The 255,848-nt window shown below is 38.5% G+C and overlaps 1 protein-coding gene across 6 annotated transcripts; it reads right to left on the bottom strand.

The window, feature by feature from the left end:
- Positions 1-48,484: 48,484 nt before the first annotated feature.
- On the bottom strand, positions 48,485-199,089 carry ADGRG6 (adhesion G protein-coupled receptor G6). Of its 6 annotated transcripts, XM_020899671.2 has the most exons (26): positions 198,574-199,089; positions 190,550-190,650; positions 131,856-132,197; positions 128,848-129,471; positions 119,769-119,837; positions 117,479-117,562; positions 111,478-111,563; positions 108,861-108,913; positions 107,266-107,328; positions 100,325-100,467; positions 97,038-97,149; positions 95,766-95,830; positions 94,970-95,180; positions 93,432-93,603; positions 91,097-91,237; positions 88,139-88,258; positions 85,548-85,593; positions 83,941-84,047; positions 79,409-79,536; positions 78,386-78,654; positions 77,139-77,235; positions 74,321-74,604; positions 58,408-58,509; positions 57,192-57,344; positions 54,119-54,164; positions 51,526-51,611 (listed from the first exon to the last, which is right to left on the bottom strand). In XM_020899671.2, coding segments are annotated over exons 1-25 (3,588 nt in total). In that variant the 5' UTR covers positions 198,576-199,089; the 3' UTR covers positions 51,526-51,611; positions 54,119-54,150. The 6 variants fall into 6 exon arrangements, with proteins under 6 accessions (XP_070317727.1, XP_070317729.1, XP_070317728.1 ...); XM_070461626.1 differs by lacking the exon at positions 54,119-54,164 and having other exon boundaries at positions 48,485-51,611; XM_070461628.1 differs by lacking the exons at positions 54,119-54,164; positions 198,574-199,089 and adding an exon at positions 198,149-198,269 and having other exon boundaries at positions 48,485-51,611.
- Between the last annotated feature and the right edge of the window lie 56,759 nt (positions 199,090-255,848).

Genomic DNA, 255,848 nt, shown 5'->3' on the forward strand with positions numbered 1-255,848 from the left:
CGGTTCATGGGGTCGCAAAGAGTCGGACACGACTGAGTGACTGAACTGAAGTGAACTGAGTGTTATATTTTGTTATATAGTTTTAAAAAATGCTGTATTTTTTTTTTTTTTTTACTATATGCACTGTTTTATAGTAGAAAATAATAATCATTTCTTGAAAGCAAGACAAAGTAACACGTCATGTCTGTTCCATATTCTTAGCAACCAGGATATATTTGGGATTCAATGTACTTAATCCCCTGGTTAGTCAACCAATGGACTTTAGGATATGCTCTTGCATGCTCAGTCACTTCAGTTGTGTCCCACTTTTTGTGACCCTATGGCCTCTAACTTGCCAGGCTCCTCTGTCCTTGGGATTCTCCAGGCAAGAATACTGCAGTGGGTTGCCATGCCCTCCTCCAGAGGATCTTCCCAACCCAGGGATCTAACCCATGTACCCTGTGTCTCCTGGATTGCAGATGGATTCTTTTACCACTGAACCAACGGGAAGTCCCAGATTCTAGGACACTTGATGCCATCAGAGAATATTCTAGTTCCAGATCTCACGTATGAAATAAACTGGTAGAGTCCTCAGGCTCACAGGGAGAGGGTGGGGAGAGTTGGCGGGTGACCACCTTGTGGCCGGTGGTTTCATTCTTTCCAAAGTAAATCCACAGGGAAGCAGTAGGAGACTTCAAACATCCCAGACAATGTACTTGTGATGGAGATGACTGTTTGGAGAAAAACATCACTATCCTTCCTTCTTTAAGACCTCACGGTCAGAACGAGGAAGGGATGTTCAGTCTCTGGATGCCTTTCATTGATGTCAAGAATTCCCAGGAGATATCTTTATTCCCAGAGACTGGGGGAAGGAGGAAAACATTAGGGCAGCAGGGGACCACCCAGTGTGCCTTAGACTGCAGTGGAGCTAGAGATCCAGAGAAAGGGGCTGGAGGCTGGGAGAGGCAAAGAGGGTCTCTGGCCCAGAGAAATGGCTGAATTCCTGCTCTGACCGTGTGTGGCTCTATAAATTCCACGGCAGCTCTCCTGGTGAGAAACAGGGGCAGCTGTTTGTACTCAGGACACTTCCCCTACCAGACTGCAGCTGTAATAGATCCTATTGCTCTCAGGACCGGACAGAAATAGGTTCACAAAGGCATACAGTTCCCTGGTTCAGAGACAGAGAGAGTTGACAGAACAAAGATTTTTTTCACACTCGTTCTTCTCTCTCTGAGATGCTGCTTTGCTTTGGAGATGATGCAATTCCAAGCCCTTTGAGGTTGATTAGATGTGAAAGTCCGCTTAGTAGCTGATCACAATGCCAAGGAATCAATTTGCTCCAAATGAATCTTTAGCGTTTGTTACAGACAGGCTACTTCACCGATTGAGGGAGATGGGAGGTAGAGGGTAGTTTCTTAGTTATAATGTCATGATGTCCCTGAGTTGTCATCTTTAAGAGAGAAATCTGATTGATGTTGACAAAGAAGAGGAATTTTCTGTTCTTCTTTCCCTAGTAGTGGATCTGTGGGGTGGGGGATGGAAAGAGATGGGTCTGTTTCCATTTGGAGAATGAATGCACTGGCAGACCAGAACAAAATGCAGGCTGGACAGAGCAAGTCCAAGACTGAAAAAGGCCTTGCCAGGGGAGAAATGAGTTAAGGAAAAGTAGTAGAGAACTAGAGAGTGCAATAAAACCTAAAAGTTACTTAGAGTTTGCTATAGATTAATCACTGTTTGTAGCATCTTAAATACATCAGTTCATTTAAACGTCTAACAACCATCAGATATAAGTACAGTAGAATTATTACAATGAATACATTATTACAATGAATAAAGTACAGAAAGTTAAGTAACTTACCTATGAGAGTCCTGAAGTCAGCTCACCATTGTAGCTGTTCCTCAATATCCCAGGAGGATTGGTTCCAGAACTTGCATGGATACCAACATCCATGGATGCTCCAGTCCCTTATACAAAATGGCATAATATTTGCGTATAACCTATGCACATCCTCTTGTACACTTCAAATTACTTCTAGGTTTTTTATCATACCTAATACAATGTAGTGAAAGTGAAAGTTGCTCAGTCACATCTGACTCTTTGCGACCCCATGGACTATTCAATCCATGGAATCCTCCAGGCCAGATTGCTAAAGCGAGTAGCCTTTCCTTTCTCCAGGGGATCTTCCCAACCCAGGGATTGAATTCAGGTCTTCTACACTGCAGGCAGATTCTTTACCAGCTGAGCCACCAGGGAAGCCCAGGAATACTGAAGGGGTAGCTTATTCCTTCTCCAGTGGATCTTCCTGACCCAGGAATCGAACCGGGGTCTCGTGCATTTCAGGCACGTTCTTTACCAGCTGAGCTAACAGGGAACCGCTATGTAAACAATTGCCTGTGCATAGCAAATTCAACTTTTGCCATTTGGAACTCTAAAAAATCTTTTCAAATACTTTCAATCCTCATTTGGTTATATCCATGCATGGAAAACCTATGGGTACAAAAGGCCTGTACAGTAGTTCCCCAACTTCTGAGAACCTGATAGGACCACACGCTCTTGCTTCCTGAAGGTAGCTGTTGAACATACCTGCTAAGTCGCTTCAGAGTCTGACTCTTTGTGATCCTCTGGGTTATAGCCTCTGTCTGTGGGATTCTCCAGGCAAGAATACTGGCGTGGATGGCCATGCCCTCCTCCAGGGGATCTTCCTGACCCATGGATCGAACCCACATCTCTTATATCTCTTGCATTTGACAGACGTGTTCTTTACCACTAGCACCACCTGGGAAGCCCGAAGGTAGATGTTACTTTGTCCCTTAAAATATGACTGGAGGTGACATGTACCACTTCTGGACAGAGTTTCAGGAAACAGCCTTCTTCTGTCTTGTTTCCTTCCCGTTGCCATGACTAATCAGAGGCACTAAGAGGGAGGCACTGCCATCAGCCTGAACCCAGAGAGAAGAGACACGACTGAGCTGTGCATTGATCAGAAAGCCCAGCCTAGAAGCTTCAGCCCTTTGAGCAACTATGTAAGCAGCTATTTTGATGAATTCAATTCTTTCTTACTTAAAATACCTGCAGGGGTTTCTGTTTCCCTGCCTGACTGATGCTCTTAAGTAAGGACTCCTGCAGAGTCTGACAGAGTGAATCATTCCCTTCTTGACCCTCTCTCTTGCCGTCCATGTCACTGTTCTTATTTGACTTTTCTTACTTTTTCCCTGTGCCCTTTGCAGGTTCAGAGCCTTCTTTCCATCCCTAAAATGTCGGTGTATTTCAGATTTGATTCTCAAGGGCTTCCCTGATGGCTCAGTGGGTAAAGAATTCACCTGCAATGCAAAAGTCGCAGGAGATGCAGGTTTGATTTCTGGGAATGTCCCCTGGAGAAGAGCATCGCAACCCACTCCAGTATTCTTGCTTGGAGAATCTCATGGACTGAGGAACCTGGCAGGCTATAGTACATAGTGTTGCAAAGAGTCGGACACGACTAAAGCCACTGAACATTCACGCAATCTTCCCTTATTGTACATTTTGCCTATAAATTTATATCCACACTGTAAATTTATATCCACCTGATTGCTAGAAATCTTTGACTAGGCATTAGAACTCAAAACAAAATCCATCTTCCAACACCAAACATGCTCTTCCTCTGGGGTTTCACATTGCAACGAATTATTTCACAACTTCTAAGAAACCAGTCTTCTTCAACCAACCTCATACATCACCTCCCATCCATCAATGATGTTTCTTTTTTGGTCACCTTTTCATTTGTTCAGAAAATGTTTTTGAAACACCTAAATATGATGGGAATATCATGGAAGATGACAGTGAGTAAGATGTGGTCCTGGCCCTCAAAGAGTTTAGCTTAGTTCAGGTTGTCACCATGTCTCCCTAGCCTACACAACAGTTACCTAACTAGTGCAACTCTGATCTACTTCATTGTGGCCCAAGTGAATGCTCATTATTGAAAACTGAGTTTAAAATATGTCTTCTCACTTAGAGAGGTCTGGATTTGAATGCCCATCCTTGAACTTCCTAGTTGTGTACCCTGAACAAATTAACTAAAAAAAAATTTCTGTAACTATTCTTTTATGTGATCAAAGCATAGGGTAGCTCAATAAATAGTAGTTAACATTATTAAAATGAAAATTTGACCAGGTGACTTGTATTCCCTGTGTGAATCATTATTGTGGATAATATGAAGTCCAATCTCTTTGGCATGGGATACTAGAATCTTAAGGACCTAAAGGAGGATAAATTTGTCTTTATTTTGCTCCATCCTCACATTCCCACCATGTGTTCCTGCCACACCAAACGACTTGTACTGAATGGACCTATTACAGTCTTTCTGGTCTCTGCCCTCTTACACAGCCTGTTCTTTCTGCCTAGAATGCTCTTTTCTTGGTCATCTTGGACTCCAGATCATCTTTCAATTCATCCAACAACATTTTTTGGCCATTTATAACTTCTCAGACATTGCATTAGGCATTCAGGACTCAATATTTTATAAGTCAGTGTAACTCCTTGGGAGATCCTTATAGTTTAATGAGAGAAGCAGCCAGTAAGCAGGTCATTACAATACCAAGTGGTGGGAGCCAAAATGGGCAGATGAAGACAGAGGAAAGCTGTTTACATCATATTCAAAAAGTCCTAGAAGATTTCTTGGCTGAGGAAACATCTGAGCTGAGTTTTAAAAGAGGAGATGGAGGAGATGAAGAGAGAGTATAGTGAGTGATTTTGAGAAATTTTGCTGTATGGGGAAACAAAGAAATAGGGTTCCAACTCTTGGAGGGAAATGGGTTAAGAGTGGTTGCTTTTAATAAATAAATAAATAAATAAATAAAGAGTGGTTGCTTTTTTAAAAAAAGAAATATAAAAACACGTTTGTATAATGATATACACAACCCAATTGACCCAGTAACTGATCAGTACTAGTACTAGTACCAGTACATCAGGCAGTAACTGATGGCAAAATAAGAGGGGAATAATTAAAGTACTCTGCTATACACCTGAAGTGAAGAAGTGACGTGAAGTGAAAGTCGCTCAGTCCTGTGTCTGACTCTTTGTGACCCCATGGACTATACATTCCATGGAATTCTCCAGACCAGAATACTGGAGTCGGTAGCCTTTCCCTTCTCCAGGGGATCTTCCCAGCCCAGGGATCAAACCCAGGTCTCCTGCATTGCAGGCAGATTCTTTACCAGCTGAGCCACAAGGGAAGTCCATACACCTGAAACTAACACCATATTGTAAATCAACTGTACTTCAATTTTCAGAAAAATGAGAGGGGCGAGTTGCTAGAGTGCTAGCTTTGAGAAGGCCACAGAAGACAGGATCCAGTGTGCAAGGGCAGGGCTTCGCCAGAGTTTAGAGCCTGGAGCAGGGTAGCTGCAGGGTGTGGGGGAGGTGGGCTCATCTGCAGTAACCTCATGTCTGCCTTCTCCTCTGGTGTACTCCCTTTCATCTTTCTAGAAGCCCTTATTACCATTTTCCCAGCAGGGATGGGATTTTAACCATACCTCTGTATGCAGAAAGCTCTTAGAAATCTATCTGTGAAATGAATAATGAATGACAAATGACCTAGAGATTGCACCAGCATGTGCGAATCTAAAACATAAAACTTGTTGTCTAAAGAAAAGAATAATTGAATTACAGATTATCCTTCGGAACATACTTATTTCTAAATTGAAAACTATCTTTAAATTTCTTTACTGGCAACAGACAATGTACTTAAATACATTGGATTTAAATAAGTTTGCAACTTTTGGGGGGCAAGTTGCAAATTCTATTTATAGAGCTGCCCATTTCCAAAAATAATTTCATATTCTACAGAGAAGTCCTCAAATGTTCATATTGTGAATATTTGCTATGAACCAAAGAGACAATGTCTTAAAGTAGAAAATTGTATAATTGTTCATTACAGCAATGTTAATAAGAACAAAAGAACTGACAACAAAGTAATCTATAAGAGGAAATTAAATTCTATAAATCCATGAAATTAATGAGTAAAGCAATAGTATATTTGATGACATAAAACCTACTTATGACATATATTTAGGGTTTCCCTGGTGGCTCAGATGATAAAGAATCTGCCTGCATTGCAGGAGATCTGGGTTTAATCCCTAGGTTGGGAAGATCCCTTGGAGAAGAAAGCATCTACCCACTCCAGTATTCTGGTCTGGAAAATTCCATGGACAGAAAAGCCTGGCAGGCTGCAGTTCATGGGGTTACAAAGAGTTGGACACGACTAAGCGACTTTCACACATGACATATATTTAAGTGAAATAAAGTTTACAAAGCCTATGTAATTTTTGTTATAGAAAAAATATAAATTTAGGCATTGAAAAAATTTCTGGGTGGATATATACCAATATCACATTATTTTCCCTACATATTTGAATCATGGGTAGGCTTTTACTTTTCTTTCTTTTTTTTTTTTTTTTGCTTTTCTAAATTTTCTAGCTTGGGAGTGATGAAAATGTAGTATTTCTGATTTTTAAATGCTATTTTTAATCAAGAAAAATGCATATTCCATCTGCATATTCCATCAACTCCTTCAGTCAACATTATCCCTATATGGCCCATAGTTCTCCTCAGCTAACATCTTTAATAGACCACATTTTCCTATACTTTTCCCTTTCTCAGGCGAAAAGCAGTTAACTCCTGTGTAAATCTCCTCTGAAGCAGAAGGCTGTTCACACAGCGCTAGCATTCATCTAGGAGGAGTGTAATGGTGTGGCAAACATTTTCTATTTTCCATTCCAGACCAGGAAATTTACAGGTGGTCTGCGTATGTCAGGAGTAAATATTCATGATCAATGGGTATCTTGACTCTGCTGAAAAAATGCTCCGTGGAAGGGTGGCTGTTTCTTCAGGTGGTAAATTATTATTCATTTATCAACTCTGAAGATTTCATTTTCTACAATGCAAGCATGAAGTTTAAAAAGTAGCCTTTGGTTTTTCAATTGGAAGGGAAGCATCATTGAAACTGGTGAATGCACTCTGTCTTTAATGCAGAACCTATAGTGTCTTCAAAAAGTTGCTGAAGAAATATTACATAACAGCTGTTAGTGTCTCCCGGTCTGGCTGGTTATAGGTGAAAGTAACATTTTTAATTTTATGTACTTAATGCCTTCCATCTTAGCTATCCTTAATTTCCACTGTAATTTTCTCCAAAATTAACTTCCAATAGAACACAAGCTTCCTCTCCAAATATAGCCTCCACTAGCACTAAAATAGCAAGCTTTTTTTTTGCTTTCTATTTCTTCTTGGTCACAATCAGAGAAGAGAGAATTCAGTAAAATTCTTCCCTTTGAGGAGCATCTTAAGCATAATTTAATCCTTTTGGGAAAATAACAACCCACTCTAGATATGTAGCTGGCAGGGGTTTGAGCTGTTAATATTTTATGTGACCAGTGTGTTCCTTCAACCCTAGAATGGATTTGGATGATGCAACTGTGTGGACTTCTCCATCAGTCAGGTGATGGGAAGCAGGCAGGCTGTCTGTTTATCTCATACTTTACATTTTTCAATAGTACTGGGGCCGAGAAGAATGCAGATACGTGTGGAATAAAGAAATGCAATACGAGAAGACTCAGTGGAATGATTTTTCAACATCGATCCTGAGAACGGAAAAGATCTTCACATTCCCGGGGTGGTGGGGGGAGTGGGAATGCTGAATTATAAATATATGGGGAATAAGTGTCAGAGACAAGATTACTAGATTAATTATATGTCGGCTGTCTAGTTAATCAAGAAAGTATCAGTCTGAGTCAAAGGGAAAGAGGTTTAGATTAGGAATTTACAGAGATTTTTCAACATAAAAAATTAAGAACAGAGCACAGGAGAGTTATGAGACTGGATGCATAATAAACATTCAGATAGTATACCTTTCTCCAACCTTCAAAGGGAAGATTTGGGGTTGAAGGGAGCAGGGAACATATGCAAAGGGAAACGTAGCCTATTGAAGAGGACAAGTCTTTGGAGAGGAGACGATCTGAGAGTCGCTTTCCAACTGCATCTCATGGGCAAGAAACTTTATCCCTCCACCCCATCTTTGTTCTCTCTTGTTTAAAACAAGAAAATTAGCCATTATCTCCTTAGAGTTTCATTATCTCTGAAAATAGACAGTATAATACCTAGTATATGATTGATGCTAAACAAATTGTACCTATAATTATTTCCGAGAATGTTCAAACCTTTCCAAGAAATGCTTGGTTACTCTGGCATTAGGATGTGAATAGCACAGTGATCCTCCAACATGTTTGTCTAATATAGCCAATGTTCTTCACTCTTTAATGAATAAACCAATGTCATAAGCCAGTTAATTGATAAATAGCATGTTCTTAAGCCAAGCATCATGATTCAATGTTAAAAATTATAAATGTAAAATAAGTCATGGCTTCAAAATATTTTTTGAGGAGGGCATGACAGCTCACTCCAGTATACTTGCCTAGAGAATCCCATGGACAGAGGGGCCTGGCAGGCTACAGTCCATGGAGTGGCTAAAAGTCCGATACAACTGAGTGACTGAACACACATTGTTATGTAAATTTAGGAACTAGGCAGAGATCAGGATGGAGAAATGGATAAGAGAGCAATGGAGGGCAAGTAGACTATCATCACTGTCTTGGGCTCTGATACCAAACAGACCTGGCTTGAAAGACTGGCTCAGCCCAGTTAATGCTCTGTATCCCAGAGCAACTTGCTTAAACTATGTAAGTATCAGTTTCTTCAACTCTATAAATAAGTATAATAGATACTAATTATTGTTATCAGTAATTAAGGCATAAATGGGTGACCAAGAGTGGAAAAGTAGCAGACTCAAGTCCTTGCCTTGACTAATAAGAATTGCAGTCTTATGGTGAGAACCCGGAGTGTCCCAAATGAAATCTTTAAGCAGGTATTATGTTTATAGGTATAAACTTGATTTTCTCTGGCTCTTGATTGCGTCTTGAGAGCTCATTTCATTTTAAATAAATAATTTTGAGACTTATTCTTAAAGTTACTTTTAGGTGTGATGGGATCAACCCAAACACTGCCTTTGAAAAGCATAAATCATCGTAAACATATATGTGTATTATTGGTATAAGTAAAAAACTAGCATGTGTCATAAGAGAAGTGTAGATAAAATGTTATGGGAGTTTAAAAGGTTATTACTTCCAGTTGGAGGGAATAGAAAGGTGATTTTTTAAAAAAACTTTCCACACTTTATCCAAACCCAAAAAAGCTATACCTAAATATAGGTTGAGACACACACTAGCTCTGTGCTCCAGGTCAATTAGGGGACATTTTAATACAAATTGGAGTTGTGTCAAAAAAAGCACTGTAAACCAATATTTGGTTCCTTTTTGACTTAAGGTAAAAGATCCATTTGTATTCTTGAGTGACAGTTCTAGTATGTAGCAAAATATATTGCCAGAATGGGCTAATCAGAAATTTTGGTTCTGATACAGCTATTTCATATATGATTAGCTTTAGAGAAGAATGAGATAATTATACCAGGACTTCCAAATATGACAAGGGCTTGTAAACCAAAGACTTTTGGAAAAGACCCCTGATGCTGGGAAAGATTGAAGGCAGGAGGAGAAGGGGACAACAGAGGATGAGATGGTTGGATGGCATCACTGACTCGATGGACATGAGTATGAGCAAGCTCCGGGAGTTGGTGAGGGACAGGAAAGCTTGGTGTGCTGAAGTCCATGGGGTCGCAGATTCAGACACAAGTGAGTGCTGAACTGAATGGAAGCCTCACTAATGATCATTACAGAGAACTGTTCGTCAGGTATCACTTTTTGTCTATACTCGTCTGCATGAAAAGCAATTTGCCCCAAAGACTCAAAACCACTGCATAATATGACATATAGTCTGTTGAGAAAAGGAAGTAAAGTCAGTTGACCCTGGAACTACATGGGGGTTAAATGTCACCAACTCTTGCACAGTTACAAATTCATGTACTGTTATCTCTGCCTCAAAAATGAATGAATAACTCATCCAAGGGCAGGAAGTTGAAACAACTGGATAAAATCAGGACTCCAACTATACTTCTTTTCTAATTCTTTTAATTTTTATGGACATTTCATATGCAAAAGTGGAAAGAATACTACAATAAACACCAGGGTACTCAGTACCCAGTTTTAAGATTATCAATACTCAGTCATTCTTATTTCATCCATCACAAGCACATAAATTTTTGCCTGAAATATTATAAAACCAATCCAAAACATTGTATTCCACCTATGAATATTTCATTTTGCTACACAGTAGAAACTTTAGTTCCTTTGATTCTGCATGCTGTGCTCTCTAACAGAACACAAATTGTTCCCCATCCTTACTTAATTTAAAGATCTGTAAAATGAAAATACAGGTACTATATTTACATTTTAAAATCTGTGTTATTCAAGGGTCAACTGTATAAGCTTAATTGTAAACGGGCTCAGTACTCTCAAATAAAGTATTTCTTATTTTGAATAGGGATCAGAATAGCAGATTTTCCTCCATGTACTGAAACTAAGGGATGAAAAGAATTCTTTTGCACAAGTTCTATATTGTTTGTGACCTATGAATTCTCGGCCAGATCATTGCAGCACACCTATAATCTCTGTGACTCCAAGGTTGTGTAACTAAAATTTAGTTTAGACCTCTTGAAGTCTCCTTTGATAGACTACTTGTTTCTAAATTTTAGATATGACAAGAATCAGTTTATTACAGATTCCCGATGCCCATTTCCAGGCTTCCCAGGTTGGCTCAGTGGTAAGAATCTGCTGGCCGATGCAGGAGACACAGGAGAAGTGGCTTTCATCCCCGGATTGGGAAGATATTCCAATTGGAAGATACTCCAATATTCTTGCCTGGAGAATTCCATGGACAGAGAAGCCTAGAGGGCTTACAGTCCATGGGGTCTCAAGGAGTCAGAGACCACAGAGCACTCACACCCATTTCCAGATATTCTAACTCAGTGAGTCGTGGGTGAGTTAGTATACGTCACAAGCAGTACCAAGCCACTCCAATGTTAAGCCCATAGTCTGAGAAACTTGCTGTAGATTTACTAACATTGATATAATGACCTCTTTTAATAAAAGATCTAATGAGTATTTTCTTCCTTCACTTTCTAGAACATATTCTGTCCCCATTTTTACTCTTCCTTAAAAATGGCAATCATTTCTGGGCTAAATCTAGGCCAGGCTGAGAAAGAGAAAAATATTCCCTGTGCACAACTCTTTCTAAATGCTCAAAGCTAGTGGTTTCCTAAGCGGTGGGTACACCTTAAGAGCTGCATGAACTGAATTACTGAGATATGGGAGGGAAATTAGGATTCTACTTTTATTCACTTTTATCTCAAAAGCAAAATTAAACTTCACCAATTTAAATGAATTGGAACAATACTGTATATGCCTTGTTTCTAAGCAAGTAAATATGCACATAGAGGCATGCACAAACACTTTTCACGGACAGAAATGAGTAATGAAGAGGTTGACAACCAATAGCACTAATCAATGAAATTCCCATTTCCCTAAATCTTTCAGCATTTATTATTGCCTTGTATCACTGGTGACATTTACTGTATATATGTCTTCTGTTCCCAATTAGAATGTAAACTGGAGGACAGGAACTATTTATTTAACTCTCCCCATACTCAGCACTCAGCCCCAAATTTCCAGTTAGTGGACATTTAATAACTGCTTGGAGATGAATGAACTTGTCCTATGTCTTTTGGTCTATTAGTTCTTTAATTTCAAGGTGACTGGCAGTACTGCAGACTGTCCTTTCTCATCGTTTGTTTTCTCATGTTCTGTATCCAGAATGACTCTTCACTCCCATTCCCTTCTGATGAACACATATGTCTTCTCTGTGGTTTAGCTCCAATGTTCCCTCTTCTCTGCTGGCTTTCTTACTTCCCCAGCTTCACGTAGCCTCACTTCCTTCCTGGCTTTCCAAAGTAACTGATACATGACTCTATCATAGCGAGTGTCAAGCTATGTGCAAGCCTGAACTCTCTCTGGATTCCAAGTTTACAAAAGGACTCATGTCATGTCAATAACATAGGAGGTACTCAACGCATGTTCTTGAATAATTGGTTGAATAATAAATGAAGGCCTCAAAAAACTGCCTTTATCCTTTATCTGTGGATTTTTTTAAATGTTCATTAGAGCTTTTATTTCAGTTCACAGTATCTTTTCTCCTTAAATTCTAAAATATACCAAGTTACTTTAAGTAACAAGACAGTGATAAATCCTTTAAATAAAGTGGCTATCAGTAGAAATTTCTGTCGTTGTTATTTTGGTTTGACTTCTTTTGCTTTAATTTTTAAATTTTTAATTATAGGATATGACTGTGAAGTTTTTAAAAATCTTAGAAATATGTTATAAGTCTGCAAGAGTAGATAGCATCATCTAATCACCTTAAAATGGTATTTCACAACAGCTTTTTATTTCAGTGTGTGAATACAGAATTGCTGTACTAGAGCTAAAACGTTTTAAGCAATGCTTTGATTCCGTTTCCCTTCAAAGGTAGCAATTTATAAACAATTGCTGAGAAATGGTCCGAAGAATGCACAAGCACCAGAGTCCTGATGGGTTAACATGGTGATTTTAGGAAGTAAATAGATGAAGGCAAGTCTAAATAAAAGAACAAGAAATAATCTTAATTAAAGTACACCTTATTAGGATAGACATTTTAAATGAATCTCTCTCCAGGTTTTCTTTATCTAAATGAATATCAGAAACCAGTGTTTGGACATTTTCTATAAATTGCTCCAATTATTTTTAAACCTCATATTTCCTAGCAGCTGAGAATGACTCCATCATATTAAATGCACATTTCCAGAATGATTTCAACTGAAATGTTTGCCACTGTTCTCTGGTTGCTATTCTGTATTCTACACATAAAACTCAGAGATTACCAGAAATTTGGGCCCCAATAAGTAATCAGAAGACCTTTTATCCTGAAAAAGACAGACAAAACCTTCTGATCTCTAAAGTCAGTGAATATTTACACCTATCAGCTTAAAAATATTTTATTCTTTCATTTACTTATATATTTGTTTACTTATATGTGGCAAATCCAGTGATTTTAAGTAATGAAACTGTAAAAAGTAACTTCTGTTCAACATTGTCTATAATGGAACTGTCATTTAGTAAGAAAATTAGTGTCTCATTTCCATGGCCAAATATCCAGTCGCTATTGCATAGAATAATGAAAAGTAGGTCTAGGCCACTTATCTGACTCAGGAACATATAGAAGGGCAAAAATCGCATGGAAATACCAATTTGGTAACATCAACAGTTTTGATGTCTTGCCTGATGCTTTAAACATTAGGCATCTAACTCTAAATCTCACTTCAGTAACATACTGCCCTTCCTCTTTCCCTATTTGAAATTAAAATGACAACAAAGTGTACAGGAGAAGAAATAGGAGTCACAACTGTTTTTTCTCCATCTGAGATGCTGGAAATTCAGAAGTTAACAAAACAGAAGGATCCCTTTGGCCAGAACTTATTCTCTGGGGAGACAGGAAATGAAGAAGTAAACATATAAATTAACAAAATCATTTCAGCATGAGAAATGCCTTGATGCAAAATGGATGATAAGAGAGAGGGTAACTGCTCGGCGTGGAATGGAGGAAGGTGGGTCCTACTTTGATACTGTGGTCAGCTCATACTGATTTGAGAAGACATTCATGCAGAGACTTGAAGGAACAAGGCTTTCAAGAAACCAAGCAGGCGGAATTCAGTTATCAAAGCTCTGTGTTAGGAAGGAGCTAGTGTAGCTGAAAGAGAATAAGCAAAGGATTGGGTAGAGTAGGGAAAATAAGCCAGCTAATGTGGGATCATTATATTATGTACATATGTACATCTATATCGATATCTATATACCACATCACTGTACATAATGCCACGTTTCTGCCAATAATACACAACCTGAATTTAATCATGAGGGAAAAAAAGATAAACCCAAATTCTGCAAAACAACTGATATGTAATCTTTAAAAGTGTCAGTCCTGGAAAATAGTGAAAGACTGAGGAACTGTTCCAAATTAAAAAAGACTTAAAAAGAAAAGAAAATCACAATCAAATGCAGTGTGAAATCCTGAGATTGGATACTGGATTGAAGGGTGTGTGGCTGCTATAAGGAACATGACTGGAAAACTGGCAAATTTTAAATGGGACATACTAAATGATATTATGGTGTCAATGTGCACATCTGATCACTGCACATGACCTTAGAGAATATCCTTGTTCTTAGGAAACTAATGCTAAAATACTTAGAGATATACAAGCATAAGAAAAATAAATGTGGGTAAAATATTAATGATTAATATGTCTGGGTAAAGTTAAGTGGGAGTTTATTGAACTATCATAGTTCTTGTCTATGTCTGGAATTAGCTGAAAATTAAAAGTTAAAAAATGTCACTCTGGCTGCTGCTATATGAATTCTTTTCAAGGAGACAACAGAATCAGTAAGGCCAGTTAGGTGGTCTTTGAGGCCCTCCATGCAAAAGATAGTAGTGGCTTCAGCTTGGAAACGGTGGCACAGTTATCTTTGTCTGATATCCACTCATCACAAGAACAAGAAGTGAGTTTTCCAAGATAATAGAACCTGAGCTCAACGTACAAAATCAGTTGTATTTTTATATACAAGCAATAAACAATCAGAAATTGAAATTTAAAACATTATTTATAATAGCATAAAATTATGAACTACTTAGTGGTGAATCTAACAAAAGATGTGCACACTCCACACTGAAAACCACAAAATATTCATGGGATAAATTAAAGGTATCTAGATAAATGTAGAGATATACCTTGTTCATGTCTTAGAAGACTCAATATTGTTAACATGCTTATTCTCTCATAATTGATCTACAGATTCCAAATATCCCAATCAAAATTCCAGAATGCTATTCCATAAAGATTGACAATTTGATTCTAAAATTCATATGCAAATGCAAAGGGTCAAGAATAAATAAAACAAATCTGAAAATGAAATTAAAACTATGACTAGATACCTATTAAGTGGGCTAAAATTAAAAAGACTGACCATACCAAGCATTGGCAAACATATGGAGAATGAGCTCTCTCATTAGCTCCTGGTGGGAATGTAATATGGTGTGGCTTTTTTGGGAAAGTTCATCAGTTTCCAAAAAAGATACATGTATACCTTCTATGTGATCCAGCCATTTCTTCGTATTATTTATGAGAAAAGAGAATGTTTGCTCATACAAATAGTTATGCACAAATTTCCAGAGCATTTATGATCATCCTAGACTAGAAATAATTCAAATTTCCATCTATAATGAATGGGTGAACAAATTATTGTTTATCCATGAAAACGAAAACTACTTGGTAATAAAAAGTAAAGAACTATGGACACATGCAGTGACATTGATGAATCACAAAATTAATTATGCTGAGTGAAAGAAGAATATATACTGTCATTTATATAAAATTCTAGAAAATGTGAACTAATCTCTAGTGACAGAAAGTAAGTCAATGGATGCTTGGGCTTGGGGTCATTCAAAGGATGGAACAAACTGTAAAGGATGTCTGGACACTTTGGGGGTTCTACATGTGTCAAAACTTTAAAATTGTATTTATTTTTATACAAAACTGTACAAAAATTTTAAGTTGTATATTTTAAATGTATGCAGTTGATTCCACATCATCTATATCTTAAATTATGAGGCATGTGTGCTTGCTAAAGTAAATTAAAAACTATAATAAAGCATTTTAGAATTTAAAAACAAAAAGTGACTATTGAAAAATTTTCTTATGATTATATGTATTTCATTTTTTTCTTAAAAACTAATAAGTGGAATAAAAAGAACTATTTTCACAGAAGAAAATTCTAAGAAGATTTGGTTATCCCACTAGTTCCTGGGTAGATGTTTTTACCTTTTAAGGTAGTTGGAACTAAGCATTTACCTCCACAGTTTATTCACAGTAAATTGTACTTAGGCTAATTTCTCATATACTCCCACAAATTGCTAAAAGCTTTATTGCTTCTTCACCTCTGATTCTTGCTGAAATCTTATTGCTTGCAACAACTATGATCAGAGTCAAGTACAACCAAGTGAAATGAAGTCATGCACTGTTTCAATAAACTCCCTTATTTCACTGCTAATTGTCCGAAGACACTCTTTCAAATTTAGCTATAATTTCTTTGTGGCTGGATCATCTTTAATCATTTATAATATGGAAATAAGAAAAGAAAAGTCCAATCTCTTTAGCCTCAGTTTTCTATAAAAATGAAAAATGGCATATAAAATGTACTTTAGCAAATAGCCAAGCATCACTCAACCAATGGTTTTTAATCACTGTTATTTCTTTATTATTGCATCTCAATGAATGTCCATCCATCTGTCTAAAAGCATCACTTTCCTAGGTGTCCGTTTCTAGAAAAAGAGAACTACTAAACTTCCCAAAGTAGAAAAGTCAAACAAACAAAACAAAAAACAACTAGTAAGTGAAGAAACTGGGCTTCAAAGTCTCTCTATCTGATACCAAAGTCTGTGTGTCACCATTTCAGTGTTCTGCTCCCTACAAATGTCAGTCACTGTCCCTGAAATATAGTAGATTCCTATAGTAGGTACTCAATAAATATTTCTGGAGTTGAATAGAATGGAAGCTTGTATTAGGAAGAGGAGATGATTGCATTCCAATACTTTTTTGGATGATGATATGATCTTTGTACATCTTCCTTAACAAAGTGCAACACAATTTAATTTCCCTGCAGTTTCCTACATAATTTCCCACTGCATTTGCTATGTATCCTCCCACTGCCAAAAAGCCAGATGTTCTTTCTTTGATCTATATTTGTTCAGTAGTTGTATTGCGCATGTTATTAATTGGTCAGTAGGGGTTCATAATATTTATTTCTTCATAATCCAAACCATACTGGGAATTCCCTGGTGGTCCAGTGGTTAAGACTCTGTGTTTCCACTGCAAACCATGCTAATTCTTTGGGGGCAGAGAGCAATGATATATTTGGGCCTAAAGATCTTATTCTGTAAAACATCTTCTGCTTAAATTTGCCTTTCAGAAACATTAGAAATTAAAAATCCTTTTTTATTTGCGTCTATTTTGTTGTAAACCTTAAAATCACTCTAAAAATAATTTCTTTAAAAAAAAAAACCTTGTTGCTTCTTCTCATCTGAATTGTGTTCCACATATCGTTCCCTATCCAGAGAAACCAAGAAAAAATTTAATGTATGTAAACTTTCTTATATTTTACATAATAAATATATGTGCTTGTGTATGTGTGTGAGAGATTTGTGCTTATTATAAAAGTATTTTTAGCTGATACAGGTATATGAGAGCTTCCCAGGTGGCGCTAGTGGTACCGAACCTACCTGCCAGTGCAGATATAGATGCTTGTTGATCCCTGGGTTGGCATGGCAACCCACTCCAGTATTCTTGCCTGGAGAATTCCATGGACAGAGGAGCCTGGTGGGCTATAGTCCATAGGGTCACAAAGAGTTGGACATGACTGAAGTGACTTAGCATGCATGTAGCACATAGGTATATTAATAATTAAAAGATCTAGTTCTCTAAAAATGTTTTTGGGGAAAGACCCAACATGTCATGAGTACCTACTGCTTATGTTAAGATTTTGCATAGTTTTGTTACCAAAAGAGTGTGTGGGGTCCGACTACTCATTGCTCAAAAGTCAATAAACAGGCCAGACTGGTGGAAAGGAAAGTTTGCTTTCATTCAGATGCTTGCAACTGGTTGGGGGAAGGATGGCAGAAACCCATCCAAAGGTCAACTCCTCCCCCACTGACAACCAGCAGGGCAAGAGCTTTTATAGACAGACAGAGGGGGCTCCATGCAGAGACAGCACAGTCAGCTCTGACAGTCATCCTCAAATTGGTCATTGGTGGTCTGACCAGCGTCATCTTGATTGTTTCAGGTATAGTTAATCTTCAGTCCCAGGGTCTGTTTGTTCCCATTTCTCTGAGGCCAGTTCTTGGAATTGTGGTAGCTCATGTCCTGGGTACAGTCTTGGTCACCATGCGGTTAACGTTTCCACCTGGGGTTTTGGTGCTTAGAAGACAGCTCAGAGGATATGGCTCAAAATATCATCTATAGCCCTTGAGGAAGAACTAAAGGTCCTAGACTATGTTTAATGACTACATTATTATTATTTAGTCTGCTTTCACTGTTTTCCTTTGCTTCCACATTTCTCACTTCTCTGATTAAACTTATCTGACTAAAGTTTTCCACAGACAGAAGGCAGGCAGAGGACATGATGAGGGGAGGGATTAAAGACCATAGTGTCCTGTTCGTTTCAGTATGAGAAATCCTATGAAAAATGACCAGAAAATGGAGGGTCTGAGAAATTAAGAAAATTGTCACATATTAGTGATAGTAAGTGGCACTATCTGGATCTCTCAATTCCAACTGTCCTTATTTTAAAGTCCCACACTAGAGTTACTGGGTTTAAAAGAGGATTCCTGTCCTGGGAAAGCTGTTACTTTCTAATGGTCCTAACACCGTCCTGAGTCCTTTCAGTCAGTTCTGTTCAGTCACTCAGTCGTGTCCAACTGTTTGCGGCACGCCGGGCTTCCCTGTCCATCACCAACTCCCGGAGCTTACCCAAACTCATGTCCATCGAGTCAGTGATGCCATCCAACCATCTCATCCTCTGTCATCCCCTTCTCCTCCTGCCTTCAATCTTTGCTAGCATCAGGGTCTTTTCCAATGAGTCAGTTCTTCGTATCAAGTGGCCAAAGGATTGGAGTTTCAGCTTCAACATCAGTCCTTCCAATGAATATTCAGGACTGATTTCCTTTAGGATGGACTGGTTGGATCAAGTGGGACAAATTGAAAGATTGGTGGTTTAGTCACTCAGTCGTGTCCAATTCTTGTGACTCCATAGACTATATCGCCTGCCAAATTCCTCTGTCCATGCGATTTCCCAGGCAAGATTACTGAGGCAGGTAGTCATTCTCTTCTCTAGGGGATCTTCCCAACCCAGGGATCAAACTCAGGTCTCCTGCATTGCAGGCATACTCTTTACCGACCGAGTCACAAGGGAAGCATTGGGAGACTATACACAGACTGCTGCTGATGCTGCTTAGTCACGTCAGTCATGCCGACTCTGTGCGACCACATGGACTGTAGCCCACCAGGCTCCTCTGTCCATGGGATTCTCCAGGCAAGAACACTGGAGTGGGTTGCCATGCCCTCCTCCAAGGGATCTTCCCAACACAGGGATGGAATCTGGGTCTCCTGCACTGCAGGCAGATTCTTTACCACTGAGCCACCAAGAAAGCCCCATATGTACACTCTCATGTGTAAAGATACCTAGTGGGAAGCCGCTATATAGCACAGGGAGTTAGGCTCAATGCCATGTAATGACCTAGAGGGATGGGATGGAGGCGTTGGAGGGAGGTTCATAGGGACGGGATATATGTGTATATATATAGCTGATTCACATTGTTGTACATCAGAAACTAACACAATATTGTAAAGCAAGTATACTCCAATAAAATAAAATACAGAATCAAAATTTAGTTTAGCTGTAATGTTGACCCTAGCAAGAGACAGAGTCCCCTCATCTCTTTGCTTCCTGTTACCCATGGTGAAGTTCTGGTAAACTTCGTTGGCGCAGACCAGTGTGTGGAAAATTGTCAGGGCATCTCACAAGCTCCCTGGGGGCCCCATCCATGTCATGGCAGCCACTGTGAAGTCTCTGTGATTCTACTCTGGAAAGGCAGAGAAGAAAACATGCGGAGGCAGTTAGTGGAGAGGAGCCTCATTAAAAACAGAACTGGGCATGGTGACTAAGAAAACAGAGAAAAAGAAGAAGGAACAAGCAGAGAGCGTAAGGGTCTGAGGTCAGTGATACAAAGCTCCTCTGGGCCTCTAATGGAATATGGATTAGTTTGCTCTGTGAAGGATGGTTAGAGCAAACAGTTGGTGGTCATGTTCTCCTTGCAGAACACATTACAAAACTTGTTCTCCTGTCATAGCTGATACATCACCATTTTATAGGAAGACAAGCATAAGTGACATCGTGAATTTTTTTCAAGGAAGAAGCTTACAGAATAAAATTGATTAAACAACATGAGGAAATGTATTAGACAAGTTTATAAATCCTTTCTTTTGTATAGACTGTACTCTCCGGACATCATGTGTCAGTTGCTTAGTCATGTCTGACTTTTAGAGACCCCATGGACTATGGGGGACCCACTAGGCTCCTCTGTTCATGGAATTCTCCAGGTAAGAATACTGGAGTGAATAGCCATTCCCTTCTCCAGGGGATCTTCCCAACCCAAGGATCAAACCCAGGTCTCCTGCATTGCAGGCAGATTCTTTACTGCCTGAGCCACCAGGGAAGCTGAAACACATTCTATATGCACCTAATTTCAACAATACTTTTGAGTTGTAGGACACATGAGTACAAGTCCCAGTTTTTGGTTGGGAAAGTTTAGCCAATATAGACAGTTCTCAACTTACAATGGTTTGATTTACAATTTTTCAAATTTACAGTGGTACAAAAGTGATATGCATTCAGTGGGAACTATACTTCAAATTTTGGATTTTGATCTTTCTCCAGGCTTCCCAGGTGGCGCTAGTGGTAAAGAACCTGCCTGCCAATGCAGGAGACAGAAGAGACTCGGGTTTGAGCCCTGGGTGGGGAAGATCCCCTGGAGAAGGGAATGGTAGCCCACTCCAGTATTCCTGCTAGGCTAAACCCCTGGACAGAGGAGTCTTGTGGGCTACAGTCCATTGGATTACAAAGAATCAGAAATGACTAAAGCAACTTAGCACACACACAGGGTAGTGGTGTGTGGTATGATACCCTCTTGTGAGGCTGGGCAGCTCTACAGAGACCGCAGCTCCTGGCACCCCGTGTGACCACCAGGGTAAACAACCAGTACTTAAAGTTATTCTGGACCCACACAATTACTCTGCTTTTCACTTCCCGTGCAGTATTCAATACATTACCTGAGATACTCAACACTTCATTATGGAACAGGCTTTATGTTAGATGATTTTGCCCAACTGTGGGCTAATGTAAGTGTTCTGAGCATGTTTAAGGTAGGCTGGGCTAAGCCATGATGTTTGGTAGGGTAGGTATATTAAATGCATTTTCCACTTTGGATATTTTCTATTTACAATGGGCTTATTGGGATATAACCCCATCATAAGTCAAGGAAGATCTGTATAACCAAATTATTTAGCCAAAGCCTAATCTGGTTTGTGGCGGAAACACATATCTCCCCATAGATGCAGAGAAAAGAATATATAGATACCAAGGGAGAACGGGGGAGATGGGAGGAACTGGGAGATTGAGATGTACACATTCACACCCTTGATACTATGTATAAAATAGATTGCTAGTGAGAACATACTGTTTAGCACAGGGAGCTCTGCTTCATGCTTTGTGGTGGACTGAATAGCCAGGAAATCCCAAAAGGAGGAGACAGGTGTGCATGTATGGTTGAGTATTTTGCTGTACAGTAGGAACTAACACAAAACTCCAATAACACAAAACTGCAACTGAACTCCAATAAAAATCAATTTTTTAAAAAGAAAGAAACACAGGTCTCCCAACCCCCTTTGCTGCCAGCTGCTAGTTAAACTTAGTCTATTTCCCTCCTGCCAAGAAAGACTATGCAGTTTACTGTGCTTCCTAAAGGGTTTCCCACGTGGTGCAGTGGCAAAGAATCCATCTGCCAATGCAGGAGATGCAGGAGACTTGGTTTTGATCCCCGGGTTGGGAAGATCCCGTAGAGGAGGAAATGGCAATATGCTCCAGTATCCTTAGCTGGAAAATTCCAGGGACAGAGGCACCTGGCCACACACAGGTGTGCTTTATAGAGCTTAGCTGATCTGAAGTAAAATGTCATCATTATTTTGAATATTGCCATCATGGAAAAATAGGCAGATCTTAAGAGTGATGGTATATACCAAAAAGAAAAGAAAATCTGAAAATTGTCCTTGAGGAGATAAGTATCCATGAATTAGATTCAAGCTGGACTACTTCTGATACTGACATTGATTTTTCTTGTCAACTACAAGGTTCTCTGAATACTTTTTAATTAAATGACTACAAGGGAGGAACTAGGAGTCCACCAATGGCTCCCTTACTAGGAAACAGCTTTTACACTGCAAGTTCCATGTCTATTGTATCAGGGTCTCTTTGGAAAGAGGGAAAATATCTTTTTTTTTCCATATTCAGTTATTTAGATCAGAAACAGTCTTTTGGATTAACCTGTTTGATCACAATACCTGATGAAAGTGAAAGTAAAAGTCAGTCTTGTCCGACTCTTTGCGACTCCATGGACTGTACAGTCCATGGGATTCTCTAGGCCAGAATACTGGAGTGGGTAGTCTTTCCCTTCTCCAGGGGATCTTCCCAACTCAAGGACTGAACCCAGATCTTCCCAACCCAGGGATTGAACCCAGGTCTCCCACTTTGCAGGCAGATTCTTTACCAGCTGAGCCACAAGGGAAGCCCAAGGATACTGGAGTGGGCAGCCTGTCCCTTCTCCAGAGGATCTTCCCGACCCAGGAATCGAACCGGGGTCTCCTGCATTGCAGGCGGATTCTTTACCAACTGAGCTATCAAGGAAGCTGATAGAGGTCCTCAAAGAAAAAAAAATTCTGATTGGAATTGCTTTGGACCTTGAATCAATAGAAATCGGTGTGAGCAGACTTCCCCATGTCCTGGACCGTGTCTCATTGCCCAGTAGAAATACTGCAAGAGGACTGAACAAGAGAGGATTATTTTTTCTAAATTTTTCATTTCTTGGATTTTGAAAATACAAAGGCATGTTAATTATTCCTGTTGTTCCCCCTCTCTCTAAGAAAAAAGAACATATTTTAATTATTACACAATATGATTCAACACATCTCTCAGCTTCAGGTAACTTTCACTTATTTGCCTTTTGAAATTTAAGTGAAATGCTCCGGTAGTGATTGATTTGCAGTCTGACCCAGTTTCCTGGGCTGAAGTGGAACACGCAGTGTTGAGTTCCCCAGAGTCATGGGATCTGAAGTGGTCTGAATTCAGGCGATGGAGTTCAACAGACTTGGATTCAGTCCTCACCTCGGCCACGTGCTGGCTGGTGCACCCTGGGCCCTTATGTAACCATAACTGTCTGAGCACATCTCCTAATCAGTAAAATCAGTATTACAATATGAAGCAGGCTGTATTTGTTTTTCCTAAGTATTATCTGATGCAGCACCTGAAAGTACCTAGCTAAATTAAAAGCCCACTCACTATCAATGTTAGCTATTATTATTAGTGTTTCTCAGGCTGGAATAATTGATAAAAGGTCTAAACTTGATCAAGGATAGAAGGAGTGATCCAACTATAAAAGGACCATAACATGTCTTGGCTGATGTAATTGGAACTGAGGTGGAAGAGGTGCAAGTGAGGTCAAGATAACCGCTGGAAATAATTTTGTAGTAAACTGGTCAAACCAGGAGTTGGAAATAGGAATTAGTCATGGCTTTAGGAGCAAGAGTCAGAAAATGACTCTGGTTAGTGGAGCTCAAGGAGCTGATGGAGACACGGGCTCGGGAGCAATCAGGGACGTAGACATCCTAAGGCTTGGGAGCAAGAAGGGAAGTGGAAGCTTCCAAAATCACTGCCCAGAACCCACCTGGAGATGACCTCAGACACAGCCCGGGCACCCCTGCTTTTGCCAATCCTTCCAAGTGCCTGGTTTTGCCGCTGCACCAAGAAAGCATTCATTCTCACTCTGTCTCCTTCTTTCCATCATAGTTTCCAAAGTCAGAGTTCTGGAGGGGTGGGTCTGATTATTAAAAGGGCTGCACAGAGCAAGCATAACTTTCCACTTTCTTAATGGGAGTCTTTTCTACCCACTGTTACTCAGAGGGCAGAAGATCTCCAGAAAAGAAGGATAAGGAGACGCTGACCAGCCAAACAGCTTTGCTCCCTGTAAAGAACAATGTCAGTGTCAGGTGTATTATCAGAAACAAGGGTACCTGTGTGAGACCATGTGCAGTGAGATTCATGCGCAGGATGTGGTGGGGAAGGTCAGTAGTTAGAGTTATCTGGCACCTGGGGCTCCTCACTGGTGTTATTTTTTCAGGCAGGCATCTGGCCTGCCCCCACGGCAGCCCCTCAGTTATCACCATGTGCTTTCAGAATGCTTATGAAAAAAGTTCTAGGTTGACCTGTTTGGGAAGTAAAGTGGTTTCCCTCTTCTGGGTGGTTTCAACAATTCTTCCCAGGCCTGAATGGAAGAAGATAGTAAAGGGTTTTTATCTGGAGAAGGGGGACACTCATAATATAGGGTGGGTATCATTGCTCCATCCTCCCACGTCCAGCCTTAGCCAGGACTTCTGAGTTCTCATGTTTGGGGTCAGGGAAGGGGGCAGTCTTTGAATCCCTATCTGAATAGGAACATAAAAATAATTCTACCAATTACTGATGCTTTAAAAAGTAAACACATGGTTTTATATAAGAGCAATATAATTTTGTCAAATATAAAATAATATAGTATATAATATAATTTTATCAAGGGGAAGTTTTGAAAACTAAAGAAAACAAAAGAGTTTATTATAACATCATTCTAACAAAAACTGCTTTGGGCCTTTGGGCCTATTCTCTGTTACAGGTCCCCTGCTGCTAAAAGCTGTCAGGCTGATCCCCAAAATCGTACTTATAAAAGAGAAGTTGAGGATTAGCTCCCTGTGTGTGTACGCATCTTTGGAGATTGTGGCGGAGGGGAGAGGGAACCAGCCTTGGCTGTTGGCAATAGGGATGTGAGTGTGACTCTGTCATTCAAAACCAGAGACAAGGACAACGACACATGATTGATATGAGAATTAATGGAGAGGAATAAAGCAGCAGTGAAACAGTGGATAAAACACAAACACATACACAGAAAAAAAAAAATCACCAAGGTTGCCACGTATTTCCCTTTTCCTCCGTGGTTTGGGCATCTCATCAGGAACATCCAAACTCTAATTAATTAATGTTTATTAGAGATAATAAGAAGCCCCAGCTGTTATCTAACCAGTATTGAAATCAAGTACTTCTCTGCATCAGGCCCTGTTACAAGAATTTTATGAATTAACTCATTTATCCTCTTCACAACCAATGTTGTTGTTCATTCACTAAGTCATGTCCCACTCTTTACGACCCCATGGACTGCAGCAGGTCAGACTTCCCTGTCCTTCACCATCTCCCAGAGTTTGCTCAAACACATTTCCGTTGAGTTGGTGATGCCGACTCATCTCATCCTCTGTTGCCCCCTTCTGCAGGACCACCAGGAAAGTCTCACAATGTACAGGATGATACTGTTTCACAGATGAGACCATTTGGTACACACAGTGTCATCACTTACAGACCTCAGGCGGTGGAGCTGGTACAAGGCAAGCCTAGGGGTCAAGTACAGGAGCCTGGACCCAACTCCATACCCTTCACCCTTGCAGGACTCTACTGTTGGCTGAACTTAAGAATATTGAAAACAGAAAACAATTGTTCTGTTCCAGCCCAGTGCTCTCTTTGGAGTGGCCACAGTCTTTCTCCTTAGGAGCTAGTGTTGGCCATTGTTCTCCTGAATTCATCTGAAAAACAATTCTGAAAGAGCTGAGATTGGAGGTGAGGTACACATGAGGCCAAGTCCATACTCCTTCTTCAGGCAGCCTGTCCTGGAAACTCAAAAGATGGTGGTGCTTAGGGTAGATTTGGTGTTTAAAATGGCATGCTCGTAGATAGGACTATTTAATTTGACAACAAATGGTTGCTTCCCAGAAGCATTTGGCTTAACTGAATCTAACAATCTATCCCACATTGCTTTTTGTCCATCTGTGAGCCTTGAATGGACAAATAATTTTTATAACATGTGTGCTTCTGAAGTCATGGCTCTTAATGGTCAATGAATGAAAGAGTAAAGTATGGCTTGAAGGAAAGGGGAAAGAGGAAGCAGTGTGGGCTCTCAGAAATGATGTCATGTTCCTCCCCCTCCCCCGCCCCCCCTCCCAGGGTATAAAACATCTTCAGAACAGGTGTCCTATAGAATGGCGAGACTTGGAGAACTGTTTCAGGCATTTGTCAACCATATATCACAAAACTCCCTTCAGACTACAGTACTCTTGAGTCATTCCCACACCAAGTAATTCAGCTGTGTGACATTCCTTCTCCCACACTCACTCCCCTCTTCACACGTGACTTTGTTAGGGGAACACGCAGTCCTGTGATGTGTTTAGCACTGCAGGTGTTGGGTGTAAATCTCTCTACAGGACTAGGGGACAGGCGTGGAGGGAGAAACCTCTGCATGTGCCTTTGAATAACTCTTTCTGCAAGAGAGGAGTCAAACAGTGCATAAAAGGCTTTATTTCAGCTTGTCATTGGTGCTATTTAATAAAGAAATTGTCCCTAGAAAGGAAATTGTGAACTTTGTGGTCCTTGGTATTCTTCCAGAGTTTTTACACTGAACAAACATCCACTCAGTAAGTATCCAAATCATTCTGGAAGTCTGCACCAATTCATCTGTCCAATTCCATGACAGTAATAGTTTTTCACACGTACTTCATTGTCTTAATGCTCCAACTGGTGGCGCCATCAGGAGAGATCACGTGTTGATCTTACTCAGTTTGGGCCTTTGAAGCTGAGGTTCTCGTCTTAGGGTGTTGTGAGGATGAGAGGCATGGAATCTGAGTTTAGCCACCAGACTAGATCTTAAATGACCCCTGAATTGTCAAGCCTGGAGAGCTGAACAGCTAGCTGTGTTCCCTTCCAGCAGCCAGATCATGCGAGGGCTGCAGGTAGCAGCTTATGAGCTTTAGCTGGCTTCCTTGGTGGCTTAGATGTTAAACAACTCACCTGCGATGCAGGAGACCCAAGTTCAATCCCTGGGTCGGGAAGATCCCTGGAGAAGGGAATAGCTACCCACTCCAGTATTCGTGCCTGGAGAATTCCATGGAAAGAGGAGCCACAGTCCATGGAGTCGCAGTGTCGGAAATGACTGAGCAACTAGCACTTTCACACAACCTTGGGAATTTCCCCATCTGGGTATGTTGAATGGCTCCTAGACAGCCAGGAAGATCTCAGGGCCCTCTCTCTCTTTCTCTCACTCCCTTCTTTCTTTCCTGGGACTGTGGAAAATATGAAGAAATTCAAAGATTCATTAATACAAGTAGTAAGCACTCATTATAAACATTTAGAAAAATGGACATTTCAAAGAAAAAAATAAATGGCACAACTTTTATAGGCATACAGTTAATATGTTTTTATGTAGCCTTCCAGCTCATTTCTACTGTGTATGGAAGAAAGAAGGAGGGTATGAAAGTGTTAAGCCCTTCTAAGAATGTATTGTGCTTCATCTTGCAAAATGAAATATAATTTACCATAAAATATTGCTGAAGTGTGAAGACCAAATTATAATATTTCCCATTGGCCACCCTAAAATCTAAATTCTTCATATTTAGCATAGATGTCAACATCTTTTCATCAATAAATGGGTACAATGTCTATGACTTACAACTTATTTTCAAATGACTTAGAAAAAATTTATTTATCATCTATCATTTATAGAAGAGAAAGTAAGACAGATTGAATCATAGAACAAATATGGTAAGATGTTGACATTTGGGATTCTGGGTTAAGAGATGTACAGAAATATTTATACTATTCTTTGAACTTGCTTATAAAACTAAAATTCTTATAAAATATTATGCTAAATATGAAAAAGTCCGTGGGGTCGCAAACAGTTGGACACAACTTAGTGAGTGAATAACAATCAGTTCAAATCCCTTGCTTAAAAAAAATACTGTTGTTTTATCATTATTGTTCTTTTATCATCTCTGTCCATCTGAGGGTGGGGTAAATATGCATTTTAGAATGCAGATTCTTGACTTCTGCTTTTGCTTAGGATGTAGAAAGTTGTAACAGATCATCTCTTACCCTAATAATAAGAAAAGCCAAATAATCTATAAACCATAACTTTTCCTGAACCTGTCAGAGATCTGAGGTTGTGCTCCAGCCGAATGGATTGGTTTCCAAAGGGTGACAAGGCTCTTTGAGGAGGAATGGGGCCGTTTCATGGACCATTTCATCAGCAGCAGAACCTGGGAGGAAGGTGGCTGCCGTGAGAAGGGCTGAGAGAAAGGCAACTAAAAAGTCACCTATTAAAGGCCAAGTGTGAACTAGCATATCTGCTTAGAATATCCACAAGCTCCGTACAAGCCAAGTTTACACTCACATGCAAGCTCATTCCCACAAACCTTCTGTAGATGCTTATAAGACAGAAGACAACATTGTGGAAGATTTTGAAGATGTGTTATACTGAAGGCAAGAAGAGCAACGTAAAATACTCAACAGCCCAACCACTGATAAGCAATGCACCACACTATTGTCCCGACACAAGAGGAGAGGTACCCATGGCCATGTGTAAACCCTATTTACTTCAGTTCTATGACTCTCCTACACACAATATTAGGCATTTGATAAAAAATTATGAGATATGTAAAATTAAAAACAAGGGAAGGTGGGGGCTTCCACACTTCCATTGCAGGAGATATGGGTTCAATCCTTGGTCAGGGAACTAAGATCCCACATACCACACAATATGGGGGAAAAAAAGACAGGAGAAGGTGACCCACTGTGAAGACATGAATCAACTCTAGAACAAGCCTTAGTGTGGGAAGTGCAGGAAAAACAGGTTTCCTTCAACTCAACAGCTCAACTCAGCAAGACTCAGAGACGAAGCAGATGCTGTAACCATCAGACGGAATCTTTAAAATAACTAGACTCATAGGTTGCTGGAGCACAAGCAGAAACAGACAGACTCGGGTGGAGCGGACGGTGGGGAGACATGCTGGCTTGAAGAAGGGGATATGAAGAATTCTGCAAATGAATTCATCTCTCATCACAAAGAAGTCACACTTTCTCAGTTTCTACTTTCCTTCAAGTTGACTGTCATTCACTGATTCCTTGGCCATTGGGAGCCATAACTTTAATCACATGTATATCTTGAAATCTGTTTTTCCCCTCATGCCACACAAACAAATAAGCCAGAATGCAACTCCCCATTTTGTTTTCTCTTGCAAATATATTCCATTTTTTTGGTCTTTATTGACTGCATTTTGGACATGGTAAGTGATAGAGATTCTGGCTTCTATTATTTTTCCCCAGTAAGTATTGTTTTCTTCAAACAATGTAATTCACAATATCACATATATATCATAATATATCAATATATATCAAATATATATATAAAAATTTTTTTAGGTACTGTACTAGAAATAGAATTTAAGATGGAAGAGGTCTTTAGCTTCATGAAGAGAAACAATGAACAAATAAAGAAATAAGTAATGTTGGAGAAGACTCTTGAGAGTCCCTTGGACTGCAAGGAGATCCAACCAGTCCATCCTAAAGGAAATCAGTCCTGGGTGTTCATTGGAAGGACTGATGCTGAAGCTGAAACTCCAATCCTTTGGCCACCTCATGCGAAGAGCTGACACATTGGAAAAGATCCTGATGCTGGGAGGAATTAGGGGCAGGAGGAGAAGGGGATGACAGAGGATGAGATGGCTGGATGGCATCACCGACTTGATGGACATGAGTTTGGGTAAACTCTGGGGAGTTGGTGATGGACAGGGAGGCCTGGCGTGCTGTGATTCATGGGATCGCAAAGAGTCAGACACGACTGAGTGACTGAACTGAACTGAACTGAATGTTACCAATGTGATTGGTGTAATGAAAGGAATAAATGCAATACACTAGACCAGGGGCCTATAAATATTTTATGTAAAGGTAAGATAGTAAAAGTTTAAACTTTGAAACTATTCAACTCAGCCATTGTAGCACCAAAGTAGCCAGAAATGATACACAGCCTAGTTGTGTTCCAATAAAATTTTATATTAAAAAAAAAAAAACAGATAATGGGGCTGGTTTGATTCCTGGGTCAAAATTTTCCAGTCTCTGTGCAATGGAATAAAGCACAGTTTATTCTTGATAATTTTGATAGAGTGGTCAGAGAAGACTTCTCTGAGGAAAAACGTTTTAGCTGAGACTTTAGGAAAAGTCAGTGTGTTCTGGGAAAAGCAGGGGTTAGCCTGAGCGTTCTAAGGCATGGCAGAGGCTCGGGCTGTTCTGGGAACTGACAGGACGCGAGTGTGGCTGGAGTGTGGTCAGCAAGTGGCAAATTAAAGCTCGAGGGTGGACATGGGAGGCCATGGAGGGTTTGCGGGTTGGCGTGAGAAACCCGGTTGTTCTCTCAACTGCAAAGGGTAGTCACTGAAGGGTTTTAAAAATGGAGTGACAACTAAAGGTCATACAGCCCATGGAGAAGGATTAGAAGGTGACAAGCGTGAGGAACCCAGCCTGGAGGTGTTTGCAAGAATCCGGTAGATATAGACACTGCCTACCGTGTGGGGTACAGTGGATAGCGAGTGGGAAGTTGTTGGATAGCACAGAGAGCTCAACTCCACGCTCTCTAATGACCTGGAGGGGTGGGTGGGAGGGTCAAGTGGAAAGGATGTACATATACAGACGGCTGATTCACTTCGTGGAACAGGAGAAGCGAGCACAACATTGTAAAGCAATTATAGTCTCCCCTTCTCTCCCCATCACAACACAGAAGCTGGTAAAGACCACTGAAACTTTTACTTGGTATTTACTTGGTGCTATTATTTGTCCTATTAGATCTGATCACGTCTAGGAAGCAGTTATTATCATTAACCAAAATTATTTACACAATTTAGGAACCAGAGAAACTTGTCCAAAGTGATGAAGCAGAGATGAAGCCCAGGGAGATGACTTCTCAGGTCCGAGGTAGCCAGCCTCCCCTAGTCCTTTGACCTAAAGTCGCCCTTCCCATCACTGCCTGTGGCTGTGTGTCTGAGTGGTTTCCAGAATCCTCTGGCTCCATCCACCGTGACTCAGCAGTACGCCACACCACCTTTGGCTTTGGGCACTTACCAGCCCAAAGCCTGCGTTTGATCCTTGAATGCGGGGGAGCCAGTGTTCCCTGCGGGCACACCTCTGAGAGCCTGTGCCAAAGGATATTAGCAGCTGAGACCTGCCTGGCTGAGTGTGTGCAAGCACCAAGATCAAGTCTTTATTCAGAAGAAATTGTGTTGCAAAGGCTGAAAAATGCTTTAAATATCATTTTCTCTTTGTTCTTCATGGCTGATTGCACCAGTTTGTCATAATCTTCAAAATCTGCCTTTTTTTTTTTTAACCAAGCAGCAAGCACTTTTTGAGATTATTACTCTGTCATATTTGACTCAATACATTTGGGGAGTAATGGAGATTTAGAGCTGGAGGGTCTTTACAAGCTCACTCAGGGCAGTAGTTTTCATACTGTGTTCTGAGGAGACTGAAGATTCTAGAGGAGAAAGACAGAAGTTCAAGAGGAACAAAACTCTTTCAACTCAAGCCTGTTCCTTTATTTTACTTACTGAACTCTTGCTTAGATGCTCAGTGGTGTCCGACTCTTTGTGACCCCATGGACTGTAGCACGCCAGGCTCCTCTGTCCGTAGGATTCTCCAGGCAATAATACTGGTGCGGGTAGCCATTCCCTTCTCCAGTGGATCTTCCCAACTCGGGGACTGAACCCAGGTGTCTAATGTCTCCTGCATTGGCAGCTGGAATATTTACCACTAGTGCCCCCTGGAAGCCCACTGAACTCTCCAGTAAGATTTTTTAAAATACTCCATTGGGTAAAAATATTTGAACCTACTTACCACAGTTAATGCCTTAGATTTTACAGAAAAATAAGTTAAGCCCCAGAGGGATTGAGTGAATTTGCTTAACCACACTCAAAGAGTCAGTAACAAGATAAGGACTAGTAATTTTTCAACCCTGAATTTGTCACTCAGAGAATCACTGTGGTGAAACATTTGAGAAAGTATTTCATCAACTGACTTGCATCTAACTGTTACTAATTGTGTGTGTATGTCCCAGGCAGGAATATTGGAGTGGGTTGCCATTTTCTTCTCCAGAGGATCTTCCTGTTTATAAAAGGATTATAGCTGTCTTTTGTCTTCCTTATTTTCACTACAAAACTTTCTCCAGGAAAGTGACTTTTAAGGAGTTGAGAAAGGGTGAGATGAAATTTTAAAAAGACAAGCTTGGGACAATTCTCTCTTCTTCCACACTTATGCATGCTACTCCACTAGAATATCATCCATTAAAGCAGAGTTTGTGTCTGTTTGTTTACCAGTGTAACCCAGAATCTGAAGAAGAACCTTGTACACAGAAGGAGATCCATAAAACCACCTCTCTTGGCCCAATGGGTACTCAACCATTTTTAATGATGCAATGCCATCTGCTGGCAATATGCATAATTACAGTTGCATCTATGAGAATACAATCTTGAGAACATTTTCCCTCTTTGTTTTATATCACATGAACAGTGTTTAGAGAAAATATTGTGCCAACACTTTCTGTCTTTTATAATAAAATAAAAAACTATGACTTTTTAGACCAGGAAAACCCCTTAATTTTCCCTGAAAAATGACAAATCATGTACCCTCATCTATACAGAGAAATCTAAGCAAGACTGGGAAAAGAAAGGCTGGAAATGAACAGATACACCTGAGGGAGAAGGAATTGAACAATGGTGAGCGTCACCCTACTGTGGACATTCAGAGTCTTACTCAGAATGAGGAGATGAAGGTTCTTACCATAGACTTACCATGTGGTAAGACTCTTTCAGTTCAGTTCAGTTGTTCGGTCGTGTCGGACCCCTTGTGACCTCATGGACTGCAGCACACCAGGCTTCCCTGTCCATCACCAACTCCCGAAGTTACTCAAACTCACATCCATAGAGTCGGTAATGCCATCCAACCATCTCATTCTCTGTTGTCCCCTTCTCCTCCCGCCTTCAATCTTTCCCAGCATCAGGGGCTTTTCCAATGAGTCAGCTCTTCATATCAGGTGGCCAAAGGATTTGAGTTTCAGCTTCAGCATCAGTCCTTCCAATCAATATTCAGGACTGGTTTCCTTTAGGATGGACTGGTTGGATCTCCTTGCAGTCCAAGGGGCTCTCAAGAGTCTTCTCCAACACCACAGTTCAAAAGCATCAATTCTTCAGTGCTCAGCTTTCTTTAAGGTTCAACTCTCACATCCATACATGACTACTGGAAAAATCATAACTTTGAGTAGATGGACCTTTGTTGACAAAGTAATGTTTCTGCTTCATATGCTATCTAGGTTGGTCATAGCTTTGCTTCCAAGGAACAAGTGTCTTTTAAATTCATGGTTGCAGTCACCACCTGCAATGATTTTGGAGGCTCCAAAAATAAAGTCTGTCACTGTTTTCATTGTTTCCCCATTTATTTGCCATGAAGTGATGGGACCAGATGCCCTGATCTTAGTTTTCTGAATGTTGAGGTTTAAGCCAATTTTTCACTCTCCTCTTTTACTTTCATCAAGAGGCTCCTGAGTTCTTTGCTTTCTGCCATAAGGGTGGTGTCATCTGCATATCTGAGGTTATTGATAATTCTCTCGGCAATCTGGATTCCAGTTTGTTCTTCCTCCAGCCCAGCATTTCTCATGATGTTCTCTGCATATAAGTTAAATGAGCAGGGTGACAATATACAGTCTTGACGTACTCCTTTTCCTATTTGGAACCAGTCTGTTGTTTCATGTCCAGTTCTAATTGTTGCTTCTTGACCTGCAAACAGGTTTCTCAAGAGGCAGGTCAGGTGGTCTGGTATGCCCACCTCTTTCAGAATTTTCCACAATTTATTGTGATCCACAGTCAAAGGCTTTGGCGTAGTCAATAAAGCAGAAATAGATGTTTTTCTGGAACTCTCTTGCTTTTCTGATGATCCAACGGATGTTGGCAATTTGACCTCTGGCTCCTCTGCCTTTTCTAAATCCAGTTTGAACATCTGGAAATTCATAGTTCACGTACTGTTGAAGCCTGGCTTGGAGAATTTTGAGCTTTACTTTGTTAGCCTGTGAGATGAGTGTGATGGTGCGGTAGTTTGAGCATTCTTTGGCATTGCCTTTCTTTGGGAATGGGAATGATAGCTGTCATTTTCCAGTTCTATGGCCACTGCTGAATTTTCCAACTTTGCTGGCAAATTGAGTGCAGCACTTTCACAGCATCATCTTTTAGGATGTGAAATAGCTCAACTGGAATTCTATCACCTCCAGTAGCTTTGTTCATAGTGATGCTTTCTAAGGCCCACTTGACTTCACATTCCAGGATGTCCAGCTCTAGGTGAGTGATCACACTATCGTGATTATCTGGGTTGTGATGATCTTTTTTGTACAGTTCTTCTGTGTATTCTTGCCACCTCTTCTTAATATTCTGCTTCTGTTAGGTCCATACCATTTCTATCCTTTATTGTACCCATCTTTGCATGAAATGTTCCCTTGGTATCTCTAATTTTCTTGAAGAGATCTCTAGACTTTCCCATTCTATTGTTTTCCTCTATTTCTTTGAACTGTTCACTGAGGAAGGCTTTCTTATCTCTCCTTGCTAATCCTTGGAACTCTGCATTCAAATGGATATATCTTTTCTTTTCTCCTTTTCCTCTTCCTTCTCTTCTTTCCTCAGCTATTTGTAAGGCCTCCTCAGGCAACCATTTTGCCTTTTTGCTTTTCTTTTTCTTGGGGATGGGCTTGATCTCTGCTTCTTGTACAATGTCACAAACCTCCGTCCATAGTTCTTCAGGCTCCCTATCAGATCGAATCCCTTGAATCTATTTGTCACTTCCACTGTATAATCATAAGGGATTTGATTTAGGTCGTACCTGAATGGTCTAGTGATTTCCCCTACTTTCTTCAATTTAAGACTCTCTTTAGACAATTTAAAATTAATGATGAGATTCCTGAAGCCCTAAGAAAATCCCAAGTTTCATTGATTATTTGACCTGATTCTTTACAAATAAAATCTCGCCAAGGTATATCTAAGATCTTCCCACTGTTGTTGTTCAGCCCCTAAGTCGAATCTGACTTTTCGGGACCCCCATGGACTGCAGCACCCCAGGCTCCCCACGTCATTCACTATCTCCCGGGTTTGCTCTAATTCATGTCCATTGAGTCAGTGATGCTATCTAACCACCTCAGTTTTCATTCCAATCCCAAAGAAGGGCAATGCCAAGAAATGTTCAAACTATCATACAGTTGTGATCATTTCACATGCTAGTAGTTTATGCTCAAAATTCTTCCCACCACACTTTATCATATATCCATGGGAGCACAATTTGTTTATTAAAAGCCAGGATGAGTTGCTGCCATGTGGGATTTCTCTGAGCCTCAAGCTTGTCTTACGAAATATGGATTGTTCTAGAGAAATTCTAAGGTTTCTGAAAACCATTAAACAATCACACCTCTTAAGATTGTTAAATCTGATAAGCATTTCAACTTTCCTATACTGCCCATCCCTCCCCTCTCTAGGAGATAGTATCTGTGACTATGAGACTTTACATGGAAATCAGGACTTCACAGATGTAATTAAATTAAAAATCTTCACATGGGGGGATTATCCTGAATTATTCAAGGTCAGCCCAATGTAATCATAAGAGTCCCCATGAGAAGGTAAAGAAGAGCCAGAGTTGAAGAAGGCAATGTGACAACAGAAGCACAGACACTGGAGTAATTCAGCTGCCAATCAAACACAGGCATCCTCCAGGAAGAATTGTTTCTGGAGCCTCCCAAAGGATCCAGCCAGCCCAACATCTTGACTTTAGCCCCAGAAGACTTGGTTCAGATTTCTGGCTTCCAAACCTTTAAGGAAATAAGTTTGTTTTTCTGTTTGTTTTTTGGCCACCCCATGTAGCATGTGGGGGCTTCCTTGGTGGCTCAGATGGGAAAGAATCTGCCTGCAATGTGGGAGACCTGGGTTCGATCCCTGGGTTGGGAAGATCTCCTGGAAAAGTGAAAAGCTACCCACTCAAGGATAACGGCCTGGAGAATTCCATGGACAGAGGAGCCTGGCAGGCTACAGTCCATGGGGTCACAAAGAGTCAGACACGACTGAGTGACTTTCACTTCACGTGGCATATGGAACTTCCCTGACCAGGGACTGAACCCTTGCAGTGGAGGCCCAGAGTCTTAACCATCGGACCACCAAGGGAATCCCAACAAATTTTTTTAAGAGAACAATATGTTGTTTCAAGCCACCAAATTTGTGGCAATTTGTTACTGCAGCAATAGGGAACTGATGCTGTACTTATAAATAAGAAGTTTTAATCTAATCACCATGCTGTTACATTTCACAAAATCAATCCTTCCTTTATATCAAATACCATACTCAAGTTTCCTTGATTTTGTAGCTCTAATCACCACATACTGTCATCACCTGTTTGACATACCTGCTTCCCCCACCAGATTACAAGCTTATGAAGAAGGGTTGATTCCATTTGGTAATGTTATCTTCTACAAAGCCCAGGTCCTCGCATATCATAGATGATTAATAACAGCAAGCTGAATTGAAATAAATCACATCAATAACAACTCTGATGAGAAATTGCTGAAAATGGACCTTCACTGTTATAGCTTATATACCCCAAAACAGAAAGCTATTACACTATAATGACAAAGTCACCATTTATTGATTGGCCACTCTGCGACAGTTCCTTTTACATATAGTTTTTAATTTAATTGCTATAACAGCTCTGAGAAATAGACAGTATTATCTTATCACACAGTTAGTCACATTGAAATTTAGAGATCGGTAACATGATAAATATTATTTAACAGGCAATTAGCAGAGACAAAGTTCAAATCTTGAAAACATCTGATGTTGGAACCATTTTACATTCTTCATGAAGAGCTGCTGCTTAGAGAGTTGAAGTGCCCACCAAAAGCAGGATGGGGCAGGGGGCAAAGCAAGAGTGCTTAGGCAAGACCACCACCTGCTCTAGTTCGAATGGTAAGACTGTAGATGGAGAGAGTGACAGACTGGCAGAGAGAGGCTCTGAAACCAGGCAAACTGAAATTGACGGTGAATATTTAATGTTAAATGTCATTTAGTTCCTGAGTTGAGACTGAGTAAGAATGAATGTCATCAACCAGTAACGCTGAAGAAGCTGAAGTTGAATGGTTCTATGAAGACCTACAAGACCTTCTAGAACTCACACCCAAAAAAGATGTCCTTTTCATTATAGGGGACTGGAATGCAAAAGTAGGAAGTCAAGCGATACCTGGAGTAACAGGCAAATTTGGCCTTGGAGTATGGAATGAAGTAGGGCAAAGGCTAACAGAGTTTTGCCAAGAGAACACACTGGTCATAACAAACACCCTCTTCCAACAACACAAGAGAAGACTACACATGGACATCACCAGATGGTCAACACTGAAATCAGATTGATTATATTCTTTGCAGTCAAAGATGGAGAAGCTTTACACAGTAAGCAAAAACAAGACCAGGAGCTGACTGTGGCTCAGATCATGAACTCCTTATTTCAAAATTCAGACTTAAATTGAAGAAAGTAGGGAAAACCACTAGACCATTCAGGGATGACCTAAATCAAATCTCATATGCTTTTACAGTGGAAGTGAGAAATAGATTCAAGGGATTAGATCTGATAGACAGAGTGCCTGATGAACTATGGACGGAGGTTCCTGACATTGTACAGGAGGCAGTGATCAAGATCATCCCCAAGAAAAAGTAAAGCAAAAAGGCAAAATGGTTGTCTGAGGAGAACTTAAAAATAGCTGAGAAAAGAAAAGAAGTGAAAGGCAAAGGAGAAAAGGAAAGATATATCCATTTGAATGCAGAGTTCCAAGAATAACAAGGAGAAGAAGAAAGCCTTCCTCAGGAAACAATGCAAATAAATATAGGAAAACAATAAAATGGGAAAGACTAGAGATCTCTTCAAGAAAATTAGAGATACCAAGGGAACATTTCATGCTAATATGGGCACAATAAGGGACAGAAATGGAATAGACATAACAGAAGCAGAAGATATTAAGAAGAGGTGGCAAGAATACACAGAACTATACAAAAGAGATCTTCATGACCCAGATAATCACGATGGTGTGATCACTCACCTAGAGCCAGACATCCTGGAATGGGAAGTCAAGTGGGCCTTAGGAAGAATCACTATAAACAAAGCTAGCAGAGGTGATGGAATTCCAGTTGAGCGATCCTAAAAAATGATGCTGTGAAAGTGTTGCATTCAATATGCCAACAAACCTGGAAAACTCAGCAGTGGCCACAGGACTGAAAAAGGTCAGTTTTCATTCCAGTCCCAAAGAAAGGCAATGCCAAAGAATGTTCAAACTACTGCACAATTGCACTCATCTCACACGCTAGCTCAAAATTCTCCAAGTCAGGCCTCAACAGCACGTAAACCGTGAACTTCCAGATGTTCAAACTGGATTTTAAAAAAGGCAGAGGAACCAGAGATTAAATTGGCAACAACCATTGGATCATTGGAAAACCAAGAGAATTCCAGAAAAAACATCTACTTCTGCTTTGACTATGCCGCCTTTAACTGTGTGGATCACAACAAACCGTGGAAAATTCTTCAAGAGATGGGAATACCAGACCACCTGACCTACCTCCTGAGGAATCTGTATGCAGGTCAGGAAGCAACAGTTAGAACTGGACATGGAACAACAGACTGGTTCCAAATTGGGAAAGGAGTACGTCAAGGCTGTATATTGTCACCCTGCTTATTTAACTTATATGCAGAGTACATCATGAGAAATGCCAGGCTGGATGAAGCACAAGCTGCAATCAAGATTGCTGGGAGAAATATCAGTAACCTCAGATACGCAAATGACACCACCCTTATGGCAGAAAGTGAAGAGGAACTGAAAAGCCTCTTGATGAAAGTGAAAGAAGAGAGTGAAAAAGTTGGCTTAAAACTCAGCATTCAAAAAACGATGATCATGGCTTCCAGTCCCATCACCTCATGGCAAATAGATAGGGTAACAATGGAAACAGTGACAGTTTATTTTCTTTGGTTCCAAAATCACTGTGCATGGTGACTGCAGCCATGAAATTAAAAGACACTTGCTCCTTGGAAGAAAAGCTAAGACAAACCTAGATAGTATATTAAAAAGCCAAGACTTTACTTTGCTGACAAATGTCCGTCTAGTTAAAGGTTTGGTTTTTCCCATAGTCATGTATAGAAGTGAGAGTTGAACCTTAAAGAAAGCTGAGCACCGAAGAATTGATGCTTCTGAACTGCGGTGTTGGAGAAGACTCTTGAGAGTCCCTTGGACTGCAAGGAGATCAAACCAGTCCATCCTAAAGCAGATCAGTCCTGGGTGTTCATTGGAAGGCTGCTGATGCTGAAGCTGAAACTCCAATTTTCTGGCCACACGATGTGAAGAGCTGACTCACTGGAAAAGACCTTGATGCTGGGAAAGAGTGAAGGCAGGAGGAGAAGGGGACGATAGAGGACAAGATGGTTGGATGGCATCACCGACTCAATGGACATGAGTTTGAGTAAGCTCTGGGAGTTGGTAACGGACAGGGAGGCCTGGCATGCTGCAGTCCATGGGTTCAGTAAGGGTTGGACTCGACTGAGTGACTGAAATGAACTGAATGCCGTCCCCCACCCCCCTCAGCACACACACAAACACAACAGACACACAAATATCACCAGCAGTAAAAGCAAACCGAAACCTTTAAAGGTGATGGTTAGATGCATTACAAATTATCTTTGTTAATTTTTTGAAAAATACAAGTGCCCAGGTACTGCTATTCTTCTCCAAGGCTTCAGGTGTGTTCTGATGAGCAGCCGTGTTTAAAAACAACTGGATTATATGATGATCTTTTACTTTTATCTAGTTCATTTCACTTTTCCTCTTTCATATTCAGTGTTCCCATTTCATTTAGTTTATGTTTTCCAATTTCTCCATCTCTTTTTTGTTGGTCTTTCTCAAGACTTTATCAAGTGTAGTAGAAAAGCTTTTTTATATATATATATATATATATATATATATATATATATAGTATGTATAATATATATTTTAGAAAATTTATAAATTTTTGCTTAGCTAAAAAAATTTATAATCTTTTGATTCCACTTATTTAACTTAGTATGAATAGAATGCTGGATTTCTAACTTATATTCACTCAAAATTTTGATATAATTTCATGTATTTTAGCATTTAGTATATTGCTAAAAGTCTAGAAGATCTATTATCTTAGAGATTTAAATGCTATGGTGTGATATGTTTCCTGAATATTGACTGGAATTTTCTCTCCCCAACTTGCTCAGTGTGGAGGCTGAATTCTGCCTCCTAGATGTACTGAGGTCCACATCTCCGGAACCTGTGGCTGTTACCTTGTTTGGCCATGAGAACTTAACAGGTATGATTCAGTGAAGGCTCTTAAGATGGGAAGATTATTCATGGGATTCATAGGCCTTAAATGGAATCACACATGTTCTTAACAGAGGGAAGCATAAGGAATCACACAGAGAGAAAAGAAGGTGATGTGACTGAAGAAAAGAGACTTAACTTTAGTTAAATCAGCCAGATTTAGTTAAATCTTTAGTTAAGATTTAGTTAAGTCAGCCAGAATTGCCTGGCTGACACTCTGACATTGCTGTTGTTCACTCAATCGTATCTGACTCTCTGCGACCTCATGGACTGCAGCACGCCAGGCTTCCCTGTCTTCACCATCTACCGGAGCTTGTTCACACTCATGCCCATTGAGTCAGTGATACCATCTTGTCCTTTACTGTCCCCTTCTCCTATTGCTTCAATCCTTCCCAGCATCAGGGTCTTTTCTAGTGAGTCGGCTCTTCACATCAGGTGGCCAAGGTATTGGAGCTTCAGCTTCAGCATCAGTCCCTCTAATGAATATTCAGGACTGATCTTTAGGATTGACTGGTTGGATCTCCTTGCTGTCCAAGGGACTCTCAAGAGTCTTCTCCAACACCACAGTCCAAAAGCATCAATTCTCTGGCATTCAGCCTTCTTTATGGTCCAACTCTCATATTCATACATGACTACTGGAAAAACCATAGCTTTGACTATACAGACCTTTATTGGCAAAGTAATGTCTTTGCTTTTTAACATGCAGTCAGATTTGTCATAGCTTTTCTTCCAAGGAGCAAGTGTTAGCTCAGTGTAACTGATTGGGGACTTCTGGTTTCCAGAATCATAAGAGAACAAATTGTTATTGTTGTAAGCCACCAAGACTGGTAATTTTTTCCAGGAGCTGTAGAAAACTAATACACTCACATAAAGAGATTACTGTTAAGTTCAACTATGCTTCAGTTTATGGACTAAGCATGCATTGACTGCTAAAAAGTATATATGGGGAGAAGGGATAGTTAGGGAGTTTGGGATGGACATGTACACTCTGCTATATTTAAAAAGGATAACCAACAAGGACCTACTTACTATATAGCACAGGGAACTCTGCTCAATGTCAGGTTTGAGTCTGAATGGGAGGGGAGTTTAGGGGAGAATGGATACATGTATATGTATGGCCAAGACCCTTCACCATTCACCTGAAAAAACTATCACAACACTGTTAAATCAGCTACGCTCCAATATAAAATGAAAAGTTTAAACAAAAAAACAAAAAAAGCATATAGGTGTCTCAAACCAATTTTTTCACTACTTTTCATTAGGAAATTGCAGGTATTATTTTATAGAACCTGCTTCTCTAACAACTATCAGATTGTTTTATTTTTAAAAATACGTACATAAAGACTAGCTCACAAGTCATAAGTGCAAATTGATGAATTTTGAAAAAGTGAAGGTTTTCATGTTATTACCATCCTTCAAAAAATAGAACTTTCCAGCATCGCAGAAATTCCTGTGGTTCCTCTTCATAGTCGCTTCATATCACCACGAGTTTTCTCCCAACCTTACTCCTATCTTTTTCCTGTTTTGAACCTTATACAAATGAAATCAACAGCATGTAATCTTTATCTACTTTCTTTCTCTCAACATTGTGTTGCTGTGTTTTGTAGTTAGAGTATCTTCATTTTCTAGATGGGGTAATATTTTGTAATGTGATTATAAAGTGGTCTGTCTATGGCACTGTTTATAGGCAATAACATTGGAGGTATTACACAGAGTACCATTATGGATATCATCATACATATTTTACAATACACACAAATTGTCTGTTAGTCACATATCAATGAACTAATTGTGCCATAGGTATGTGGCTGCTCAACCTTAGGAGTTACTCCAAACAGGTTTCCAAATTGTTCTATCAATTTATATTCCCAACAATGCATGAGTTCTAGGTTCTTTTGATGTTGTTTGTAAATGTTAGTCATTATGAGGTGTATATAATATCTTTGTGTAATGTTAATTTGAATTTTTTTGAAGTTCAACTCTTTTGGCCACTTCTCTATTAGGTTATCTTTTTTTCAAATGTAGGATTTAAAAAATATTTTGGATATGAATCTTTTGTAGGATCCATGTATTTAATAATGTGCATGTCAGTCTATCAAATAGTGAGAACAGAAGTTCTCAGTTTAAAATTGAAGGACAAAAATTCAACAATATTTTTGTACTGTCTCTTTGAGAAAGATGTACCTACTCCAAGGTCACAAGGATTGTCTCCTATGCTACTCATATGTAGCATAGGAGTATGCTGTATTATTCTACTCCTCACATTCAGATTTACCAGTCACCTAGATTTGATTTTTCAGTGAGTGCAGTAGCAGTCAAATCCTATTTTATCCACATGGCTATTCAATTGACTCCGCATTACTTATTGAAAAACTTTTTATATTCCATAAGCCATTGGTTTTATCATAAATCAAGACACCATAATGAATGTGTGGGTTTATTCGTGGACGTTCTATTCTATTTGTATATTCAAATCTATTCAAATTTCCATGATAGTATCACACTGTCTTAATCAGTGTAGCTTTATAATAAGTCTTGATACATGGCAATGTAATTTTCAGTTATGAATCTTTAAGATTGCCTTATTATTAATGATTCTTCATTTTTCTGTAAAAATTTAGTTTTAGCTTATCAATCTCTACACAGAAAAAGAAAAGACACTTGGATTTTAAACAGGATCAAACTGATTGTACAGATCATTTTGAAAAGTGATATTTTTGTATTATTGACTTTTTACATCTATGAACATGGTATATAACAGATCAATTTGATTCAGGTCATTTTCAATTTTTGTCAAAAATGTTTTACCTTTGTTATTATAGAGATCTTGCACTTGGAATATCTCTTCTGGAGGCTTAATCTTCATATTGCCTAGTTTTATATTTTCATTTATCCTTTTTTATAGGAAAAAAAGAATATTGGTAACTTTTATGACCATTTCCTGTGTAAGACTGGCCAGTGGTCAGTAGATATCTTTTCTGTTACTTTCGTGCCTAATGAAGGATGAAAAACAAATTACAAGTTCTTCTACTTAAAGTTTCTTTGCTGTTGTTGATGATGTTGAGGGACTCCGCTGGCCTACTGTGCAGATCCCTAGTCTATTTAGAAAAATTTGTTCCTCTGTTTAAGGGCTAGACAAATGCCTGGATGAGAGTTTTTGCCCAACAAAGAATTATGGGAGTAAGACCGGGAAACCCGGGCACATTTCATCTGTGAACCTTATAGATGTTTGTGCGAAAAAGAATTTAGAAACAAGGAGGGATTAGTCCAGTGGATCTGCCCTGTTGTTTTGCTGTGACTAAAGAAAGCAAGACTCTGCACATTATAACTCTGAAAGCCCGTCACACCAGTGAGAATAATGGATGAAAACCAGAGACTGTGAAATGTGGCTTCCTCCCCACGACTCTGGGCTCATCACAGCCTCCTTTATCCCGCCTACAAGCAAAGTGTGAAAATCAACTGGAGGATCATGGAGAGAATGGCTAAACCTCAAGTGCTCCTCTTGAGTAAACAAGGATCATCCAAAATAGCAGAACCAAAGTTAGGAAAAAGATCCTTTGAAGGAAAAAAAATTTCCAAGTGAACTGGGAATTATTTGGAAGAATGAAAGCCACAACTATGTTAGCAATCCTTTATAGCTTTTGTGGATAAGGAAAAAAAAAATCCAACCAACACTTTGTAACTACAAGCTGATTTTTCTATAACTATGGCAAAGACCTAGTAAAACATTTTCTAACTCTTGTTTGGAATCCTAGCTTGGAACTGTTCCTGAGGAGAAAATGTCCTTTTGACAATTCTGAGTATTTAGAAGACAATCTGTGCACAGAGTTACCTACCAAAGTTTTTGAAGAAGCAAGTTTCTGTAAATTACAGATTAAAATGCTAACTGGAAGTGGGCTAATCAAATAGTGATAACTTCTACTTGCAGAAATAGATGTATTACTTTCAAAAATATATATAGTAAGATACTATTATTCTGGTAGCTGTTTTGACCTCTAGGCTATCCAAGCATTTGCCTTACTCCACTCCACATCTTTGCATTGCCATAGATTATTTCCCAGCATCATGTCTCTGTAAACTGGTGTTTAACACAACTTAGACTCTCAGGGCCCTTGAAAAGGAAATCACAAGAAATAATACATCTTTAAAATGCTTCTCAGGTCTTTGGCAATGAGTTCTGTGCTAGAACTGCCCTCCATAACTGATGTACACACAATTTTCTCTAATTTGAATGCAAACCGGGCCAAGACATCCAGGACGACAGTAAATAGGCTCCTCTGAGCTGTGGAGCACGTCCAGTGTGTTTATCACAAGGCACCTATTGGTTTTGTCTTCCTCACTCGCCCAGCAAGAGACCCTGAATTGGCCATCTGAGGCACATTCTGGCAACTGTCGAAACTGTTTTGCTTGCTGTCTTTGTATTTCCTGCTGATCTGTTTTCTTCTTTCTCCCTGTGGACTGTGCACAGCATTGCAACACAGCTGGGGAGGAGAAATGGGTTTCTTGTACCTATGTTAGAAGGGTCATTAATTCCACAGATTTGCTCAAAGAAAACCGGAATTTTAATTCTGATTTTCACAATGAGTAGGTACTGCCTCACTGCTGGGGCATCTTCTCTTTAGTCCTTGAGTAAATTTTCCTACTACTTTTATCTGCAAAAGATTTACTTAGTGCTCTGAAAATAGTTATGTGTTTGCATAGAAAAGACATTTATTCTGGAAATAAAAAGGACATAGAATGCATGTATGCCCTTGAAAAATTGAGACTGAACAAGATCAAATGTCTTGCTTAACATTTAGTTTTGGGATCTTTGGATTCTGTGTTTAAATAAGAGTGACTGACATTTTTCTACTTAAAGATGTTAAAGAGAACTATAAAATTCCAGTGCTGAAAACATTTTAGCTCTTTAGTGGCCTCTTTTATCTACCAGATAGGTAAACTGAGGCCCACAGCAGATGGGAGACATACTAAAGTCACACAGGACAGACCATTACTCAGGACCTTCCTTCTGCACTCTGTGATTCCTTCAGAGAAGGAACTGTTGGCTTTAGCAAAATGGGGTCACTCCACCTTCGTAAACCTTAAACAATATGGATTCTATAGGACTGCTTTCTCCAGTTCTTCTAGTTAACAGTATCACTGCTCACTATTCTTCTCAGGTTGTACCATGGCTTCCTCACTGATAGAAACTCCTAGACAGACAGTAATAGAACTCAGGCTAGTAACCTGGTTGGGACCTCAGACTTTTCTTTACATAAAAGGAGTTAGCCAGAGCAAAAACATACTTACCACAAGTTCATACAAAGCAAGTCTAACAAATATTGTATTTTTGTTAGCCAATTACCACTGTTCTCTTAGCAACCTACCAGCCATTCAAGGAAACTGATGAATTTATCAACTGGGGATGAAGAGAAATAATTTTCAAGTGACCAATCAGTTTGGTTTTTAAAACACCTCTTGATTTTACACAGTGAAAACAAGAGAAAAATATCCCTTGATCCCAGATTCCTCAAAGTCTGGCCACAGGGTTCCATGAGGACCCCTTGGGTTCATACATTATATTCCTGGATTTTGAAACCAGGTTAAGCCAGAAAACAGTTTCTAAGACAGTTGCTCAAAAGCAGGTTTGTGTGCTTAGTCACCTCAGACTTCAGTTGAAGCTAGTTCCCTTTCCAAAACCATTAAAAAGGATTTAGAGTTAACCTTAAACTGAAATCTTCTTGTTCTTATCCTACTTGACTGTAGCATATAAAATGACATTAAGCAGTGTGGGTAAAGTGTCTTGAATAGTGTGAAACTACTATATTTTCCCCTTGACTTTGTATTTCTAGTCCATATTCTCATAAACTCACCCAAATTCAAGGTACTCTGAGATCTACTTTTGCAAAACATGAAAGGCAAATGGACCAGGTAAACGCCATATAAATTCAATAAACATGAACCAAGAACCTGTTATATAGCCAGCACTAGGCTATTGCTTGTGAAAATGATGAGAATAAACAACCCAGTGCATCAGACCTTAATATTAATGTCATTCAGTAGAAGAGCTATATACCTAGAAAAATTTTAAAACCAAAAATACAGTATACTGTGTCACGTTTAACTGCTCTAGACATTGTAGGCATTTATTGTTGCTGTTAACAGTATCACGGGAGACAATGTATTCACTCTTAATTTGCCAGTAATGATTACACAGCAGATCTTCACTGATAAACTGATTCTTTTTTTAAGTTACAAGAGTTTCAAATGTGTCAGGTCTGTCAGCTCAAGTCAGTGAATAGGGTCGCAGAGTCGGACACGACTGAAACGACCGAGCTTGATGTACAAGTCATTTAAAATCCTCCACTGACTGTTTGAACTGTAGGGTGATGAAGCAGGAAAATACGGTGGTGCTCTAGATCTTTCTTTTGCCCCTAGGGTATTTAAAAACCTGTATTTTGCTATTACTTTGTTATTTTCTCACACCATTTGATCTATGTATCTCTGTTAAATTATATTTAATGTGAATATCAAGTATCTTACTCTCACTGACAACTTGAATTTATAAACATCATTTAAAGCAATTCATAATGAAAATAAGCCAACAGAAGATATAACTTAAAAGATGAAAAAAGATTTTGGGGTATGTCTCCAATTATTTGTCATCCAATTATTCAAAAATATTTGAGATAAGTCAATAAAGACTTGAGAGTTTAGAATATCAAATATTTGGTTGTGAACTTGAAATAAACTAGTTTTTCAAAACACACCAAATAAACATATTTAGATACAATGATTTAGGGAATGTACTTGTGAAAGCTACTCTGAGGGCAAACACCACATATTAGTTTATTTAATTTAATTTAGCCAGGGACCTGCATTCCTGAAGGTTGTTTCACATTTTAATTTTACTCAGATCCCCATCCTGATATTATTGTCCTTAGAACACCCAGCAGATGAAAGAGCTTCTAATTATTTTAATTAATAAAAATTAGGAAATCCAACACTAACTCACTATCGGTCCCTTTATACCTCCTATCTCATCTAATAACCTGTAGTTCAACCTCAGAAGAAAGCTATGCCTCTTATTATTATTCTTTTTTTGGGGGGCCACATAGGCATGTGGGGGTCTTAGCACAGCATACACAATCTTAGTTCCCCTACCAGGGATTGAACCCGTACCCGCTGTGATGGAAGCACAGAGTCTTAAACACTGGATCACCAGAGAAGTCCCCATATGCCTCTTCTCTTTGCCAGGGCTAACCTTCTCCCTGTAATTCTCATCCCCACCCGTGCATCTTCACGTTTACTCTCATTTTTCACTAGGAAAGCAGAAAAAGAGAACGGTTAAGTATTCTTCCTTGATATGAAGAGGGAGGGAAGGAAGAGAGAGAGAGGGGAAAAAGTGAGAAAAGCAGGAAAATTGGGGGAGGCAGAAATGGGAGGGAGGGGGACAGAGAGAGGGAGAGAGAGACAGTACTTTTATAGGAGAAAAATAGAATGTTACTCAACTGGAAACACAGGCATTCTTCCAACACACTGTGTTTGCAAAGCCCAGTTCCTTCAGATTTCAAAACACTACAAACACAGATCGGCCTGAAAATCAGTAAGTGTTCCCCACCTACTTCCCACTGCTGCTCCCCTAGCTTCAACCTGCTATATGTGACTGAAGATGAAGCTTCACCAACTGCTTGCCTGTTTTCTTAACATGGCTTGGCCAGGAGTTGTGAAGTTGGCTCAGAAGACCTGAGTTAGCAGTGACCAGCCAACACGCCTCACAACTTAGCACTAAGTAGGGCCATGAGCCAAATTGGGCCTTGGCTCTCTGCAGAAGAGAGTTATCCTAAATAATCACAGCAAAAGGAAGTGAGGAGGTCCTGCTCTCATCATGCAAGTCAAGTTGGCTAAATCCTGTCATTTTCTAAGCCTCCCTCAAAGAAAACAGTGACTATAAATGTGAAAAAAAAAAAAAAATCCTAAGATCTAACTTCTATGTCATATTATTGATTTGGTTCCCTTTTCAGAAGGCTGAAGACTTCCCAAAAAGGAAACCTACATTACTTTTAATTTGCCACAGAGCTTGGCTTTGCATCAGTCATCTTAAGAAAATCTAAGAACTTCAAAATGCATTAATCCCCAGTGAACTGGATCTTTCTAAAATATTCATTCTCAGTGTTTTGGCAAAGTCACTCCATGTCACTAGCTTAATTAGTGGCAGGTTATTTTCCAGTTGTCAAATAATTTTTTCCTATTTAAGAGGCAGAAATAAAAACAGTCACTCATAAAGGAATTGAATAATTTGGATCACAAACAACATAAGCATTTATTTGAAAAACATTTTCCATTTAAGTAAAACGGCAAATCAGCTATAGTAGCTTCTTTACGACTTATTCTAATCTGCACTCACAGTCATTTTTTATTCATCAAATTCAGAGATACTGCTACAGAAAACTATTTCACAAAGTATTTAGAAAAAAATATATACAGTCTCTCTGATAGAAAGTTAATTAAAATAACAAAGCCAGGCAATATAAAGGTAAGATATAAAACAAGCTCACATTTATAAACACAAATAAATAAATATGTACAAAAGAGTCTATGCCAACATTAAACAAACAAAGCTTTACAATGCAAGTCATGGTGACAACACTGGAAAACATCTCAGGATCCTAGACTGACTCTAACATGATGTAGTTTAAAAAAAGGAAAAGGAAGAAAATTTAAAAAACAACAAAAATTGAAACTGTTTTCCAACTCTCTTCCAACCCCAGAGAGTCTAAGTTGATATTACTCTCAAAGATAGGCTAAACTAAATTTTGGCTCCAGAGCTAAATTCCTGAAGTTCTGTTTTGAGGGGGCTAAATGAAGAACTACATGTGTAGAACTCAAGTCCACTTGCAAATGTTTCTATTCAGCTGTTTCTCCATTTTTTTTTTTTAATCCTTACCTGATTACTGGAAATTTCTAAAGTGGAGCTGATACTGTTGTCAAATATGAAAAGAACATTTTTTCCCAGATCTGCATGAATATGAGCAAAAATCAAAGATATTTTTAAAGTTCTCACTTTAATTACTTTTAACTACATAAGCACTTCGGGTAGAAATCTCACAGTTGAAAGCTAATTAAATTCTATCATCTCTAAGGCTTGGAGGAGAGTATATGAAGATTCAGTGACTAGTTAAGGTTAACTTTCATCTAGATGCAACCTCTGCCAAAATAAGCAGCCTGTTAACATACATGCCTATGGAAAACAATGTGATTCTGCTGTAGGGGATCTTAGTGACCTCAGATTTACTATCTTTTCCTTCTGTCCACAACCCCTCTCCTGGGAAGGCCAGGCTGAGCCATGCTTTTATCTCCCAGAACAGTGTTCCGGGATGCTACAAAATGGGAATGATATGAAAACTCAATACCACATCATCACCTGTTTGGGTCTGCCAAAGACCTTCATGACTGAGGATGAGTGGAAGGTGACGTCCCTGGGTTGCTGCACAGTCTGAGAGCTTTCCTATGTCTCAAACTAAGGGCTACCTGCTTCCCACACAGAGGGAAAGGGCCCCAAGTGCTCAATCTGACTTCTGCCTTTAAGCAGTTTTGTTCTGCCAGAATGTCTCATCTTCTCATCACTTAGGTTGCTTCCAGAACCTGAAACGTCTCAGATAACCCAGAGCAAATGTAAAGGTACAGCACATGTTGAGACCAATTTCTAAGAAACTGGACACTCATCCATCATTTAAGAACAATTAAAATGCGGTCTCCTACACATTCACTAGCAAGCACATTACTCAGGATAGTCTGAAAGTTAGACTAAAAGCTGCTTTCTATTATGCATGACTTATATGCAGAAACCTAATCCATAAATAACACCCCATCTATCTTGCCAGATCTCCTCTGGCTCTTATAATCAGAGGACCTATATACAAGCAGTTTTCAGACTGGCAAGTGTAGACCCACATGTTTATATATTATTCTGATTATGATAAGTCAACCACCTAAGTCTCAGTTTATATTCTTTGGAACAAAACTTTTGAAAGAGGAAGTAAGAGGCTTTTCATTTGTGCAAGTGGAAATATCTTAAAAGTCTCTGGAGCTATGACAAGACCATAGAGTCTCAATAGTTGTTTTTCCCAAAAGGGCAAGACTGTTGTACACAGCATGCCTAATGGAAATTCCATTCCTCCCATGAACCCAAGGCTCTATATAGAGTGGAGGATCAAAAATAGAGGTGTTAGAGGTTCATCTTCAACTACTGTGAGGTCCACTGTAATGAAACCCCAACATTAAATTTGATTCAAAAGTATAGGATTAAATTATAATTAATAATGATGCTTAAGTCTTGAATAGGATAAATGAAACAACATGACTTCATATTAACTAGGTCAAAATTTGGGAAATTCTTTCTTAGGCACATTGTGGTCTTCATGGTTAAACATTTGAGATAATGGAAAATACACCTTTCTAAACTTTGTCAGATATCATTCTTTTGTCTCTGTAGTTAAAAAATGAGGAAATGCTACTGCATTCATGGAAACTAGCAGAGATGGGACTTGTGGGCATCCAAAATAGTTTTAAATATTAGTATGCTTTTTTAAAGATTTTTTGGATGTGGACTATTTTAAAAGTCTTTAATGAATTTGTTTCAATATTGTTTCTGTTTTATGTTCTGGGGTTTTGACTGCAAGACATGTGGAATCTTAGCTCCCTGACCAGGGATCGAATCCACACCCCACCCTCACCCCCCACGCTGGAAGGCAAAGTCCTCACCAGTGGATCAGCAGGGAAGTGTCCCTATTAGTACGGACGCAACAAGCTTTTGCTTGTTGAGAAAGATGATGGAGCAAATGACCATATCCAAACCCAATTATTTGGTGGAATGTGAATAAACTCTAAACTAAACTTGTCCATAGCCTGGCCTGTCCCTTGTCCTCTAACCTTAATATTTCACCTCCCAGCCCAAGTTCTGATTGGTCAATTTAGTTATATATTTAAAAAACCCTATCCCCTGTGGGTACTGAATCATGTTGCTCTCAGTAGTGAAGTTTTAGTGATGGTGGAAACTCCCCCATGGAAGAAACACACTGAAAAGACAGATAGTGAATTTCACAAATGCCTTCTTCATAAAACACATTGGTCATATATATGCAGTTACCTAGGTAAGACCATGTTTACATCTGCTAGTCAGAGTTTGACTGCTTGCACATCTTCATGTTTGTGCAGACTGATTCCTCTTTCTTATATTAAAGATATCAAAACTTTGTGCTGTGGCTGAAAGTGTCTGACATGATAATATTTTTATAGAAATTATCTGAATGAGCATTGCAATAACCCTTGACCTTATCAATGACCTGATGGACAGGAATGATCGATGTTTGTTCTCCATCAGCATGAGTCAGTTTTGATGAGGACTTGTCCATGGAAGCATTGTCTGAAAGAAATTATACAAGAAATTAGACTGCAAGATGAGCTGGTAATATGCCTGAGGGCTACCATTTTGGATGCTCTATTTTGCACATAAAAGAAGATCACAAAGGAAATAAAGCTCTGATTCTTAGTTTTGGTAGCAGGCAGCACTAAAATTTCATGTTTCTCATCTTCAAAGTGAATTCCTGCATATGAATGAATGTTAATATGCCTTCTAGTAATTTGTGGGGGTTTGTTTTAAGAAATGTTCTTCTAAGTGGTATTTTTCAAAGAGCCAGTGAATAGAGTCATCAGAAAATTGAGGCAAAAATATACATGGCAAATGGCTCACACAAAGTAGTGACAGATTATATAACAATGAATTAAAAAGTGCCAAAATATCCGTGGAAGAAACAATATGATGTCTATGATATGTTTTCACAGTAATACAGAAAGGGGAAAATGCGTAGGTGGCTATGAGTTGATAGACTCAAGGGGATTCATTATATTATCCTCTCTACTTTTTATATGTGTTAGACATTTCATAATAAAATTTTTAATGAAATATAATTTAAAGAATTTTGGAAAAGAAAAGTGAATAAAAAACATAAAAGCTATTTTGAACACATTTTCTCATGGAAAGAACTTGTGAAATGATTGCAACATAGAAAAAAGGGCATCTTTTATGAATTATTTTTAAATTATAGAATCCAAAATTATCTTTATCAGAAATATTTTAAATATGTGTTTTCATTAACTATGCTACAGTCTCAGAATAATGTTATTATTGCTGGCAGTAGTAAAATCACAGTAACTAACAGTAATAAATGATTGCTAAATACATTTCTGTCCTAAATTTCTCAGTATCACATATTAAACGTTATTTTCCTAGACCCATAGCTTTCTAAAATTGGCTCAGCCAATGCCTTGAAACTCTGTCATGTGTGTGTATGTGTTAGCTGCCCAGTCGTGTCTGACTCTTTGCAACCCCAAGGACAGTAGCTGGCCACCCTCCTCTGTCCATGGAATTCCCCAGGCAAGAAAACTGGAAACTCTGTTAAACACTATTATCTATAAATATACATGACTATTTTCATGCACCCTATGAGTATCTTGTAAGTATCTCTCTTCCTCCCTCTCCCAACACATTTTGGAAAAAAATTCTATCTTAAAATCAACTACAGAGATTTCACATCAGAGAATGAGCAAATATGACCTTCTACAAAGTACTCAGTCTCCTGCAGTTGTATCATCTCTATTCACTGTGGAAGAGGCAAAAATTCTACCATGAAAAACTGTGTCTAGAAATCATGGCTCAAAATGGAATGTTCACTCCACGTGTTTTATGTTTTGAGTATGCAGGACCCAGTATGTGACTTAACATTAAAAATCCATCCATAATTGGCAAAAGCCTTGGCTATTGTATCTGTTGTCTTTGGAAATGACTCAAATTGTTCAACTGTGATCTTGGTGTTGGAGCAGACAGTAAATACAATGAAAGCTAAAATTAAAAATGTTGTGTCCATCTCACTAGAGGAAGCAAGAGAGAACAGATGGTACAAGGGAAGAGTGGGCAGAATGAAGCATGGTGGGATGACCCAGGATTGGTGAGAAAAAGGCTCAGGGGTCATTATATAAGGGTCCCTCCCCATTCAGCTCTCAGCAAGCTGATTGATTCTATGCTTTCCTTCCGTTCACACATTCACTAGCCATTGGTTTTCGGTTGGGAATTGTTCTATTGGCTTAAATCTCAATAATGAACAATTTGTACTTGATGTTTTTAGAAAACTACACATCCTCAAAAAAACCTTCAAAGATATATTCATTCTATTTCATTGACAACTTCCAAGAGCACACAGTTTTTAAAGGCTTTGACCAGCTCCATTCCAAATATGTGACCCAATTTTCTGGATCTTCACAGTCTAATAAAGTAAAATTCTGAGCTAGGTCTGTGTTTCTACATATATGCTATTCCCAGTTCTGCAATTCCTATAGTTATTATATTGTGGATAATATAGATTTTTTATTATTTCTGTAAGTCTGAAAACCAGGGGCTAGGGAAATGAACTATTATTTGACTGATGCTGAAATTTCAAGCAGACAAAAGTCCTCAAAAAGCAGGCTTGGAATCGACAATTTCTCTTTTATGACTTCTGTCAATGTACCATGACATATCCAGTAATTCATAAGAGCAGTGAAAAGATAAAGAATTGTACTCCATTCTACAACAAACCTCTCAAGTACTGCTTTTTTTTCTTTCTGTTACATGACCCACTAACTCCAGAGCATGGTACATTTCCTAGAAGGAGCAGCTTGCAGATACCCCCATGCATAGAAGAGCCAGCCCAGCACACGACCATTTAACAGTTCAGAAATTCCAGTTCAATGCAGGAATGTCCTTGTGCCAGCTGAGAATTATTGTAAAGAAGAAGCCATTTTCGCTGGTGCAGCAAGAGTCTTAGTTTAATCCATGCAAATATTCTATTACCTTGCAAAAAAATTCATGCATTCAAAAAAGTAATAAAAGTTTACCTGAATGATCCACTTTTGTTGAAGGAATGATCTTAGAAGACATTATCTACAATTCCAAGAAATAAACCATCTAGATATCCATGATGATATGCAGTGACTTTCTACATACCCCAAGTGACCTAGGTATACCAGCAGTCCCACTGAGAACTGGCTAGGTTTCAGAAGACCCTTCATATGTCGACTGACTGGAATGATTACACCGTGAAAGTCATCTCATACCGTTGACTATATCCTTATACTAGTTAACAAGAACCTGTTCAACCCCAAATATTTGAAAAGAAACGATTAACATTAGTGAAGTCTTCAAAAATAAATATCCAAGATTTTGAAACAGTAAAGCTTTTGTTTGGTATCCCCATTTCTACAGTCCCTTTTATCTTCTAGTCAGCTTTCCCCATGATGCTATTTCCAAATATTTTGTACTTTCAAAATGCCCTCTGTTCCAAAATATCTACCTGTTATCTTCTTTACCATTTTAATAGTAGTTTTTCAGGCTAGCTATTCTCAGTTATATTAACAGGAAAATAATTCAATTGGGCTAATTCCTATGCATTCACAACTAACTTATAATGCATTAAGCATTTGGATTTTAAAGGGGAGACAAAATGAGTATCTAATTTTAAGGCTGATTTAATAAAGTATAAAACTCACTCATTTTAAATACAGTAGAGATTTGCACAATAGTTGGGTTAGGGGCACTGACTTCCTGAACGACTGAAAATCTGAGTACAATTTACATTGGCTCTCTGTGTCTGAGCTTCTTCAGTGTCCATAGTCCTGTATCCATGTATTCAGTCAAATGCGGGTCATGGAATACTGTTTGTTGTATTTGGAACTAAAACAAACCTGCATATAAGTGGACCTGCACAGTTCAAACTGTTTTGTTCAAGAGTTAACTGTAAACAATATTTTGTGCCAGGGAACCAATTAGGTAGACTACTCTATCTCAGATTATACGCCTGTTATCATGTTTCTCACACAGGTGTTTCAGGCAAGAATGCAAAGGCCTCTTAATTTTAAGGAAAACTGCTTGGCAGGACTCAAAGACTGCACCCCATTCTGGAAGAGTTCATAGCTTCTATTCAATTCCCCAAAGTATCCCTGACTCCAAGAAACTTGAAGAACTGCTGTCCTAAGCTGCTCCAAGTTTTCAGATACTTTTAAAAATAATTTTATTTATTTATTGGCTTTACTGCATCTTCGTTGCTGGCTGGGTTCTTCTCCAGTTGTGGCGAACAGGGGCTACTCCCTAGTTGTGTGCGGGCTTCTCATTGCAGGGGCTTCTCTTGTTGCTGAGCGCTCTAGGCGCCCAGGCTTCAGTAGTTGAGGCACACGGGCTCAGAAGTTGCAGTTCCTGGGCTCTATAGCACAGGCTCAATGATTGCGGCGCATGGGCTTAATTGCTCCTGGGCACGTGGGATCTTCCCAGACCAGGGATCGAACCCACGTCTCCTGCAGTGGCAGGCAGATTCTTTACTGCTGGGCCACCAGGGAAGCCCTTCAGATCTTTCTTTGACGAATTTTGGAATTAAAAACTCTCTAAACATTCAAACTTCTTTTCCACAGTGCTATCTTGAATCCCAGGGAGTGGGCACCAGAGAGGTGCAAGCAGGGACATGTGGAAAGATTGAAATGTACATAAGGGTCACTTGAAATGCAAGTGTTTTAATGTGAACATTTATACACACGTCATGCAAATCACTCCATTCTTGCCAAATATGAATGTTTTTGGTGCCATTTGCTTCTGCCTACATTTATTAGCTAAACAAATACAAAATTTAAAAGTCATTTCCATTACCTTTTATAAGCATCTTTCATTTAGAAAGTGCTGGATACCGAGTGTCGAGAGTTGTTTGACTAAGGTTTAATTAGTATTTAAAAGTAGCATTTCTGTTATTTTCAACTGAAATTATTAAAGGAGGATACCTTTTCACATTGTTCACTGGCTATCAAGGACTGCAAAATGGTCTTTGCAGGCATATGTCATTTTATTTCACTTCACTTTGAAGCCCTTCACACACACTGCAGTTTTTATAAATCGAAGATCTGTGTTGCCTGATGACAGTCAAGCACATTTTTCAGCAATAAAGTATCTTTTAAAATTAAGGTATGTACATTTTTTGACATGATGGTATTACACACAATAGACTGCGGTATGGGGTAAACATATAAGCATATATTTATACATGGTGCATATAATAAGCACTGAGAAACCAAAAAATGTGTGACTCTCTTTTTGCAATAGTCAATACATTATGGTGGTCTGAAGCCAAATTCTCTACATGTCTGAAGTCAGCCTGTGTTTTCATAGTCTTCAGGCTCAGTGTCAGAAAGTGCGATCATTGTAAATATCATGAAGAGTTGGTAGATGAATAAATGTGCGATCATTGTAAATATCATGAAGAGTTGGTAGATGAATAAAAATACAATGTTTCTCATCATCTGTATCACTTTCCAAACATAATGTTCCCTCTTTCATATTTAATCAGTAATGTAGAGAGCAATCATCAGTATCACTTCCAATGGTTAGGGACTTAAGTATCTTTTTTGATTAAGGTATAATTGACATATATCATTATTAGTTTTAGGCATACACTACCATGATTTAATATTTGTGTATATTTCAAAGGACTTCAGTCTTTCACATACAAGCTGGATGGTGTCTCTTCCTGTTTTCATTCCAACTTGCCAGGTAACTGTCATACTATGCTGAAATAATCTGCAACTCAATTTCTGTATTTTTTAAATGAAGGTATAACTTTTAAAAACAAGATACCATAATTTTTTAGGAAAATTAAATTTTAAAGAAAATGAAGTTACAAAAATATTGAGTTAATGATACTCTGACAATGTAGGTTCAATTTTGGCTGTAAATTCTTTAAAAAAGGACAAAATATTCACAAAGGTGCTGAAGGTGCAAGTAAATTTTGATTTTCCTAAGTCTAAAATAAGCACCCTAATGGGCACTGTGATCTATGAATCTTTATGACATGCCAGTTCTCACCATGAAAACATGACGGGAAGTGTCCCAGAGAGCATCTTTACCAGCACCTTTCTGGCCAGAATGACTCACCGGTGTGGCTGTTCCTTTTGAAGTAGGTGGTAGAGCTGGATTTAGACTTGGATGTAAGGTAGGTTGAGTTAGAACCAATGGAGCTGGAGGACAAAGATTTTCCTAGATTATCAGAACTCTTCTTGATGATATTGGTAGCTGTCTTACTCCAGTCTGAAAGAAATGACATCTCTCCATGAGTCTGCTTGACAGGGGATATAGTCTGCTTTGAGGGCTTCCCTGGGCTCAGCAGTAAAGAATCTGCCTGCAATGCAGGAGATGCAGGTTCGAACCCTGGGTTGGGAAGATCCCCTGGAGGAGGGCATGGCAACCCACTCCAGTATTCTTACCTGGAGAATCCCATGGACAGAGGAGCCTGGTGGGCTACAGCTCGTGGGGTGACAGAGTTGGACACAACTGCCTTAGCACACATGCGCACACCTTGCCTTGAAAAATCATCACCACATTATTTAAGTAACTGATTCATAACATCAGATGTTCTGACACATTGCCAGTGACTCATACAAGAGACGGACATGTCAACAGTAACAACTCGAAGAAACAGAAAAGTTTCTTAATTTGACCTCATGTTTAAAATTCTACTTAATATCTTCAGGTTGAGAAGTAACCACTGGAGGTTTTTTTTAAAAGAGTAATATTTTTCTTCAGGGATTTTTTTTCATATTGAGAAAAATCTCTTTTGTCTAATAATGCACATGAAGACTTCAAAAATATGGACAGTTATATAGGGTATAGTGGATATCCAAGTAGTTAAATTAGACATAAAACCTTGAGCAACTCACTTAACCTATCTGGAACTCATGCTTCTCCTTTGCAAAACAGGTCAGGTCCAAAGTCCTCAGATCTCATGCAGTCTTAATAATCTAAGATTCCAACCAAGCATCTTTACACACTCCACCTTTACACCTTGCTACCACTGGTTTCTAGGCTGCTGGGACAATGCAAATGTGTGTGTGCTCAATCGCTTAGGTGTGTCCTGATTCTTTGCAACCCCATGGACTGTAGCCCGCCAGGCTCCTCTGTCCATGGAGTTTTCCAGGCAAGAATACTGGAGTGGGTTGCCATTTCAGGGGAACTTCCCGATCCAGGTATCGAACCTGTCTCCAGCATTGGCAGGCAGATTCTTTACTACTGAGCCACCTGGGGAGCCCAGATGACAAACGCTTCTGACCACACTCTTAATGTCAGAAGCTCGATCACCAACATGCCCCTTTACCTGAGTTGTCTGCCAACCGAAATCTACCACAGCAGAGATGCCGCCTCCACTGTTTCTGAACATTCTCCTTCATAGCACAGTGGAAGATAAATATAAATAAGCCTGGGACAAAAGAAAATATGAACAATTAGGCAAATTGACACACCGCTAAAGATAAATCTTACAAAACACATGGATTCAATTTAATTATTTTTTACATCCAAATCACTCAGAAACAAAGATCCTAAGGAATCTTTAAGTACGCAGCTGATGTTTTAATCCTTTAGACTAGAACACAGAGGCTCAGATAAAACTAGAACAATTACATGAATATAATTCTGTCCTTGTTTTATTCAGTATTTGTTATGACCTAACCTAAAGACTAATCTGAAATAGGCAATATTCAATTTGAGACACTTAATGTTTCCCTTTTGTTTGTTTTAAAATTATGTGAAAACATAGAGAAAACATTCATGAGCTCATCATCTATTTCAATTTGTGTATTCTAAGCTATTTTATGTAAGCATGTTATTGTAAGTCTGGGCCATAGAAAAGTGGTATTTTTACAAGTCAAAAATGGCCCCAAATCAGCAATTTCATGTAGCTCCACCTGGCCTGCTTTAGTTTCTCAACACTTTAATGCAGAAGTATTTCTGTATTGTCAAGTGGTCTTCATATATTTATAGTTTGCCTGCATCTATCAAAAACTGTACCACTTGTGCTTTGGGAGCCAGCCCCTTTTAACTCTTCAAGGAATTTGCTTTTGCATTTTTACCTTCTCATGGCTGCCTCAATTTCTCCCTCTCTTCCTCCACACTTGGTTATTCCCATTACCCACAAGCATATCCTAGTAACTCTCTTTTAAATAATCAAAGAATTTCTCCTTTAACCCCCAATCTTCTTCCAGCTTCTACTTCTTCATTCCCTTTCTCAATAAAACATGCAATGACTAACTTTTGCTGTCTCTACTATTTCTCATTTCTTTTCTTCTCAACCTGCCCCAAGGAGGCCACATGTCCGCCGTCTCTGAGGCGACTGTTCACATCTCTGAAGACCACTAAAACTGTTCCTGTGGATCACTGGAACTCCCCTACTGTTAACTCAGTTTTCTTTCCCATCTTACTAGAGCTCTCAACAGTATTCAAAACAATCGACTACTCTCTCATTCTTGAAATACATCCACTCTTTCTTAAAGATTTTTTTTCTTGTGGATCACTTTTTTTTAGTCTTTATTGAATTTTGTTACAACATTGCTTCTGTTCTATGATTTGGTTTTATGGCTGGGAGGCATGTGGGGTTTTAGCTCCCCGACCAAGGATCAAACACATACTCCCTGCATTGGAAGGTGGTCTTATCCACTGGACTGCTAGGGAAGTCCCTTGAAATATATTCTTGACACCATTTTCTCCTGTAGTGGAGGTGGTTTAGTCACTAAGTCATGTCCAACTCTTGAGACCCCATGGACTGTAGTCCTCCAGACTCCTCTATCCACAGGATTTCCCAGGCAGGAATACGAGAGTGGGTTGCCATATCCTTCTCCAGGGAATCTTCCTGACCCAGGGATTGAACCCACATCTCCTGCATTGCAAGCGGATTCTTGACTGCTGAGCCAGCATCCCTGATGTTCAAAATAGCAGTGCTCTCCATCATTACCCTCAAACAAACATATTAAACTCATTTCAGCTCAATAATTTGACAGCTCTTCCTTCAAACCTTTCCATAACAGGATCTTAACCTGCCATTCAGGTCTTAGATCAAACTCCTCAAAGAGGCCATCATCAACTGTTTCTTTTTATTTTTTATGTCTTAGCCTCTGCTCACACCCTTGTACACAACTATTTTTGCTATGGCACTGATCAGTACCTGATATTCTAGTATTCCTTATGTATTCATTTATCTCTTTGCTTGATTATCCCTTGCTGGTAAATAATAAGCTCCAAGAACATAGGGATGCTTGTCTATCTAACGCTCTACTAGCTATTCCCAAAATAATGCCAGGAACTAAGCAGGACCTCCATAAATGCTTTGTTGAATGAATAAATATAACCATGATTAATCACTCACCTATTTTACATGAGATAATTTAATACACACACATACATCTGAATGTCTTAAATGTGTTTGGGTGTAGGGGCTTAAAAACAGGAGTTAACAGAACATAAGTTAAGGAGTAACAGAAATACAATGAAAATATATTTAAGGCAAAAGTTTCTGAAACATATACAAATTAGTTGCCAAGTAATGCCTTAATAATATACCATATTAAGCAGATTATCTACATAAGTGAGGGTATTTTAGAGAGTGCAAGGGCTTAAACTGAACCTGAAGAAAACTCTGGGTAGGAAGTTAAGGGACGTTTCCAATAGAATAATCTACTCAGTGACTACTAAGCACCGCTCAGCAGGAGGCACTATTTTAGGAGAAGGAAATTTCAAGGGGATGATCATTGCTTCCATGGAGCACGGGGTCTCGCATGGAATACCATAAAAGTGAAAATGACTAAAGTACCTTTAATGGACATTAAGACCTATCCATTCTTTTTGAGTATGGAGTATTCATCAAGAAAACTGTAAATCACACTGTAACCTGAGTAACCGGAAAAGTGGGGCACGTATTTCAAGTACTCTTATTTTACACGTACAGATAAATTGTCAAGTGAGGCTGTGTTTTTACATTTTATTTTTCAATGTCTTAACTGAAAGTGGTCATAGCTTTACTCCAGAATAAATTACATTATTAAGAATAATTACAGAAGGGAATGTGCTGGATTTCTACAGATTAGACCCTGAATACAGTGAGATGACTGTGGCTGATTCTCCTCCTCTGGGCTTGGCTAGTTTGGTCATCACTGAATGGCAGACACTTACTTAGGAGGTGCTCCACCAATTCTTAATGAAGTTACTGGCAAAAAATGATAACATATGTTGACTCATAGAGGACTGTCATTATGAAAATATTGACTACATTTTGATAACTGATTTCAAATAGAAAACTAGCCTATTAAAGCATTCCTGGGAAATTCACAACACATGTATCTCTGAGAATTATAAATAAGACTTTCAGTGACCTTTTACTAAGTAATCACTTTTTATATTGCAGCTACATTTTATTTTTTTATTTAAAAATTTTTTAGTTTATGGAAGTTATAAATACGAAAGTTTCCCTCTATGATTCCAATTTTTTAAATTTTTAATTGGAGGATAATTGCTTTTCACTACTGTGTTAGTTTCTGCCACACATCAACATGAATCAGCCATAGGTATACATATGAGCCCATCCTCTAGAACTTCCCTTCCACTAAGTAATATTAGTAATAAGAAATATTACCACTTTATTATTGCTGAAAGTGAAAGTCACTTGGTCATGTCCGACTCTTTGCGACCCCATGGACTATACCGTCCATGGAATTTTCCAGGGCAGAATACTGGAGTGGGTAGCCTTTCCCTTCTCCAGGGGATCTTCCCAACCCAGGGATCAAACCCAGGTCTCCCACATTCAGGCAGATTCTTTACCAGTTAAGCCACAAGGGAAGCCCAAGAATATTGGAATGGGTAGTCTATCCCTTTTCCAGTGTATCTTCCCAACCCAGAAATCGAACCAGGGTTTTCTGCATTGCAGGCAGATTCTTTACTAGCTGAGCTACTAGGGAAGCCCTTATTATTGTTACCATATCATTTTATACATATTTATATAAGTAAAACATCATTATTTATTAATGATATTTTATTAGTAATAAAACAATTAGTGATGAAAATATATGCTAGTGACCCAGTTACTTGTCTCAGATGATACCAGATAGGATATGGAAGTTCTAATTTTAAAAGAAAACTCTAGTAAATATGAATCAAATTTCAGTCACTCAGAAAATAAACACACACACACACCCTTCCTGAAGGTCCCCGTGCTGTTGACAAGGAGGGAAGCTGGGTTGGTGAGGAAGAACAGGAGACAAGAAACCCCCCTGCAGCCCAGCTTAGAGCTCAGACATGACAAGTCTCAGGGTAGGGGAAAGATTTTCCTCCACATTCAAAACCCCACAGAATCAGGACCTAGCAGGTGGAGCTATCTTCCCAGGAAGTACAGAACAGGCACTGGGTTTGGACCTCATCTTCACATTCTGTCAACAAAGGTCCATCTAGTCAAGGCTATGGTTTTTCCAGTGGTCATGTATGGATGTGAGAGTTGGACTCTAAACAAAGCTGAGCACCGAAGAATTGATGCTTTTTGAACTATGGTGTTGGAGAAGACTCTTGAGAGTCCCTTGGACTGCAAGGAGATCCAACCAGTCCGTCCTAAAGGAGATCAGTCCTGGGTGTTCATTGGAAGGACTGATGCTGAAGCTGAAACTCCAATACTTTGGCCACCTGATGAGAAGGGCTGACTCATTTGAAAAGACCCTGATGCTGGGAAGGGTTGGGGGCAGGAGAAGGGAACGACAGAAGATGAGACAGTTGGATGGCATCACCGACACAAAGGACATGGGTTTGGGTGGACTCCGGGAGTTGGCGATGGACAGGGAGGCCTGGTGTGCTGCGGTTCATGGGGTCACAAAGAGTCAGACATGACTGAGTGACTTCTGAACTGAACTGAACTTCACATTCTGACTGAATCTGATTGGGCTTCCCTGGTTAGTTCAGTCAGTAAAGAATCTGCGTGTAAATGCAGGAAACCCAGGTTTCGATCCCTGGGACAGGAAGATCCCCTTGAGAAGGAAATAGCAACCCACTCCAGTATTCTTGCCCGGGAAATCCTGTGGACAGAGGAGCTTGGTGGGCTGCAGTCCATGGGCTCGTAGAGAGTCAAGCATGACTGACTGATTAACTGTTTGGACCTCATCTTCACACTCTGACTAAATCTGATTGCCTTTTAAAGTCTTCCTACACCAACAACCCCCAAGGCCCTAACCTGCTTGCTAACACAGAAAATCCCTTTAATTAGCATGCATGCTTTGTAACACAGGTATACACAACATGGATTGGTTTCCCTTTGAGAATCTTTCACGTGTTGAAGAGGTGGTGGCAGTTTCCTAGTACAGGGAGCAGAATACATGGAAGCTTGAGGTTAGGTCAGCACAGGTTACAGGTGAAGGACTCAGAGGTGGAGAGGGAGCCCTTTGACTTAGGTTGAATCTATTTTTGTGCACCGGGGCAGGATTTGCAGAATTTGTTGTTGGAGGTATTTTTGTCCTAGAACTGAAAATATAGCTAACTGTGTGTTTCTTAAGCAACTGTTTATCAAAATCACTTATCAGAGCTGGAAAAAGATTGTAAACTCTAATTAAGGACTTTGGCTCTCAGGCACTAATCCTGGCCTCTCTCATGCTTGGGATTCACACTGAGCAAATGACTTTTAGTAGACAGCAGAAAGTGAAATTTGCTAGATGATGTTTTCCTTAACCCTCAGAAGTTTTTATAAATGTCATATATATTGGAGAAAAAACTTCAGAGCATACATCTGGTGTTTAGAGGACACTGGGAAAGACCCAGTTCTGGATTTGCTTCCCTGATATTAAAGCCTTCCCTGGTAGCTCAGATGGTAAAGAGTCTGCCTGTAATGCTGGAGACCTGGGTTCTGTCCCTGGGTCAGGAAGATCCCCTGGAGAAGGAAATTGCAACCCACTCCAGTATTTTTGTCTGGAAAATCCCATGAATGGAGGAGCCTGGAGGGCTACAGTCCATGGGGTCACAAAGAATTGGACACGACTGAACGACTATCATATTAAGATGTGAATTATTTTGAGGCTCTGAGGCTGACCACAGTCATACAGAAGGAGGTTAAAGCTAAGAAAACTGACTTAATAAAACAATTTTTTAGATGGTGCAGTACTACTCTATATCATAATTATATAGCGTTAAATGACACTGCTTATTTTTAAGCAAACCTGAAAATATACATCTCCTGTATTGGCAGGCGGGTTCTTTACCACTAGCGCCACCTGAGAAGCCAAGTTTAAGAGACATGTATATAAATTAAATTCAAAATCTGATACTTCTCTAAAACTTTGTAATAGAAATAATTTACATGCTCTGCTTCCCACTATGAATTGTGATGCCATGGGACAAAAGCAGATAATAGGCATGAGAAACTAGAATTCTATAAATATATTTTAAATTTCCAAGGTATCATGCAGATTCTTCAGCCATGAGATAGGTTTCCATTTTAAATCAGAATGGGATTCTTATAATAGGTTATTTGACTATTTGTAGCAACCAGCCCTTTTCACATGTATTTAAATCAGTCTGGCAATAAATATTATCCCAAGATTATTTTAGGACAAAATATTCCGCTTAGAGTTCAGCCGTGGGAAATGTGGAAGGTAGCCACATCTGGAAGCATGCACATGCGGTATGGAAAGAAATTCTGAACACTGCAGGCGGGAGGAGTAGAAATGTGGCAGGAGCGCCAAGGGCGCTTGGAGGCCAAAGTGAGAAAACAGAGGGCTAGTCCCTCTTCAGTCCTCAGGGTTTTTTTTTTTTTTCCATCTTCTTGTGGATGTTGGTGCCAGGAGCAAAACTTAAAATCACAAAACTTTATAGAGTTTTCCTTTGGCATCCAAAAGAATCTGTTTGACTTCTCATCTCCATCCCTGTTCCTTCTATCACATGTTTTCCCTTTGAGAATCTTTATATCAACCCACATGCCTCAAAGAGGCTCTTCATACCACCTGGAAAAATACGCTTTTCTAATTTTCTGGAAAGGGCTTTAAGCTGCAACTGGGGACTGGAATAATTGACTCTTACTCCTGCCAGTGCCTTTCAGCTTTATTTAGCTGATCAGGGAGTAGGAAACACTGCCCATAAACGTTGGACACTAACACAGCTGAAAAGATAGAATTCAGAGTTATAAAGTCTCTGCTTCATCTTGACAGGCTGTGCTAGTTTTGTGACAACCCTTTTGGGGTGAATTTGAGCCTGGAAAACCATCACTCTGATGAATCCAAGCCAGTTCTTTTGCAATAGTTTCTTCGTCTTGGTAACTGCCTTGATTCTTTATCATACCCATAAAAACCCAGATATCATGTTAGAGCAAGATAAAAAGTAAAACTTCCTTTAAACGAACAGATTCTTAACAAGTTCTATACCTGTTCATCCTTGTCTTCCTTGCACCTCCATTTTTCACTAACCAGAGGTATCTGCTCACTTTTAAAAATAATTTTGACCAATACATGAATAGATGATGTAACTTCTCATTTAAATGCTTTCTTCTCTGCAATCACTCTCTGTGTGTTTTTTTGGTTTTTTTTTTTGTTGTTGTTTTTGTCTTTTACCTTTACTGAGGCTTTCAATGGCTAAGTCACAGATGTCTTGGTAAATGTCACATCGCACTTGAAACTATGTGGGCTATTTTCAAATATGTTTTGATATTGATTTCTAACATAATCCCACAGTGATAAGAGAACAGACTCTGTATGAAATTTTTGCACCTTGTTTTATGTCCCTGGATATGTTCCAGTGTTTCCTGGTTTATAGTCTATGGGAAGTTAAATAGAATTTGTATCCTGCTGTTGTGTGAAAATTCTATAAATTATCTTAACTATGTTGAATTGGCCTACAGTGCTTTCCAGGTCTACTATATCCTTCTACTTTTATGCATATCCATTCTATAACTTTTTGAGAGTTTGATACTGAAACTTCAACTAAAAATCTTAATTTATCTACTTTAAAAAAACAATTGTTAATATATAGTGGAACTATATGTAACTCTGTTCTGCATTTTCCAGAAAGTGACAGTGAAAGTGAAACTTGTTAAGTCGTGTCCAACTCTTTGTCACCCCATGGACTATACAGTTCATGGATTTCTCCAGGCCAGAATACTGGAGTGGGTAGCCTTTCTCTTCTCCAGGGGATCTTCCCAACTCAGGGATTGAACTCGGTTCTCCCTCATTGCAGGCGGATTCTTTACCAGCTGAGCCACCCCAAGTCTCCTGCAAATGTGTTATCATACTTTCATAATTTAAAAAATAAAAAAGAAAGAAAAAATAGATTTTTCGAGTAACAGTGTTATAAGTATGTGGGTCCTGGTAGGAAGGAAAATGCAATGAATTCCACCTTGTCAAGATCTCCTGAAGAACCACACCATGGGCCAAAGCTGGCTCAAAAAACACAGCAAAGGACATCCAAGGGGGTGCTCTCAATGTCTAAACATGGAGTGAGAAACATTCGGAGAGATCTCCTCAAGCAGCAGGCTTGGGTTTTGATATCTAGTTCTTTCACCTGCCTCAGAACACATTCAAGTAGAAAGTTTGAAAAAAAAATCCTCTTTCTAACGTGTTGACTTCATAACCATTATACATAGATTATATGGGCTTGTGTTTAATCTTGGTCTCTATAAGTGCTATTTAACTACTTATTTGGGGGAAAAAAGATATCCTTAGCCTCAATATTTTGGCTAGAAAGTGGGTGTCCACATAAAATTCATCCTCTTTGGTTGATTTTAGCAAAAATAGGTGACTTTCTGGGGCAAATATAAAACAAGTAGCTGAAGGGATCTTCTCAGAACTTTAGACTGATTGTCAAAAGTGTTAAAAAAAAAAAAAAAAAAAAACTGCCCAGGAACAGTTTCCCTTGGCTTTGAAAACAAATGCCATACAGTAAAATTTAGGGAAAGCATATTTTGCATTCTTTTACTGGCCTAAAAACTCACTTTCAATAAGTCTGGTGAAGGAAAACAAACAAACACCTTTTTAAGTGTTCATTTCCTAAAGATTTCTTTACCAACTAAGGTCCATTAGCAATTCTAGTAGGCTCGTCATCAATATATTCTGATAAACAACCTAAGTTGATTTTTCATACCTGGATAGAAAAGATCCAGAAACACAGTGAAAAGAAGATTATGGATATAGGTAACTTCAGGCATATGGGACGGAATCAATCAAGAATTTATCAAACCACATGTCTGGGTCAAAAAGGACACACATCCTAGGTAACTGATCTTTGACAAAAATGATCTAGATAACTTCTCGGCTTCCCACCAAGCCTGAGTCCAACAACGGCTCATGTGTTCCGTTGTCACACAGATGCAGCCAGCTGGCTGCAGGACTGAGGAATCTCTAGAGTTTACGACTCCCTTTGGGAACCTCTTGAATTCTCCTTTCATTCGACAAGGTGCCCTTTAAAAAATTACTTCTCTACACACAATATGCTCTGCCAAAAGATGAGTAATTTATTTCCCTGCAGTGTGTAATGTCTTGGCCAACGTGATGCCGTTTCAGATGTGAACAGGTTTAGAGGTGGTACATCTCTTTACTTTGGCACCAATCCACCATGTGTGTTGTGCATGTAATTATGGCCCAGCTTAACTATCAGAAGGTTCCTACTCCGTAATTTTACTTAATTTTCTGACTTTGCCAACAGGATTAAAATATATTTTCATTTTATTTTAAAATGATAAATATGTTTCTATAAATGATTTTTGCTAGAAAAGGGTATGAGTAAATTTCCACTTCTTCATTAGATGTACATTTACTAGGTTTCTTTAAATAGACATATTCACTTCCTAGAAACTCTGAAATAAAAAATTGAAAAGGCAGTAATTTATTTTTTTGCTCATGCTTTCTCACCTAATGTGCTTTTCTATGCTCACATATGCTATGTTATAAATATTACACTGTAGGATTCAAATTGATCTTGGGAAAGTCGTGAACTCTTGTAAGCCTGTTTCTTCATCTATAAAATGGGGAGAATATCCTTTCTTGGGTACCTATTTTTCACGTTTGCTGCAAGAATTACACATCAGATCACATATGTTATGTGAAAGTGCTTTGTAAACCACAGCACACTATGCAAATATAAGTTATTTCTGTTGCTCTGGGTATTTTAATGTTACCCAACTAATTAATGGCAAACATGATCTCTGAGTAGATTGATGATACCCTTCTGTGCTTGCCATGGTAGCTTCTATTTACAGAAACATATGCTGCACTGTATACGTACAGAAGATGGACCAATTATGCCTGAGACTACTAATCAATATTGTTTCATGTGCATGGAAAAGGAAAATTGATTATTAAGTTCTCAGTATGGGGTTACGTTTTAAATCCTGTTAAACGTGTCAGGAGAGTTAAACTTCCCTACATACTGGAGAAGCCTAATCTAATGTTTCTGTTGTTCAGCCACTAAGTTATGTTTGACATCTGTGACCCCATGGACTACAGCACACCAGGCACCCCTGTCTGCCGGAGTTTGTTCAAATTCATGTCCATTGAGTTGGTGATGCTATTTGACCATCTCATACTCTGCCACCCTCTTCTCTTTTTGCTTTCAATCTTTTCCAGCATCAGGGTCTTTTCCAAGGAGTCGACTCAATTTACATCAGGTGGCCAAAGACTGGAGCTTCAGTTTTAGCATCAGCCCTTCCAATGAATACTCAGGACTGATTTCCTTTAGGATTGATAGGTTTGATGCCTGTGGAGCCCAAGGGACTCTTAAGAGTCTTCCACACATAATTAGAAAGCATCAATTCTTTGGTGCTCAGCCTTCTTTACCGTCCAACTCTCACATCCATTCATGCCTACTAGAAAAGCCATAGCTTTGACTAAATAGACCTTTGTCAGCAAAATGATGTTTTTGCTTTTAAATATGCTATTTAGGTTTGTCATAGCTTTCCTTCCAAGGAGCAAGCATCTTTTAATCTCATGCCTGCAGTCACTGTCTACAGTGATTTTGGAGCCCAAGAAAAGAAAATCTGTCACTGCTTCCACTCTTTCCCCTTCTATTTGCCATGAAGTGATGGGACTGGATGGAACTGGATCTGTTTTTTCAATGTTGAGTTTTAAGCCAGCTTTTTCACTTAGTGTCAAATACTTTTGTACAGTAATGAAAAAATATACAGTCTGAGATACTATTTATCATTTGTATAATAAGCAGCAATGTGCACAGGCTGCATCTCAAAGCAGTAACTCAATCCTGCAAGTACATCAATATCACCAAAGGATATATTATAGATGCCCAAGAGGACTCTGGGCAAGATCCTCCCATAAACCAGAGAACTGCCTTTTACTTCTTTAGGATGAATTGCATTATATTTCTTGATGTATAGGCTAATGTTCTCAGGCATGTGAATTATGATGTATTTTTGTCAAACATCTGTTCTCTTTTGAATAGCAATTTGTATACTATATGATTTTCTCAAGTTGTTTAGAATAAATTAAAATGTCTAATAAAATGCTTTGCCACTTTCACCCCAGGAAAGCATCAAAGAGAGAAAAAAGAGTTAGAAGCATAATTGTGCCATGTTAAGAGAAGGTATATTTATCTATTCATCTTAGAATAAAAAAATGCAATGAAATAATTAGTATATAACTTAAATGAAGTAGGTAAGAGAAACAGAACAAAGCAATATATGGTGGAAAAGCAGGAAATAGTAAACCTGGTTTCAGCCTGGATTCAAGCGACTTCATTTGCTTATTCAAGTAGGTAAACTTTTAGGTAGAACTGCACAGATTATAATAATTTTATGATATCTGGCTAACATGATTTTTTTGCAACTAAATTGTGCAATTATAAATGTATCTTAAAAACTCATAAAAATAAAGATATATTTTGGAAATAAAAATACACATATAAAGCTTTAATAATAAGCTACATAAATATGAGTACTGACATAATTATACATGTATATGTCTTTGTATACACACACATATACACATGTATTTCTAAGAATCCTGAAAGATAAAATGGATTTTTAATATCTTTGAACCAAATTTTTAAAGACATACACAAAAGTGAAAAGAAATCTACTAGCAAAAGCCACTCCTCTGATACACATGACCTGACATCACTTCTCAAACGCATCTTGGGTCCTCCCTGCCCGACCTCACCTCTGTAACCCTCAAGAGTGACTTGTGATCTTGGTGATTTCAAGATGTTCAACTATAAGCTAAATCTGAGAAAATTAAAATTTACCTTGGCGTGATTTTAGGTTTCAGAACATTACATTACATTATGAATATTTGGCCATTGCTAATTCTTGCAATTCCAGGCTTCAAGTCACTACAATGTTGTATTTACATGAAGCTTTCTTATCCTCATCAGTGCAGAAAAGTAAGACTTTAATGACCAAACCAATGCTAAGTGTTTCGTTACTGGCACACCTGCAAATTCTCTTGACTCTGCTCACGTATCTCAGGCTCCTCCACTCCCATCACAGTCTAAAATACTGAACCATCTTAGCTTACTTGGGCCATTGCCACAGACTCTCATCTACAGACACTACATGGCTGCTGTAATCCGTTCTCCACATTATGTCCAGCTTCATCTTTACAAAATGTGTATCGATCATATCAGTCCACAGGCCGCAAACCTTTCAAGAACTTCTAAATGCTCTTACGCAGATCAAAATACAGAGCTTTTACCTTCCTTCTGTATCCCACCCGCTGCTCTGTCACTCTCCTGCTCTTTCTTGGTTCTCAGCTGATATGATCTTTCTTTTAATGCCTTGAGTATATGCTACACTTACCAATTACAGCAAATGTTTTGCACAAGAAATGCCATCTACCTGAAATAGTTTTTAACCGATTCCTACCCCCATCTTTCATCTAGTTAATTCCTATTGATCCTTCAGCTTTCAGTTTAGGCATCATGTCTCCAGTCACGTGCTCTCAACACCACCACGTATATTATATATGGTGTCGTATTTTATTAACATCAGTCTCTCCTAGGGCTTCCCTTGTGGCTCAGCTGGTAAAGAACCCACCTGCAATGCCGGAGACCTGGGTTCAATTCCTGGGTTGGGAAGATCCCCTGGAGAAGAGAAAGGCTACCCACTCAGTATTCAGTCTCTCCTACTACCATATAAGCCCCATGAGACACAGGGACTAAGTTTTATTTTGGGGGGGGCCTGAATAAAGAATATCATAAAGAAGTCGACACGACATAGTTTGCCTAAGTTCAACCTGAGTTCATTATGTATTCATGGAATTGTTTCTTTAAACTGTCTAAATTCCATATCCTTTTTTAAATAAATCATATACTTATAATAACCACTAGGCCTCTCACAGGTTCCAAAAATGATGCAAATAAAAACCATTAAATGACTTTCCATAGTGTCTGAAGAAGCTGTTGTACAAGTCTGGCCAGTAAGGGATTGTTAGATTCATGTGCTCTGTATCATTCCCTTTTAATTTAAATTTTCTTTTTAGAAGGTGTTTTTAATATCATTGAATGTGCAGAAATCTGTTCTGAATTTATATCATTTAAAATCAGCCTTAAAAGTCAGTGATTTATGAAGAACACTGACTTGATGATGGTTTACAACATTTTTCCCTCCTGAGAGGAGACCTATGCTGGGAAAAATAAAACATCCCGAGTCTCATTAATGGAAACAGAGTTGAACAGACAACTGTAACTGTTGCAGATTGCTGAAACTGCCAGGAAATTATAAAAGCAAAAACAAGATTGGGCTGGCAGATTAATGTGCCTTCCATGTACAATCCTGAAATATAAAACCATGGAATTTTCTAATGTTAATGGATATTTCTGTCAATATTTGTCTAGGCACTTTAATGTTGCATATTATAGAAGAGATTAAACAGAGGAAAACTCACTTTACAAAGTTGGATCCCAGCGCAGATGTATTCATATGCTACCTATTCAGTTTCCAACTTCTGGACGTTCACTTGCGGCTGATTATTTTATTGACTAAGGATAATGAGCGCACAGAGCTGCTCTGTCAAAGGAGAATTAATCTGAATAAAAGTTGCTCAACTAATTATGCATATTTATGCCAGAGGAGTCTCAGATTGAATTTAGGCCATCCCCCAAGCTCCTCCCTTCTCCATCTACCAATGCAGTGATTGATTTATCAAGTAATTATTGAGCACCTTTTAAGTGGCAGGTTTTTAAAACAACAAGAGCTCATGAACTAGTTGGAAACTGAGGAAGACAAGCAAAACAGATACGTGGATACAAAGCAGTAAAAACTCTTCTGTAGGTAAATACAGACTTTTCTTAGAACACAACTGCTGCGAGCATTTGCTCAGGCATCTCACCTGTGAGTAGCACAGACCTGATTTCCACACTTTCCATCCCAGCTCAGATTCATTCAGCTTTAGGCAGCTATCCCGTCCCCACAAACCTTCACGTGCATGAGCAGCAGCGTTAGGTGAGCCAGCAGTAATGCCCTGCTCTAAAAGATGCCAAACTTCATCACCTCATTCCTACTGCCCTGTGGACTTCATAGTGCCTCCAGCATTAGGGAGTTTTAACGACAATACAGGGTACATCAATGTCTTACAGGATGCTACTGAATTTTGAAAAAAACACTTCATATTCACTTAAGGTTCAAAATTAAATTCATCCTAAAAGGGAACCTTCCTAATAGTGTTTGTTGGTGGGAATGTAAGTTTCTACAGACATTATGGACAAGAGTATGGATGTTCCTCAGAAAACTAAAAAATAGAATTACCATATGATCTAGCAACCCCACTCCTGGGCATATACTTAGACAAAACTATAATTTAAAAAGACACATGCACCCTTAGGTTCATAGCAATACTGTTCACAGTAGCCAAAATATGTAAACAATCTAAATGTCTATCGACAGAAGATGTGGTACATATATACAATGGAATACTACTCAGCCATAAAAAAGAATGAAATAATGCTGGCTGCTCCAATATGGATGCAACTAGAGATTATCATACTAAGTGAAGTCAGAAAGAGAAAGACAAATACCACATGATATCATTTACATGTGAATCTAAAATATGGTACAAATGAAACTGTCTATAAAACAGCAGACTCACAGACGTAGAGATCAGACTTCGAGTTGCCAGTGGGGAAAGAGGAGGGAGAGGGAGAGGGATGGACTAGAAGTCTGGGGTTAATAGATTCAAACTATTACATTTAGAATGGATACGCAACAAGGTCATACTGCATAGCATAGGGGACTACAACCAATCTCTTGGGATAAACTATAATGGAAAAGAATATATTTTTAAAAAGGTTGTATATATGTATGTAACTGAGCCACGCTGCTATAGAGCAGAGATTGGCCCAACATTGTAAATCAACTGTACTTTAATAAAAATGGTTTAAAAAGTTAAATTCACCCTAGAGCACACTAGGGTGTGTATTACAGACTTAGAAGCATTACAGGAAACTCCTTGAAATAAATCTTGTATTTCTAAACAGAACAAGCCATTTATTAGATTGTTGAGTTGACTGCCATATCTTAGGGGAAAAAAAAAATAAGCATTTCTGAACTAGATTGTTGGTATTTATATTTAGAGCCAAGGAATCAAAGTGAATTTCTCTGACCCTGGCAGAGGCTAAAGATTTTTCTGGCCAAGAATGCTACATCCACATGGTTCCATGAAGAGCACCAATACTCAGCAAAACTGCAAATAAGGCAGGAAGCATCTGTGCCTACCTTTCACTTCCCGAGGACACCTCTCATATTGACTCATGAACAAGATACACTTACCGAGCACCTACTATCTTCCAGGCATAGTTTTAGGTGCTTGGTATATACAACACTGAAAACAAACTAACATTCTACCTCTTCACTTCATTCAAGGCCATTTTGATGAGCACCCACTCTGGGCCTGGAACTGTGCTCAGCACTCGGAAGAGTGACTTAGAAACACCACATGGCGTCTGTCCAAAAGTGAAGCTGTCTGCACATACGTTCAAATATGCAAGAGCAAACGGTGTGGGTACCATTTATCTTGGGCTTCCCAGGTGGCATTAGTGGTGAAGAACCCACGCGCCAATGCAGGAGACATAAGAGACGTGGGTTCCATGCCTGAATGGGGAAGATGCCCTGGAGGGAGGGCATGGCAACCCACTTCAGTATTCTTTTTTTTTTTTTCCCACTTCAGTATTCTTCCTGGAGAATCTCATGGACAGAGGAGCCTGGTGGGCCACAGTCTATAGGGTTTCAAAGAGTCGGACACGGCTGAAGTGACTTAGCAGGCACGCACCAGTTATCTTACCTTGTAAGGAGTTGAAGATGGAGAAGAGGTACATGAAGGGGACATTCAGAGGTCCCCAGGCAAAGAAAGCAAACCCCCAGGTCATGCCCAGGAGAAACGTCAGGCTGACCACGCTACGCAGGTTGCGGAGAACGTCCTCCCGCAGCGTCCGGCTGCTTCTCTTGCCGTTTCTCCCGCAGATCTGCACCATCACCACGATGAACATGGCGACGTTCAGGAAAAACACGAGTCCGAAATACCCGGCGCAGGTCACGTAAAATACGACAGGATCCTGTATCCAGCAGCTTAGAGCAGAAGAGACAGAAAGCAAGAGATGAATCATCACGCCCTGTTTACCGAAGAGGCTTACTTTGGGATTCTGCGGACTTTACAGGTGGGCCTTCCTCAAATGCCCCTCACATGCCTTTAGGAAGTCACTTCATTTGGGGGGGGGGGAGGTGTTTACATAAGTTTTTTGTTTTTGTTTTCTTTTGGATAGTCATTATCTTAAAACCTAGTTATTTAAGTCAACAATTAAGAAAACAAGGTAGCCTCTTAAACTCTGACTTGATGTGAAAACATTATTGTTTGGCTCACCCTAAACCACGTCTATGGAGAAGGCAATGGCACCCCACTCCAGTCCTCTTGCCTGGAAAATCCCATGGACAGAGGAGCCTGGTGGGCTGCAGTCCATGGGGTCGCTAAGAGTCTGACACGACTGAGCGACTTCACTTTCACTTTTCACTTTCATGCGCTGGAGAAGGAAATGGCAACCCACTCCAGTGTTCTTGCCTGGAGAATCCCAGGGACGGGGGAGCCTGGTGGGCTGCCGTCTATGGGGTCGCACAGAGTTGGACACGACTGAAGTGACTTAGCAACTTAGCAAACCACATCTATCCCCTTTCTCTTATGGGCCTCCACTCCAGAGGATGGGAAACTTTCTCAGTGTCCTTTGTTATTTAAATGGTGGCCATGTGGACATTCTGGAGAAAGAAATGACAACCCACTCCAGTATTCTTACCTGAAGAATCCCATGGACAGAGGAGCCTGGGGGCTACAGTCTGTGAGATCACAAACAGCCAGACACCACTGAGTGACTGACTGAATGTGGACACTGTTCTACAAAATGATATGGTAGCAGAGTCCACTAAGGGATTTCGAGAGAGGTATTCCTGACAGACTCACTGGCAAAGCCCTTATTTCTTATTTCTGCTTTGAACATGAATGCAAGCTCTGTGGCTGAAGTCATCATCTTCCATCCAGGAAACGAAGACCAAGAGAGCTGCAGGATTGCTGGTCCTAACATTTTCAGCCACAAAATTAACGTTAGTTGTTGCTTTCTTCCAAGTTTCTTATTATGTGAAAAGAGTACTACTTACTTAAGACATACATAATTGTGGATTCCATTATTAGGAACAAAGTAATTCCTATTAATATAATTGGTCTAATTGAGGCACAACCTTATTGTATAATTCTGTTATTCTAATAACAGAGTTATGCTGTTATTAATGCTGAAACTTCTAATGCACAAATAACATAACATCTTCATAACATCCTTGTGAGATGAGGAAAGATACACTTGCTATTCAGAATGATATATATCTGAAAATAGATGAAAGTAATTTTAAAGGGTACTAAAAGTAAAATTAAAATATTGCAATTTGCAGATGCCCCAGTACCTAATTGATACTATTCAAGTTCTTAGGTACCAAAAATATTTAGATGAATTATTTAAGACAGTTAATCTTCAAATTCTAAAGCATATGGTCATCATTTTGGTAGGTTGTGTCTACCATGGTAGAACATGACCATCCCAAAGGCAAAAGCTGTCTTGAACAACTTTGAGTCCTATAACCTAACAAGATTCCTGGCATATAGTAAATTCTCAATTAATGAGAGCTGTCGATGGTACAATAGTTTACTGAATCATACTTTAAAGGCCAGTAAAAGTTGGCTCACATACTTTTTAAATTCCCTTATTTAGAACTTATGCACTGACTTGTACCTTTAATATAGCTTATTTTAAAGGTCTGCTAAATGATACAGCTTGCCTCTGGAGCTAATTTTTCTTTCTAGTCCCCCTAGAATCTGAAATTCCTGGCTTGGATCCTTTGCTTCCCACTAGCTCTGTTGGGGGCTTTTGAATGTTACTTTGGAAACATAAAAGGGAAGACCAGGAGGAAAGAAACAGGACTGGATACTGACTGGATATTAAAGTGATATCCATCCATGAAATGAGCACAGAAATGTGGCATCACAGTTAGGAGTAAGCTCTTCATTCATTCAGTAATTCAATCAACCCACAAATAATACCGAGTACCTATTATTGTGCTACATAAAATACAAGAAAACTTAACTGCCCAAACTGAACAGTTTAAAAATCTTAGCCTCAATAATCTCACAGTGTAAAGGGAATTTTTCAAATTATTCAAGATCCGTTCTCTCCACTTTCACACAATAATCATATTGTCACTGAATCCCTCACTGTCTGATGCTGCTACTTAACTCTCTGGAAGATGCATGTGGTTTCACGAGGTGGAAGTATTAGGAAACCTCCTCAAAGAGACTGGGTCTTCTAAGTCTAGAAGAGAGAATCTGAAGCTTCTTCTGAACTCCAGATGAGAAGAGTACGACACTCATAAAAGCAGCTCACACAGTTCAGGGTTTTCAACTGAATTCGTGTATGGTATAGCAGAGGCCTTGGCAAAGACATGCAAATACAACTTAACCTTCCAAAATAAGAAGCTCACTATTGGCATGAAAACTCACAATAAACTTTGGAAAACGAAGCATATAATATGCATCACAGATAAATTCCCAACAAACTTTTGTTACTTACAATTCATCACCTTGTTCTTTTCCATAACTCTCTTTTCCATAGACTTCATTTTGCTTTCTGCTCGCAAGAACAATGGACACAACTAAGGCAGGCACACCTGTTATAATGAAACCATGACAGAAACAACTTTTCTGCAGCATCTGAAATTGCTTTATAAGACTGAAAATGGCAAGGGGAAAGAAAAGAAAGTAAACACTCCATATTACAAAATCAAATTTCTTAGAACTGGCAACTTGGTTGAAAACAACAATAAAATCCCTTTTGTGGTATGAAACATCCAACTCTAATTAGAAACAATCTAAATCTTAAGTATTCTGTTGGCTTGCTGGTACCCACTAGAGTATAAGGGCCTGCCCTATCCTGAACGTAGCACCAGAAAATGTAGTTTCATGAATGACACCTGTTAGACTGACCGAGTTAAGATTGGAAAGTAACTGCAGCTTCATTCTCCCCCTTTCTATAGAAAGAAACGTCTTCAGAATAAGTTGAGGGGAAACAGAGGGGGCAGAAAGTCTTTATAGTCATCTCTTTCCTCTCATGAGAATCTATACAGATTTGCATGTATATTTCAGTGGGGAAATGCTACCCCACCTGAATTCCCTGAAAGGTGCCTTCACTGCCCCCTAAGGGGGTACTGAACACCTTGCAAATGTCTCATTTCCCCCCTGCCATCTGAAAAAGAGATTTGTGATAAAGCTTGAAAATGCCTGTCCCAATACAGAACCCAGATAAAAGAAGGAGCCTGATTGGAAGACTGTAAACAGCCTAACATAGCCATCTGTGTCTGGCTGAGGAATCATGGTAAGAAGTTCAAAGCAAGAATTCTGTCAGTATTCTGGTTGCACTCACAAAAATAACCTTTTCGCTCAGGTTTCCAAGACATGGGCATGTGTCTAGGGGCAAGAATAGTTAAGAGTCTGAGCTGGCCTTTCTATTTTGAAATATAATGGAAATCCACCACTGTCTGCCAGCTGCTTCTTCAGACTTGGGTGGGCTGGATCTGGACACAGGAAATAAGTTGGTGGTGACTCAAGAGCTAAGGTTTTTTTTTTTTTTCCCCTTTAATAGTGACTTTTGTGAGGACTGTGGAACAGTTTTAAAAACACCCCTGCCTTCGGTTATGTATATCAAATGCATATCATTCACAATCTTGAAGTTTCTTTTAGCAGTCCTATTCTTTCAAAATAGGATCTTCCTATGAGAACCTAGTGATTTCCAGGATGGAAAAAAAAATGCAGGAGGCTTACCCCAGCCAACGATGCAGAATTTCAGGATGTACCGGCGAATGTAAGTGTTAAATACTTTCACCAGGGCAATGTACATGTGAATCGCTTCTAGTCCCATCCAGGTAAAGGCTGCTAGAAGGAAGAAGTGCAGGAGGGCTGCGATGGCCGTGCAAAGTCCATCCACATGAAACGAGGTGATCCATCCATCCAGGAGGAAGGCGAGATTCAGGAATAGCAGGGCTGTGCTGAGGTTCATCAGGATTTTGGAGGGATAATCTCTTCGTAATTTTCTTTAGAAAAAAAGGAGAAGCAATAGAAAGATATATGAGAATAACATTGTAAATAAATCTTTTAAGCACAGGCAGTTAATTAACATCTTATACAGCTCTGCAATAACCTAGATAGTACCATCTTTATGACATGGTTCCACTGGGAGGGGGACCAAAGATATGAGTACCAGGCAAATTATAAAGATTTAAAAAAAAATACTAATCTTATTTCAAAACTGTTTCCAAAATTTCTAATTGGTTACAACAGATTGACTTTTTTTTAATCCAGGAAAAACTATAGATTAGAAAAAATATTTTTGTTAAAAACCAATTTCCCGAAAATTTGTTGAAATTTCTTGATTTCTAATGAGGTCAGGGTCCTTTTTTAAAAAGACTTCCTGTTTCAAAACCAATTTTATAAGATTTATTTTGCTTTCATCTTTTTTCCATCTTTTCATCTTGTATTTTCACAAAAATGTTTTCATCTTTTACCATAAAAAGCAGTTCATACAATTGTTATTTACTTAAATACTAATCATCTGTAACAGGCTTAAATATATTTAATCAATAGAAATACAGTAACTATAAATTAAGATTCTAAAGCTGGGAAATTCCTGTTGCATGATACATCTCATGAGAAATCTGACCATTAAAACTGAATCCTACATGATTCACAAGGTGTATATATGTTTTTAAAAGCTGAGACAATTCTCGTATTCATGTTTTGCAACAGTCTGCTCTGGATTTGGCAGATAGAAAAAAAAAAAAAACTTACTCAAAAGCAACATATGTCAGGAGGGTAGCTGCTGAAAAGATGGCAGATATTCCACACCCAATATAGGTAATGAAGGTGAGGACTCTAGTGTTTTTTGCATCCAACTGTGAGGCAGTTCCTTGAAGGTCCTACCGAAAACATGAGAAACAGCTGTAATAATCTCTTTTTATGAGAACGCTGTTTTGTTTTAGTAGAAGCTTCGTGACAACACTTAGAATTGCAACTCAATCTTAGGGGCTAACAACAACAGTGTAAATCAATACAGGCGGATCTCATTTTAAGTGTTTGCCTTTATTGCACTTCACAGACACTGCATTCTTTTTACATTGAAACATTATACTGAACATTTGTGGCAACTCTGAATTAAGACATTTTTCCAACATTTGCTCACTTTGGATCTCCTGTTGCACTTTGGGAATTCTCATCTATTTAAAACTTGTTCAGTTCATTGTTATTATATTTGTTATGGTGACCTGCGATCAGTGATCTTTGATGTTGCTGCTTGATAAGCTGAAGCTTAGACGATGGTGACCAATTTCTAGCAATAAAATATTTTAAAGCAAGGTATCTATATTTTTTTTCTTTTAGAGATAATGACATTGCACATTCACAGGCTACAGTACTGTACAAACATAACTTTTATATGTACTGGGAAACCCAAAAATTTGTATGACTCATTTTATCTTGATATTTGCTTTATTGCAGTGGTCTGGAACTGAACCCACAAAAATATCTCCGAGGTATGCCTGTACTGAAATTTCCACTTATTGCACTCTTGTGGATCACTCCATGAAACAAAAATGTAGCATTATTGAGAGTTGCACATGGTTTTTTATCATTACCCATTACCCAAGCTCTTTGCACATCAGTATAACTTGAAGAGCAAAACCACTGGTTCCCCTAACAAAAACTGAAAAGGAGGTCATTGTCTTGCATTATAAATAACTAGACCCTTCCTACCATTTGCAGGGCTGGGGTCCCAAGCACAAATGCAGGCCACTGTGGCCCATGTGTCCAAGCCCTCAGGTGGGCCCTGGCTTCTTTGCTTGGTAGGGTGGGACTCATCCAAGACAGCCAGAGGCTGGCTGGCACGTGGCTGCCCAGTTCTAAGAATAGTGCTGAGGTTCTTACTGTGCTCATTTCAAAGGTTGGTACATATAAGGTCTTTCCTTTTCCTTTTTCATAAATGAGAAACCACCAAGAGGTTTTTTTTTTGGGGGGGGTGGCAGGGTGTTGTCATAGTTTTTTTGATTTTTATACACTTGAAAAGCTGTTACTTAAAAGTGTTAGGGGTTGGACTTCCCTGGTGGTGCAGCGGATAAGAATCCACCTGCCAACGCAGAGGACACAGGTTCGATCCCTGGTCCGGGAAAACTCCACATGCTGAGGGGAGCTAAAGCCTGTCCACCACAACTCCTCAGCCTGCGCTCTAGAGCCAATGCTCTGCAACAAAAGAAGCCACCAAGACGAGAAGTCTGCCAACAGCAACGAAGACCCAGCACCGCAGAAAATAAATTTTTCTTTTTAAGTATTAGAGGCTGTTGTGATTAAAAAGAAGTAAGCATTTTTGCATGTGAATACAAAGCCTTAATTTCACTGGGCAGAAGGAGGCAGACGTGCAAGATTCAGGCGTGGTAGGAAAATCTTTCTTTTCTTCCTTAAATGGAGAATTGGACTAGGGATAAATCTTGAGTTAAGACCAACTAATCAAGCCTTGGTTGGAGGAGAAAGGCATCTCCATTACACAGATGTTTGAAAACGGAGCCTTTTTGGAGAAGGAACATGGAATATCTGGTTTAAACTTTTAGGTCTTAAATTATGGGGAAAAAAAAGTTTATAGGTTTTTCATTCTGTAATGTTAATTTTCTTTAATTGTCACCAAAATGTCAATAAAATCTGCTATTCATACAAAAACCTCCAGGAAGTCATTTTGTATGAGTGTATATCTATGTGAAACCACGAGTGGGACTTAATTCCAGGTTCGGTTGACACAGTGAGGAGCAGGTAATGGTACCTGTGTGATAGCAAGAAATGCACAAAGTGATGGAATTCAGCAGACACAGGGACTCAGGATCAGAGAGGACCATCCCTACCCACCTCTCCCAGGAACCCCTCAAACCACTGGGAGGACCTGAGATGCCCCTGGCACATGGGGTGGGTTTGAGCCAGGCCACTCGATTCACTGGTAGGTTACCTCGATCAAAATTCTGGTTACTCCAGGATTTGATGGAGCAGAGAAATATCTTGAGAACCTCCAAAGGACTCATTATTACCTCTTGAAGAACGTACGGCTCTCCATTAGATGTGGTTGACTTGCAAGTCATGATTAGAGCCACAGTTTAAAATGTAAATTGAATAAAATGATGCTCTTTACGGTTACATATTTAAACACAATTCTCATGCTGTTTCGTACTTTTAAAGAATGAAGAATATGAAAATATTAGTTCCTCTGAACGAGCCAATATGAAAACATACTAACATAAAAAAATAGGGAAGTCGGTTTTACTACAAATACATGTAACAGAGGATGTGAAAATGTTCATATGTTTGTAGATTAGGAGATATAATTATGAATCTGGGGTATGTTTTTTAATTTCTCATATGGTGAATGTGTCATGGGGCAAACTAGACTCAAGGAATATCTTACACAAGTGAATAAAGAGTTTGTATACCAAGAAAGACTCTTAACAATGTCTTGGTGGTCTGGAAACGCTGAAAGGATGTGGGCACATGACCAGAAAAGATAAATTCTGGAAAGTTTTACTTCCAGAACTTTATAATCCTATAAAAGCAGCCACAATGGAAAATGGAAAAAGAGTAGTGAAAAATGCACATACCCTTATACCTGTAAAACTAATTATTTCATCAAATGACAACAGAAAAAGTAATATTAATTATAAATTCATAACAAAATGTAAACAATACTTGAAAAAAAAGTAATGGGAAGCCAAACTTTGGTTACTCATAAATCATCTCTGAGCAGTGAACAGTATTATTGCTAGCTATTTATCTAATACTGATTTACAACACACACAATCCTTCTCACACACACACAGAGTTAAATACTTCAATGAATTAAGCTAAAGCTTGTATACCTAAATGATTAATGATGCAAAATCAGCATTTCATGAAAGAAAGATGCTGTCACTTTTCAAAAAAATGAATATGGAAGAAAACAGGATTTTAAAAAACCATTTAGGGAAGACATGCTATAGTTTAATTGTCCATTTTCATGGTCTGTCAGTAAATGAAGACATTCATATTTGAGGAAAGTTAAAAAGTTATTTTCTATGACTGTCAGTCTTTTTAAATGACATGGTCTTATCCTTCAGAGCTTTAAGTATTGGATTGTCAGGAAAATCACAACGGGCAGGGCTGCCTCAAGACAATGGCCATTTATCAGTCCCTAGGCCAAGCAGATGCACGAGCCAGTCACTGCACCCACAGCCGCTCACGGCTTCCTCTCGGTCCCATTGGAAGTGGGTGTGAAGATTCAAGGGACAGATTGGATACACATAACCCGACCTCTGTGACTCAGTTTGAAAAGCTTTACTGCCTCAGCACTCATTACTCCCATCTTCGGTTAAAAAGCAAATGTGGTTTGATCCCTTTATGGAAACTATACAGAAACAATGGCTGTTCGGACCTGGAGGGTGTATTTCATCCCAGAAAGGTGTTTACACAAACACTAGCATACCAGATTATAAAATGAAGGTGTAAGTCTGTGGATGAAGTCATACAAGTGCCTGCTTATATGACTCTCGAAAATTGACTCTTGAAAATTTGGTGGGCTGAAAAAACATACTGATGCAATCTAATTTCTGCTTAGAACTGTTGGACAGGCTGGCTAATGAGATAAAACCGGGGCCAGAGGAAAGAAGGCAGGAAGAAAGTGAGGAAAGAAAGGTAGGAAGGTCTAGTTGTGAGAGAAATGTCACACCCATCATTTCTCTGGCAGGCCTCCACACTACCCTAGTTACTAGTCTTTGCTAATAGGCGTGATCTCCAGTTAGGGCTGCAGTCATCTGGGGTCACAGCTGGATCACCAGTACCTGGTACAAAGTTCCATTCAAACATATGAATGATAATAAACTATAAGGCGATTTTTGATGAGACTTTTCACAGCTCACTTCCATGCTAGTAAAACCCAACATTTTCTCCCTCTTTAACTTTTCTCTCTCTCTCTCCCTCCCTCCCTCCCTCCCTCCCTCCCTCTCCCCATCTCCCTAACTTTCTCTGTTAATTCAAGGGTTTCATGGTGATTTTCTTGTTTCTGAGGTTGTGATTACTGTTAATGCACAGGGGGGTGGGTAGGGGGAACAGTATTCTTTTCTATACTTACCTTGCACATTTTAAACATATGATCTCTGCCAGTTAGATTCTTATTTAAGAATCAAGATTTCAGGCTATAGATGAAAATTATTAGGGAAAAAATTTCCCAAACACATAATCCATAAAGGCTGACTCACAAAAAGAAACACGCCTTCCACAATTATATCATTTCAAAATGAGTTTAGACGTTCCTCCCCTACCATCAGAACCCCAAAGTGGGTGAGGTGGTTACACAGGCAGACTGTCTCGTTGGCGTCTGAATCTTTGTGTGCGAAACATCCTGAAGTGTCCCAAAATCCAGAACTTTCTGTGGGAAGAAATCAACAGTGTGAAAATGCCAGCGGGTCAGTTCCTTTCCCAGGATGGGGGAGCTATCCCCTGGGGAACTGTGTCTCAGTCTCTTTTGCCTTGCAGTTTGTCTGCAAAACGGATACTGTTCTGAAAACTGCCAATACTTAAAATAATTTCGATTCCTGGATGTTACTGCAAGGTGGGCAGTTAGAGATTAGGTGGTGGTTTTCAACTGTGTCCTATGGAAGTGCCTCCTCAGGGACACTGCAAAAACGTGAATTTTTAAAATTCAAAATATTTGAATATATATTTTACTTGTTTAATGTATGTATATTGAGTATATCTATAAGACATATATAAGACATTCATTTAGTAGATTATATTTTATATAAATATATATTTAACATAAATATATTAATGCATGAATTGATATGTAATTTATTTAATATATTTTAAAGTCAATTTCCATAAAAAGAGTATTTCTTTCCAAATATGTTACATACTAACAAAGTCTCTAGAGATCAATACAATTTTTTACCCCCTTGGGTCAATCTATGTCTCTGGGAAGACATGAGAACAAAGGTCAGTTTCCTTGGAACATGCTATTAAGCACGCAGAAGTCATGCACAGAGACAGCTTACTGTAATGCCTTTACCACATCTTATATGACTTTCATGGTATGATATGGAATATGAATGACACATATAGTCGAGAAGTGTTTTAAGACTACAAGGTGATATCATTTTTAACTATGTAGCGAGTAAATCAGAATCTTCTCAAACTGCAACCAGAAACCAAACAGCAACAAAAACTTTCCAGCTAGGATAAGGAGCGTCAGGAGGTTTGGGACAGCTTCAGATTACATTTCTGAGAAGCAGCCTACACCAGCGCTGGTGTGACTGGGGAGTCGCGGAACAGCAGGGGCATCCCAGGGGAAGACAACCAGGTGCGAGGTTTCCCCTTCCCTTCACAGACGTCACCACCCTTTACACCTAGTGACCTACCCCTTAATTTTGCCTTTCTCTCTCAACTGTAAAATGTCATTTTGGAGGCACTTCATTTCTTTCAAGTAACGTGTATCCATTATAACCATTCCTATAGTTACAGTTCTCTAATATGATATCCCCCCATAACCCATGGTCTGGAAACTAGATTTTAAATTGCATGCCTTGTGCACAACAAATAATCTCAGAAGTGTCCTAGAAGAAATGTGATCAAATGTATACTGACATTCATCTAAAAGGGGCAATAAAAATATATGCTATAGTTTATAAATTACTGAAATTAGAGATAGTTTTTTTTTTAAAAAGTGTGCCTATTTCTTCTTGCAATGAATAAAAAGTTACTGAAATAAGAATTCTCTTCCCAAGCTACCTAAACTAAATTTTGCAGCTCAGTTGCCATCACACTTACATTGTGACTCACTCTGATCTGAGATGGAATTAAAGGAAATGGAGGTGTCTAGCAAGGTTTAAAATTCAGTTGTTATTAAAACAGCCAATATTTTAAAACTTACCATTTTTGTACAGATTCCAGAAGGCACAGATGGGATGAGCCACTGCCTATATTAATGTAAGAATAAACATGTGAAACTGTGTTTAAAATAAATGAAAAAAATCATACAATTTGAATATGGGAAATGAGTAAAAATGCTAAGGTTTTCACAAAGGAATAGATCACCATTAGCCACAGTAATACGATCCAAGAACAGCAGGCAGTTTAAGGGGTTTGCTCTCACAGACTTCAAATGGAAATCAACTATAGCTCCAAAGGGATCATCACCTTATCCATTTATCTGCAGGTTACTAATTATGTCTCATAGTAAAGTGTAATTCTAAGCATTTAGCAAAGCTCTTTACACTAAAATTTCACTTCATCTTCAAAATTCTCTTTTATTTCTAGATATATGCCCAAAAGAATCACAAGCAGGGACTCAAACAGATATTTACACAACCATGTTCAGAGCAGCATTATTCACAATTGCCAAAAGATGGAAGCAGCAAAAGTACCCATTATGAATGAATGGATAAGCAAAATGTGTGTGTGTGTGTGTATGTATGTATGCAATGGAATATCATCTAGACTTAAAAATGAAGGAAATTATTACATGCTATCATATGGATAGAACTCAAAAATACCAAGTGAAATAAGCCAATCACAAAAAGACAAATACTGTATGATTCCACTGATATGAGGTATCAAAACAGTCAGTTTCATGGAGACAGAATAGAAAGGCGGTTTCCAAGGACTGAGAGAGGAGGGATGGGAGGTGTTTCATGGGGACATAGTTTCAGTTGGGGAAAATGAAGAAGTTCTGGAGATGGATGTAGTGATGGTTGCAGAGAAGTGTGAATGTACCCACAGAACTGCACACTTAGTAATGGTTAAAATAGTAACTTTTATGTTATGTATATTCTACCAATACTTTGGCCACCTGATGCCAAGAGTCGACTCATTGGAAAGGACCCTGATATTGTAAAAAATTGAGGGCAGGAGGAAAAGGGGGGGACAGAGGATGAGATGGTTGGATGGCATCACTGACTCGATGGACATGGGTTTGAGCAAGGTCCGGGAGTTGGTGATGGACAGGGAAGCCTGGCGTGCTGCGGTCCATGGGGTTGCAAAGAGTCGGACACGACCTAGCTTATGGAACAACAGCATATCCTACCACGATAAAAAAAATTCTTTACGATGAAGGAGCCGAAACAAAGGAGGCCAAAGGGTACAACAGGGAAGTCTCAGAGGGTTCCGTGACAAAGCAAGGCGAATTCTTAGTCGACTTCAATTCCAAGCCTTACTCCTTATCAGCCAGGTCACTTCCCGCCTGCCTTCCTGCCTGTCTAACAGTCAAACTGTGACTGGGAGCCTCTATAAAACAGGGGAACACTGTGGTTAGGCCACTGAGGACAATAAGAACCCCCACATAATTTTATCAAATAAACAGATGAAGCAGGAAAAAAAAAAGCAACATGTGCCAAGGTTTTAGACAAGCACTAACCTCTCAAAAAAAATAAGCCAACTCTCTCCTGTTTCTCCCATTTCCCTTCTGCTTTCCCAGCTTCAGTCATCTTTGACTTTTAAAGGGCTTCCCTGGTAGCTCAGCTGGTAAAGAATCCACCTGCAATGCAGGAGACCCTGGTTCGATTTCTGGGTCAGGAAGATCCCCTGGAGAAGGGATAGGCACTCCAGTATTCTTGCCTGGAGAATTCTATAGACAAAGGAGGATGGACAGAGGAGGTTGCTATACTCGCAAAGAGTCGGATACAACTAAGCGACTTTAACTTTCACTTGACTTTAAAAAGACAACAAAAACCTTGAATGACACAGTTGTGCACTGTGTCTAGATCTAATTTAGCTGAAGTACTGGGCTGGCCAAAAAGTTTGTTCATGTTCTTTGTAAGATGCACAAAAATACAAATGAACTTTATGGCCAGCCCAATAATTATTTGTTGTTGTTGTTCCATGGCTTAGTCGTGTCTGACTCTTTGCGACCCCGTGGACTGCAGCACACCAGGCCTCCCTGTCCATCACCAGCTCCCGGAGCTTGCTCAAACTCAGGGCCATTGAGTCAATGATGCCATTCAACCATCTCATCCTCTGTCGCCCCCTTCTCTTCCTGCCCTCAATCTTTCCCAGCATGAGGATCTTTTCCAAGGAGTTGGCTCTCTGCATCAGGTGGCCAAAGTATTGGAGCTTCGGCTTCAGCATCAGTCCTTTCAATGAATATTCCTTTCAATGACTATTCTTTCAGTGATTTCCTTTAGGATTGACTGGTTTGATCTCCTTGCTGTTCAAGGGACTCTTAAAGAGTCTTCTCCAGTACCACAGTTTGAAAGCATCAAATTATATGTCGTTTCTTAAAAGGAGTGGCTCTTTCCTTCACTCTCATTCCTCTGCAGATGACTGAATCCTAGAAAAGACTAAATGTCCCTCCCTTATCCTACTGCCATCATCTACTGTGACATTATAGGACTACCGGACTAGCTGGTTTCCCCATTGTGGAAACCTACAATGTACAAGTTACTTGTAACCATGTTTTAAAAGATGCCTCAGAGTTCTACGAAACAGTCAGCCTCTGCCCCATGGCTGTCTGCAGCTTTTCTTTACCTGAGTTCTTGTGTGTTTGATCCTTATCTGAACAGGATCCTTCAGATCCTGGATAGTAATGTTTCCAACACTGCACGCCATCACATAGCTCACTAAGGTGCCTTTCTTGGTTCCTACATCCTTTTAAAGAAAAAAAAAAAACTGCGTATTAGTCAGAAGTACACCCTTTTATTTTATTTTGGTGCTCCAAAGTAAGCAATCTGTCAGCACTTCTTACACTTAAGATCTTCAGTTATAGAACATCCTGTTTATAAGATCAAACTGCTAGCTTTGCTGAAAGAGCTCTGCTATTTCCCTTATTATAATAAATACATTGAAGGAATCTGAGAGCCAATGCTGCAAGATAATGTTCATAAAACTTCGTTCTTGATTGCTGTGACTGATTTCAGCCAGTTAACATCTGAAACAATGCAAACTCCTAAATAATATGCACTCATAAAAAGTTGCGAGACAGTTAGATCATTTCCCTACCATAAAAAATAGATGAAGTTGTTTTCCTCTAAAGAAATAACAAGGAAATATGGTGTGAAAAATAAAAATCAATTCATCTTTCAGGTTCGTGACAACAGTCTGAGTGTTTACTAGAAGTGAAGTGAGTGAAGCGAAAGTCGCTCAGTTGTGTCTGACTCTTTGCGATCCCGTGGACTGGAGCCCACCAAATTCCTCTGTCCATGGAATTCTCCAGGCAAGAATACTAGAGTGGGTTGCCATTCCCTTCTCCAGGGGATTTTCTCCACCCAGGGATGGAACCCGGGTCTCCTTTATTGCAGGCAGATTCTTTACTGAGCTTTACTGAGCTTTACTGATTCTTTGTCTAGGGCTTCTAGGGGAGCCCTAGTGTTTACTAAAGTGAAGTGAAGTGAAAGTCGCTCAGTCGTGTTTGACTCTTTGCGACCCCATGGACTACAGAGTCCACGGAATACTCCGGGCCAGAATACTGGAGTGGGTAGCCTTTCCCTTCTCCAGGGGACCTTCCCAATACAGGGATAGATAGAACTCAGGTGCCCCGCATTGCAGGCAGATTCTTTACCAGCTGAGCCACAAGGGAAAGCGGAGTGTTTACTAATGTAAACCTAAATGTAATTCTACTGGATTAAAACTCCACTGGAACTTCTACCATCTCTGAATGTACATTTGGTGGTGTCTGTAGCTACCACTTCAAAGTTAAGGTTGCCAGGAAATCAAATTAATGAATCTGTGCTGCAAAATGCCTGGGAACAATAGATTACCATCACTTTCTCTTTTCCTCTGTATTTCTTGTTGAACCTCTTCAATTTCTCTATTACAGCTTGTAAATCAGCTCTTTTGGAATAACTACAGGATTCCTTCAATGCTACCTAGTTCTTATTACCCAGAATATAGCTTTTGGTTAGGTTTGTGTACTCTCTTTCAATAAAGGGGCTATGGTTTGGAGATACCCAGCCTTTCCGGTAAAAAGGAGGGGTGGGGGAAATTGAAGAGACTGACACATATACACTATTGATACTATGTATAAAATAGACAACTGATGGAAATGTACCATAAAACTCAGAGAACTCTCTGACAGTTTAATACACTGTCCTGTCCTAGATGACAGGGAAATCCAAAAGAGACAGGACATGCATACATATATAGCTGACTCCTTTTGCTGAGCAGTAAGACTTCCCCGGTGGCTCAGATGGTAAAGAATCTGCCTGCAATGCAGGAGACCTGGGTTCAATCCCTGGGTGGGGAAGATCCCTTGGAGAAGGGAATGGCTACCCACTCCAGTATTCTTGCCTGGAGAATCCCAGGTACAGAAAGGAGCCTGGTGAGCTACAGTCCATGGGGTCACAAAGACCTGGACAAAACTCAGCAACTAATACACAGAGAGGCCAAGATGGCCCCAGGCTTTCCTGATAGCTCAGACGGTACAGAATCTGCCTGCAATGGTTCAATCAGGGATTGAACCCAGGCTCCCTGCATTGGAAGCGTGGCATCTTAACCACTGAACTACCAGGGAAGTCTCCTATTATTTTAAAAGGTGGCTTTGTTACACGTCTCCAAAAACTTTAACAAATGCATTTTAAAGTATTTGTAGCTATTAAATCCTTCAGAGCAATTGCATGTAATTACATTCTTAATTTACTCAAAAATTGTATATAGCTTGTTCTTAAAGCATTTGCTGAGAACATTTTAAAGTGTTTTGAGTTAATGACTATAAACAGTTCCATGTTCCTCCTTTTACTTCCACATGGCCTCCTTTGCCATTGTTCTAAACGTGACGCCTAGTGCAGTGAAATACAGTTCTACTGCCTTTCAAACTTGCAGATAGGTCACACTGTTTGATAGACACAGGTACCCTCAATTTAACAGATAAAACTTTTACGGACAGGGCTCAGTGAAACTGCTCAAAATGAGCTGTACTTTCAAAGGCAACCAGAGGTCATCAGTGTTTGCTGGCAGGGGACTTTCTAGTATTTGGAAACGATGCCAATAAAAATGATAATATGTGCTCAGCACAATGCCACACTACTTGGGGGATGTGGGAAGGCCAAAGGCCATTTGAAATACTAATGGGAAAACTGATTAAAGCCAAGAATGCTGCTCATTATGTAAACAGTGCTTCCCGCTGAATCAAGAAAAAAACCTTTCCTTTGGCACACAATTTCTTTAACTCTGAAGATCTAAATTGCTGGAGACCATAAAATACTTAACAAAGGAAATAAGAAATAATAACTTCTCCACAAATTCCATTTCTAATTGCATCACACAAGTCTTAATCTGATTTATTCAAAAAACTTAAATGAACACATCTTATTAATAAGCATATGATTATCAGAAATAAAGTATTTAAAGTTATGTTAAATAACTCTTTAAAATATAGTAGATTAATTATTCTATACCTCGACATATTTTCAAGAAATCTGAAATTTTATTTTTCGTTTTAAGCAAGGAAACTATTTCTGATTGAAAAATAGTAAGTTAATGAACACTTACCTGGAAAAGTCCAGTTTTATTGAAGAAAGTAAATTGTGCTCTTTTAACTAATGCAGAATCTTCTTCACTTAGGTTCTCAAGTAAGTTCGGAGGCAAAATGACAGAAGCTAATGGATCCACTTGTCCACTCTTAAAATCCATCTGTCACACACACAGACACCAGTTGAGTAATTATATTTAAATTGCAGTGATAACTTTACTCCCTAGGACAGTAACTGCCGTCATCAAAACTCAGCCTGGTATCCTCTTTACCTCCACCACAGTCTCTGCCCTCAGTACAAGTTCCTTAAGGCCTGGATCTTATTTGAGTTTTGCAAATGTGGCAAAACAAGAAATGTACTGAGTTTAACTCAAACCAAGAAATATACAAATCAGTTGACATTTTCAAGTATAAAGATTAGATTTGCACTTAATAGATTTTGCGTTTTTCTCAAAACACACTGTGAAAAAATAACTACCAGGAAAAAAAAAAAAAAAAAGGCTGGAGCTCATTTGTTTTATTGCTGAGAATGAGTATCTTTTCACTGAGGAAGCAGCTGAAGTTTTATGAGCGTTCTTGGGTACCATTTTTCCTGAACCCACAGATTACGTGAAAGAGTGTTCTCCTGCAAATTGACCTGAAATGAGACTGACGCTGACTGCTTTTTAACTCTTAAAATGTGAAACAGAATTACGCCAAAAGAGCTGCCGGTCCAAAGCAGAAAGAAAGTTCTTCCTTATATACAGATTTTTAAATATTCTATCTTGAATTATCTCCACAGTTAAGAAGCATGACATGCCAGCCGCTTAGGTGTTCTCTCGTGTCAAGTGTGATGTTTCAATCATTTCATTTGCCCACGTGGCTAACACTGTCTAGTACATAGGAGGAACCTGACAATTATTTGCTAAAGTGTCACTTGAACAGGTCAGAGAGGATCTCCATCAATCTGGCCCCGAATTTCTTGTTCAGCCTCATTTTCATCTGACAGTCTTAGCCTTCTATACTACTGTTTCTCAAAATACAATCCTCACACCAGCAGTACTAGCAAATACCTGCGAACTTGTTAAAAGTGCAAACTTGGGAGATCCACTCAGGGCCCTAAATTAGAATCTCTGGAGATGGGACCCAGAAATTTTTTTAATTTATTTATTTTTGGCTCTGCTGGGTCCTCATTGCTGCACAGACTTTCCTCGAGTTGGGGCAAGCAGCGGCCACTCTCTAGTGGCGGTGTGTGGGCTTTTTGCGGTGGTTTCTCTTGGGTTCTTTGGTAGCTCAGACAGTAAAGAATCTGCCTGCATGCAGGAGACGCAGGTTTGATCTGTGGGTCGGGAAGATCCCCTGGAGAAGGGAAAGGCAACCCACTCCAGTATTCTTGTCTGGAGAATTCCATGGACAGAGGAGCTTGGCGGGGCAAAGAGTCAGACACAACTAAGCAACTTTCACTTTTCACTCTCTCTTATTGCAGGTTTCAGTAGTTGTAGCACATGGGCTCAGTAGTTGTGGCTCCCAGGTTCTAGAGGACAGACTCAATAGTTGTGGCACACAGACTTAGCCACTTTGCTTCATGTGGGGTTTTCTCAAACCAGGGATCAAACTTGTGTCTCCTGCATTCTTTATCACTGAGCCACCAGGGAAGCCCCAGCAATCTGTTTTGGTAAGTTCTCTAGGTGGTTATAATGTAATAGTTTGAGAAATACTGGCAAAGAGAACACACCATGCATGTTCCCATCATTGGGTCCTTAAAAAGGTCTTTCTTCTGACTAAAGGAAAGTGAAAATCGCTCAGTCGTATCTGACTCTTTGCAACCCCATGAACTATACAGTCCATAGAATTCTCCAGGCCAGAATACTGGAGTGGGTAGACTTTCCCTTCTCCAGGGGATCTTCCCAACCCAGGGATCAAACCCAGGCCTTCTGCATTACAGGTGGATTCTTTACCAGCTAAGCCACAAGGGAAGCCCGAGAATATTGGAATGGGTAGCCTATCCCTTCTCCAGGGGATCTTCCCGATCCAGGAATCAAATTGAGGTCTCCTGCATTGCAGGTGAATTCTTTACCAACTGAGCTATCAGGGAAGCCCTTTCTTCTGACTAAACTAATCCCATATCCCACTTCCAATAGGCATTTAAACTCACTCATAGTTTAACATTTAATTCCACTATCACCTCCTGGAGAAGGTAAGCTGAAAGTGTACCTCCTCCCTGAGTCCACAAGCCTTATGGCTACTGCTGTTATTAATCTTAGTCAGCCTTCAGACTTACCTTCCATCCCTAGAACCAAGATCTCCTTGCCGTAGCAACTAGCAGAAGATCAGAGATTTTTGTCTAATTGATTACAGAAACCACTAACTTGTTACCTGGAAGTATGATTCATTATTGCTTGGAAGTCCAATGCTAAAATTTGAAATTTCATTGGTCTCTGGGGACACAGACGATACTCCAAGAGCCAGATTCCGAGTTGTGATATTCACATGTGTTGTGCTCTGTAGGTCTATCTTGAAGGCCAATTCATCAATTGTTTTTAAAGCTCTAAAGAAATAACAACAGCACTGTTAAGGAACACATTTTAGGTACCTGCACACATGTGATTTCCTGCAGGACAAAATACCAACCAAATAAAATCATCCTTAAATCTTTTGATCTTAAAAAAATTTTTTTTTGACCTTAATATGAATACGCATTAAGTTAATTACTTCATGCCACAATAATATCAGTTAAAACACTGAATTCTAGAGATAAACTTGAAGAGAAATATATGCTTTACGGAAAAGCAACAATAAAGCTATCCTAAACAAATACTCCATTTTTCATCTATGTTAGCCTTTCTTTCCTCATATGAAAAATTCTCTTCCTACTTTATACTGAGTGAGACTCAAAGGAAATAATATAATAAAAGTATTTTTTGAATTGCAAGACCCTGTAAAAAAGTTTGTAATTATTATTTGCATGAGGTCAGTTAGAGAATACATTCAAACAAAGATAAAATTTTCATCAAAGAAATCTGGTTGAAAGAAAATAGAAAGAAAAATATCTTAGTGTGCATGCATGCTCAGATACTCAGTCATGTCCTGCTCTCTGTGACCCCACATACTGCAGCCGACCAGGCTCCTCTGTCCATGCAATTTTCCAGGCAAGAATACTGAAGTGGGTTGCCATGCCCTCCTTCAGGGAATCTTCCCAACCCAGGGATTGAACCTGGGTTCAATCAAGAGATTGTGCCCCCACATCTCTTTCACTGGCAGGCAGATTCTTTACCACTGAGCCATCTGGGAAGCCCAAATATCTTAATATTAACACATTAAATGAAATAATTGGATATAAATTGAATTATGTAAAAATAGGTATATTTCACCCTTCCCAGGCATTTTCATTTCAGAAGTATAACAGTCACAGAGTAGCAGCTGTTTTGTGTCACAGTCCATAGAACAGTAGCCAACAATGACCACATTGTACCTAAAAGATGTCAGCTGAGTGTTTGCTAAGTATCTCCTTTGCAAGCAAAAAGTAGTGTCATAAATTTATATATATATAATATCTTCTAAATATAAAAAATATATTTATGCTAAATATATAAATATACACAATTTATCTTTTGAGTATACACCAGTTAACATTTTTCACATGAAAAAATGAAATACCAATAATGTCTTTCTGGGACTATTTACATTACCTAGCCAGGTGGGCAATCCTAATCAATCTGTAAATTATTTTCTCTGAAAAAAACCCACAAAATTTTGAAGTACGTTTTGTGAATGATCTTGGGAATTATCAATGGACCTTCTAGAGATTTAAAGTTTGAAAGCTGGGCACGGAGCATTCAGATCTGTGAGAAACTACATAATACCACATATATCCAGTAAACATTACTCTCTGGAAGAAAAACAAACAAACTTACTCAGAAGATGACTCAAGCAAATCACTGTCTGGGCTGGTTAAAATATTAGAAAATATATTCATTAAGGTTGAGCCAAGCGTTATATCAATGTTTTCTTCTTTATTTACAATCCTTTTGACCTGTTCTACGATGCTGGTGATATTGGCTGAGCTTAATATCTGCCCATCACTAGTTAAATTTAAAATCTCATTGGCAACTTCATTTGCTTCCCCTAAAAATATGACAGAAGAACACATACAGTTTTATATGTGTATTCTGAGCAGTTCTAGGAATCCAAAACATAGTATAACATTTCACTTCATAGTAAAGCAGCAAATCAGGTTTCCTATATGTCCCCTTAGCCCGATTTTCACAGGACAACAGTATTTCTTTACACACACAAACTAACTTCTCTCTTTAGTGAGACACAAACTGTGCTTGTAAGCAGCTTAGGTAAATAACTTGGAGGGACCAATATTCACACATAGTTCTAAGTGAGATGCCCACAGAATCACTAAATAAGTATGTATTTGCTGCTTGAAAACACACACATACAATCTTAATTTACATAGTCTCTTCTCCAAAATTTTCCTACTATTGTTAATCTACTACAGAATAAGTATAACAGAAAGTCAGAATGAACAAAAACAGTATTTTTTACTTTAAGTGAGTCAATCAATCATTTGCTTAGCTTTTAATATCACAGTGGTATCAGGACATGATACCACAGAACAGAACATGTCCAAAGAAGATGAGAACCATGAAACTTGAGGTCCTCTTATTTTGCCTTGGAGAACTGAAGATATTTCTCACTTACCTGAGCAATTGGAGATATCGGGTTGCCCCCAGGAGGCTACAGAATTGTTGACAGGGTCAGGATAACTATAAAACAAAAAATGTATTTTAAACATTTGGCAGACACGACATTACAGTTGACAAAAGTAGTTAATAATAAGCTTTAGAATTTCCCTTGGTATCTAGGTAAGTTTCATTTGAAGACTATAACAATGGACATAAAATTCATATTAAAAGTTCTTCCTGGGAAAAAAAAATCAAGCACATGCATCAGGGGCAAAAAAAATACTAGCAATAGCCTATATCCTAGGGTAGGCTCCATCAGGTTACTAAAGTTAAAAGCATAGTTGTTAACATGGATCAAGCACAACTTTAAGAACTTCCTAGATAAAATCTCATTTTGATTTCACATAACTCTGTAAAGCAGATTATAATCCATGTTTTATAGATGAGGAAACAGACTTAGATAAATCAAGGAATTTTCCAAGGAGTCACAGGCAGGAAGGGGCAGAACCACAATTCAAAGCCAAGTCCCTTTCTTTCCTCTCCACCACTTGTCAAACCCAGCTGTGGGGGCAAAGTATTTCTACATGGGCAGTTTCAGAGTCTGAATTTCTCTGCAAGAAAATTCTCACTGAACAGGGTGGAGGATGAGGAACTGGATTTGACTTAATCAGTGAATCCTCTATTAACCTGTCTGAGGTTTCCATTCAACGATTATAGAGAAAAACCCACACCCTGACAGTCTCCACTAGCAGACTGCCCTAACCTGGATCTTGTCTTTCTTCTTTCTGATGTCTCTTTTCCCCTCCAGTGGTGACCACTCTAAAGATTTAAAAAGACTCGGCACGCCATGTCACGTATATGCAAGTCATGTCATGTCATGTCACGTATATATATGTCATGTCACATATATGCAAGTCATGTCATGCCATGTCACAGATATACATATGTCACATATATGCAAGTCATGTCATGGCATGTCATGTATATACATGTCATGTCGCGTATATGCTGGCTCTGTTCACCAACTTTGCTCTGGAACTTCCCTCTGGTTTTCAAATTGCTCCATCTTTCTTTGAAGAAGGCTAAATTAGCATGTTGCTTGAAGTGAAAAAAATGCTTTCTTTGGTAACCTACCTTCCTCATCTTTACCTCACATGGATTTGACATACAAAGAGCTTCCTGTCCTTCTTTCCTATTAATATACATTGCATGGGAACTATGGTACAGCGCCTGTAACTCTGGAAAGTAGGTACATGGAGTTTGCTGGCAAGAGTTAAGAAAGTATTACCATGTTCGTGAAGCAAAGAAGCCCTGTTTCCTTGGACAGGAAATTCTGTATTCAGAAGGTCGGATGCTTGGCCATTTATATCCTTTGGGCATCTCCTCAGCCAGACATATACCTATGTGAAAATAAGACCCAACATGAGAAATATCAATCTATTTCTTGAAATTAGAGATGCAAGATGAGACCAAAACAACAATGTTGGTAATCAGGTATTTATTCCATGCAATACTAAAATAACAGGGTTTTATGTTCAGAATTTGTAAAAGTTCAGAAGCTATGAGAAATAAACATTAGCTACATTTCATATTCAAGATTGTATCTTTAAAAATCATCAAATAAAAGCACATACTTATGCAAGTATAAAAATGAATCAGACAATATTATTCTAACATAAGTCATTTGTAGATAAAATTATTAAATAGTTGTTGTTTAGTTGCTAAGTCATGTCCAACTCTTTTGCGACCCCATGGAGCCTGCCAGGCTCCTCTTATCTATGGAATTCTCCAGGCAAGAATACTTGAGTGGGTTGCCATTTCCTCCTTCAGGGGATCTTCCAACCCAGAGATTGAATCCGTATCTCCTGCAATCTCCTGCAACGGCTGGCAGATTCTTTACCACCGAGCCACCAGGGAAGCCCCTAGTAAAACAGATTTATTGGGGAAAAAAAAAAGCTACATAAAATGAAAACTGTCCTGAAAAATTCAAAATGTAATTTAATATTTTTCAAAGAAAAAGCCTATAAAATAGTGCCTCAACAGTGTTGTTGGTGAGTTGCCAGCACGTTTTATAGAAACAATTTCTGGTTGCTCTGAAAGCATGTTTCACCTGGCAATTTGCTGGAGGAATGGCAGAAGACAGCTGTAGGCCACACATCTTGCACACACACCTTCAACCTCAGATCATCCCACTTATTGTCTAAAAACTGTCTGGGTGAGAGCTAGGACATAAATAACTCAGAGTTTACACTCTAAAAATATAGAAATAAAATCACTATATCGGTAACAACAAAATCTCATATTTCAGTACTGAAAAAATAGCACGTTACATGAAGACTACCGGAAACCAGTAGTGTAGTTACCAGTTGAACATTTAAATAATTTTCCTATCTATATTTTGAGCTTTTCTTCTCCCAGTTGGTAGAAATTTTTCTACAGAAGCAAGGTCTCCTGCATTGCAGGTGGATTCTTTACCAGCTCAGCCACAAGAGAAGCCCAACGATACTGAAGTGGGTAACCTATCCCTTCTCTGGCAGATCTTCCTGACCCATGAATAGAATTAGGGTCCTGCATTGCAGGCAGATTGTCTACCAACCGAGCTATCACGGAAGCCCTAAGGATTTCCCCGGTGGCTCAGACAGCCAAGCGTCTGCCTGTAATGCAAGAGACCCGGGTTCGATCCTTGGGTCAGGGAGATCCTCTGGAGAAGGAAATGGCAATCCACTCCAGTATTCTTGCCTGGAGAATCCCATGGACATAGGAGCGTGGTAGGCTACACTCCATGGGATTGCAAAGAGTCGGACATGACTGAGCGACTTCACTTCACTTTCTGCAGAAGAACAATACAACGTGGAATTTAAGTGGAATAAGTAGCATTGTGCTCAGTCCTGACTCTCTGTGGAGTCAAGTGGAGCCCTCACGAGCTCCTTTGTCACGTACAAACCACATTCATCAAGCTCCTCCACTGTGGAGACCCCTATGTGTGAAAGAGGAGCCTTTGTATTCTGCTCATCCCCCTGTATCCTCGAGGCACTGGTTCCAGAAAACACGTTCCTCCCCCTGCCAGTATACTGAAATCTGAGAAAGCTCATTTCCCTTGTGTAAAATGTAGTAACATTCGCAACAACCTATGTACATCCTCCTGTATACTTTATATCATCACTAGATTACTTACAATAATAAATACAATTTAAATGCTATGTACATAGTTTTAAATACAACGTATATGCTAGATAAACAGTTGGCCAGGCATGGAAAATTCAAGTTTTGCTTTCTGAAACTTTCTGAATTTTTCCCTCCAAATATTTTCAATCCAAGGTTGGTTGAACTACAGATGCAGACCCCATGGAGACTATGTATGCTGACACATTAGAGATGAGGGTTTCCTCAGAGAAGCAAAGAAGCCTGCTTCCTTGTTGCACTGTGATTCTGGCTATAGTCATAATCATGCTTTTAGAGGCTGAGGAATATCTGCTTCCCTCACTTCAATTTCCTGTGTGTGTGTCTAAGGAGATGTGTCAAAATTTCCCTTTCTTTTGAGCTCCACTAAGTCACCTAATCAGCTGTCACCATAACATTAGAACGATTACTTTACTTTTTGTTATCCATGTTTTTGATCATTTACTTTTCTCAAAGATGCCCATCAAGGCGCATTCATTTATTTATTCATGCATTTAAACGCTCAGGAATGTGCTGGTTGCTGGGGAGGAGGTGGGAAGTGAATGTTAAGAGAAAAATAAGATGCGTTCTCAAGCCAGAGGAAATTTCTGGTTAAAGAAAATATATGTAAGAACACAAACAAGTCCAGGCAAATTCAAGAGTCTTCTATATGGACGGTACTCGAGGTCTGTGGACAGCATGAGGTGGAGGCTCCCAGGCGGTGACAGCTATCTGTACATGATGATGTCAGAGAAGGCTTCACAGAAGAGGCAACTTTGGGCTGACCTTCATACCATGTAGGTGATCTTCAGGTGGGCAGTGAGAGGGGAGGGAAGAAATGTGGGCAAATAAAGAAAGAGCATAGCACATCTGCGCCACACCTACGGCTGGAGCTTAGGATGCGAACAACGTCCAGGTGAGAAATCAATCTAGGTTTGGGATGACTCCCAGGTTTCTGGCCTGTCTATTTCTGCATAGATGGTAACAGAGACAGAGAACATAAGAGGATGTTTTATAACAAGAAACTGTCTTTTATAAGATTTACTTCTTTGGAGATCCCATATGCACATACTCACAATCTCTTTATTCCTAAAGTTGACGCCAGCTCTGGTCAAGGTTATCTTGGCATTTTGCGCATATTCTTAGTATTTTCACAATAGGTTCCTAAAATAGGGTATCAACTTCCATCTGCCTCTTTCATTCCCTTGGATTCATAGGTATCAAGGTGCTATCTTTTATGCTAACCTTGTCACCGATTTTTAACAATGTCACCAACAAGATGAACTTTATCATCAGAAAAAAATAGCTTTAAATAAGCAAACACACAAAGGAAGAATATTTTTGTTGATTTTGTTTCAACTTAACCTGTTATATAGCCACATAAATATATATAATAAAACAGTTAAAGGCACTTACCCAGTTGTCTCACATTCACTGTATGTAGCCTCAAGCCCTCATCCAGGGACTCATTATTTCTTAAGAGCTTCTGCTGAATGGTTCTTCCTTCTAAACTGGGATTGTTGGTAGCGTTATAAACCAAAAGGGCCCAAATCACCAACCTAGGAAAACAATTCAGACAGAGTTGCTGACCAGTCAGATCATTTTTTGGTGGAAAAATAGAACATTCGCATATGGCAGTAAGAGAGTAATTGTAAAGTGCTGAGACTAAAGAAATACATCAAAGTATTCAAGGACTTCTGTCCCTGCACAAATTATGATGCTAAAAAAATGCTAAAAAATTATAACCTTAAAAAAATCTCAATATGAACATTTTATAGAATGCTGCATGTATTATCTATGATATTACCCCATTTCTTTTAAGAAATACTTTAATATTTTATAGCACACATGTAAAAAGTCATAGTTGTGGTTAATGCTATACTGTTTCTTTAAAGTCAAAAATAAAGTTTTTTAAGAAAGATTAGAATTTCAGCTAATCTGATTAAACAATCACATTAATCTGATTAAACAATCAGATTAATCTGATTATACCCAAGAGAGACAGAAGGCACTAAGAGAGGGCATCAGAAGGCAGACAGACTGAAACCACAATCACAGAAAACTAGCCAATCTGATCACACGGACCACAGTCTTGTCTAACTCAATGAAACTAAGCCACACCGTGTGGGGCCACCCAAGACAGACGGGTCATGGTAGAGAGGTCTGACAGAATGTGGTTCACTGGAGAAGGGAACGGCAAACCACTTCAGTATTCTTGCCTTGAGAACCCCATGAACAGTAGGAAAAGGCAAAAAGACAGGACACCAAAAGATGAACTCCCCAGGTCGGTAGGTGCCCAATATGCTACTGGAGATCAGTGGAGAAATAACTCCAGAAAGAATGAAGGGATGGAGCCAAAGCAAAAATAACACCCAGTTGTGGATGTGACTGGTGATAGAAGCAAGGTCCAATGCTGTAAAGAGCAATATTGCATAGGAACCTGGAATGTTAGGTCCATGAATCAAGGCAAATTGGAAGTGGTCAAACAGGAGATGGCAAGAGTGAATGTCGGCATTCTAGAATCAGCCGAACTAAAATGGACTGGAATGGGTGAATTTAACTCAGATGACCATTATATCTACTACGGTGGGCAGGAATCCCTTAGCAGAAATGGAGTAGCCATCATGGTCAACAAAAGAGTCTGAAATGCAGTACTTGGATGCAATGTGCGAAACGACAGAATGATCTCTGTTCGTTTCCAAGACAAACCATTCAATATCATGGTAATCCAAGCCTATGCCCCGACCAGTAATGCTGAAGAAGCTGAAGTTGAACAGTTCTATGAAGCTCTACAAGACCTTTAAGGACTAACACCCAAAAAATATGTCCTTTTCATTATAGGGGACTGGAATGCAAAAGTAGGAAGTCAAGAAACACCTGGAGTAACAGGCAAATTTGGCCTTGGAGTACAAAATGAAGCAGGTCAAAGGCTAACAGGGTTTTGATAAGAGAACACACTGGTCATAGCAAACACCCTCTTCCAACAACACAAGAGAAGACTCTACACATGGACATCACCAGATGGCCAACACCGAAATCAGACTGATTATATTCTTTGCAGCCAAGATGGAGAAGTTCTATACAGTCAGCAAAAACAAGACCAGGAGCTGACTGTGGCTCAGACCCTGATCTCCTTATTGCCAAATTCAGACTTAAAGAAAGTAGGGAAAACCACTAGACCATACAGGTATGACCTAAATCAAATCCCTTATGATTATACAGTGGAAGTGAGAAAGAGATTTAAGGGACTAGATCTGATAGACAGAGTGCCTGATGAACTATGGACGGAAGTCATGACATTGTACAGAAGACAGGATCAAGACCATCCCCGAGAAAAACAAATGCAAAAAAGCAAAATGGTGTCTGAAGAGGCCTTACAAATAGTTGTGAAAAAAAGAGAAGCAAAAAGCAAAGGAGAAAAGGAAAGATATACCCATTTGAATGCAGAGTTCCAAAGAATAGCAAGGAGAGATAAGAAAGCCTTCCTTAGCAATCAATGCAAAGAAATAGAGGAAAACGATAGACTGGGAAAGACTAGAGATCTCTTCGAGAAAATTAGAGATACCAAAGGAACATTTCAGGCAAAGATGGGCTCAATAAAGGACAGAAATGGTAGGGACCTAACAGAAGCAGAAGATATTAAGAAGAGGTGGCAAGAATACACAGAAGAACTGTACAAAAAAGATCTTCATGACCCAGATAACCATGATGGTGTGATCACTCACCTAGAGCCAGACATCCTGGAATGTGAAGTCAAGTGGGCCTTGGAAAGCATCCCTAAGAACAAAGCTAGTGGAGCTGATGGAATTCCAGTTGAGCTCTTTCAAATCCTGAAAGATGATGCTGTGAAAGAGCTGTACTCAGTATGCCAGCAAATTTGGGAAACTTAGCAGTGGCCACATGACTGGAAAAGGTCAGTTTTCATTCCAATCCCAAAGAAAGGCAATGCCAAAGAAAGGTCAAACTACCACACAACTGCACTCATCTAACATGCTAATAAAGTAATGCTCAAAGTTCTCCAAGCCAGGCTTCAGCAATACATGAACCGTGAAATTCCAGATGTTCCAGCCAGTTTTAGAAAAGGCAGAGGAACCAGAGATCAAATTGCCAACATCAGCTGGATCATCGAAAAAGCAGGAGAGTTCCAAAAAAAACATTTATTTCTGCTTTATTCACTATGCCAAAGCCTTTGACTGTGTGGACCATCAATAAACTGTGGAAAATTCTGAAAGAGATGGGAATACCAGACCACCTGACCTGCCTCTTAAGAAACCTATATGCAGGTCAGGAAGCAACAGTTAGAACTGGACATAGGACAGCAGACTGGTTCCAAATAGGAAAAGCAGTACATCAAGACTATATATTGTCATCCTGCTTATTTAACTTATATGCAGAGTACATCATGAGAAATGCTGGGCTGGAAGAAGCACAAGCTGGAATCAAGATTGCAAGAAGAAATATCAATAACCTCAGATATGCAGATGACAACAACCTTATGGCAGAAAGTGAATAAGAACTAAAGAGACTCTTGATGAAAGTGAAAGAGGAGAATGAAAAAGTTGGCTTAAAGCTCAACATTCAGAAAACTAAGATCATGGCATCTGGTCCCATCACTTCATGGCAATTAGATGGGGAAACAGTGGAAACAGTGGCTGACTTTATTTTTCTGGGCTCCAAAATCACTGCAGATAATGACTGCAGCCATGAAATTAAAAGATGCTTACTCCTTGGAAGGAAAGTTATGACCAACTTAGAAAGCATATTAAAAAGCAGAGACATTACTTTGTCGACAAAGGTCCATCTAGTCAAGGCTGTGGTTTTTCCAGTAGTCATGTATGGATGTGAGAATTGGACTATAAAGAAGGCTGAGCACCAAAGAATTGATGCTTTTGAACTATGGTGTTAGAGAAGACTCTTGAGAGTCCCTTGGACTGCAAGGAGATCCAACCAGTCCATCCTAAAGGAGATCAGTCCTGGGTGTTCATTGGAAGGACTGATGTTGAAGCTGAAACTCCAATACTTTGGCCCCTTGATCGAAGAGCTGACTCATTTGAAAAGACCCTGATGCTGGGAAAGATTGAGGGCAGGAGGAGAAGGGGACAACAGAAGATGAGATGGTTGGGTGGCATCACTGACTCAACAGGCATGAGTTTGGGTGAATTCCGGGAGTTTGTGATGGACAGGGAGGCCTGGCGTGCTGTGGTTAATGGGGTTGCAAAGAGTCGGACAGGACTGAGTGACTGAACTGAACTGATTAAACAATTAACTTTTAAATTACTGAGTTTTATTAGTTACAAACATGTTGCAATTTCTCCAGAATTGTGAAGAAATGCTTTTCTATCTCTATGAAGCATTTACTAGTACTCTGTGCACTGAAAAGTTACAAAATAAATAATTGAAATTCACTCAGTAATTGTCATGTTACTGAATAAGTGCATATATTGCTTGAACTGGCTTGTCTTTAAAAAGAAAGTATCTCTATAGGAAGCAGAGATATATATCCTAAAATCTCCACCAAAACTCTGGTTCTACAATTTGAAGTAATATAATTTCCTGTTCACTTGTAATCACATACACAGTCAAAAGGGAAAGCAAAAGATGCCAAAGTGAACCCAGTAGCATTGTTCCTGAAATAACTATGAAGTCCTCAGACGAGAGCAGTGGCATATTTGATTTATGAAATACTGTGGGTATCAATATAAATGAAATAGAGTAGTGACGTATTTGTGATGCTAAAAAGAAGATAAATAAGTGAAATCTTTGCTAGTCAATGTTGGGTGAAATTTTAAAATAGCCCTATTTTTCCCCTAAGTATCTGTACTTTACAATTCTGATAGTTCATTCTGAAGAGCTATTTATCTCTAAAGTCACTTACTGCTTACTGTTCATATAGGAGTCATATTTAGGATGAGAAAAACACAGATGTGAATATAATGTTGAACTGTGATATAATAAATTTTAAATGACCTATTAAAGAAAAAAAGTATACCTTGATTAAATTATTGTTGGATGCTAAACTTCACCACTCCAGTAACTGAGAACTTAAGAGTTGGCAACGTCAACTTTTACTTCCCTTGAATATTGAGAACACAGTACGTTTTGGATGGTACTGACCCAAATTCGGCAATTCAAGAATGACCATGCGTTTTCACACGTCTTATCTGTGTTGTTTTCCTCTCGCCTCCTGGAAACTGAAACTATTTTATGGTTCTGCAAAATCCAGCTCTATCTGTTGTTACCATCAGTCATTCTTTAATTGAATAAATCAGTCTCTGTGGCTCTGGTTTCCTGTCTGTCTAGGCAATAGAGTATGATAGCATTATCTAAAGCTAGGGTTTGTGTTAGGTGTTACAGTTCAATTGAAAGGAAAGGTTGGGAAAAAAAGAGTGTGTGTAAGACTAGTAGATTGTAACTTTGAGAAAAACTATGAGAGATCACAAAGGTTCATCCATGAGCATAAAGGCAACAGAGAGCAGAAAGAAAAGATGGAGATAAAATTGGTAAGAACAAACTTTAAAGCAATGCCAGAAGCTCATACCAAAGAAAAACAAAATGTATGGATTTTCCCACATACACTCTAAGTTCTTTCTCCCTATAATTTTTTACAAAATTATGCACTGGCGTTACAGACAGGAAACAGATTCCACAAATTTATATGTCTTTCCAACAAGAGTTTCTAAGGTGTGGACCTATACTCATGATGACTGATTTTATTATCATCAGGGAATAGAAGAATCACAGTAAATGGGACCAGAGCATGGGAGTATGAGGTCAGAAATCTTGGCTTCTCACATTGGCTGGTTGATGGGGCAACTCATGGGGTAGTTTTAGTTTTGTCACTGGTTGAGAGGGCAGGACATTACCTGCCTTATCTATGTTGGGGGTAACTGGTAGAGAAGCAAATGAGCCAATGAATAAGACAGTGCTTGGAATCATAAACTGCAAATGTAAGGAGATGCTGTGATGAAGGTCATAAGGGTGGTCAGGATGAGGGCGATGATGATGCTTCCAAAGGGCATGAGTTTAATATGTTTTATACTTCTGGAAAATATTTTATTTGGTTGTTCTCATAAAATTGCATTTTTAGACGTAAAGTAATTAGCCTCCAACTAATAAAAATAAATGGGAGAAAAAATGAGAAAAAAAAATTGCATTATTAGAATCTGAGTTTGAGCCCTATGAAGAGGGTATAGCACTGAAGATACTTTGAAGGAGGTGCCCCAACTGCAAGACAAAGTATCCAGCAAAGTCATCCAGGTAATTGTGGATCCATTATTCCAGGTTCAATATGATCTAGCAGTAGGGTTTGGAGAATAATTTATTTGGCTAAAATAAGGAGAAAAATCCTATTACCATCAAGAAGACAGTGTTAAGATACATTAAATACATCACTCTGATCTTCAGATCATAAAGAAAAAGGAACAATTCTAGAAAATAAACAATAACTTTCCCTAATCAGATGGTCCAATCCAGTCTGTTGAATATATACAAAAATGGTAAGTTTGAAATATAATCTTAAAGACATGTGTTTTTCTAATGTGTTTTTCTGAATAGAAAAAGAAAAAAATAAGAAAACTCTCTGGTCAACCCTCATATGAAATTTTATTACTAGCTTCTAAGAATATATGACTTAAAAAGAAATATATTCCATCTCTATAGTTGTAAATACACATATCAATTCAGTCAATTGAAACTAAGTAAAAAATGTCAACTTTTGCTTTTCAACTGACTTTTATTATTCTGTGGAAATGCAGTATACGACCTGACACAACCTCATTTATTTTACTTGGGAGTTTACATTGTTTTTCTACTACACAGCACTCTTGAACAATTGGTCTTTAAATGCCAACTGTTTATATATGGTGAACATATCTATTAAATTACCTGCTTGCTTAAGTCATGACCTTGACATACATTTAAAAATGAAGACTTCAGAAAATTAGCTGATGGCTTTGAATGCTGAAAATATTTCAGCACCTATTACCCATATTATTAGATGCTACTGTACATAAGCACTTGAGTTAACACTATAATCATTTTTTTTGAAGGTCTATGAAATTTCAAATAACAGGCAATAGGTTACCATAAACTGGAATTATCAATACTAAAAATAATAAATGTTCCAATTCTGCATTTTTTTTATTAGATGTATATTTCTACTGAGTCTGCTTATATTACAGTTTTAACTATAGGAAAAAAGGAAGACTTGTTCATTAGGGCTAAAGAAATAATTTACATGTGCTATTCAAAAGAAACATTTCTCTCCTACCTCATTAATTTTATTTCTCTACAAGACATTCAAAACAGAGAACACGAGAAAAGATGTCACATTTTCTGCGAGGCCTTGTCAGCATTACCTTTGGTCAGTCACAATGCTTCTCCTCACTTTAATCTTGTCCTCTCCAGTGCTCAGGTGAAAACTGTAAATACAAACAGGTATATTCGTTATCAGGGCTTCCGCGGGCATTAGTGATAAAGAACCCGCTTGTCAATGCAGGACATGTGAGAGACAAGGGTTCGATCCCTGGGTCACAAAGATCCCCTGGAGGCAGGCACAGCAGCGCACTGCAGTGTTCTTGCCTGGAGAATCCCCATGCACAGAGGAGCCAGGCGGGCTGTGGTCCACAGGGTTGCAAAGAGTCAGACTCAACTGAGACGACTTAGCATGTATGCCTACATATTCATCATCAACCTCATCTGCTGCATGATCAGCAACAAAATTTGAGGAGGTGAAAGAAAGAGGCAGAGAGGACGTTCTAAGCCAATGTTAGCAAATGTGTCTTCAGAGGTCCTAGTTCCTTCGTAAGCCTGAGACAAATCAGCTCCAAGGCAAAATAAAACTTGGAACTACATGCCTTCTCTCTCTTTCGAAGATTTCATAATGCATATCAGTATATGAGAGAACCTGAGATGCTCGGATATACAGAAACTTGCTCCTGAAAGAATCTGACCCTTTGATCCTCTCTTCTGTGAGATGTATTATCGCTACATCTCGGGTTCATAGAATACATGTTTACGGCTTCTCTGGCGGTACCAGAGAGACCTGGCTTTGATCCCTGGGTCGGGAAGATCCCCTGGAGGAGGGCATGGCAGCCCACTCCAGTGTTCTTGCCTGGAGAATCCCATGGCCAGAGGAACCTGGTGGGCTACAGTCCATGGGGTCGCGAACCGTCAGACAGGACTGAGTGACTAAGCAAAGCACAGCACAAATACACTTTAGAAACTATAAAACTATAAAATCAAGGTGCAGAGGAAGACAGGTAGATAACACAGGTGGAAAATCTCTTCTGCTAGAGATTCATGGAGTATTTAAATAGATTAGTGAAAGTTAATTTTGAAAGGTCAGGTTGAAATCACACTGTAGATGTCTTATTTTACAGAAAAAATGGTCTTCAAACGGGTGCATGCAAACCAGGGAATGCTCTTGATAAACTACTGGTGTGTGAGAAGCAACTAATTTCTATTTATATTACATGATAACATATATTGGTTAAGCAATATACACATACACACATGCATACATAAAATCTATTTAAAAATTACAAATATATTTTGGGAGTGCAAGTTAAATTTTTTAAAAATGACTGGGATCTACAGTCAAAAAATTTTTAAACCATTACTGCACTATTGAAGCTTTCTGTGCAAAGCAATGGTATAATATATAGAGTTATTTAGAAAGATTATGAGTATAGTGTGTATTTCTGTATTTTCATGTGCATGTGTGTGTCGGTATAACCACAGAGAGAGAGTAGTATTAAATTAGACACTCCTGTTTTTTTGCACTAGTAGGGGCAGGGGAGGGCGCTACACCTTGCAGCATGCGGGGTCTTCGTTCCCCTAACAGGAATCGAACCTGTGCCCCTTGCAGTGGAAGCACAGAGTCTTAACCACTGGCCGCCAGGCAAGTCCCCTAGACACTACTTTCTATTTCTCAATTTATTTTATCACTTACCTGATATTAACCACGTAAACGGTGTAGTTCCAATTCTGGAAGGTTGAATTGAGCTGAAAATACAATGGAAATGGCGAGTTTTAATTAACACTTAAAAAAAAAAAGAAATTTAAATCCAGTTTCTTCTCTCCCATTAATTGTTATTGGAATAAGACCCTGGGAAAATTCCAAAGAGCTAAAGGAATGAAAGAAAGGTACAGATAACAGCTACTGAGGCACTGTATGCCAAGAAATTTACCAGTGTTTTCTCTTCCATTTTCACAACAGCTAATGAGATAGGTATTATCTACACTATCCTCCCACCCATGACACGAAGAAGCTAAGCCTCATGGAAATGAAATAGCTAACCCAGCTGCAACTAAGAAGTAACAGATCCCAGACTGGAACCCAAGTCTGTCTGAATGGAAGCATTATACTTTCCTCTTTAGCCTATATTATTAGGGCTTTCTCTATAACGGGCTTTCAAGTTAGCTATAATGCTGAGAACTTATCCACAGCAGAATATATAGGAAAGACCAGCATAAACACACCTTCCACATTCTTCATTCAACAAACACCGACATGCATTAACACATGTTTTTCTAGCAATTACCATCTTATAAGAATATTAGTAGTAAGAAAAATGATAAATTAACAACATAGACCTTTAAAAACAAAGATAAGTTCAACATTATGGAGAACTGTGTTATTGATAATTATGTGGTCATTTAACAATTTTTATGGGTCTCAGCACTAAACTTTTTAATGAAGCAATGGATTCCTTTACATTAAAAAAAAAAACACCTTACATATGTCCAATACAATCACAAAATATTTTGATTTCTTTACTGACATGAAATTTTCTTATTTATATATCACCTCCAAAGAGTTTTTTTAGGTCTTGTTTCATACGCACATTTAGCCTTCCTTGTGAGCGTTTTTAAATTGAATGTAAATTCTAGGAAATTCTGGAAAGAAGCATTAAATTATTTTTAAATTGTAAATAGTAATAATATGAAATAGGGACACCACTTATACTTTCTCTGTTACCAAACATCTGCTTTCGCATCTTACATCTTAAGGAGAAATGTCCATTAAAGTTTAGTTTCAGATGAAAAGTGATGCTATGTTGAAAACCATGCATGAAATAAAATAAATGTAAAATTATACCTTGCCTAAAGCATAAACTCCCCAATGAATGCTAATTTACAGAATTAATAACAGAAGTGGTTCATTTGAGAATGAGAATAAAGAATTCTATCTTTTGACTAACACAACATTGAAAATCAACTATACTTCAATAAAATAAATTTAAAAAACTTTATCTTTTGAAAACATTCTGACTTTAAAAAAGCAGAAAGAATGTGAAAGAAAGCAGGATGCAAGATTAAACTCATTCAGTAAAGCCCTCTCTCTATTTAGAAATTCAATACATCTAGTGTTTGAAGTAGCTACTAAGGTTAATATGTCATTCCAGAAACTTGACAGCAGTACTTTTCTTTGGTTTCTACTAGATTTTACTCCCACATCTCAATTTTTGTAACAGAGTTGTTAATTACATACTTTTGTTTTCTGTGGGTAACTTCTTGCAAAGGATGCAGCATTTAAAAATAAAACTATGCTTTCCTACCATTCTTCAAATATATATACATATATCTGAAGAAAGTATATATACTTTTATATATATATAGTATTATCATCACTATCTCTCAGTGTATGGTTTAACTTTCTTTTATTAAAAATGTGGCCTTAGTATATATGCCCTACCACATAAGAAACCCATTTTTCTTACTTCAGAATGTATACCCAAATGACAAATTACTTTTTCCACAAAAATTGTCTGAACTGTAGTAGTAAATAAAAGCAGTACAAAGTATGCTGTAGATAGGAAATAAAATAATAAAAAATATAAACCTATAGGAAATTAAATTTTTGATATTATATCAGGGAAGGAAAAAATCATTAACATGTATTTATATAATGTATATATATATAACACACATTTATAAAATAATAAAATAAAATGTTTAGTTTTTTAAATTAGAAATTACCAAAATTTTCACCAACAGAATACTGATTAAACAAATTATAACCAAAATACCTAGTACAGTGTAGAATGGTGTATACAATATTCTATTTTCAATGTAAAAAGAAAAACATAAGAATGATAGTCATTTTCTTTTACATTCACAAATGAATTTTGAAAAAAAAAACAAGAAAAATTCACAGTGATTTCCAAGCAGATAAGCTGGTTTCCAGGCAGATGACTGTCAAGGATGGGTGGAAGGTATTCATGATATACTTTTTATACACTTGGTTTTTGAATCAAAGACTCAAACAGTGCTAAAAATGTATGACTATTACAGTAAATAAAGATACCTCTCAAAATACTTTTCCATTTGTGCTGTTCTTTTCTTATTTGACATAACAGCCCATTAGGCTCACTTTCTTGTCCTTTATTCAACTATATCTCACTTTCTATTCAAAAGTGCAATACTTCACTTACACTTCCATACATTTATAATGAACAGTATCTTTATTTCAGTATGATCTGTGGGTTCAGTTAGAGAGTAGAGTCTTTCCCAGATTTCCAGAGATTAGTTTAAAGCCCCAAACAGAAATTTTACAATCCACTTACCCATTCTGCCACCTTGCTCTGTACTTTCACCTCGGGGTGAGGAAGGATGTTTTGAATCACTATGGAAATTCTATAAATAATCCCATCTGTCCAGTGGAAATAGGATTCAGTCCATTAGTCATATTTTACAGTCATACATTTATCAGCTTACATTTATAATGACATAATTTCATACAAGGGCTTCCCTTGTGGCTCATCTGGTAAAGAATCCACCAGCAAAGCGGGAAACCTGGGTTTGATCCCTGGGTTAGGAAGATACCCTGGAGAAGGGAAAGGCTACCCACTCCAGTATTCTGGCCTGGAAAGTTTCATGGACTGTATAGCCCATGGGTTAGCAAAGAATCGGACACAACTGAGCAACTAAGAAATGCCTTCTCCATAGGTACAGAAATTTTCTGTACAGGTAATTTTCAGTGACCTTGCAACTTTTTAGAAATAGTTATTATTTAGTTTACTTATAGATAAGTCATTGCTTCTAAATTATCACCTATATATGTTCCTTCATAATTCTTAATTCTATACACTTCTCCCTACTGTCTGTTAAATGATTTTTCATGTACACCAAAAATTTCCTGTAACCAAAAATTATCCTTTTCTAACATTATGAAGAATGATAGTTTGAGATGCAAAAACTTGAGTAAGATGATGGGCAGAAATTAATTTGGAAAAGAATAGGTATCATGTATTTTTCACCCACAGCTCCTTATTCTCTCTATCCTCTTTCCCCTGCCCCAATAAAGCATTTTCTTCTACTTAAGTTGTTGGGTTCATTTTCACCCAAACTTTCTCCATCAAAATTCTATAAGTGCACTCATTTGTATCAAGTAAAGGAGGAAAAAAGAATATTTGCAGATGGACTTTTAATTGGACTTGCTTGTAAAAGAAAATCCTATGTCAGAAGGAAGTTGTGCTTTTTTGCAGAAGTGCAATCTTTAAAGCAGTCTGCCATACATATATAGTTTTCTTTTTTTTTTTTAATGAAAATCAAATTGACCAGCCAGGGTTTGCTATATTTCTCTAGATATGTGCTAAAGGATATCTTAATACAAATAATAATGAGGAAAAGATTCTTTTTAAATATGGTAGATCATACAGGAAAAAACATTGATTCTTCATTATTGCCAATCAATCATCTATCTCCATGCTTATAAACATGAGTAAAATACACATGTTGTTTGTTGTTTAGTTGCTCAGTCATGTCCAGCTCTTTTGTAACCTCATGGACTGTAACCTGCCGGGCTTCTCTGTCCATGGAATTTCCCAGGCAAAAATACTAGAGTGGGTTGTCCTTTCCTTCTCCAGGGGATCTTCCCAACCCAGGGATCAAACCTGTATCTCCTGCATTTGCAGGTAGAGACTTTACTGCTGAGCCACTGGGGAGGCCAAAATATGCATAGCAAATGTAAAATATATTATTAAAACAATGGGGAAAAGATTTAGTGAAGATTTGGGGGAAGTAGTACATAAAAGTACAAAAGTATGTCTCCTAGGAACTCCCAAATCTACCAAAATGCAAATTCCAGTCACACTCCTAAAGGAAGGTTTTCCAGTACAGGGATCAGAAACTCATGCTTTAAAAAAAAATCACCACTCCCGGATGTAATATGTCTATGAGATCAGTGTAAGTCCAAGGATATTTGGTTCAATTTATGCATACTAAGTTATTAGAAGTCCAGCTTCTAAAACTCTTCAGATATTTTAATAACCTTGACTTTATCTTCCTTTAAAAAATATTCTGAATGAAAAATTACAAAGTGTATGTAAAATAAATTATAATAAGTCAGGCAAACAAACAAACAAATTTACACTGTAGACCTCATTATATCAAATCGTGGACATTCTAAATGACTCAGAGGGAATTTAAGTTCCAGAAGTCCAAGATTCTACACCAATGTTAGGAATCAAGGGGTATTCTGTGCATGTTCCCTGATGCCAGTTAAGTGTTAAAACTGACAAGCTACCACTAGATGGAGACCTAAAGCATGTGTCTGTGTTAGGAAATGCAGTCTTGCCCTCTCAGGAGAATCCTGCAAAATATTAAAAATGAGTATTTTTAATCACTCACATTTCTGATATTTTACAGAAGCATCCAAACATTTAAGATTTTTTTTTAAATTTAAATTATTTCTCACTTTTTTTTTTCTAATTCACTGTTTTTATAAATGAGAAAGACATTCCATATCAGAGTCAGTCTAAATCCCTATAGGACTCTCCCCAGTGTTATGTTGTTTACGGCAAATAAAATATATGACTATACCAAACAACCTACCCCTAAGCGTTGGAGATTCGCCCATGCTATGGATCTTTTTTCATATAGTCTTGCTTCAGAAGCCTCAGAATGAGATATTTATATATTCAGCAAAAATTAGTCAATGCTGTCTGCCTGTTATACTTATTTAAAATTTTTGGATAATGCAGTCAACAAGTAATCCAAAGAAATGCCCAAGAATGAATTGCCAAAGCAAGATAAAATATCCACTGAAGGTCTGGTGAGAAAGGTTTTGGACAGCAGCGAAATAACTGGCTTAAGCATGCCACTGCAGAAAATGCACAACTGAGACACACCAATGCAGACTTCTCCAGGTCATCCTGGTAATCAAGTCACCTTCTCCTACACATGTAACAAATCCTATGGTTTCTCAATAAGAAAGCTATTCACAAATCTTCATCTGTTCCAGAGACTTCAGAAGCTGTATGTATTGTCCTAATAATGACATCCCAGTCTAAAGAATGCATGACACTTTTTTCCAATTAGATGACTTCCAGCCAGACAAAACTTCAAAGCAGAAACCATTACTTGCCATAACAGATCTGGTATCAAAACATATGCCTGCCTGTAGATCTTTTCCTTTTTTAATTTTCTTAACACTCTTCACAGAATTTCTTGGAACATTTAGAAATGAGACTATTCTCCATTCAAGGGAATGAAGTAGGTTCGAAAAGGTGGGCTTTAAAATATACATTTGAAAAGATAGATTTTAAAGTAGAAATTAAAAGCTATTCTACATTGAAGATTACTCCTTTGACTGGTGCAGAGGCAACTATGGCAGACAGTGGCATTTATCATATGACTGGAGGACTGCTCATCACATATACAATTTAAGTTATTTGGCATATAAAGCTAGATTGATCGTTGGGTCCACATGAATACCCTGAGAGTAAATTTTTTTGAGTAGTGAAATGTATGTGAGAAATTAGAAGCGGTGATACAATCTGCACTTGTAGGTTTTTAGAAGAATAATAAGGACTAACAAAGTCAGTTCCTTACTTTGATTGCTTGTGCCAACCTCACAAAAGTTTAATATTCAGCAGCAGTACAGTGATGCTTCAAGCATAGAACATATGATTTGGAATGGAAATAATAATAAGTCCAAGAGCTTTTCTTGGGAATGCAGTGGAAAAGGCACAAAAGTTATTTGTGGGAATACCTAACTTGTTCCTCATATTGAAACATGTTTGTGAAAAGGAGCTTAAAAGATAAAATTTTCTTAGTATATAATCTGAACTATCAGATTAAAATCTTAATGAAAAATAACAGAAATAACTTTATGCAAGGGAATATGGACATTTCACAAAAGCCATGAAAACAAAGTCTCTTGATATACTCTAAAAATACATCTCATTGCCAAACAATTTAAATCCCTCATCCCTCCCCACACTAGCATATCATGACTGATGAATTAGATTTCTTCGATAGATTTCTTTGATAGTGCAGAGTTTATAAGACTGGATAAGGTAGATAACAGATCTGATAGCTGTGTATCTTTCTTAACAGTGAACAAAACAGCATTCTCTAATATATCAGATCTGAGGCCTGAGAATGTTTACCACATCAGTTTCCCAAGAAAAGTGTATCTGAAATTGCTGATAGCATGTGAATGATCTCAGATAGTCTAGAATAGGACATTAAATCTCATTTATTCACAAGGTAAACAATTAATTCTCTTTTCAATTATTTCAAATTTAACTACACCAAAGACAAAAAAATTAATTACAGTGGGTCTTGTAACCCTCCCTTTAAAAAAAAAAAAAATGAAGGCTTCAAGTGCTGAGATGTGAGAAAGCAACTGGATATAGAGAGAATTCAGTAGCATTGTTTTCATTATATTTATTTTCACTTTACACTTCTATTTTAAGACAAGCAGCACTAGTTTCAGTTTACAGCTGTGATATTTTCCCATATAAATATAAATGTTTAAGTAAAAAAGTGAGTCAACTTCAGGGGGAAAAAACCTATTATAAATGGTAGAGAGGGTTCAAGGATGTGGTAAAATTGAGATGCTGCACAAATTTGGGTACACAATTTGAGACTATTTCTACAACATGAGGACTTTCAAATATTTTTAAGTGCTCGGATTACATTCTTTATCAAGCATGATCTGAATTTGAGTTTTCTTTCTTTAAAGTGGCCAAATCAAACCATGTGAACTGATTCTAACATTTGCTTTTTTTGTTGAAACGCCCATGAAGGTTATGACGCAGAGAGAGATGCACTGAACAAGGCTCTCTTCAAGAATGTCAGAAATGACATGATTGAGTGAATACAGCTCCGCTCCACCAAGGCGAGGACTCTGAAGCATCATGTAAACGTTCTTGGGCAGTAAAGGATGTGCCAGTCCTGGAGGGAGAATGCCACAGAGGCTCTTTGTATGTTCATACAAAGAGTGAAATACTTAGTTAGAATTATAATATTCCCATCTACTGGCTAGAGTCCATGTGAAATATGCACTGGAAATTTCAGCTGCTTTTGCTTTCTTGGGGGTTGCTGGAATTTTTGCTCCATCATAAATCTCCTTGGCCTAACTACCAGAATAACCATAAACACTTCCCTGAATCGATGTCTTTATAACCCTAATGAAATTTTTATCTACGTTTCATGTAAAATATTCCATACTTTCAATTTAAATGTCCTTACAGAGGAAGTTGATATAACCCCCAAAGCCAAAAGAAAAAACGAACTATGCCGGTTTCTCTTCTCTGGGTTTTGGTTCCTGGTGATACATCACAGATGTCTTGGCCTTGCAAGTTAAATGATTGAGGTTGAGAAAATTCCTTTGTTTCTAATACCTCATACTTGAGAATATTACTGTGTTTGAGGCAATGGTGTGCTCACCTGATTGGAATTTCTCTTTTTCAGAAGAAACTGAAACCACTTACTCTGAATTACCAAAAAGCTATGGATGTAGTCAATATAGGTAGCAGATTAAATAATCAACCTGACATTTCCCCGGTTCATTTCTTATCTTATTGTAACTTTGCAAATTATAAATAATATAAACAGAAATGTATTTGTACAAGGGAAAAACAGGAGGTATTGGCAGTTACTTGAAGTTTCGTCAGTCAAAAATTGATATATAATTTAGTTAATATCCAATCACATTCTAACTATGGTGTGCGTGTGCGTAGTTGCTCAACTGCGTCCGACTGTTTGCAAATCCATGGACTGCAGCCCACTGAGAGCCTCTGTCCATGGGATTCTCCAGGCAAGAATACGGAGGGAGCCATTATTCCTCAGCAAATAAAAACAAAGAGCAAAGTATTACTGTATAAAAATGATCTAAAGGTCACAAATGTTTGAACATAAAGTTGGCCTCAGTGAGAAATTAAATTACTAAAAGTATGTAGTTTTTTGAGATTACAAAATTCTTTAAAACCGGTTTCTTTAGAGAATAATCTGACAGAATGCTATAAATATTTTTCTTCTCGGGTCTCTAGTATAATGCAAACTCATTCCTTTTAACTAGTCTTTCTCTGAAAGCTTCCTTTGAAAGAAATTTTAGCTAAAATTCATAGATGTGATACTAGATGTGTACTCATTCCATTGGTTATTCGGGAAACTCAAGGCAATCAAATGATATTTATTTTACCAGTCTTGCAAATGTACAAATGTACCAATTGATTCTAACAACAGACACTTTGTTGAACATTAGATATTTCCACCTTTGGAATAGAGGTGTTCAAGTCAGACATAGCACGAATATAAAAGGTAATGATTTCTTACCATTCCTTTGTTTATCGGTTCTGTTAGTAACAGGCATGTTAGTGGTGACAGTGGGTGATGCAGTACTAGCAGGGTTTACAGTAGCTGGTAATAAAGATGAGAAAGATGTAATTTTGCAAAAAGCACATGAAAGTTAATATGGATAAGCAATCTATAATTGATGCATGAAAATATATAGAGGAGGAACAGAAACCATTTCTTGCCACTAAACACAAGTTTCAAGGTTATAATGTATAAAACGAAGCAATGCCTTCTATAGCACATTAAGAATCTGTTCCCATGGTCTTTGGTGCCATCGTGTACAAGAGTCTGAAACTGGCACAAAGAGAATGGAGAAAGAACATTCAGATTCTAGACATAAGTTTGCCCTCAAGAGGCTGATGATCACACAGCAAATGAATAAACCTTCCTAGAACTCAAGTCTCCTAAGTCTATAAAAAGAAAGGCTAGAGAAGGAAGTCTGAACACCACCTGTCAGCTTGAAAATTATCTAAACTAAGTTAGTCTTTCTGATATAGTGAGAGTAGCAAAATAAAATTTCAGAAGAAAATATACTTCTCCTATAAGGAAGAAAAAGAGAATGAAATGTGTGGATGACATCAATCATCTAAAGATCCCAATAACTTTACTAAACACTGATGGACAAAATGGATTTCATAAGGGCAAGCCTTACAGGAGGGATTTTTCAAAGCAGTATGTCAAAGCTATGTTTCTGATTCTACTAAAACTCAAAGATTAAACCCTATGTAACGCTTTGGTAATATCCTTCTAAAGGATTCTGGAAGAACAATGTAAGTAGTAAAATAACTGTACACATAATTTTCCTTTAGTTTATCTTAGGAGTATATTTGTATAAGATGTACATTTCTATTTACAATAACTATCTGTTACATATTTCTTTTAAATGGACTTCCCTGGTGACTCAGATAGTAAAGAATCCATCTGCCTGCAACAAGGGAGACCTGAGTTTGATCCCTGGGTTGGGATTTTTTAATTAGAAAAAAATTACCTAAATTTAAAATATTTCAGTAATTATAAAAAGAATTACCTTCCAAAGGATCTTTAGAAAATATTGAATTCCTTATTCAAAATGTCTATTCTTAATTAAAATAATTTTTTCATTTCAAAATAATATATAACACTTAAGAAAGAGGATTCTTTTTGAAATCTTTTGTATTTTTAAATTGTGAACAGTTATATTTATGTAATGCAAAATACATCTAAGTCTCAGATTAACAGAAAAAAATAAAATAAAAATTAAAAAAAAACCTTCATGCTTGAACTAAGCAAAATTAAGGCTTTTTAAAATTTCATTTAACTATTTTCAAACCACACTGAGTTGATCAAAAGAAACTACTTAATGACTTTATTATCTTAAGGTATTCATCGACAATAATATCAAGAAATAATGTCTCAGAAAAGAAAAATAATAATGAGTTGCACCCCTTCTCCCTGCCTACCCTACTTCCATAGTGAAACTATAAAAGAGAGCTTAGGTTTCTATTCACTTAGTCTCACTTCTAACCCGTCACTTTAATCCTATGACCGTCTTAAAAAAAGATCCAACTTTACAAAAGGCATGGTCATGATTCTTAATGTGGCATATAGAAATGCTACTTCAAAAGGAAGTATATAATAGAATAAATGGATGGAAATGGGTCATGGATAATCAGAAGAAGCAATGACAAAATTAGAGCAAAATATTTTAAAACTTATGCAACTATGGATTATTCAGCATGCAATTATTCAATACATAATATATAATTATAATACTGATCATAGTATAGTCATTATGGACTGTAACAATTAATAAAATTACATTCATATTAGTAATAAGATAACTATTTTTATCTTAATATTTAAGTTACATTGCACATCATAAATTGCCTCATGGCCTTTCTTAAGCTTAATTGACTATTCAACTTAATTTTTCCTCTTGTTTTTTAGACATGAATACTTTTTCAAAATATTATATGGCTATATTTATACTGAACAATATTTTTGAGACGAAATAGAGGGAAAAAATGAAGTCAACCCTTCCTAATAGCATATAATTATTCACATTTTAAAAACTCAGTGCTTTATGGAAATGTGGTCATCCAGTGTGTGAATGCATTCTTTCTCTACACTGTGCACCCACACAACTAAAACACATCCAGAAATTCTTCTGGTTTGTTGGTTTCTGGCTTCTTAAGTGAAAACGAAGATAAAATTCAAAACAATGACAATTACATTTTCCAAAACAGCAAGTAGGAAACAGACACTCCAGAGGACGATGTTGACTCCCTACCTTGGCAGAGGGTCCCCAAATCTGCACAGCTGGCTAATTCTGCTGCTGGGAGTGGAATCAGGTAGGAACCTTGATCAACACAGAAAGAGTGTACAAATATGACTTATGATTTAGTGATAATATCCAGACAAAAAAATTCATGAATCATTTGGTTGGTGTAAAAAGGTCAGCCCTGGGAGAGTCCACAGGTAATATTTTAACATCAAGAAAGTCTCTGTGTCTTAATTTCCACAAATGTAAAATCAAGCTATTGAAATTTCTCTCAAAATCTTTAACTCAATCTACTGACCCTATCCACACACGAAAGGAAAAGAAGTGCTACTACCCCTTAAACTGTGCATAAAGAGTTTAGGACCTTTTCACAAAACAAATTATAAAGTTTTGGTGGAAATTTATACAAATGAAATAATAAAAACATGAAAAATAAGTTTCAAAAGTGAACATGGATATTATTATTGCTCATAAAATACATATTTTTGGCTCACAGGTCCTAGCACATACTAGCTGCAATTCCAGAAATAAGTTTCCGTGACTTCAAGTTGGTCTCTGTGCCTTTTTATTTCAAGTTTTGCTGACTCATCCTCAGCAGGAAACAAAATTTGAGCTGATTTTCTAGTAGAAATAGTGGATTTTCTCTGTTGCACTAAATCTCTCTCTGGCTATTAACAGGCTTTTATCAACAGGTTGAGGATGAGGAAGATAGGCTAAACTTATCACAAAGCATATTTTACTATGATTAAGGACAGAAGAGTAAATACAAACATATACATACACATAAATCTTTGGCCACCTAATGCAAAGAGCCAACTCATTGGAAAAGACCCTCATTCTGGGAAAGACTGAGGGCAGGAAGAGAAGGGGGTGAAAGAGGATGAGATGCTTGGATGGCATCACAGACTCAAAGGGCATGAGTTTGAGCAAACTCTGGGAGATAGTGAAGGACAGGGAAGTCTGGCATGCTGCAGTCCATAGGGTTGCAAAGAGTCGGACATGACTGAGCGATTGAACAACAAGAAAATGCACATATATATACATACACACTTATATTGAAGTTTTAAAGAATATTTCTATAATAGTAACTGTATTCTAATATTTAAACATTTTCCAAACTTTCTGTGGCAATGGTACATGAAGAGAGAGGAGGTACATGAGCCAACAAAAGATGTCTAATTAGATTAACTGTATGCATAAGCAGAAAGCATCCCAACAATTTAGCAGCATCTCAGGAGCATAGTTTCCTCATTCTTAATTGCCTCAAGGAACTGGCCCAAGAAAGAAATCATTTTATTTTAGAAAGAGCCAACCCTTGGGCTTCTCTGGTCTGTGATGTTAGCTAGCAAGAAGATTTTATTACAGACCTTTACATGTTCATTCAATAAACATTCATTTGCTATTAACAGTACGACAGACAGGGAGACTAGAAGAATGCTGTAAAACTATGTCTCTGCTCTCAGAGAGACGTGAATGGGAGGTGGCTTCACCGTTTTAAGAGAGAAATATAGATGCATAGTGGGCCAAAGGAACATGTGGCCAGCAGTTTGGTGAGAAGGGTGAATAAAAAACCCTTTACAAAGATTAGCTAGATGGTTATTGCTGGCAGACTGAATTAGAGAGACAAATTTCCAGAAGAAGGCTTCCCAGGTGGCACCAGTAGTATAGAGAACCCACCTGCGATGCAGGAGATGCAAGAGATGTGAGTTCAATCCCTGGGTCAGGAAGATGCCCTGAAAGCAGCCATGGCAACCTACTCCAGTATTCTTGCCTGAAGAATCTCAAGGACAGAGGAGCCTGGCAGGCTACAGTCCACAGGGTCACAAAGAGTTAGACACGAATGAAGCAACTTAAGCACGCACATGTGCCTACCAAGAATGTAGTCAAACCGTCTGTGAACCCAAACGGCATGGCATTTCTAGAGTAGGACATTTGTAGAAAACTGGTAGGAATGATCAGATATAGAGGCAATGGACAGCTGTACGGGGCCTTGTAGAATGCAGGCACTATGAACTCTAGGACTTTGTGTCTTTCTTCCGAAGGTGTGTCCCTCACACATAGTAGCTGGGTCCTCAACGTTTACTGAATAAATGACTGAATGCATTATGAATGACTATGAACATTTTGAACTCTTTCTTAAAGGAAACGGAAAAAGCAAAAGGGAACTTGGTGAGAAAATTAGATTTAAATTTAAAAACAATCAGTTTTGAAGCTCCATAACTAACTAAAAGAGAGGATTACAAGAAGCCTGAATAAGACTAATAATTCAGGGTTCATATCACAAGTCCATTGAGGATGGACAGAAAGATGGATACAAGACTTGAAGATGAAATAGATAGGGTTTGTTTGGTGACTAATTGAAGAATGGAGAAAGAATATGAAGAACAGAAGAAAATTTTTCTAATTTTCAACTTGAGAAATTGGTACATAATGGTCTCAGACAGTAAATGCTGGAAGAAAACCAAACTCAGGTGGGGTGGGCTAAAAGTAAGTCCAGTAATAGGAACTGAGGTATCACGTGTCATCTGGTACATGAGCAGGTGTATATGTTTTTGTAAGAGATCTAGCAAGGAAGTACTCCACAGAAGCTATAGATGTGTTTGGGATCACGTGAGTGAGGGTGTAGATTTGATGGAACCACAGATTTCCTATATTTAAGTGTCATATTTTTTTTTAAAAAAGAGAGAGAGCTATAGATTTGAGAAGGCAAAAATAGCTCTTGTCAATGATTTTACAGAATTCAAGTTAAGAAAGTTTCATGGAGGGTGTGGCCACATCGAGTACACAGTAAGGTCCACAATGATAAAGACTGAGAAGACCCTTCACTTTGGAATTTCGCTAACAGCTCTACAGAAATTCCCTTCAGTAGCGTGGGAACAATGAATTCTAGATCTCCAATGTTTGAGAAGTGAATGCAAAAAAGAGGAAGCCTGGCTACGAAAGGAAGCAGAGATGGGGCGGGCGGGGGGCCGTGTTAAAGATTAAAAACTTAACAGCAAGTGTACTATGGAGAAAGAGTGTGTGAGAGGTAGAAGCTGAAGCCAGCCTAGAATTTGATCTTGAATGTTTTCTGCCCATTATTTCCTCCCATCACACTGAACTGACGCCCCCTTCTTGCAGGACCTTACTTCTCCTTTAGGTATTTACATTTTAGTAAGGAACTTTTGAACACTAAAAAGCTCTTAAAACGTAAAATGACTGAGGAAATCTCAGCCAACATAACATGCAAGAGAGGAGACCCTTGGATGGAGTTCCTTCGCTGCACATATCACACACAATGTTGGCAGACACAGGCTCCTAGGGCCACTTCTGGCACTGATAGAGTATCTCTGGAAGACAAAGCGAGATAAGGGAACAACATTGTGGGAAAGAAGCTTTCGGGCTAACTACACATCCACCGCAGGGTATCAAACAGCTGAGAGGTGGAACTAAGGAAAGAAAATCAGAAGACTTAGGATTTAGAGTAAGACACCTCACAATTTTCTTTAACATTTCACCAGTTTGATTGCATGGTAGCAAGTCTAAATTTCACTCTGTGACATACCTGTCATGGAAAATTGTAACATTTGTTTCTCAGTATTATCAGTTGTTGCTTCCTGGGTACTTTTAGTTTAGCAAATTGACCATGCTTTATAAATACTTTATAAATGCTGTTTTATGATGATTCAGTATAGCAACAGGAATTACATTTGAAGTCTGTTTCAGTGAAAATGGTTTGAATACAAGTGACAGATTTAATTAGAAAGGCCCGGAATATTGATAAATGAAATCTTACATTACAAATACACCAAATTACATGAACAAATAAATAAACTATTAAAAATGTGCACAAACTTTTCATTTGCAGTCAGTTCAGTTTCTGGCATATTTACATAGAAAAGTCATTCTTCCAATTGATTCTTCTAGGTGGATAGATTTACAAACCAGAAGACTGTTAAGGAAGAAGAGACAGTTCTTTCTCCTGGATATATTGATCATTAAGAAATTGCTTTCAGAATATGACCTATGTATAGCCTCTGGTATTTGTGGATACTACAAAGGGATTTAAAGGTATCCACTTAATATTAGCCACAAAAATTAAAGCCAAATTTCCTTTAAAAATGTAGTCTCTGAAAAAGGGCAGTTGATGAAAAGTTATAAAGCTGTTAATCTTTCTTCTCTATATTTTATTCTTCCAAAATCTTGCTACAGAGAGGAGTCAATATTTATACAACTTGTAGTAAAAAGAGACTGACTTAGCTAACCACTCATCTCACATCCTACTTAATGACAATCCAAACAATAGTTGACAAAGCTAAAACTCTCATGTGAGTTGCACTAGTAAGACAAATATTAATTCCTTCCAATTTCCCCTTTGTAACTGTTACTAAATTGAATTCAAATTTTTCATAAATGCATTTAAGATTATTTTTGGATGCCACTTATGCTCATAAAGAGTTTGGGCATCTTCAAAAGATAAAGTCTTTCATAAAAATAAGTGATTTCATCTTTGTTATTTAAAAAACTTCAGTCATCTAAAAATGCTACACTCAATAATTTGTTAGGAATGAAGTGAAGGAGCCAATAGTGAAATCAGAGTTTTATGGCTCTGAGGGACAGAACTGTAACAACTGAAAATGAAAGGATAGGAATCCAAGAGCTGATGAAGTCTTGGTGATTAAGTGTAAAATTTCAGAGAGGAAAACAAAAGTCAGTCCAAATCCAAAAATGTCTAGAAAGGAAAAACATCAAAGTTGGATACTTGTGAATTATATCTTATCTCTACATTCACAATGGTTAATAAATGGAAGTGATTAATAAATGCTTGTTAAGTAAATGCAATTTGTTTGAACTTAAACTATTCATTGAGTTATACAGTACCACTCCTCAGGAAAGTCTAGTCATCAGTAAAATAAATAAAACTGGTATAGAAGGCACTGTCCTTTGTGAAAATTGATGGACATTAGCCACCTAAAACTGAATCATGGGTTTCCCTGATAGCTCAGTTAGTAAAGAATCCTGCCTGCAATGCAAGAGACCCTGGTTTGATTCCTAGGTCAGGAAGATCCACTGGAGAAGGGATACTGGCTAGCTGGTAAAGAATCCGCCCATAATTCCAGAGACCTGGGTTTGATCCCTGGGTTGGGAAGATCCTCTGGAGGAGGGAAATGCTACCCACTCCAGTATTCTGGCCTGGAGAATTCCAAGGACTGTATAGTCCATGGAGTTGCAGAGTTGGATACGACTTTCACTTTCACTTTGCACTTTCAAACCTGAATCATAACACAGGCAAATGGTTGAGCTTATAATTAAAGAGCCCATCAGGGAAACCGTCTATCCACCGAGGTTATAAACTCAGTACTGTTCAATAAAATTGTCTTAAGAAAAAGAATGATGATATAAAAAGAAAAAGAACTGTTGCTAAATAAAGCATTTCTTCCTGAAAAGGACTGACAAGATTAACCATATTAAAAAAAAAAAAAAACCTGCCGAAAATCAATTATATTTCAATTAAAAAAAAAAACCTGTTGAAAATTTCTTAATTAGATATATTCCCTAGCTGTGCTTAGAACAGCATGGGAAAATAAAAATACAACTATAAAATTATTTAAAAATTTAGTAATAACCTGTTGATTTTATTGCTAGGATAGTCAATATTTGAAACAAAAGGCAGGATGCTTTAAAAGGAGTCAATTCAGTTCCATCATCTTTTTTTCATATTAAAATTTACTTAGCAAGAGACCTTTGGAAAAATCAATTCATTTTCTGTCACAAGTTGATTCTGGAATGAAAGTTCATATTTAACAGATACTGTCAAGCCAATGGAATGTTAGGCATGAAATTCTATTTTCCTATTGGTTACTGTACTGATCATTAGTTTTGGGAACTTACCATTACCATAAACAGAAAGCCACGGTGTTCCGGAAAAAAGGAAAGGTTAAAATGTTAATAGAGCACACTTTTTTTCATTTATTCAAGTTTTGCTTAAGTAACAAGCTTAGATATAATCTCTGTTACAGGTATTTCCTGTCAGTTAATAAGTGACTTGGGTTCTTCAACTCCCAAAGCTTATGATTAAGCAGCAGGAAACTCCCTCTCCCGCTCTTACTGTTGAAACACAGTCCAGGATATCTGAGTGTACGGAACGGGGGTGCTGAGAGTCACTGAGGAATGTCAAGAAGAGGAACTCAGACACTGACTGTGTGAGCCTGTGCTACTGCTTTGAAGTCATTCTGAAAACTTACTGATGGCTAAGCTCCACAAGCATATGTCTGATGCCTTCCAGTAATCGTAAGGCTTGGAAGGGAGTCTTAAAGACCGTGTTAAAGAAAATATGAGAATTCCCAAATAGATGAGAATTCCCTGGGCAAATGGACAGGAGACGTGCATTTTAGCCTCCCAACTGCCTCAGCCACTTATTTTATCTAAGCTTCGATTTCCTGCCCTGTTTAAAGTGAAGGGAGTGGCCTAAATTGGGATTCCCAAACATCAGTGCCTCCCTGGGCCAGAAGCTTATCTAAACAGGGCTGGTGTGGGGAGAAAACCGGGGGGGGGGGGGGTGGTAAGGGCCAAGGGGACCTCGAAAGCCCCTTCAAAGGAGGCCGTCACCATTTAGCTCCAGCTGTGTTGGTCCGGCAGTCAGACATACTAAGGTATGTATTTTTTTTTTTAAACCAGGGAATCCAAAAATTCATTTTTATGTGAAATCTAGTTTTTTAAAGTTGAAAATCAATCATTATTTAAAAGTACTGCATGGAAATGTAAATAAATGAAAAGAAATCAATGTTGTCACCACTCGTGCCTATGGGCTAAATGAGCCCTAAGTGACTGGCCTGTTATCTCTGGCTCAAGAGATCTAGCGGGTCTTTTCCAGTATTGCACGAAGTGTGTGCTTCAGAAAACGTGACCCTTTGATTTTTTGGTCTAGTTTCAGGGGTTGGCAGATTTTCTTTAGGATGATGGGCCAGGTCATCTCTCAGAATCAATCTACTCTGTGCTGGAGCATAGAGGCAGCCACAGGTGATAAAAAACCTATGTTCCAATAAAACTTTAGTTACAAAACAAGTGACCTACCATAGGCCCTTCTCATTTGCCAATGTCTGGCTTAGAGGATTTCTTAGGAGAAGTTTAGGAATTTTGTATACTAGATTCCTCATATTTTATTATAATAAGGTATTAAGCACTGGAGGGGGGAAAAAAAAAACCCTATTAATTTTGTTTAAAACAAATACCATGCTAATACCTGAGAAAGCTAGTGTTCTGGCCAGCAGTGCTTTCTGTAGCCAGAGATGGCTCCTGGGCCTCTGTCCTCCTTATCTGGACAAGAACTGGCTTGCCTACTCTAGCAGGACATCTTGTCTTCTAGTTCTGCTTATTCTCAAAGACAGTTTAGGGAAACACAGTTCTAAAACTGAACATTTTGGCTTCAATTTCTGACTTGGCTACTTATTAATTAAATGACCTAAAAAAAAAAAACAAACAAAAAAAATAATAAATGACCTTGGAGAAGCTACTTAAGCTCTATGTACCTCAATTACTCATCTGCAAAATGGGGTTAATCATAAAACTCACCTCATGGCATTTGTATTGCAGGAATAAGTTACAATGTATAAAGTGCTTAAAACAGTACCTAGAGCACAATACATATTAAAGCAACATCTAAGTATCTAGCAAGTATTAATATACATAGCCAAATTCTTTTTCTAATTTTCTTCTGATGGTCATAGTTCTCAAATACCATAGAAATGCAAATGTTAAATAGTCTATATTATGACTTTTAAATAATGGCCAACGATATGATGAAACAGGGCCCTAAAGATAATCTCCTTGACTGTAAGGAAGTGTACCACTGACCTCTCCTCACCGTTCACCACCCCACACAAAACACACACACTTGATTGTCTCAATTTCCTTGCGGAGTGAAAGACTTCTCAGGAGTCCCTGAAGATTGTCCTCGGTAGCCAGTCTCAGACTGAGAGGATGTTGGTTTACACTCTTAACTCTTACAAAGTTCCAGAGTCTCCTTCTGGAACAGGGCTGTGGTTTACCCTCTTTTCAACAACCCACAAGGAAATACCTTTCAAGTGACATCACATAACAGCCTCCCACCATCTGCAGGGGCACCGTGGACCACACTGGGAGATGGGCTGCCCACACAGGGAAGTGGGTGACAGGAGTTCCCCAGCTGGAAGGGCAAACACAGGTCAAGGATATAGGACAGGGGCCTCAGGTCTTCAGCATGGGTCCTATTTTGTTGAAAGTATTGGGAATCAAGTTGCAATAGAATTCCCTGCAAAATCACTTACAGATGACTTTTGAATATTAGGCCCCTTCTTTGCCTCCTTTATTGAGTTAACTCTGCGACTAAAGAACATGTTATCAACACTTTAGATTTAGTCATGTGACATTGAAAATTGATAATGACCTTTTACTTTTTATATCTCAGTCCTAGAGTAAAATAAGGACTTCCAGAATTGACTGATGTACATAGAGAGTACTTGATAGAAGTCTTTCTTAATGTAATTGTTATAACATGGAATTATATCTCTAAATATTTTGCAGTTGGCTACTCACAATAATAATGCATTTAAAGTATCTCAAAGAGCAACCAAAAAGAGAAGAGTATTTGAAACAGACAACAAATGCTCATTTTCAAATAAGTGGGGGGAAAAAAGAAAATTGATAATTCCTGATTATCAAGATTTTCCATAAAATGTACTGTTCTGATATTGGCTAAATACATACCATTCTTTAAGGTGATGGTTGTTTAAGTAATGTAATGGAAACTGCATTCCAGGATGACAAAGATCAGTTTTTCACTATACCATCTTTGTGATTAAAAACTGTAACATTAATTTCTTCTGTTTTGGTTCTGGAGTTAACATTTCTATCTAAGACACAATAATTGTAACTGTTGTTTATACTTGGGGAAAACTGATATTTTATGGCATAGGAAAAACTTAAAAATGGTAGGACCGAAAGCCTTAGTTGAATATGTATGGTTTGTATTCATATACAAAGATGTCTGTCTATATAATTTCTTGTTGACAAACATATTCACAGAACAATGAGAAAAAAACAAAAAAGAGTGGCTATGCTACAAACTTACCACAGCTGAGGTTGCTTTCAGCTTTCAGGGCTAGGGTTGGGATATTCCAGAAGTCATTTTGCCAGTCCACCACATTCCCTTTCACACTGCAGCTGAGGTTGGAGAGGATTTTGGAACTCACGGTAAAATTCCAAAGTCGAAAATTATAAATGTCCCCTTTGAGAGAGCCAATGTCATGTTGGTTGGAGCCCAGCAACAATTTCCCATTCCCGGGAATAACTTTACTAATGGTAGAATTGCATGAAACTGTTCCATAGTTTCTTTTGAAATTTACACCAATGGTGCCCAAAGAGCTACTCCAAACAATGCAGAGCTGCTCAAAGCTTTCTGTGAAAATATCTTCCTTACCTTTCACAGGTAAAGCACTGTTTAGTAAGCATTTTGAGCCAAAAAATGATAGAAAGTAGCCAGTCTTGGTCTTTCCGAAACTGAGCAATTGTGGGAAGGATGCACCTGAGTAGGAGAAAGCTATCCATTCGCTGTCTTCTTTGCCCATTTTGGTTGCTTCAAAGCAGAGTGTGAAAGCTCTGAGCTCTGGAATAGAGACACTTTTTGCAACAGATACCTGGTAAGAATCAAGTGACTGGGGTAAAATGACCTTTTGATTCCTTAAGGACACGGCCACTAGAACAAAACACAGTAACAGATAAAGCGTGTTAACTTCGGACATGGATTAGAGATGCAAAATGTCTGAGCCCTCCAACCTCCACCCTCTCTGCTAACTGGCTTTTACCCACCGCTTGCCCCACCCTCTCCCCTTTCTCTGCCCACCACTCTCCACTGCCAACCCAGTACCATATGCCAATACCAATACCAATAAGAAACCCCACCCATTTTAACTCTAGTCATAGTTGGCTCTCACACCTAAATCTTCCAGTTCTAGCTTCCAAAGTGATGCTTTTTTTTCTTTTTTTAAATCCCTGAACTGAAGGAGATTAAAAAAATTAAGGAAACTACTGGTTTCAGGAAAGTTCATACATTATGATTTTTAAAACTATGTTTCTTTTCAAACAGTTTTTAAACATAGTAGCTAATAGTTCTGTTCTTCACTAACCATCACCTTTAATTCAACCCAAACACTCCTATGCTACCATTTCCCTCTGGATACTCCATATCTTACTAGTCTTCCCCATATCAGGTTATTTTAGGATCAAAGGCAAAGACAATTCCATTGTAAAAAAAACCAAACAAACAAAAATGGCATTTTAAGACACATCTCCTTGACTTCTGGGCATGTGAGCTAATTTCTGAGACAATACGGAAGCAAAGGTTGAAGGACAGACATTGGAGCTCCCTTGGCCAAGTCATTCTGCCTTAGCCCCCATGTCTATAAAATGAAGGGAAAGGCGCCAATTATATATGTGGTTAATGAGAATTGAATAAGGAAATACCTGCAAAGCACCAGAGCAGTACCTGTGCCAAGCTGTATATAGCTATTACTGATTACTAATATAGATGACTATTATTATGTGCATAATAAAATTTAAAATGTATTAGCCTAGTCCTTCTGTGACATACATAAAATTATTAAGTAATACAATGGATTTCATTCTGGGCTCAAACAATAGATATTGGTAAACATTATGTACTGACTTGAGAGAAAAGTAGCTATTTACACTGGCTTCATATGAATGCTAGTTTGAATATATTTTAATACACATCAAGAATAGCTCTATAGTAAAAAAACATCCTGTTAAATGTAAATATTCTGGTCAAAAACCCATGATGGAGTTGAATGAATCCTGATTGTTTAGTCCACTTCTTAAATATAAAGCAGCATACAGGTCTACTTGGACTTCCCTGGTGGTGCAATGGTAAAGAATCCCAATGCGGGGGAAGCATGCTCAATCTCTGGGTGAGAAGATCCCCTGGAGAAGGAAATGTCAACCCACTCCAGTATTCTTGCCTGGGAAATCCCATGGACAGAGGAGCCTGGTGGGCTACAGTCCATAGGGTCACAAAAGAGTCGGACACAACTTAGCGACTACCTACCCAAAAAGATACAGTATAAACCCAGTATTCTATATGCATTGTGAAAATAAAAAGGCCAGAGGGAAATATGTCCATCAACATTTTATTAGTAGTTATGGCTGGGTGGTAGATGTGTAGGTAACTCTAATTTTTTTTTTAAATTTTCAAATTTCCCATAATATTTTGTAACCTTAAAACATTATTTGAAAAATTAAAGCATGTATGTTTCAGTTAACCACATAAGTATCTAATGCCAATCACAAACAGTAAATAAAGATGTCTATCAGAAGCACAAATTGTAATAAGAAGGGTCAGGCATTTCCATAGTGCTGCCTTTCTTGTTTCTTTTTTTGATAAATAAAGCCTACTTAAGTAGCTCAGGATGGAAAAAAAATTATTACTAAATCTCATAGTCTTGAAACTTGAGTTTTCTTTCAGCACAGAAAGGTTCTAGAGAGAATGGTTCAATTTCAATGTTCTGCTGTGCCAGAACCTAGGAAATATGTCTGATAAAAATATATTTCTTTCTTTCAGTTAGCCATTTTCAAGGGGCTTTCCTCAGGCTATGTTATTTATTAGCTTCAGTTACACAAAGCTCATTTTACATGTTAATGTATATGTTTATTTCTTATATTTATTCTCCAGCATAATTCCTTAAAAGAGCAACATCTTAAAAGCTTAAAATAAAATGATTTATAAATAAGAATACTTTGAATGATTGCTGGAGAGATATTAGAATTAGAGTCAATTATTAGCTGTGGTATATTCACAGAATCTTTCAAACAGCCTTTAAATGTTCTGCATGTAAACACTAGAAAAGTGTTTCAGCTCTACTATAACCAGATTTTGGATCTGGTAACTATATATTGCTAATGAGAATGCTCAGAAAATACGAACAGATTCCTGCTGCCCTTAAATTCTAATCCTAATCATTCATATTCACATAAAAGAGCACAACTCTGTCCTCTGGGCCTTGTGTTTATTGCTGAACATGATAAATGAAAGCAGAAGTCTGGCGCCGCCTTTGGTTTACATACCTCTGATGTAGCTGGCATTGAAACCTTTCTTCTGGATGCTAAAGTCACTTGAGAAAGACACATGCATCTCATTCGCACTTGAGTTAAACGATAGGCCTTTGGCAGTTGCTCCACAAAACTTCGTCTGGCTCTCTCCATTATCAAGGGATAATGAGTCATAAATGCAATTGGGAGCTTCTTCAATGTCGAAGTCATTAAACGTTATCTGAATGATATAGCCCGTGGGGGCTCGGAGGGTCCACATGCAAGCCTGGCTGTTGGGGTAGTCGTGAGGGTAGCAGGGAGAAGTGAAGGTCCCGGAAGCGCTAGAGAGGACCACCCTGCAGTTGGCACATGCCCATACTGTGGGCCAGACAAAAGAGAGACGGAGAGAAGGGCTGGGTCAGAGGTGTGCAATAAACCGGTATATCACGCTCAGGGGACTATCAAGCAGCAAGCATTTGTCAATAGCAAAACACAATCGTCAACATGAAAAGGAAAATGAAACCATCTCAAGGAAAAAAAGAAAAGCCAAGAGAGCCACAAAAAGTAAAAGGAAGATACGCAATTTTAGAGCAATGATTTTTTTAAACTTGGGGGAGGGTCATAAACACTGAGAATCTGATACAAGTCAGGGGAACTCTCTCCAGTAAAATGTACAGGGTCCCTGCACCTGGCATACAATTTCAGGGAGTACATGAGGTCTTAGGAGGTAACATTCTGGATTTCACAAAGGTTCACTGACTTTAATCTTAAAGGATTAAGGATCTCTACTCTAGAGACTGAGCTAGGGTGGAGGGGATTTTACAGAACTATAAATGCAGAGCAATATTACAAAACTTGGAAGAGAAAGACTTAGGAAATAAATGTTTAAAGAGAAAGCTAGCTAGTAGTACAAAAAAATTTGACAAGTTATCATCTGGCAAATCGCATTTTTTTCTAAAATTCAAACACACAGCATTACTGTGGGGAACAGTGTGGAGATTCCTTAAAAAACTGGAAACAGAACTACCATATGACCCAGCAATCCCACTCCTGGGCATGCACACCGAGGAAACCAGATCTGAAAGAGACACGTGTACCCCAACGTTCATCGCAGCACTGTTTATAATAGCCAGGACATGGAAGCAACCTAGATGCCCATCAGCAGATGAATAGATAAGGAAGCTGTGGTACATATACACTATGGAATATTACTCAGCCATTAAAAAGAATTCATTTGAATCAGTTCTGATGAGATGGATGAAACCTGAGACCATTATACAGATTGAAGTAAGCCAGAAAGATAAAGACCAATATAGTATACTAACACAAATATATGGAATTCAAAAAGATGGTAACAATAACCCTATATGCAAAACAGAAAAAGAGACACAGATGTACAGAACAGACTTTTGGACTCTGTGGGAGAAGGGGAGGGTGGGATGTTCTGCGAGAAAAGCACTGAAACAAGTACACTATCAAGGGTGAAACAGATCACCAGCCCAGGTTGGATGCATGAGACAAGTGCTCGGGGCTGGTGCACTGGGGAGACCCAGAGGAATGGGATGGGGAGGGAGGCGGGAGGGGGGATCGGGATGGGGAACACATGTAAATCCATGGCTGATTCATGTCAATGTATGGCAAAAACTACTACAATATTGTAAAGTAACTAGCCTCCAACTAATAAAAATAAATGAAAAAAAAAACACCAAATACACAGCATCACCTTGCTTGTGTGAAGTACTTATAGTTTTGAAAAATACTTTCACTTCTTCCACTTGTTGATTTTAGTTGGCAATTATATACCTCTATGATTATCTTATGTAGTCATCCACTCAGTGAATATTTATTGAATGTCTTCTCCATGCCAGGCACTATTCTAAATAGTATATGCCATGAGCAGGAAAGACAAAGTCTCTGTCTGAATGATTCTTACACTTCAGTTTTGGACCCAAAGATACAAACAATAGTATAATGACAGATAATAATTAAGAGGTAGAAAGAAAAGTAAAGCAATCAATTATTTCTCAATTATTAGTTACCTAGAGCCTGGTCACCAGCTAGAACCAGAAACCAAGATCTACTGTCTTTCTATTTAGTGATGCTTTTGAAATTAATATTCATGTTGCTTTTAAACATTTATGTAAATGTAGGCAGCAATCTCATTTATTCAACATTCTGGATAAATAAACTGTCAAATAACTGATCACATACACTTTCAAACAGTAAAAGACTTCTACTGTGTTAATGGAACTCACTCTCAACTTCCTGTGTTCTTCCCTCTTTTACTGGGTTGAGTAGAATGAATATACAATAACTTTTCTTAAAAACGGTAGTTAGTGTAAGTATTGACTTATCCTTCTATGATGCAGTGATATATTCAAGGATTTAGATGTGTTATAATACATTGCTCAAGGTAGAATTTTCTTTTTTCCTGTCCCTGGGGCCACCTTGTGTCATGGAGGGGTTTGTCAACTCTGCCCCACATCCATTCTTTCTAACTTGCCCTCCATCCAGTTCCTCCTCCATAAATCTCCAACATCTTTTACAGAGCTGAGGATAGACAGGGAAAAAGATCTATGATCATCAAATGTTAGCCAAATGCCTTCTCTTACCCACCCCTGGAGCACCGTACTCCTCTCCTTGGAGCATGATTAAGAGCAGCAGCTGGGTGAATTCCTGGTGTGAGATGATTTTGCTTATTGTCTGGATCTCCCAAGATTCTCTAGGCTCAACAAGCAGAGGGTTTGTCATAGTCACCATCTGACCCCTCAGGACCTCACGGCACCCCTGCCACCTGGGCAGCCTTTGATAAAATTTGTTAAATGTATGAACAAATAAATGAGTTACCCAAAGAGTTGGACACAGCTGAGTGACTGAGGGCACACACATACAAATGAGTCACATGACTATATTAAAGAATGACTATAGTATATGAAACTGTCAACCAAAATCTAAGCCCCCCAAAAGAGTGCATCATATCTGGGATATCTCTTCGGATGGGGTTTTGAGGCTCTTTCTTCCAATGATTTCACTCATGGCATGAGATTGAGATGATGAGGGCCTACCTCTCTGACATGTTTAGCTTTCTGTGACTGTACCCTGGGCTCAGAACCAAGAACTAATCCTGGTGGATTAACAGTAAAGTATCCAGCAAAAGGCACTGGAGATTATAAAAAAAAGAAAGAAAGGAAAATAAGATACAATCTGAGTCATCCCAACATGCAGACAGCATTATTTTTCCATAATGAGATGCTATCCCCTACATCCCTTACCCAGCTAATGTTCATGATTTCCTTTACATTATTTTTGCCAAATTCTTCCAAGAGCTAATGAAGGGTATAAAAAAAAAGTCAATCTGACTCACCACACTGACCATGTAACCTTGAACAAGTTAATCTCTCTGTACCTCAGTTTTACCACTTTTAGTTCAGTCGCTCAGTCATGTCGACTCTCTGTGACCCCATGGACTGAAGCACACCAGGCTTCCCCGACCATCACCAACTCCTGCAGTTTGCTCAAACTCATGTCCATTGAGTCGGTGATGCCATCCAACCGTCTCATCCTCTGTTGTCCCCTTCTCCTCCTGTTTTCAATCTTTCCTAGCATCAGAGTCTTTTCCAATGAGTCAGTTCTTCACATCAAGTGGCCAGAGTACTGCAGCTTCAGCTTCAGCATCAGTCCTTCTAATGAATATTCAGGACTGATCTCCTTTAGGATTGACTGGTTTGAACTCCTTGCAGTCCAAGGGACTCTCAAGAGTCTTCTCCAACACCACAGTTCAAAAGCATCAATTTGTCAGCGCTCAGCTTTCTTTATAGTCCAACTCTCACATCCATACATCAGTACTGGAAAAACCATAGTTTTGACTAGATGGACCTTTGTTAGCAAAATAATGTCTCTGCTTTTTAATATCCTGTCTAGCTTGGACATAGCTTTTCTTCCAAAGGGCAAGAGTCTTTTAATTTCATGACTGCAGCCACCATTTGCAGTGATTTTGGAACCCAAGAAAATAAAGTTTCTCATTATTTCCATTGTTTCCCCATCTCTTTGCCATGAGGTGATGAAACCAGATGCCATGATCTTAGTCTTTTGAATGTTGAGTTTTAAGCCAGCTTACTCACTCTCCTCTTCCACTTTCACCAAGAAGCTCTTTAGTTCCTCTTTGCTTTCTGCCATGGTTGTGTCATCTGCGTATCTGAGGTTAATGATATTTCTCCCATTAATCTTGATTCCAACTTGTGCTTCATCCAGGCCGGCATTTTGCATGATGTACTCTGCATATAAGTTAAATAAGCAGGTTGACAGTATACAGCCTTGATGTACTCCTTTCCCAATTTGGAACCAGTCTGTTGTTCCATGTCTGGTCCTAACTGTTGCTTCTTAACCTGAATACAGATTTATCAGGAGGCAGGTAAGGTGATCTAGTATTCCCATCTCTTGAAGAATTTTCCACAGTTTGCTGTGATCCACACAGTCAAAGACTTTGGCATAGTCAATAAAGCTGAAGTAGGTTTACACTGGCAGAAATAAAAGCACCCACTCCCCATGGTTATAGGGAGGACTGGATAGATTAGTATTAAAATGTCCTAGAAACTGTACTGGCCACACAGATAGCACTATTTAAGTGTTGGCTATTATTGTCATTACTATAACAAAATCTGTGCATCAATAATTTAAGAAAAAAAAGTAGCACCCCATCTTAACAGAAACTCTTTTTCCTTTAAGCACCCACTGAGACAGAAAAGACAGAGAAGACTCCCATAATCATCATTTTAAAAAGCAGGTAAAGCATTCTTCTATATGATTCTCATTTACAGTAGCTAAACTGCATTTAGAGATAATGCTACCAAATAGTGATGATCTTAATTGGATGAAATGTCATTAAACTAGGCACAATATCATCATGTTCATTATACTGATGTTTAATAGATCCCAGAAAAGGGCTTTCACATAGGTTATCTCACTTGGCATCATAACAACCCTGGGAATTAGTATCTCCTCCATCTACAGAAGAAACAAATAAGGCTATTATAGATTATATAAATTGCCAAAAGTTACATGTCTAATCGACAGGACCAAGGTTCACACTACCTCTTCTGAATGTAAGTCCAGTGTTTTCCCAGGGAAGGAAAGAAGTTGCCAAGATTAAACAAAAGATGATGAGTCCAAAGTGATGAGTCCAAATCTTGTTTTAAGAGATAATGCTTTTTAATGGGCAATTTCTTAAACACAGTGTAATCACCCTGGTTTTGTTGTTGTTTAGTCATTAAGTTGTGTCTGACTCTTTTATGACCCACGGACTTGTAAACCTCCCAAATCCTCTGTCCAAAAGATTTCCGAGGCAAGAATACTCGAGTGGGTTGTCATTTCCTTCTTCAGTAATCACCCTAAAATTAATATATTTTAAGAAACTAATTTTGAAATATTTGAATAAAGAATGTTAGAGAGTCTAAAATGTAGTGCTTTGGATTTGTCCACTTGGAGCAATAAAATATCACTGCTAATTGATTCCTATTCAAAGAGCCAGTACCCAAAGAAATTATTCTCTCCTGAAGGCAGGGCTACATAAAAAGATGGCTACAGTAGCCACTGAATAAGGTCTTGGGAAAACCAGAGTTAACATCTTTTAAAAGGTACCCAACTCAAAACGTCTGGCTCAAGTTGTTCTCAAAGACAGATTTAATAACATGTTCACACCCATACTTTATAAAAGCAAAGTTTTCAGATAATCTAAACAAACAAACCAAATTCCACCCTTGGTTCTTGCCTATGCTTGCAATGTTGAGTAATAGTTCACTTCTGCTTATTTTCACAAAACTTTATTCCTCAAAGAAACTCAAATCTGAACTGGAAAACCTCCCAGTTATGACAAAGGCTATCTCAGTGTATACAGAATATTTAGATATAGATTTAATAACCATTATCTCATTTTTTTTTCCACCTGAGGTTTAGATTCTTACTCCACCTTTGCTGCAAGTATCTCTCTATAAATCAAATACTATGTTCTTTAAAATCCAAGACAGGAGTATCAGACCCCAAGAAATAAATCAAAAGAGATCAATTTTAGCTGCTTTTAACACAGATCTGTAGATGCAATAGCTGATATTCCTATATTGTGTTAAACAGTGAGCAAAATGAATGTACCTAAATTAAATCTCGGGTTTGGTTTTATTTTGTTTAATCTGAATGTGTATAAAACTGGCACCAGTGAATTTGTTGGACAACTTGCCTGGTGAAGATGTATCTCTAGAAAATTTCCCTTCAGTTGCCTGATCAGTTTGCATCTCTTCGAAGTCACTGAATTATCTGTACAAATCTCTTAAATGAATTGCTTAAAAAGGTTTCAAATATTTAGCAGCCTTGGGGGTTTCTGCAGATGAAATCTAAGGGCAGCAGCGGAGAGCTCTAGAGTCAGCCTGCTGCCTCAGTCATTACCAAACCAGGGTAGCCACGCAACATTTCCCCTGATCAAGTGGAGTGCACCAGATATAACATCCCTGAAATGTAAAATACAAATAACACTTTGGATGCTGGCAGGCGTTAAATAACTAGTAATATACAGAACTGAACGACATCATCGAAGTATTTAAATTCAAGTGATTTTAGGCCTCTGTGTGTATTTTCCTCAGGATAGCAAGGCATCTGAAGGCAGTCTGGCTGTGACATCTGCGTTTCTGTTAATGTGACAGACTTGGCAAGCATGCTTGGGCTCCTCACCATTCCTCTTCAAGCTGGGCGCTCAAAGATAGCATTTCCGCGCAGGGCAAAGTCACTCTTTCACCAAGGTTACACTGGTCGTTCCACCCTCCTGCCAGAACAAGCTAGGACATTCGTTTGCTCCCAAACTCGTCCTAAAACACTGGTTTCCCCAGAGTTAACCAGAAAATTGTCTGATTTTCCTCTGTGATGTTTCAACCTGAAAATATTCGCCAGAAGCACCACAAATATGAAAGTGCTGGAATAACTTGGGCTAGCTTAGGCTTACCCAAGGGCTCAGCAGTAAAGAATCCACCTGCCAATGCGGGAGACTCAGGAGACTCGGGTCCAATCCCTGGGTTGGCAAGATCCCCTGGAGAAGGAAGCGGCAACCCACCCCAGTATTCTTGCCTGGGGAATCCCATGGATGGAGTCTGGAGGGCTACAGTCCATGGGGTCGCAAAGAATCAGACAGAACTAGGCACACATTCTGCTATTCTGCCGCAATAATTTAAACATGGTTTAAAATGTCCCACTCTACTTCAGTCAGTTCAATTAAGTCTGACCTCACTAGAATATGAACAAGAAGTTGAATTGAAGGTTCCTTGGTGAGGCAGCACCATTAAACTTGAATAATTTTTTGAATCTCCAAAGAAACCCACATGCACAACACCCTCAAACACATTTCTGTCTTCTGTGTTACTGTTAATGTTTAAACTTTGAATCTTCTTTCCATAATCACCTTGGCATGAGAACAATCCCTATGTAACTGCAAAAGGTAATACTTTTGAAGATCCACACAAGAGAACTACTGTTAATCATTCCAGAGTCAGCTGAGCATGTAGATATATAACCTGTGTAAGAAGATTAAGAACCCAAGCACATGTGCATGCATTTGCACACACACCCACACACATTTTCATGGGAAACTATTCTCTCTTAAGCAATCGCGTCTTTCTCCAGCTGTTAAAAACACAATCTAAAGGCAATGCACCATTTGAAACAGTCTAAAGCTGCCTGCTTATAACTTACTCTACCTTCTAGTTAATGCATTCAAGTCTCTTATCCCCTTCCTCCCTGCACTGCAAGCCCCTAACTCTGTATTAATCTAGGCATGGACTTTCTCACTCTATGAACTCACAGACTTCTGTACACTGCTGAAAGAATACTCAAAATCAGGCAGATTATTTATGCTAAAGAGGACTCCAATGTGATCTCACTCACCTTCTTCAACATCTGACGGCTCTGAACACTCCCTGATTCTGTGTCCTCCACACTCTTCCCACTGTCTCCTTGATCTCCTCCTGCCTTTCTCTCTGCCCCCTCCGAGCATAGCTCTGCTCTGCTGGCCCTGACCTCAACCAGCCGCACAGCATCACCTGGGAGCTTGTTAGACCTACTAAACAAAATCTGTATTTTAATGAGATTTTCTGGTGATTCCCAAGTACACTAAAATCTGAAAAGTGCTCCTTTAAGTAATAACATACTACAAAATCAATTCACAATCTCCACACATGTGCCTGCTTCCAAGAAGATCTATCTGCCCCTCCTGCATCTTGATTAAAATTTTGTTATTTCACTTTGGGCTGCGCTGGGTCTTCATTGCTTTGTGCAGGCTTTCTCTAGTTGTGGCGGGTGGGGGGCTACTCTTGTTGAGGTGAGTGGGCTCCTCCCTGCCGTGCCTTCTCTTGTTGCAAAGCATGAGCGTTAGGCACTCAGGCTTCAGTTGTTGCAGAGCGTGGGCTTGGTAGTGGTGGCTCGCGGGCTGTACAGTGGGGGATTAATTACTCCACGGCACGGGAAATCTTTCCAGACCTGGGATCGAACCTGCGTCCCCGGCACTGGCAGGTGGATTCCTATCCACTGTAAACCTGGGAGGTCCCCTCCTGCATCTCTTAGTCATATTTGTACCATGACCCCAGAGGAGGACCTCTCACCTGAAGAGAATCAAATCAGGGGCTTGGCTGCTCAGTCAGATTACTTCTCTATGAAGTTAGAGACACAAATTTTTCAGAGAATGATGAACAACAAAATGACAAAGTTATATTAACACAAAGGTATCAGCTTCCTTTGCCACTTGCAAACAAAGACACTGATAAGCAAATAGAGAAAAGAGAAAGAGAGAAAATGTAAGAACAGAGAGATAAGGGAAAACCAGTCCTCTGAAAAACAGAGACTCTCATTCTAGACACTCCATGTCCAGTCACCAGCGGAGGAGCTGTTCTTTGTGGCTTGAGCTTGGATCCTATGACCAGAACTCTCCTACCATGCCGCTTCTTCTTTTCATCCATTGTTTGTAGATTTCTGATCATACAACCAAGTCAGCCCCAAGCCAACACTTATAGGGATCTCCTCTGTCTTCAGCTCTTCCTCTCCTCGCTCATTCTCGCTGTGTGATCTCATCCAGAGGCCTTCCTTACGTCCAAATGCAGATGACATACATGTTCTACTGTACACCAAACCATACTCGTGCATGTCTGCTCAACATCTCCACTTGGACACTTCACAGATTGCTCAATCCAAACACTGTTCCTCCAACCACTTATTCATGTTCTAAGTGCTAGTTGTAAGAAAATCATCCAAACGAGGACTCTGAATATCCCTTCTCTCTTCTTTCCTCTACGCCCCTTAAAGTGGTTTGTCAAGGGCTATGACATCATTTTCTTCACGGTTCTTTCATTTCTCCCCTTCTCTCATTCTTGTGGCCACTTAGTTCTTATCTTTCCTCCCTTCGAAAAAAGTTCAGTAACTAGTCTTTGTGTCAACAGTCTTGTTATCTCTGACTCATTCTTCCCATCACTACAGGAACTATGTATGAAAATGAAAATGCAAGTATAAAAATATTTCCTCTAAATCGAAATCTTCTCTGAAATCCAAAAAAGCAAGCATCTTTGAATGACCATATAGTGCTCCATATTTGTCCCGTTTGCATCTTCTAATTCGTCACTCAACAATCCCCAACATCCATTTACCCAATAAAGAGTTATTAAGCAGCTATGTGCCTGGCACTGTGGTCTGGTACTGGGAATAAGTTGTGGGCAAAATATAACCCCAGATTCATGGAATGTATCTGTTCAGTTCAGTTCAGTTCAGTCGCTCAGTCATGTCCGACTCTTTGCCACCCTATGAATCGCAGCACGCCAGGCCTCCCTGTCCATCACAAACTCCCAGAGTTTACTCAAACTCATGTCCATCGAGTCAGTGATGCCATCTAGCCATCTCATCCTCTGTCGTCCCCTTCTCCTCCTGCCCTCAATCCCTCCCAGCATCAGGGTCTTTTCCAGTGAGTCAACTCTTCGCATGAGGTGGCCAAAGTACTGGAGTTTCAGCTTCAGCATCAGTCCTTCCAATGAACACCCAGGACTAATCTCCCTTAGGATGGACCGGTTGGATCTCCTTGCAGTCCAGATTACTGCAAATACAGATAAATAAGTAGATAGTGATAATACAATGTGAAAATTGCTCTGATGGTGCATGCGTATGTGCTCGCTCAGTTGCTCAGCTGTGTCTGACTCTTTGTGACCTCATGGAGCCCGCCAAGCTCTTCTGTCCATGGAATTTCCCAAGCAAGAATACTTCAGTGGATAGCCATTTCTTCCTCCAGGGGATCTTCCTGATCCAGGAAGCAAACCGATGTGTCCTGCGTCTCCTGCATTGGGACACAAATTCTTTACCACTGAGCCACATGGGAAGCCCATGATGGAGCAGGTAGACGAGTAGATGACTGCAACTACCTAGGTTTAGGTTTTGTAGAAATAGAACCATTTCTAACAGACGAGAAAGAAACTGAGGCCTAAACATGCAGCAGATAAGTTGGCCAATAGAAGAGGGGAGACAGAGGAGAAAAAGAAGAGAGTTCTGCACAGTAGGGTCACCAGGTTGCATCAGCTTGTGGGTGAATTGTTCCAGAAACTTAAGAGTTTTGTTTAGCTGAAGCAGAGTATACAAAATGGGGAGAAACATTAGATAAAGATGGCAAGGTAGGCCAAGATTAGATTCTGCAGGGTTTTACAAGCAATGCTACAGAAAAATTTTTTAAATGGAATATGAGCAGGAGGGAAAATTAAAAGGTTTTAATTATGGGAAAGTAAAATAATCAGATTTGTATTTAGCACATTTTTAAAACCTCACCCTTATGCACATAAACACACAATTACCAGTGAACAAAAACTGTTGTAAGAATAACTGCAGCCTTATGCAAAGGGTTTGAGAGATGACAAGGAGAGAGACAAAAGACAGAAATCTATCCTGGCAGCTCTTTTGTGGAAAGAAAAAAGCAGTCACAGTGGTAAAGGAAGATTAATTCTACGAAGATTCAGTGAAGCAAAGCCTAATTGTTGATGGGTAAGATTAAAACACAGCAAAATGACCTATCTATTGTTTATCAAAGATGTCTTACTTTGATGTATTATCTCTTTAAAAAAAAAAAAAAAAAACAGGAAACTATAAAAAAACAAACACTCACCTAATGTTCATTTCACTTAAGAATGCCACAGAAAACCTGGGATTATCTAGGCAGCACTGCAGGGTAAAACTGGTTTATGTTAGTATTACCCAGAAAGGTACTGCTAAATCTCACCAACATAAGTGGAGAATGTCTTAGCCTCATAAAAGCTAATTATAGTTCTAATACCCATCAAGGCAATGATGTCATTACTGGCTAAACAGCACATGACTAATTCCTTGAGCACTGAACGAAGCTAATGAGATATCCATGTAAAGTGCTAGGACTATACTTGCTCATAGAGAGATGCTCAAATAATATTCATTTATAGTGTTGTGACTGTGGTTATTATTTAATAGCAGAGCATGTTAGTCATACTTTGGTTCTTTCATTCATTTATTCATTCAATTTTCTGGGCCCCTACTTCCATTCATTTTCAGTTTTCTTTTAAATATCTTTATATTTATGCTTATCAGAGGGTGGTCAGAGGGAAAGTAGGATTAAAAGGTCCCTTTTATTATGGGTGCAGATGTGGAACCTGAAATTAATAGCTAGAACTAGTTTTGGTTTTAGAAACTTACTCTCCAAATAGGTTGGGACAATATATTAGGAAGAAGATGGCAGTAGGTGCATCTTAGCTCAAATTTTCCAAATGAGCCTTTAATTTGAGGATTAAAAAAAAACCACTCAGGTCTGTGCACTTAAATAGGAGCAATTTAAATAGTCAAGGTTTGGAGCAAAGCAAATTATCAATGCAACTGAATAATTCTGTCCCTTTATGCAATACTTTTCAATGTAAACAACTTAGTAATAAGGAAGAATTGATGTAAAAATTACATAATATAGATTTTAAAAAATAAAGAAAGATGTTTTTTCAGTACAACTTTCCATTTTATACATAAATAGGTTGTTTAAATATGCTGTCTAACTGCCTTAAGTTAATCCATCACTGGAATTAATTACTTTTCAAAATATTTATACAGTGTTAACTTTGCACATAAATCTCAAGTATTAGAGAAGTGTGTGTGTGAGAGAGAAATAGATTATCTCAAGTTTTAGTAAATTCTAAAGTGGAACTTTGAAAAACTGTTAGTCCAACTCCTTTTTAGCTAACTCACAAGGTCTAGCTGATTAAAAAAAAAAGTTATTATTATGGGAAAAAATCATTGTAGTAAGAACAATATGCTTATGAAGCTGAACTAGAAGCTTTCTCAAGATCTTTTCCAGATCTAAAATTATTACCATTCAAGGTATTTTCTTAATGTGAATACATGCCATATATACCCATATAAAGTCATAAACCCATCTTCTCTGGAGGTGAAGAGAAATAAAAATAACTGCAATAACAACCAGCATTTAGTGAATGACTACTTTGTGCCAGGTGAGAGGGGATTAAACTGTCTTCTTGAAATAATCTATGGTTATGTGAATATTTGGGACACACGACAAGTGGATCACAGTGGGTTCTGCTCTTGGCTAGTGATTGGCCTTGGTTTCCATATTTGAAGGAAATGCCTTTTCTGGTTCTAAAACTCTAGTGGAGTGACAGATCAGAGCTTCAGCTGCCCCTCCACTGGAAGAAACTTCTGGGAGAGTCATGAAACATTGGACGCTTCCCCAAGGAAAGCTCAAGAGATTATAAGGAAGAGGGTCTTTTCGAGTATTCATGAGTCCCAACTTGTTTGTGTTATTTGTCCACATTGGAGCCATAAATCAGCCAGTGCAGGCTGAATGCAAGTGGAGTTTAGTGCTTGGCAAACATCCTGGCTTCTGGGATATATTCCGACTGCTCAAGAAATTTCCACATCTTGCTAACAGTACTTATTGTGCTATTTTGATATTGCTGGCTTAGAGTTACAGAGCAAGTTGTGACAGATTGTGAAGATTTAGAGTGTGGTTACATCAAGGGAAAAAAAATCACCTCCCTTCTACTTAATATAGCTGCTTTTGTATGTTCTTGATGCCTACCAGCTTACTTTACAAAAGAAAAAAAATAATCTATTACTTTCATAAAGTGAATACACTTACTGAACAATGAGGCTGAACTTTGGTCTGCTACTCTATTGCCAAAATGTTTATCTAATTCAAGCTGCACTGGGCTGGGGAAGAGGCGATGGAGGGGTAACATTGTACAGCCGCTGGCCGGTTATTTACATCCAGGCAGCTTCATCAGCTTCTCCACAGTTAAATGGCTTCACCCCTGCCCCAGGGAGCCTTCACACCAATCACCAGTCTGCAGCAAAAACACATTGGAAGAAGTTCATGAAGTTCACCACGCTGGATAATTACAAGTTTCCAGGATAGTATAAAAATCCACTTGCTTACTGTCCTCTTTCAGCCAGCTTTATTTTTAAACTGCAGAAAAATGGGAGAGTGACTTGTTTATAGGTGAATGAATAAAGTCACACCTGCAGGCAAGCCAGAGAGGAAGCCAAGCCACCAAAAGCGGGCGGGGCAGGTGGTCCACAGGGCAAACAGAGTCGCGTGTTTCCCGTTGGAGGTGCTGATCTAAGAACAGAAGCTGGTCAGTGTTCAGGAGGGCTGAGCCAGGCGGACACACCTCTGTCGCTGGAGAGTGCTGGAGGACTTGGGCTGCTCAGGACTCTCACTGGCTTCTGGGGAAGCTGAGCCATCACTGGCTCTTCTGTAAATTGCTTCTACGCTCACAGTCACCGTTGAGCTTTGCAGGGTTGTTTGGGGGAAGTGTTGTGTTAAGTCGATCAGTTGTGTCTGACTCTCTGCCACCCCGTGGACTATAGCCTGCCAGGCTCCCCTGTCCATGGAATTCTCCAGGCCAGAATACTGGAATGGTTTGCCATTCCCTTCTCCAGGGGATCTTCCTGACCCAGGGATTGAACCTGGGTATGCTGCATTGCAGGTGGATTTTTTAGTCTGAGCCACCAGGGAAGCCCATTATAGGGAAAGAGAAATATTATTTTAATATACAGACTCCTTTCAGGATCCCATTTAGAACAGCAAGTAGGGAAATTTTGTAGGGTGTTATCTAAGGAAGTTATTTTGAAATAACAATAGGTATAATACTATTCTTGCTCAGTAGCAAGTATAATACAAAGCTCAGTCACCCCTGACTCATCAGACTGAGCCCCAGGAATTAATAAAATGACATTAAGAAGGTCCACCTTACAGAAAAACTGAAAAGGAAATTCCAAACAATGGCAATGTGGGATTCCAGTATAAATACAAAGCTCTAGATACACATATATCATTTCCCAGGGAAGTATATATGATGGGAAGGCCATATGCCATTTTGGCATCAAATTTCCATCCAAAAAAGATGGTTTAGGTTTCTTGATTCCTTCATAATAATTAAATTAAATAGGAGATAATTTAGATAACAGATCTTTTCTGAAAATCATTTGCTAACATAATTTGAGTAAAATTTCTATTCAAGGCAATCAAAATTATTTTCTTCTCCAATAACTTTCTGTTTGGGGGATGAGCAAGACATTAGGCATTCTTCTGAAGGACCACTCAGCCAACGTGGTTTTGTCCCAAGCAGAAGGACTGCTAGCCTCACAGTGCAAAATAAGCCAAAACAAAAAATATTTGCTTGTAAAGTGATATTAATAGTTTGCACATATGTGATTTTATTGAAAGGAATACTTTTTTAAATTATCAAAAATATTTTTTCTCCAACATACATCTTTTTCACGGATACTATTTTATTGATGTTTTACAATTATTTTTCTACAAAACTGAAAGTCATGATTCAAAAGTGAGCAAGGCAGGAAAAGGTCCTTGGTCACTATATGTCTCATAACAAACAACAGTCAATGAGAAATATATGAACCATGCTGAACTTAAAATGCAGGCCAAAGCTCTTGGCTAAAACATAAAAGACATGTTCCTGTATGAAAAACTTAATGTATAGCAACAAATGCAGGATCGTATCTAGTCATTAGCAATTCAAACACAGTAAAGACCCTTTTCACAAAAGAACATGAGCAAAGCAAACCACAAAGGACAGCCTATCTTGTCATGTCTGTTTACTATATTTAAACATTTGCTCACTGGAGAGCTGAAAATTAAGCACCTATAGTTCACATAAGGTCTTTTGGAAGCAAATCTAAGTTTCCATGTGAACTGGCTTCGGAGTTGCTCCTATGCCAACATCTGTACAGCTGTTCTCAGTACGTACACCCTCCAGAAACTGGACTAGAAATAGCTCACTGCCTGGCTGGAACTCTGGGCACAGCATTTCCGTGAAAGACAGCACTGTCCTCTAAAGCACATTATTCAACAATTAGATTTGGGCTGCTGAAGCGAAAAGACAAAGGCCCCACTATATCCTGTGTAGTTCTATCAATGTGCTTCATGATGTCAGTTTTAGGTACAGCCTTTCCATTCACAGTCTGATTTACAGGGTTTCTAGGGATGTAGAAACTATGCAAAAACATGTGCATCTACCTCTTAGGGTACAGTCTTTCCAGAAGTATAAAGAAATAAAGACTTCAGTATGAAAACTTCATGTCAAAGTAACTTTTCTATCAAAACCATTAATAAAGGTAAATTTTAATGTTAATGAAACTTTAATGGAAAAAAGTACACTCACTTGTACCCTACTTGGTACAACATCCAAAGAAAGTAAATGTGCTGATTCTTTTTGCTGCCTTCAGTAGACTGGAAAAAATTTAAGAAATAAAAATTATTATTATTTTTTTCTTTTCTTTATATATTGTAGTGGTTTTTGCCATACATTGACATGAATCAGCCATGGATTTACATGTGTTCCCCTTCCCAATTCCCCCTCCCAAGAAATAAAAATTAAAAAAAGAAAAAGATGATGGCAATGCCCAGCTGATTTGATCCTGGAATTTCGGGGAAGGCTGGAGGGAACACTCTGCACTAGGAATGTTTAATATAAAGTTGTGATTAAACCATCTTATGATGAGTGGCATCTCGCTAGGTATAATTGGAGTAGCATTATGGCAGATTAAACTATCACATTTTCTTCTCAACCTCCTTTGGTAACTGGGGTAAGGAAATATAGGGAAGTAATACAGAGATTAAAATAAAATAGATTTTAGACATAGTTGGGTGGGAGCTCTTTGCTGTCTGCTTCCTCTTTGATTCTTTGAGTTATATCCAATAAAAATGGAAGTAGAGGGGGAAAAAAAACCCAACATATGAATATCTCTAAGATGACCAACTTATCTTGGGTTCATTCTGTAACATTGCTTAATGCCAGTACACAAACTTACAAATTCCCTTCACCCTACAGACAAAGACTTGGGGTTTTCTGTTTGTTTGTTTCGGTTTTAGGGGGGAAGGCGAGAAAATCTGAAAATCTTGTGATACACACTCTGAAATTCAAGACTATTTTTCTTGGCAGTCTTCATCTAATTTTATTTGCTTGCTTTATTTGTCAGGTTTTCCTATGGATTAAACAACACGAATTCATAACATGAGCTAGGCTAAAAAAAAAAAAAAAGAATCACAAAGGACAAAGTTCTACATGCACACACATAATATGTTCCCCTTCTGGACACATACAGGATATAGTCGCAGACAATTTCCATGAAGTCAGGAAGTGTGGCTACTTGATTCACTGCTAAATATCCAATGTTCACTGTTAGGCATGGCAAAGATTCACCACTCAAATACCCAGAAATTAAGAAACATGCACACACATGTACTTCAAAATTACACACCATTAACATATATGCTTTTACATATATTTTAGATAAATGTATTATAAGATAATTAAAAAAAAATCAGAATCCTTATAGAAAAAAACCAAGTTGTTTGTTCTTTCCTGGTCATGACAGAAAAACCAGAATTCCATTTTAGGCTGAGATTATATTTGGTTTCACAAAATATGTTTGCTTCACTCTAGAATCAACGACTCAATGGACATGAGTGTGACTAAACTCTGGAAGTTGGCGATGGACAGGGAGGCCTGGCGTGCTGCGGTCCATGGGGCTGCAAAGACTCGGACACGACTGAGCGACTGGACTGAACTGAACTGAATCAATCTATACTTACTCAGCACATACTAAGTCTAAAGCATATGTTATAAGCATTAAAGAGGAAAATGATTTATTTTGGGAAAAATAAGAAGCCACAGTAGTTGCTGCTGTCACTCAGTTGTGTCTGACTCTTTGAGACCCCATGGACTGCAGCATGCCAGGCTTCCTTGTCCATCATCATCACCTGGAGTTTACTCAAACTCATGTCCAGAGTCAGTGATGCCATCCAACCATCTCCTCCTCTGTCGTCCCCTTCTCCTCCTGCCTTCAATCTTTCCCAGCATCAGGGTCTTTTCCAATGAGTCAGTTCTTCACATCAGGTGGCCAAAGTATTGGAGTTTCAGCTTCAGCATCAGTCCTTCCAATGAGTATTCAGGACTGATCTCCTTTAGGATGGACTGGTTGGATCTCCTTGCAGTCCAAGGGACTCTCAGGAGTCTTCAACACCACAGCTCAAAAGCATCAATTCTTTGGTGTATGGCCTTCTTTATGGTCCAACTCTCACATCCATACATGACCACTGGAAAAACCACAGCTTTGACTAGACGGACCTTAGCAGAGCAGTCACAAATTTCCCCAAGTAGGAGAGTCACTTGTATGTAAGGCCAGTTGCTGACATTATACATTTTATCATCTTAAACCACCCACATCTCTAGTCTCAATAACATTCAGCAGAATCTCACTTTGTGTGGAAAGCTAGGTCACCTACCTCATGCCTCTCATTTTACAGATGTGGAAGCTAAAGCCCAGAGTTACCAACTGACTTGCCAAAAAGAACACTATGAATTAAAATCAAAATGAGAATCATTTCTGTTTCCCAACTATGCCAAATGCAAATATCCTCTAATATGTATATGCCTATGATATATTTAAATGCAGAAAATAAATTTTAGCATGCCTCTAGGGCTTCCCTGGTGGCTCAGAGGGTAAAGAATCCACCTGCCAATGCAGGAGATTCTGGTTCGATGTCTGGGCAGAGAAGATCCCCTAGAGAAGGGGATGACAACCCACTCCAGTGTTCTTGCCTGGAGAATCCCATGGACAGAGGAGCCTAGCTGGCTATAGTCCGTGGGGTCACAAAGGAGTCAGACACAAAATAATAACTAAACAACAGCAACAATCAAAATATACTGTTGATAAATGAAACCTCCTATATTACCATTAATGCTTCAAGTAATTTTGGGGAAACTTTTTCTTCTTTTTCTAAGAAGTCTAAATATCTCAAATAGAAAATCTTATGTTCAAATATTGCTTTGCTCATGATCCATAAATATTTTTTCAAGCAAAGAGAGCAAGTTATTTAGTCACAAAGTATACTCTGTATTCACACTGAGGAACAGATGCTTTCAAATGATGTTGGGAATGAAGAGAGAAGTAAATTAGAAAAGGATATTTTTCATTATCCTATTTTTACCAATCCAAAGATACACACTGTTCCCACTGAAAAAACGACCTATCTTTCGCCTATAGCTAAATTTGCCTCTTCCTTTTGATCTTTTAACATTTGATGCAGAGCCCAATCATAAAACGGCTCAGTCGATCAAAGACGGATTGTCATATTCCCTTTGATGCATCCTCTAGAGGGCTTAACAAACACCATTTTAAAAATATACTGTACCAGAACATAAACCTATCACTCATGTTTGTTTTTTATTGAATTTCTGGTAACCAAATGGTGTGATGATTCTCAAAACCCAAATTCCACCACTCCATTACCATGTAGCTAATGGGTTCAGAAAAATCCAACCACAAAAACATAATCACAGTAGTTCTCTGTAAAGTGGTACCTGAAACCTCATTGATTACGACACTTAAAATATTCCCTGTGAAGGTCGAATTCAAAACATATTTATGAAAAATAAACCTTTATGTTTAGATTTTAAATCTGTTGGCCAGAATAAACATGGTAGTTTGGTCCAAAACATAAAAAACGAACATAGAAATCCAGGAGAATATTTAGCTACCTTATCCAAATAAAAACTCTTGTCTGTACTTGAAAGTTATGATGAAGAGCTCCCCAGGAATTTAGAAATCAGATTGTTCTTTAAAGCATTAAACTTTAACTCTTTTGCATTGATACCAACAGACAGAGTCATCTTAGAAAAAGAGAATCTTTCTGAGACCAGTAAGATATGACTTATCAAAATGAATGTGGAGAAATAGTTACAATAGATATGGTAAAAGGAAAATCTAAGAACTCAGTGGTAATACCTATCTATGTATTAAAATCCTAGAAAATGGCCCAGAGTCCGTGTGCCACTAAGGTTAAGATTCTCATGAAATGGATACACAAAGTTCATTTGTATTGATAGGGTTAAACACTGGATTCATCACAATCTTTTAATTTATACTCAGACCACTTCTAGTTTCTTCTTTAGGTGTGCCATCTAGTCTTCTGGCTCCTCTGATAGATATTACTCATTATATATCAAGAAACTGGCTCACTGAGATTTGGTTTCTCAAGTAAAGCGATATCCCCATGACAGCCATGCAAGGAGGGGTAATTTGAAAAATATTTAACAACCCATAACAGCTTGGGCTCCAACCAATTAGAGGATATGTTGGCCAGGAAGGTGGCCATAAAAAACAGTCATCAGGTTTGACTCAGATTTCTCTACTCATTTTTCTTATCCCTTGACTTGTACATAAACTTTCAGTTACTTGTTTTTCTTCCCTCTTTTACTGTGAAATCCATGAGCACAGAGACTTATTTACCACTGTATCCACAAAACCTTGTCTAATTCCTGGTCCTGGTCCTGAAAATAAATAAAAGAATGAATGAATGAAAAAATGAAGGAATAAGTATTAGCTTGGGTGAATCTACCATTACAAGATGGATCCACTTTCACAGTGGGCACAAAATGAAATGTCTGAGCCTCCAAGACTGAGGGATAGCCTAATTCACCAAGGACACCTTCAGGGAGGTCACCTGAGGAAACAGTTTTAGCATCCTTCCTGGAAGCAGACCACTATCTTGACCCAGTCTTTCAGACAATCTGGGGATTCTCCACCCCTCCCCCGCCACACACAACCTACAGTGGGATTATCAGCATAAGAAAACTACATTCTTTGTCTTCTCAACACAAATCTAAGACATATTAAAAAAAAAAAAAAACAAATCTAAGACATAACAACAGCCAAAACATTTAACAGATTAAGATCCTAAGTCAATTTTGCCACAAATTAAAGCCTGGATAAAAGTTAAAAGTTCGATTACAGAAACAGTCATTTTGACCATGTAATAATTAAGCTTCCCTTTTCAATTTGCTATGCTTTAGTCCAAGACTATTAGCCATGTAGCCATTGGGGAAAATGCAATTTTAGTTGATGACATTATCTGATCATAAATTTATGTTTCAACACAAAATAAGTCATCTTAAAGAGGACATTCAGAACATGCTGGGGGTGGGGTGCCAGGATTTATGATATTCTATTTCCTCCCTTTTTGTGGGTCACTAAAAATTCACATATTTAACTGACATATAAATTAGAAAGACTATTTTGAATTTAAACACAGTTGATCATTATGTGAATAAGATTTCTTAAACAAAAAAGCAATAGGTTTAATATAGTGCTTTATATGTACAAACCAAACTTTTGTTCAGTATTTTCATTATTTGTAGCATCTTTATAGCTATCAGCCAACAAGTATAAGTAGAACAGTCTTCATCATGGCTATCAAGGAAAATAAGGTATTTTTTCAAGTTATGTACATTTTCCCTTAGTCTAGTTCCTAACTAAAAACTAAAGAAAAATTAAAGGCAACTGCACTTTTATATCAAAAACTCTCAATGAATCAACAAATCTGTAACATCTGTTTCTTTCTCCTGTACTACTTGTCAGGAAATCTCTCAGTCATGCAAAGCTTTTACTTAAAAATGAGTATTTCTCAAGTCCCCTTGGACTTTCATAATTTGCAGTATTTTACAATCTGATTGTTGAATGAGTCATACTTCTGATATTTATTGGGGCTGACTTGACTCTCAATTCTCCTAATCTCTGATTCCACCTTTCTGCCTTGCTCTAGCCACTTTACCTGGAACTATTTGAAGTTGAAGTAGAATCAATTCATTTGCTAATAGCTCCATCATTTAAAGAGATCTTCAAATATCCTAATGTTTTATTGCAAGGACAACTTGATAACTACAATTCTAGACTCTTACAGAATGTCAATCATAATGCTGCTGCTGCTGCTAAGTCACTTCAGTCGTGCCCGACTCTTCTCAACCCCATGGACCGCAGCCCACCAGGCTCCTCCATCCATGGGATTTTCCAGGCAAGAGTACTGGAGTGGGGTGCCATTGCCTTCTACGAATCATAATGTTAGATATGTTCAAAAGTAGCGTGTGTGTGTGTGTGTGTGTGTGTCCCCTCTCTATCACCTTTCAATTTTAAATCTTATCTACCAACTATTGCCTAAAACAGAATGGAAACAGAGCTTTTTATCTGTAGTTTTAAGACACCCAGTTACTTCAACAAAAGTTTCTGGAGGAGGCAGTACCTAGTAGTATCAATCATCTGAATAAAATATCATTTAAATAGTTAATGGTAAAATTTTCTAGACTGTCTAGCTTTGGAAATTTCCTTCCTGTGAGAGTCCTTTAAATAATATTCCACACTATTTTCTTTAAACATGTCCAGAACTAAATACCAATTTACATGCATCCAAAGGATAAATCATGTTGTATCTTTTCTTTTGAGATTGGATATTTTGTATGTACTGTAAACATGACCTAAGATAGTTCCATGTGATGTACTAAAATGCATGTACAACATTCAGACTATAATCATAAAGCATTTCAAATACTCTTTTACTACTAAGTTATAGTATGAAGAAAAATTGATTATCACATTGTTAGATGGTTTTTCTCAAGTATGTATTTCTTTCACTTGAGCTCACGTAATATTTTTCTTATCACTAATACTTTGGAAACAAAACAATCAATGACTCTAGAAAAGACTTTTTCTCCTCTTTACACAGAGTAATAAATTCAAAATAATAAATCATGTATCAGCATGTAAGCTAGATCTCTCTGATTTCCCTATGAATGCCCTTTCAAGTCTTCCAACCAAAAAAGAAAATAAAAAAATCCAGTAGGAACTGTAGCTATTTGTTCAACAAAGATATCTTTCATACACTTCATTTAGTATTTAGATAAACTGTAGAAACAGGACTTCAGTGCTGTAAATTTTAAGTACTAGCTAAGTACCATATAAAAAACTATGGGGTAATATAAATCTTAATGTTTCATTCCAAGAGAATGTAAATTAAGAACTTCCCCATTTTGTTTTCTTTTGCCAGATAATTCACACAAAATGTCTTAAGTTTTTGTACCTTATTAAAATAATGATCTGCAAATTTTCACGTCTCTGAATCTGGCTAATCTAAAAGTTTGTTGTTTAGTCGCTAAGTCATGTCTGACTCTTTTGCGACCCCATGGACTGTAGCCTGACAGGCTTCTCTGTCATGGGATTTCCCAGGAAAGAATATTGGAGTGGGTTGCATTTTCTTCTCCAGGGGATCTTCCCAACTCAGGGATCAACCCATGACTTCTGTTTGGCAGAAGGAGGATTCTTTATCACTGAGCCACCAGGAAAGCCCAATCTAAAAGTTGTGGATAATTAAATATTATGATGCTTGGAAATTAAATATATTTTTCCAAACCAGATAACTTTCCTTCTTGTCTTCAATGGTAATTAAAATATTAAGAGTAATTTCATATTCAACTTTTGAAATCCATAATTTAACACTTATACTCTATAGATTTTTCAATAAACTAAAATCTATAAAATGTTTATCTAAAAACTTTATCTTTTTATCTTTCATAGAACAATTGCATCAAACTAGATCATTAGGGAGAAATCATAATTTAAAATAAACAGCAAAGAAAATCTTATTCTAAGACACTGGCTGCACCTCCTCATTTTTATTAAGTGATAAATATAATTTGTTTTCTGAACGCTATCTAAAGTAGGATTTAATATTTATTTGCTTAAAGATGGTTTACTAATTCTAGATACTGAATTTTTGAAAGAAACTATGTTATTTTCTTACCTCCAAGTACTGTCTTTATTCTAACAACCACATAAGTTCTGAAACATCCCATGGACAGAGGAGCCTGGTAGGCTGCAGTCCACAGGGTCAAAAAGAGTCAAGACATGACTTAGAAACTAAACAACAGTAAGTTCTTCAGGACTATGAATAATACACAGATTCTTATCAAGGTATCATTAAAATTATTAAATAAAAATACAGAAAAAGCAGGATATTAACTTTATGTACAGCAATGTCAAAAAAGTATCTCATTTTCACAGAAAATACAGAGAATACATTTATAGACAAGTTTTTTTTTTTTAATCAGTTAATATTAGTATCAACAGTCCATTCATGTATATCTGGGAACCATGTTGGGGTACATGTATAAGTTATATAGCATAAGAGTAAATCAGAAGTCAGAATTTCATCTGTATTTGTAGGAGAAATTTCACTTATCTAAATATGTTTGTAAATAAATAAACCTGAATTTTTTCCATTATCTTTCCTCTTCTAAATAGCTAAATATATATTTACTCTGGGGAAAATGACAATTTACGACAGATGACTATGAATGAAACTGATTTTATTCATTTATCTACCATGTGATTAGTTTTGTTAAGGAATTTTGGTAATTTTTTTTAATTGCTTATACGGTTAGCAAACTTAAAAAAAAAAAATCTGAGAAGAACAATGGAAACAATTTTACTACCAGGTCTGTGGTTTACTAATTTGGACCTTGGGGGGGAAAAAAAACTGAAATAGTTAATTATGAAAATTTCTTTATGCTTTATTTAGTTGGTAAAGCTTAAATAAGAACACTCTATTTAGTTGGTAAAGCCTTAATAAGAAAGCTCAAAAAATTGGGAGTTTTATAATAAATATTTTCAAGTTAATGGTAGAGATCATTTCTCCTGAAATTCTTTTTAAAAGACTATACTGTGTGCCATGAACAATAAAAATTGTTCAATTTCCCCTTGTTTATTCAGAACATTATAATTTCTCATTTTAAATAATGATCACTGTACTATAGCATAAATAAGGATTGGGAAAGCATTACAGAACTGGGTCTCCTCTGGAATTTGACTTTTGGAATAAATCCCTGAGATAAACTTAGTTTCCTAATGTTCTTCCTTTCAACAATTTTCTCTTTGCCCCTGGAGAATTATTTTCCACTCAGTTATACTCTGTCTCTCGACACTTGTTACATCTCTCCACAACTCCTACTACCGGCTTCCTTCCATTCTGGTTTATTCCCTCTTTGCACAAAGGTCTTTATGGCATCATGCCCTGATGACAAGCTTCAGTTGCCAAATGCTGGAACTATGGGCCTCAAGAGGTGAACTGCAACAAAAAAGTGTTTTCTAGATTAACCCGAAATGGCGAGTTTTCCAGGCATGGGATCTGATTCAGATTACACTTTTGACATTCATTTCAATTAATGAAGCTCCGGTGATAAAGTTTTTTGTTTCTAAATTGGTTTTCTTTGGTTAAATGCTCATAGAATTACAGAACTCTAATTGGAACAGAATTACAGAGGGTAAAGTCCACTATTTCATTTTCTAACCTAGAAGGAGGTTAAGAGAGGAGGATAGGAAGAAGAGGCAGGCACAGTGTCCAAGGCCACAGTTTTACTCAACAGCTTAACTGTGATTAGAATTTTGCTCTCCATTCACATTTCCAAGCAAGGGATAAACCAAGATTTTGATTTTTCCACTAAAAAAAGTGTTCTTTAAGTTCTTACACTATGCTAGGCAACCCAATTAAAGCAGATGCTATTAATAACCCTGTTGACATAGAGAACTATATTCTCTATCCAGTGATAAACCACAATGGAAAAGAATGTGAAAAAGAATATATACATACATAACTGAATCAGTGTGCTGTACAGAAAAAATTAACACAACACTATAAATCAAGTATACCTTAATAAAATAAATTTTATTTGATTCTTAATAATGAGTAAGGACATATTCTTTTTACTGTTTTCTTCATATATCCAAGGTTTTGTTTTACATGATGTACAAGTGAGCACCTATGACTATACACTCTAATCTTATTTAACAATAAATGCATTCATGTTCAGTCATATTTGACTCTTTTTGACCCTATGGATTGCAACCTACCCGGTTCCTCTGTCCATGGGATTTTCCAGGCAAGAATACTGGAGTGGGTTGCCATTTCCTCCTCCAGGGGATCTTTCCAACCCAGAGATCAAACTGTCTCCTGCAGTGCAGACAGATTCTTTATTGTCTGAGTCATCCCAGAAGCCCACTATATCTATAAGAGTACTTCTAAAGTCTTACAAGTGACCTTACTATCATTATAACCTTCTATAGTTAACAGAGGCGCCTGGTGGGCTACAGTCCACGGGGCCGCAAAGAGTCAGACAGAACTGAGCACACACAAACACAGTGAGTTGAATGCACACATTGGGAATTGAATAAATACAGGGTTATTCACAAACAGGGAGACTTGTACACAGTAGATAATCAAGAAGTATTTGGCAATATACAAATTGCCACAGATGAACACTTACTCTCAGGAATACATCTGCATTTCATACTGTCTTCCTTGCAAAGTAACTTGTAGCAAATGTTGGTACGTAAGCATAACTACACTTAACTCCCACTTCTAATGTTTCTCTTTTCACAGATGTGTAGTTACTTACAGGAAAGACTACCTGGTCCCACTGACATATAAGTGGGACATATATATACACATTATTTATGGTTAACAAGATGTTAACTTTATTAAATGAGACTGCCTTAGCACTGCCTAACTCTTCATCTAATATTTGTCTGTAGGTCCAGAGCCAGAATTTCCAATGTGAACCACACCTGCAAGACACATGCATAAATAAAAATGTAACACAAGAGGGAATACTTACCCTGTTATGCTAAAAAGTAATACATGAGAATAAAAGCATAAAAAAGAAAAACCACCTGGTTTCTAAAGTTTCAGTGGTCTAAGGCAATCCAGAAATAATTATTTGGCATTAAATCTGGAGGGTTGTAATGAAAAGATTAAGTGGATAATTTCATAGTGGTTTTTATTTTGTACTTCTAGTAAAGTACACAATAATTCTTAAAGTCAAAACATCCCAGAAGCACGGACAGTCTTGAAGAAGGCCTGTTTGTGACTGCCAAGTGTGACAGAGCACTGCACGAACTTAGCTCTTGATATCACAAAAGGTTTCTGTTTTTCAACAAAAGACAAAGTCAGTAAGGACGTGGAATGACAAGGCTGGGTACTCAAGAAAAGGAGAAGAAAAGGAAAAGAACAGCCAAAGCTGGTCTTGGTGCTCATTCTCGGCACTGCACAGGGAAAGAAGAGATTCTAATTTTAGTGTGGTTCTAGAAAGCTCTGAGATTAGCCCTCATATAACAGTGCTTGATTGATAGTTCCCAAATCAAATTCTTAGTTTCAGTGCCTCATGCCAACTTTTACTCTCTGCAGGTATCCAGCTTCTTTGAAAGCATTCACAATGTTGTTGTAACACCAATGCCAAAGGGCAGTTTATAGTCTAGAAGGGATTCTCTACCTGGCTGGTCCTTGCTTAAGCTCCAAGGGATCTATTAACCTCCAGTAAGTCATGTGAAAGTGTGTACATGGCAAGTGGTCAGACTCTCAATAGAGTCCCTGACTCAAAAATGTGAAGAACACTATTAACAAATACAAATGTTTAATATCCAAGGTTTATACAATAGCTAAGACACATTACAAATTAACAACTGTTCTGAATGTGAACATTTCAGTATATAGAGGTAAAATTCTTACATTAATTTAGAGAGTTGATACAACATCAGTTAAATCCAATGGGATGTGGATTGTGTTTGTGTCTATAGAGATGTGGGGTGGCGGGACTTGAAAAGTTTCTAAACCTTTTAGCTATTGAGAGATAAGTCTATTTATATTTGGGGTGCTTTCAAGTTTGTGTGTGTGTGGGGCTGCGTGATGGGTGGATGGATGAATAGGTAGATGATTGGTGTTATTATCGAAATGACAAAAATAATTTAAATGGCTCAATTACACACCAGATGAAATTAATAATTATATTTAACTTCTTTAAGATTGTTTTAAGGATTATAGTGTATAAATCTAATGATGCTAATTATAACTGTTTATGAAGTGGTAATTGCCTTGAGAACTCTTTGTACTAAAATATCAAAGAAAATTAATTTAGATATTTTAAAGTTTTAAAGCTAAGATGAATCTGATGATATATCAATGCAAAGCTTTTAACCATTATTTAAAGTATTTGCTTTAAATTTTTTAATTTATGGAATATGATAGTCTCATTTAGAGTCTTCATTAAGAATTGTTATTGAACTACAACCAAAGAAAATTAGATTTTTCTCAACATAGTTTAAGACACAGCCTTAATATTATTAAATTGTCATTCTGACAATGAATTTTTTATGCCCTGTATTTCTTTCATTTCAATATAATGTCAAAGATACAGGGCATAAGAAATTCATTGTCAGAATATTTGTAATTTTCAACATAAAAATTATATTTAAATTCAGTGTCAGACAAGCATATAAAATTATCAGACATTAACTATTCACTAACAATATTCGTTTCACGTAAGTCCATAGGGATCCATCCTGAGATGCTCTGGAAAGCGGAAGAAAGCCAAATCCCTCAGGTAGGCAAGTACCTACTATCGCATGGGAGGGCAGAGTCAAGCTGAGCATGCCCAGTTATGCCTTCCACAGACTGCCAATCATTTAAATCCAGCAATAAAGTCAGCTTGGAGCTTCCTTCACAGGGAGGAACCATCAAAAGAAAGAGATGTTTCTCCCCAACATACACTGTTGCCATTTTTCTGGGTGGTTGTGGTTTCATTGCTTGAGTCATATTGCAAAAACCAGAAGAGTTTATATAAGATTAAAACAGAACCACAATCTATTTTGTTTTAATTATAACTTCCAAAAGACCAAGTGCAAAATTCTTAAACTCTGATGCCATTTCAATATATCCAATAGATGGACATTTTATTCACCTTAAAAGCTGCAGGCTCTTTTTGGTTACACAGTAGTAAACTCAAAAAGAATACGATGGTCTCTGAAATTTATTCAAAAAGGGGGGGGGAAAGTCCCTACAGAGGCACGCCCTGGTGGAAGGGACATGGCACTGTTGGAAGCAGCCTGCCCAGCTGGTCCTGAACCCCTCTGCACTTCAGCTGTCTCACTCGCTCACCCCAACACTGGTCTCCAATGTCTCTATATTCTAAGAAGTACAGCATAACTCAGGGATGGAGGGTGTCGAATATGAAGCCACACTGTCTGGGGTGCTTTCTCGGCTAGCTCTTCTATCCATCTGAGCTTGGACAGTTGTAAGATGTCTCACAAATTCAGTTTTGCTCATCCACAGAACAATAATAATACCACTCCTCTGAAAAGACTGTCATAAAAGATGATAATATAAATGCCTATATATATATATATATATATATATATAGTTATACATCATGTCCAGCACAGTAACTTAGAACATGCCTCAATAAGTGTGTCTTGACTGTTACATTGTTATTAGTAGAATAGTATATTTAATTACCAGTAGCATACACTATAGCTGCTATGATGTAATAGGTGAACTATTTGAACCCAAAACTCAAGCTTCAGTTAAGGTAGTTGTTTTTCCTATCATATAAGACAGCAAAACATAAAATAGTGAACCTTTAAGTAGTCCCCAACTACAGTCTTATCTGTAAGTATAATAAAACTAGTTATGAGGAGGAATTTGCACTTTCTGAACTACTCTTTAGAGCAAAGTCAGTCTTACAACAAAGCTACAACATGCACATTATTGCAGAGATAACTAACCAGGTGTTTTGTGCCAGTATGTCCCAGCCATCTACTCCCTCCCCAAAAAGGAAAATAGGAGCAACGCTGTCCTGCAATGGAGCTTGATTGAAATCCATAAATTTAGTCTGCTGTGAAGTCTTTCTCCCGAGAGAAGTCTGAGCAGCAGTGCAGAGAAGGGCAGAGAGAGGCCTTGCTATCACCCAGAAAGGAAGGGAAAGACATCATGAAAGTTGCTCTGAGTAACACACACAACTGTGACTAATGTATTAGTTGGCTGCTTTTTGTTCCTTCACATTTACAAAATTATATGGTCACTCCAGTTCCCGAGCTCTTGAAGGCTGGTTAGAATCCTCCAAGGAAACTTCCAACTTGGGTCTGTCTTGACTTCCCACTTTTGTGGTCTCTGAGAGTATCACATGTTCTTGAGGATGTGTTCTTCCTCAGCCTCCAAGAAATACTCTTGGGTTTTCTCCTTATTCATTAAGTTTGCTTTTATTACTACCTTCTCTGATTGTTTTCCCTTCTCTTTCCATACATTTTGCTCAGCTCAAAGGTTTCTTTTCTTTTCTCCCGATAGTCTAAGTCATGTCCAACTCCGAGACCCCATGGACTATATATTCCATAGAATTCTCCAGGCCAGAATACTGGAGTGGGTAGCCTTTCCCTTTTCCAGAGGATCTTCCCAACCCAGGGACTGAACCCAGGTGGGTCCTGCATTGCAGGTGAATTATTTACCAGCTGAACCACAAGGGAAGCCAAGAATACAGGAGAGGGTAGCCTATCCCTTCTCCAGAGAATCTTAATGACCCAGGGGTCAAACCGGGGTCTCCTGCATTGCAGGCAGATTCTTTACCAACTGAACTACAGACTAGTTCCAAATTGGGAAAGGAATACATCAAGGTTGCATATTGTCACCCTGCTTATTTAACTTACAGGCAGAGTACATCATGCTGAGCTGGATGAAGCACAAGCTGGAATCAAGATTGCTGGGAGAAATATCAATAACCTCAGATAGACAGATGTCACCATCCTTATGGCAGAAAGTGAAGAACTAAAGAGCCTCTTGTTGAAAGTGAAAGAAGAGAGTGAAAAAGTTGGTTTAAAACTCAACATTCAGAAAACTAAGATCATGGCATCTAGTCCCATCACTTCATGGCAAACAGATGGGGAAACAGTGGAAACAGTGAGAGACTTTATTTTTTGGGAGTTCCAAATTCACTGCAGATGGTGACTGCAGTCATGAAATTAAAAGACGCTTGCTCCTTGGAAGAAAAGCTATGACCAACTTAGACAGCATATTAAGAGGTAGAGACATTACTTTGCCAACAAAAGTCCATCTAGTCAAAGCTATGGTTTTTCCTATAGTCATGTATGGATGTGAAAGCTGGACTATAAAGAAAGCTGAGCAGCAAAGAATTGATGCTTTTGAACTGTGGTGTTGGAGAGTCCTTTGGACAGCAAGGAGATCAAACCAGTCAATCCTAAAGGAAATCAGTCCTGAATATTCATTGGAAGGACTGCTGCTGAAGCTGTAACTCCAATACTTTGGCCCTGATGCGAAAAACTGACTCATTAGAAAAGACCCTGATGCTGAGCAAGCTTGAAGGCAGCAGGAGAAGGGGATGACAGAGGATGAGATGGTTGGATGGCATTACCAATTCAATGGACATGAGTTTGAGCAAGCTGTGGGAGTTGGTGATGGACAAGGAAGCCCGGCATGTTGCAGTCCATGGGATTGCAAAGAGTCAGACACAACTGAGCAAGTGAACTGAACTGATAGTCTCATCTTTGGAATTTCATTGCATTTTAGGTTGTGTCCTCCATGTAAATAATTCCCAAATCTGCATCTCCATTCTTCACCTCTGTCCCATTCGCTGGTTCTGCATTTGTGCCTCCAGATGGACACAAGGACCTGCTCCCACAATGATACCCTCGAAACCCTTTTCTCCCCCATAAGCTTCCCGTTTCAATTAAAGGCAACTCTGTCCTCCCAGGAGCTGATTTCTCACTACATCTGTCCTAAACTGCAACTTTTCTCACCTAGACTTTTTATCCCTCCCTTCTCTTTTCTAACCCTTCCTTCCCACCATAACCAAACTAACAGTTATGAAACAAAGCTCATTATCATGTCCATCTTTATTTAAAAAATAAAAAAAGTTTGCAAAAGAAATTAGGTGTCTACCAAAGCCCAAACATATGAACCTGAAATTCAAGTTCCTCCATTCCCTAACATGGATTTCTGATTGTTTTTCCTCAATACCGTCCTCCAAGCAGCTATAGGAAAGGACAGTATTTGCCCTGTAGCCTCTGACACATATCTTTCGCTTACTCTGCAGAAGTTCTTTCCTCCAACAGAATTATACAATACAGGCACACCTTGGAGATATTGTGGGTTTGGTTCCAGACCACTGCAGTAAAGTGAAATATTGCAATAGAGTAAATTACATGAAGTTTTTTGTTTCCCAGTGCATATAAAAGTTATGTTCACACTGTACTGTGGTATATTATGCATACAACAGTATTATGTCTAAAAAACCACAATGCACATACCTTAATTTAAAAATACTTTATTGATTAAAAAATGCTAACCATCATTTGAGCTTTCAGTGAGTTATAATTTTTCTACAATAGTAACATCAAAGATCACTGATCACAGATCACCATTATAAATATAATAATGATGAAAGAACTTGAAATTTTGTGAGAACCACCAAAATGTGACCCAGAGACACTAAGTGAGCAAATGTTTTTGCGACAATGATGCCACGGGCCAGGAAGACTTGCTCAGTGCAAAGTTGCCAGAAACCTTCAATTTGTCAAAAACACAGTATCTGTGGAGTACAATAAAGTTAAATGCAATAAAATGAGGTGTGCCTATATAAATGTAACAGATAAATTCTTTTCCAGATGTATTTATGTCCATCACAAATCACCTTCAATATGACTTTCAAAAGAATCTCCTATTCTGGTTGTTTACCTCTAACATATATTATTTTGAATTTCGTTTGATTACTTTCGTAAGGGGCTTGCCTGGTGGCTCAGATAGTAAAGAATCTGCCTGTAATGTAAGAGACCTGGCTTCAATACCTGGGTCAGGAAGATCCCCTGGAGAAGGAAATGGTTACCCGCTCCAGTATTCTGGCCTGGAGAATTCCATGGACAAAGGACTATCAAGCTAATCTTATTTCATATGCCCAAGTCCCTCCCCAGGTATATTAAAGTATATTTATGAAAAACAGTAAACCTTTGAGTATGAAAGAGAAATAAGGTGTAACCAAAACAGTCACCGAATCACAGTCTTGGCAAGGAACCTTCAGGTTCATCACAGTTCATCATGATGTGAACTGTGACCCTCTGCTGGAACCCCCGATGGCACCCCTGCCAGACAATGTTCTGGCTGCTGCCTGATTCTGCAGCAGGAGGAAGCTCATTTCTTTAGAGGATAGGACATTCCATTGTTGGCAGCTCTTATTGTTAGAAAGTTCTTCCTTACTCTGGGCCAAGACACACTTCCTGGTAACTTTCCCTCATTACTCCTAGCTCTAGTGCTACAAACATTTGGCCTTCTGTTATTCAGGACAGTTAGGTAATCGGATTCCTACAGTCTGTTAACGTTTGCAAAACCAGTGTATTGTTTTATGGGGCCCGGGAATGGCATAGTCTGGATATATGCCATACGCCGCTAACCAATGTCATATATGTCTATGCTGTCTGGTAATGTGGATTAGTTTTACCTTTCTTTTTTTTTTTTTACCACTTTCTTCCTTTAGCCAAACTTGCTGTTTTGATTCTATTGCCTACATGAAATGGCCTTTTTTTTTCCTAGCTTCCCCACCGGATTATTTCTTCTACCTTCTGTCTTTCTGCTGCTGCTAAGTCACGTCAATTGTGTCCAACTCTGTGCAACCCCATAGACGGCAGCCCACCAGGCTCCCCCATCCCTGGGATTCTCCAGGCAAGAACACTGAAGTGGGTTGCCATTTCCTTCTCCAATTCATGAAAGTGAAAAGTGAAAGTGAAGTCGCTCAGTCGTGTCCGACTCTTAGCGACCCCATGGACTGCAGCCTACCAGGCTCCTCCATCCATGGGATTTTCCAGGCAAGAGTACTGGGGTGGGGTGCCATTGCCTTCTCCGTCTTTCTGCTACTGACCATATTTCTAGCATTTCAAGTTGAGAAGTCATATTTTGAGTCTCACCGTGGAAACATCTTAAAACTACCAGAGAACAGACAGCCGTACCCATTCATTGGGAGTTACTGGAAAATCCACTCTCCTCCCCCAGTCAACAATCTTGCATCATTAATTGGCAAAAATTTATACCAGCTTTCTTTCAGCAAACACCATTAGTTTATAGATATATTGCCCCTTGAAAAAGATTAGCAAAAATCCATTTGAATTAAGGGGAATGATAGTGTGGGCAGGGCACAGGGTTGGAAACAGAAGGCCTGAATCAAGCCCTCCCTGCTTCAAAGATCCTAAGGTGACGATGGGCAAATCAATTAACTTCTCTGCAGTTCAATTTCCTCATCCCTAAATAACAATAACAAACCACAGGTACCAGAGACATCTAATCTTGTTTCAGCCACACTGTAGCGTGACATGCACATTTTTACCTTCATCCTCAAAAGATCTAAACAGTAAATACTGTTTCCAAGTTCCCAGGACCCAAAACCTAAAGATGATGAAGGTGAGTTAACAATCCAGTTGACCTGATTCCAACACCCACACTTGCACATAACACACACTAAAATGAGGAAGAAGAATTTTCTGATAATCAAGGCCTATCATATTTTAGGATTCTAATGACATATGCAAACACTTAGTGAATAGTAAAATAGTTTAGAAGGGATAAAACCCTATCAAACCAACAGTGAATACGCTTGGTGATGAATTAAAACAAGTCATCATACAGTCCTCTTTTTCTAGCCATCCGGGCCTCTCATTCTGTCTGAAGTTGTTTCCTGGGTGGGTCTAATCACTGAGACATTGATTACTTGACAAATTCAAGAAAGAAGATAACTTCACGTTGTCTCATTAATCAAGTTTTGTATCATATACTCTCTTTGCTGTGACATGGGAGGCAAACGACAGGATCATACTTTTCCAGTGTTATCACCATTCGGATGATGTAAGACTGTTCAAACACCTCTGAGTCAGGGCGGTGAGTGCCAGGCTATTTTTATGCTCAGCAGACTTCCTAGTGTAGGTAGCTGGGATGGAAACTAGACAGCACATGGACACTCCCACTTGCTACACCTTCCAAGCATCTGGACAGAAGTCCTTCCCTAAAAGGTTTAAGAACTCCTATCAGCCTCTTCCTTGGGCCATAATCCTTCGGACCACACTACAATTTTTCCCTTGTTTCTCTGGAGTGGGAGAAAAAGGGCTTCAAGGACACTTCTACTAAATCACATATACAGAGAAAGAAGGTCTGGATGAAACCCCAAAGATTAGAAAAACAGACGTATTGATATATAAAATAAACATTATCTTTATCTCTCTTGCAAAAGCTATCATTTCTTGGCTTGGTCAATAATTGTGTTTTATGGCCACACAACACCCAAGCTTCACAGCAAGATTTATGAGGAAAGGAAGTCATTTCCTCGAGAAACTGCCTTGGAATGAGGTAGCTCATTATCTAAGCCAGCAGAATGTCAACTCTGCTTAACCCAGACTTCCTTCACAAATGAGGCAAAAAACATCCTGGTTAAAAACATTCTAGTTTAGTGGAGAATAGAGAAAGGTCATCAGGCCAATATTCACATAATCTACTTTTATTAAAAATAAAAACTTTCTATCTCTATGGAATGTCATCTAGTGCTTACATATGCTTACATTTCTTCATGAACTGAATTAGAGATTAGTGAATTGAGATTATCACTAATATGCCAGAACATGCTACTACTCATCACTATGCTAGCAAGTTCAGTATCCGCATTTTTTTCAAGGAAGGAAGGGAAGCTATTATATATAATAGAGATACAGTCATGCTATAAAGTAATCAACAAGAGATAATCTACCCATGTGCTGATATTAAACTGTTACATTTACTTTTACAAGAACCGAGTGCCAGACCTGAATTTATATGCGCTTTCTCTTTTTCTGGAACTCCAATAATATATATTTTAGATTCGACAGTATTTTGTTCTAAAGATCTGTATTTAATTTCCTCTTTGTAAAGCTCTCATTGACACAAAGTATCAATACAGTCCTGAATTGTAAAAATGTAGCTAACTTTTTTGAGCCAACAATAGTTTTTTGCATCTCATTAAAAGATGGCCTAATATATGACAAAAAAATTAACATGAAAACATGCCAAATTCCACAAGCTGTGAATTAAGTTGATTAATTAATGGAGAGGGGGTGGGAAAACTAGTGACACATATTTTCCTACTTAGTCATAAGCACACTAAAAAAAAAGAGAGGGAGAGAGGGGGAGAGCAATTTTTTAAAAAATAGAGCAGAGGGCAATAGTTTTCATGAACTTTTCTGTTCCATTAACCCTGCTAACAGTGATCAATATTGTCACTTTAAAATTGTCTTAAATATATACCAATCTAGATCTATAGTCTGTGAACACAGTGAATTTCAGTACAATTTTCTTTTTTTTTTAGAACAATTTTCATCTATGAAAATAAAATGAGGTTAAGCTAAAGACATTTCTAAAAAGTTTTCTTTTAGCATCCTTTTCAGAGGGTCATGTCATTGTTGGATTCCCACTGCATTTTCGTCATTGAGAGTGATGATTATACCAGCAAACACAGAACAGAAGAATCTTTTTTCATTTCTGACCCTGCAAGATGAGATCACAGAAAGCTCACACAAAGCCCATGGGCTGCAGGACATGTTTCACTGGGCCTAGAAAGACACAGCCCTCTTCACTGTGACTTTCTTTGAACTACAGGCTTTAAAGGAGCCGTAAGACTTGAGGTGGGTGGGGGTGGAGGGAGGAAGGGAGGGGGGGACAGAGGCAAGAAGAAGAGGCAGTGTATCTTCTCAGAATAGAGGCATCGGGATGGCAAAAGTTAGGACTGAATGGGGAAACACTAAAAACTCCAGGACAATTGAAAAACATTAGCCTTTATTAAAAAAATTTTTTTTTTCTTTTCCTGTTATATCCACATCACTCACAGCATTTCTGACCTCAACTCCAAAGGAGCCTGGGCTTCATCAGTGACTTTCAGGCAAAGACAAGTTTTGCTTCTGTCCTGCCATGGGAAAAGCTGTTGATCAACCTTTGCTACATAAATGAAGCTCAAAACACTTCTTGAAAACAATTCTCAAATGTCTTTACACGGGCAAGAACTCCATGCTTTCAAAAATATTGTGCTACAGTTCCTCTGACATATAACAAATTGAAAATTGACTTTTCAAGATAGAAAGAACATGTTTTTATATTCTAGTAATAAAAATGGAAAGAGTAAGTTGTAAATTCCTCCTCCTCAAAACCCCAAATGAAAGACCATTAGGGAAAAAGGCATATAAACTGTTTTCAACTTTCAGCCCACTGAATGCATTCAATACTACATGGTTGTAAGAGATCAAATCTGTCTTCTCAAGCATATTTTGTTTCTTTTCCTGAGGGGAAAAGGCAAGGTATCAAATATCATCTGTTTCTTGATGCTGAACAGAATACAGAAAACCCTGACTCCAAAAATGGATCTGGTGACCTGGTTATAATGACACTAAGGGTTAGGGGAAGACCTTTTCTTAATATGGTTTTAATGATTAATGAATGATATTACCATATTTACTCCCACATCTTTCCGGCTTGCAGAAGCCCTGCTGTCTTGAGAATACCATCAAGAAAAAAATGTTTTCACCACCTAATTTCTAACCTCCCCTTACCCTGTTTTCCTGCTTATTAAAAAAAAAAAAAATGCAGTGGCAAATAAAAAAAAAAAATCTCTTTCAGCAGAACATTTTTTTTTTTTCCTTTTCAGGACCTGTTAAAGACTAAAATAAAGAAGCCAACAGCTGCTGGCGATGGTCTGCAATGAAGAGTGAAGTTCAACAGCAGCCCTTGCATACCTAGCCTTTGCACGGCTGCCCATCCCCTCCCATTTCTGTTCCTACCCTCTTCCCGTTATAGGTGGCAGACTGGTGGCAGATGTATGACTATCGCAAACTTACGGGAAGAATAACAAAGCTTAAGGAGTAAACTGGAAATTCCTCAGCAACCTAAGCAGTAAAAGCACAAATGTTTAAATGAAAAAGAAACTTTCAGCACAAAAACACCTTTCCACCACTTCCAGGGTCCTATTATTTACCCTTTGTGTGGATCACAACAGCAATGACTCAGGGATGGCAGCTTTCTACAAACAACAGTTACTCACTGAAATAAAGAGGAAACACTGGAAACTGTAGAGTAAGGTAACTGTTAGAATTTTTCTTTTATTAACTATCACGAGAAGTGTCATGGATTTATAAAAATAGATGTTAAACATTGCAGCAGATGGCTGATGCCCAAAAGTTGCATGCTTATGTCATCACTTACTTCCCTTTCAAAAGTGAAAATATTAAAGGAGAAAAAGGAATATTACATTGAAATGATTTTTGAGCACAAACATTCTCTTTATGCCACTTTAAGCTATTAATTGGTTATTAAGATAAACAAGCAAACAACATTTGGAAAGGAAAAACAACTGCTAATGAGACATGCATGTTACTGCACTAACCCCGGAAAAGTCTTCTCAATTGGTGGTTTTCCCTAAAGTTCATTTTTAAGATCCTTGGTTGAAATAAAATATTATTTTTCAAAATAATATTTACTTGGTGAATAACTATTCACCCTGCTAACAATTATAGCAAACACTTCACTGGTACTTTCCAAGAGATCAGGCTCTGCTAAATATGTTACATGGATTCTTTTACTGAATTGCCACAATGACCCTAGGAAGTAGGAGCTATGATGACTTCATTCCACAGAGAAGTAACTTTTCCCGAGGCCACATCCCTGGCACACAAGCAGAGAAGCAGTATTTCCAGCTCATAGTTTGTCTTCAGAGCCCGTGTTCTGAACCACTGCACTCTCCCATCTCAGGCAGTCAACATGAGGGATGGGGACATCAACAAGAACAAATGCTAGATAGACTCCTTGGATATATCAAGAAAAAAATGAAGCCTAACCAGAATTTCAACTGCAATGAATGAGTTAAAACAGTGGACCTCAAACTTTAGCCTGCGTGGGAATCGCTTTGGAGGGCTTGTTTACAGGTAAACTGCTGGACCCCACATGCAGAGTTTCTGAGTCAGTAGGCAAGGGGCACAAGAAGGTACATTTCTCCCAAGTTCCCAGATGATATTGATAGTGTTTGGCCCAGGACCAGATCACACGCTACTTGCCACTGGCATAAAACATCGTCCTGGTGATACTTTGATTGAAACATAAGGGGCGAATTTTTTGAGTACTGTTACTGAATGAAAATCAGGCATATAATATATACCTAGCCTGACTCCTGCTTAAGGAGATGAGGTAAATTTAATCAGAAAAGGATGGGCATGTGAGGGTGTGTGACTCTTCATAGCCTCTGCTTGTTTGGTATCTGTGGGCCGTTTAGGGATCGTGGTGGTGGTGGGTTAGTCGCTAAGTCATGTCTGACTCTTTCGATCCCGTGGACTGTAGCCTGCTAGGCTCCTCTGTCTATGGGATTAGCCAGGCAAGCATACTGGAAGTGATTGCCATTTTCTTCTCCAGGGAATCTCCCTGACCCAGGGATCAAACCCGGCTCTCCTGCATTGCCGGCAGATTCTTCACCAACTGAGCCACCAGGGAAACCCTTGGGGATCTACTTCTCACATTAATTAAAGAACCGGCACTAGGAACCGGAAGAACTATGTTCTGGTTCTTACACTACACAACTATGATTAAATATTCAATTCAGTCTCCTCTGGAACACAGGAGCAATAATTCCCTCCCCTTTTTTATTTTTCTTAAATGCACCAAAAAGCAATGTACAAAATAAAGCAGTATTACTGAGACACTGATTTAATTTTATTTAATACTACTGCACAATTGAACTCATCTCACACGCTAGTAAAGTAATGCTCAAAATTCTCCAAGCCAGGCTTCAGCAATACGTGAACCATGAACTTCCAGATGTTCGAGCTGGTTGTAGAAAAGGCAGAGGAACGAGAGATAAAATTGCCAACGTCCGCTGGATCATCGAAAAAGCAAGAGAGTTCCAGAAAAACATCTATTTCTGCTTTATTGACTATGCAAAGCCTTTGACTGTGTGGATCACAATAAACTGTGGGAAATTCTGAAACAGATGGGCATACCAGACCACCTGACCTGCCTCTTGAGAAACCTGTATGCAGGTCAGGAAGCAACAGTTAGAACTGGACATGGAACAACAGACTGGTTCCAAATAGGAAAAGGAGTACGTCAAGGCTGTATATTGTCACCCTGCTTATTTAACTTATATGCAGAGTACATAATGAGAAACACTGGGCTGGAGGAAGCACAAAGTGGAATCAAGATTGTTGGGAGAAATACCAACAACCTCAGATACGCAGATGACACCACCCTTATGGCAGAAAGTGAAGAACTAAAGAGCCTCTTGATGAAAGTGAAAGAGGAGAGTGAAAAAGTTGGCTTAAAACTCAACATTCAGAAAACTAAGATCATGCCATCCAGTCCCATCACTTCATGGCAATTAGATGGGGAAACAAAGCAAACAGTGGCTGACTTTATTTTTCTGGGCTCCAAAATCACTGCAGATGGTGACTGCAGCCATGAAATTAAAAGACGCTTACTCCTTGGAAGGAAAGTTATGACCAACCTAGACAGCATATTAAAAAGCAGAGACATTACTTTGCCAACAAAGGTTTGTCTAGTCAAGGCTATGGTTTTTCCAGTAGTGATGTATGGATGTGAGAGTTGGACTATAAAGAAAGCTGAGTGCCAACAAATTGATGCTTTTGAACTGTGGTGTTGGAGAAGACTCTTGAGAGTCCCTTGGACTTCAAGGAGATCCAACGAGTTCATCCTAACGGAGATCAGTCCTGAGTGTTCATTGGAAGGACTGATGTTGAAGCTGAAACTCCAATACTTTGGCCACCTGATGCGAAGAGCTGACTCACTGGAAAAGACCCTGATGCTGGGAAAGATTGAGGGCAGCAGGAGAAGGGGACGACAGAGGATGAGATGGTTGGATGGCATCACTGACTCAATGGACATGAGTTTGGGTAAACTCCGGGAGTTGGTGATGGACAAGGAGGCCTGGCGTGCCGTGGTTCATGGGGTCACAAAGAGTCGGACACGATTGAGTGACTGAACTGAACTGAACTGAATCTCTAAATGTAGGACTTCTGTTTCTTTAGAGGTTACTTTTTATACCAGTTTATGATTATTGATCCTAATGATGAGTCTGGGTTAGAGCATATTTCAATTCAAAAATTTCCTAAAGAGAGACAGTGAAAGTGGAAAAATTGAAAAGGAGTTTACCCTTTATAAAAATAACTGACTTTTAAACAATAAAATGAAGAGAGACTGGTTACACAATCCTCTTAAGGAGAATGAATAGGAACAGAAGAAAAGGTGGGGTAACAATTTAAGCACAGGTACAAGAGTTCTGTTATTATACAGTTATCAAGAAAATGGAAATAAAAGCAAAAATAAACAAATGGAACCTAATTAAACTTAAAAGCTTCTGCACAATAAAGGAAACTATAAGCAAGGTGAAAAGACAACCTTCAGAATGGGAGAAAATAATAGCAAACAAAGCAATGGACAAAGAATTAATCTCAAAAATATACAAGCGGTTCATGCAGCTCAATTCCAGAAGAATAAATGACCCAATCAAAAAATGGGCCAAAGAACTAAACAGACATTTCTCCAAAGAAGACATACAGATGGCTAACAAACACATGAAAAGATGCTCAACATCACTCATCAGAGAAATGCAAATCAAAATCACAATGAGGTACCATCTCATGCCAGTCAGAATGGCTGCTATCAAAAAGTCTACAAACAATAAATGCTGGAGAGGGTGTGGAGAAAAGGGAACCCTCTTATACTGTTGGTGGGAATGCAAACTAGTACAGCTGCTAAGGAGAACAGTGTGGCGATTCCTTAAAAAACTGGAAACAGAACTGCCATATGACCCAGCAATCCCACTCCTGGGCATACATACCGAGGAAACCAGATCTGAAAGAGACACGTGCACCCCAATGTTCATCGCAGCACTGTTTATAATAGCCAGGGCATGGAAGCAACCTAGATGCCCATCGGCAGACGAATGGATAAGAAAGCTGTGGTACATAAACACAATGGAATACTACTCAGCTATTAAAAAGGATACATTTGAATCAGTTCTAATGAGGTGGATGAAACCGGAGCCTATTATCAAAGTGAAGTAAGTCAGAAAGAAAAACACCAATACAGTGTATTAACGCATATATATGGAATTTAGAAAGACGGTAACAATGACCCTATATGCAAGACAGCAAAAGAGACACAAATGTAAAGAACAGACTTTTGGACTCTGTGGGAGAAGGCGAGGGTGGGATTATTTGGGAGAATAACATTGAAACATTTATATTACCATATGTGAACTAGATCGCCAGTCCAGGTTGGATGCATGAGACAGGGTGCTCAGGACTGATGCACTGGGAAGACCCAGAGGGATGGAATGGGGAGAGAGGAGGGAGGGGGTTTCAGGATGGGGACACATGTACACGCATGGCTGATTCATGTCAATGTGTGGCAAAAACCACTACAATAGTGTAAAGTAATTAGCTCCAAGTAAAATAAATTAATTTTTTAAAAAGCTAATACATATTTCCTAGACATATCTAACAGCCTCGGAACTTTATTCTATGTCTGCACTAATAAAATCTGTTTCTTACTAGCACTGATTTCCCATATTGTGTTAGGAAACAACATTTCCTAATATAAAAGGTGGATCTCACTTGCTAAATTTGAATTAGGGGATTTTTACAGTTTAAACAGAAAGTTATTGTTACAATATTCCCAGTTCCTCCTAGTCCTCAAAGACTTATTAAAAACAGAAAACTAAATTCCTCTTTTTCTTGTCCTGTCATTATTTTAGTTGAGGCTGTGGCTCATTTGTTTCATCCTTTATTTTATCAGGTTTTGAAAATTAAAACAATTAAAAAAAATAATCTCCCACTGTCAATTACATTACAACTGAAAAGAACTTAGTAAGAGTGAATACCCAAACAAGGTATTAGAGCAAGATGGAACACTAGTCTTTCATAATGAGACTGAGATGAGAAATTATAACTTTAATAATACTTGTGATTTGGTACTGACTCATTAAATAACGTACGAAGACTTTTCTGCATGCCATCAGTTTCTGACAAGATGATCTATGTCAATTAATCTGAAAAAGATTCTTAAAGTGGGAAGACTTCTAAATTAAAAACAAATGTATGCAAATATAAATCCCACAAGTGGACAAAAAGGGTTCACCAGCCCCCCAATACAAACACACACTCTCCTTAACCTTCACACAACCCAATTGATGGCCTTTTCTACAGATGTTTCTGTGATCATTTCAGCCATGAAGCCTCTGTTTCCACCTAATAAGTGAGTTTTGATAACAGATGATGTCAGTCTCAGAGAATGAGCCTGTCTCTGCACCATTAATTTGAAAGAACAGGGAACAGTCAAGGGGTACATAAGAACAAAACAACTCTGTTCTGGACAAGGAGTCAGCATTCAGTATGACGCTCATCTTGAAACACATTCAAGACCCCCCCCCAAAAAAGAAGAAGACAAAGAAGATGCTAAGAGCCTAAAAATGATGATAATTTGCATATTATAAATAATTAGGCTCAATGAGATATGACAATTATCTTTACAATGGTATATATAATAACCACATGATCAGTCATGTCCGACTCTCTGTGACCCTTTGGACTATAGCCAGTCAGCCTCCTGTACGAGTCTTGTTAATTTTTAACTGCTGTTTCTTTTTGTATAGGAGCTTTGAAAATTCAGAAATCTTACAGCAATACGGGGAAAAGAACCACAACAACTGGGAAGTGCTTATGAAGAATAACTTGTTAGGAGGGAATAGAAAGGAACAAAAATGATAGTTCTGAATTTGTCTTAATGCACACTGCTTTAATCAGCCTGCCTTATTATTCCAGGAGCAACATGTTTAAAATCAAATAAAATTATTTTGAAGACTCACTTTGAAAACCTGAAGCCATTAGTCTGAACTTTCTTACTCACATACTTTAACACTTGCATGCCAGCTCTCCAGTCATTTATACTCACGCACTTTGCAAACATGACATATCTAACATTTAGTATTGACATTGTTTATTATTCTAAATACAGTGTGCACTTCTACATTGTAATTATAGTCATTTTCCCAAAATTCATAAAGTTATTTAGTGTTAACATTAGGTGGCTCCTTGTTTTTTTTTCTACTTTGTGTGCTAAGTCGCTTCAGTTGTATCCGACTCCTTGCGACCCTATGGATATAGGTCACTTGTCTCCTCTGTCCAAGGGGATTCTCCAGGCAAGAATACTGGAGTGGGTTGCCATGCCCTTCTCCAGGGTATCTTTCCACCCCAAGATTGAACCTGCATCTCTTATGTCTCCTGCATTGGCAGGCAGGTTCCTGGAAGCCCCATCTTCATGTATGAAGCCTTTATTTCTATTTAATTATTCTCTTTGGTAAATTTCCCAGAAATTAATCAGCGATACAGCATCATCACCCTGGATGAATCAGCAGAGACTAGTTTTAAAATTCAAGCATCTATTTTTAATTTTAGTAAAATCTATAAATACTCATTTGAATGAGAAGCATATCATATAAATTGATGAATGTTTAAAGCACTGACTACACTGTGTTTCTAAATAATGCATACTGAGACTATTTTAACTTGATTTAAAAGAATAAGGCACAGGCACAATGAATTTTGAAATATTTGGTCATAAAAAAGTCAAAAGTACCAAGTCCAAAATGTAACTAATTCTTATATTACAAAAAAATCAGCTCCGAGATGGTTGTTTGGATTTTAGAATGTTTTTTCCCCCATGGAAATAACATTATAAAATTCAGTTAAAATCCCAGGCCAACTCATAACATAGCTAAGGCAAAATTAACAGCAGCCCAGAATCCCAAATCTATGTAGCACCCTGGAGCCTCAGCCCAAGATTCTGCTAAGCTAGGAGCCTTCTGGAAATGTACTGAATATAAAGATCATGGAAGCTCCAGTGCCTCTCCCACACCCCCACTCCCACAGTCCTGTGGAAAGAGGAGGACGGCAGGTTACTTTAGGGGGTGTGCTGGAGGCTGAAACCTATCACAGGGACAGCTCAGTCAAGAAAAGACAGGAAAAGGAAAACTTCACAATATTGGACTCTTAGGCATGTTGTTTCATTAAGGTCAGAGCTCTCCTGTTATTAACATCATAAGAAGTTTGTCTTGAGTACTACATAAATGGGGTATACCAATAGAGCCAAAATAAATAAAATGCAGACTAAGCCACCAGGGTCTGCAGCACTCTGAACAGTTCAGTAAATCTACTCCAGTATGATAATTAAAAAGGATGGTTGTGTCTTGGTCTACGTTTTCATGACACAGCTTTTGTGCTTTTCACATCAAACCCATAGAGTGGATGGGTTACCTTAATCTTAAATGTCTCCCTTTGAATAATGTACTTTAATTCATTCACATTGCAGTACCCATACTCTTCTGGTTTTGTGAAGAAGAAAAAAAAAGAAGACGACATAGCCCCTACATTCTAAATACTCATTAACAATAAAAAAGCAAATATAAATATGAATAAAAATAAAACACAATCCAGAAATAAAACATAGAATAAGTACAAATTATTATAGAATTTCAAAGGAGAAGAGGAAAAAGAATTGGAGATATAGAAAATATTTTCTGCTTCATTTCTACCTTTAAAATGTTATCTAACAGGTGGTTACCTGGGTGTATATATATACATGAAAATTAAGGGGAAAAAAACCTACTCATCTTACCAGCCTCATTTTAAATGTGTCCCCCCCACCCCCCGCCTTGAGGAAGCATTTAACACAGGTCTTAGGATCAGGAAGCACCTTACATGCAGCAAAAAAGGAGAAAGGAGGTTTAGACTGAGGAAACAGTCTAGGGACTTAGAGGCAGGGAGATATATGAAATATCAGAGAAAAATATATTCTCCAATTTATCTATTTCTTAGATTATGAATAAGGAACCTTGGAAATAGCTTAGAAAATCCTAGTTAAGACTACATGGTGAAGGATCTCAAATGTTAATCCATAAAGGCAGTAATTAACTCAGCAACCAAAAGCTCTTGAAGGCTCCTGAGCAGATAACCTTCCCTCCTGCTGGTTCCTGCCAGCCACAATAAAAGATCCTGCATGCCGCAACTAAGAAATCCATGTTCTTAGTTTATACAAAATGTTTACACGAAAGTGGTTTATTGCTAGCTTACAGATGAAAACAGGCATCAACAGCACCAGTTTTTCTATTATTACAAAAGTTGAGGTAAGAAACCATCAGGCTCTACATAAGGATGAAGAGCATGGACTTCCCTGGTGGTCCAGAGTCTGGTGGTTAAGAATCTGCCTGGCAATGCAGGGATTGCAGGTTTGATTCCTGATCGGGGAACTACGACCCCACATGCCACGGGGCTACTGACCCCATGTGCCACAAGTAGAGAGCAGCCTGCCAGCCACGATGAAAGCTCCTGCGTGCTGCAGCCAAGAACCAACACAGCCAATAATTAATCAATTTAAAATGACCTCAGGAGGAACAATATTGAAGGGCATTCAAAAAACCAAAGAGATACAAGAGATGCTCCCAGATTTAGCAATAGATTAGGCTTCACAGGGGGCGTCCCTGATAGCTCAGTTGGTAAAGAATCCGCCTGCAATGCAGGAGACCCTGGTAGGATTTCTGGGCCGGGAAGATCCCCTGGAGAAGGGATAGGCTACCCACTCCAGGATTCTTGGGCTTCTCTTGTGGCTCAGCTGGTAAAGAATCCTCCGGCAATGTGTGAGACCTGGGTTCAATCCCTGGGTTGGGAAGATCCCTTGGAGAAGGGAAAGGCAGGCTATCCACTCCAGTATTCTGGTCTGGAGAATTCCATGGACTCTATAGTCCATGGGGTCACAAAAAGTTGGACACAACCGAGCGACTTTCACTTCACTTAGGTCTTACAGAGTGTTGCTAAAACTCAAAGGTATCATTGACATTTTGATTCTGGAGGGAAGAAATATTACAGTAGTGACACTGAAACCAGGAAAAAACAGCTCAGATGAAGAATAAACACCTCTGGCTGCAGCCCAGAGATCCACAAGAGGCTCTCCTAGCCAACCTGCACTCAACCGAAGACTCAGGATAACCTACTTCGATGACTAAAATACTGTATGATAAAACAGTGTAACACACTCAGTAAAATACTGAATGATACAACAAGTTGAATATTCAAAGCTAACGACCCTCTGAATAGCTGTTCCCATTAGTTGACTTATGCTTATTAGATGCTATGTTACTATTTTTTGCCAGTTTTACTTCATATTCTAGTTATGAAATTGACTATATTTTACATGACTCAATAAATATACAAAAGTAAAAGGATATATAAGCCTATGAAAACTTGGTTGAATCATTAGAAAGATTCTGAATAAAGGTAAATAAAAATAGCTGTTTAATAATGACTAAATGATAAAACTCAAAAATAAGGACTCTGTGTTCAGATCACTTCATAAGCAATCTCTCTTCACTCTAAAGGAGTCAAAATTAAAAATCATTGTGCAGTATGTAAACTGTATGTCAATAAAACTGGAAGAAAAAAAGTCAATGATGACACTTCATGGGCATGATTTACTCAAGAGAGACATCATTTTCCAATTAACAAATCAATCCTCAAAGAAAAGAACTTTGCTGTATATCAAATGACTGGTGAATAAATACAAACTTACATTAACTCCAAATAAAGTGGTGGGGACTCCTGCTTCAGCCATAATGAAGTAACAAGTATTGGACTTCCCCTCCCAGCATACAAACATGTAAGTGGACAAAATACGTCAAAAAACTGTTTTCAGATGTTGGATAACTGACAGAACAAACCTCTGGTGCTTAACAGAAAGAAACACAGAACGTATAAGCCCCATATTTCTGTCTGACAGCACTTTCCGAGCAACTGCATAGGTAACTAGATAGATAGTAGTGGCTTCACGAGATAATAGAGCCATAAAATTTCCCCTACTCTACCATCATGTAGGCTCAATTTCAAAGTATCACCAGTGTCTTAACAATATATGAAGTTTTTTTTTTTTTTTAAGAAAAATAAAATGCTGCCCTATCATGGGCACAATTATAACTCTAGCATAGGGCCCACTTACTAAAACATCAGTGAAATCAGCTTAATTGTAAACTTCTCTGAAACTCAGAAATGAGATTAGACTTTAAGATGTAAAAGTTGAGCTTCATCTTTTTTTAACACTTAACAAAGTTTAAAATGATGCCATTTTCCTCCTTTGGATTTCCTCAAATTACTCACCCAATAAGGATACATTCTCTCTTTTGGAAGATGTCTTTGTATAATCTGTGCATCATCTGGGATCTTAATATTAACAGTTGATGATTATTTGTTCCATTATTTTGCTTCCATCAATGGCTCCATTCTGATTACACCCTTCCTAGGCAAATAGTGACCTTCATCCAGGGACACAGTCATAGCAGGTGCATCTTCTGAAATGAGACTGCCTTGACTGATGCTTTCAACCCACTGTTTACCCATGAAAACCTCTCAAGTCAGGGACCAGAACAGAACAAATAACCCCTCAGAAAGCATTCACCAGGTGCTGAGTCTACTCTAGGTTGGAATTTTTAAGTGTTTGTAATTTACTTTCTTGCTTTATATTTGCTGAGCAACCAACTTTACAAAAAGATTTGTGGAGTTTTTCACAAATACCATATGTTTGTGAAACTAGTACAAATCCCTTTATAGTAAATGATAAACAGTTCTGTTAAAGTAAAATAAAATGAACAGAAAGAAAAACATGAAAAAAGAAAAATAACACTACAACTAATGGAGTGAATGTTCTTGAGGCATCCTTCTTTCTTTCATTTTTATTGAGTAACAAGCCAATAATATCAATAAATCTCCATTAAGGTATTGGTTAAAAAGCAAAGTCTGATATATAATTATATACTGATCATTGTATGTATTTTTATTAAATGAAGGAAAGACTCACAGAAAAGATCTGCCAGATAAAGATACAGTAAGTTAAACTTTTGAATATAGAAGCTAAAGGAGGGTGAGATGGAAGTTTACACTGGAACTAGGTGAGGTTTCATCCTTTGCAGAAATGTCTATGAACAGAGATAAAAGAATATTTGTAAGAACTGAAAATATCTGAATAAGCATATCTAATTCATAAATAATAAAACTAAATAATCCTTTCCTGCTAGCCAAACAAAACAGAACAAAAGCCAGCAAATCAACAGAGGTTGTATTTTAGAACACTATTATTTAATTCTTTATATAGCTAATAAAATCCTGACAGTTCTGGAGGTATCACAAATCTACTTATTGTGTCCTAGAACTATTCTGGCTTTCCAGGTAACTCAGTGGTGAAGAATCGTTTGCCAATGCAGGAGACTTGAGTTTGATGCCTGCGTTGGGAAGATCCCCTGGAAAAGGAAATGGCAACCCACTCCAGGACGCTTGCCTGGGAAATACAAAGGACAGAGGAGCTTGGCAGGCTACAGTTCATACGGTCACAAAGGGTAGGACACGACTTAGCAACTAGACAGCGGCAGCAGAACTATTATTAATATTTTTTCCAATTAGCTGAGACTTCTTTTTGAGGTATAATTGACACACGTTAAAATGTATAGATTTTAAGTATGCCGTTCAATCAGGTTTGAGGATGTATACCCCTATGTAACTACATTCCAACCAAAATTTGGAACATTTCCATCAACCCAATGTATCTTGAAGTGTCTCCTTCCAGTCAGTTGCTCCCTGGAACTCAATCATCCAGTGTAACCACTTTCAACTACCTTCTGCGTGATTTTGCCAGAAACAGAATCTAAAAAGTCAGGCACATGTTTCACTACGTGTAATAACTGTCTCCTCCTACCTAGAGTCCACGAGGAATACAGCTCCAGTACACACACTGAGAAGGTATTTCTGAGTATAAAAGAACATCTTTGCAAAATTTTAGTTCAGAGTCAGCATTTAACTCATGTTACTGATGGATCAAGGAACTCAAAGTCAACTTAGCAGTGTCAGTGATATCGAAGCAAACTTCTCATTCTCATCATTAGCTTAGATGCATCAAAAAAATCAGTAATACCATGGTATGTGCAGCTCAAGTTTTAATAAAATCCAAAGTAGGTTTATATTTTTTAAATTGGACTTTTCAAAGGCAGTTTTCTCTTCAGCAACACAGGATTCACTTGTGTTGTTAACCTGAAATAGCCCAATAGATTGTATTGATGACTAGGATTATTAAGATATAAAATATTCAGATGGTACTATGGTCTTACTTTGGAAAAAATTTAAAGTTATCCTTTAATAATAGGGGAAAAAAAGTTCAATTTGATGATTAGACTTCAAATCTGATTTTAGTTTCCAAATGAATAACAAAACTGGTTTAGTTTCTATAATCTGCCCTAAAAGCTGAAAGACTCCCTTGGTAGTTTATCTGGTAAAGAATCCACCTGCAATATAGGAGATCCTGCTTCAATTTCTGGGTTAGTTTGATTCCTGGGTCAGGAAGATCCCCTGAAGAAGGGAACAGCTACCCACTCCAGTATTATGGGCTGGAGAATTCCATGGACTGTACATGTATAGTCTATGGGCTCACAAAGAGTCGGACACAACTGAGCGACTTTCACTTTCAAAGAATTGTTTTTCTAACCAAACAAATGATATATCTACATATTTCTGCTTCACACATAAGGGAGGTTTAAATGTAAATTAGCCAAAAACTCCCAGCTCAATGTGTTTTTAAATATAACTATAATAAAAATAAATGTTGTAAAGCCAGGCACGCATAGCAAAAAGAGAAAAAAGATAAGTCTTTCAGCTTCACTTGAACCAACCACTTTGAAATAATTATCCACATAACTGTCTCAAAGAAAACTTTGATATGATGGGTATATTGAAAAGTACTCAAAATTAAAGAAATAGGAATGGAAAACAACTAACGAGGTAAATCAGGATGTAAATCTGATTTAAATGAACAACAATAACAACAACAACAAAAAAAGCAGTAACATAAGCTTCTAGGAAGTCAGAGGCACCTAAACGGACAAGTTAAAGAATATGAAAAACATGCAAAGCAGTATATTCTAAAAGCTGAATATTAACCATTTCACTCTGTGACATAATTTCAACCTAAAACAGACTTTCTTTGAAGAAAGTGTTTTTTTGTCCATTTAATAACAAAACATTATTGCAGTGACTATAGTCCACCTCCTTGAAAAGAAAAACTTTTTAATAAAAAACCCTCTGGAGAAGTTCAGACTAACTCAGGAGAACTTCAGAGAAGATAACATAATTGTTTACATACATATACAGCTAGATACCTGTCAATGTGTCTCTAAAGCAGAATGATCTATTTTTAAGTGTGAGGAAGTAATAAATCCAAATGCAGTCTTTTAAGATTTTCAGAAATAAAAGGAATGATGAATGAGAATGAAAACTGAAAATAACAAAAATGTTGAGGGGCGTGTGGGAAATTTTTGTTTGCTTTGTAAAGAAAAGACTAGAACTGATGCAGGACAAGGGGGAACAGCTGAAAAAATTTTAAGCAAATAATAACTTTCACTATTTCCAACAAAAATAGATTTTTTTTTACAGTGTACATTTTAATAGCAATGAGTTTGCCACCAAAGAAATGTATTTCCATAAGAAGTCTAGTCCTCGGCACAAGTGAAAATAAATTCTCTGGTTATTTTTACTCATTTGGAGGCTCAAGTAATTATTATACAATTTTATGAAATATCCCCCCTTAAATAGCTGGTCTTCCACAAAGATAGAAGGGTTGAACCCCTGAGCCTCTCAAAGGACTCCTGAGAGCCCTTGGACTCTCCCTGGACTCGTTGGACTGCATGGAGATCAAACCAGTCGATCCTAAAGGAAATCAACACTGAATAGTCATTAGAAGGACTGATGCTGAAGCTGAAACTCCAATCCTTTGGCCACCTGATGTGAAGAGCCGACTCATTGGAAAAGCCCCTGATGCTGGGAGAGATTGAAGACAGAGGAGAAGGGGGCGACAGTGATGAGACGGTTGGATGGCATCACCGACTCAATGGACATAAGTTTAAGCAAACGCCGGGAGATAATGAAGGACAGGGAAGCCTGGTGTACTGTGGCCCATGGGGTCGCAAAGAGTCAGACCTAACTGAGCATGCATTCACACACACACACAGTAGGGCAAGCACTTAATCACTTGATGGCATTATAAAGCTAGGAAGCTGTGAAATTACATAAAGTAAGGACTGTGGACTCTATCCACAGTGGGCGAAGAGAATATTAGGGGAACTTCATCAGGGTGGTGGCATGATTCCAACTGTGGTTTAACAGAAACCCTGGATGCAAGGGGATGATCAGGAAGCTCACACAACACTCCTGGTGGAGATGAGAGCCCCAGACTGAGTCGTTATAAAGTTAATGGAGGCATTTCCAACCTAGATTCAGCAACTGTTGATCACAAAATATGAGTCTGAGCAAGAAAGAGAAGGCATCAAGTGTGTCTAAAATTTTATTAATATCTCCAGTTTTTTTGATGTATCTATGAATGCAGTTCACTAAAGAGGAAAGGGAGGCTGCCATTTCTGAAGTAAAATGCCATGATAGAGAAAAAGCATAAACTACAAATTCAATAAACCAAAGACAATTCTACTACTGAGTTACCTGTCATCTAGGGAAGTTCTCACCCTCTGCTTCTCAAGCATACCTTTCTAGTTACACGTATCTTACTGAACTACAACTGACAGTGACCTGGCTATCCCCTGACTGAGTTGGAATCCCTCATTCAGTTCTGGTAGCACTTTTTCTCCGGCTACATCCTCCACTGTCTGACTTTCCCCTTACATGTCTAGGTTCAGTCTTTATTCTCTTCTGCAGAGATCCTTATCCTAGAAACAGGAAGTACTGATCCTTTCATAAAATCACCTTCAGTGCACTTGTGGGCTCATCCCTGACCCCTTCTCTGCCTACATCGCCCTTCTCCATTTCCATATTCACTTTCTATCTTCGTGCTTTCAGTTAAGGCCACATACGATACTCAACAGGGATGAACCACTCCCACAACTGCATCAGATTTTACAGCCAGCCCTCCAACCTGATTACAGGGCAAGTTCTTCAAATGGTGAATGACAAAGCCACATCATTTTGTAAATATTTTTTCATCACCCTTGATACAAGATGCAGTTTTAACACTATCTCCCATGTGCAAACTTTTCTGAGACCTCTTCTGTTATCCCTTGATATCAGAGTCACAATTTTATTAGACCATATATCACAGTGCTTCCTGTTTGTCTCATGTCAGTCTCCCCAACAACACTAAAAGTCCATGATTTAGTTCTGCATAGCCATGACTGATAAAAGCCTGATACATATCTGATACACACACACAGTACTCAAAAATTATGGAATTATGATAACATAGCCCTTAGAGTTTAAATGCATTTAAAAGGAGCAATACAATTACACGTTCTCTGTAACTCCTTTAAGTACTATAATGCTCTCACAAATGTCTAATGTACTTTAATAATATTGGGGGAGGGAAAGGTTCTGATTAAGCATACCAAACTTTTAGATTTGCTAGACTCACTCTTTCCTCCCCTGCTACTCCACCCTGTAAAACATACTTACTCATTAAGTCTAGAATAAGATTTTTTTTTTTCCCTCTCTTGTTGGTTCTTTTCCATTTTGTTCTTTTCCACATTCTTTACTTATTAAATACTATTATACTGCAATCTTAGAAGAGGGAAAATAAAAGGAAAATAAAATAATTTTTCTTGTTGAAAATAAAAGGAAAACTCCATAAAGAATTATTCATTTGAAAGTGGCAGGAAATTTTGTACCTGCCAAAGCCTAGAGTTCCAAAAGTTATCTTATCTAAGAAAGGTACCTTCCTAATCTCTCACTGTGTATAAAACTTACCTACTAAAATTGAAAGAAAATATACACAGACGAACCTTTTGAGGTAACTATTAAAATGATGTGTATATAAAAAAAAAAAAAAAACCCCTCTCCGTAGCAAAATGGATGGACCTAGAGATTATCTTACTAAGTGAAGTAAATCAGATAGAGAAAGACAAATACCATATGACATTACTTATACGTGGGACCTAAGAGGATGAGATGGTTGGATGGCATCACCAACTCAATGGACATGAGTTTGAACAAACTCTGGGAGATGATGAAGGACAGGGAAGCCTGGCATGCTGCAGTTCATGGGGTCGCAGAGTCAGATATGACTTGGCGGCTGAACAACAATAACAAAAAGCAGTTCTGATGAACTTACTTACAAAACAGAGACAGATTCACAACCATGGAAAACAAATTTATGGCTACCAAAGTGGGGTGTGAAAGATTAAAAAAAAAAGACTATACACACACACTCACTCCATGATTAAACTGGAGACTGAGGAGGCCGTCATGGTTTTTAGTACCAATTCCTCTTCAATGTTAAGATTCCTTCTGCATTCCTTCTTCATCGCCAGTGATGGCAATTTCAAAGGACAGCTGGTTTTATCTTTTGGCAACCGATTACTAAAAGCCATTTGGTACTTGAAACATCAACCCAAAAATATTTAGACTGAGTGTGTTATCACTTCCACATGACCACTCTATCCAAAGACCACCATTTCATTCCTACTGACTTCAAGATTCCAAAGTAAATGTACCATTTAAATCATTTTTTAAAATTTTAATTCAGTAAGACTTTTCCTCTTTCAGAAAGACCAAGTTGTCATACCAAAGCAACGCTGTGGTGGCTGACTCTAAGGACATGAGTCCACAGCTGCAGCCCCGCCCCAGAGAAGCCTCACATTAACACGGTGGAGACAGATGCTCTAAAACATTCCTCAGATTACTAGAGACTCAACACCAGCCTGATCTGCCTGGTCTACAAACTGTGTACCAGCCCTCTCTAAAGGGTGACAGCCAAGTCGGGAGACAAACGTGACCTGACCAGTGAAGGGAGGACTCCGTACAATACCCTCCCCTTCCTAATGCTTGATTCCCAAGTGCTGTCGGTGTCACTGGAGGCCCGTCACACCGCTGAGTCACTTGATCTTGTCACCCTGGTGACAAGATGAGTCACCCCCATTCCACATTTATGTAATTGACTTTATGACCCCAATGTGAGATTTCACATTTACCTACATCAAATCCAGATCATTTCACAGCAATATGAGGGAAATTATCTACAGGGAAGATGCACCAAAGAGACTCCTATATACAACTTTCTGAGGTTTGCTTATTCAGTCACACTGGCTCTTCTAAACTGAAGTGTAGAATGGGAACACAGCCTTTTAGCTGAAAGCCTCAGACAGTAACTTGGAGCACTTTGACCCTGACTGAAGGAAAAAACCCACAAACATTTATCATCACGTAATTTTCTGTTAAGTCACTTAAGCATTACTCTGGCTCTTTCTTCACTTGATAAGAATAGTTAACACAAGTAGATCCCTATTTCTGACCTTCCAGATATACTTATTTAGTAATAATGCAAAGAAACTAGAGTGAGTTGCCACTTCCTTCTTCAGTGAATTAATGACATATTCAAACTAAAATGGCTAGGAAAAAAAAAAAACTAGGAGATTTATAAAAAAGATTATTTTTCTATGCATTGGAAAGTCTGTTGAGCAAATATAAAACATGTATAAAAGATGTCTAACGTTCCATCACAGATTGCAATGTAACTGATAGCCCAATCTATGATCATAAGAAAAACGAACATACAAACAAATCCAAAGAAGCACAAGATTTCTTTAGCTCAATCATCTGCCTTCCAGAACCGTGCAGGGCTCTGGGCTAGAAAGTACACACACAATTCAGGTCAGACTGTACTTTCGGAAACATTTCCCTTTTAGTTGTTGCCCTATCGTAGAAATCAGCATAGCACTGAGGGTTGAAATAATCTGCTGATGTCATCAATTTTCAAGAGTGAAGGGAGGCTCCTCCCTCAGCGCTCGTGACTAAGGCTATCTGTGTGGAAACAGCCTTCTGGTTGCTAAGGAATTCATTGGCTCTGGGCTATTTGTTTCCCGCTCTCTTTGAAGCCACAACCTTCTGTCTGCTTGAGATATCATCATTCATCTTCAGAGCTGAAGTGTGTCATGCTACATAAAAAGAGGTTCTTATTTGAAACACCATTTGGAGATTCTTATCGAGTAAAGGAAGAGCTAGAGTAACGGTCGTGATTAACAGAAAAGTGTAATATTCATACACGTCAACAGTCTCTCTGGCCAATATTTTAATGTGCTTTTGTTTTAACACCAAAGAATTTCATCAAGATTTTTTGTTTCCCCAAATTACTAAAATAATACATGCTCACTGTAACAAGGCAAACAATTTGCAATTTGTAGCTGTGTGAAGTTCCATCACTTTCCCGCTTCTCACTCCCACCCTAAGATAATCCATTTTATGCCCCTGTAATAATCCATTTTGAAACCTGATGTGTATCATTCCATGTTTTATCCCAAAAGATAGAGCCACCATGTTAGTGCATGCCTTTTGCCCAAACTTTGATAATACTGGATGTTACCAGCCTTTCTAAATATTGTCAAGCTAGTGGGTAAAAAACAATCACATTTTGTAATTTGTACTTCTGTGAGGCCAGTTTAAATATTCAAAGGTCATACTGCTGTAGTTCTTCTTAAAAATTATATTCATCAGCTGTCAAAAGACAAGGTATTCTTTTTCTTTATTACTTTTTAAAATCCTGAAGGGTATAAACCTTGTATACTATTTGCTTTGTAAATGTCCACAAAACTACAAATGTTAACTTGCCTAGAAGACTCAATGTTGTAGTTCTACGTGATGAGGTAAAGTGTGGATATTATCAGAATCAAACTATAGGATCCTAATTTTTAATCATCTGAACTAGGTGTCAATCTTAACAATCAAGAGGTTTTGCCAACCCTCCAATCCAGCTACAGCAGTCAAATTAACAAAACATTAACAAGCAGAAGAGCAACCAAAATCAACAGATGATCACTAAAGCTAAAAGGAGAGTGACCGCAAGGCACCTTTGAATTGGGGGATAAGCAGGCTTATCTGAGATGGTAATAATTAAGACCTGAGTATCAAGAAAGAACCAAGATTAGGGAGAAGAGGGTACTGAAAGCCCAGTCAAGGAATAGAAAGAACATGTGCCTAAAAAACAGTGAGTTTAGGAGAGAACAGCAGGAAGTAGGAGGTACTGGGAAAGATTGAAGGTAGGAGGAGAAAGGGATGACAGAGGATGAGATGGTTGGATGGCATCACTGACCCGATGGACATGAGTTTGAGCAAGCTCAGGGAGTTGGTGATGGACAGGGAAGCCTGGTGTGCTGCAGTCCAAGGGGTCGCAAAGAGTCGGTCACAACTGAGCGACTGAACTGAACTGAGGATTACTGGAATGCATGTGAGTGAAGCAGATTTGGAGATAGGAGGTAGGAATCAAGAATCTTGTTCACACATGTGAAGTTTGAGGCCTATTACACATCCAAGTGTCTGAGGACAGGCAACCCAAGAGGTAATTCCAGGGTCCAGAAAGGGGCTCTGGCCAAAGATAAGTACTGAGGAGACACTGGCATCAAGATGCCACTTAAAAGCACTGGACTCAATGAGATCATCCAAGGGTCATCCACAGGAGTGAAAAAAGTCAGAGTTCCTATACAGAGACAAAAATCACAGTTAAGCACAGATGTTCTTTAAAAATATATCGATATTACACCATGATTTAAAGATAGGACTCTGAAAATTAGATACATTGATAGTAAAGTTTTAATATGCATTATTTTCATGAACCCTGAGTTACTTATAAGGCAAAAATTTTATATAAAAATGCCAATAATAGCCTCTAAAGTACTTCTGTGAGTTCAGCTATTCACATGGAAGGCGGTGGCATTTTAAGTGAGTCACATGTAAGACATACAGATACAAAATATTCTGGCTTCATGAGTAAACACAGGTAACTATCTGTCACAAAGCCTTAGGTGATACACACACCATGTGGAGTAATAAGAGAAATTTCTTCAAAAGATTTCTTGTGTCAGACAGTAACTTAAAAACACATTTAAGTACTCTGATTCCCATACCCTTGAGAATGAGAGCCTCCTGAAATCTTACATCCCAGATGCTTCCCCTGCCCCACCCTGGTCTCAGCTCAGCTGACCTTATTTGTTCAGTCTAAAAACATGGGTTTCATGTAATTTATTCACATGATAAAAATAATGAATGTGCACATATCAATTAACATACTGACATCTAAAATAAAAACTCCCAATTTAATTTTTGAAGAAAGCTTGAAAATTTACAAATGCCATGACCTAACAAAATGAAAGTAAACAGACCTCAACTAATTTTAATCTCATAATTCATCTTACATCATGTAATTGACTCTTGGAGAAGCACTTTTGAAAGTCAAGAAATAGTTTGACTGTACATAATAGAACCCAACATATATACAATTTTCAGATCTCTTTACAAGCGTGCTTCCTCTTTCTGACAATGAAAGTAACAGAAAAATAAACTTTCTAGTGAAATTGAAACAAATATACCAAAGAAAACCACTCAAAGTTCAGTTCTGTTTTGAAGCAATTAAACATTAAGTACCAGGGATTTTCCAACTAAGTAGCTGAAACTCTTAAAATACTTGATGGCTTGGGAAAAAAGTATTTTACATATTAAATACTAGTTGAATATCTTGAAGTATTAATAAGCAATTTTAACAATCTATTTCCATGATTTGTTATATGTATTATTTATAACATACAGGTATATTACAAATATGGAATGTATAAAATCATGAGTAAATTCCAAGTAATCAGTATATAAGACTTCATGGTAATGATTTCATTCTAAAGGAAAATATAGTAAGCTGAATAAATATAGCTGTAAAAAAAAAAAAGTAAAACAAAATGGGCACAAGTGAAATTCAGTTTGCTCAAGCAACAAAATCAGGTAACTTTTAAAGATCATTAACATTCCCCAGATTCCTATTGGCTCATTCACATAACTACTGTTGATAGAAAATTTGGCTTTCAATAACAGCTAAAAAGGCCTTGTTAGTTGAGAAAAAAACTGCGCTCATTTAAAAAATTAAATATCTTCATTCCAAAAGTATTGTAATTAAAATAAACTTTGTCACATCATTTTGAGGCAACTACTTCATGGTCTAAAAACTTAATTCCAAATTCCTATCTCATACATGGCAATAAAATCAGAATAATAACAAAGTCTCTACTTTTCGTAAAGAACGGAATGAAAACTTGAAAATAGTTAAGTGCTGTATATTTATTCACTTGTAGGAAACAGCTAGCATACTTTCAATGTCAGGTATGTAGCTATCTTATCACTCAATATGAGCTAGATAAATAAATAAAACGAAAAGAAATATAGCAAAGATCAAAGAAAATAAAACAATAATCAAAGTAATAGAATTCACACATAATTCAAGAGGAATGAGAGGCCTGTAAGGACAGAAAAAGTCAGCAAATGAAATGCACACTCACACTGCCGGCAATGTCATCATTATTAAATACAGAGTTTGAAAGAAAAGGAGTCCTGCTTACCTGAGACAGGAGCATACACAAGACACAAAGCAAAGAAGAACAAAAGAGAACTTGGCTTCCACTTCCAATGACAGCTCCACATGCGGCCTGAGTGAAACATCCTGCCACGAAAGAAAGCAACCATCAGGACACTCGGTAAAGCATTCAGTCAAAAACCGGAGGTTTCCAGCAGGGACTGCAAAAGAACCTTTCCCAGCCTTGCTTCCAAGGAAGAAAAGAAACCTTGAAGATGATAAACTAAGGATCCCCCTTTAAGCTAATTAGGTAAAAGAAAAATAACCCATGCATTTTATTTGCTACTTGGTGACACTTTCCTTATCAGAGATATATAACAGATGACTCCTGCAAAAAGATGGGGAAGTATTCTGATAATTCAAGGAAAAAAATCACTTGTTTAAAAAAAAAACAAAAACACAATTCTAGCATCAATCTTCAGCATCATCAGTCACGTGCCCATCTGAGTACCAAGAGGATGCTTTTATCAACCTCTTCTATAATCTCCCAGAAATTTAAACTCTAAGGAAATGGTTTCATTTTATAATATCTGCTGCTTTACAAGCGGAAATATTAAAATCAAAGTGCCCAAACTTTCTTCTTTACTCTAAAATTAAGTACTGAAGCTTAACTTAATTAGTACTGTCAGTTCTAAAATTATATATATTAATAGTATCAATGTTTTTAAATGGCTAGTAAATATCAAGTATTGTAGAACCTAATAAATGACATTAAATGGAGGGGTGGTGCTTTGAAGGCCCTCAATTCTCTGTACAGTAGTCTTATCTCTAAACTCAAAATTACACTTGATGATTTAGATGGGAACATCCATATTATCTTGGGTGAAGACAGTGGCATGCTACCTTCCATTGACTTAGTCCTATCAAAAGAGGCAAACCACTGCAGGGGGCAGTGGGTGTGAAAGGCAGTCACAAAAAGGAACCATGAATGAACTGGTGAGCAGGAGAGTCACAAGGCAGGAAAAAAGGTAAGTGGCAGGAAGAAACCTCCAGATCTTAAAAGCCCCAGAGTTACTTTAATTATAAATGATAATTAAGAATCATTGTATTTCTAAAAACAGGAGCAACTAATACAATGCTTTGGAGTCACAGTAACATACTTCTTCACCTGCAGGTTGCTTATCTGGAAAAAAATGTGTAACAAATAGAAAACCAGAAAGTGGTAACAGAAATACTTGAATAATAAAAATTAGACATTAAACTGATTCTTGCACTTGCCTCAAACCTACCCTTCTAACTTATCTGAGACACAGTTAAGTAGAGACTACTTAAGTTGCAAAGAGAGAATAAACTCTGGAGCCAGACAGACCTGAGTTTGCTACTGATGAACTAGGTAATCCTTGGAAACTTGACTTGATCCCCTTGTACCTCCTAGTTTTCACCTGTAAAATAGGAACATCAGTACAATCTAGTCCATAGAGCTGGTGGATGATTAAATCAAATCATGTCTTTTAAGAAACGTGTCTAACATTCAGCAAGTGCTCAAGGTTGTTGTTGTTGTTTAGTCACTAAGATGTGTCCGACTCTTTTATGACCCCCCTGGACTGTGGCCCACCAGGCTCCTCTGTCCATGGGATTTCCAAGGCAAAAATACTGGAGTGGGTAGCCATTCCCTTCTCCAGGGCATCTTCCCAACCCAGGGATCAAACCTGTGTCTCCTGCATTGGCAGGCAGATTCTTTACTGCTAGGCCACCAGGGAAGCCCAAGTGTTCAATAATATCAGCTATTTTTATTGTTACTATCATCCTAAGCATTCTAATATAAATGTGGTTATTTTGTCAACAGTGAAGTAAGAAAAAAAAAGGACTTTACCAAGAACAGGCAATAGGATCAATATTATAAACCAATACCAAACTATTGACTTTGTAGCTATTTCTGGGATCTCCTTGGAACAGAGATGAAATAGACTATTCAAGTATGCCACGAAAGAAGAAATTTAAAATAGTATCTGATTCTGTGCATGTTATTTTATACGCACCAAACTAGAAGCCCCAGCATCACACAGCTCTTAGCAGAAACTCTACACAAGAAAACAGCTACATAGTACTTTTGCACAACATTGCAAATCAACTGTACCAATAAAAATTTTTAAATATTAATTTTAAAAGTATTTTTGCATGGAAGGTATATTTTCAAATACAGCCACCCAAAATATTTGAAATTAAAAGTAGTGTTACTGCTTACATGAGAAACAAAATGTTCTAGAGTCATTTGCTGCGCTCAGTCGCTCAGTTGTGTCCGACTCTTTGTGACCCCCTGGACTGTAGTCTGTCAGCTTCCCCTGTCCGTGGGGATTTCCAGGCAAGAATGCTGGAGTGGGTTGCCAATTCCTTTTCCAGGGGATCTTCCCAACCCAGGGATCAAACCCATGTCTCTTGCATCTCCTGCATTGGCAGGTGGATTCCTTACCACTGCGACACTTGGGAAATCCCAGTGAATCATTAATAATAACAAAATTATAATGGATGTGAACTCTGGAATAGCACAGAGTTACATCCTGGTACCTCTGTCTACTGTGTGCTTTGAAGGGGCAAGTACTTTAAATTCTGAACCTATTTTCTCTTCTGTAAATAGAATATTACAGGAAGAACTAGATTAACATTGCGTGGAACTTAACGAGAGTTTTGAAAAGGGTGGCCAGTAAATCTTTGTTCCATGGAAAGTTCACTTATTTGGAAGAAGGGCCCATTTCCCATTGATGCTGGATATATGAGGTGTTTCCCATTCATGCTGAGCATGGATGAGTGTACTTCTGAGACTAAAGAACAATCATATATTCAAAGAAGTTTAGAGCTGGAAGGGTCAGATTAAAATCTAACCTCCTCATTTTATGGAGGAGAAAACTGAGGCCCAGAGAAACAAATGGGCAAACCAGAAAAGCCTGGATGGTAGCCTCATAGACATTAACAGAAGGAATATTAGTCCAGGAGAACTGAAGTTTCTCAACCTTTGTGGTACATGACAATCCTCCTTTATCAGTATCAGGACACTATTAGTGAATAGTGCCCTTCTCTTATGTTCCCAGGTCTTCTAAACAACACTCAGGGAATGACGTTCATTAGTTTGGTGACGCTCAATTTCATGGTGTCTATTTCATGTGCCCATGCAACTTTCTTTTGCTATAAAAGGCGCTGACACTTAAGAGTTCCATGTTCACTCCTGGAGCTATTTTACAAAAGCTCCCTACAATCCTATTAGACAAGAGCTGCAAACGGCAACCAAGAGCTTAATGCATTCCAGTTCTTAGGACTCCATCATGCTGTACAGAAAAGGAACCTAGGACAGGGCAAGCACTTGTAACCAACATAAACCATATGACACGCCAACTTTCATCCACTTAACTGTTTACTGAAGAACAGAAACAAATAAATTAAGAATAGAACAGAGGGAGGAAAGCACTGTCTGTCTTCTCAAGGGATCACTTGGCAAAGACACATCCCTGGGATTGAAACAACTTTCTCACAAAAATGGAAAATCCTGAACAGGGTTACTAAGGTTCTAAACAGGAACTACAAAAAACACAGTATAATTCTGTGTCACTTCATTTGTGGCCTCAGTGTTCTATTGAAAAGAACAAGAATACTTTTTAAGTAAAAGACAGTCATAGACTTCTATAACCTGAAAAGAATCTAAAAGTTATGCAACAAAACCCATCATTTCACAAATGAAAAAACTATGATGTTTAAACTACTTGCCCAAGATCACATAGTCAGTGATGGCAAAATCAAAAAGACCTCCTGGATCACCTGGCTTCCAACTCAATGGTCCTTTTTGAGAACTAAGCTAACTCTATTGGAAACTCACTCTTCTTTTCAAAGTATATAGACTGCAAGATGAAACATACTTAAATCCTGCATCAGAAAGTTTTAGAACTCAGTCCTTTTATAGGAATTGTTTTAAATGTGGATATGAACCCTTATAGATACCATTTAATCCAAATGCATCACTGAAATAATCTAAAAAACCTGCCCAGTGTTCTGTGATGACCTAGAGGGGTGGAATGGGGTGGAGGGGTGAGGGAGGGTCAAGAGGAGGGGATACATGTATACTTATGGTTGATTCACATTGTTGCAAGGCAGAAATAACACAACATTGTAAAGCAATTATCCTCCAATTAAAAATAAAAATTTTTTTAAAAACCTGTCTTACATCTCTTTATTCCTACTGACTCCTCTAAAAAGTCACAATTAAAGAGAAACTAGTGAAGAGATTTTGAAATTGGTGGAGAAATTAACATGGTACTTATTTTCTTAATATTAGCAATAGCCAGACTTAACTTCTATCTCTATATCCCAATTGTATTTCTATGGCAAATCTCTTCAGGAAGGGACATGAGGATAGCACAGAGAACGCTTTAATTCTTCCAGAGTAAAAAGCATGGTGATTTGGTTTATTTAAGCCTGCTTATTATAATCTTGTTTCATCGTCTGGTTAAAGATCATGTTCTTGAGCCTAAACAACGAAGTGCTATTATATTACTTAAAGTAAGTTCTTTTATTAAGTTGGGTTCACTCCTCACTTTAAAAAAGCATAAAGGTTTATAATTCTAGAAATCTGTACAAATCTTGCCCCTTACTTGAGCTATAATATACATAACTGGCTTTACATAGATGAAATTAAGCAATCATGAGAAATACACACACACTGACACAAACACATGTGAAACTGGGAAAATCTAACAAAGAGAAGTGTATTTTATCAGTATCCTGGTTGTGATATTGTGCTCTAGTTTTACAAAATGTCACCATTGGGAGGACCTGGGTAAAGAGTACCTGGGCTGTCTCTGTATTACTTTTTAAAACTGCATGTGAATCAACAGATACCTCAACAAAAATTTCAATTAAACAAGTAAACCCTGAAGCCCCAATAAATGTAAGTTACTTTCAGATGATTCAGGGAAAAAAGAGTATGTGTGTGCGTGTGTGTCTACAGACAGTGGAAAGGAGAAGATAAGTAAACTGATAAAACAAATGGGGAAGATATTTACAATAAGTGATTCTGTGTCAAGAGTATACAGCTGTTCTTCATGTTATTTTTGCAACTTCTCTGGAGGTTTAAAATTATTTCTAAATAGAGGTAAATACATATATACACTTTTACAGTGAAGAGTATCAGTGTTTATCTAATGATCCTCTCATCACTACTGGGTATTATTGCTTTAATCATTGCCAGTTTGATAGAAAACAGAATGTCTCATTTGGACTTCCTTTATTTGGATTGGCATATTGAATGATTTGTATAGCTAATTTTCCATTATAAACATTTTCTTTCCTAGTGATTTTTTTTAACCAATTCTATACTAAATATGTTAAGCCTTGGTTATATGTTGTAAATGTTTTCAATACAGCAATATTGAAGTTTTCCTTAAGGCATTCCAAGTAATTCCATCCTGAGTAATGTTAATAAAGGAGAGTAAGATGACACTCAGGTAGTGCACTCAAGTTTACTGGCATTTTTAGTTACGACTGAAATGGCCTTTAAATGTCTATAGCCCCAGTCACTTGCTGTGCTTCTTCATGTCGTCCAATGCAGATAATGTTTTAATGTCATCCAATTAGAAACGAAGTGGAAAGATGCAATTTTGCCCAAGCATGCCACACACACTGAACAAAGTCTTTTTCTATTTAGTCTAAAGTCTAAATGGTCTCTAGAAACTTTTGATCATCCCATCAGAAATGTAAACCCTTATAAGACATGGGCAGTCAGAAAAATGATCAGGTTTAAGGAAGTAGCTGTCAGTTTATTTTTAATATGTAAACTGATTCTCTTTCAGATCATTATTTCCAGAAATCAGAGTGACGTGTCCACTTGGGCAGTAAAACTACAAGCTTCTAATATTTCCCATAAGCCAAGAGACAATAGCCTCATTCACCATTCACACTGGAAAAGCACAATGTCATGTAATTTATATAAGCCATAAATGGAACAGTAGCTTCATGCAGCTTGAGACCAACTAATGCAAGTTTTGCTAAATCTACTAAAATTTAAAATTATGCAGTCACTACAACTCCAAAGTATATTTTAAAGTCTCTAATTCCAGAACTTCAATGTACTAATATATAAACACTCTTTATCAACAGAGTAGGCATAAAACATATTCAAACAATTTGTGTATTTGAATCTATCAAAATTAAAAATTTAAATGATAATATACATTTTCAATGAGATAGTAGGAATATTTACCTTGGAAAGGTTGGTATTACTTCCATATATCCTAACATACTCATATCTAAAAAGAATCAGATAATCTTAAAACCATTCCATATGAATTATAAACAGAAAAAAAAGAAAAAGTTGCAATCTGACAAGAAATGGAAAAACATTCTGTCAAAATAGCTCAATAAAGAAACTTGAATCAGAGTAATAATTTTGTGATCCATGCTTTTACTGGATAATGACATTAAGATTTTTAAAATCATATCGAATTCAAATAGACTATATAATTTCATAATCAGGAAATTTTAACATTACTTGATCAGTTTCACATCTTTTAAAACCTGGTATTTATATTTTTTTCATGTATAATGTAGTTTTTTTCCCCATAAGGTCCAAATCACCTAGGAAAGCATATAGAAAGCCAGACAAACATCTGCAATCAAAACTCTTACTTATATATTTTCAGGAAAACCTGAAGCTTAAAACAAACTCACATTCATTCAAAATGTGTTGCCTGTATATAAGAATAAGTCTTATATGAAGCTGTTGGCCACATCCCAAAATAAATTCTTCCAGGTTATACCTTGCTGATCCCACTGGGTAAATGAAACTTTCAAACTCACAGGTGTGGAATGACTTCACATGCAGTTTAATAAAAATAAGTAGTTCCTTTCTAATTATACCGCTCACTACCAAGAACAGACCTGCCAAGGGCTAGGCTTCTGGACACTAACCCTTTTTCCTATTTTGAAAATGTGTGCTGGAGGGAGCAAGGCAGAAGGTCCAGGGAATGGAAAAAGACAGGCCTGAGGGGCAGGTTTTTTTCCCAGGTATTAAATTGAAAGAGGAAATTTAAATGGAAACAAGTAAGGCTCCAAAAGTTGGGGGGAGGAGGGTGTATATCAATTTCTAGAAACTCTTGTATATTAGTCAGTGGAAGGGAGTTAAACGTCTGTCCAGAGGTCTGCCCAAGATTAAACAAAACACCAGAGGGAAAATTATATGTTACAAGAAAAAGTAACTTCTGAGTTGGCCACAAAAATAAGCTGGGTCCTTTCGAGAACAAGCTTCCTTTTTCCATTTTGGAAGGCTAAGCCAAGCGGTGCTGGGGGCCCTTCGGCGGGGTCGCCCTGAGGCACCTCGCCACTTGGAGGAGAAGTCCATAGACACAAAACCCATCAGGTTTCCCTAAGCGTTTCACCGCCCTACATCCCCCACTCCTACTTCTAAACAAGCCCCTTCAGAGATCCTATCACCTAAAATGACATCTTCTTTAATGACTTTTTAATCTGCAAAGTACACCAAGAACCTTTTCTGCGCGCTTTAAAAAAAAAAAAAAATCATTCGAACAACCCTAAGATCCAAGAATAACTTCTACAGTCAAGGGTGACAATGTGTAAAGTCAACATTCTCTCGGCATACTGGTACCTTCCAAGCCCCCAGGTGCTGATCCAGGAGAGCGCCTTCTTGGCAGGGCCCGGCCCCTGGATGGAGCGACCGCGCTTGGGACTTCTTGTTGCATTTGAATCGAAAACGTTTTCCCCATTCTTGAAGCCCTGCCCTTTTTATTAGGCTTTACGCCGCCCAAACGTGAGGTTTACCTCTGGCTGGGGGAAAAAAAAAAAAAAAGCCAGCCGCACACACATGTCACAGCTCCGCCCGGCAAAACAGCGGCTCACTCCTCATTGCCTCGAGGGGCGAAGTGAAGACAAACCGGTTTATTCTGTCGGTGCGGCTTAAGCCTTTACAAAGTGGTGGGGTCGGGCACGGGGAGTTAGGGGGCGGGCAGGGGGAGGGGGGCCACAGGTAAAGGTGTGCAGGAATTCGGAGCCGAACGGGTGGGGGGTACTTACATGTTGGCATCACTGCGCTGGGGTCCCCAGGGGCCGCGCGGTCATGCTCCGCAACCTTCACCAGGCTCCGCGGCTCCAAGCTCCCCCGATGAAGCCCCCAGCCAGGCCGAGCGCGGTGGCCGGACCCGCCCTCACGCTCCTTCTGGAGAGTTCATCGGGGCTTTCCGGGCAGCTCCGGGGTGGCGCGAGGTGGAAGGTCGGCGCCGCGGAGTTCAAGTGCGAGTCGCCGCGGCCAGGGGGCGGGCGGGGCGGCAGGTTCCTCCTTGCGGAGAAGTTGGAGGAAAGTTAGGGCGAGAACGTGGAAGCGGCTGGGTCCGCCTGGGAGCCGGTGCTGGGGGGTCCGGGGGCCCCGGGAGCTCCCGGGGTGGCTGGGTGGGCGGGTAGGTGGAGGGGTCCGCTGGCGCGAGGCAGCACGTGGTCACCCGCTTTGTGGCTCCGTCTCCCCCCCTACGCCGCCCCGCGGGCTCGGGTTGTTCCCGGGACCGGTCCACCCCGCCCGCGCTTCCGGCGCCGAGTGTGCGGACCAGGGGCTCAGGTGCGGCTGCCCCCGCGGCGTCTGGCCGGGCCCCGCGCGGCCCTGGGGCGGCCCCAGCCTCGCTGATCCGCCGCGGGGGCCGTCCCGGAGGCGCTGCCGCCCCACCCAGGATCCCAGCCCCGGGGCTGGAGGGAAGAGTCTGGCTGCGGGGTGGGAGAAGCACTCCCCAAGCGGGCAGCGAGGGGCAAGGTGCGGGGGCCGGCGTGGGTGGGAGACTGGCTCCCGGCCCGGCCCGGCTGCCCGGCGGGGGAGCGGGCGGGGCAGACCCAGAGGTCGCCCGAAGCAGGGCGCCCTGAATCCAAAAGACCCGAGCCGCTCGGAAGGCCCGCGGGGATGGGGGTATCTCCTCCCTGTCCCCCAGTGGTGCAGCCCATCCGAGACTGCGCGGAACCCCGCCGCCAAGTTCCCACGCCATTGTCTTGCTTTCTCCTTTTTCCTTTCTTGCTTTTCAGTCCCTTTCTTTGCTCTTCTCCTTGCTTTTCTTTCATCTCTTCCCCCCACCCCTCGCTTTCGTTCTTCTCCATCTGATTATCAGGGTGAAGGGTGAGCCGTCTGTCCTCAGCGCGCACCCAGCCACTCCATACCATCACATCTCTTGGTCCCTGCTGGGAGAGAGGGGGTGAGGCCCTCAGCGCGCCCTTCTCCACCCAAGGCTGAAGACCCGCCTGAGGAACCTGCGGCAGTCGCCCTGTTCCTATGCCCAGCACGGAAATACACCACTACCCTCTCCCACTGATTTGTTGACACCTGTAATTCCATCCATTTGGCTTAGAATTTTGTCTTCTGTTGAAATGTATCTAGGTACTCCTAAGGAGTGGTAACACGGTAAAGCTTTGACATTGCCGTTGGTTTGGATTGTTCAGATCCCTTCTGGAAAGAAGCTGATAGGCCGTGGAAACAGCCTGAGAGATCTGAGAGTGGTTGCGGAAGGGGTTAAGTGAAAGCGGAAACTGGGCAGGACAAGTGACAAGCTGCTTGCTCCACAATCTGGCCTGGGACCCTCCTTCTTCAGCCCCCTCTAGCTGCTTCACTGGGACTCAGGGATAGGGCTGGACAAGTCATCCTTTCTTTTAAAATCTGCACCACAACAACAGCAACAAAAAAAGGATATTAACATGGGACTGACTAGATGTTCACCTAATATTCAGCAGGATTGATTTGCAAATGCAAATCCAGTTACTCTGGGGAAAGTTCACTGCCTGGCCTCCTATAAAGTAGCTGCCTGGCAAAGGGATCTGGACACACCCCCTTGGAAATGAGAAGAGGAAAAAAAGGACTCACACTTGCAAACATGTTCCCTCACCCTTGGGTACCACCAGTTAATCCATGAAAGTACAGGAGGCAAAACCAAATGTCAGTGCCGTATACGCATCCAGAGCCCAGCATGAACTGCGAGCATGCACACACAGGCCACAAGCAAGCAGAAGTGCCAAAAACTGCACATGACATTGATTGGCTAGTGATACAGACTAGCAGGGGTGGAAAAGAAGAGGTAGAACAGGACTTGAACACAGACAGCTACCTGCACAAAGGATGCTGGAACACTGCCACCAAATCTGGAGGCCTGAAAATCCAGGGTGTGTCCTTTTTGTGACTTTCATCAGTATTTATTTTGATGAATAAACCATATGACTAATAGAGACATTGAATTGTAGCACTTAAAGGAGACTAAAGTTCTAGTGTCCAGTCCTCTCATATTACAGATAGGAAAATGAGACCCGGAGATGTGACACCTGCATAAACTAGCTGGCAGTGGCCAGGAGCTAGGACCCAGGTCTTGCAATTCAAATCAGCCTCTATTATTCAAGACTGTTCCAAAGGAATTTAAGTTCCACTCATAGAATATTATTAAGGCAAACATATTTATTATTTCACAATCCTCAAGTAGGGAATCTGAGGAGAGCTAAGTATGATGTCTCTCGTGAGACTGCAACAAAGGTGTTGGCCTAAGGCTTTGATGTTATCTGAAGGCTCAACTGGGGAGGGATCTGCCTCCAAGTTCATATAGGTAGTTGTTCTACTCGTCGAATTCTAAAGCTAAAAGGAACCAGGAAACGCATGGGCAAAGAAGTAAATATAAATACCAAATTTATCAGAATTCTCCAGAGAAATGGGATGTATATATGTATATAGAGGTTTAAGAAATTGACTTAACATGATTATGAGGTAGAAGTCCAAAATCCTCAGGGTAGGCCAGCAGGCTGGAGACTCAGGAAAGAGTTGCAGTCAAGTTCAAAGGCAGTCGGCTGATAGAATTCCCTCTTGCAGAAGGTCAGTGTTTTTCTATTCAGGCCTTCAGGTGATTGGATGAGGCTCACACGTATTGTGGATGAGAGGCCCACCCGCAATGTTCTTTACTAAAAACCCAGTGATTTCAGTGTTAATGTTATCTAAAAACCACCTCTGTCACCTTCTGTCTCTGTCACCTTCACAGAGACATCCAGAATAATATTTGACCAAATTTGTCTGAACACTAAGGCCTAGCCAAGTGGACAGATAAAATTAGCCATTACAGGAACAGAAACAAATGTACCTGTATCTTGAAGATAGGAGTAGCATATTTAATGTGCTGTTATATGTAAAATGTTCATAAACATATGTACTAATGGTAAGTCAAAGTGTTAGTCTTTCAGTCCTGTCTCACTCTATGGGGCCCCATGCACTATAACCCACCAGTCTCCTCTATTGATGGAATTCTCCAGGCAAGAATACTGGAGTGGGTTGCCATTCCCTTCTCCATGGGGATCTTCCCTACCTAGGGATCAAACCCAGGTCTCACGCATTGCAGGTGGATTCTTTATGTCTGAGCCAGCAGGGAAGCTAATATTTCTGCACAATTACATGAATCACAGGTAAACTGTTTCAAAAAGCCAGTACTTGTCATTGGTCAGTACATTGGTAAAATCTGTGTATTTTGATACTTTTATCCTCAAACTAAGGATTTTTTCATTCCTTTGAAAGGGAAATGAAGTGTGCAGAAGTGAGTACATAATCTTATAATGCAATAACCTCGGTTTAAAACTCGGTCCTTTAATTTACCAGCATTATAAACTCTGGCAGTTTACTATGTAAACTGTGTTATGCTGATTATACTTACAATTTTTAACTCCTCAGCACACTCAGTGAGCTAAAGGTACAGAGCATCCAGCATATTTCCTGGAATTCGGTAATATTGGTTGACTCCGCCTGCCCCATATATCATCCTAAAATGGAAAGTGCCAGGCCACATTCCTCTGCAAACAGGAATCCTCTGACAGCATTCCAGACAAAATGAATATTGAACATCTGTTTGAATCCTTAGCATTGATGAACACTCAACTATGAGAAACTTCCTCTTTCTGTTGATTGAATCAAACATTCATGCCATCAACTTCTATTCAGAACAAGGACATGCTATCTTCCACAAAAAGCCTTTTAAATCTCTGAAGACAGCTATCATCTCTCCCCTCAGCCGCCCCTTGTTCAGCCCTAGTTTTTTTAACCATTCAGTGCCTGACTCCTCACTACCCATGTGAATCACTCTTCCCTACAGACATATAAGTCATTATCAGCCCACGTGAACAATGTTCTCAGAGTGGATTCCACACTTCATCCCTGATGAGAGTGAGATCCTTACCTTTCCTGAACCAGACTCTTGCGTAAATAAAAGTTAGTATTGACCATATGAACAGCCACATAAAATATTTATAGTTGAGATAAGAGTTGTCTTTATTGCATTGATCTTCCACTATGTGCCAAGGAGTATATAAATTTTATTCTAACAAAGTTGTTCAAGATATTATCTTAGTCTGTAAATAATTCAACCCAATTTTTGTTTTAACATCTTCTGCCTTACTATTTTGATTCCTCCGCTTTCACTAGGCTTGTTACTTTCTTCGGCAGGGGGAATAGAAGTAGTCCTTGACATCTGTTTTTTTCGCTGAGACCCACAGCTTGCGGGATCTTAGTTCCCTGACCAGGGATAGAACTTGGCCCTCTCAGAGTGGAAGCGCAGAGTTCTAAGCACTGGAAGTGGCCGTTGATTTATGTGTGGTAGCAGGTACCAAGCTGTGTGGGTGTTAGTTTACACAGGTTGTCGGTGAGGGCCCTTCAGGTTCAGGCTCTTTGTGGACTCCATGATGGGCTGTCATGTCCATCAGCGTTGTCCCTGCAAGGAGCCCTTCTCTGGGGCCGTGGCTCCTCCCTGGGTCTCTAACTGGAAGGCACTTCAGGAAACCACTCCACTCTCTGCTCTCAGTTCCTCCCACCACCTCTCTTCCTTCCCTTCCAACCTGAGAAAAGGACGATAGCTTCTCTTTCTCTGCCGTGTCTCAACATTTTGCCTGTATCTCAGCTCCTCTCTGTTCTCTTGGTGCTTAATGTTATGAAAAACATGAGAATTCCTTGGTGGTCCGGTGGTTAGGACTCTGCACTTTCACTGCCAAGGGTGTGGGCTCGATTCCTTGGTCAGGAACTGGCACCCCACAGCCCCTGCAGCCAAAAGAAAAGTTATGAAAAACAAATGCAGGCATCCTGAATCCCCTGTATTTTCTCTTCTGCTCCATCATTTTCAGAAGCTATGCTTATCCACTAGCTAGAAACTTGAATAGGAAGCAAGAGAAGAGGCAATAAACAGAAGAAAAAAGGAAGACAGTTAATCTCACAAAAATATCATGCCTCCCTCAATTCATTATGTTTACAAGTGCTTGTTATTCCTATTTAAAGACAGGAAATTAGAGTTCAAGATGATTGAGTAAGTTACCTGAGATCACACAGGAAGGAGAGGCTGAGAAAACACCCAAGGATTGAGTGACTGCTTTGCCCCCACAGCTCCTTTTCAGTGTTGGCCTGAGTCTTTTCACAGGAGCTGTCACCAAGTCAGAAAGCCCATCCTGCCTAAATCACTGATCTGAATCCATGACCAGTTTGCTGAGTACATCTTATCCTGTTGCATTCAGTCCAGTGTATCAGTTTGAAGAAATCAGTTTGAAATTTGATTCCTTCGCTAATCTTGTTAACAATGTTTTCCAAGCTCTTGCTACATGCAAAGTTAATCATTTTGTTTCCTGTATTTGGAATATACATGATGAAGTTGACCTATGCAAAGCCTCTATGGAATTCCATGAGGGATCTGATTCCTGGTGATACTGATCTACTGATAATCAACATCGGAAGGCACACATTTTGAACCAGTTATTAATCCATGTTGCCTTAGTATCCCACACACTTTCTTCAACAGGAGCTCCCAATTTATCGCAAAAGAGTAAATGCATCAGTAAATACATATAGCTTTTATTTTCTCTTGACCTATTAGTCTAGACTGTCTAGTCATGAAGCCAGAATGTGAGTTTGACTATATGATATTTTCTTTCTTTTTTTTTTTTTTACTGTGTCACATGGCTATGGGATCTTTCCCCCAAATCAGGGATCAAACGTGTCCCCCTGCATTGGGACCTTAGAGTCTTAACCACTAGACCATCAGGGAAGTCCCTACATGACTTGCTCTTGATGCTGTCTTGCTGGTCCTTAGCAATATTTCATTCTTTTCAAGTGTCAAAAATCATCTTTTGTATAACCCATTTTTAACAATATGTAGGACAAAAGAGTGTATTCATGCTTGAAAAGAACTCAGAGAATGTTGCGATTTTAATTTTAAATAGGCTATGCAAATATTAAATGTCAGTTCATATCAACACCATCAAATTTAGGAGAGTATAGATGGCAGACAATCCCAGAGTTCTAGGGAATATTAAATCAGTTTTACCAGGGCACTGAATCCTATCTTGCTTTTGATAATATCTAGGAGAAACATCAAAATCATTAGATTTTATTTTCCATAAATCCTCTTTTCCTATGAGTAAATCAGAACAGATTATATATTGTTTTAAAGCTGACATGCCACACATTGTGAGTCTAATTCTTTTAGTTCAGTGATAAATGTAGGCTGCTATGAACTTCATGAGCTGAAAGTTCTTTCATGTACTGGAAGCTCTTTAGTCTTCCAATATTAATATCAAGCAATTAGTGCTTTCTATGTACATGATATTTTATTAAGATAATTGCATATAGTATCTCTTTTAATCTTCACATCATCCCTACAGATACATAGAGTTGGCCTAAAAGAGTTCAGGCAACCAAGGTTTAAACACTTCTCTTTTTTTTTTTTAACTTCAACATTTATACACTTGACCAACTAATTCAGATCCAATTATACTTGCCTGAAATATTTACACAGAGGTTCTAGTATACGGTCTGGTCAGAATGAAAGGAAGGAAAACACATACAGAGATACTGAAGCATACAGGTTTTTCTGCTATTGGATTACATTGTTTTCAAAAACACTTTAAAGCTGGCTTTCACTAGCTGGATGGGTATTCATTAGATTTCTGAGAATCTAGCCATATATATACACTACTTTTTTAAAGTTCCCAGTTTCAAAAACTGGGAAATGCTCCTGAATTACATAAGAAAATCAAATATGGGAAGAAATGCAATCATGAGAGCAGTATTCATCCAGGTAATTGTTAATTGCCCTTGTCATCCATTCATTCATTTGGCAAAAATATTGCTCATCTACTATATGGCAAGCATTGTTCTAGACACTGTCACGACAGCGGTGAGCAAAAATAAAATTTCTGCTTTTGTCAAGTTCGTATTCTTCTTGAAATGGAAGGGGGAAGCTGGAAATAGAACTGCCATATGACCCAGCAATCCCACTTCTGGGCATACACACCGAGGAAACCAGATCTGAAAGAGACACGTGCACCCCAATGTTCATCGCAGCACTGATTATAATAGCCAGGACATGGAAGCAACCTAGATGCCCATCAGCAGACGAATGGATAAGGAAGCTGTGGTACATATACACCATGGAATATTACTCAGCCATTAAGAAGAATTCATTTGAATCAGTTCTAATGAGATGGATGAAACTGGAGCCCATTATACAGAGCAAAGTAAGCCAGAAAGATAAAGACCATTACAGTATACTAACACATATATATGGAATTTAGAAAGATGGTAACGATAACCCTATATGCAAAACAGAAAAAGAGACTCAGATGTATAGAACAGACTTGTGGACTCTGTGGGAGAAGGCGAGGGTGGGATGTTTCAAGAGAACAGCATCGAAACATGTATATTATCTAGGGTGAAACAGATCACCAGCCCAGGTTGGATGCATGAGACAAGTGCTCAGGCCTGGTGCACTGGGAAGACCCAGAGGGATTGAGTGGAGAGGGAGGTGGGAGGGGGGACCGGCATGGGTAATACATGTAAATCCATGGCTAATTCATTTCAATGTATGACAAAAACCACTGCAATGATGTAAAGTAATTAGCCTTCAACTAATAAAAATAAATGGAAAAAATAAAAAATAATAAAAAGAAATGGAAGGGGAAATAGATAGTAAAGTAATAAAAATAGAGAGAAAGAGATAAAGAATATAGGCAATGATTAATTCTATGAAAAAATAAAGCAGGAAGACATTAAAGAAGCTGAGGGTGACAGGTGTTATTTTCTACAGAGTAGTCAGGGAAAGCCTCTCCGGTGAAGTGTCATTGAAGAAGAGATTTGGTTTAAGTGGAATATAAAGTCAGGCCAGACAGGAAGAGATGTACAAACAAGAAGAACAGGTAACTGAAAATGCTCTGTGGTAGCATCGACTTGTCCTGTGTACCAGAGCGAGGAGAACAGAGAGGCTGAACTTGAGGGAGAAAGATGGAATGAGGTCTGACAGACAACAGAAGGGCAAATTTTATGCCCAGTGGGCAAGGAAACAGGCTTTTAATTTTACTGTAAATGGTCATTTTGAATAGAAAAGAGCATGGTCTAAGGTAAGCATAAAATAGAATCTAGGGAGTTCTTTAAGTGTGAACACAATCAAAAAAAGAGATGATGATGGCTCAAACTATAGAGAGAGAAATGGAGTTGGTGGGAAGTAATTAGACTTGGGATATTTTGAAGGTGTTTTTATTGATAAATTGGATATGGAGTATGAAAAAAAGCAGAGAAAAGAAATACTCCGGGTTTTCCAGATATACAGCTGGGTGAATGAGGTTGCTAATAATAGGGTTGGAGAAAAATGAGGGGAAAGCATGTTTGAGAGGAAAAAGTCAAGAGTTCTGTTTTGGATCTGGTTAGTCTGAGATGTATATTGGATGTTCTAACACATACAACTACCACCCTGCCTGGAATATACTAGGTGCTCAGTGAAAGTTAATTAAATACGGAAGCAAGCACAGCATTCTAAGGTTTTACCTGAGATCAAAATCAAATTTCTCTAGCAATTGCTTGTAGAATAAAATTTCACAAAGGAGCGGACTTCCCTGGTGGTTCAGTGGCTATGATTCTGGGTTCCCAATAGAGAGGTTTGGGATTTGAGCCCTGGTCAGGGAAGTAGATCCCACATCCCTGGTACCACAAATAAGACCTGCTGCAGCCAAAGAAATAAATCAAAATAAATACTAAAAAAAAGTTTTTTAAACTTCCTAGAGGAGTTAGAAGTTTAGTTAAGTCTTTAAGAATGGGTTAGATTGATAGTAAAAGAGGGAAGAGTGAGAATTTGAAGCAAGAGAAGGATTTTTAACAACATTGTAGGAAAACATAATAAATATTTGAGGTAAGCAAACAGTCTGGTTGCATTTATAAATTCTAGGAAAACAAAGGTTAATTGCTGACAGATTATGAAAGGCTTGAAGGGTCAGGCTAAACAGTTTGTCTCACTTTTAGCTGTCTTCTGTTTTTATTTACCTTATTGGCAAGGGAGTGATATGATGGCAGCAGTATTTATAAAAAGCTACAAAGGTCCATCTAGTCAAGTCTATGGTTTTTCCAGGGGTCATGTATGGATGTGAGTTGGACTGTGAAGAAAGCTGAGCACCGAAGAATTGATGCTTTTGAACTGTGGTGTTGGAGAAGACTCTTGAGGGTCCCTTGGACTGCAAGGAGATCCAACCAGTCCATCCTAAAGGAAATCAGTCTTGGGTTTTCATTGGATGGACTGATGCTGAAGCTGAAACTCCAATACTTTGGCCACCTTATACAAAGAGTTGACTCATTGAATAAGACCCTGATGCTGGGAGGGATTGGGGGCAGGAGGAGAAGGGGACGACAGAGGATGAGATGGCTGGATGGCATCACTGACTCAATGGACATGAGTTTGAGTAAACTCTGGGAGTTGGTGATGGACAGGGAGGCCTGGCATGCTGCGATTCATGGGGTCGCAAAGAGTCGGACACAACTGAGCGACTGAACTGAACTGAACCGCATCAGAATGGACTATAGTAGAGAAGATTTATGCAAGCGGAGGATTGCAGTAACACCAGAGGAGATAATAAATACTGTGGAAACAATGGAAATAGAAAAGAAGTAATGGGTTAAGAGCCTTTGAAATAATGAAGACTTGATGCTTATTTAGTCCGACCGGCATAAGTGTTATCTAACCTCTTTGATGCTTGACACGGTGCAAAGTATGGTTGGCTGCGTCCTTGTTAATTTATGGAATTATATATTACATACACATATATATTTGTATATGATATAGCTTTGGGAGTCACTACGGATCTTTATCAGGGTGATACTCCACCTTCTCTACAGGTAGTGGGAGTGCTCTGCCCTTTCCCTAGGATGTTAGGCATGGTAATGTGACTTGCTTTGGAAAATGGGATGTGAGTATGCAGGACAGAAGTTTTTAAAATATAGAGCACAAAAATAAAAATTTAAAAATTTAAAAAATAAAATATAGAGCGCAATTTGTCACTCTCTCTCCTTTGACACAGCAAATGGCATCAGCCTAAAAAGCAGAATGTGGCTGTTGTGAAAGTTACTTCAGCCAACCTTCAGGGGAAATAAAAGTGACAAGCTTTTGTTTCTACAAGCCATTAAGATTTGAGGTTGTTTGTTACTAAGGTAAGATTCAGCTGATTTTAACTGATATAATAACTGTTGTCTAAAGAATAAATAAAGCAATATACATTTAAATGTCAAAGATATTTAAATAATAGAAAAGGACCTGTTTTATGTCAGAAATCTTACCTTTCCATTTCAAAAGTATTAAGCAAGAGATTTATCACTTAAAGTATGATGATATTGATGAAAGTGAAACGTTAGTTGTTGTCATGTCCGATTCTTTGCAAGCTCATGGACTGTAAGCCACTGTAATTCCTCTATCCATGGAATTCTGTAGGCAAGAATACTGGAGTGAGTAACCATTCCCTTCTGCAGGGAATCGTCCAACCGAGGGATCAAACCCTGGTCTCATGCATTGCAGGTGGATTCCTTACCATCTGAGCCACCAGGGGAATCCAAAGATGATACTCATTTTGTTGTTGTTCAGTCGCTAAGTTATGTCTGAGTTTTTGTGACCCCATGAACTGAAGCATGCCAGGCTTCCGTGTCCTTTACTATCTCCCAAAATTTGCGCAAATTCATGTCCATTGAGTCAGTGATGCTATCTAACCACCTCATCCTCTGCCACCTGATACTCATAAGTCTGACCAAAAAAAGACAAACATAAACAGTAAGTAAAAGTTTTTATTGTGTATTTGCTCAACTGTGTTAATTCTATATGTTTTCTATGATCTGTAGTTTAAAATTCTATGATCGGTACTTTAAAATCTGTACCTTAGTAAAATCTATACTAAAAATCAAAGTAAAGTAGTTTTCGAAGGATTTTGCAGAAAATGGAAAGTGTGCACATGCATTTGAGAGAGGAGAAAATCAAATTCCCCGTGGAAGAATGGGAAACCTGGAGTAGAAGTAAACACTGTGTGAAACCAATATTAGCATCCTTTACTGGTACAGAAATTAATATCCAAGATACTTTTCTACAATTGGAGGAAAAAGTTGAGTATTTTTAAAAGTTTATTAATTAAAAAGTATACGATAACTGGTATTCAGTATTTTGGTCACTTGATACAAACAGCCGGCTCATTGGAAAAGTCCCCAATGCTGGGAAAGATTGAGAGCAGAAGGAGAAGAGGGCATCAGAGGATGAGATGGTTGGATGGCATCACTGATGCAATGGGCATGAACTTGGGCAAACTTCAGGTCACAAAGAGTTGGACTCAACTGAGTGACTAAACAACAAGATAACCACACTCCTTAATATAAAGGACATCACTTAATTTAGAACTATGCATTTATACTTTTCTGTAATTGAAAACTTTTCAGTCTTTGACTGTGTAGATCACAACAAACTGTGGAAAATTCTTAAAGAGATGGGAATACCAGACCACCTTACCTGCCTCCTGAGAAATCTGTATGCAGGTCAAGAAGCAACAGTTAGAAATGGAAATGGAACAACAGACTGGTTCCAAATTGGGAAATTGAATACATCAGGCTGTATATTGTCACCCTGCTTATTTAACTTATATACAGAGTACATCATGTGAAATGCCAGGCTGGATGGAGCACAAGCTGGAATCAAGATTGCCGGGATAAATATCAATAACTTCAGATATGCAGATGACACCACCCTTATGGCAGAAAGTGAAGAGGATGATGAAAGTGAAAGAGAGTGAAAAAGCTGGCTTAAAACTCAACATTCAAAAAACGAGGATAATGGCATCCGGTCCCATCTCTCCATGGCAAATAGATGGAAACAGCAACAGACTTTATTTTTGGGGGCTCCAGACTCACTGCAGATGGTGACTGCAGCCATGAAATTAAAACACACTAGCTCCTTGGAAGAAAAGCTATGATCAACCTAGACAGCATATTAAAAGCTGAGATGTTATTTTGCTGACAAAGATGCATCTAGTCAAAGCTATGGTTTTTCCAGTAGTCATAAATGGATGTGAGAGTTGGACTATAAAGGAAGCTGAAAAAAAAAAGAAAATAAAGAAAGCTGAGCGCTGAAGAATTGATGCTTTTGAACTGTGGTGTTAGAGAAGACTCTTGAGAGTCCCTTGGACTGCAAGGAGATCCAGCCAGTCCATCCTAAAGGAGATCAGTCCTGGGTGTTCATTGGAAGGACTGATGCTGAAGTTGAAACTCCAATCCTTGAGCCACTTGATGTGAAGAACTGACTCATTGGAAAAGACCCTGATGCAGGCAAGGATTGAAGGCAGGAGGAGAAGGGGATGACAGAAGATGAGATGGTTGGATGGCATCACCGATTCGATGAACATGAGTTTGAACAAGCTCCAGGAGTTGATGATGGACAGGGAAGCCTGGTGTGCTATATGCTACAGTCCTTGGGGTCACAAGGAGTCAGACACGAATGAGCGACTGAACTGAACTGATGTATTTATAGAGCTGAACAAACAACCAGTTTTACATTTTAGATGTGTTGGAACTGACAAGACTCTCCTCAACCAAACTCCAGACAGATTCCTTTAAACCCGACCAGGCTGCAACCTTGAGCATTCCTCAAAAGTCTAATTTTAGCGAGAATCCCACTAAGTCTGTTTAGCCAGAGTCCCCACCCTCCATATCTGATCGGATTCCTCATCTCCACACTCCGCCAGGCACTGTCTGATCATCCTGGCTGCTCTTCAGCAAGAGTTCTGTCATGTTGGTTTAGGCAGAAATTTCCGTTTATCTCTGTTGTTCCCTCTTAGTAACTTTCCATCTCCCCATCTCCTCAGGTATAAACCCCCACTTTTCTTTGCTGTATTAAGAATTGAGCTCAGTTCTGTACCGAGGTTTCTTTTCCCTATTGCAATAATTCTTAGTTAAAATCTGCTTTTACATTTTAATTACAGTCCAGATCCAGTTTTTCTTTGACAGAAGACATTTCATAAGTTTCTTAAAAAGGAACTGCAATAGGAACCCATAGAGGTACTATCTAGATGTAACTAAGCAGACACTAAAAAAAAAAAAGTGAAAACAATTCTTGGAACAAGCGGTTAGATTAGTTACCTGTAGAAACCACCTTCAGATGAAACCTGATTGACAGAATGGTGCCAGCTATCCAAAAATTTAGAAGTGCATTCACACCAGAAGTGCATAGCTACTATAAAAGTCTAAGGCAGAAACCTATTTAAATGCTTAAAGGTTGTGGCTGGAGCATAGTGGGTAAAGGAGAAAAATGGAAAATGATGCAGCGCATAAGGAAGAGTCAGATTAAATAGTCTTGTGAGTCAGGTTGGAATTTTCTTTTCAGTACTATGGGATGCTATTAAAGAGTTTAAATGGGGATCTGACCATTGGATGTGGAGTTGAGAATGGATTAAAAAGAATAACGGAGGCATGATGACCACTTGGATGAGTATTACAGCCACCTGGGGTAGACAGTAATGGTGACTTGGATCAGGATGTTGGTGTAAAGATGGAGCGTGAAGTAGGCAGATTTAGGACAAGGTTTGGAGGTTGAGGTGACATGAATTATATTCATTTGGATGCAGGAGGCTGAGGAATCAAGGAGGGCACCTGGGCTTTAGGCTTGAACAGCTGCATGGGTGGTGGTGGGTGAGGGCTGACACTGTGGATGGGATAGTTTTGGAGGAAAGGGGACATGTTAACTGTGAGATGCCTAGAGAGGTCTAAGTAGAGATATCAAATAGATAATTGGCTTATATATATATGGGGGTATATATGGAGATAAACGTATGGTGATTAAGGAGTAGATTTGAGAATCATCAGCATACAAGTGGCATTTAATGCTCTTAGAATGAGACAGAATGCTACCCAGAGAGAAGAGAAAGGAACTGAGACAAACCAACGTATAAAGAGGAAGAGAGGACAGTGAAGAACACAAAGGAGTGGATAGTGAAGTAAAACAAAAACCAGAAAACACGTTTCCATGGAAACCAGAAGAACATGTTTCAAGTAAGAGGAAGAGCTCAGTTGTGTTGACATCACTGACAAAGATGCAATTCTTGGATGTGGCAACCTAGAGTTCCTCAGCGACTCACAGCGGCCGTGTCAGTGGAGTGGTGGGACCAGAAACCATCATGAAAGAGCCTGAGGAACAGCTGGCCATGTTCAAAATTCTCAATATTATTTAGCTTTGGAGCAAAGCAGGACAATGGAATACAATGTTCCTGACAAGGAAGGTGGCAGAGATGTTTCTCTTCAAATGGAGATGCTTCAGTATGTTTGTAGGTTGATATAAATGATTCGAGAAAGAAGAATGGCAATAGGAGTAGATGATAATTGCAGCAGTGACGTCCTTGAGAAGAAAGAGGGAGTTGGGAAGGAGTCCAGGGTGCATATGGAGGACTTGGTCCCCAACAGTTTCCACCACACCATCCAAGAATGGTGCCTGCAAAATGCTGACTATACTGATGGATCACTGACATCAAGAAAGAATGTGAACTCCTGGTGGGACTGATAGGTGGTGAAAACCTTTGATAAGATTGAAGAATTGTCAGAATTCAGATGAAAGAACAAGTGAGCTTTGTTCAGTTTTTAGGAACGAAGAAGTTGGATGTTTAAATCCCTATTTTCTCAAGCAAAATGATGACTAGTTATCATCATTTTAACTGTTTAAAAGTTTGAAAAGATAGGTATGATGTCATACAAATGTATACAAATTATTTTTCAGTCAATGGTTTCTATTCACATGTAAACTTTTGAACAAATGTTGTCTACAAGTTTATACATACCTAACTGGATCTTTGAATATTCATTTGATATTTGCTGTGCAGGTGCCATGAGGTATCACCAGAGTTCAGGCTTTTTATTTTCTTTAATCATGCTTTTAATCACACCTTCTCTCTGCTTGTCTTGGAAAAGCCACTTTTATTGTTTGTTAGAATTGTCTAGCAGAGTCAGAACAATTGGAAACAAAGAAAAGCACAATCTCAGGCCAAGAAATTTAACTGAAAAGAAGACATGCTATTTAGACTATAGAATAAAAAAAGGATTGAAGAGTCAAATTTGTTTAAATGAGGCACATGAAATTTAACTTTGGAACAAAGTTCTGAGAATAAGAAATCAAGAGGTTAGAGGTCCCGCATTGAGAAGAATAAGCAGTGAACTTGGGGCTCCAGTGGAAAGCAGGGCACAGTGAGAAAACCACACATTTGAGAACCACAGCTCAGGAATATAAACCCAGTCACTACCACTCATTCATTAGGTCGCCTTGGCGAGGATTGGCCTCTCGGAGCCCAACTTCCTGTCTATAAGGGGAAATAAATGATACCCAATTTCATTAACTGTTATTATGCCTAGAGATAGCACTTATAAAGTATCTGAAAGAACTGGAGCTTAACTATAATAGGAGCTATTTTTATTAATAATAATTTCAAAGTAGAATCAGACTTTTCAATGGAAAACGATCCTCCTAGTTGAAGAAACAAGATTTACTACCAGAATAAGCAGTTAATTCAGACTAGTTTGGATTCTGCGACTCCGTTTAGTGTCTGACCGTTCCCACCCTGAATATAATTTTAGCCAGCAGTCCTTGAATTGTGGTGTAGTAGATTTTGCCATCTCAGATGTCATGGTCTGGGTGAACTGCGATGGAGTAGCGTACACACGTCTTGGACTGTGGAAGTGTGATGTGATCACTGAAGGTTGTTTGGTGCTTTCATCTTTACCGTGTAAATGTGCAGCCAGGTAAACTGGGTGTTCAGCCCATCTGAACTGAAACCCTTGACATACAATAAGTTTGTGAGCAATATCATCATCAGAAACTACTTTTGCTGAGTTCTCTATAAACCAGCCCGTGTTTTGATTGACAAAATTACAACAGGACTCTTGTTCTCATAATTTCTCTTAAGTTCCATTTGTATACTTGCCATCTCCATTACACACAATTTTGGGTGAATTTCTTATTTATTTTATGGAAACATTCCAAAATCACTTTGCAAAGTATAGTTAAAATGGTGTATGGAGCTATATCAACTTTTTTATTGTAGCATAATATAGATTATCTGAATTTACCATTTTATCTGCTTTTGAGTGTATAGTTCACCAACATTTACATTCACATTGTCTGTCAACCATCACCACTGTCCATCTCCAGAATTTTTCACCTTCCCAAGCTGAAACTGTATATCCGTTAACAGTAATTCCCCGCTCTTCTTACTCTCTAGTCTCTGGTAAACTCTGTTCTACTTCTGTATCTGTAAATTTGGTTATTCTAGACACTTTGTACATTTTTTCTTTTGTGTCTGGTTTATTCATGCTGGAATTGCATACAAGTTTAAAAAGTGACCAACAGAGCCTTGGCTTTTACAGTAGAGTTAAAGTGGATTATCAGAAACAGAAGGAGCCTGGGAGAGGTCATGCTGACTTCTTATATATGTTGATAACCCTGTGCTACATAGTTTCAACTCTGATAACAGGTAGGAAAATTATGAATATAGGTGATAATTTCCCTATTTTATAATTTAATTTATATTGCTGAAATTTGGCAACATATTTTTTTGGAGAACCAGAGTGAAATGCAACCTGGAGGAAAACAGAACAAATTCAACTCCCCTCTCTCACCCCTTTTCCATATCTCTTAGCATTAAATATTTGAACAGAAACAAAAACAAAAAATGACTGGAATGCTACCTGGTAAATGAGAGAAAGAAAGAAGTGTATTTCTGCAGAGTTAACAGCAAGCAAAATTTTATTTCCAATAAAAACTTTTGCTTTGTTGACTATTTTAATATGCCACAGAATGAATAATTATGTTGAAAAAGTGGCAATAAAATTAAAGGAGACAAGAAGGAGGTGCTTGCCATGAAAGCCAGAATTGAAAACTTCGTTTGAAGCTGTAAAAAATCATTAATCTTTGAGTGAAGTGAAAACAATCCTCGCTCTCTTCTCACATAGACAGCTGCTAATAGTTAGGTAGTTTCAGGAAAAAAAATATTTTGACGTGGAAAATGCTAGTGCATTTAGGCATGGGCAGCTATGTCTAAAATCCAAACTGATCCAACCAATAAAATATTTGGAAAAATAAATTTCATTAAAAATATTTGTCATCAATATGTTCAAAAGTATTACCCATAATTACTTTTTCTTAGTCATTTCTGAACCATATGAATACATTTATAATTGGCTTCTCTCCCCTGTTTTAAAAAATTTGGGTGGTATCAAAGAAATCATCATTTATACCACAAGTTGTTTTTTATTTGTTTATTTAGTTTATCAGCAGCTCCAAATGAGTATGCTAAGTTTAATCTAGCTACTGTTTAAACTCAAAATGCTGCTTATGATCTATAAAATTGCACTGTTAATTTATATATTTCTATTTTGACATGTGGTCATTGATTTAGGTTGAAATCTTTGCCAAAATTAATGAGTCGTCTCTGTGAGCCTCAGATCATTTTTCTGGTTTCCCCAAATGAACCTGACTCTCAGATCTTACTTTCCCAGTTCAGCTAGACCCAACAAACTTTTTCCCTTATAACCAAGGCAAAAATCATGCTCTGAGCAAGAACTGTGTCCAGCAGAGCTCAGGGAAGCTTTAATCTACTCCTGTTGGACATTGCTTGGTCTTCAGTCTTTTTCATCACACTAACACAGAGAATAATACTAAGTCATATTCTTTTTTTTTTTTTTTAATTTTTGGCTACACTGTGTGGCCTCTGGGATCTTAGTTCCTGGACCAGGGATCGAACCTGCACCCCCTGCGTTGGAAGCACAGAATCTTCACCACTGGACCGCCAGGGGAGTTCCCAAAGTCATATTCTAAAATGGCTAGATTTACTCTCCAAACTTAGTTGAAATAGTCACTGACTTTTAAAGGAGACATTACCCCTTTGGTGAATCATTATAAAAGCAGGAAAGAGAATATAAAATTATTTTTCATAATCTTTCATTTTTAACTCTCAGAGTTATTAATATGAAAAAATCTGGAATTTCTTACATTTAATTATTAGCAAATCAACATTTGCTAAATTTAATGTATATGGAAATCAGCGAGAGGTATTATTTGATATTTCATAGACAGTGTAGAGATAATCCCAGACTAAAAGACCAGTTTTCTTGTCTGTGCTCATATTTATAGACAGTTTTCAAATATGTTAATCCAGTTTTGAACAATATAATAAAGTTTCCTTTTTTAGCTCTAACTGAAAGGGGTAATAAACATAAAACATTTACTAATGATGCAGCCTAGCACATAGTAGGTATTCAATCAATTGTAAAAAAAGTATTACATGTTATCTTTGTAGTATTCTTTTGTCATCTAAACAGTTTCCAGTTCCTGTCACTAAATAAAGAATTAGATACCATATTTTCATGAACTAGTTTTTCAGTTATTTTTTGTGCAGAAGAGAGAAGAAATCTAAGTTTATTCCTGAAAAGATAAACTTCTTTTTTTCAAATCAAACTTGATCCTAATTTCTACCTAACATTATAGGCAATTTATTCATATATTTTGCCATATTGGGCTTCCCTGGTGGCTGTCAGGAAAGAATACACCTGCAATGCAGGAGACCTGGGTTTGATCCCCTAGTTGAGAAGAATCCCCTGGAGAAAGAAATGGCAACCCACTCCATTATTCTTGTCTGGAAAATCCCATGGACAGAGGAGCCTGGCGGGCTACAGTCCAAGGAGTTACAAAGAGTCAGATACGACTTAGCAACTAAATCACCACCACCAAGAGAGATCATATCAAAAATATGAATTTTAGAATTTTAATCAACAACTCAATCTAAGAATCAACTAATGAAAAAATGTTTTTATATTTTAAACTCAGATTAAATTTGAACCATGTATATTTACATAAAATTACAGAGTTCATAACTCACACTTAAATGTATGTAATATATAGTTTATCAATTTAAGCCAAAATATTAATCTTAGCATATCATTATTTAACACATGAACATTAAGGAGAATAAATAATACAAGTAATTATAAGTTTCACAATGTAGACAAGGTGAAATGTGACCAAACAGGAAAATCACATGGCATGGTAGTGATTGGTGGTTTAGCCGCTAAGGTGTGTCCAACTCCTATGACCCCATGGACTGTAGCCCACCAGGCTCCTCTGTCCGTGGAATTCTCCAGGCAAGAATACTGGAGTGGGTTGCCAGTCCCTTCTCCAGGGGATTTTCCTGACCCCAGGATCAAACTTGGGTCTCCTGAATTGCAGGTGGATTCTTTACCGACTGAATCACCAGGGAAACACTGATCTTTATTAGTCCTACAATGTTACAGCTATGGAATCTAGCATAAATGAAAAAAGCATTGCATTTGGAGTGAAAATGAATATGGATCTCTGCCAAGGTTAGATATTAAAGATGGTTCATGGGGATGTTAGAGCAGGACTGTCTCAGGAATCCCATGAATATGCATCATAACTGCTCTCTAAAAAGTTTAAACATTTAATTTTGGTAAAATTGGAATTATAGCAACATTTACTTTCCACACATGGTGGATAATAGATGAGACAATGCCTTAAAAATTGCAAAATCTCAGGCAAATGTTTGTTACTTTTTGAATTTTTTCCATGTGATTTTAATTGTTTTCAGAATTCTAGTTTTTGGGTGTCGGGAAAAAATATCCAATAACTCCATATTTGATGATGTTAGGAAACACTTATGATATTGAACCATAATAAATAAAAAGGAAACTAAATGTGGTAAAATCCTGGCCACTATAAGAACACAAAGATAAGACCTCAGGTAAAGCTGACAGAGGCCAGAATTCTACGAAGTAAGTAGAAACCTCCATAGCCTAAACTAATGACTGTGTTTGTTTGGGACAATTTGAGAGGGGTAGACTAGATGATCTCTCAAGCACCCCTGAATCCCATTGGCATCATGTCCTAGAAGAGGAGACTAGACTGAATGAGAAATGTGAAAACCTGTCACCCTGCCAGGACACAGTCTACTGGTCTGGCTGTGCTGGGAGAGAACCTCCAGTGTGTGAGAGTCTTAAAATTGTCAATTTTCATCAAGCACAATTAAGACAAGTCTTGTGTACACACATGTTTTTTTGTAATACAAATTTTTTATCTTGAGTTATGGACTCTTCCAGGATACCTGCTAAAAACAAAACAAACGAACAAAAACCACAGAGACTGAAAGCCAAAAAAAGACTGAGCAGAGACATCACTTACACACACTTCATGGAGACAGGTTTCATCATTTGAATCCAGGCAAGTTCCAGACTCGCAGACAAAAACACTGACACTGCTCAGAAGAGCAAAGCCATTCATAATTGCCTGAGTGCCTAACTTCCAACTAAAATGTGTTAGTTTTGGAAAAAGTTATATGAAACAAAAACCAATTTAAAGTGAACCCAGAGGTTCCATTTAACAGCTGTAAACTTCAAAACAGTACTAAAAGGATACTCAAACAATGAAAGGGAATTTGTTCAAATAATTAAAGAAAAATACATTAAAGAGTAAACATTTAGGGATACCAAGAGAAAAAGTAAAACTATTTTTAAAAACTAAAAAGGTACTGCAAGGATATCAAATCAATCAATCCTAAAGGAAATCTGTCCTAAATATTCATTGGAAGGACTGATGCTGATGCTGAAGCTCCAATACTTTGTTACCGGATGCAAAGAGTTGGCTCATCAGAAAAGAACCTGATGCTGGGAAAGATTGAAGGCAGGAGGAGAAGGAGACGACAGAGGATGAGATGGTTGGATGGCATCACCAACTCAGTGGATGTGAGTTTGAGCAAGCTCTGGAAGTTGGTGATGGACAGGGAGGCCTGGCATGCTGCAGTCCATGTGGTCGCAAAGAGTTGGACACAACTGAGCGACAGAACTTAACTGACTGAGATCTGAAATGTACAATAACCAAAGTAAAAAAAAAAAAGACAATAAACTCAACTGTAGATTTTAACTGACACAAGAAAAAAGTTAGTGTACCTGAAGATAGGTCAATAAAAATTATCCTGACAAGTAGAAAAGAAGGCAATATTGAAGAAAATGAAAAGAATTTGTGACAATATCAAGTGATGCAGCACACCAGTAATTGGAGTTCCAGAAGGAAAAGATTGAAGAAATGGGCAGAGAAAAACATTTAAGGAAATAATGGCTTACATTTTTCTAAATTTGTTGAGAAAACATAAAATTACAAATCCTAGAGGCTGGCTGTATGAAACCTAAGTAGAATAAAAAAAAGAAAATCATATGTAGGCACTTCAGATTCAAACTAATGAAAGCCAAAATGAAATAGAAAGTTTGAAAACAGCAAGAGAAAAATGAAATGTTACCTAGAGAGAGATAATAGTATAATTAACGTTTGACCTCTCATCAGTGGAACAATGAGGCTAGAAAATAATGGGATGGTATATTCAAGTTGCTGAAAGAGGCATTATTATTCAAGATATCTGTAGTCCAAGAAATTATCTTTTGAAACTAAAGCTAAATTAAAGACAGTTTTTGATTAAAATAATTGAGTGAAATTAATGCTAGCAGAACTAAACTATTTAAAATGCAATCGAGGGACTTCCCTGATGATACAGTGGCTAAGATTCTACACTCCCAGTGCAGAGGGCCTGAGTTTAATCTCTGGTCAAAAAACTAGATCTGGAATGCTGCAAACAAAAATCCCACATGCCACAAGCAAGACAGGAGATCTTATGTGCTCCCACTAAGCCCAGAAGCAGCCAAATGAATACATTTTTAAAAAAATGAGGTATACAATTCATTCTGGAGTAAGGAGAAGAAGGTAGAGGTCTGAGACTTCAAAGGGAAGTAAGGTAAGTTTCAGGAAGACGAAAAGAGTTAGTGTTTGGTAAATAAATATGGGCTGAGCCATCTAGAGACAATGGAACACCGAGAAGACTTTGAACCAAAGGGCCTTCCTAGATTTCTCCCCTGCTCCCATACCAAGTTCATAGTTTACTGTAGTTATCTATGGTGACAGATAACTGGAACAAGCCTTCTATTTTAAATTCTTTCAGGCTGTAAAGGGGGAATTTCAAACCTTCTTCCTGAATCTTTGAAGCCTTGGTTGATTTCAGGTTGAAATAATCCACATGCCAGAGTGGCATATCTTGGGTTGGCCAAACCTAAACCTAAATCATCTAACAACAAAACTAAATTTGAATTCAAATAAGAGACATAGCTGCCAATTCCCCTATTTAGAAATCAAACCTTTTGGCAATTAAACAAATATTTGGAAATGAAATTAACCCATTGGCCAAAGAAGAAATCAAAAGGAGAATTAGAAAATATTTTGAGATGAATGATAATCAATGCACAATATTGCAAAATTTGTTGAACGAAACCAAAGCAGGGCTAAAGGGAAATGTATAGAATTCAACGCTTACATTAAAAAAGAAAGAAGATCTAAAATTAATGATACAAGCTTTTAACCTAGGAAGCTAAAGTTATGTGCTAAGTAGAATGAATGAAACAAAGATCAGAAAACAATGAAACAAAATAAAGGAATAAGGAAAATAAGTAAAGCAAGACTGAGGCTTTGAGAACATTTTGATAAAACTGATAAAACTCTAGCTAATCTGAACACTGAAGGAAGAGAAAGCGCACAAATGATCAATGTCAGGAATGAAAGAGATGAAAAAGAATGTTGCTGAACTCAGGTTCCTGTGCTTGACACACAGTGAAGCCAAACAATCAGAAACATCAGATCCTGGAACAGAGAAAGAGAGCCAAGGAAGGTAGATGAGGGGCTCCTGCTCAAAAAAAAAAAAAACAAACTCAACAGAGGATGAGAGGGTTGGATGGCATCACCAGACTCAACGAACATGAGTTTGAGTAAGCTCTGGGAGTTGGTGATGGATAGGGGACTGCAGTCCCCGGGGTCGCAAACAGTCGGACACGATTGAGCGACTGATCTGAAATGAATTGAAGCTCCCCAATGGTTTTCAGGAAGAGTTCTTATAAGCAAAATTGGGAGTGAGGACCACAGGGTAAGTGACTTCCTTCTGAGTGGCTGGTGGTAAGGTAATAGGGTGGTGTTCTAGGAATCCTGTGCTCAGCCTGAGTGGGGACCTTAGTTCCCGCAGGAGAACTAAGAGATAGGTGTCAAATTGTTCTGTTTATCCCTCCAGGAGGAATCAGGACCCTGACGCGAGCTGCACTATTGTTTCTTGACTGCTCTTTCATTGTTTCTACATTCCTTTCCTTCCCTGATTACTAACTGAATCCACACTTCGGAACTCTCGGAAGGTGTAGGAGGCTGAAAAATTTTATCCCACAAACAAGAAATGGGGACATGGAAAAGTTTTTGCACCCACGAAGATCCCACAGAGTCCTGCTCGGTTTCAAGAGGATTCTACAGATACCAAAAGGATAAAATTATGGAAAACTTTATCTAAATAGATTTAATACTTTAATTAAAGGAACAAGTTCCTTGAGAAAATTAAAAAAAAAAACACAATTGTCAATATTTGACTCAAGAAGAACAAACAGAAAGTCTGAATAGCCCTATGTCAATTAAAATTTTGAATTAATAATCAAAACACTTTCTATAAAGACAAGCCTAGGTGGCTTGATTGGTGTTTGCATGCTAAGTCGTTTCAGTCGTGTCTGACTCTTTGTGACCCTATGGACTGTAGCCCACCAGGCTCCTCTGTCCATGGGATTCTCCAGGCAAGAATACTGGAGTGGGTTGTCATACCCTCCTCCAGGGGGCTTGATCGGTAAATCTCATCAAACATTAAAGAAAAAATTAATATCAATCCTACACAAATTCTATCAGAAAACAAGAAAATGGAAACTTCCCTAACTCATTTTATGGATTCATTATTCTTCTGATGCAAAACTCAGACAGAAAAAAAACTCAAGACAAGAAAACTACAGACAAATATTCCTTACCAGCTTAGTTGCAAAAACCCCTAATGGCATTAGAATATTAAATACAATACCACACAAAGAACATGAAAAGGTTATCCCTTGTTGTTCAGCCTCCAAGTCGTGACTGACTCTTTGCAACCCAGAGACTGCAGCACACCAGGCTTCCCTGTTCTTCACTATCTCCCAGAGTTTACTCAGGTCCATGTCCATCAAGTCGGTGATACCATTCAACCATTTCATTCTGTCTGCCCCCTTCTCTCTTCCTGCCCTCAATCTTTCCCAGCATCAGGGTCTTTCCCAATAAGTCGGAATACAATATTTGCATCTGAGATTGGGAAATTTTCCTAAATAAGAGAAGCAAAGGTGAAATGTCAAATAAAAATGGATACACATTCTAATTCCACTTGCTTAGTAACTCTAAAAATTTACTTAATCTCTGCTTACCAACTATAAAACAGGAAGAGGAAAGCTCATCTCACAGGGTTATTGAGGAATAAGTTGTGAGGAATAAATGAGGTAGTATATACATATTGCTGAAACAGAACCCAGAGCATGAAGTAAGTTTAATAAACTTTAGCTGTAGCTATCATACTGAGAAAAGAGTGAAATGCAGCACTGAACTAGAAAAGCACAGCCATGTTTTGGTAAAGACTTAACTCCCTTTCTTGGACAACTAGATGGGAAATTCCCTGATAGCTCAGACAGTAAAGCATCTGCCTACGATGTAGGAAACCCAGGTTCGATCCCTGGGTTAGGAAGATCCTCTGGAGAAAGAAACGGCAACCCACTCCAGCACTCTTGCCTGGAAAATCTCATGGATGGAGGATCATTGTAGTCTACACCCCATGGGGTTGCAAAGAGTCGCACATGACTGAGTGACTTTACTTTCACTTTTCAAGGAAATCAGTATTCAGATAGGAAACAAAGAATCCATGTTTTGAAGGTCGTGTTAAACTCGACGTGGTTTTCATCCAGCACTCATCAATGGATAGCTGAATCAGGTAATGAAGTATTCAAATTTTTAGAAGGCTACCGCAGCAGTATTGAAAAATGGATTGAATGTTTAATTTATGTGTTTATTGCAATAATCTAGTTCAGGAAACTGGCATTTAGACTTTTTCAGTGACAATGTTTTGAACATTGCCAAGATAAAATCAAAGAATCTTGAATTCTGGGGACAAAGGTGGAGATAAAATTGGTTCTGAAGCTTGTAGCTGGATGAACAGAAGGATGGTAATTCCAGAAGTAGAGAAGAAAGTGTAGGCATTCTTTTCCAGAGACAGATCAGTAAGGCATTTATGTGATTAAAGGGGTGCAATTCTCCCTTTCTGCATCCAGTATGCGCTGAAACTTTATAGTCTATAGGCAAGTCATTTAATTTCTCTTAGCTTCAGATGATTTATCTCTACTTGAGACAGAAAAAGTGAGAGAGACAGAGACACCAAGAGAGAAATAAACAGATGCCTGGATATCAGCACAGAACTGCTCAATTTCAAAGAGGATAAAGGCCTGTGCAAACATGAATGCTACTGTTATTATTCAAATAGCATGCAATTTAATCTCACAGAGTATTTGCTTACACCGAGTATTTGTGTTCTGGTTTGGAGCATGCTTTTCTTATACCCAAGGCAACCTCCCTGTGTCCGCAGAGTGCTCTGAGGTCACAGTTCAGGGGAGCATCACTTGCTCTCATAAAAGAAGAGTCTTTAAAAAAAAGAAGCAAGTCTTTGTTTCCCTGCCTCATGTCCTCATTGAAGAATTAAATACTGTATCAACTGACTTGCTTCGGGTTTAGACAGATCTGCTATGAATAAAAGGGAAATAAAAGAGGATCAGAGAAATTCATAAAATATATCTATATGTGGAAACAGGAGAACAAACATTTGCAAAAACTGCCTCAGTGCAAGGGAGTATGTGGGGTTATGATATTGGTGCTGGGTCCTCCTAGATTTGACAGGAGAGTTGTGTCATCTCGCTTCTGATCACATATATGGGAAGGACTTCAGGGAGGAAGTGACAGTAAATTGGCGCTTAAAAATGTGAATCATCATGCCTAATCTCCCCACAAAGCTCCCCTGTCTGTCTCTTCTTTCTTTTATAGCATCACCCCAGCCCCAAAGGGTCAAACTCCCTGTGGTCTTTCTGTTCTGTTCAGCCTTTCCAGCTTTAAATAAATGTCAGAAGTAGGAGCCTTGCAAGATACCTTTGTTCCGGGCAAGAAGTAGTTTAGCATGTAGGCAATGAAATTAGTAAACATCAAATGGTAGAATTTAGGGAATCCAATATTAGCAAAGGTTACTTTCAGAAGACCTGTTCCAGCAACCAGGAAATCAGCTCTGTCTATCAATTTGAAGTGGCCTGTGATCTGCCGCTACATTCCTATCCTGAGAATCAGTGGGATATCAGAGTGGCAACTGGCATGTGACTTTTGGGGAACATCTTCAAAGGAAAGCAGCACTATATTAGTATTATTATTTAAAAGTTTAGTCTTTCATTACTATTGTATTGATTTATTTATTTTTGGCTGCACTGGGTCTTCATTGCTATGTGCAAGGGGGTTTCTCTAGTTGCAAGCACAGGCTCTAAGGCTTGTGGGCTGTGCCCTTCAGTAGTAGTGGCACACAGGTGGAGGTATGTGAGATCTTCCCAGACCAGGGATTGAACCAGTGTCCCCTGCATTGGCAGGAGGATTCTTAACCACTAGACCACCAGGGAAGTCTGCAGTGCCTTATTATTGTACAACATGCCAAGAACTGATGCTGGGAAAGACTGAAGGCAAAAGGAGAGGGGATGGCAGAGCATGAATGAGATGGTTGGACAGCATCATTGACTCAATGGACACGAATCTGAGCAAACTCCAGGAGACAGTGAAGGACAGGGAAGCCTGGCGTGCTGCAGTCCATGGGTTCGCAAAGAATTGGACACGACTTAGCGACTGAACAGCAACAACAACCAAGAGCCCCCAAATTGATAGAAAGATGTGGGGGAAAAAACAAAAAAAAGACCAGAAAGGGCATTCCTTGGATTTTACCTGGAGAAAACATTTGGCCAAAGAAAAAATATCCTTGATGTACCTCTCAGGTGTGTAGAAATGCAAATCATGGATACTTGATATCTGAACTGTTGAGAGACCTGAATATTAAATTGGCTTCTAGGAAGCAGTTGTTCATTTCCAAGTCATTATTAAATTCCTCTTTAAAACATCCCACTGGTTGAATAAGGGGAATATTGTGATAAGTGCCCAGAATTCCACTAAAAATGTGCACACTCTCTGTGTACTTGAGGCTAATAAAAATACGCCCTCTGAAACTTCCCTAAGTATGGTTTCTCCTGGGTATCTTAGAGTTTCGTTTAATTTTGTTTACAGGAAACTTTATTCTTTGGCCATCTGAACTTTGTTTCATCGCTTGTTTCTCTGCAGGCGTTTAACTGCTTATGCTTAATGGTCAATTAACACATCAATAGATTGCCTAATTTCCCTTTCTTGTGGTAGGAGTTTCTACTAGAAATGTTGGCTAAAACATTAAATTTTGTTATGCAGGAAAAACAAGGAACTGGTGGGTGGTCAGTACAATGAGGTGGTCACAGTGGAAACCAGAGCAAACCGAAAAGCTGCTTGTGGAAAACACTATGGGCACGTTTAAAAGTTAAAAACTCATAAGGACCCCATTGAACGGTGAGCTTAAAGTTAATTTAATGTCACCTTGGAACAGAGGTTTTAGTGGTTTAGCACAGAGGAAAGCATAAAATGTCATTGAGCGAAATTTGTAAATCAGTGAAATGAATGAATTAATGAAAGTAGAGTAATGTAAGGCTTTTAAAAAGGAGAAAGACAATCTTGGTATAGATCGTCATCTAAGTATATTATTACCTGGATACACAGACATGAAACCCGCGACCCCCATTAACATTTTTGTTTTGCTGTGATTGGTTATCTGATGTTCACTGCTGATTTAAAGGGTCAGATCTCTGACTTCCTCAAACTTTTAAGCTCTTAATTAAACAAAATGAAGACATATACTGAAGATATAGCCTCTCATGAGATGCTGACGCGTATTGGGAAGTTATACAAGAAGCTCATACAAGAAGTTATACAAGAAGCTCATGAAGCTCAGAAAGCTCCGTAGTTTTCTGAGTAAGACATGAATGACAGGTAATGACCAACTCCTTGACCACCGTAATCTCTGTTCCGAGAACATTCTGAGCTCAAATAGTTGGGTACATATTCCAGCTTGATTTGCTTCAAAAGAAAGAAAGAAAGAAAGAAAGCCTGAAACAATATTGAAGTCTGATTCCTCAAATAGAGTTCTTTCCCGACTTCCTTCTTTCTTTCCGTGAAATTCAATTCTTTGTGCTTGAATTCCCATGAATGTATTTAGTGCTTTTATTGCATTCAGTGGAAAGTTGAAAAGAAGTGAAAGATATGATTTACATCTGTGCATTTTTCTTTGATTACCCTTCTGACCTAAAAGCCCTTCCTGTAGTCCAGTCCAGCTTCCCTCATTATTTCCGGATGAGGAAAGGTAACATCAAGTGCTAACTTGTTCCCAAAGTCTCCTTTATACTCTGCTGATCCAATTCCACTGTACATTCCTTGAAGTTTGGACCTCTTACTCTACCCTTTAGTCTGAAGTCTTTAGCCCTGTGTCTTGTGCATAATAGGCATTCCCTAATCTTGGTTAAATTTTACCATCTTATTGTTAAAACAAGCCCTTGACTCCCAATGCAATAGTTGCAATAATATTACAAAGTAAAGGATGAGTGGGCTACCTGGGTGGTTCAGTGGTAAAGAATCTGCCTGCCAATACAGATGTAGGTTTGATCCCTGGGTATGGAAAATCCCCTGGAGAAGGGAATGAAAACCCACTTCAGTATTCTTGCCTGGGAAATAAATCCCATGGAAAGAGGAACCTGGCAGGCTACAGTCCATAGGGTCACAAAGGGTCGGACATGACTTAGTGACTAAACAACAACAAAAAGGATGAGTAGCTAACAAAATGAGTGATGCAGATGCAAAATGATGCAGGGATTGGGGAAAGCATCACAGAGAAAAAAGATGAGTTTGGCCTTGCAGGAAGGTGGGAATGGGATCAATGTGAATAAAGGGGAAAGACATGTATATTTATAGGCAGAGGTACTACCAGTAAGAAACTACTGCTGCAGAAATAAGTAAGAATCATGAAATCTACCTGTCTAGCATGACAAATTCTAAGAAGAATAGGAAACTATGTGATAATATGGAACATTTATCAATCTTGTGTGAGAGATCTTTTGAACTTTTTTCCATGTCTTAGAAAGTAAAATATTTATGAATAGATGAATATATGAATAAAATATATAAATAATATAACATATATATAATATATATAAATGTACATATGTATATGTATCCATATATATGTATAATAAATGTATATATATATATATATATATGAATAGAATAATAAAATGAATATACCAGGATACTCCTATCTTACCTTTCTTGGACCTTTGCTAGAGCATGTGGTTCACTTTATTGCATAGATACAGCTGAATGTTGGATGCACAACAGAACTTGGTGGTTCTCCCAGTAGGAAGTGGTCCTTGCCTGCAGGGTCAATGACTTGTTTTCCCTCAATCTTTCATATCAGTGGACACAGTGAACAGAAGTTCCTGCATATAATTTTGTTGCCTTAGATTATATAACCTCCATTGAGTATTTTAGAAACATACTACTGAGAGACTTAAAGAGTATCTAATTCAGGATTTATTAGCAAAAAAATCAAAGGCCAGAATAAAGACAGTGATTGGCTTAGATGACATAGAAAGTTAAAGACTACCTGACACCAAAAAAGTCCAGATGTCTCAAATTTATATTCAAATATCCTCCTCCTGCTGACTCGGCCACATGTCATCCAAGGGTCTACATATATTGGACTTTACATATTAAGCACTATCAGTTCTTTGTTCTTGAACAAGGAATCTTGCAAGCCTGACCATAAATAAAAGTCCTTTGGTTCTACTCAAATGCAGTGTAAAACCCTAAGGCAGGATCCATGCCTTCCTCTTCTCATTTTCTCAGGGCCCCTAGGAACCTGCTAGGAACACAAGGGCAGTCAATAAAAGATCTATCCAGTGTGCGCAATATGGCTTCATCCTTGCCAACTAAAGAGCTGAGGAAGGATACGCCTGTTAAAGTCAACATTAGGCACTCAGAAACTTTTTAAAGGAGATTCAAAATCTCTGGCTTCTCAGAGCAAGAGTTGCAGGCAGACCTTTGGTCTATTTTCCGCCTACATTGGGCTGATTCTCTTCACATCTGGTGGCCATCTTCTCGCTTCCGCAAATCTCTGTATATCACATGGAGGCCCTGGATGTCTGGCTCCCAGTTCCCACCCAAGAAAGGCATCTTTGGGGCTTGAACTTTGAAATTTATAAGTGAAAAATCTCTTAATTGAGTGAAATTGCATACACATCCACTCAGGCTTACCAAAAATACTTAGAAAACAACAATGTGGCTGGTTAAAAATGTCACCCAACACACTTTCCTGATTAAGAATTGAGTTATTCCTGTGCCTTGGCATTTAGGAGAGAGGCGTGTCTTTTTTAGAAAACATTATTCAGAGATGTTTGACACATATTGGATCATCACATATAGCTGAGAGCTTTTATGTTTTGGTGGCCTGGTTGAAGAAGAAAAGGTTGAGGATACTATGGAACTGATTATTTTGAGAACAGGTGAATAAAGGAAAAGAACAAAACATATGCCCTGATTTTCCTATAGAATTTAGGTCACTGTGCAACCACATGAGAGGTAAGGGGAGTTATACTTTGTAGACATACAGGCAGGGCTGAGAATCACCATGCCGCAAACCTCCATCTCTAACATAACTAATAGGGGACATCCTTGGCAGTCCAGTTGTTGAGAATCTGCCTGCCAATGCAGGGGACATGGGTGTGATCCCTGGTCAGGGAAGATCCCACATGCCACAGGGCAACTAAGGCTGTGTGTTACAATTACTGCACCCCCACACCTAGAACTGGTGCTTCCCAACAAGAGAAGCCACTGCAATAAGCAACCCTCGCTTGCCGCCTATGTGCAGCAACAAAGACCTAGAGCAGCTAAAAGTTAATGAATTGGCAGTGGATTAGATCACAACTTCCCTACACCATGCTTCAAATGGGTTAAGAAAGTTTAAGATACTGATTCCATCCATCCTCTGTATGGCTGGAGCCCCTGGACCTCTAGTTACTACAATGTGTTGTCAATACATTAGCATCATCTGTGTGTGCCCAGATAAGAAGCCTCGGAAGCACAAGAGGGACTAAGAACAGAGCCTTGTTCTCAGAGAGCACTGGAAAATGCCCAACTGTTACCAGGGCAGGAAGAGAAACACTAAAGGGGCACTTCCAAATTCCTTCCCTATGGTAGTCACGATAAAAACGCCACTCTGAGTATATCTATGGCTGATTCGTGTTGATGTATGGCAGAAATCAACACAACACTGTAAAGCAATTATTCTCCAATTAAAAATAAATTAAAAAAACACAAAACACCAATCAGATGCTCTGCAGAGACAGCTGCTAATCTTCTACCGTATATATCTGCTGTTTCTCTTAAGGCCACTGTTCCTCCTCCCAGCCAATGGCTGAACACAACACTGGTAGGAAAGCCAGCCATTCCTGCCTGACTTTAGTCTCCTGGAATGAATAACTTTGTCTCAAGGATTCTCCATTGGCTTGGCTGAAATCTCAGAACTGTGCTTCCCCAGTCCTGCTTCCTCCACCCTCTGCTTTCCTGGGTCAGGAAGATCTCCTAGAGAAGGGAATGGCTACCCACTCCAGTATTCTTGCCTGGAGAATCCCATGGACAGAGGAGCCTGGCAGGCTACAGTCCATGGGGTCACAAGGGCTAACACTTTCATTTTTTCTTTCATATGCTAGATCTTTTCAATATATTGCTGAAAATGAAAAAATCAAAATTCCTTCCCCCTGGGGTTTCCATGTCCTTGTGGATTCTAAAGATGAACTGGCTACTTCTCACTGTGATGTGGGAGAGTCCTAAATTTTACTTTTCTGAGTAGCTGGAATTTTTATTCTCCACTGCACTACTAATGCAAAAGCTTGCTCTTCCCTATCTTACGGTATCTTTCTAACCCAGAGTAAACCTCACATTGAATCTATTTATAACGATTTGTTGAGTATGATCTTTTCCAACTAGCCTTTGAACTTCATGAGGTTCCTCGCCTCCACCATAGTACAAGGTCCAGAGCAGGAATCCAATAAACAAATGTGTCCTGAATGAAAGACAAGACAGGACATTGAAAGACGTAGGTTTCAGGGATTGCAGCCCTCAGTGTGTTACTGGAAACATTTATTGAGTTAGAGTAAAATGGAGACTGAATAAAATGGAGGATCACACAGTCAAGTATAGCAAATTCCTTTCTTAAAAAATAATTAAACAGATAAAGTCTCCAAGAATTCTTGTAATAAAGAAATATTTAAATTTGCAATTTTGCAAAGTCTACCACATTACTATTTAGCCAGACTCTGCAGGAGGTTATTTTTTTGTTTTGTTTTAAAATTTTTAACTGTATTACGGGACTTGTGCCAAGTCCTAACCACTGGACCACCAGGGAATTTCTGAAGGAGGTCTTTCTTTGAATGTGACAATTTCTGGCATGATGTCACACTTACACTGATATTTTCAACTTTTTCAAGACAGTTTTCTGACTGCTCATTCATATTTTATTGATCAAATTGTTTTTCTAAGTTTAAAATTTCTGTCATGCGCCTTTTCAATGATTTTCTCATTTGATCCTCTTCTACATTAGGGATAAGGAAAGTAAGGGTATGCAACTTAGTGTTTATTAGTAAGAATAGAAATGAGATAAACCTGAATTCCAAGGAAAGTTTCACCATCTCTTAATTGTTGCTTGAATACTCCAGTTAGCTTTGTGAATATTTAGTTGTAAGAATAAAAATTGTTACCTCATATTTTTGCCAAAACTATAACGATTTTGTCAAACATATTTAGAGATTAAAATGTAAGTATAGATATCTTGCTATACATGGTATTAGTTATTTCGGTTATTTTTACTCATGGTCCTATACTTTAAAGAACAAATTTTTGTCCTCAATATTTTCTGTGGCAATAATCAGAGATTATTGAGCATAAACCTTTAAGTATGAGAATTCACCTACCAAAGCAAGGTCTAATCCCTGGGTCAGGAAGATGCCCTGAAGTAAGAAATGGCAGCCCACTCCAGTATTCTTGCCTGGGAAATTCCATGGACAGAAGGACCAGTCCAAGGGGTCACAAAGGGTTGGACACAACTGAACACACACACACACACATATACGGTATCAGAGTATTATATTTAAAAATAATGAATATGGAATACTTTCCATTAGAAAATAATCTTTTCTTCAGTTACCTGTAAAAGTGTCTAAAGACGTCTCATCTTTTGTAATCTAATTTTGGACAGCAAGAATTTTGCCTACCAGCTCTTTCCAAAATTCTGCCCCCAAGACTGATGACAAAACTTTTATTTCATTAACAAAAAGTACATTTCCAGTTTTGAAAATTTTTAAATTTCAGTTTGAAACATAGAGAAAAGCACAGAAAATAATATGATATACATGTACCCAACACTGGCAGTAAACATTAATATTTTGCTATACTTGTTTCAGATCTGTAAACTAAAAATTTCCTCACCCCCATTCATTTTTCCCACTTGCCTGAAGTAACCACAATCTTCAATTTGGGAGTTTTATGTCTAAATCATGTTTTTATACTTGTTGTGCATTTGTATGTCTCCACAAGCAGTATGTACTATTGTTATTTATATTTAAAAATGCTGGCTAAATGTTGACATGCCAAACATACTGTTTTGCAACTTGATCTGTTTCTCAACTTTATATCTGTTTGTCCATGTCGATCTACATAGACATTTATTTAATTTAATGCAACAAAAAAGTATATTGAATGAAGAAAACACAATTCCTGTATAGTCATTTCCTACCAAGTTTTCCCACATTTTAGACATTATAAACTGTGCTTCAAATAAATATCCTTTAACTTCCTCTTTTGCAAATGTGAGAGTCATTTAGATGAATTACTGTGCCATAGGAAATGCAATCTTCATTTTTGCTTGATAGTTAAATTACTTTCCAAAGTGGTTCTATCAATTTAAGCTGTCAACCACAGGGTTTAAAAATGGTTCTCCACAACCTTGCTAACTTCATATTCTCAGATCTTTTTATTTTTTTTTAAAAACATATTTAGCATAAAAGTCAGTGTATCTCATTGCTGTTTATTTGATAATTTCTTAATGAATGCTAAGGTTAGTTAATAAGCTTCTTTCTTCTGCTTCTAGTCCTTTCCATTTTCTTCTGTCACTAGCCAGTTCATAACCTGTGGCCAAAAGCACTGCCAAAGATTCATCTCCTCTACGAATACGTGGACCTGTTGCCCATAGATGTTATCAACCAGAAATGATATATCCCAGTACCCCTGGCATCTCGATTAGACCAGATGGCTTGCTTTTACCAGTGGAATAGGGGCAGAAGTGATGTGTTACACCCGGATCAAAGTGGCTAAGGAGTGAGTGTGCTGGGATTCCCTGCTGGTATAGTGGACATGAATCCACCCGCCAGTGCAGGGGATGTGGATTTGATCCCTGGTCCAGGAAGATCCCAGATGCCTCAGAGCAGCTAAGCCCGGGGCCACAACTACTGGGCCCACGAGCTGCAACTACTGAAGCTTGTACAGCCAGAGCCTGTGCTCCGCAATGAGAGGCGCCACCACAGTGAGAAGCCCATAGACTGCAACGGAGGGAGGTCCCGCACAGCCACAAATAAATAAAAAGAGGCGACTTTTCTACTCCTTTTCCCCTTCTGTTTGCGGAGACCTAGGAAGCCCTAGGACATGGAGAACACTCAAGATGGAAGGAGTCTGAATCCCTGAGGACCACGTGGAAGAAAGCTGGCCGTTAACCAGAAATACTTCCTTTGGACAATTACATGAATGGAAAATGAACTTTTGTGTTAATCCAATGAAATTTGGAGGTTTATTTTTAGAGACACCAGAAAAGCAGCATTGCCTTTAGTAATAAAAATCTTTTACATGTTTTTTGGGTTGTCTTTTTGTATTAATATTTAATTGCTTTCTTATATTTGATAGATATATAAAATTTCAAGTATCTCCTCTCCAATGTGGAGGCCTGCTTTCCTCCACTCTTAATTATCTCTTGATGTATAGAAGTGTCAGATTAAGAATAGCCATTTTTATTAATATGTTTCCTTTATGGATTGTGCTTTTTTGTTGTTTTCTTTAAAGAAATCTTTTCCCCAATATCATAACAATTTTCCCATGTTCATTCAAAAATTTTTTTCTCAAAATTTTCCAGAATTTCTATTAATAACTATTGTGCATTACTGATCTAATTGTATCTTTTTCTTCCAAAAAGAATTGTCCCAGAATAATTTATTAAATGTCCCTTGTTTCTGTACTTATCTGTAATGCCTACTGTAATGGCCTTCTGATCTATAATTCATCAAGTTCCCATTTATACTGGAATATAAGACTAGAAGGAGGAGCTGAGAAACTGACCTTTCTTTCATTTATGTACATAATATAAATATACAGGTAGAAGGATTTTTAAAAATCATTATTTCACAAAAATGATATCACATTAAATATATTTATGTATCTTATTTTTTTCTACTTCACATTACTTATGGGTGTATCTCTAAGTAAACTAATACTGCAATAATTTTTCATGATTGAGTAATATTTTATGAACAAGGATTCATGAATAAGTCCAAGTGTTCATACACTGAAGAAGAGTTCTATAATTTCTTCATCTACTCCCTTATTAGTGGGCATTAACATTTTGCCTGTTTCATATATATGTCCCTACATGTTTGTACTTATATTTCACTGGGTTAGTGGGCATCAAGGTAGATGACATCTACATTACAAATATTTTCACATTATTGTTGTTACCTCCTGATTTTATTTGTAACATTTTTGCCATCTAAAAACTTTTGGTTTTGAAATTGTTACACAATTTGGAATTTTCAATATTGATAAAGATTTTCTCTACCTTTATGTTTTATATGGGCTTTTCTGGATTTTTCTACAAATCTATTCTCAGTTTATACTTCACTTCTACATCTCAATTTTTAAAAATATTTATTTATTTAGCTGCACCAGGTCTTGGTTGCGGCAGGCGGAATCTTCAGTTGCAGCATGCAAACTCTTAGTAGAGGCATGTGGGATCTAGTTTCCTGACCAGAGAGCAAACTCAGGCCCCCTGGATTGCGAGTGTGGAGTCTTAGCCACTGGACTGTCAGGGAAGTCTGCATCTCAACAGTTAATCTGGAAAAAGTAAAATAAGCACACAGTCTTTCTTGTGTTTCCACACTTTTTGGACAGTCTATGAAATATTTAGTATTGAACTTAATGCTCAAAATCTAGAAGTACCTCACTTGAAAACATGTCTGAAGCATTTTTGTTTTAAAGAATATTGAAGATAATTTTTAAATTAGAATCAACATACTGCTTAACAAGAAGTTTATCCTATGTTTCCCAGCTTTATGGAAACCTTGTAGAATATAACCTGACATTCCAACTCCATTTACTTCTATTTATTCCTTCCATCATATTCTAAATGTATTACCTACTTTAGAGTCTTAATCTCATTCTTGCTTGTTATTTTTACAGTTTGATCAATTTTTTATTCATTCCATTGTTCACTATCTTGTTGTGGAATTTCTTCTGTTTTTACATTTTATCAATGGTCAGCTTTCCTTTGTCTGTCCATGTGATGTCACGAACAACACAAACATGTGCCCAGTGAATTTCAGTATACCCTTCACAATGCTTGGTTTTCCCCCTGCTTCTCTGCCATCTTAATATCAGAAGAATAATCAGAAGAATATTAGAAAACTTTCATTATCCTTTTCCTTTCACTCTACATCCTACTCCCCTGAGAACTCTGGAATGTTTCACTTCTCCCACCCATTTCCCATTCCACTCTTAATTCCTTGAGGAATTTTGCCGTACTTTTATCCTCTGAAACAATATTTTTCAGATAGATATAGGACTTTGCTAGAAGATTACACATAAGTTGCCAAGTAAAATACTGTGGCCTGGTGTTTTTTAGGAACTCTTTTTTTTTTTTTTTTTTACCTTTAAATTTGAACTTCTCAATACTAATGTTGCATTTTTCCAAGAAATTGTTCATTTCATCTATGTTCAAATTTACCAAACATCAAGTTATTCATGTAATTTTATTTAATTAAAAAAAACTATTTAAAAAGTCTCTATTACATTTAGTCTTCCAGTCTTTCACATTGATCACTGTTATCAGAGGTTCATTAATTTTTAGTAGAGAATTTTTGTTTTTTTTGATCCTAAATATTTTGTTTTTAGTTATATTAAATTTACACCAAAATAAATAAATAAATAAATAAATAAAATTTACTCGTCAATATGTGAAGTATACTACCAGAGGTCACTTGTGGGTTATAGTCCACGGGGTCGCAGAAGAGTTGGACAGGGCTTAGCTCCTAAAAGAGCAACACCCAGAGGTGAAGCCACAGTGCAAGAAGTTTTCTTACCAGTTCTGTTGTGTGCTGTGAAGGGTAGCCAGATACATTCTTTGCTGTTACAAATGGTCACATTGTCACTTTATTAATCTTGTTGTTGCTTTCACCTTTCCCTCTGTTTTCTGTCCTTTTGTTTTTCCTTAAACTCTTTCACTCTCCTGTCAAAATGTATGCCGAGACTCTCTGGGACCATTATCAGAACAAAACAGAAAGATACTTATTTGTCTGTTTTTCAAACAGTTGACCCATAGTATGTATCATTAAAAATATAAGACTGATTTGAGGATTGATGTAAGACCTAAATATGGCTAACTAGTTATTTAAGGAATATTTAACTAGATGAACTCATTTTCAACGCATGTTAACTTAAAAAAATATTACTGTTCAGAGACTGATGTGGTCACCGCCCCTGCCACTCCCTTTCTGGAATAAGTTAACACCTGGGGGCAAAGAACAGTTCTCAAGGTTAATAGAAGGGAAGGTACCTCCCTTCAACATTCCTCCAAGGCAGTCCTCCACCAACCCCCACAGGGTTACCCATGGAGAGAGATGGCCTTCTTGTAGTTCTCTCCACAGCTTGGAGGGTGGTGTGGGGTTCCTCACGTCCTCCACAATTCCCTGCATATCCACAGGAATAATCTATATTTTAATGGCCATTTTAGGGCCCAGGGCGCTTGTATTTATTGTGGTTTACTTGATCTTACTCTATCAGATATGTCAAATGATGCCAAGTAGATTGTATTTCCTTGTAAATTACCACTTGCGCTTTATGAATGAACAAAAGACAAGCACACATATGCACAAACGAAAACGGATGCTCAGAGATTCGAGATGACATTTTTTTAGCTTTAGATACAGGGCCAAGATTCAAAGCCAGGTCTCCTGACTCCAGCTGTTGGACTCTTTCCACTGCTCTTTAGTAAGTAATAAGAGATATAAGAACTTCTCTGAGCTTTATCTAATTCTACAGACACCAGGCTGTAGATGAGAAGCAGGACAGATGATATCCAGAGTCACCTCCCGAGAAATTGCTCTTCAACGTTATCTGACAGTGACACAAAGAATGACAGGCATTCCAAAGTTGCATTTTGTCATGACCTCTCCTTCTACAGAGGAGCCTGGCATGCTACGGTCCACGGGGTCTCAAAGAGCTGGACGCAACTAAGCAGCTAATAATTTCACTCCTACTCTTTGGAGGGAGTGAGCTTTCACGGTAATCCCTAACCACATTTTGTCCCGTCTTTACCAGACCACCTGACCTGCCTCTTGAGAAACCTGTATGCAGCTCAGGAAGCAACAGTTAGAAATGGACATGGAACAACGAACTGGTTCCAAATAGGAAAAGGAGTATGTCAAGGCTGTATATTGTCACCCTGCTTATTTAACTTATATGTAGAGTACATCATGAGAAACGCTGGGCTGGAGGAAGCACAAGCTGCAATCAAGATTGCCGGGAGAAATATCAATAACCTCAGATATGCAGATGACACCACCCTTATGGCAGAAAGTGAAGAACTAAAGAGCCTCTTGATGAAAGTGAAAGAGGAGAGTGAAAAAGTTGGCTTAATACTCAACATTCAGAAAACTAAGATCATGGCATCCAATCCCATCACTTCATGGGAAATAGATGGGGAAACAGTAGAAACAGTGGCTGACTTTATTTTGGGGGGCTCCAAATTCCTGCAGATGGTGATTACAGCCATGAAGTTAAAAGATGCTTACTCCTTGGAAGGAAAGTTATGACCAACTTAGACAGCATATTAAAAAGCAGAGACATTACTTTGTCAACAAAGGTCCATCTAGTCAAGGCTGTGGTTTTTCCAGTAGTCATGTATGGATGTGAGAGTTGGACTATAAAGAAAGCTGAGTGCTGAAGAATTGATGCTTTTGAACTGTGGTTTTGGAGAAGACTCTTGAGAGTCCCTTGGACTGCAAAGAAATCCAACGAGTCCATCCTAAAGGAGATCAGTCCTGGGTGTTCATTGGAAGGACTGATGTTGAAGCTGAAACTCCAATACTTTGGCCACCTGATGCAGAGTTGACTCATTGGAAAAGACCCTGATGCTGGGAAAGATTGAGGGCAGGAGAAGAAGGGGACGACAGAGGATGAGATGGCTGGATGGCATCACCGACTCAATGACATGGGTTTGGATGGACTCCGGGAGTTGGTGATGGACAGGGAGGCCTGGAGTGGTGCGGTTCATGGGGTTGCTAAGAGTCGGACACGACTGAGGGACTGAACTAAACTGAACTTACATCTCCATGGCTGTCTCTCCTCCTTTCCCCAGGTACTCCTTACTTTTATCATCTAACCTTTCTTTCGTCAGTCATTCATACTACTACTGTACTGACCTGTTAATAGAGGAGCCATTGATCACATGTTGCTATTTAAATTAGTTAAAATAACATTAAAAATTCAGTTGCTCAGCTTTTCTAGCCTCATTTGAAGGGCTCAACAGCCACATGTAACTACTAGTCCAGAGCAGAACAGCACATTATATATAGAACATTTCTGTCCTCACAGAAATTTCCACTTATTGGACAGGATTGTACTAATGTGTAGGTGACTAATGAGAGCTTAAAATAGTTTTCCTCCGGGGAGATCTATGTTTAACTGGATTCTTTTACTGAATGAATCCAGTTCTGAAGCTAGTCTTTGTTTAAAAGGGGGCTTATAAGCATCCAACTTCCGGGCTGCCCCAGAAAGCATAATATGGGCCAGGGGTTCTCACCTGGTAAACTTAAACGATCATATGGGGAGGGGGTGGGACTCTGTCAGTTTTCAAGCTTTCCGTGTGATTCTCATATCAGCTGGTGTTGAGAACCACGGACCTACGTGGTTTTTTGACATCGCCTGGTGTGTGATCTTGCTGCTCTTGAAGCTGCCCCTTCACTGTCCCTCGTTGGTGTGGCCACCTGCCAGGCCTCCAGCCTCAGGTCTGGAGGATTTAATCTTCTGGCCTTAGGATTTAAAATTGTGCATCAGACTGTCAGTCACTCAGCCGTGTTCAACTCTTTGCGACCCCATGGACTGTAGCACCCCAGGTTCCTCTGTTCATGGAATTTTCCAGGCAAGCATACGGGAGTGGGTTGCCATTTCCTACTCCAGGTGATCTTCCTGACCCAGGGATCGAACCCGCATCTCCTGCATTATCAGGTGGATTCTCTACCAGTGTGGTACTTGACTTTTCTAGATTTTCCATCTGATTTTAGCTTTATATGAATGCTTTATATACATATCTGTATCAATGTATATCAATTAGGCAATTAGTTATGTGAGATAAAGGAAAAAAAAAAGCAGATTGCTGAGGCCAAAGCAAAGATCAGGATGCAGTAAAATAAACAACAAGACTGTATCTATGTATATATGTGTCTATTTATCTACTTAAGCAGTAAGACAGGGAGTCATTGATTATAGTATTTGGTTTCCACTGTTTATAAACCATTCCTTTTCTACTAGTTAAACTAAAGTTAAGAATAAAGTGGAGAGAAATCCGTGGCCCTCCAGTCATTAGAACTCTGCTTTCAACGCCAAGGTTTCAGATTCAATACCCAGTCAGGAACTAAAATCCCACAAGCCATCTGGCATGGCCTAAGGAAGAAAAAAATAATAATAAAGTGGAGAGAGAGCATATTTTTCATTCACTTGTCAGAGAATCCCAGAACCACAGAACGATCACTGGGGACACTTAGTGGAAGGTACCACCAGCATCAGGGCTTCTCAGGTGGTAAAGAACCTGCCCGCCAATGCAAGAGATGTGGGTTCAGTCCCTGGGTTGGGAAGATCCCCTGCAGGAGGGCATGGCAACCAGCTGCAGTATTCTTGCCAGGAGAATCCCATGGATAGAAGATCTTGGCTGGCTGCAGCTCATGGGGTCACAAGAGTCAGACATGACTTAGCGACTAAACCACCACGGTGACTAAGCCACCGTCAGTAGCATAAAGAAGTACTTGAGGGCTTCCCTGGTGGTCCTGTAGTTAATACTCCGACTTGCAATGCAGGCGACACGGGTTCGATTTCTGGTCCAGGAAGATCCCACATGTAACGGAGCAACAACATCTGAGCACCCACAACTATTAAGCCTGTGCTCTAGAGAGCGGGATCTGCAGCAACTGAAATTCATGAGCCTGTGCTCCTCAAGAAGAGAGGCCACTGCAATGAGAAGCCCATGCAGAGAAAGAAGAGAAGAGCCCCCACTCGTCACAACTAGAGAAAGCCTGCGTGCGGCATCAAAGACCCAACTCAGCTAAAAAAGAAAAAAAAACAAAAAAAGAGAGAGGCATTGAGAGGAGGAGAGTTTGGACACACCTGTCCAGAGGCAGGACCGGGTGGGCACACAGCTCTGCTATCTCCCAGTTAGAGCTCCGTCCAGTATACGCTGCTGTTTCTTCAAATAAACATTCATAAAAAGCAACATCAAACAACTTGAAAGCCATATAACAAAGGCAATGCTTTCATCCAAAGGTGAATGGCTTTGAAAACAATGGGCTGGAAATGGGAACAAATCCAAGTTTCGTGGGTCCCTAATCTTATACAATTCATGGAATGCTCTTAAATGAGAAGAATGTATTAGATGTTAAAACAAATATTTATTGGTATATATTAGCTTTTAAATTATTATTATTTAAAAATAATAACTACAGTTTCTAAAACCAAAAAATACAGAAAGATATTTTATTAATTAACTGCTGACACACAGTTAATTAACTCCTGATAACATGGAAAGATTTTGAGGGCATTACACTAAGTAAATGGACTGAAAGTTTTATTAGGAGTTTATGCTATCTTTGCTAATGTCAGGCTAATGTCAGTGTAATCATTGATGGAAAGGCCAAGGTTCTGCTTGACTGCAATGCTTTTTTACTTTTTTTGGTATACATAACAATTGTTATAATATTATTCTTTTAGTGAGAATGATAAGAAATTCATAGCTTCCATGATTATGAGAGACTAAAATGGACAATAATTATAGTTGTTGATATTTTAGAAAACTTTCAGCTTCAAAACTGAAATGATAATATCATGTACGTTTCTAGCTTTCTTATCAAATCTGGGGAAACTTTATCAAGTTTCTTTTTTTATATACAAGCTGTGGGATTTCTGACCTTTAAAGTGTTCAACAGAGATGAGATGGTTGGATGGCATCACTAACTTGATGGCTTGAGTTTGAGCAAGCTCTGGGAGTTGGTGATGGACAGGGAAGCCTGGTGTGCTGCAGTCCATGGGGTCGCAAACAGTGGGATACGACTAAACTAAACTGACTAAACTATCTAGTGACTTATTTTAAATGCTCATTAAATTGCCAACATCATTAACCAGTTTGTTACTGATGTCACTTAATTATTATATTAGGGACTTCCCTATGGTTCAGATGGCAAAGAATTTGCCTCCATTGCCAGAGACTTGGGTTTGATCCCTGGATTGGGAAGATTCCCTCGAGAAGGGAATGGCTACGCAATCCAGAATTCTTGTCTGGAGAAACCCATGGATAGAGGAGCCTGGCAGGCTACAGTCCATAGTGTTGCAGTCAGAGATGACTGAGCAACTAACATGATGAACTGAATATTAGATTAGGAGTTTATGTTATCTTTGCTAATGTCAGGCTCTGGGTCAAGGATAATCATTGATGGGAAGGCCAAGGTCTTGTTTGACTCCAAATCAACATGTCTGACTCTTAAAGTAGTAGAATTTATGGCCACCATCTAGCTTCATTTGTAAACTCTGTAGATGGTTCTTCAAGACATAGAAATACAAATCTCCCTAGACAGAATCATAGTGAGAATTGCTTGCAATTCTCATTATTTCTTTAAAGAGTGAGGTATCCATTTACACTGTGGGGAAAACACATAAATCTTCTTAAAGCACGGACACTACATATAATGAAAAAAAATTCTCTAAATCTTCCTTTTAACTAAAGCCAATGGAGAGAGGCAGAGGTCTGCATGCTAGAACTCGGGCTATCTCTGCCTCTTTTGTTGACCTTTTTCTAATAATTGGAATTTCCTTTGGAAATCATTTACTGTAGGTAGTTTCCCTTCTCCAGAATTCTATTCTTAGAACACACTTATTGGCTGTAATTTCTTGCCAGCCTGTGAGTTATTTGTAAAGTTTTCCATCATTGAGAATGCCTGTTGTGGTTTATTTTTAATGGGCTTATTGCCTAGTCCCACTGGGAAAATTTTATGATGGAATTTATAGCTACTTAATTACTTTCTTCACATGTTTTATATTTGTAAGCCTTCTGGGGAATAGTGTACAGAAAACATAGATTTGGCTGGGTTTCTGATTTTTCCCTCCGTTCCCCTGCAGAAGTCTTCCAGTCTGCACAGTGGCCAACCTCACCCCCTTCGTCTCTCAGACATCTGTGCTGCAGCCTCATCCATCGGGAATTTGAAGAAAAGTAAAACTGGAAAGTTCTCCTTTACCATCAACATTCTCAGTTCATTTCAATCTTATTCCCATTGTGACTCTGAAGCACCTCAACTGCTTGGGAAAAAGGCAATTGAACTGGGACTCTTTTAAGACCTGAGCAGATGAGAACTTTTTAAGATATGGATTTTCATTGTCTTTTTAAAAAAAAAACAACACACACACACTTTAACCTTTTTGAGAAAATTCTTGCAAATTTTCAGATTGAATAATGTTGACATGAAACAAATGGACTACCAGTTATTTCTCCAGCCAAAAAAAAAAAAAAAAAGGTGGGGGGAGTTTATTCTGGATGTGCAGTGTTTTGCAATTCAGGATATGCAACTCTGGCAAGCCACGTGCAAGTCCCACTGGACAAGGGAAGGACAACTCTTTTATGGAGAGGAAAAGGAAGTTGGAAGGACTAGAGTAAATAGAGTTCACGGCTTTTCATTGGCTGAATCGTTGCCAGGAAAGAAAAGGAGTCCTTCCTCTTCCTGTTGTGTTCTGCTGAATTCTCAGGGCGTGAGAGTTTGCCCTTCTGGTCTCCCAACTCTATTTAATTGAGGTGTCTATTTAATAATTTTTTACAATAATAATAGAAATTTGCAACTGCTTTTCAAACTAAGAAAATTTGTGACAACATGGATAGACCTTGAGGGCATTATGCTAAGTAAAATGAGTCAGACTAAGAAAGACAATTATGTATCTCAATTATGTATGGAACCTGTATATAGGTGAAAAAAACAAACAAACAAAAATCCCAAAACCAAACAAAAACTCCAAACTCATAGACGCCATCTTCCCTCTCTATATTTGGGTTCCTCACCTTTGGATTCAACTAACTACAGCTTGAAAATATTCAGAAAAAATATCCAGAGTGCTCCAAAAAGCAAAACTTAAATTTGCTGTGTTGTCAACTACTTACACAGCACTTACATTGTATTTACAAATATGTGCATGGCATTTACATTGTATTAGGTATTATAAGTGAGATAGAAATGATTTAAATATATAGGAGGATGGACAGAGAAGCTTGGCAGGCTACAGTCCATAGCGTCGCAGAGTCAGACACAACAAAAGAGACTTAGCATGCATGCACATATGTGCATAAGGTTAGCTGTAAATACTACACCATTTTATATGAGGAACTAGGGCATTCACAGTTTGCTATTTGTGGTGGGAATCCTAGACTCAAGTTCCCACAGATGCAGAGGGATGACTGTACAAAGAATAGACTATGGCTACAGGTAGGTTGTGGAGGATTGGGGAAATGAGTGAAGGTGGTCAAAAAGTACAAACTTCAGTTACAGAATAAATAAGCCATGGGGATGCAATGTACATCATGGTGACTATACTGTATATTTGAAAGCTGCTAAGAGTAGATATTAAAAGTTCTCATCACAAGACAGAAAAAGAAAGAAAATTTTGTTTTTTGAAAGATTTAGGTAATCAACTTGTCTTGCAACACAAATGTCCCAAATATGTGTTAGAGAACTCTTCAAGGAGCAACTCCCCTCCACTTTTATTTTACTATTTTATTTCTAAAATTAAGGGGCAACTTTGTTATTTATCTGAAATTTAAAAAGAAAACATTGATAAAGACTAAGACTTTTTTTCAGTAGGATAAAACCACTGACTGGATTGGAAAGTTGAAGATGAAATGGAAGTTAGCAGAGTAATAAGTAATAAGAAAAATGTCAATAATAATAATATTCATATTTTTCACATCTTCAGACTTATTGAATCCTTATCATAGTCTTCACCAAACCACATGTAACCTCCTGGAACAGCCTTGAAATAAAGAACAGGATTCTGCTTCCACTCTTTGTACCTCAATAACAAGAAAGAGAGAAGAAAAGGAAAGAAAAAATAGATAGTTCATAAAAAAATGAATGGATCTTTTAAAGGTGGATGTATTTCAAGGTCTCATTTCCTAGAAATTTTAAAACAAGGAAATTTTCTTCATTATTAATGGGAAGTCACAGTCACTTAGGGACTTAAAATGTTGAATGCATCACTTGGGAGACCTCTAATGAGCAAGAATGTCTTACTCATTTTCCCATTATCTCACTATTGATGGTTGTAATTCAATGGCACCATAAATGTTCAAAGAATTCTTATCCACCAAGAGTTAAGATCCTGTACACCGAAGAGTATGTCAGAGCCAGAGGATATGGGGTAGTGGATACAGAACATTATTTCAAGTTTCTATTTTTTATTAATCCCCTGATCCTAGCATTCTTAACCTTTCTCCTCTCCCTCAGTTATCATTAGCAATTCGGAAGTGCTGGCAGACATCCCATGGTCTTTCAGGAAGGATTTAATGGAAGGAGACTAGAGTTAATAAGAATCATACTTCGAACATCATCCTCTGGGACAAAGGGTAGTTCAAGTACTGGGCCATTCTGTGCAGTTCCTGGGAATCTGGATACAAGGAAACAATTAGATCCTTGATTTGTTTTTTTTTTTTGGCCCTGCCTGTGGTATCTGGAATTTTAGCTCCCTGACCAGAGATAGAACCTGCCTCTCCTGCCTTAGAAGGTGGATTCTTAACCACTGAACCACCAGGGAAGTCCCAGGGTTCCTTGAGTTTAATTATAGTCACAATAAAGAAATTCTCTTTAAACTGTAAGGCCAATAAGAGAAAAAATAATCCTCAGTCAGAATGTAAAATTAAGCAACCATTCTCAACCATTCTACAAGCCAGGTACCACCCAAGAGAGGATAACACAACACTCCTCGTGAAGGAGGGGGATGGCCGACCAAACTCCGTGGCCAGAGTTTGTATTTTCCAACTCTTTGGGTATTCACTTCAGTTTAATAAACTTACCAAAGGCCACTGACATGTTAGTGATGGGAGCTAATACAATTAACAAGACAGTTTCTTCCTGCTAAGAGCTTGGTGATTGGTTACCTGAGGAACTGAACCACGAAATCTTACCAATATGACTATCAATGCAGTGGGGTTCACTTGGGGTCTTTTCTTCTGAAGACAAAGCGGATTCAGTTTCTTATTTGCTTAATTGTAGGTCTTATAACTAGGTAGATAAGAAAATGAATTTTTATGATCCAACATCCGTTGGATCACAGAAAAAGCAAGAGAATTCCAGGAAAACATCTACTTCGCTTCATTGGCTACTCAAAAGCCTTTGACTGTGTGGATCACAACAAAGTGGGGAAACTTCCTAAAGAGATGGGAATACCAGACCACCTTATGTGCCTCTTGAGAAATCTGTATGAAGGTCAAGAAGCAACAGTTAGAACCAGACGTGGAATAACGGACTGGTTCAAAATTGGGAAAGGAGTACATCAAGGCTGTATATTGTTACCTTGCTTATTTAACTTCTGTGTAGAGTATATCATTCAAAATGCCAGACTGGATGAAGCACAAGCTGGAATCAAGATTGCTGGGAGAACAATGAGGCACCATTACACGCCAGTCAGGATGGCTGCTATCCAAAAGTCTACAAGCAATAAATGCTGGAGAGGGTGTGGAGAAAGGGGAACCCTCTTACTCTGTTGGTGGGAATGCAAACTAGTACAGCCGCTATGGAGAACAGTGTGTAGATTTCTTAAAAAACTGGAATTAGAACTGCCATATGACCCAGCAATCCCACTTCTGGGCATACACACTGAGGAAACCAGATCTGAAAGAGACACGTGCACCCCAATGTTCATCGCAGCACTGTTTATAATAGCCAGGACATGGAAGCAACCTAGATGCCCATCAGCAGATGAATGGATAAGGAAGCTGTGGTACATATACACCATGGAATATTACTCAGCCATTAAAAAGAATTCATTTGAATCAGTTCTAATGAGATAGATGAAACTGGAGCCCATCATACAGAGTGAAGTAAGCCAGAAAGATAAAGGCCATTACAGTATACTAACGCATATATATGGAATTTAGAAAGATGGTAACGATAACCCTATATGCAAGACAGAAAAAGAGACACAGATGTACAGAACAGAATTTTGGACTCTGTGGGAGAAGGTGAGGGTGGGATGTTTCGAGAGAACAGCATCGAAACATGTATACTATCTAGGGTGAAACAGATCACCAGCCCAGGTTGGATGCATGAGACAAGTGCTCGGGGCTGGTGCACTGGGAAGACCCAGAGGAATCGGGTGCAGAGGGAGGTGGGAGGGGGGATCGGGATGGGGAATACACGTAAATCCATGGCTGATTCATGTCAATGTATGACAAAAACCACTACAATATTGTAAAGTAATTAGCCTCCAACTAATAAAAATAAATGGAAAAAAAAAGATTGATGGGAGAAATATCAGTAACCTCAGATATTCAGATGACAGCACCATTATAGCAGAGGTGAAGAGGAACTAAAGAGTCTCTTGATGAAGGTGAAAGAAAAGAGTGAAAATGCTGGCTTAAAACTCAACATTCAAAAAAATGAAGATCATGGCATCTGCTCCCATCACTGCATGGCATATAGAAGGGGAAATAATGGAAACAGTGACAGACTTTATTTTCTTAGGCTCCAAAATCACTGCAGATGGTGACTATAGCCGTGAAATGAAAAGACACTTACTCCTTGGAAGAAAATCTATGACCAACCTAAGCAGCATATTAAAAAGAAGAGACATTACTTTGCTGACAAAGTTTTGTATAGTCAAAGCTATGGTTTTCCCAGTAGTCATGTTTGGATGTGAGAGTTGGACTCTAAAGAAAGCTGAGCAATGAAAAATTTATGCTTTTGAACTGTGGTATTGGAGAAGACTCTTGAGAGTTCCTTGGATTGCAAGGAGATCAAACCTGTCAATCCTAAAGGAAATCAACTCTGACTATTCATTGGAGGGAACGATGCTGAAGCTGAAACTCCAATACTTTAGTTACCTGATGTGAAGAACTGACTCATTGGAAAACACCCTGATGCTAGAAAAGATTGAAGGCAGGAGGAGAAGGGGATGACAGAGGATGGGATGATTGGATGGCATCACTGACTCAGTGGACATGAGTCTGAGCAAGTTCCAGGAGATGGTGAAGGACAGGGAAGCCTGGTGTACTGCCGTCCATGGAGTTGCAAATAGATACAACTGAACAACATTCCAGTATTTGGGTTAATTTTCAAGGGGTGTCGTTACTGGATGTTTATGAATTCATGTATTGCTGTTTAGCTTAAGCAATTTTGTTTCCCCTGAGCCTCAGAGCCTCATCATTAAGATTTTATCCTTGTGATTTTTCAAGTCATTTATGTATTTCCTTCTCTCTTTCTCTGGTTCTGACACATTTGTCTCCCCCTTTCTTTTTGCTAAGCATAAATAAGATTTATTTATTAATAAATAAACATGAGTAGAAGAACCTTACTTCAAAGCTAAAACTAGGTTTAAAATGTTTAAAACATTTAACAGATACTATATACAAACCCAGTAATATATTTGGCTAATAGAATTGGTAGGGAAACAGACTCACAAATATAGAGAACAAACTAGTGATTACCAGTGAGTCTGTATTTGGGATTTGGGGGGGTGGGCAGCAATATAGGGGTATAGGATTAAAATAAACAAACTATTATATGTAAAATAGCTAAGCAGTAAGGATATATTTATACAATACAAGGAAATGTAGCCATTATTTTATAATAACTTTAAATAGAGTATAATCTATAAAGACATTGAATCACTATGTTGTACCACCTGAAACTAATGTAATATCATAAATCAACTCTATTTCAAAAAAAAGAAAAAGAATGGGTAAGGTTACAATACTTAAACTTCATGTATAAGAATTTGTATCTTAAAAAATATCTCTTAAAAAATCTAAAGCAGATATTAAAAAAAAATGTAAAGCATGTTTCTTTCAAAAGGCAGATCCATCAGTTTATGCTATCTTTTGAACATTTATTTTTATTTGTTGACTTTTAGATTTTGCACACTTACCTCTGCCTGACAATGCCAGAGATGTAAGAGATAAGAGTTCAATCCCTGGGTTGGGAAGATCCCCTGGAGTAGGAAATGGCAAGCCATTCCAGAATTCTTGCCTGGAGAATCCCAAAGACAGAGGAGCTTGGAGAATTATAGTTCAAGGACCACAAAAAGTTGGACATGACTGAGCAACTGAACACATACATAAAGTAAAAACATATCCAATCTTTATGAAATAAAATACAAATTTTCAGTCTTAAAAATTAAGGTCATCCCTAAGATTTTGACAACTCATATCCCCAGCCTGTGTCTCCCTACTCCCATCTACTGCTTACTTGCTGCTCTGTGCTTTCCTGCCTTCATACTTGTGTTCATGGTTGTTCCCCAGATACAGTAAGATATAGTTGACATACGACATTCTGTAAGTATAAGGTCTACAAAGAATTGACATGATATACATAGATTACAAAACACCTACCACTCAAAATGTGTTTAAATAGGAATTCTCCAATATCACTTTAACTTCACAAGGCTTGAAGGGTGAAAATATCATTTTAACTAACTGAATGCTGTTCAAAATGACAGGTTCTTTTCCTTCTAAGTTAATTTATTCCTTAGAGATAATTCCCTAAACAGCTCTACAAGGTCACAAATCAACTTCTGTTAACCTGTGCTTCTCCTTGAGATTTGGGCTTCCCTGGTAGCTCAGCTGGTAAAGAATTCATCTGCAATGCAGAAGACCCCAGTTCAATTCCTGGGTTGGGAAGACCCCCTGAAGAAGGGATGGGCTACCCACTCCAGTATTCTTGGGCTTCCTTGGTGGCTCAGATGGCAAAGAATCTGCCTACAAGACATAGATTATAACATTTCATAGAACCATAAATTACACTTCATGATTTCAGAGCCTTGTCCCATATTTCTGGTCTACTCCAGAATGCTTAGCAGGTATCCATTCATTTTCCTTTGACTTCTGGAGAACAGTTGAGAAGCATCCATACTTCTATTTTCAAATAGATATCAATACTCTATTTTCAAACACATAATTGTCTGTCTTTTACTAATTACACCTTCTGCTTTAAATATTCCTTCCTATTTTAACATCTTTTTCTTAAAATGCTACAGTTCTAGATGTTAATGGAATACATTAAATAGGGAGGAGGAGGATTGGAGGTGTATCTCTTCCACTGTTGATCATTGCTGTGTTTTTCTGCTCATTGAGAAGCAGATTTAGAAGATTTTGACACTTTGTTTTTATTCAGATGTAGCTTAAAACTCAACAGGAATTAACATCTCTCCATATACAAGGACCCTAGAAAGGTCCATGGGTGGCATGGGAGGGGAACTATCAGACTTTCCTGGTGACAGGGCTTTTCTTTTTCAAACACACAGTCCCCACTGAAGCTGGGATTGATGTCCCAGGGTGCTCCTCCTGCCGTCCCTTTGAGGACTGCAGTCTGGCCTGAACCCTTCTTCCTCCTCTGGGTCCAAGAAAGGTGGATGCTGATGCTACCGGAGGATTTCTCAGCATAATGGGATGACTGACGATCTTTATTATTTATATATTCTTCTGCATTTTTTCAATTTTTTCCAAATAAAAATATATTTAAATTAAGAAATGAAACATTAAAAAAATTCACCCAGGGGCTTATCATAGCCTTTAAACAACAAAATGTATCCCTGGAATAAACCCCACTTGATCAAGAAGTATGAACTTTTTAATCGAATTCAGCTCATTAACATTTCATTGAGAAGTTTTGCATCTATATTCATCAGTGATTCTGCCTATAATTTTTTTTTCTTATGGCTTCCTTGTCTGGTTTTGGTCGTATGCTATTTTCTATTATATTAAAATTAATTTAAAAATCAGAACTGTCAAGTGAAAACCATTTGTACCACCAATAGGTATTTTCTCTCTTTTGTCATGATTTACCATACAATGGTATTGCTGGATCATAGAGAAAGCAAGGGAATTCTAAAAAACATCTACTTCTGCTTCGCTGGCTGCTCAAAAGCTTGTGACTATGTGGATCACAACAAACTGTGGAACACTCTTAAAGAGATGGGAATACCAGACCACCATGTGCCTCTTGAGAAACCTGTATGCAGGTCAAGAAGCAACAGTTAGAACCTTATGTGGAACAAATGATTAATTCAAAATTAGGAAAGGAGTATAATAAGGCTGTATATTGTTACCCTGTTTATTTAACTTAAATGTTTAGAATACATCATGTGAAATGTCGGACTCGATGAATTACAAGCTGGAATCAAGACTGCCAGGAGAAATAGCAGCAACCTCAGATATGCAGATGATACCACGCTAATGGCAGAAAGTGAAGAGGAACTGAAGAGCCTCTTGATGAAGGTGAAAGAAAAGAGTAAAGAAGCTGGCTTAAAATTCAACAATCAAAAAACTAAGATCATGGCATCTGATCCCATCACTTCATGGCATACAGAAGGAGAAAAAGTGGAAGCAGTGACAGATTTTATTTTCTTGGTCTCCAAAATCACTGCAGATGGTGACTGCAGCCATGAAATTAAAGACACTTACTCCTTGGAAGAAAAGCTATGAGCAACCTAGACAGCATGTTAAAAAGCAGAGACGTTACTTTTCCAACAAAGGTCCATCTAGTCAAAACTAGGGTTTTTCCAGCAGTCATATATGGATGTGAGAATTGGACCATAAAGAAGGCAGAGCACCAAAGAACCGATGCTTTTAAATTGTGGGCTGAAGAAGACTCTTGAGGGTCCCTTGGACTGCAAGGAGATCAAATCCATCAATTTTAAAAGAAATCAGCCCTGAATGTTCATTGGAAGGACTGATCCTGAAGTTGAAGCTTTAATACTTTGGCAACCTGATGCAAAGGGCCAGCTCATTAGAAAAAACCGTGATGCTGGGAAAGATTGAAAGCAAAAGGAGAAGAGGGCAGCAGAGAATGAGTGGTAAGATAGCATCACTGACTCAATGGATATGAATTTGAGCAAACTTCTGGAGATGGTGCCGGACAGAGGAGTTTTGGCATGCTGCAGTCCATGGGGTCATAAAGAGTCAGACATGATTTAGTGACTGAACAAACCAGACATTGCACAGCCTTTAGAAATTTTTTAGTTTTATGAAAATAGCAATAAAATGCTAGTCTCAGTTGATGGTTGCTTTTCAAGATGCAAGATATTTTTCAGGTGTGAGAGTATACAATTGTTTCAGTGGAAAAGTAAATAAAAACTCTAGGAAGCACCACTTAAAAGTTTATTGATTTTTCAGCTGCAGTTTATCATCACTCTCCTTTTTCTACATTTTAGAACAATCCCTGCAAGGCATTCTGAAAATCTCTTATGTGATAATAGATGTCATTTAATACAACTTTCTGTGGAGAAGGACATGTCAACCCACTGCAGTATTCTTTTTTTTTTAAATTTTTTTTTTCACTCCAGTATTTTTGCCTAGAGAATCCTGTGGACAGAGGAGCCTAGTGTGCTGCTGTCCATGGGGTCACACAGAGTCGGACACGGCTGAAGCGACTTAGCATGCATTCATGCATTGGAGAAGGAAATGGCAATGCACTCCAGTATCCTTGCCTGGAGAATCCCAGGGATGGAGGAGCCTGGTGAACTGCAATCTGTGGGGTCGCACAGAGTCAGACACGACTGAAGTGACTTAGCAGCAGCAGCAATACAACTTTCTGCACCTGAGGCAGAGTGACTGTGCATCTCTAATAACGAGAAATATTAGTGTTGAATTCCTGAAAATGTATTGGGGTTCATAAAATATGGAAAGCAGATGTATCACTGAACTTAGACCTTGCACAGTGGAAAGCTGGAAGCATGATAGTTTTGGCATTCTATTTTGTCCAAGGTACAAATATCATGCTTTACTATACACTGTATTTTCTTGATCTCAGCAATACAAGCATGTTCATCCTTCATTACCCCTAGAAGGGAGTCCTGGGAAATAATGATTAGATTATTTTATGTATATTTTCAAAAGTAAATTGATTAATGATTGATAATTTTATAATGTTTGCATTGGCAGTTTTAATTTTTTTAAGATTTTTCTTAAGTACCCAAACGTACACATTTAAAAAGACTGTTACAAGAGCCCTGTGGAGGTTGTGTTAAGTGTGTTTTAAGATTTTTTGTTCATTATATTTATGTGGCCTTGCGCTTGTGGCATTTTAGCTTCTGAACAGCTATCAAACCTGCAGTGCCCCTCCCTCCCTTGTAAATCTTAGCCAACAGCAGACAAACCAGACTGCTGTGGACAAAGTCTGCTTGGTGGTTTTTTCAAGGTGTGGTTGTCTGTAACGGAAGCATCTCTTTTGAAATTATAAAGAAGGATTGCTCTTTTTTTTAAATTCCAAAACAACAAATAAGAATGCAGTCGTAAAATTGTGTCAGGCATTTCCCTAGAACAAATATCATTATCAATTTAATTAACAAGATATCTCAAAAGGTATTTACACTTAACTAGTAGGAAAAATGAAAAAATTTTAAAGTCATTCTCGCATCAACACTTTATGCCAAGGTTAGAAACTGACCCCAAGAATTCCAACAAAGGAATTACCAGAGACCCGATCACCTCTGGGAATGGGAAACACATCTCATATATCACATTCTGGTATATATATTCTCTTTATTGGGTTTGTATTTTTTTACAACATTTCCCTAGCATGATATTTTAGTAGCTGCTGGGTTCATTTGAAAGCTTGTAAAGCAACAATGTCGATTGAATGGATTAAGATCACTCTTCTCCTGGCTCTCAGGGATGAGTTTGGTATATGAATCGAATCCAGATACGGAAATGGTGGAATCCAGGAAAAATGAGAGTTGCTGAGAAAGAAAATTGTGAAGAAAAAAGCCAACTTTGAACAACTGGACTTGTGATTTTGCTACAAAAATTTTTATTAGAAAATTTGAACAACTATCAAAAAACATATATAATACAGATTCACCTTTGGGGTTCTGTAGACATTGACTGGTGTTGGCATTAACTATCTAAGATTTTCCTTTTAATTATAGCAACAGACACTACTACTTGGCAAGATTTTTAACCTATATTTGCATCAGCCCATCTTTGGTGAAGTTCTCAGAATAATATTTTAAATGAATAATATAAACAATACACTAGTTTTCTACTGTCGCCATAGCAACTTACCACAAACTTAGTGTCTTACACAGCACAAAAGCACACGTTTATTATCCAAAAGTTCTGAAGATCACAGTCTGATAGAAGTGTCACTGGGCTAAAATTAAGTTGTTGACAGGACTGAGTTCCCTTTGTGGAGGATCTAGGGGAGAATCTGTTTCCCATGTCTTTTCCAGTTTCTCGAGGCCACCCACATTCCTTGGCTCATGGCTCCCTTTTCTCATCTTCAAAGTCTGCAAGGCAAATCAAGCTCTTTCACACCGCTCTTTCTCATCACAACTGGGAAAGGTTCTCCGCTTTTAAAGAATGCATGTGAGTAAACTGAGCCCATGAAGAAAACCCAGGACCCTCCCCCTACCTCAAGGCCCTTAAACTTAATCACATCTGCAAAGTCACTTTTGCCTTGTAAGGTAACATGTTCACGGTTCTGAGGATTAGGGCTTGGGTATCTTTGGAAACCATTATGCTACCTAATTAAGATTATGGATAAGATAATTGTGTGGAAATCAGTAATAAAAATATATTAAATATATTAAAAAGCCAAACTCATGCTATAATGATGTATACTTAATAACGATATTTAGAGCAGGTCTAATAATGTCCATAAATTTAAAATACTGGTGGGAATAAATGATTTTTCAGTATACCAATAACAACTGCAATGACTGTGATTAGGTATGAATATATCTAATTTTTATTGGTAACAGAGTCACTGAAAATGCTCATACTACTGTTTTTTGTTATTAATATTTATAATTATAGGGAATGGCAAATTTCACCTAGAGGTTAAACAGTAAATAAGGTGTTTTTTTCCTCATCCAAGAGACCTTTTCCTCTCTCATTAACTGACATTTTATCATACATTCTTTGAGATTCTAGATATCTTTCTTGTTTATGTTTCTGACCACCCTGATGAGCTTGGATCTCTGCTGTAACTCTTCAGTCACTAAGTCATGTCTGAACTTACCCATGGACTGCAGCACGCCAGGCTTCCCTGTCTTTCACTATCTCCTGGAGTTGGCTCCAAATTCAGACTTAAACTGAAGAACGTAGGGAAAACCACTAGACCATTCAGGTATGACCTAAATCAAATCTCTTATGACTATACAGTGGAAGTGAGAAATAGATTTAAGGGACTAGATCTGATAGACAGAGTGCCTGAAGAACTATAGACAGAGGTTCATGACATTGTACAGGAGACAGGGATCAAGACCACCTCCACGGAAAAGAAATGCAAAAAGGCAAAATGGTTGTCTGAGAAGGCCTTACAAATAGCTGTGAAATGAAGACAAGCGAAAAGCAAAGGAGAAAAGGAAAGATATTCCCATTTGAATGCAGCGTTCCAAAGAATAGCAAGGAGAGATAAGAAAGCCTTCCTCAGTGATCAATGCAAAGAAATAGAGGAAAACAACAGAATGGGAAAGACTAGAGATCTCTTCACGGAGATTAGAGATACCAAGGGAACATTTCACGCAAAGATGGGTTCGATAAAGGACAGAAACGGTATGGACCTAACAGAGCAGAAGATATTAAGAAGAGGTGGCAAGAATATACAGAAGAACTGTACTGAAAAGATCTTCATGACCCAGATAATCACAGTGGTGTGATCACTCACCTAGAGCCAGACATCCTGGAATGTGAAGTCAAGTGGGCCTGGAAAGCATCACTATGAACAAAGCTAGTGGAGGTGATGAAATTCCAGTTGAGCTATTTCAAATCCTGACAGATGATGCTGTGAAAGTGCTGAACTCAATATGCCAGCAAATTTGGAAAACTTAGCAGTGGCCACCGGACTGGAAAAGGTCAGTTTTCATTCCAATCCCTAAGAAAGGCAATCCCAAAGAATGCTCAAACTACCGCACAATTGCACTCATCTCACATGCTAGTAAAGTAATGCTCAAAATTCTCCAAGCCAGGCTTCAGCAATACATGAACTGTGAACTTCCAGATGTTCCAGCTGGTTTTAGAAAAGTCAGAGGAACCAGAGATCAAATTGCCAACATCCTCTGGATCATTGAAAAAGCAAGAGAGTTCCAGAAAAACACCTATTTCTCCTTTATTGACTACGCCAAAGCCTTTGACTGTGTGGATCACAATAAACAGTGGAA

The sequence above is a fragment of the Odocoileus virginianus genome, chromosome 34 (genome assembly GCF_023699985.2).
Source record: "Odocoileus virginianus isolate 20LAN1187 ecotype Illinois chromosome 34, Ovbor_1.2, whole genome shotgun sequence".
NCBI lineage: Eukaryota > Metazoa > Chordata > Mammalia > Artiodactyla > Cervidae > Odocoileus > Odocoileus virginianus.

Bases quoted from the DNA above. Each gene is read 5' to 3' on its own strand.
- ADGRG6 (XM_070461626.1), bottom strand. The intron at 108,914-111,477 runs GTAAGTGGATTG...TTGTATTTTCAG, and splicing joins AGAGCAAGGTGGCAGAATGG to CTCAATTCAACCTTCCAGAA. The intron at 84,048-85,547 runs GTAAGTTTTAAA...TTCTTCCCACAG, and splicing joins CTGGAATCTGTACAAAAATG to AAAGTTCTGGATTTTGGGAC.